We start from the raw sequence: 284,255 nt of genomic DNA, 5'->3' as shown, positions 1-284,255 counted from the left end.
CGGCCATGCTGAGGCCGCGTCCCACATACAGCAACTAGAAGGATGTGCAGCTATGACATACAACTATCTACTGGGGCTTTGGGGAAAAAAAATAAATAAATAAAATTATAAAAAAACAAAAAAGACCCAGCAAGATAAAGTAACTGACTGAAGACCAAGAGCGACTAAATGGTAGGTAAAACATGAACTTACCTCCATTGATGGATTTTAACCTAAGGGACGTGGAGGTGAGGGATAAGGACACAGCATTGCAACACAGCCTTTTCCCATCAACACAAACTCTCCCTTAGGGGACAAAAGTCCAGTTATCCTAAGACCTCATCCCTGGATGTAAACTTGAAGTTGAAGCCTCATTTCTAACTCTGGAACTAAATCATTCACCTTGGGTTTAGGATGGAAGAATTAACAGCCATTGGTTATTTTTCTGTTACTTGTCACATTTTCGCTGAAGGGTGAAGGTGCTGAGATGGCAGCTGAAGGCACCTTCTCTGGGGTCCACAGGACCCCAGGAGAAAAACAAGAAGAACTTTCTAGGCTGTCAGTCAAAGGACTATTCTGCTCTCTTACACGAATGCTGTTTCCTATCCCAGATCTTGAGGTGTGTTGGTCCTAAATGCATCAGGAGGGCAGGAGGCAAGATGTCATTGCTGTCAAGAGCATAGCTTGGCTCTCAGTCGGGGCTGGGCTGGGGCCCAGCTCTGCCACTTACTTGCAGTGTGATCTTGGGCAAGTGACTCTACTCCTCCGAGGACGAGCATTCTCATTTGGAAAAAGGGTGAGAAGATAACACCTATCTCACTGCACTGTCATGATTATTTAATGAAACCATGGGTGTAAAACCTTTAGCCAGGTGCTACAGCTTAGTAAGAGCTCCAAAAATATTAGCTTCAAAAGCCAGGAGCTCCAGTACAGAGAGCAAAGTGCCCAGCGATGAAAGAATGAGAGGGCTTGGAGAAAATTGTCCCCCTCTTCCCTATGAGACGGCAGTGAGGGTGAAGCAGAAAGTCCCAGGGTTGCCTCCTCACCACACCAGCTATCTAGCCAGGAGCTCAATGACAAGTGCTCTCAGCTGTCATTAAAGGATTCTTATGAGGATAAAATAAAGCACCGCCTGTAAATTATCCAGCCAAGAACAGGACGTTCAACAAACCTTGAGCATCTTTCTCTCCATTCTGCTGCATCAATTGCCTTGTGTTCAGCAATGGGTACAGGAGATTGGCGACCACCGCCAGGAAGCCAGAGCTGTTTCCCCCTTGCTGCCCTCTCTCCTCTCTGCAGCCCCACCTGTCCTCCTCCAGCATCCTGAGGCACCACCCACACCCCAGTCCTGGCTGCCATCCATCTCCCGCCACACTCACGAGGCTCCGTTGAGATTCAGGTTTCACTCTTTTCCATTGGCTCATTTCCTCCTTATTAATTCAACTCTGCCAACTCTCCCAAGAGTGGTCCCAGAGGCCCCTCCAAGACAAAGATTAGAATGTTTTCAATATGGCCTAATTGCACTCTGGGGAGCCTCTTCCCCACCTCGCTCCTCACTGATGAGTAGCAACTCCTAAATTCCTCCCAGACCCCTAGCTCCTGTCGAGTCTGGAGAGGGGTTCCTTCTCCACCCTGGAAGGCAGGCAGCAACACCAAATGGTTTCTCTCCCACTTGAAGAGCCCACTGTGCTTTCTCAATCCATTTGTGTCGGCTCAGACGTGGGTGTATCTGAGTGGGTTTGCAGCTCACCTCTCAACCAACTGGAACACACCCGATTATCTAAAATGTCCCCATACACACTCAAGAGTGAACGCCTCCATCCTCAAACACTGCAGCTGGCTGAGACGTTATTGTATTTCTGAAAAGTGGGTTCTGTGCAGGTCCAATTTCCAGCATGAAGGGAATCCCAGCAGGGGTGCCAGACAAGAGGTGAGCCAGGTGTCTCCCCTCGACGTGAATATGAATCTTGGTGAAAACAGAAGACATAGCCATGGTGGTAACAACCAACAGCTAGTCAGAGAGCAAAGTGAGGCTACAGACAGAGGCAGCCTGAGCTGGATTGTCCAGAACAAATCAGAAAATGGTGCACATAGTGGGTTAGGTGAATGGTTCACGGGGGAGTTGAGGTGGGTGGTATCACACCAGCATGAGAGCTGACCACGCACTTGTCTTCCTTACTCCGCGACACTGTGCTGATAACTTGAAACCGGCCATGGCGGGAGTATTGACACCACAGTCATTGGCAAACTCTGTGGATCAGAGTTCTGTTTCTTTTTTTTTTTTTTTTTTTGCAGAAAGCTAGTTGTTGAATATTACCAGCACACCAGCGGTAGCCTGGCAGAGTGGTAGAGTGTTAAAGGCACAGGGGTTGTAACCAGACAGACTGGGAAACCTGAGCACGTTATTTGACCTCGCTGAGACTCGATTTTGTAATCTGTAAAAAGGGTTGAGTCCCCTTAAAGGGATTCATTCAGATTAAATGCTCCCATGGCACAAAATGCTCAGTCCAGTGTCAGGCACATAGGAAAACCTCTCTAATAGTCATATTATAATAGCCAGGCTCCTGGTACCACTGCGAGAGGGCAAAAGGTTTCTTTTCCTGCGGTCCCCTTCACGGTCACTCCTGCCCAGCTTAAAGGAGACCTTCAGGGCAGGGCATGCAGCTCAGGAGCAAAATGAATTGATTATATATATATTTCATTTCAGAAGTGCCACAGTCAAGAAGAAAATTTCTACAACTTCTCATCTTCGCCAACTTACCTTTTGGGTGTTTGTTAAAGAAATAGAATTCAGAAAGTCAAGTCATTCTAGGAGGATTTTTCAATAATTGCCTTTTTTTCCTTCAGATGTTCAGAGATGATTTCCACCACCATCAAGACGCAGATAAAAAGGAAGTCGGGTGTCTCCGTGCCGAGCCCAGCCTGCCTCGTGAGTGGGGAGGTTATAACGAGAAGAGAGCTGTCTCCGAGAGAAGCCCATCCGTCGTTTTCATGACTAACCTTTACAAATGGTGCCTGTGTGGCAGAGTTTGAATCGCTCTCTCTAACAGCCTCTGAAAACAAACGCAAAACCTTTCAAGTTCATTCAAAGTCATTACGACACTTTCCAGAACCGAATCAATTACTGTAACCTCTGTGGGTGTGTAAAATATGAAATTACCAGCACCCTCACAGAGCCAGAGAATTGGTGAATTAGCAGAAATTGATTATGGGAGCTTTGGGAGCAGCCCCTGGTGTATTAAGTGTCTTGATGACAAACAGCAATATATTATTTGCGAGATTTTGTTTGATGAAATTGTCTTGTCCGCTAATGGGGCTTTGCCTTAGTGATGGCTGATTTTGCCATCTAATAAACTGACTTGGGGGTTGAGCTTACGGTGTTGTGCCTGATGAAAGCAAGACAATCCAATCGTTCTGATAGATCTGATCTCCATTCTGTGTCACAATGAAGATGAGAAGATGGTCATTCCAAATGACCTCGCCATGATTTCTCCTCCCTGGACACCAGGGGTCATGTGCTCAGAACGGACTATTATTTAGACTCTTCAGGCGTGGGGAGAGTTCTTGGTCTTTGTCATCACTCCCTTCTCATATCCTATTTCTTGCTTCTCTTCCCCCTTATTATCTTATGGATCCACTTTCTGAGCCAAATTTATTAGGCGGCAAGATCACTACACCCTGAAAGATAAGTGATCCCAGAGTAGCCTTTTCTTCTGTCTCCTTCTTTCTTGGTTTATGTTTTGATGTGTCTCAAAGCAAGAGGCTATGCTGAGGATGGTCTTCGCTGGAAATGGAGAATGAAACACAGCAGTGGGGACAAAATCTCCCAAGACTAGCAAGCTAAGACCTCTGGGGATGTCTGTCTGGCTCACAATAATGAAACCTCTGGGAAAGGGTTCTGCTATAGGACCTCTCCCTCTGCCAACTCAGCCATAGCTGAATGACCCCAGGCACGAGCACCTGACCGAAGCTGGGCAGATTGGATGCCCTACTGGAAATTCGACATTTGGAAGACTAAGATTCAGAGGCTGTATGTCACTGGAGCTGAGTCACGGCACTGTAAAGAGAAGCATCGCGGATTCTTGAGCTTACATCCCCAGAGCAGACATGGTCCCCGCCTCTGTTGATTCCGGGTTATCCACTACTTTCTGGGCTCCTTACGCTACCCTGGCACCTTCCTAATAGAGCCTCACTCTTTTTAACTAAGTTCCACAGTCCCTTTCTATTGCTTGCAAACCAAATAACTTTAATACAATAAAATTCGGAGAGAGTAAAAATCAAACTGGACTGAGTAATATGACCAACAATTTCCAGGCTGCTTCTGTGGTGAGGGGAAAGAGTCTGTGCTTTGAAATCAGACCCAGATTTGAATTCTAGCTCAGCTGCATGTTGGCTGAATCAGTTAGATTCAGTTACCTTATGTCTCTGTGCCTTGATTTCCACATCTGTAAAACGTGGAAATAAACTGCAAACCTCTCGGGGCTATTTTGAAGAGTACTTGGGACACTATACATAAAGCACTGCACGGGCACATAGGAAGTAATCTATAATTACTCTCCAAATGGGAAGCCTGAGACAGACTTGAGATTGTCCTCCCAGGGTCGTGCTGGAGCCAGGAACGGTCATGGTGGCTGCAGGGAAGAGGTTGGTGCAGCCTGCATCCACCTAACTTGGTCCAGAAGTAAAGGTGCATAAAAATGGCACTAAGAGAGCCTACTCTCAGAAAGGCTAGTCCTCTAGAGGATGGCATGACCGACATTGAGAAAGGTGGTGTGTTACCCCCCACAAACCACCATATGTCCCTTACAAAAGGAAATTTGGGCACCTTTGAGCAAGAACCAAAAGCAGAAGAAAGAACTGAGGTGATGGGTCCCCAGTCACTGCCTACATTCAAAGCACTATGACCTGAAACCCACATTTCTAGCCTATCCGTCACTCCACCGTCCCTCCAATCCAGCCACACCAAAATGATACTCACCCATGCCCGGTGGACAATAAAAGCTAGTGGATGTGGGTTGAGTTAGTTTCCCACCAACCCATGAACATTCTCCCATCAACAATTTAAACTTGGGATGTGAAGACATCATGGGAAAGAAGCTACACAAAAAGAGAAATACACTATGATTCTATTTATATGAAATATCCAGAACAGGCAAATCCATAGACACAGAAAGTAGATGAGTGGTTGCCGGGGGTGGAGGGAAGAGGAAATGGGAAGTGACTGCTGATGGGCACAGGATTTCTTTTTGGGGAGATGAAAATGTTCTGGAATTAGATAGTGGTGATGGCTGCACAACCTTGTGAATATACTAAAAACCACTGAATTGCATGCTTTAAAAGGATGAATTTTATGATATATGAATTATATCTGAAGGATATATAAAAAATGGAAGGAAAACAGTGGGAAGAGGGAAATAAGAGGGAAGAGGAAAGAGAGGAAAGCCAGAGTTGAAGCTGGGCTCTCAGGAGTTCAAGGGAACTCTTAAGAAGAGTTGGCAGTGGCAAGGGTGGTGGTGAAGAGCATGAATTCTGTGGGTTCAAGTCCCAGCCCTTCTGCTTACCGGCTGTGCCATCCGAGGCAGGTCATTTCACCTCTCTTGGCCTGGCTCCCCCAGAGGTAATACAGGTGCGATTTGGGGATTGTTGTAAGGATGAAACTAGATAGTCCACGTAAAGTTCTTAGCCTTGTACTTGAGACACATTCAGGGCTCAGTAAATATTCCTTAGTATCCGCAAGAACGGAGGAAAGCATTGAGTTCAAGGGAGGAGAGAATGGGGGTGGAGAAAGAGAAGAGGCGAGCTGAGGAGGTGCAGGAGCGGGAGGGGAGGGAAGGCAGCTGTGTAAGAGGTTGGGGCTCTCTCTGAGGTGCAGGGAAGGTCTGGGGAAGATGCTGCTGGGAGAGAGGGAAGGGCCACTGCACCCGGGCGAGCTCAGGGCGGCCCCAGCCCAGAAACTGCCCTCAGAGCTCTTCCCTGCCCGCCCCCTGCTGGAATGAAGTGCTCAGATCCGCCTTGCCAGCAAGGACCACAGCCCTCCAACGCCGGCTTGTTTCCTGGTCTTCCCAGGGAAGCGGGAACACAGAATGTCTGTCCTCTCCCTCTCCTAAGGCAAAGCCGGGCCCCAGGCGGGAAGAGAAGGCGGCGGTGTTTACTGACCTCTCTCTGTGCTGGGTGCATTCGGGTGCACGACCTTGAGATGCATGACCCCAGATGGACCCTGTGATGCAGGTACAGCCACCCCTGTTCTACGGAGGAGGGAACAGGGCTCTCAGGAAGATGAGTTTCATGGATTCCTTCATTCATCCATTCAGCAATATTTATTGAGCACCTGCCTCGTGCCAGATGACGTCTCCAGGGCTGTGGATCCAGCAGGGAAAAGACAGAGGAGTTTACATTGTCCTGGCGGAAAAGAGACAATAAGCAGGAGATAAATAGCTAACCACGATGATTACAGATTGTGCTGACACCGGGGAAGGAAAGAAGGTGGCTCAACAGCGTGGCAAGGCAGGAACACTTCTTCCAGTAGAGTGGCCTCTCTGAGGAGGTGCCGTTAGAGGGTGAGATCTGAAAGATAAAAAGAGCCAGGGTGCCCAGATGGTGGGAAAGAGCATTCTAGCAAGAGCAAAGGCCCTGGGGCAGAGCTAGCTCACCTTGCATGGTACAAACTGCACAATACAAAAAAAAAAAGAATGGAGAACAACTTACCCTCGTAGCCAGCACTGTATTTAACTCATAGCAGGGACACAAATGGTGCTTAATAAATGTTTATCGCTCACTCTTCATCTGATAGGCCCTCGCAGCTTCCAAGCCCACAACACCACGAGGTCCTCCAGGGAAGCAAATGTCTTCCCTCTGTCTGTACCCCAACAGCCAGACACAGAGTCAAGGCCGTTTGCCAGATGAATTAATGAGGACACTGTGGTATTGGCTATTCTGTGCTTGTTAAGTGAGGCAGCACGGGAAAGCGGAAGCGCCCCGGCTTTGGTGTCAGGGAGACCTCAATTCAAATCCCAACTCCGCCTATTACTGCCCGTGCAGTTTAGGGCTCAGTACTTACCCAAGCCTCGGCCCCCTCATCTGTGAAATGGGCGTGAAATGGACACTTCCTCGTGGGTTCCTTGTGAGCACAGAATGAGATGACATAGGTAAAGCCCAAACAAGATGCCTGGTGTGTGGTAAGATTTTTTTTTTTAATCATGGAATTTTGTGTATTTTTAGCCAACTCACTTTGAGCTCTTTAACTAAGCCCCTCTCTTGTGCTGTGTCTTTTGAGCCTCACATGAGACCATCTAGGGAGGTACAGTTTTTGCCCTACTTTACAGAAAAGGAGACTATGCCCAGAGAGGTTAAGTAACTTGCCTACAGTCACACAGCTGTAAACAGCTAATCAATAGGATTTGACTCCAAATTCATCACATTACCCTGTCTCTTCCCAATAAGAAGTGGGGGTCTGCGAGCTATTTTTAGCAGGTTATTATTTCCCCTCCCATCACCTAGATGATACCTGGCAAGCCAAATCTCTTGTTTCCTGAGAGTTTCTGATATGAATTTGTTCACACAAAATGTACACACACACACTTTCTCTTTTGAAGGAGTCCATAAGTTCTGATAAAGGAGGAAGATGCATCTTGCATCAACCTGCTGTCTCCCATCCTCTGCAGACGCCCCCATGCTGTTCTAGTTAATAGGCATCAGCACCCTGCCGCCCCTTCTGACCTGATCCGCCAGACACAGCCAGTTCTCCCGAAGCATCCAGTCCTCGCCTCCCTCAACCCCTCACACTGCAGGGGAGCTCCTCATAGAAGCCAGAGCAGGGGGGCAGCGCTTCCATCAAGAGGGGCACAACAGGCTTTCGGCAGATCAGAAGAAAGGACTCTGGTTCTGCGCTCTGTTAACATAATGAGGGGATAACCTGGTATTTAAATCGCAGCCAAAGTGGTAAATCTGCATTGTCAGCCTTCACTGTGATTTACAAAATAATTTAAAAATGCATGAACCTTCTTCTTTATAAAGCACGGGGGTGCTAAGTTAACTTCTCAATATTTTATTGCCCAAGGTGAGCTGTCTGCCTTGCAGCCATCACTCACGGCACCAGCGAGGGGGGCGCGAGGTGCACAAGCTTCTGAAGACCCTCTGTTATCAAATGCGCAGGGCACTCCTGGGGGTGGGGGCGGGTTTCAGCGTTTATTTCATCTCTGGTCATTTGAATAAGGCTTTTGTTCACCATCTTCCTGGAAAATGGCTGCTGCAGGCATCCTCGACTGACTCCTGACGCCCTTCATTCATTAGAACTGAGCAAGAGATCGTTGACTTTGAGGGTCTCCTTGAGGGTCTCCTGGGCAAGGGTCTCTGGAAGGCAAAGGAGAACCTACAGGGGGTCGGGGGCCAGGTGACTCTCAGAGGAGCACTTTGGAGAACACACAGGGAAAGCAGCAGTGCCCCCAGCATCTCTTCCTGGAAGAGATCACACCTGGCCAAGGTGGGAGGCAAGGACAGCCAGACTCAATCGATCTGGAAGAGAAGAAATGCTACACTCAGAAGAAGGGTGTTTTTTTCTCCATATCCCTAGCTTCCTACTCAAAGCTAGGATCACGTCCACATCCCTGGAGCTAAACATTGAGTACTGCTGTCCCAAAATGATTCTGATCAGGACTCCCAAAAGCCATCTGGGGCTGCGGGCCTTGAGTCAGAGCTCTATCCCGTGGAAGTTAATCCATCACTGGAGCTGGCTTCTTTCTGTCACTGGAAGAAGAGAGGTGGCTGTGGGACAACAGGCGGGGGTGTTGGTTGAAGACAGTCAAATATCACCTGGAGAGGTGGACCAGGGCCCCCTCCAGACGCACTGAATCAGAATCTCTGGGAAGAGGAACCCAGGAACCTGCCTTGATAATGAACTAGCTTGGTGGTTCTCATGCACACTAAAATTTTAGAACTGCTGGGCTATGCTAGAGGTTCTGACCCACATCTGAACGTTGGAATTTGTAAAGGGGAACTTCAAAAAAGTGCTGCTGCCCCAGATCGCACCCCCAGAAATCCTGATTTAATCGATGGGCAGTGTGAGCCGGGCATGGAGAGCTTTGAAAGCTCCCCCAGGTGATTCTGAGGTGCAGCCAAGGTTGACCACCACTGAGCTAGAGGATCTTCAGGCTCTCGGATTTCTGTGAATTCGCATCTGCTCTCAGCTTGAACTTCTCTCAGTGATGGAATGCTCACCACATCACCATGTCGTTGATTCCTTGACCGATGGTTCTACTTGTAAGACCTTATTCCTGCAACTGAACCGAAATTTCACTCTGTACTCCTTCCACTTGTTGGTCCTACCTGCCTTGAAATCAGGTCATCCCAATGGACAAACTGTAGAGCTGATGAAATTTGCATTAGCTTTGTGCCACCACCTCCTTGTTCTCCTCCAGTCCCCTCGCCACTTTTCCACTCTCTAATCCCACCTGGAAGCTGGTGCCTGAAGCTCGGTCCCTCCGTGAAAACCTGCTCTCAAGAAGGTGTCTGAGATGAGTCAACTGCACGTTAGCATGAAGGAGTCAATTGAGGGGGTGAGTGAGGGAGGTCAGAGACCTGCCTCCGCCTGGCTCTACCCCCACAGGACCTTAGACAAGACCCTTTCACTCCCTGGGTCTCAGAGTTCCCATCTCTAAAACTGGGGGGATTAGTCTAGATTAGTTCTTAGGACTCTTCCAGCCCCCACAATCTAATCTGGAAAAGGATTGGGAAGAGGAGGTATAACAGCTAATGTCGTCAGCCAATGAAAGGAGAATGAGGGAGAGAGGGAGAGAAGGAAGGAGACAGGAAGAGAAGAGAGAAGGAAGGAAGGAAGGAAAGAAGAAAGGAAGGAAGGAAGGAGGGAAGCAAGGAGGGAAGAAAGGAAGGAGGGAAGGAGGGAGGGAAGGAGGGAAGGAAGCAAGAAAGGAAGGAAGGGGGAAAAGAAGGAAGGAAGGGAGGCAGGGAGGAGGGGCCATTGGAGCCTTTTGAGAACTTACTAATGCATCAAGCAAAATATTTTGAAAATTTAGACAACACTACTCTTTATATAGTTACTTATTACACGGTGCTGGTGTGCTGTTTGAATCACAAATTGCATGCTAATGGCCTAATTCATAAACCATTGACATTCTTTATGAGTCCTTAGCATTCAGAAATGAAGAATTTGTGTTCAAAATATAATTTGCATTGCAAAATTCAATAATTTAGTTTCTCATATTCATTAATGCCTAAAACCACAACACATAACTTATCCCATTCCAACTCCCTCCTTAGGACACTGGGAAAAGTAGTGTTTCAGCCAGGAAATCAAGTACGCTCTTCATGGCCAAGTTTGGAACTGCTCTGAGTCATCAAGAGGGAAAAACGCTGTTTTCCTTCAGGAGAGGGCACTGAAGGATTCTGCCACAGTAAGATAATAGAGCTAGAAAGGCCTCTCGAGCACATGTTTATTTAACCTTCTCAATTTCAGGAACCTCATCTGGGACCAAAATTCCTGCTGAAAAATATGCGCAATTTCCAGTGAAATAGTCAGTGGAGAATTCATTGAAATGATCAATATATAGCATTCAGTTGAATACTTGTGGGATGCTCAGAAATATTGTCAATCAGATATTTAATGGAAAGGGCCATAGAATATTCTGTGAGCTGGAAATGGGGAACATTCTCTTGGCCAATATCTCTGCTGTGAATTAGAGATCCTACTTCATACATATAAAGGACCAAGTTGGATTCATTGCATGCCTCGCTATTTTTGTTTCCTAGTACACGGTAGACACTGAAAAAATTGTTGAAAGAAAGAAAGGAGAGATAGATGATAGATTGTTTATGGACAAGCCAATGAGAACACTTACCTGGCTCAGGTGCCCGTTAAGGACAGGCCTTTGGGGATACTCCCTGGGGTTCAGCTCCAACATACCTATCTTGGTTTGATAGGTTATATTGGAATGTGCTGGTGTAAATCCTTTCTTTTGAAATACATTGTAGGCTACTGAGTCAAACCAGAACCTCTCAGACCCCAGACTTGAGTGTCAGGACAGTGAAATTGAACCAACACGATTCCTGGAGTCAGAGGACCAGCACTTTCACTCTCGTCTGCCTCCAACCTGCTGTGTGAACTTGTCCCAGTCATGTCCTCTCCCAGGGACTTGTAAATAGGGAGGTTTGGATGTCATGATCCCTAAAAACTCTTCCAACACTGAAACCTCTAGGACTTCAAGATCTGACCCTGGTATCATGACCAAAATCGGACACTGGTCACTCCTGTCTGGGTGTGTCTGTCTGAAAGCTGGTTATCCAGGCCCCTAGAAGATCAAAGACTTTACTAGAACATAAAGCGATCCATTAAAAAGAACCACATGTGTCTCATTCAGTGCTGTGTTTCCAGCACCCAGCACACATCCTGCACATCGTCAGTGCTTGAGAAATAATCACTCTTTTGTTCAATAGATGTGTTCTGAGAACTGGCAATGTGATGGCTACATTTCAGGCAGTAAGGATACAGTGATGAACAACATAAAGTCTCTACTTTTGTGAGGCTTCCATTAGAGTGGAAGGAACGTGTAAATACACAAAACAAACAAATAAGTTCAAATAGTGACTAGAGCAGATAAGATAAGGTGATGCGATGGAGAGTGGTTGAGATGGGCTACTTCAGACTAGATGCTCAAGCATAGCCTCTCTGGCAATTGAGGGAACATTTAAGTTGAGATCTAGATGACCAGAAGAAGCCAGCCATGGGAAGATTCTGAGACAGAGCGAGCAGCAAGTGCAAAGGTCCTGAGGCAGAAACATGCTCTGTGTGTTCGTAGAAGATGAGCAAAGGCCCATGTGGATGGAGTATTGTGAGCAAGAGGGGATGAGTAGGCAAGGTGGACAGAGGAGCACTGAGAGCAGATCATGCAGAGCCTTACAGGTTCCTGGTCAGGAGTAGGATTTTATTCTAAGGGTGATGGGAAACTCTTGAGTGTTTCAAGCAGGTGAGTGGCATGATCTGGTCCATAGCTCTAGAGATCTCACTGGATGATTCATGGAAAATTGAATTGTTGAATGAATGGAGTACGAAGTACCTACTCTGTGCGCCTTGGAAGACAGTCAGCCTGGGAGGGTGAGGCCCATCCACAAGAAAGGAAGCGGTCAGGCATTTCAGAAAGCCTGTGTGACCCCTGCTTCGGTGGCGTCTGACAGAAAGCCACTACACCCGCCTGGCACCCGGCACCTCTCTGTGAAGCCTGAAGTGGCTCTCATTTCGAGAGTTGCTCAACTTTCTCCTCCTTCTGTCCCTGCACACTTGGCAGGCTTGTAGTGAGAGCAAGTCATTCGTCAGCAAATCTAAAATATTTATTGTGCATATTTTAAAGGCCAAAGTACTACATCATCGAGCTCTGCCCGGATGGGGACAAGGCTTCACGGTGCCGATGACTGGGAGGAGGACGTACTGGACAAAATTGCAGACAATTAATCTGTGCAAATGGAACTCTTCAAAGGAGACTGAAGGACTCGCTTAAGCGCCAGAGACAAACCAGCCCATAATGACCGCCATTAAAATTTAATACGATTTGCTTATTTTTAAAAAATGGAATTCCTCGTGTCTTTTATGGCTATCACTTACCCTACAGGGAAAATGTGAGAGAGGGTGGAGGTGGAGGGTACAGGACCGCTTTGAGGACGAGTCTTGAGCCAAATTCTCGAGGGAAGATCTCTCCAAAGCATCTACGTTCGTGGAAGTTCCTCTGTCTTGCTCCCATCACTGTTTCTCCTTGGGGAGGGGTGGGATAATGTGTGTAAGAGCTTGGTGGGGTGTTGGAGGTAGAGACGCTGGTGGGGAGGTGGGAGAGGTGGTGGTTGTTCACTTTGAGCAAACCCTTTAGTCTTCCCTAAGTCTCAGGATCCTTGTTTATAAAATGGAGGTGAGAGGAAAATCTATGTCATGGGGTTCTGGTGAGGATTGAACGAGATGGTTCATGCAACATGCTGAGTACTGTGTTTGGCACACGATCAACACTGGATTCATGTAACCATCATTGTCACCATTCGTGTTATTGGTGCCAAGTTATGGCTGTATTGCTAGATAACAGCTGTGGGGCTTTGGGAGAGTCTCCAGACCTTCCCATAAAACGAGATTATGGTGGTCTCTTCCCCACTGGGTTCATGCCCAGCTCTTAGGACGGTGTGCAAGTCCAGCGAACAGCTGCTTCCATCGTCACCTCCATAGTCATCATCCTCAGTGACTGACTTCTGCTCAGGTCAGGATTTGTCTTGGAACTGGGGCTGGTGCTAAGGTGTTGGAGGAGGGGGTGTTGTTGGAGGGGAAACTAGGCAGTAGGAAGTCTCACCATCTAGGCGTCTGCCCTGCCTAATCCCTGAGCCTCTCCATGCCTCAGTGTCCCCAATCAGTAAATTGGGCATCATATTGGACCTGCACTCTTCATTAACACTGTTTTTAAATAAAATGCAATAATAGATACTAAGGCACCACTAGGGTTTAAAAGCTCTCTGTAAATATAAGATGTTGATGGTTATGGTTTATTAAGTAGAGAGGGAGATTTTTTTGTTATTATTTTGATTCCTCCAGCCCTGAGATAGCAGTAAATCAGAGAAATGTCAAGGCAGAGTAAAACATGGGTTTCCAGGAACCGGGGTACAGAGCTTCATCGGGATTTTTTTTTTCTTTTTGCCATCTTTGCTGAAAGACATTTGAAGTGAAGTTAATAATTGAAATGTAATGAATAATTGCAGTTTGGGGTCCATAGCACAATCATAATTGCCAGTTTATTACTTTTTTAATATATTTGCCGAGTATTAATAATATTGAAATAATGCAGGAAGATCACGGGAAATAAATGAAATATATCATTTGTCAAGGAAAAAGGATTTCCAAACTGTAGGCACTGCTCTTATGAGTTCTGTGATGGATGCAGCATTGCCCTGAACCCTCTGTCATGGGGCCATCACCTGCGAATTGTGGTTCCTGCAGAATTCTCGTCAAGCCAAATGAAAGCAGGAGTACAGGAGGCTCGCCACACAGACAGCCCCGCCATCTTTTGTGTGCTTCTTGGGGTGTGGAACCCCATGCCAAAGAAAGCCCCAGAGCCAGGAATAACAACACCCAGGATTCAGTCCTGGCTCCCTGGTTTGATTTTGGGCAAGTCCCTTCTCCTCTCAAGTCCTTGTGGTTCTCATTGTAAAATAAAAAGCAAAAACTAGGGGCCAGCCTGGTAGCCTAGCGGCTAAGTTCACACAGTCTGCTTTGGCGGCCCGGAGCTCACGGGTTCAAATCCTGGGTGCGGACCTATGCACCACTTATCGAGCCATGCTGTGGCAGGCATCCTACACACAAAATAGAGGAAGATGGGCACAGATGTTAGCTCAGGGCCAATCTTCCTCACCAAAAAAAAAAAAAAAAGGCAAAAATGAAAATAGGATGAAAGGGTTGGAACAGATCCTGAATACCAAATCTTTCATCTCTAAGAACCCTTTGGTTTTTTGGGTTTTTTTTTTTTTTTTTGCCTTATATTCTTCTCCAGAAATGCCATGGGAATTAATCATCATCTGTAAGATGAGAAGGTTGATGTGGGCAGAGGCGTCTCAACATTGGTGAACACGGCTAGCAATGGGACAGTCACAACTACTTCATTACTAACATCAGCTAAAGTAATGAAGTCTTCAAATGACTCTCTAAAACAAATTAGATGCAAACTGGTACAATCACTTTGGAAACCAGTATGAAGATTCATCAAAAAATTAGGAATAGAACTACCATACTATCCAGCTAGTCCACTGCTGAGTATTTATCCAAAGAACATGAAAACACCAATGCGTAAAGATACATGCACCCCTGTGTTCATTGCAGCGTTTTTCACAATAGCCAAGACTTGGAAGCAACCTAAGTGCCTGTCAAGGGACGAATGGATAAAGAAGATGTGGTATATACACACAATGGAATACTACTCAGCCATAAGAAACGATGAAATCCAGCCATTTGTGACAACATGGATGGACATTGAGGGTATTATGCAAAGTGAAATAAGTCAGAGGAAGAAGGTCAAATACTGTATGATCTCACTCATAAGTAGAAGATAAAAACAACAACAAACAAACACATAGTGACAGAGATGGGATTGGTGGTTACCAGAGGGGAAGGGGGGAGGGAGGAGGGCAACAGGGATGATTAGGCACATGTGCATGGTGATGGATTGTAATTAGTATTTGGGTGGTGAACATGATGTAATCTACACAGAAATCAAAATATAATGATATACACCTGAAATTTATACAATGTTATAAACCAATGGTACTGCGATAAAAAAAAATGAGAATATTATAAACGAGTTTATGCCAATAAATTCGAAAATTTAGGTGAAAAAAATAAAACAAAATGAATTAGAGTGGATTTGAAGGGCCCTCTGACAAAGCCATTCTTGCTGCTTTATGTTCAGACACATGGCCTTTTATCTGCTGCGTGTCTAAGGTGTTTACGAGATGCCAGGCACCAAGCTAAGGAAATGAGTAGCAGGGAGGAGGGGGGCTCACAGCTGAGGTTCCGGGGATCGCCACTGTTCCTGGTCTACGTCATGCAACCTCAGCCTGCAGCAAAAGGCAGTGCAGTGGGCCTGGAGGGTGGGACCGCCGCCCAGTGGGCCTGGAGGCCAGAGCACAAGCCAAAGAGGATTGCCCTCCAGCCTTAGGATCTCATGGAGTCTGCCCTTAGTTTGGACTTCCTTGGGACCCGTTACCCTCTCTTCTTCACTGTTTCTCCCTCTTGGAATGGAAACGTCTAGCCTACGCGCGAATCACCACTGTATTTTGAAGCACATGACTTGTCTGGTTTCACAGGTTCACAGCTGGAGAGCAATTTGCCTCAGGATGAACCATACCTTGTGTCTCAGCCATTTTTGATTCCGACGATATTTAGATAAGAGTTTAGATTCTAGACTTTAGAGGTGATGCTGGAATGAGTTAAGATTTGGGGACTGTCGGGATGTAAGGAATGTATTTTGCACGTGAAAAGGACATGAATTGGGGGGGCGGGGGCAAGGGCAAAATGCTATAGACTTGAATGTTTGTGTCCCCCCGAAATTCATATGCTGAAGTCCTAAGATTCAATGTGATGGTATTAGGTGGGGCCTTTGGGAGGTGATTAGGTCATGAGGGGGAGCCCTCATGAATGGGATTAGTGCCCTTATAAGAGAGACTCCAGAGAGCTCCCTCACCCCTTCTGCCACGAGGGGACACAGTGAGAAGACGGCCGTCTATGAACCAGACAGCAGATCCTCACCAGACACCAAATCTGCCCATCTCGTCATGTTGGGCGTCTCAGCCTCCGGGACTGCGTGAAATAAATTTCTGTCCTTTACAAGCCACTCAGTCTATGGTACTTTTGTTATAACAACCCAAATGGACTAAGACACTGATGCCAATATTTTAATGAACATTCTTCCCAATTCACATAGATATCCACACAGATAGACACCCATGTAGACCCCATTTTACAGAAACATGATATTGTATGAGCTAAACTGTTACCTGGGTTTTTCCCCATTCTGTTCTATGCCAGGAACTCCTCTCCATTAGAATGAAGCCCTGCACAAGTTTTCCATTGTATTGATTTACGGTTAATAATTCACCATTGGCATCCATACAGCTATCAAAAAGCAGCTATAAAAAGAACAAGAAAGCTTTTTGTGTACTCATATGGAACAACCTCCAAGATTGGTTGTTAAGTGTAAAAAGCAAGAATAGAACATCGTTTAATTTGCTCCCATTCGTGAAAAAAACAGAAAAGAAAAAGAAAGATGGAAGGGGAACAATATACAAACATGTTTGCTCTGGAGAAGAACCCAAAGAACTTGTGGTTCTGGCTGTTTCTGGAAGAAGACCCAGTGGGCAGGGATCTGAGGCAGGAGAGCAACATTTCATTACACACTCTATCGTATCTGTGGAATTGGGGGTCATATGGTTGTATTAATCTAAATAAAACGTGCGTGTGGTGTTTTTGTGTTTTGTATACTTCACTGTGTGTGTGTATAATTTTAACATGAGACAAATTTGTTAAATTTAAATTACATAATTTATAAGGTGTGTACTTGTGATTTTAAAAAATAGTTCATCACTATACCTCCAGTCCCCAGCTAAGTACCCAGAATAAAAGGAAGAACTTAATAAATATTTAACAAATAACTTAATCCCTGAATAAATAAATACATTGATTATTAAAATATCATATTTGTGAGTTGTGATTTTTTTTCATAGTTACGTCCATTATTTCTCAATTTGGAAGTTTTGTCACAATCTGGGTATCACCACGGGAGTGGGTCACGTACATGAGCGAAGCCCACCTTGTATACGGGGATGAATAAATGTTGGAGAATCTCTGGGCCAGTTTTGCTCAGGATCATTCTGGCTGATGTGATCCAAATTCTGAGATAGAATCTGGGACGCCGAGATTCTAGAGTCTATTGCCTCTGAGAAGGGAATCAGGGAGGGTGGATGGGAGGAGAGGATGGGGTGAGGCTGGTGGAGGGCAGATCTGCCCAGTGCCTGGAGCCTTCCTGTAGGAGGCAGAGCCTCCACAGAGTCTGTCGAGGTTGAGAGAGAAGGAGTCCTTACACAAACGAAGCATTAAGAGGGCCACAGGCAGATGTTCTGGGGAAACAGGTCTTGTGTTGGGACCCTGCTTCCAGATTGTCCATCTCGACAGGAGAAGGAGAACATACTCAGTGAGGACCAGGAGCTCTGAGATCCAATCACCTCTGCAGGAATCCCAGTTTCCTCACTCAGCCACTGGGTATTGTCACCTTAGCCTCAGTTTCCTCATCTATAAAATGGGGGTGATGATGACTGCATCGAACTCACCGGATTGTCACAAGTCTTAAAGGAAATAATGCAGGTAAAATGCTTAGCATATAGTAGGTGCTCAGAAAATTTCAGCTATTGTTCCTGTTTTAGTAGCATCCATCTTACCCCAGCTTGGGGAGTTAGTGAAAGATTCAGAAAAAGACTGGGAGACTTGGGTGTCGACAGGGACAGAGGAAGCAGAACTTAAAGAGTCAAGAAGCAGCGAGGCTCAATTCATTTGTTCAACCAATTCTTACTGACCACTCACTATGCCTCAACACCACAGTCTGGTGAGAGAGAGAGTCATGTACGAAAGAATCGAACAAATAAATGTAAAATCATTACAGTGATGGTGCTGCAGAAGAGAGGTGGAAGATGTTTCAAGAGCTGATAACGCCAGGTTTGCTCTTATGAGAGGAGTCAGGGCAGGCTTCCCTGTGAGCGATGGTTGAGCCAAGATCTGAAGGATGACTAAGGATGATTTAGGTGGAAAGGGGAAGCAGCAGGTGCAAGGTCCCTGTGACCAGAGGGAACTCAACATGCACAAAGAACTGAAAGAAATCCAGAGTTGCTGGCGAGAGGCTGCAAACAGGAGGGTGGGATGAGGTTAGTCCGGGAGGTAAGCACGGGCCAGCCCCTTGCAGAGTCTAATGACAATAATAACCACAAATACGATGGCAGCAATCACATGCTGATCACTTGCTCTCTGCCAGGCGCTGTGCTGGGCGTGTTCCATTATCTCATTTAAACTCGTGACAATATCATGAAGTTGGTGCTATTAATATCCCCCCTTTCCAAATGAGGAAACAGGCTAAAGAAAAGTAAGGCTGTCACCAAGAACTCAACCCAGTTATGCCTGGCTCAAAAGCCCTTGCTGTCTGAGACTCAGATCCCACACAATTTGTCCCACAGACAGGAACAGTGAAAGGGCACATTATGCATAATTCCAGGACCACAGACATAAACCAGGAGCATCCCAAGCCATACTGGATAATATCTCAAGATAAAGATGAAATTATTTTTAAACAATGACGTCCATTAAGAGACCAGAGACGATGAAGCTGACCACGGGGTTCAGGGAGGGGAAAGTTCTCAGTGTAACCAGAAGATTGCTTTCTTGAACCACCTTCTCCCTCAGCTACCATAGGAAGCCCCATTCTACCAGTCCCACCTCTTAAATATATTTGACATTTCAAAAAATAATTAATTGTGTCGGTTTTATTAATGTTTTAAAGTATAAATTAAAAATGTGACAAATGAGTGAGAAACAGCAGTCTGTTTTAATGAAAATCTCATACTCTCCATCAATAAATCGTAGACCAAAGAGAACCCAACACGGGCCACAATATTTCTTGCCTGTCAGTGTCGGGGTTACTGGAATTTGCCGAAGTGAACTTGGCAGAAGGGTTTTGTTAGAGAACTGGGAAAATTCTGGAATTCTGTAGGACGCAAGAGGCCAAACTTTGAGGGGAAGCAGGAGCTGATCACAAGGGAGATGGCTTAAGAGACAAGGCACAATGGCCCGACATGGACTTCAGCACACTGGACAGCTTCCACCAGGACATCATGGTGGTCAGGGCAAAGACCCCTAATATCAGATTGAAATGCAGCAGGATGATAGCGTTGCCCAGCAGGAGAAGTCATCCACACTCCCCCTTCCTGGTGGAGGTGTTGGGGCTGTCCAGGGCAGGAGGCCCTGGCCCAAGGAGGACATGAATCTGGCCCCCTCTCACCTCCTCCACTGCGGTTTCCCCCGCTCCAGACCCGGTTCCAACTTTAGGGCCCATCCCCAAACTTTTCCTCCAGAACCTCTACCGAAATTTTGTTTTCTCTTTTTTGAAGCCTTACAAGAGAGGCCTTATCCTCTCCTCAGGTGGCAATAAACCAAGCCCATCTATTTCATATTTTTTAAAGAAATCCAGAGAAGGAGATGCTGTGATCTCCCGTGGTCTCTCAAGCTAGTGTTTAACCCCAAAGTCTGTTCCTTTCTACAAACACCATCTTGGGAAACCTTCATATCTGATTTGGGGGTTACAAAGGATTGAGTCAATTCACTGAGACCTGGATCAGCTGTTCGAAACTTTAAGTATTTAAGAATGATTTGTGGGAAGCAGGGTGGTTGAAAATGCAGATTCTTGGGCCAGGGTCTTATAAAGGCTGATTCCATGGGTTGGGGAAGGGGGGACAGGAGTATGCCTTGTACGCAGCATCCCAGGTGAGTCTAACGCAAGTCGTTTGCAGACCACGCTTTCAGAAGCTCAGGGCTGAACCAGCCTTGGCAAGAATATGAGGAGTGGAGCCTGGGGCTGGTGGTTCTTTGGGGGAACTGGGATGTTTCCAACCAGAACCACCTCAGTGTCAACTCCCCCTCCTCCCAGCTCTTCCCCGCATCCTCCTTCTACCCCAGAGTTTAGCAAACCTTGTCTTCTGAGGCCAGATTGAAATGCCAGAATGTATGGAGATTAATCACAGAATAATACAAACTGCCGCTTATCATCTCCCATATATTTGACATAATTACCCTACAAGCAACATGAAAATGTTAGACTGTAATAACTCCCAGCCAGAAGAAAAAGCGGTGTTGCTGATAACATGAAAATAGAGAAGAATACAGAATAGAGCCCTTCGAAAACTTTTAATTAATTTTTCCCCCTTTCAGCATAATTGATGTCAGTTCAGGCTTCACTGTTTTCAAAGTGCTTGGCCTCGTAGCAAAGAAATTTAGAGCCAGCGCCAGTTGACTAGGGAGCAAAGCTGGGCCCTGGTGGGGAACTAAGGAGGGGCAACATAGGGAGAATTTCTGCATCTGTTAAACAATAACTTAGACCGCATCACTTCCTGGTTTAAAATTCTTTCTTAGCTCCCCATCTCCTGCCCTACGGAACCCAAAGACCAAGGTCCTTTGGTGTCATTCAGGATCCTTCATGGTGGGGCACTTGCTTTCTCACCTTGTCAGTTTCACCTCCTGCCCCTCCCCCACATGCCCCATTTTCACCAAATTGTTTGCAGTTTCTTCAATGCATCCGTCTCAGTCTGTTCCGGCCGCTATAGCAAAGCACCGTAGACTGGGTGGCTATAAACAGCAGAAATCTATTTCTGACAGTTCCGAAGGCTGGGAAGTTCAAGGTCAGGGCGCCAGCATGGTGGGGTTCTGGCGAGAGTCCACTCCCGGACCGCAGGCCGCCGTTTTCTCACTGCGTCCTCACATGGTGGAAAGAGTGTGAGGGAGCTCTCTGGGATCCCTTTATAAGGTACTAATCTCATTCACGAAGGCTCCACCTATGACTTAATTACCCACCCCCCCCAACACCCCACCCTCTTATACCGTCACACTGGGGTTAGAGTTTCAACATATGAATCTGGGGGTGAGACACAAACATTTGGTCCATTGCAGCTTCCTTCCTCCAAACCTTTGCACTTGATGCTCAAACTGCCAAGACATCCCTTCCAATCCCCTCCCCACCCCCTGCTTCATCTGGTCAACCCACCTCATCCCTCAAAACCCAGCTGGGATGTCATCTCCTCCTCAAAGGCTTCCCTCCTCACCCGCAGCTGAGATGTCTGCCCTGATCTCCCCTCTGAGACAGAACTTATCACGCTGTATTATATATAAGAGTCAGCTTGTCTCTCTCCTCCACTAGAAGTGAGAGTAGCTTATTCATCTCTGTAACCCAGAATCTACAGTGTCTAGAATAGAATACGTCTCAGAGAATATTTGAAGAAAGAACACAAAAATGTTCTTTATAACTGCTAGATTAATCTAACACTTTGCTGATGCCCATTGTATAGGAATTTACACAGTAAATTCCTGGTATGAAACCATTCATCTCTCTTAATGAACTACTTTGATTCATTGGTCAAACCAACTTATAGAACCCTTATTTCCCTTTTTGCCTAGACTGCCAGGAAGCTCAAAATTAAATGCCATACTTAATCATCACAACAGTGTTAGTCTAGGATTTTGCTGATTAATTTTCTCTTTTCCTCTTTTGGATTTTATTATTGGTATTGTTTTCTGTTGGCACTTACTGGCCCTGTTTTCTCATTTTATTCATCCTTTGTATTGCAACAACTTCATATACTTGGGCTACAAAGGATGAGTACAGGCTATGCTCTCTAATGCTTGCTTTATGTCTAACTTAACATATAAGCATACCTTTTACATAAATAACAAGCATGATTTGTCTAAAGAGTAAACACATACTCAGCAAATATTTGTTGCGCATTAACTATGAGGCAGGCATTAAGCTGGGTCCTGTGCACACAGGGAAGAAGAAAACATGGTCCCCTTACTCAGAAGGTTCACTGTCTACCAGGAAGGAGATGTGATTGTAGCCCAGTGTGAGTGCCTGCCGTGACCCAGGAGGTATGTGCTGGGTGCCATGGGAGTAGGGAAAGCAAACCATGCAGCTTCCTGGGGAAGGTGGGGAAAGGTGTCCCAGAGGGGGTGATGTTCGAGCAGGGTCTTAACAGATATGTAGGAGTTCGCCAGTGGCAGAAACAACATGTGCTGATCTTCAAGAATGGGGAGTGATTTGACACTGCTAGAGGATTGCGTGGGGAATGGGGGGTGGTAGACGACCAACCTGTTAAGACAAGGAAGCTAGATCATGAAACACACCGGGGCAGACCTTGCTGGGGAGTTTAGATTTTATCCTACAGGCCACTGATCTATAATAACTGTTTTGACTATGAGGCCCCGTTTCAATGTTCAAAAGAGTCGTGGCAGTGGCTTCAGTGCAAATTGTCTGAGAAAACACATCACAGCAAAAGTTATGGTAAGTTCAGTGATGCATTTAAATTAATTTGTACTTTGTACAGCCCAATCAAATCTACAGACATTTGAAAAATAGCTGCACCCAGAAGAACATACACTGTTCTCCTCAGAGCTATAAATAAAATATGACCGTGTCTATACCGTGTGGTTACTTATCTCCCCGATACCTCGCAGTGTGATGCTCAGCATTGAAATATGGTCTCTGCATCATGTACTTCCATTGTGGTACCAACTCGTGGGCTATTTTTATCGGATGCTTCTCTATTTTATTTAATTAGGCCCATGCTGCACCTTTTCCCTTCTCTTTCTAATTGTTTTTCTCTTTCTCCAATGTTCATTATCAATACCTATCGTCATCAAGTTAAATTCTGTTGTGTTAATCTAATTTGGTGGTCCTCAAACTTTTATGCTCATTGGAATCCTCTAGAGGGCTTGTTAAAACACAGATTGCTGGGGACCCCTCCCAGAGTTTCTGATTCTGGGGTGGTGCCTGAGAATCTGCATTTCTAACAAATTCCCAGATGCTGCTGCTGCTGGCCCAGGGACCAGACTTTGAGAACCACTGACTTACATTATCTCTCCTCTCCCACTTTCTGAGCAGTTTGTCTCTGGTCTGATGGATTTTTTACGTATTTTTACCTTTCTTAAAATTTTCAAACCCTTGATTTCGTAAAGAAATGCTCAAAATATGTAAAATAATAAGATTAAGAAATAAATATCCAGAAATGCATACAATCCTTATAAACTCCTTTACATCTGCATGATGTTTAAGGTGGATGATATACACATTATAGGAATTCTTAACTTATTTGAAACTACACAAATAAATGCATGTAATTTGCATTATCTCTGTCATCTGTCAGTAAATGTAAACATTTATAAATTAAGAAACCAAGATTTCGTGTGATCACTCTGTGCTTATATATTCATTATGAGTAACTGAATATATAAACGGACAATGGCCAGATCCTATTTAAAAATAGAATTCAGATCCACAATCTGCAGCAACCAGCCCAGTAAACCAACCCATTACTACACTCACCAGCCCAGGAATCCAGCCTGCTATCTGTAGATCAGGCTGTAGGAAGTCAGACCACTGTCTCTAGCAACCAGTCCAGGAAGCCAAATCTTTATAACAATTGACCCCAAATGGCCAGGACTTGATTAATAACTGACAGCTTCCCTAACGTTTGTCCCTTCTGCCAACTTGGGACCAACCAGAGAAAGCCGAATGTACACCCTTAGCCAATCACAGAGGACGCCCCACTTCTGGGTAGCCAACCTCCAGCTTCCCTGTACCAACAGCCTCCAGCCAGGCCATACCTTAAGCTTCCCGCTTTCCTCGTACAAAGCTTTCCTTCTCCTCTGCCCGCCCTCGAGTCGCTGCCAAAACACAAGGGAGTCAGCCACCACCATCACTTGCATCTTAGCAAGCTTTGAGGGCATAGCCTTTGTTTGTTCGCACTCGTTGGTCTTTGCTTATTTCCACGGTTAACTAGAGTATCCAGAGGAAAGCCACAGCCGACGGAAGCTGGGGGAGACGTCTCTAAGCACTTCCTGAAAAGTTCCATGTGCAAGACCCAGGCGGACGTCTATCCAGGCTACACGCACTGGTTGCTGCCCATATGTGGTCTCGGGCCACTCTCCGTAATTACGTGGAAGGACCGTAAGGCCTTCGTGATGGCAACCACTGCTATGGGCAAGCAGGAGCCCTCTAGGAATTTGAGATGTGTCATGACCTGTGCATTAAAAACCTCATCCTGGTGGCTGTGTGGACGGGGAGGAAGGAAGGACAGGATGAGTCAACCACAGTTTCTTTAAGGGGATGGAATGAGAACTCTAGTCCAGATCCTGTCTCTATGGTGGGGACATTCCTTGTCCTGAAATGCGGTCTCATTGCCCTTGGAGAGCCAAGCTTTCCTTCCTGATCACAAAGGATGGCCTCAATGTCTTCCCAGGCAGGTCCTTACGTGGCCTCTGTGGGAAGATGCGTGCAGCTGCAGGCCCAGTCACGGCTATTCGGTTAGCATCATAGACTTTCATCAGGAAGCCGAGGGGCAGGTTCACAGCGAAGAATCCCTCTCTTAATTGCTGGGCGTGGGAGGCCTCTCATTCCTTTGACGGACCAATGGCTTGCTCTCTTGACCTCCAACATCTGGACTGGCTGGAGCTGTGGAAATGATTCCCCGTCTGGGTGATGGGAATCCCAGGAATGAGACTCTGGCTGGAACATTTGGCCAGACTTTTTTAATTTCATGAGGAAGGGGAAATGCAAGTTCCTCCCTTTCAGAGCTGCTGCAAGCAAGACCCAAAAAACCTGATCTTCAAATAAGTCAGTCAGATGCCCTGAGTTTGATCTCAGCCCCTGTGCTTGGTAACGGTGGGACCCTGACTATGGGAGTGTCTTGCCCTCTCCGCCCCTCGACTTCCCCGTTTGTAAGAAGAGCGCAATGCGGGCATCTGCCTCTCAGCGGTGTTGTGGATCTATGCATGTGAAGGGCTTGGCAGCGTGCCTGGCCATAGCAAACTCCGACAATCATAACACATGCTTCTCAAGCTCCAGACGGCACTTATGCTGTGTCCTGCGGTCAAGGCCGTCAATTCCCCAATGCCAGTCCCTTAGGGCCATGTGGATCTCCCACAGCGCTTCATGACCTTTCATGCATTATCACTTCCCGAAAGTGTCTTTTAGACTTTTTTTCTTAATTGCCACTCCCACCGTGAAATTTTAACAGCACATGTACGCTGCATATCTGTTTACGCACTATGGTCCTTTGGAGAGCCAAAAACTATGGGAATAGCCAAGGTTTTTTTCACCTCCCAAGAGCCAATTTTCTGAGCAGAGATGAAATCTTATATGCATCTTTTCTTGTTTTTCTCACCCACAGGGAAGTGAGCTAAGATTCACTGTGTATATACACGTGCAAAGCACATACACACTTATATGGACTATGGTTAGCTTTACTTTAATTGATGGGTATGACAATGTAAAATATTTATATTTTACATGGTCAGTGGAGGAACTAGTGTTAAAAGAAATGAAGCATCTCCTAATTTTTTAAAAAATAGCCAATTTTTGCTCATGTTAAGAATGCATGATGTCAAGGAGAGTGAAGTGAGAAAAATAGGAAAGTCCTCACGTATTCAGTTGAAAGTTTAGCCTTGGGGCCGGCCCCGTGGCTTAGCGGTTAAATGCGCGAGCTCCGATACTGGCAGCCCGGGTTCGGATCCCGGGCGCGCACCTACGCACCGCTTCTCCGGCCGTGCTGAGGCCGCGTCCCACATACAGCAACTAGAAGATGTGCAACTACGACATACAACTATCTACTGGGGTTTTGGGGGGAAAAAAAGGAGGAGGATTGGCAATAGATGTTAGCTCAGAGCTGGTCTTCCTCAGCAAAAAGAGGAGGATTAGCATGGATGTTAGCTCAGGGTTGATCTTCCTCGAGGGAAAAAAAAAAAGTTGATATTGGAAGTAAGGAGAGAAAACATTTAAAAAAAAAAAAAAGAAAGAAAGTTTAGCCTTTGGTTCCAAAATATTTCCCTCCCAGTATTTGTCGGGGTGTGTGTGTGTGTGTGTGTGTATGCGTGAGCACACGTGACATGGTCATGACAGGAAATGGTAGTGACTGCCTTTTTGTACATGGGTTTTGTTTGTCTAATTGTTTGGGTGGTTGTTTACCCAATGGACTTATTTGGCAAGATAAATAATGGGCGAAAAACCTTGGTCCTCGGAATTTTTCTTCCTATTCTGTGAAATCTGAAATCTGGGTACCCTCTTAGCTCTCTAGCTCTCCGGGCTCCGAAGGCTCACCTCCCTCCTGCTCTCACATTCACACATACTCACGGCCTCTCCCTCGCCCTGTGGTCACAGCTGGGCCCATTGGATAGACCGTCCCCTGCTCTCCCCAGGAGGGGACCGCAGTGGACGGACGAAGAGTGGACCCAACATCATTGGGCACAGCCATTCTGTACCTTGCCTTGTGCTTGGCCTGTGGAGGTACAAAGATGGACGGTTCACAGTCCTGACACTCAAGGAGCTCAAAGTCTAGCAAAGGTGACCGATCTCTCCGACCTTCCTCCTCCCTCACTCTTCTCTTGTTGCCCCAAGCTCAGCTTCCTGGTGGCCAAAGCGAAGACAGAGAAACTCTATAAGTGACAAGATTCCCAGTTTCCTTGGCTAAGAAACTACTAAAGGTTGAAGAGAAACATTGCCGAGCCAGCCCTGATGGCCTAGTGGCTAAAGTTCGGCGCTCTCACTGCTTCAGCTGCCCAGGTTCGGTTCCCGGGCACAGAACTACACCACTCGTCTGTCAGTAGCCATGCCGTGGCAGCAGCTCACATTGAAGAACTAAAGGGACCTACAACTAGAATATACAACTATGTCCTGGGGCTTCGGGGAGGGAAAAGAGAGAGAGAGGAAGATTGGCAACAGATGTTAGCTCAGAGCAAATCTTTCCTAGCAAAAAAAAAAAAAAAAGAAAAGACAGAATTAAGGGCACTATAAAAAATATAAAATTAAAAAAAGAAAGAAAGAAACATTGCCTTTCGGTGCCTGAGGCATGAGAGAAATTCTTCTCGCAGACTCGCATCAAGAATGGCACGGCTGACATCGTGGGGACATCTAAATCAACACCCTTAAATCAATTTAACAGTGTGTTTCTTTGGGATGTTTTTGGGGGGGCCTCCTCATTCAAACCCATGTACTATTCAGTGAAAACAGTGATCATATGGGCCGGCCCCGTGGCTTAGCAGTTAAGTGCGCACACTCCACTACTGGTGGCCTAGGTTCGGATCCCGGGCGTGCACCAACACACCGCTTCTCTGGCCATGCTGAGGCGGCGTCCCACATACAACAACTAGAATGATGTGCAACTATGACATACAACTATCTACTGAGGCTTTGGGGGGAAAAAAAGAAGGAGGAGGATTGGCAATAGATGTTAGCTCAGGGCCGGTCTTCCTCAGCAAAAAGAGGAGGATTAGCATGGATGTTAGCTCAGGGCTGATCTTCCTCACAAAAAAAAAAGAAAAAGAAAACAGTGATCATAATTGCCAAAAACTGGAAACCACTCTAACGCCCTTCAGTGGGTGAATGGATAAACAAACTGTGGCACATCCACGCCACAGAATACTACTCAGGAATGAAAAGGAGCAAGCTACTGATGCATGCAACAACCTGGAGGGATCTCACAGGCATTGTGCTGAGTGAAGAACAGCCAATTTCAAGAGGTTACATACTGTACAATTCCATTCATGTAATATTCTCGAAATGACAAAACTCTGGAGATGGAAAACATGTTAGTGGTTGCCAGGGATCAGGATGGGGTGGGGGTGGGGTTATGACTATAAGCAGGGAGCACGAGGGAGCTCCTGCATGGTGATGGAGAAGTTCTGTATCCTGATTATGGTGGTGGTAACATGAATCTACATGTAGGTGAAAATTGGACGGAACTATGCATACACACACCCAAAAATAAGGTCGTAGTCTAGTTAACAGTACTGCACCAACGTCAAGTCCCTGACTTGGATATGGTACTGCAGTTACACAGAGTGTCACCACTGGGGAGGCTGGGGGAAGCTGGGAGAAGTGTTCACGGGACTCTGCATACTATTTTTGCAATTTCCTGTGAGTCCATAATTATTTCAAAATACAAAGTGGAAAAAAGAGACAATGGCTGTTGTCTACAGTCCTACCTGCTCAGAGTTCTCCAGCTGGGAGCTCCTGCCTCCCGGCTTGAAGGTGAAGCCTTGCTGTGTCACCACACCCCTCCAGGCCCTCCCCGCAGCCCTGGGTCACACACTCCCACAGCTCCCAGGGCCCGCTGAGCTGTGACTCTGGAGTCGTCTTTGATCCCGCACTCTGGGTCTCTTACCTCCTAAGCTGTCTGTGTTTAACTTTCCCTGAGCGATCTCCATCCTTTCATCCGGGTCCTTTGATGACTTAGTTCTGGTCACTTGCTAATCCGGGCAAGGTCCCTGCTTCCTGCCAGGTTTTCTTCCGACTTCTGACTTCTCTTCGTTTCCTTTGTTGCCGCCCACTGCTTACCGGAGAGGCCAGGACGGCAATGCCGTGGGAGCGCGGGAGTGCTGACGACCACCATTCCGTCCTCCACTCTAAGGAACACTGAGCCGACCCTGGGGCATCAGCTCAGGGATCCCGCTGTCCAAACCAAGGCCTGTGACTCAATTGGCATCGTTTCATAATACTTTGAAATTGGAGTTCTGGGAAAATCTGGCAACATGTGGTCCCTTCTGTGGGTATCTGTGGCCAGAGAACTCATTCAGGAGAATGAAAAAGGCCATGGAGTTTAAAGAATCAGGAGGTGGGGATTCGAGTAGCTGCAACGTCGTTTACCAACAGTCTCTTCTCCTCTCCTGGAGATAGAAACGACCGTTCTTTACCTCCAGACATGCTCCAAGCGTCTGACGAGATAATGGCGGGAAAGGGATTTGCGAAGAGGAGAGCACTTTGCAAATAATATTAAAATGTTATCATCCTAGTTTCATCTTCTTCCTTCTCCAAGAACACTTCTTGGGTGGCCTCACTCACCACGTCAGCAACGTAATCTGTCATTAGGCACAGCTAAGTTTGTCCCACCCAAAGGCAAGGGAGCCAGAGCAGCTACCAACGCCACCCATCCGCGATTAAGAGCTGCTCCCAGGGGTCCTAGCTTCCCAGCACTTCCAGCCGGCCCCCGGTATTAGCCAAGCTGACTCCTGAGGCTAAAGAATGTACTCAGGGAGAGGGTCATAGATGTGGTAGGAAGCTCTCAGCACAGAAGAGGAAATGGTGAGGGCCAAGAGGAGACGGGCAGGCACTGACGCATCTGCTGTAAGCGTAATGTTCCACAGCCTCACTGTTCCATTTACCTAGTGCTGCCTAACAAACCACCCCAAAACTGAGCGACTTACCACAATGACAACACTGCTCTTGCTCATGAACCTACAAGCAGGCAGGGCTTGGTGCAGCAGCAAGTCTCTGCTCCACTCAGCTCAGGTGGGGCAGCTTGAAGGCTGGGGTCTAGAATCACCTGCAAGCCACTCCCTCGCATGCCCGCGGTGAATGCTGGCTGTCGGCCAGGACCTCAGCTGGGGCTGGAGCCGGAACACTACGTGTCTCTCTCCACGTGGCTGCTTGGGCTCCCTCCCCACATGCTGGCTCAGTTCCAAGGGCGTGTGTCAAGAGAAGGGCCGGGGAGAACCGGGCAGAAGCTGCATTGTCTTTTACGACCTAACCTCAGAAGTCGAGCAGCCATGCTTCTGGCACCTACTGGTTAGAGGCAAATCACGGAGGCCAGCCCATATTGAAGAGAAGAGGACTCGGACTCCACCTTTTCATAGGGGGAGTGTCAAAGAATCTGCAGACATATCTTAAAACCACCACATATGCATTTCAACTCAGCTTTACAAATACAGAGCATTTCCTCTATGCCAGATACTTTCCTAGATACCAGGGAGTCAGAAATGGGCAATTCATTTGGAAGAGAGATATAAAGAACAATTCTGGAGTCAAAAGCGCTTGAGCTCCTTGCCCTACTTATCCCGACTGTAATTTTGTAATTTGCATGAATTCTGCATGAATCTTTGATTAATACCTATTTCTCTGACAAAGATTCAGAAATACCTACGTTGTTCAAGAAGGCTTTTGTGCACAGGGCCACCATGTATGGTTGGGCAGGTTGGGCACTGCACAAAGGCACCCCCTCCGAGGAGCCAGGGTGGGGATGAAATCTGTGTGCTCTGGTGTCCGGCTGGTTTGCAAAAGGACGTTTTCTGGTTCCACCTGCTAAGCCATGTGCCCTACCTGCAGGGGGCGCCTTTTGCAAATTTACACAACGGTGCCATTCAGTCTGGTGCCACATGGTCTGGTGGTGGCCTGTTTATATAAGCAGATACTTTAGTGAAACATAAAGACATGCCTGAGGATGAAAGGGGAACACACAGATGCTGGAAGAATTAGGGGGAACCACCCAGTTAGTTAACTATGTTTGCATGTGTCTTTATCAAGAACAGTTAAGTGGATATAAAGACTAGAAATAAAGGCACCAAAATATTCACAGATGTCCTATCTGAGTAGTGGAACCATAGGAGATTTTTATTCTCTTCCTGATGTTTATATGTAGTCTTTAAATTTTCTACAATGATCACATGTTACAGTTGCGGAGAAAAAAATAATAATATATTGTTAAAGTCATCTGAATCAATCTGTTAAACTGTGCCTGTCAAGCTGTCCAGGGCATAGTGCAGAAAAATCCCCCTGCCTGGGATTGGGTCCGAGTTCTGACATTCGGTAGGTCGATGTGTGAGCCTGAGCAAACCATTCCCTCTCTCTGTGCCTCAGTTTCTGCATCTGTGAATGGGTGAGCAACACCCCCTGCCCTGGGGGTTTCTTGGGCATCCAGATGCTCAAAACAGAGCTCGAGAAAGTGAACTCACTCTAGAAGCCCTAAGATGCTACGGAAATAGGAAGGACATTTCAACCCCAATGCCCCACGATAAAGGGTGGGTCCAGCAGGAGTCCCCCACGGAGTCAGAACTAGGGTGAGGCAGGTGAGGTCCTCGCCGTGGGTGCAAAATGTAAGGGAGCGGCCAATGACGCGTCATCCGGACAAGTAATATTGCACTGCAATGCTTTGATAAAGATCCAAATTAATACCCCCAAAAATCCATGGTGAACTAAATATCAACATTTTTAAATAAAGACAGGATCTGACCCTGCACTTCCGCAAAGCTGCCTCACCTCCTCACCCCGGTCTTGACCCGGAGGCCTGGACTCCAGCGCAGGAGTGATTGAACTTTTAGCGTCCAGGAGAACAGCCTGAGCTCAAGGTCATTCTATGGGTTTGGAGGTCGAGCCCAGACCAGAGCGCAAATCTCCAAACCTTTAACCAGATGTTAAAGGCATCTTTAACTAGAGTCTTAACCAGAGATCTTTCTGTCACACTGGGTAGCATCAGCCCTGGCAGATGATGCTTCAGGGGAGGATCGTGTGTGTCCCTTGTCCCCACCAGCAATGCAAACATCAACCTGTAGAGGCAGGTTGTTTTCTCCAGAAAAGCCGAGACACATAGGAAGCATTTTTAACCCTGCCCCTATTAAAACAATTTTTTATTTATTTATTTATTTTGTGTGTGTGTGTGTGTGTGTGTGTGCGCGGAAGATCAGCCCTGAGCTAACATCCATGCTAATCCTCCTCTTTTTGCTGAGGAAGACCGGCTCTGAGCTAACATCTATTGCCAATCCTCCTCCTTTTTTTTTTTCTCCAAAGCCCCAGTAGATAGTTGTATGTCATAGTTGCACATCCTTCTAGTTGCTGTATGTGGGACGCGGCCTCAGCATGGCCAGAGAAGTGGTGTGTCAGTGCGCGCCCGGGATCCAAACCCAGGCTGCCAGTAGCGGAGTACGTGCACTTAACTGCTAAGCCACGGGGCTGGCCCCAACTCTGCCCCTATTTTTCTACTTTCTCATCCACAGTTGGAGTATTTTGCACCAAACCTAAACTTGAGGGGATTGAACCTCTTCTCATAGAAATAACAGGTCCTAAGACTGCTTCACAGGAATCCTTCCTCCAGGAAAACGAGAAATGCGTTGGAGAGGGCTTACAGCCTTTCATCGGTCCCCTTGTTGAGGGTGTGGGCCCCACCGTCTGGTGAAGAAGCTGCCTGGTTGCTGGGCACAGAGAGCGTCTGCGTCACGGTCTCTCGTAGCCTCGTGCGCTTCTCCATCATGACGCTCTTCTCCATGTGTAATTATGTGAGTGACACTTGATTCATATCCGCCTCCCCCATGCCCCCCAAGCCATGCTTCCTGTGGGGTGGGTCTGCTTCCATTCCGCTCACTGCCCTGCCCCCAGAGGTCATGCAGAGCAAGTCTCTCTTACATATTTGCTGTGTGTGTGAACGACGAAGTTAAACCCAGGAGGTGAGGCAAGGTCCGAGGTCTGGAAATGAGTAGAACAGTAAGAACAGAAACTCTGATTTACAGAGGAGAAGCCCTGTTCTAAGCCCTGCGCTCACATTAACTCACATAATCGCCACAACAATCCCGAAGGGAGGTACTGCTATTAGCCCTGTCTTATGGACGAGGAAATGGAGCACAGGAGCTTAAGCGACTTGCCACCCAGTTCCATGTATCACCTGTGTTCTGTTCTGAGCCATCATGCTCTGCAGCCCCCCAAAACTAAAAGTAGAAATCTGGTGCTCGTGGGTAGCTGGATAAAGGAAGGTGCAGGTAGCTTTCATCACTGTGACCTGCCCATTTCTGGGATTTTCCCTCCTTCCTGCTCCCTGGTCCCTCCTTCTTAATAAGCCTGTGGTCTCCTCTGGTTTCACTGCCTTGGAGTCGGGGTGTATCATGGACACATCCTGGGCCCTCTCCTCTTCTCCCACCACGCCAATCCTCTGAGCATCGCACACATCCCAGAGTCTCCCTCTACCATCGCTATGCCGAGGACTCAGCGGACTGAGTCGTCCTCAACCAGGGCAATTCTGCCCCGCAGGGACATCTGGCAACATCTGCAGATGTTTTTGATTGTCGTGACTGGAAAAGAGTGCAGTTGGCTTCGAGTGAGTAGGGTCCAGGGATGCTGCTAAACATCCCACAAGGCACAGGATGGCCCTCACAACACAGAATTATCCAGCCTCAGATGCCTCTAGTGCTGAGGGTGAGAAGTCCTGGTTGACCCAACCCTCTGTCCTAAGAAGGAGTTCCAGCCACCTCCCAGACATGTCCACTTGGACATCCCCCAGAGTCTCAAACTCAATACCCTCCAGAATGAACTCATTATCCACTCCTCTCCCCGCACCACCAGTCAGCTTGCCTTCCAGCATTTTCCAGCTCTGTCAATCACGATACCACCCACATTAATATTTCCCCTGGGAATCTGGTACCATCTCCCCACAGCATCCACTCACCAAGGCCAGCATTTCTGCTGCTTAAACGCCAACTGTTAATTCTTCCCGCCTTCCCATCACCTCTGCCCCAGCTCAGGCTGCCATTTTCTCTCATCTGCACCAGTAACAGCCTCTTTGCCGGCCTTCTCCAGCCACCCCTCCAGCCCGTCACCCAAGAAATAGATCCTTCGAGAGCACAAAAGTGTCACCTTCTCCATAAAAACTCCCCAAATGTCTCCTTTTGGGGTGATGAATATGTTCTGGAACTGGATGGTGGTGATGGTTAGACAACATTGTGAAGGTACTAAATGCCACTGAATTATGTACCTTAAAATGGTTAAATAGTGACTTTTACTCTCTATATATTTTACCACAATTGAGAGAAAAAAAAAAAAAAAAAACCTCCCCACTGGCCTCTATGCTCCTCTCTGTGGCTCCCATGATCCGGCCCGTGCCTCCCCTTCCAGCCTCTTTTCTTGCTAGGGACTCAAATAAATCACCGGACTTTGCTGGGGACTGAATCGGGGGTGGCTGAGGTCCTGCAGTGGAAACAGTGAACCAGTGCGGCTGAGAGGCAGGTGGCTCTGGGAGAGGGTGGCAGATAGTATTTTATAAAGACGGCCCCAACACCACCTCCAAACCCCACGCTCTTCTTCTAACGTGACATTGATACTCTTCCCTGGGAGGCGGGGGTCTATGTCCCCTCCCCATGAGGCAGGACAGGCTTGTGACTGGGGCAGAAGTGACACCCTAAGGCCTCTGCGGCTAGGTCACAACAGGCAGTGCAGCTTCCCCCTTCCTCTTGCACTGGGCCCCTGAGCTGCCATCAAAGCCCTCCGACTGCCCTGAGGCCGCTGTGTCGTGAGGAAGCCCAATCCAGCCCACATGGAGAGACTGTATGGAGAGGCCCCGAGGTGCCACAGACAGAGGAAGTGCTCAGCCTCTCCCGGCTGCTCTGCCCCTGTCGTTCCAGTTCCAGCCACTGCAGGAGAGAGAACAAACCAGAACAGCCCAGCTGAGCCCTACCTGAATTCCTGACCCTCAAAGACCACAAAAGATATAAACTGACTGACGCTGGTTTTAGCCATTACATTTTGGGTGAGTTTTAGGCAGCAACAAAGAAGACAGGCAGGTGTGGCAGTCAAGCTCACAGACGCTGGCCAGCCAGCCTAGACCCCCCTCGTACCAGGGGTGCCTGCCTGGATGATTATGTCCCCTCCCTCAGCCTCAGTTTCCTCACTGTGGGAGAGATGACAGCACCTGCCTCACAGGCATCTCGGGAAGATAAAGCATACCCAGCACGCGGTGAGCACTTGATGCTATAGCTGTTACTATTATTCTGACATTTAGAACAACCCTGTGCTGTAGGGTCTGTATTAATCTCCTAGGACTGTCATAAAAAATTACCAGAAACTGGATGGCTTACAACAGAAATTTATTCTCTCACAGTTCTAGAGGCCGAAAGTCAGAAATCAAGGTGTCGGGAGGGCCATGCTCCGTCTGAAGGCTCTAGGGGAGGATCCTTCCCGCCTGTTCTAGTTCCTGGTGGCTCTAGGTGCTCCTTGGCTTATGGCAGCATCGCTGTAATCTCTGCCTCTGTCTACACCTGGCATCCTCTCTGTGTCTCTGTATCTTCAAACGGCCTTCTTATAAAGACACCAGTCATTGGATTTAGGGTTCACCCTAATCCAGTATGACCTCATCTTCATTTAACTAATTACATCTGCAAAGACTTTTTTTTCCAAATAAGGTCACATTCACAGGTACTAGAATTACGACGTCATTATATCTTTTGGGGTATATACTGGAACCCACAATAGTCCCCTTTTTAGGGAGGCAACCACAGTGCCCTGAGCATGTGCATCACCTCCCAGGGCCTCATGGGTAAAAGGCGAAGGTCAGATGTGGACATCATCCCATCCAGGTCTGACACCACCTGGCTCCATGGTGCGGAATCGGGACCACGTCCCAGGCGAGGAGGAAAACCAGTGGCTGGCTCCGGGAATTCCAGGGGAGCCATCAGCTCGCCCTTTGGGATCCCTGGGGCTGCTGCTTCGAGGCGAGGACCCACAAACCGGAGGGTGCGGAGGGAGGAAGCCCCACAGAGGAACAAGGTAGAAGGGGACCGGGGAGTTAGCTCTCTCAGTGCATCAATACTTTATTAGTCGTCAGATGGTTCTTCCTCCTCTGGGGCTCCGAGCCTTCCGTTAAATTAAGCATTTCTAATTGAGGAAATGGAAATGAATATGGAACAGAGTCCCATGTCATCCTTTCAGGGAGAGGTCCCCGCGCACCGCAGCTGCGATACTGTTGATATGACATGGTTGCTGATGAAAGATCTGCGTGTGTGTGAAACCCTGGAACCCCCAGACACAGCAGCATCGGCACCAGGACCACAGTCATGTGCCACGAGGGGGTCTTTAGACCCCAAGGGTGGGGGATGGGAGGCAGGAGCACATGGCTTGGTTCAGTGGTCAGAAGACTGGATCTGACTCTCGGTTCTGGCTGATGATCTTGGCCACGTCCTTGGCCTCGCTGAGCTTCTGTAGGCTCGTCCATCGGTGAGAACGACGGTGGACGCCTCTCCTTGCAGGACAGTGGCAGGGGTCAGATAAGAACTCGGAGCATGCTGTGGAAACTCTAAAGTGCTCTGCAGCCTAAGGAATGCACACTCGCCGGGTGACCCATCGTAGCGGTGTTCCCAGGGGGCTTCTAGAAGAGGCCAGAGAAGATGACAATGACTTGTGGCCGAGCACAGGAGAGACACCTCCTGGAGATGATTGGGGACACCTGAACATCAGTGAGGTGACGTCACATGGAGGCTCCACGCACGTCCTCCCTTGTCACGGTCAGTCTCCCTGTGACAAGCACACCCCCACTGGGTAGGTGAGAAACTGGGCCTCAGAGCGGGGCAGGGCCTTTCCCAGGTCACACTTCCAGAAGAGGGAGTTCGCAGGCACACAGCTGCCTGACCCCACACCGCTGTTCCCGCCCTAACCCCTCCTGCCTCTCCCCAAACCACACTTCCTCCACCCCCAGCCCCAGCCCCAGCCCCACTTACAAAGTCTCTCTAGGCCAGGGCCCCTGCATGCAAGAGAGCGTGATGGGAGAGCTCCAGCCCCCAGAGAGCAGCAGGACTGGGGACGCCGTTCCCTAAGCAGAACTTTCTAGACCCCAAATTCACATCCACTGCTGCTTTTTCACTGGGACTTTATGACAGCCTGTTTTGTTCACTGGTGCGTCCTCAGTACCTGGCAAAGCACTTGGCACGAAAAGGCTGCCAGAAGACATTTGTGGGATTGAATGGATGAACCGGACTTGGGGAGGAAGCCCAGTGGGCAGAGATCTGTGGGCCCATTTTACAGATAAGAAGACTGAGGCCCAGAGGGAGACAAGGACTTGCCCAAAGCCACACCATTGAGGTGGAATCGCGAGAACTAGAAGCTCAGGTGCATCCGACTGTTCCCTGCCTTCCTCAGACCTCTCTGCCCTAGTTTTTCTTGGCTCCCAAGCCTCAGCTGGGCTGAGATGCGATCCTGGGGGTCTCCGAGCCCCTGCTACAGAATGGTCTGTTGTTCTCTAGGGCAGAGGTTTAGGCAGCCATGATGGTGAGAGATTGGGACAAGCATCTTCTCTTCCCCCTCACCTTGGAGAAAACTTCCTCCAGGTGTCTGGACCCTGCCCGGCTCCTCCTGCGTGAAGACCGGGCAGAAGGAGCCACAAAAGAGAAATACAGCATGCATGACGTGCTTCTCGAGCTGCTCTCACTCTAGCCCTCTGAAAGAGACTCGTGGCCCCCACGGTTGATTTTAACAAGATTCAGAGTGAAACTTACTCCCCGCCCAGGAGCGTCAGTGAAGAGATGAAACGGAGGTGGGAACACACAATGCAAAGACGCGGGCAACACTGTGTTCGAATCCTGGCTCTGCCGCGTGGGCGCTGTGTGCCCACGGACCTCTCGGAGGCTCTGTGTTCCCATCAGCAACCGAGGGACCGCAGTGCTGCTCGTGCAGGGCTGTTGTGAGAATTAACTCCCATCGTGTGGGTACGCAGCGCCTGGTGAAGAGCAGGTGTGCAATAAACGCTGTTGTTTCTCTGCTGCTCCACATCCGAGTCTTTCAACTTCTCCCATCTCTTTTCCTCCCTCTTTCTTCCCCCCCAGTACAGCAGCCCCTGCACCCTAAGAGACCCTCAAATCCCAGAGAGCCAGGTGACCCGCGCTCCCCGGGCAGGGGAGAAGCAAGGGCTCAGGGGCGATTCTCGTGGACGGAAGATGAGCATGACTCTGGGGGCTGCAGAAGGAGCCCGGATGCCGCCTCCCGGCTGGTGCACAAGCTCAAGGGGCACCTGCGGGCACAGAGGCTGAGCTCAGGGGTCACGGCTTCTGCAGAGCCCTGTCCCCCACGGGCAACAGGGTCCCGGACCCCAAGGGTGCCGGTGAATTCCAGGAACCCCAGAGCTAGAGGAAGCAATGCTTCTCCCTCACCGTCAGCTGCCGCTCGGCAGTGCAGACCTTGGGGCTCCTGTGCGGTGGGGCACTCGGCCGGTTCCACTCCCTCCCTCCCAGACACGGCCTCAGATCCCCTCTGAGGTCCTGCCTGTACATGTACACACCCCCCAGCCTTCCTTCCCCCCACACCTCCAGCCCCTCCCTCCTGCTGGGGACTCCCCATCATTCGCAAACAGCCTGCAGGCCGGTCCCCTCTCTCTGCTCCATCCCTGTGCCATCAGAAACGAGGTCTTTTCCTTCATTTCCTCAGGTCCCGTCCTTCCTATCAGTTGCCCAGAATCTGACCTCTTTCCTCGGTGGGGGGATGCCATCCTACGACTCAAGGAGGAGGCAGCATCCACATCCCACCAGGGTGGCTCAAAATCCAGATCCTCGGTTTCCCAGCTTCCCTTGCAGCTGGGCATGGGCACGTGACCCCTGCTCAGCCAATCAGATCCACCCGCCACGGGGGAGGGGTTGTCACCAAGACATCACTGGCTGCTAGGGAACAGCTTCAAATGCTGGGGACAGTGCGTAGAGGCACCGTCCACAAGGCAAGCCGTGGTGTTGAGGCTGGTGCCCTTTTCACAGCGTGATCTGGGGCATCGTCCCGTCTGCGTAACCCTAAACCCATGCCCCAACCCCCCCAGAGATGTTAAGAGCCACCCAGCACCCTCGTCTCTCCTCTTGTGCCCATATCAGCCACACTGTTTCTGTTGCTTGCAGCTACGAATCCTGGCGGAATCCAGCGGCGTCCTCGTCTGTTTCCCCACCAATAGGAGTCACGCCACCCCCTCCTTTAGAAGACAGAATTGGACACAGTGCTCATGTAAGTCGCCTTCTTACTCTGCATGTTGCCGTTCTCTCTGTTCATGCACCACTTCCTTCCTTCTTTGCTTCCATCCTCCCTTCTCCCTTCCTCCCTGCCTCTCTCAAATGATCGCTGCACTCCTTCTTCACGTGAAGCACCGTCCTGGGCTGGGCTCCCAGGAGTCTGTTCCCTGCACCACTGTATTCACGGGTTGCTAGCACACGGTAGGGGCTTAATAAATTTTTTTTTTTTTTTGGTGAGGAAGATTGGCCCTGAGCTAACATCTGTTGCCAATCTTCCCCTTTTTGCTTGAGGACGATTGTCCCTGAGCTAACATCTGTGCCAATCTTCCTCTATTTTGTACGTGGGATGCTGCCACAGCCTGGCTTAATGAGCACTGTGTAGGTCCACGCCCAGGATCCAAACCCGTGAACCCTAGGCCGCCGAAGCAGAGAGCACTGAACTTAACCACTATGCCACCAGGCTGGCCCCAATAAATCCTTATTGAAATGAAGGAATGCATATGCGTGACTTCACCAGGTAGCAAAGCGGGGCAGAGGCACCCAACACAATCGAAAAAACCTTGAGTCTTGGAATTTCCGACAGAGCACTGAGCTGGCCCGTGTGCCCAGGTCGTGGGCTGAGTGGCGCAGAGAAGAAGTTGGACAGAGTCTGGGGTTTACAGGTTTATTCTACAGGGACTTGTTAAGCACTCGCTATGTGCCCGGTACCGTTTCAGGAATCGGCGAGGAAAAGCAGACAACACTCAGGTTAGCATGAAGCACAGAATCTAGTGAGAAAAAGAGACAATAAACAGGGTGTGTACAAAATATGGCATCGTAGACAGCAGTAAGCGCTGGGCAGATAGAGGAATGGAGGAAGGGAGCGAGGAATGTGAGTTTGGGGAAGGGGCTGCAATTTGAGCTGGGGCACCAGTGACGGTCTCGCTGATATCTGGCGAAAGAAGGTTCCAGGCTGGAGAACAGTCAGTGCTAACATGTCTGAGGAACAGCAGGCAGGCCCGTGTGGCTGCAGCAGCACAAACACCTGGGTGGATGGTGGAGGCAGAGAGGAGGGTCAGGGTGGCCAGATTTACCAAATTAAAATACAGGACGCCCAGTTAAATTGGAATTTCAGATAAGCAACACACAATTGTTTAGGATAAGCATGTTCCAACTGTTGCATAGGATAAGTATGTCCCAAGAAACAGTTGCATGTTGCTTCTCTGAAATTCCAATTTAACTGGGCGTCCTGTATCTTATCCGGCAGCCCTGGGGAGGGAGGCAGTGTCTGATCATGGGGGACTCACAGGTCATCGTGAGGTTTCGACTTTCACTCCAGGGGAGATGGGAGCCATTGGAGGGTTCTGAACATGCTCTTCCAAAGATAATGCAGAAGGAAAGTGCGAGAATTGTTTTCTCTGTTTTACAGATAAGACTTGCCTACACAACGTCCGTAGCCCCCAGGCTAGTCGAGGACCAGACGGTCACCACAGCTTCCCCAAGCCCCCATCCTCCATCCCCAGGGCAGGAGGATGTGGGGAGGGGGTGCAGGGTCTGCTCCCAGACAAGGGACACGGGGCTGTCTCCGGGCTGCCTTCACCCACCAGGGAGTCGTCCTTGCTCCCCCACTGTCCCCCAGCTCTGACCCAGGGCCCTGTCCTGAGTCCCCCTCCCTCCACCCCAAACACTGCCCAGAGGTGCCTCCCGAGGCAGCGTCTGCAGACCCGGAAGAGCCCACACGGGATCGCCTTTCTGTCCCCCACCCTCTGGCTCTGAAAGCCTCTGTGGCTCTGGTTTCATAGTGTCCATTTCTCGGTTTTTCTGTTTCTCTCTCGAATTCCATTCCTTTTCTCCACTTTTCCTGAATCCCCTTCAGTCTCTTCCTGTCTCTTGTTGCTTCTTCCTGTTTCTCTCTGTGCAGAGCTCTGTCCTTCTCTGTCTCCCTCTGCCGTCTCTCCAGCCCCTCCATCTCTACCTCTGTCTCTATCTCTTTCACTGACTATATATATTTCCCTGGGTCTTCGTGTGTCTCCCTGGGTCTCTCTTGTTTCGCTGTGTGTGTGTGTGTGCATGTGTGTGTGTATGTGTGCGCGTGTGCATCTCCATCTCTCTCCCTCCCTCCCCACACCCCGCTCCCATCCTCCATATGCTCCAGAGGGGACCTAACTTGTAAATATTTGAACACACACAGGCTGTTGTTGGAACAAGGCAGAGATTATGAGTCTGCCTCCGACGTTCATGGAGGCCCAACATCAGGGTCCCAGCTGCTGGGTGTCATGTGCTGGGAAAATGACAAGTGGAAATTCACTGAGAGGATGAGCAAAGACCAGGGATTGCTCCCTTTTTCACTTTAAATGAAATCCAGGCCGTTGACTCTTGGGGGAGGGAGTGAGCAGCCGGGATGTCAGAGGGAGGGAACCGAGGTGACAACGCTGGACCCCGGGTCTCTGTCCTGGTTCCCTCAGCTGCAGTGCCCCCCAGAGCAAGTCCTCTCCTTCTGGGGGCCTCAGGCTCCTCATCTGCAAAATGGGGGTGACAGTGCCTGTCCTGCCCCCTTCCGGGCTCCCCCAGACTCACTCCCCTCGCCATATCAGCTCTGAGGCTCCTCTCCAGGAAAAGGCAGTGAAGTCAGCCTGGGGAGACTGAGGCGGCTCTTCACTGAGCCCCGACTCTCCAGCCTCCAGGAAGACCTCTCTCCCTGAGCCTGCAGTAGGGCCCAGAAAACACTTGCTGAATTGATGAATCACTGTGGAATTAGGACAAAGAGGCCCTCATCTCCTAAGCCCTGCTCAGCAGAGGACCCGGTGGGACATTATAGTCCCTGCAGTTCACACCCCACCCACATCCCTGCCCCCTTCTCCACTTCTTTACAGAACTTTTCCCCAGGTGACACACTGCATGTTTTACCCATAATGCTATTGTGTGTCTGTCTCACACACACACACACACACACATACACACACACACAAATGAATGTCAGCTTTGTGAGCACATTTTCGTCATTTTCATTCCCTGCTAAATCCCCAGGCCCCAAACAGCACCTGGCACGTCAGACATCCAATAAGTAGTTGAATGAAGCAGTGAATATGTGAATGAGTGAATGAATGAATGAGGGAATGGACGGATGATGGATGGGTGAATGAGTTAATGGACAAATGTATGAATGAGTGAATGAGTGCATGAGTGGATGAGTAAATGAACAGATGGATGGAGGGGGGGGATGGACAAATGAATGAGTGAAGGAACAAATGGACGAATGTATGAATGAGTGAAGAGATGAGCGAATGAGTGCGTGCATACACGAATAAGCGCAGGAACGAGTGAGGGAATGGGTGGCTAGATGGATGATAGATGGAGAATTGAATAAGTGAAGTAATGAATGCAGGAGTGAATGAATGACTCTTCATCACCGGGCAGAGCGCCTCTCTAAGGGGAAAGAAGTCACCTCCATGGAACATCCACAGCGGGGGGTCCAGCCAGGTCTGGATCTGAGCACACGGTCCAGGCTGACCTCCACAGCAAGGGGGGGAGGCGCCTACTCACCCCTCTTTCCTGTGCTTTTATGAGTCAAAGGCCCCTCCGCTCATCCCCCGCCCCAAGCCCACCTGAATCCAAGCCTTGCCTCTGCGTAGTCCGAGCTCTTTCCTCTCCCACCTGGACAATGGAGAGTCCCCTCCCTGGGCTTCTTGCGCCCAATCTCGCCCCCTGCCGTCCACTCTCCACTCATCGGACCCGAGGATGTAAAGCAGTGGTTCTCACCCCCGCTGACAGCAGAGTCACAGGGGAACTTTTTAAAACACCAGTGCCCAGACTCACTGTTGAGATTTTGACTCCATCGACCTCCTCACCTCTCTAACCTCACCTCCTACCTCTTTTCCTGAACTTTCCTTCTTTCTTTCCCTCACACACATAATAAGCTTATTCCCACCCCAGGGCCTTTGCACTTGCTGCCATCTGCCTGCTCTGCTGTTTCCCTGCGTGGCAGGTTCCTCATTTGGGTCTCAGCACAAGGCCATCTCATCCAAGAGGCCCCTCCTGCCTGTCCTTCCTGGAGTAGCATCTCTCCCAGCCACCTTCCATCTCATCATCCTGTTTTATTTTCTTCCTAACACTCATCACTCTCTGAATTTCTTGTATGTGTTATTGGCTCATGAGTTTATTGCCTGTTTCCATGTAAGCTAGTAAGGGCAGGATCTTGTCACCCATCCCCACTAATGTGCCCTGGACCCTAGGACAGTTCTGGACACATGGCAGGTGTTGGGTAAATATTTGTTGAATGAATGAGATTCTTTTCAACTATGTTGTCGGCTCCTTAAGCACAGACATGCTTTCTTTTTTTATTATTCCTTTTTGTTCCCCTAGCAGGATTTCTCAACCTTGGCACTACTGACATGTGGGACTACATCATTCTGTCGTGCTGGCTGTCCTGTGCACTGTAGGACGCTTAGCAGCATCCCTGTCCTCCACTCACTAGATGCCAGTAGCACCCATCCCCAGTTGTGACCACCAAAAATGTCTCTAGACATCCCCAAATGTCCCAGGTGGGGAGGGCGTGGCGAGTCGCCCCAGCTGAGAAGCCCTGCCCTGCGGTGTTTAACCCATTCCTGGGCCCCCGAGGGTTGAAGACAGACATCCTGGGACTGATCTGAGAATCATGTCGGCCTCTGACGCAGTTCCACCAGAGGACCAGCAGGTGGCGGCAGAGACCGCCCTCTCACCAGCACCGTGGCCTTAACTTCGTGAAAACTTTTCCATTTCTTTTCCTCAGTCTCTAACTGGTTTTGCAACCGCGGTCACTCACCCCCGTGGGGCCTTATGAGCAACCCACTCAGTTTGCGCTTTTCCAGAATAGGTGGAAAGGGAGGCAGCGGCAACGTCCTGAACCCACAAGCAGACACACAGTAGAGCGGTGCGGGTGTTGGCGGGAGTGGAAAATCATCCTGGATCAGGCAGATCTGAGTTTCAGTGCCGGTTGTATCCCTTTCTCTCCTTGTGCCCTCGGGCCAGTTAACTCAACCTGCCTGTGCCTCACTATCCCCATCTGTACCCTGCCTCATTTAACTCCGCAGTCCTCACCAATGACCTATGTTTCATGTGCCCCTCTCTCTCAATTGGGTGGCGGCTCAGAGAACAAGGGCTTGCTCTGGTGCCGCCACTGCCCGGGCTCCTGGCATGTAATGGCCTTCCATCTGGTGTTTGTGGAGGACTGACTGATGGGCACGTAACATAGGGGAGGCAGAGTAAATACTCAATGGGTGCCAGCTGTGGTGATGATCATGCCATGGAGTGGATGATGACGTCACAGTGATGATCATGTCATAACGAGGTTGATGATGTCATAGTGAATATGATGGTGTCCTGGTGGGGTGGTGAGGTCATAGTGAGGATGATGATGTCATGGTAAAGATAATGATGTCATTGTGAGGATGATGATGTCATGGCAAAAATGATGACGTCATGGTGAGGAGGATGTCGTGGTGAGGGTGATGTCATTGTGAGGATGATGTCGTCATGGTGAAGATGATGATGTTACGGTGAGGGTGAGGATTCACAATGTTGATAATGGCTTTGTGATCTTATGATCCACACCAGTGGTCCCCAAGCCTGCTGAACCATCAGCACTTCCCGGGGAGTTTCTTAAACTTAAGGCTCCCCAGGCCCTCCCCACATCTCATGACTCAGAACCTTACAGAAACAAGTTCTCAACCTCAGCTACACACTGGAATCATCTGGAAAGCTCTTTAAAAATACCAATGCCTGGACTCCACCCCTAGTGACTATCAGAGCTTGTGCCTGGGCATCAGGATTCTTAAAAGATTCCCAAGTGATTCTAATGTGCAGCAAGGTGACGAGCACCTGTCACTTAACAAACTCCCCAGGTTGTGTAATGCAAAGGGAGACCCCGGACCAGGAGCCTCCGCATCACCTGGGAGCTGGTTAGAAATGTGAGTTCTGGGCCGGCCCCGTGGCTTAGCGGTTAAGTGCGTGTGCTCCGCTGCTGGCGGCCCGGGTTCGGATCCCGGGCGCGCACCGACGCACCGCTTCTCTGGCCATGCTGAGGCCGCGTCCCACATACAGCAACTAGAAGGATGTGCAACTATGACATACAACTATCTCTTGGGGCTTTGGAGGAAAAAAAAAAGGAGGAGGATTGGCATGAATGTTAGCTCAGGGCTGATCTTCCTCGCAAAAAAAAAAAAAAAAAGAAATGTGAGTTCTCAGGCCTCACCCCAAACTACTGACTCAGAGATCCCCGGGGGTGGAGCCTGGCCAGGTGGGTTTGGACAAGAGTCCCGGCCCACTGAAGTGTGAGCAGCACCACCCCCGGGGGTTCAGATGTGCAGCCACTTTGGAGACCCCCATCTCCATGGGCCGAATACCAGGATGAAAGGAGGATGGAAGTTTCTGGGGGAGGAAGGAGGGATATGATAAGTCCCTGAAGATTGTCCTGTCAATTGACCAACTCATGGGAATCTTCCAGCTTCATGTCCTAGACCTACCCCACCACCCACACTACAAAAAGCCTACATCACACCCAGAGTTATTTTCACCCAAAAGGAAGCCACGGCTTCCCAGGAGAGCACTCAGTGCCAACAGGGCCAGGAGCTGGGCACCCTCCCCGACCCACCAAGGCCACACAGCTGCTATGGTGTGTCATTATGTCACAGAAGAAGAGCTGTAATACCGTCACCAGGACTCGGCCCATGACTGAGTACAGACCACTTTGCTGGTGCAGAAGCAACTGAAAAACCCCACTGCTTTGAAGGAGGACAGAAGTCAGTGTATGTGTGTGTGTGTGAAAACCCTCCCTACTCACAGCTTGTTAGAGATGCAGAATCGCTGGCCCCACCCCCAACCTACTGAGTCAGAGGCTGCATTTTCATAAGATCCCCATAAACTTGAGACACACTGGTATAAGCCAAACAGCAGGCCACTCTCCTTCTCAAGATTTTTTCAAGTGCAACCTCTTGTGGAGTTGAGAAAAGCACAACAGGTTTTATACATATACAACATATATAACCTTTTTCTGTGGTTATAAAGTCACACACGAGCGTCCGGCTGGGTGGAAGCTCATCTCCACTCTGGCTGCATGTTAGGGTAACCAGAGCACTTTCGCAAGCTGCTGATGCTCGGACCCCACTCCGAGAAACTGCCATTTAATTGGCCTGAGGTGGGACCAGGCATTTTTTAAGTTCCCCCGTGATTCCAGTGGGCAATTCGGGTTGAGACCTACTGATGCCAGTATGTAGACCTTACTCAAGGGACGCTGGAGGACTCAGCAGATGACTCTGTTCATGCACTTCCCACTGTGTTTAAATCTCACCAGCCTGGGCTTTATCCCAGGGAACTGGGCTCAGTCAACACTTTCATGTGCAAATTACTCTTATCACAGGATCGAGGGCGCCTTCAGCAGACATTTGGCATTTGGATTGAAGACTAAGTGCAAAGACCAGCCTCCTGGAGTCATGATTGTGTTTTTGAGGATTATTCCTCTCGACTAAGTGGGAGCGTGCGATAATTCTTCCTCTGCAGGTGAGTTTGCTGATCGCTCTGTCTGGTGAATTGCAAGTTTGCTGACTGCCCTTCTTGCTAACTGTGAGCACCTGACTGTTCTTCCTCCCCACATGGAGGCCTCTGGACAATCGTGAAATGACACATAAGGGGACCAGCACACTGACCACCTGACGTTCCAGAGGGGCCTTCCTCTCTGCGCTGACTCTGTTCCGTGTTTCAAGAGCGAGCCCCTGATGGCCGAGAACGACCACAGAAGTGAAACTCTTCTGTCGAGGTTCAGAACTCCGGACAGGACAAGTGTGAGCCAGGCCAAGGTGAGGGAGGAAACTTCCACCACCCGGCTGCTGAGAAGCCCGGATCTCTGCTGTCTTCCCCCGGGGTCTCCCACTGTGCACTGCCACCCAGGTTCCAGGTCGTGTGAAGCACGAGGCCCAGCATCTGACATGGAGCCTCCTCCACTCACAGTACCCACACTGCAGCATGAAGCTGCTCAGAAAAGCTGTGATAAAGGAGAGAGCACTGTTCTTGGAGTGAGGAATATGCTACTAGCTCGCTGTGTGCCTTTGCCCAACTTACCTAACCTCTCTGGTCCTCCATCTCCTCAACAAAGAGGAGCTGATCCAAAGGGCGGGGGTGAGGATGAAATGAAGCCAGAGGAGGCACATGGAGGCCGCAATGTGTGAAGTTCTGTTTCTGATGAAGGGGTTGCTTCTGTTATTTCCTGGGTTCTGCAGTCCCTCGGGCCCCCTCCAGCCCACACGGACACACACGTGCATGGACACACAGCACACAGGCAGCACAGGTGGCACTGAGATGACGGCCGGCCGGGAGCTCAGTCCACAGCAGCTCTCAGGTTGGCCCCTGGCCTCCGCTGGTGGCCTCTGAGGAAGAGGAGGCCGCAGCCCACTGAGATGGGTCCATGAGGCCCCCGGCCACGCCCCTCCCTCCCACCACGACCAGACATCGGGCTCACACGGCCTGGTCCTGGCTCCGCCTCAGGCTGAGCACGCGGGCTGCCGCCAGGAAGGCCACCCCCGTGAGCAGCTCGGCGACGAAGCTGATCCAGCCCAGGGCCAGGGACCAGCCGAAGCGGATGTCCACCTCGTCCAGCAGGGCCTTCTCCTCCAGGAGACACAGGGCCTCCTGGAAAGCGGCAGCCGAATACGCGATGTAGACGCTGATGCCAGCGAGAGTCACCAAGGCTGCAGGGGAAGCGAAAGGAGAGGATCAACACCCACGCTCCCCACCTCCCCGGTCCCCCCACCCCCCACGCCCGGCACTGCCCTCCCTCCTCGCCCGGCCCGGCCACACTGGCCTCTTCTGGGGTCCACGCTCCCTCCACCTCCGGGCCTTTGCCCAGGCTCCTCCCTCCGCCCGGTGCACCCTCCCTTCCTTTCCCCTCGTGCCATCGGTAACTCCTAACCATCCCCATATCTCAGCTCATGTGTCCATTCCGGGACCTCCCTGAGCAGGTCAAGTCCCCCTGTGACCCCACAGCACCACACAGCCCTCCATCCCTGCCCAGGTCAGAACTGCAATTCCGCATTCGTTTCTGAAATGACTTCACTAACATCTGTCTCCCCCGATGGGCTGCGAGCTCCAGGGGGCCCGTCCTGGACGCCCCAGCAGCCAGAACGCGCCCGGCACACGCTGGGTCTCCACAGATATGGGATCAGAGCTGCGCTGTCCAGTCCTGCAGGCACCGGCCACACGTGCCTACTTAAACTTAATTTAAATGAACAACTCGCCCTCACTGACACCCGGCACATGTCAAGTGCTCTGTAGGTTGGTTCGTGGCCCCCCCACGGCACAGCGCAGGTAGAGAACTCATCCCCACAGCAGAAAGTTCCACTGGGCGGTGCTGGTTTGGGGACTCAGTCATTGGTGAACCAGTACTGCCAATATTAGTAATAATAGTGGGCGGGTGGAGGAGATCAGAGCCTCGCGACATTTTCAGCTCCAGACGCTCCTTTGACTTTTCCCCCCGTGGATTCCCAGCGTGTGTCATCACTGCTCCTGTTTGTTTTTAAGGAGGGACCATTTCAAGCGCATAGGAAGTAGGGAGGCCTGAGAACAACCAGCCAGCGGCCGGAGCCCATCTTTGAAAGCCTCTGGAGCGCCAAAGGCTATGAACCCAGGCATTGCCTGTTTTATAATAGATTAAAGCAATCTCCGTCAGACGGCAGGGGGCCCGAGAGAGGGACAGTGGCCGAGGGAGGGTCTCCCCCAGCCCACAGCCCTGACGCCAAGCCATCTCGACGTGGCTTCTTTGGTGAAATCCTGAAAATGATTCTCAGAACCTGCTCCCCGCTCGGCTTCTCTCTCGGGACCACAGACCCTGGGACCCTGGGCTGGAAACCACTCATCCCTTCCAGCTGTGATAACACAGATGGGGAAACTGAGGCCCAGAGAGGCGAGGGGACCCCATCCCTCCCCTGCTGAGGGTTCGGGCACAGGGAGAGCACCTACCTCCAAAGATGAAGAGGATCCCCGTGAGCAGCAGGGGGAGGGAGGCTCGGAGGAGGAAGCTCAGAAACCCTGTCATCCCCCCAAAAACCATCAGGATCAGGCTGAGCGGCAGCAGAATCACAAACGTCCCGTGCATGGCTTGGAAGAGATAGCACAGCAGGCAGAGAAGGGTTACTAACATCCTTCAGTCAGTCAACAAACATTTACTGAGCGTCTCCTATGGGCCAGCACCAAAACACTGGGGGAAAAAATTAACACCATTGGTACTGCTACTACTTCTAATGATAATAATAACAATAATAACAACAGTATTGAGGCTCATCTGTGCCAGGCTTTGCACTGTATAAGCATCATCTCTCTTAATTCTCATGCACTCTGCGAGGTAGGGATTATTGTTCATTCACTTATTCACGCAGCACAGGTTTATTGCGTGCATACTGCTGGGTGCTGTTCTCTGCACGGTGGATTCAGTAGCAAATACATTAGACTCCTGCCCTCATGGGGCTGATGTTCTAGCTAGAGGAGTCAGGCAGTGGACAAATCAATACGTGACAAAGTTGAGAGACGGTGACAAATGCATGGGGGATGAATAATGCAGGGAGGGGGCTAGGGCTAGGGCTCCACTGAGGAAGTGACGCTCCAGCAAAGACCTGAAGGAGGTGAGGGAGGCGGCCAAGCCGAATTAGGAGCAAGAAGGGAGAGGTTGCAGGCCGAGGAGGAGCAGGTGCAGAGTATGTGCCTGGTGAGATGGGGGCACCGGGAAGTCCCTGAGGGCGGCGAGGAGGGAGGGAGGGGAATGACGGAGGACGTGCAGGGAGAGAGGGACAGCAGACACGTGGGGCTCTCAAGCCACTGGGGAGAGTTTGACCTTCTCTCTGAATGAGACGGGGCCACTGGACAGACTGGGGCAGAAGAATCAGATTTCACTTCAGTTTCTGAGTCAATCTGGTGCTATGTTGAGAGCAGACAGCAGAGGGTGTAGCGGATCGGAAGGTGGCTGCCAAACTCATGTCCAGCTGGAACCTGCAAACATGACCTCGTTTGGGACAAGATTCTTTGCAGATAATTATGTTAAGCGTGTCCAGATGAGATCATCCTGGATTAGAGGGGTCCCTACATCCAATGACCAGTGTCCTTAGGAGGGAAAGAGGAGACACAGAGGAGGAAGTCAGGCAAAGATGGAGGCAGAGATTGGAGTGACACGTCCACAAGCCAAGGAACGCCCAGGATGGACGGCGGCCACCAGAAGCCAGGAGAGAGGCATGGGACGGATTCTCCCTCGGGGCCTCCAGAAGGACCAAACCTGCGGACACCTCAATTTCTTCTGACCTGCAAAACTGTGAGAGAACAAATTCCTGTTGTCTTAAACCACCAAGCTTGCAGTAACTTCTCATCAGCCCGAGAAAACAAATACAATGGACCAGGCTGGAAGGGCGAGGACCGTCGGGGGATTATTGCAATAACCCTGGTAAGGGACGAGGGCGGCCTGGACCAGGATGGCAGCAGTGGGGCAGGGAGAAGTGGTCCGATTCCAGGCACGTTTTGAAGGTGAAACAAGCACCAGCTCTGACGAGGGAGCGAGATTCGGAGATCTGGCGCCTGAGCCCCCGGAGGGATGAGCCGCCGTCCACCGAGATGGGGAAGATGAGGGAGGAAGAGTGGGGTCGGCGTGGGTGTCAGGGCTTGTTCAGTGTGAGACGCTGTTACACTCCAAGCAGAGACGTCAGAGACAGTTGTCCATGGTAGACCAGAGCCCTGCGGGAGGTCTGCGCTGGGGTGTCAGTGTGGTACCATTATTATTGGAACAGAGAGTGAGCTCAGAGTGGGGACTTAAGCCAGCCAGGTGTTTGAGAAAGTCTTCTCAGAAGGGGTTGAGCTGTAGTAAGGCACGAAGGAAAGCGTGGCTTCCCCAGAGGACAGAGGCGATAGTCAGTCAACAAGTGTTTATCCAGCACCCCATCGGTTACAGGGATTCAGCAGGGAGCAAAGCCAGCAAGGATGCAGGAAATTCATATCCTGGAAGGCCACCTGCCCCAAGCATGCTCAGCCACTCTCTTCTCAGCCCCTGAAAGCATCCTCTGCTCCCAAGACAGTATTTTCTAAAGACCCAACTCGCCTCTCCTCCTCCACATGCAGACCTCCCTCTGGTCCGCTCTCTGCCTGCCCAGGCTCCCCGGGGCTCCACCTCCCAGGCAAGGCCAGGCTGGGTCTTCTCCTCCCCCACAGGCTCCTGCCCATCACTCTCCCTGGCAACCCATCACTCAGGTGCGGAACATTTGCTACACTGAGTTCCATTGATATTTGAAATTCAGTTCCCCTGGGTGAGCTGAGAACAGAGATAGGCGGGAGATGAGCAGGGGAGAGGGAGGCCAGAGACAGAACATCCCATAAAAGTCTGCCACCAACATTCGATCCCCTACCCCTCTCCTGTCCCCAAATCCCAGGTGTCTTGTTAGTCAGAGGTACATTACATTACAAGGCAAGATTAGAACTTACATTACAAAATCAGGACGTAGAAAAGAATGAATTACATGAAAGTCAAGACCAATGGTGGCAGGGGGAGGGAAGAGGAATGGAGGACATCTGGGCTCTCAACATCTAAACATTTGTCACCACTTTGACTCTGAGCTACCTGGCAGCCAAAGCAGAAAGGGAAACAATTGCAAAGCTCTTTTTCACCAGTCATTCATTCACCAAATATTTATTGGTCATTTACCATGAGCTGGGCACGGAGCTTCTTTAAATCTTTTTGGCAACGACGTAGGCATGAAAACAAATACTTTCTTCTCATCCTTCGGAGCAAGCTAAGCACCACTTCTTCTGGGAAGTCTTCCCTGCCCACGTCCACCACTCTCCACACAGTCAAGTGCTCCAGCTCTGTGCCCCCTCAGCTCCCCACGGTCACCCCATCCTGGTATTTGTTACCTGGCATTGGAGGCATCTTGTCAGTTTTCTGTCTCACCTGTTAAGCAGTGAGCTCCTTGATGAGGGAGATCTTGTCTCCTCTTGTACAGTTTCATCCCTGAGTTTCTAGTAGAGCTCCGAGGATACGTGAGTGGTCAATGGGTATTTGTTGACCTAATTAACTAATTAAGAGCTAGACAGTGTGACTCTAAGGCAAAAAAATATGGCAGTTTCTAAGAAATAACAAAGAAACCAAGGAAGCTTGAGAGAAGACCTCACAGTTGTTAAAAATATGGACTTCAGAGCGAGATGCTCTGCATTTGAATTTGGGCTCTGACTGTGGGACATTGGGCATCACTTAATGCCTCAGAACCTCCATTCCCCATCTATGAGATGAAGGTCATAATACGTGCCTCACAGTATTATTGCACGAACAATGTGTGTGAAAATAACAGGGCAATGTGGGGCAGTGTAAGATGTTTAGTGCCATGTCCCGTAGGGTAAGTACTAAATAAATCACAGCTCTGACAATAATAAAGACGATGATGATAATAATTCAGTCTGACCTTCATTGTGACCAAATCACTTTGTCTTCGACCCTGTAAATACCACCAGCCTTGGCGGGTCAAGGAAACAAGAACTATCTCCCTCCCAGGACAGTCACAGGATAAAATGTGGTTATAGAGGACGATACCGGTGGTCTTCCTTCCGTCCTCCCTTCCTTCCTGCCTTCCTTTCTTTGTTAAGGAAGAATCTTGGGCAAGGAAGCACAACAGCTAGTGTGGAGACCTGGTCCTGTAAGATCTGCAAAGCATCGCCTCCAGACTATGGCTGAGAAATGAAATCGTTTCTCATTTAGAAATTAATGAGGTTTCCTGGAGTGGGTTCAGCCCTGGTGGCCCCGCGTGTGCGTTCCCCAGACATGCTGCGAGCTGACTCGACGTACGCGTTCAATTAAATGTCTGGGTAAGAACAGGTTCCCCGTGGGAGAGTTGTAAAATCTCCTGCTGAAATTGGGTTTAGCTTTTTTTTGTGCGTGTGCCTTAGTCTCTGTTATTTTTTGATTTTTCAGGACTGCAGTCTTGGGACGTGAATATTGATTCTGATTTCTGTTCTGCTTGGAGTTGTACCCGTCTCCAACCACATCTCACTCAGAAACAAATATCCATGGGCCCCCGATGAGCACCAAACTCTACCACAGAGCCTGAGGTTACCGCAGTGGACGAGGTCCCTGCTCTTATGGGGATCACAGTCCAGTGCAGGAGATGGACTAGCAAGGAAACAAAGGAGATAATTACAGACTGAGATGCGTCACAAAGGAAATAAGTATGATGCAGCGGAAAAACGGGGTGAGCAGTGGGTGGGGGGGCGCTTCATTGGATAGGTGGTTGCATTAGTTTTCTTGGGCGGCTGTCACAAATTACTGCAAACCAGAGGGCATCGAAGCAGCCGGAGTTTATCCTCCCACAGTTTTGGAGGCCAAAAGTCCAAAATCAAGGTGTCGGCAGGACCGCACTCCCTCCGGAGGCTCCAGGGGAGGATCCTTCTGCCTCCTCCAGCTCCCCGGCGGTTGCCAGCAACCCGGGAGGTTCCTTGGCTTGCGGCAGCATCGCTCCAATCTCTACCTCCATCTTCATGCCGCTCTCTTTTCACTCCCTTGTGATGCTATTTTTCTTATAAGGACGCTTGTCATAGGATTTAGGGCCCACCTGGTTTATCCAAGATCATCCCATCTCAAGACCCTTAATAACATCTGCAAAGACCCTTTTTGCAAATCAGGTCACATTCACAGGTACCAGGGGTTAGGACGTGGACCTATCTTTTTGGGGGTGACATCTTCCAATCCACTAGAGTGTTTCCAGCAGGATCTCAACAGATGATAGCTGAGATGACTACATAGAATTAATAATGATAATAATGTTGACCAGTCAGTGTTTCACCAAGGGCAAATGTGTGCCCTAGTACGAGAGATCTTTTCGACTCAAAAATGCTTTGTTGCAAGTAAAGGAAACAGCAAACCCAGAAAGAAGCCAAGATGTTCACGCCAAGGAGAACTGTGTTTGTGGCCGCTCCATTATCACATAGTTCAAAGAACCGCTCGATGGAAAACCAGGCTTCCAGAATGCTGTCAGGTCAGGAAGCCCCAGCCTGGCTAGTGAAGTAATAGTCCTGCTCTTACAGACAGCAGGGATGCGTCTTTCTTCAGAAACATCAAAAGCTCTGACAAAAGGAGAAAGTCTCAGGAACATTTCCCAAAGGGGAAAATGTCACGGTCTTTATTTTCAAACCTTGTCAATGTGACTCTGAGACTCCAGGAAGCGCTCAGAGATATTCAGTCCTATGACGCCTGGCAAGATAGGGGATTTTTTAATTTTTGTAAATATCTGTCCTTGGGCCTGTTGTCACCAGAACATAGTCCCCTGGAGGACGGGGGCTGCATCTTGGTTATCATCATGATCTCCGAGACGCATTGTTGTGATACGGGAAGAGCAGAGCTCTACAAGCAAAGACCTGGGTTCAAATCCTGCCTCCGCTTCTTACCACGCAAAGGACATCTCTCTCGAAAGCCTCTTCCCTCACCTGTCAGCTGGACCTGGGCTCTGACTTGGCCAAGCTGTTGTGAACACTGAATGTGAAAATAATTGTTTCTTGACCTCAAGTAACTTAGGCTCTACCAGGTAGGAGTTTTTAATTTCCATTTCACAGATGAGAAAAACTGAAGTTCAAGGTACTTATATCAGTTGCTTAAGATGGAACGGCTATGAAGTGTCAGAGGTGGAACAGAACAACAAAGGAGATTGCCAAAGGGGTGGTGGGACTGCAGATGAGGGGTGCTTGACCCAGCCTGGAAGTTAGGAAGGGCTTAGGGAGTGGGGAGGACTCAGCTGAGACCCGGAGGTCAGAGAGGGCTGAGAGGTGGGGGTGGGTTTCCTACAAGAGAGGACAGAATGTGCCAAGACCCCAAAGCATGAGATACCTGGCAGCACACACATGTCTCAGCTCCTGCAGCTGGAGAGGTAGGCAGGGGCCGTAGAGAGTTCCATGAGCCACACTAAGGAGAAATCCAACCATGCGGGCAGTCCTTTCAGGGCTTGTTTTATAGCAACACGTGGTAACATTCTTAGAAAAAACTTAAAGCAAGACCCACGTGGCCACCACCTCAACTCCTCTTTCTTCCTCTCCTCCCAGAGTGAACCTCCATGAATGCTGATGCACATCCCTCCAGTATTTTTTCCATATATTTACGTATTTTCCTATATATTTACCTATTTCTCTAATTCTAAGATGCACACCTGGTCACACCTTAACATACTGAAAACAGGATATGTTTGACCATCCACATTATAATTGGCTGTGTTGTTTCTCTCTTAATGGCATATAAAATAAAGGAGCAAGGAGCATCTTCAAATGTTGGCACATACCCACAGAAAAGACAGACTACCGGGAATTTGGAGGAAGGGGTAACAAATGCCATCACACTGCCCATTACCCTCTGTAACTCGCTGTCTTCAATCCACTGTGTATCGCAGCGTTCTATCCATTAGTATACTCTTTTTACAGACGACGTAATATTCCATATACCACATGTAAATGTTTAGCCACGTCTCCACCCATGGGCACTGAGGTTGTATCTTGTTCTCCACTGTTACAAAAATAGTACGGGCAACCTCTTCTTAGAAGCTTCACATGGTAGACACCAAGAAGGGGAATTACTTTGAATATATATATATTTTTTTAGTTTGAAGTGTGTACTTGACTTTCAACGGGCTCCCCAAGAGGCAGCCTGAAGCCCAGGCCTGCACGCCCTGAGATGAGAGACCCCAGGCTCCCGCTGCATCCCTCCCGGCCCGTAGCCCAGCTGAGCATAAATCACAATAAGAATTCCCTCCTGGGCCCACACAGCCTCTTAATGCCATTATGTCCCCGAGCCCTTCATTTCTGTCCCCCGCCACCTCCACTCTTGTGATCTGCACCAGGCATCGTGGGAGGGCTGGTTTTAATTTTCCACGCCACTGCAACAGCCCAGCCCCCAGAAACACTGGAAACCCAACCCTGTGATTTTCCAACCTAGCCTCCTCACAAGACAGCCAGGCCGGGCCACTGGCCCGCCGTCCAGCCTCTGCCACTCAAGTGCTGTGTCGGGCCAGTGTTTGACCCGTCTGGGTCGGTGTGCTTATCTGCGGGGTGACCAGCCTGACTTTCCTCCCGGGCTCTGGGGAGATGGGCTGAGGTAAGGCGTGGAGAGGACACAAGGTACATCTAAGACATGCTCTCTGCACTACCCTGCAGAAACACCAGCCTCCGGCTGTCTCTGGAACACACCACACTTGGTCCTGCCTCACAGCTCTGCACTTGCTGTTCCTTCTCGTGACGCAGGTCTCTGGTTCCCTGTCTGAAGGGAGCAAGGTACGATGGGGGACTCTGAACCCAAGAAACAGGCTAGGCGCTCCTCCTCTGCACTGCCATGGCCTCTGGTCTTAGCACACTCACATTATGCTGAAATCATACTCGATGTAGCCTCCTTCTAAAAGGGTAGAAACTGCCTGGGTTCGAATCCTGGATCGACCAGCTACTGTGCAAACTTTGGTGACCTACCTAAACTCTCTGTGCCTCAGCGTCCTCATTTGAAAAATGAGGATGATAATAACAGTACGTGCCTCATGGGATTGTTGTGAAGATCAGCTCCATTTTACAGATGAGAAGCCTGAGGCTCAGGGAAGCAATATGACTTCAAGCAGGAGGGGGAGATGTTAATTGACCTCCTACTTTGCACAGCGTCTTGTGCTGGGTGCTTGGCTGACATGATCTCATGTCATCTCAAAGCAGCCGGTTTATGGAAGCAGAGAGCTCGTGGGAATACACAGCTGGGAAGAGCTGGGCCCTTATCTATGATCTGGCTGACTCCATCAGCCACCCCTTGTTATACGTGGCGCATGACTCAGCCTGGCCAATCAGCACATCCTATCCGCTCCGCCACAGTGATTGGCTCAGGCCTGGGCATGTGATCCAATCTGGTCCAATGAGAGGCCTTTGGAGGTTTTGCAGAATTATGGGGAAATAGAACGGTCTCCTGCTTGGGTTGCTAAGACTGGAGAGGATTTAATTGGAAGCAGAACCCACACAGAAGCCAGGCCCAGAGGGGAGAAGAAAGAAAATGAGTTTAGCTTTCTGGATCCCAACAGGTTCCAGCTTTTCAGTCACATGGACCAGGAACTCCTTCTGGTTTAAACAAGTTTGATCTGAGCGTCTGTCACTTGCCACCAGAAGACTCCTGGCTGATTCTGCCAGCCTGGTTGGTTCTAGACCGTGGCTCTTTTACCTACACTGGGCTGAATTTGATGACCCCCCCCCCCCACAAAAATAATTCCAGTCCCTAGGCAAGGAACCAAACCCACAGCGTCCCCAGAGCTAATCTGGAAGAGAAAACATCCCAGCAAGGCGGATTTTTATTGGGCACTGAGGCGGTCTGCCTGCTCGGATTTTCTTAGAGGAAAAATCAAGGGTTCTCGAGGATTTGTCTAGGAGGCTGACTCGGAGAACATGCTGCTTGTCCACCGGCCTCCCTCCTCTGCAGCCTCTGCAGCAGGTCCTTAAAGGAATGAGACACCTTCAGATAATAGAAGAGCTGGGACAAGATTCAAAGTTCATTCTGGGGAGAAAGAGATTCTGGGAAAAAGCTCTCTCTGGGGGTGAAGCAGCCAGCAGCGAGCACGCAGTCTGAAGGGGCAGCCTGCTCTCTTTCATGGATGATTTCATGGTAATGATAGCAGCCACCACTTAAGGCGCACTTACGGGGCCAGGCACTGCCTGAGGCTCCTTAAACACACTCCCCCGATATTCTCACAATATCCTGATGAAAAGAGAAGACAGTTATCCTCATTTTGCCCGTGAAGGGACTGAGGATCAGAGAGGTATAGGAACCTGACTCAGGCCACATGCCCAGTTGGCAGTGAAGCTGGGGTTAGACCTAGGTCCGAGGGTGAACAGATGAACAGACTCTGGATGTGAGTTTTGCCTGTTTCTCAAAATCCTGGAGCACACAGGGTGGTTACATTGTCAAGTTTCACAAAGAAGCCAGACCAGTGCCGAATGCAGATAGCCATCCCATTTTCCCCTAGGCATGATAAATGGCTGAATGCCAGCCCCCAGGCCAGCAAAGGCTCAGCACTCCACAGATGTGACTGCATCTATAAAGAGGCTGGAAGGAGTGGTAAAGGGGACTCACGTTTACTGAGCACTTACAATGTGTCTAGCACTTTTATATCAAATCATTCTTTCATGCAACATCGAGATCCCACAACCAGGCACTGTGTGAGCTCCCAGGTAAGTGTGATTTTTCCATCCAGCTAGTTCATGGAATCCTGACCACGTTCCCTCATGGTTTTGACATCTCATTTTGGTAGACGTGGAAACGGAGGCTCAGAGAGGTTGACACCTCTCCTAGGATCACAGAGTGTCCTGGGAAGGGTCCCAGCTGGGATTTGACCCCCATCTCCCTCACTTCACAGGGAGGAACTCTTGATGACTCTTGACACAGTGCTCTGAGAACACCCAAGGTTCCTCCCATTGCAGCGTGGGGCTCAGGACAGAGCACCTGGCACCCCACCTCTCCTGCCGCCTGCATGTCCCAGGTGTCTGGGAGAGCCCCTTGTGGGACTCTACGGTGTGCTGGAGCTGGATCGCATCAGCTCGAAGAGCCAAGTGCTAGGTTTTTAGGAATTTTGTGAGCCAGTCGACACATGGTGATAGCTTGAAATTGACCACAGCGGGACTATTTACACCACAGAAATCAGCAAATGCTACCAATCAAGACTTCCCTCGGGGCTCGCCCCGCGGCTTAGCGGTTAAGTGCACGCTCCACTACTGGCGGCCTGGGTTCGGATCCCGGGCGCACACTGACACACAGGTTGTCTGGCCATGCTGAGGCGGCGTCCCACATACAGCAAGTAGAAGGATGTGCAACTATGACATACAACTATCTACTGGGGGTTTGGGGAGAAAAAGGAGGAGGATTGGCAACAGATGTTACCTCAGATCCGGTCTTCCTCAGCAAAAAGAGGAGGATTGGCATGGATGTTAGCTCAGGGCTGATCTTCCTCACAAAAAAAAAAAAAAGACTTCCCTCTCCCCCAGAGAGCCAGTTGTTAAATATTTCCCAGCACACCACTGGACTTCAGAGAAACAGTTCTGGTTCATTCATTTACTCATTCATTCATTCAACAAACATATATTGAGCTCCACCTTTCCATTATATAGTCTGCATTCACTCTCATACCTGCTCAGCAGACCTTGGCTCATGGCCTACTCTATGCCAGGCTCTACGTTAAACATTGGGAATTCCGCAGTGGCAAGATAGACACGAAGCTCACAGTCTAATGAGGGAGTCCAATGTTAACCCCAAAATGTCATATAACCTGTACTAGGAGTAGGAGCTGATCAAGTCAAGCTGGCAGGATGGGAGCAGGGAGACTCCAGTAAAGGAAGTGGCATGTGCAAATTCCCTGTGGCAGAAGGAAACTTGGCATGTTCCACGAACTGGCACAAGGCCAGCATAGCTGGAGAGGAGAGAGCAGAGGGGAGAATGGAGTTGGCGAGGGGCCCTGGCAGCCCTTACAGGCCATGCTAGGGACAAGCCTCAGTAAGTCTATCAAAAATTGCCCACATTTTTCAAGGTCTATGGAACTCAGCCTTCATTTCCTCCTCTGGGCCTGTTTCCTCATTGCAAAAATGAAGATACAAGTGGAGATGATAATAACTTCAGAGGGAGGCTGTGGGGATAAAATGAAGACACAGATGAAAAGCATGTAGCTCCAGGTCTGGCCCGCTGCAAGCCTCGGTGAATTGCATGATTACCTTTATTTCCCTCCTTCCTCAAGTGTTTATCCAGCCCCAGTTTGCTCTCTTGCCTTCAGTCCTCACACCTCTACTGAGCTCCAGGCAGTGTCCTCGGCCCTTAGGAAATCAGCCATGACCAAGACAGACACAAAGGGCCCTGGGGGGAGGGGGCTGTTCTCTGCCTCCTAATTGCCTTCCTTGAATCACTCAACAAATATTTATGACATTTCCCTGCCACCGCCAAGCGCTTGTTCTCAACAGCAGGATAAAAATAAGGTTGACCTGGGGTGTGCCTTCTGGTCTATGGGGTGAGACCTCTCTTTGCAACATTAGGCTCCCCAGGCTGCTTTAGGTGTCTCCTCGGGACCCCACCCACCCTTCATCATGCTGCTTGTCACTCTGAAATGTAACTTCGTATTTCCACCCCAGCTAGTCTGTGAGCTCCTTGAGAGCATGGCCTGGGTCTTAAGCATCAACACGGTGCCTGGTGCGCAGAAAGCCTGCAATCAACGTTTGTCGAATGAATCCTAAACCATACAACATTACAGGTGGAACAAGAGAGGCCCCGCCCCCTGCTCCTAACCCCACTGTCTTCTCCCGCCAGGTGTCGGAGGCCGCCCCGGCCGCCCCCTCCGCAGTGCCCCGGCCAGCTGTTCGGAGAAGAGCTCCAAAAGTGGTGGCCAGACCCGGGGTTCTCCCCGCATCCCGCCCTCCCCGGACTCACTGAGAAGTTGTCGGCTCGAGTCGCTGACCGTCACGTTCTCCTGCCAGAAGGGGTTCATCAGCGGCGCGCACGGGCTCTGGACTGGATGGGGAGGAGGAATCGTGGGCGGGGGCCCTGGAGTTCAGACCCCGGCCCGCGGCTTCGCCCCCGCGCCCGCCCGAGACGCCCCACCCGGGAGCGCGTGCGGAGAGCTGGAGCAGCTCCGGGCTGAGCTGGGCACCACTCCGAAGGGCGTCGGCACCCCAGGCCCTTGGCGACCTTCCCCCCTTGCCCCCAGACACCGCGTTTGATGCTCTGGGGATTGCGGGAGGGGTGCGCGCCAAGCAACAGGTCCCCAGAGAGCAGGGCACCGCGCGGGGGGCGTTGGCACCCGCCGCCCGGGTCCCGCGTGCGCCCTTACCCCTGCAGGTCCGCCAGAGGCCGGAGTGCGAGCTCAGAGGCTCGAGCTGGCTGCGGTTGGCGGCCCCCGCCAGGTCCTGCGCCCCCGGGCCGCTCCTCTCCAGCCGCTCGGTGTCGATGATGTACCAGAAGTCCGTGCCGATGGCGGCCGCCAGGAGCACGAAACTGAGCGCCCCGGTCAGCGCCGCCGCGCCGGCCAGCGCGCCCAGGGGCACCCGCATCGCCGAGCCGGGGCTCCCAGCCCCACCTCCCGGCTCTCGGAGCTGGAACCTGGAACCCAGCCTTCGGGCCTCAATCCCTCCCTCCGACTCCGGCTCCGCCCCGCAGACCCCTCACCTGCGCCCTCAGACCCCACCACAGCCTAAATCCCACCGCAGCCCTCCGCTCCCAGCCCAGGTGCGCCCTCTCACTCCCACTCCCCACTTTCCCCCAGACGCCTCTCCCTCCAATCCCTTCCCTCGCCCTCCACGAACCCCCAGCTGTGGCCCGCTCTGCCCTGCCGCTCCGTTTCCGCGCAGCCCTCCTTGCTCTCCCCACACTACCGCCTCAGCTCCCCACTTCCCACCCGGGGCGCCAGGAACCTTCCCTTCCTTCCCACGGCTCCCGCTCCCCGCCCCGCGCAGCGGACCATGCGCCCCTCCTGCCCCACCTCCTCCTCCCGGCGCCCGTGCTGGGTGGTGTGAGGGGGGGAGGGCGGCCTTCACACGCACTGGGGGAGTAGAGCGAGGGGCGCCTGGCCTCACAGTCCCGCCCAGGGTTTGCAGGTAATCTTCCATAGCCCCTGTCCCTCCACCTCCAACTACCCTTCCTCCAAAACCCACCTTCCGTTGATCTTTCCAGGCTGGCTACAGAAGGAAAAGGCAGATCTGTTTTTTATAAAAGTTCTTTAAAGCAATGAGCTAGGCCAGGTCCTCTGAGTCTATTGTTTCTACCAGGGAAAACTTGCCTCATCACCATCACTGCCACCTCCAGTGCTACCCTCATCAGAGTCATCATCACCACCACCACCACCTTCATCATCACAACCATTATCACCATCACCACCACCATCACCACCACCGTGACCACCACCACCATCATCATCACAACCATCATCACCATCACCACCACCACCATCAGCAGCACCACCACCGTGACCACCACCATCATCATCATCACAACCATCATCACCATCACCACCACCATCACAGTCATCAGCACCACCACCACCACCACCATCATCACAACCATCGTCACCATCACCACCACCATCACAGTCATCATCACCACCACCACCACCTTCATCATCACAACCATCATCACCATCACCACCACCATCAGCACCACCACCACCGTGACCATCACCATCATCATCATCATCATCATCATCACCACTACCATCACAGTCATCACCACCACCATCATCACCACCACCATCATCACCGTTATCGTCACCATTATCACCACCACCACCATCACCACTACCATCATCATCATCACCACCATCATCACTACCATCACCATCATCACCACCACATCACCATTCTCTTCTTTATCATCACCATCACCCTTATCAATTCCTCCATCTTCTTCACCACCATAAAACCTTTCATTCTTTCAAGAAATACTTCTTGGGGCCAGCCCGGTGGCGTAGTGGTTACGTTCACGTGCTCCGCTTTGGTGGCCCATGGTTAGCAGGTTCAGATCCCGGGCACAGACATGTGCACCGCTCATCAGACCATGCTGTGGCGGCATCCCATGTACAAAAATAGAGGAAGATGGGCACAGATGTTAGCTCAGGGCCAATCTTCCTCAGCAAAAAGAGGAAGATTGGCAACAGATAATAGCTCATGGCCAATCTCCTTCACCAAAAAAAATAAATTTAAAAAAATACTCCTTGAGCACCTACTCTGTGCCAGACACTATAGTGTGTGTTAAGAATATAGCCATGAACAACCCAAACATAGCCCTTAAGAAGTATATAGTGTAGGCCTTCCAGCCTTTTCAAAGCAAGGCAAGTGGAGAAAATAATCATATTTGTATGGCACACAGGGGTAAATGGAAGAGGCTTCTAGATGAGGTTTCTAGATCCTCAGGAGCTGCAGCTACCAAAGGCCCCTGGAGGCTGCCCCTATGGCTGAGAGACCAAAATCTTGGCACTCCTGTGACACATTCTTAAGGAAACATTGTGCCAAGCCCCAACAGTTGCTGCAGTGGGGAGAGAATCATTAAACAAAGTGTGCATAGAACAGGGTGCTGTGAGAGAAAGGAACAGAGGGGAGGTCTCACTTGGATTCAGAATCCACAAGTGACTTTGATGCTGAGACATGAGATGTGTAAAGGCTCTTCATGCCTAGGGGATGGCTTATATGAAGGGTTTGGTACATTCTAGAAAAACTGAAAGGAGAGTAGTGATGCTAGAACATAGTGAGAGAGGAGCAAGTGGAGGGAAATGAGATGGGGGCACAGATGCGGGACAGGTCATGCAGGTCTTGGGGTCATGGTAAAGAGTTTGGATTCTAATCTGAGCCCCAGAATGGTTTTGAGCAGGGAAGTGAAATGCTCTAATTTACGTTTCTAAAAATCTCACTCTCCATACTGGCTTTAGTGTGGGAGATTATAGGGAGACAGGAAGGGATGAAAGGAAGACATAGCAGTAGAAGCAGCAAGAGATGCTGGTGGCTTGGGCTAGGGTGGTGACAGCAGCGGGCAGACACTGAAGTGCATAGATATTTTTAAAAATTGAGGGGGCAGAATTGACAGGACTTCGTGATAGACTGGGGTTGAGAGTTATTCTTTCCCTCGATCCTTTATTCTCCCTTACCAACACCATCTTAATCTTCACCATTGGCATCCTCATCTCCCTCACCAGCAGCATCAGCACCCTGAAAAGAGCTATGACCAGCAAGAAGACAGCCGCCCCTGATTCTGCACACCGTTCTACTCCATCCCTCCTTCAGCTGCCATCTTGATTAAGACTGATCTTTCCCACAACCATCACCACTGATGGCTTTGCTTTCAATTCCATCCCACTGTTGCTGTCATCTTCACACAACAGTCCTTACCTGTCCCATCAACACTAGGGACCTTAGATAAAGGTAAAATTCAGTGAGGCTGGTCCAGGGACCCCCAACCATGTCTTGAAGGTTTAGTCTCTTCTCTCTCTTTCTCTTCATCTCTCCATTGTTTTCCTCTCTCTTGGCTTCATTCTTAAGCAGATTCTCATTGGTTGGACTCCAACGGCTACCTTTCACAACTTAGCAACCTCAGCTGAAAGAAAGAATCTCTTTTTCAAAGGTGGAAGCCAGATTTCCAGAATTGAAGCTCATATCCCCATCTCTGAACCGATCTCTATGGGTGAGAGGGATGGGAGGCGCTGACTGGCCGGGCCTGGGTCACCTGCCCACTCCTGGAGCCAAGGTAGGGTAGATCAGTGCCCCCCAACCCTGTGAGCTAAGAGATGTCGTGGCTGCCAGATGTAGCAATAAAAATACAGGATGCCCAGTTAAATTTGAATTTCCGATAAAAGGTAAGTAAATTTTTAGTATAAGTATGCCCTATGCAATATTTGGGATATACTTATACTAAAAAAAAAATTTTGTTTTTGTTGTTTAATCTGAAGTTCAAATTTAACTGAGTGTCCTGTATTTTATCTGGCAAACCTAGCTGGCTGCCCAAAGGAAAACCAACGTGCTATTACCAGAACCAGGAGAAGGGACGATGGCAGACGAGAGAGCAGATGCCCCTCCACCCAGCATGTGCGTGTCGCCTCACTGCTCCCACTTTCCTCATCTGTAGAAGGAGCCCTTCTTCCTGGCACTTTTTGCAAAGATAACCTTGCAGTTTTGATCATTCTGTTTGTCCTGAGGATTTTAATATAATCCACCTGAATCACGCTCAGTCACTCTAAAAAGAACAGAAAGTAATGTTTTTCAATGAATCTGGGGAGGGGTGGAGCGCATTAAACATCAGATGATATTATAACTCAACCAGTGAACTGAAGAGGCAGGATAAAACCTGACGGCTCCTGGGGCAGAATCCAAACAAGCCACAGCATTTAGGATTAAAGCCACACCAGGCCCCTGGCTGGATACTGATGTGATGAAGAACAACATTTAACAGGGGTTCCAGAGGCTGCTTCTAACTCTTAAATCGGCATCTTCCAGGCTGTGTGAGCCCAGAGAAGTTGCCTCCCTTCCCTGAGCTTCAATTTACCTCAGCTGTAAAATGGGGGGGACTCATACCTAATAATCCCACAAGGACACGGTGAGGATGGGGTGAGAGTGTGGAGAGTCATACCAATGTTATTATTAAAACACGTGGAAAACGCTTTCAGAAGTGGGGAGGGGCGCATCTTAAGGATGTAAAGAGGAAATATTTTAAAAGAAAGAGAAAGAGGGCAGAAGGGAGGAAAGATGTCAGGATATCAGGAAGAAAGGTTACCTCTCATTATGAAGCATGGGGGTATCGTGGAAAAAAAATTTTTTTTTTGTGAGGAAGATTGGCCCTGAGCTAACATCTGTTGCCAATCTTCCTCTTTTTGCTTGAGGAAGATGGTCCCTAAGCGAACATCTGTGCCAATCTTCCTCTACTTTGTATATGAAACGCTGCCACAGCATGGCTTGATGAGTAGTACAGAGGTCCGCGCCCGGGATCCAAACCCACGAACCCCGGGCCGCTGAAGCGGAGCATGCGAACTTAACCACTACACCACCGGGCTGCCCAAAAATGATATTTCTTTAATCAATGAGATCTGCATTTGTGAAACTGCAGCCCTGAGGCTCTGCATGCCTTGCCAGCCTCACATACTCAGGCCTTTCTGTTCCTTGAACACATGTAGTTCTTTCCTGCCTCTGGGCCTTCACACACGCTGTTCCCTTAAACTAGAACACTCTTATCCCCACTTTTTTTTTTTTGGTCTCAACTTAAAAATTACTTCTTTGGAAAAGGCTCAGCTAACACCCCAACTTAGGTTAAAGGGTTTTATGATGTGCTGATTCAGGTGTGGTTAATGCCCCACCATATCTACTCGGGCGCTACTCAGTTTTTCAGCTCATGCCTACATCATCCTACTACACACACCTGGGACTCTCCAGGCATGGACTTTTCTCTCTGAACGAGAGGGCTGGAATTACTAGAGAATTAAGGCCCCCAGGAACGGCCAAGGATGGATGGAGTTGGAGGATAAATAGCTGCACCCAGCTATCTCACTCCTCACGGGAGGGGAAAGCTCTGAGGCGTGTTCTCCTCTGTGCCCAGAGGTCCCCAGGGGGACTGAGCCCAGCAGCCTGGTGCAGTGACCTGCTCAACGGCACACCTTATGTTGGCTTTCTTCCTTGTCCATCTCAATCCCCCACTCCTGCACCATAAGTCCTAGGATCACTCCTCAGGTGAAATCACTTGCTCTAAAGTCCTTATCACAGGGTGTACTTCAAAAGAAACCCTGCCTAAGACATGAGCTATCTTAGCACTCTTTCTTCTCTGTGGAGACTCTCCTAACAGTAATTAAGGACTCTTTAGTGATGAAGCTATTTGCTACCGATCTGTCTGCTCCTCAGGACATCCAAGCAGTTTGGTAGATACTATAGGATGGCTCATTCAATACCATTCTGATCTACCTCCCCTTTCACATTTCTAGACGCCTTTCAGCCAATATCGTCCACATGACATAATTCTGACCAATGAGGTAGAAGCAGGATCTGTTGACAAGGGCGCCCTCAAGAAAAAAGACAAGGCCTTGGGAGGAGAAGGCCTTTGGTTCACCTGGAACGTAGATGTGATATCTGGAAGTACAGGAGCCATCTTGCAACCATAAGGACAAACCTCCTAGTGGTGGCAAAAGAAAAAAGATGCGGAGTCCGAGTCTCTGACAGCATCATTGAACAGCTGCCCCATCCTTGAATTTCCTACCTCCAGAATTCTTGTTAGAAGATAGAAATAAGCTCCTATCTGTTTAAGCCACCATCTTATGGCTGTCTATGTTTGCCACTGAATGCACTGTGAACTGATGCAGATAGGGATTATGTTGGTCCTATCCAGTACATATCATTGGCTTTTAGGTTAGTGCATGGTACACAGTAGATGTGTAATGAAGATTTGTTGATTTAATAAATGAATTCTGCCCAAAAATCTCTTCTTGCAAGTACAGAGCTTATTTTGTGTGGCAAACCCGTAAGGAACCAACTCAGGGCTTACACATATAGCCAGGATATCTGTACAGTTATTAAGATCGCTGCACCAGAGAGAAATGGCCTCTGTTTATTAAGTCTCATGAGGTCATGATGTTCTACTGGCCAATTGGACTTATGGACCTGACCTGTGCAAAGCCTCCATCAGTCCATCAGAGACATCTAGAGGAGCTGGCTGCCGTTCTCCATATCCTATACGACGTAATTAGTTTAGAATGAAAAGGGATCAGTAACCCCCCGGTCTAATTTTCCCATTATGCACCTGGCATGATCCCGAGAGACGAAAGCTGGGCTGCCCTCTCTCTGTTTCAGGGAACCTCTTCCTAAATCGGAATAAAAATTCTTCAGCTAGGGAAAGGCTGCTTCCAGGAGCAGTGTGGTAAAAGAGAAAGAGCTAGGATCAGGAACCACCATGCCTGGTTCCAGCACCACTAGCCTGCTGAAAGATCCAGAACTGGTTATGTCCCCTCCCTGAGCCTCGGTTTCCTCGTCTGTAAAAAGGGCTGGTAAAAGTCCTCTTCTGGGAATCTGTTCCCGCGACAGCTCACATGCTGAATCATCACAGTGTAGCAGGCACATCGGGAGTGTTTCCTTTTTGAATCTTCACATCAATTCTATGAGAGAAATACGCTTTTTCCTCTCAACCTTATAATTGGTACAATTAGTACACAAAAAAACTGCACGAAGTTAATGTATACAATTTGGTGAGTTTGGATACATGTATACACTTGTGTTACCATCGCCACGATGCCACGATCCGTGCCACGATCGAGGTAATAAACATATTCATCACCTCCAAAAGTTTCCTTGTGCCCCTTTGTTGTTTTGTGGTTGGTGTTTTGGTTTTATTTTGTGGTAAGAACACTTGACCTGAGATCTACCCTGTTAACAAATGCTGATCTCACCCGGGAACACCCTCACGGACACACCCAGGCACAATGTTTAAACTGGGCACCCCGTGGCCAGTCAGGCTGACACATAAAATTAAGCATCATGAGGAGGGGATGAGGAAGGCCTGTAAACAGGCATAAGGTCGCTTTTGGGGGTGAAACAAATATTCTAAAATTAGATGATGATGATGGTTGCACAGCTCGGTAGATATACTAAAAACCATTGAATTTATATATACATATATGCAAATATATATATGCAAATTTGTAAAAGCTTATGTCAGACTTGCCCAGGCCTGAACAAAAGGAAGAGGAAGGGAAGAGCTCAGGGCTGATGAAATGGTGATATGCTGATGGCGGAGGTGACAAGGATGACAGTAATCACAACAGCACTGCTTACTAAAAGTGGACACCTGCTATGTGCCAGACACCGTGGCGTCCATCATCTCACTTCACTGATGCAGCAGTCCCAGGAGGTGACTGCCGTTAAGAGAGGCTGGGGGTCTCCGATCAGCACACAAGCTCTGGAGGCAGGCTACCCTAGTTCAAACCGCACCTGCAGTCCTTCCTAGCCTGGGACCCTGGGCAAGGTCCAAAGCCTCACCAAGCCTCAGTTTCTCCATCCGTAGAGAAGGTATAAGATGATCTCAACCTTGGGATTGTGAGGACGTGCCCTGAAATCACACATGGGAAGCTCTGAGCTGAGGCCCAGGTAGCCCACAGAAACAGCCAGTAAACATGAGCTCTGGCTATTAGCGTGAGTCTCTGTTTTACAAAATACAACACAGCGGTTCGGGGTCTAACCCAGCAAGATCACACTGCTCACACTTTTATAAGGCACAGACTAGGTATTCAAATCCAGGCCCAGCTCCAAACTCCAGGCTGCTGCCACTACCCTGGCATGAATCTAGACAATTAGGTCTGACATCTTGGCCGGCCCCAGCCCTCCTCCTGAAAGCGTTTGCAGCTCCCAAGGAGACAGCATCTCTCCAGGTTGTTAATACCCGAATTACCATATCAGTGCCCAGTGCCAGCCTTCAGCCAGCTCCCACAGCCGTCTGAGGCTGGGGCAGGAGAAGGCCAGGCTAGAAATTCGCTGATAAAGATTCAGAACATCACAAGGGGTGGGTCTGGACCCAGCCAGATCTCCGAGGTCATGTTCCTTGAAACTGCCTGCGGCTGGGGCCACCGTCACTCCCTTCCCCAGCTGGGACCTGCCAGGAGAGACCGTGAGAGGCAGATTTGGTCCTTCTCCTTACCGTGGCTCAGCGGGGGCTCAGGGAGGGGCAGAGGCACTAGAAGCATAGAGTTGAGAGAACCCACAGCACCAGCCCAGTCATCTTACAGAGGAGGAAAGTGGGACCGAGAAAAGAAATGATACAGCTGCTCAAGCCCTCACAGAAGACAAGCAGAGGGGCAACTCTGTTCAGCCTGGCATGTACTAATTTATTGAGCAGCTACTGAATGCCAAGCACTAAGGATACAATAATGACAGGATAAGATCCGGGCCGGCCCGGTGGCACAAGCGGTTAAGTGTGCACACTCCTCTGCAGCGGCCCAGGGTTCAGTGGTTCGGATCCCGGGCGTGCACCGATGCACTGCTTGTCAAGCCATGCTGTGGCGGCGTCCCATATAAAGTGGAGGAAGATGGGCACGGATGTTAGCCCAGGGCCAGTCTTCCTCAGCAAAAAAAGAGGAAGATTGGCAGATGTTAGCACAGGGCTGATCTCCTCACACACACAAAAATAAGAACAGGATTAAGATCCCCTTCATCCTCTGAGCATCCCACGATGTCCCTGGGGGACAAAGGAAAAAAAGGAATATATGCAACACGGTGTAGCCCATGCAGTCACAGAAGTAGGTGGAAATCCTACTGTTTGATGACAGCTACCATCCGTGGAGTGCCGACTTAAAAATCCCCACCCGTAGCAGGTATTCAGATAGCCCCCACTCCCACCTCCACCCCAGTCACTCTCCTCCACACCTTGTCATGCTGACAAGATTTCATCTTCACTGCAACCCTGCATGCGTTGCCTGTGGCTGCTGTGCCAAATTAACACAAAGTGAGTGGCTTACAACACACATTTTTTTCCCTTTTCAGTTCTGAATTCAGTTTCCCTGAGCTAAAGTCAAGTTGTCTGCAGGGCTGCATTCATTCTGGAGGCTCCAGCGGAGATCAGATGCCTCGCCTTTCCCAGCTTCCAGAGGCCGCCCATATTCCTTGGCTTGTGACCCCTTCCTCCATCTTCAATGCCAGGGTGTAGCATCTTCTCTCCCTTCTGACCTCTGCTTCCCCCTTGTACCTTCTCTCTGACCCTCTTGACTCCTTCTTATAAGGACCCTGTGATCACATTGAGCCCACCCAGACAATCCAGGAAAATCTCCAAATCTCAAGATCCTTAACCTAATCACGTCTGTACAGTCCCCTTTGCCATGGAAAGTAACATAGTCATAGGTTTCAGGGATTAGGATGTGGACATCTTTGGGGGGGTCACGACTCTGCCCAGCACAGACCCTAATAAGGTAGGGATTCACTATCACCGCCTGTTAGAGAGGAGGAAACAGGCTTAGGAAGGCGAAGTAACTTATCCAAAGTCACAAAAAAAGCAGAGATTTGAACCCGGGTTTACCTGATCCCTAAGAGCAGGGTCCAGTCTCCACCCTGCTACAAAAGACAATGGGAAGAAATCCAGAGCAGGCCAGCGAAAGAAGCCTTCCTGAAAGAAGAGGCCCCAAGCCAAATTGCATTTGCATTTGGGGCATAAATAGAGCATTCTGGGGCTGACCTGCAGGACAACTGGCTACACGTTCCACCACTGCTCCCCAGTGTCACCTATGCAACAGCGTGGGGGAAGGAAGCTGGATAGCTGATGTCCCCAAAACATGCCAGACCATTTCCCCTGTAGTTTCATATCATTGAGATAAAAATAGCAGCTTAGGTGTAAGCTTCAACAATCCAGCCAGTTATCTCCACTCCCCAACTCATTTGAATGTCTGAAACCTCCATGAGCAGCCGTCTCCAGTCTGAAAAACAGGCATAATTGATGCCTATTAACGTAAGAGCATTAACCACCTCCTTACCTCCTTCCGGTCTTCTCCCTGGCCCTCGAGATTTATTCAGAAACATTTTTCCAGTGTTAAGAAGTATCTCATTTCTACAACAGCCGAGGGAAATAAGACATCTAGACACAGGCCAGACAGTCCTGGCCTTATCCAACCTCGGCCATTACTTAAAGTCTGAATAGAATCCCCCAGAGAATGTGCAATCAGAAACTCCTGGGATCGTCCAGGCAGGGAAGGAGTGGAAATGTTTAGCATAAAAATAGTATGTGACCTTTTTCTTTTAATCTTGGGAAAAGGAAGAAAATAAAAGTCGCCTATTATCTCACAACCAGAGAAACCTCTATTAGCATGTCAGGTGCATTGCTTTCTAATCTTTCTTCCATGAATAAAATAACGATAATAGCATGTATTGAGCTTTCTCCGGGTGCCTGGCCCTGTTCTAGTGTTCTGCGTGCATTGTCTCAGGCCTCATAGCAAGTCTATAAGGAGGGTGCTATCATCATTCCCAGCTAACAGGTGGAAATACAGAGGCAAAGAGAGGTGAAGCAACAGAAGGACAAACAGATAGAAATATAGATGAATGGAAGTGGAAGCCAGGGTGGTGGACACGAGTATAGGCTTTGAAGGCAGACATCAGGGGTTCTTTTATTTTTCTCTAACTTGGTGTATTCCTCGTGTAGGTAATATTGACACAATTTTAAAATTCAAAAGGTACAGAATGTTATACCATGAAAATTCTCCCCGTCCTCTCCTGACCCCAATCACCAGGTTCCCTTCCCCAGAGGCAACCTCACTTAGCAATTTCTTTGCATCTTTCCAGAGATATTTTGTGCAAACAAATATATGGTTTTGTACACATGCGTATGTGTGCGTTTGTGCGTCTGTGCACGCATTCCTTGTTACCCAAATGGCAGTGTATTCTACACCTTGCTTTGTTAATTTAACAAAGTATCTCATGGGTTGTTACGTGTCAGCCAAGAGTGGGCTCTAACTTATCAGATGCACAGCCCTGAGAAGGCATTTAACTAGTTCCTCCTTCATTGAGTTGTTGAGAAGCAAGTGAAATGATGCAGGTGAAACACTTAGCTAGAATCTTACACATAATAAGCGCTCACAATACGTAAGATATTATTATTAGGATTGTAATCATACTGCACATAGAGTTTTCTCTTCAACCATAATTACATCACTCAATTGGACATCATATGCAAAAATAAAAATAAACCTTGATCCTTACCCTGTACGACATATAAAATTTAACTCTAAGTGGACCACAGACCTAAGTGTGAAAACTAAAGCTATAGAACTAGAGGAGAACATAGGAGGATATCCTGTGGCTTTGGATTAAGCAAGATTTCTCAGGCAGGACAGAAAGAGCACAATTCATAACAGGAAAAAGCAGTGGGGTCCCCAGTGATCCCACCTCCTGGTAATCACACCCTTGTGTAATCCCCCTCTTTGTGAGTGTGGGCGGGACCCGTGACTTGCTTCTAATCAAGAGAACAGCATAGGTGATGGGATGTGACGTCTGTGGTGACATTACATGAGATTGTCATTTCCATCTTGCTGGCAGACTCTCTATCTGCCCTCTCAGCTTGCACACTTCATGTTAGACAGGCCAACGTGGCCAGAAACTGTACGTGGCCCTCTGGCCAACACCAGTGAGGAACTGAAGCCCTCAGCAAACAGCCCGGGAGGAACTGAATTCTGCCAACAACCGAGTGAGTTTGGAATCAGATCCTTCCCCAGCCGAGCTTTCAAATGAGACGCCAGCCCCAGCCCCAGCCTACAGCTGTCTTTCCTAAGGCAGTGAAGCAAAGGACCCAACCAAGTCATGCTGGTTGGGTCCATCCCAACCCACAGAAATGGTGAGATAATAGATGCATGCTCTTTTAAGGCACTAAATTTGTAGCCACTTGTTACATAGCAACGGATAACTGATACAGTTGGCATGTTTCTGGAGAGCAGTTTGGTGCTGTGTGTTGAGGACCTTAGCAAGCTCATCCCCTTTGATTCTGCAATTCCACTTTGGGAAGTAGAGAGGCAGTTGCTCCCAAAAGTACATACAAAGATACCCATCACAGAGTTCCCTAGGCCAAGAAAGGTATCTAACACTTAGTAAGGACCTACTATGTACCAGGTGCTTCACTTCACTTAAGCCTCACAACAACCCTGTTCTTATAATATTACACCCATTTTGCATACCAGCAAATGAAGTCTCCAAGAGAGGAAGGGACTCACCCGAGATGAATCAGACGATGCTTGTTAAATTCTTAGCACGTTGTCTGGCACAAGGCAGATGCTCAATAAATCTTGCAGTGTTTGTACTCAGTGTTTGGAGTTGCAGAAACCTAACCCAAAATAGTCTAAGCTAAGAAGGGCTCACAGAGTTGGGGTGTTCAGAGGGGAATCTGGTCCAGGCATGGCTATGTCCAGGAGTGGGAAGGGTATCTATCATCAGGACTCTGTCTTTACCAATCTATTACCTCTGTTTGCTTCTGTTTTTCAGGCTCTAGCCACATGACAGGCAAAGGTCCCAGACTTATTTCCTCCTGGCCTAGCAAGCCTGGGAGAACAAGAGCACCCCTGTCCCAAATCCATAGGTTAATCCCAGAGAAGAATCTGATTGGCCCTGTTTGGATCACATGCCCCTTTCTAGAATTATGTCACCAGGAGATTGGGGCTCTATGATTGGCCATCCTGGATCACATGACCATCTTCCAGGAGCATGAGTCTCACGATTGACAGTCCCTCCCAGAACCACAAGTGGGAGACAGAGTGGTCCCCATGAGGAAGGAGTGCTGCAGACAGAATCGGCATAGCCACCCCATTTAGCAATTATTACTCCATTGTGGATACTAAGAGGGGAAGACGGCAGTCAGACCACCACCGCCCAGCTCTGGGGCTCATGTTGTTTCCATTACACACAACTCATCTCCCACCCTCTTGCTCTAACCTTTTCAAACTTCAGGGCAGCTCAGGAGATGAGAACCGAAGGCTGCTGTCAGTGGGCCTGGAAAACAACTCCTCTGCCCGCCAGTGTGCAGCGGACAGCAGCTCGTAAAAGAACCTTGGCAAGCGACAGCCAGCTGGATGTAAAGGTCAGAGCAGAGCGGAGCTGACGTGCCCCCAGTCCTCACACATAAGGGCTTGAGTGCTGCCAACACTGCCAGGGACAGGCAAGCCCGGGGTGGGGGGCTCCCCAGCAGGCTGAGGGGCTGGCAGCTTCCCCGCGGCCCCACCCACATAACAAAAACAATTGTAACAATGGCTGATGTGTACTGAGTACTTACTGTGCACCAGGCCCTGTTATAAACACTTTACCCATGTTGACCCACTTAATTCTCGCAATGACCCTATGGGGAATGTGCTATCATTACTCCCATTTTACAGATAGGCAAACTGAGGCAGACAGAGAGGCAAAGTAACTTCCCAAAGCCAAGCTTCCTAACCCCCCCAATTCCTGCTGCAAAGAGGAGCAAGGTGGTCAGAGCCCACGAGATGGAGAGCCACGTCTCCCAGAACGCCTCGCTTTTAAGGTCAGGAATATTTTCATGGGCATTGCCAGTGGTGCTCCCTCCTGCCTCGTTTGAAGTGGGGGGGGGGGGCGTCCCTGTCTGCCCCTGGACGTCATGTCCTAACACATTATTGTAGGTAACAAGGATGCTGATTGGGTCCGTCCCCAGTTCTGCACTAACTCAGTCTCCCCATTATCTGCTTACCAAGACCTTTCTTGGTGAAAGATCTAGAGGGGACATAGCAAGCGTTCCAGGTGAGAATCGCACATCCCTGCCTTGTTTCCATGATATTCATGTTCACAGCCACCTTCTCTGCACAGCAAGAAAGAGCGATTTTCCATTCCAGTGGTAGCACACAGTTTTTTTAAAGATTATTTTAGGGGGCTGGCCCAGTAGCGTAGTGGTTAAGTTCGTGCACTGTGCTTCAGTGGCCCAGGGTTCACGGGTTTGGATCCCGAGCATGGACCTACACCACTCATCAAGCCATGCTGTGGCAGCATCCCACATACAAAATAGAGGAAGACTGGCACAGATGTTAGTTCAGGGCTAATCTTCCTCAGCAAAAAGAGGAAGATTGGCAACAGATGTTAGTTCAGGGCCAATCTTCCTCGCCAAAAAAAAAAAAAGATTATTTTAACAAGATGAGTCTATTTAAAGAAAAATATTAAGTAACTGGACATCTGGATTTTGGCAAAAGAAACGTGAAGGAGGTAGTGGGTTTAGAACACAGTTTATAAATTATATGTATTAGAGCTATGCTGTCCAAAATGATAGCCACTGGTCACTGTGTAGCTATTTAATTTTAAATTAGCTAAAATTTTAAGTATTTAAAATGTACTTTCTTGGTTGCACTGGCCACATTTCAAGTGCTCAATAGTCATGCGGAACCAGTGATGACCATCTTAGACAGCACCACTAGACCCTCATATTCAAGACAAGTCTAGGCAATTCATAGAGAAGATGTCTCAGCTATGGGGAGCATTCCCATTGTGAGTTCTCAGGATACCACGCATCTCTCCTTTGCATCACTTAGATTTACTGGATTAGATGAGTTCACACACAGGCAGCAACTGGAACGGTGTCAGGCCTGCAGAAAGGGCTAGATAAGAGTTGGCTATTATTATTATTATTTTTACTGTTATCTGTCTCCCTCCAGAGTGTGGACTTCATGTGGAACAAGGACCAGATCTCTGGATACTACCATTTTATACCGAGCACCGATGGAATTTTACCATCCCTCCCTCACAGTGTTTATTCTTTGAGTACAGAAACGTTTGTCTGTCCTCCAGGAGAGAGCCCATCCATTCCATTTCCCATGAGAATAACTTGTCCTGACTACCTGATCCAATACGGCTCCCCTACCGGGACTTCCCTGACCACAGTTACCACCCCCCGGCATTGTAAGTTAATCGGTGCATGATCTCTCCCTCCCAAGAGAATATGAGGTCTCGAGGGCAGGAATGGTTGTCTCTTGTTCACTGCTGTATTCCCAGCTTTCAGAAAACTGCCTGGCACATAGCATACACTCAGTAAAGGCTTGTTGAATGAATGAATAAATTTCTTAGTACCCAATCTCTATCAAACATGGAAAACAACACACAGCAAGAAAACAGAGAGGATCTCGTGTTTCAAGAGAAGTGGATGATAGCATCTTCACCTACAGAAATGTTCATATAACATTTGCATGTGTATCAACCTGACCAGCCAGACTCCTTCGGCATTTGAGTTTGGCTGTAGACCCCTAGTCTACAGCAACATATCAGCGACAATCCAGAGAGAGGTGGGGCTCCCTGTGTAAGACATATATCTCATATATATAAAAGGTCAGCCAATTTTTTTGCAAGGGGCCTGAATCGTAGCTATTTAAGGCATTCCTAGCCACATGATCTCTTGTCACGAGTATTTTTTGCCATTGGGGCAGGAAAGCAGCCATAAACAACTGTAAATGAGTGGGCCTGGCTGTGTGCCAATAAAACTCTACTTACAAAAGCAGGCAGATGGCTGGATTTGGCCTGGAATCATAATTCACTGACCCTGGTTCTATATGAACTCTTCAGGGACCAAAGAGAGGAATGTGTGTTTATTGAGCAACTATTATACTTGGGTACCAGGTACCAAGCTGGGCTGTTTCATTTAGTCCCTAAAACAACTCTGCCAGGTAGGCACTGTTATCCTCATTTTACAGATGGAGGAAACTGAGGCTCTGAGACATTAATAACCTGCCCAAAGTCACATAGCTCGTTAGCAAAAGAGTCAGGACTTGAATCCAGGCCTTTGTGCCCACATCACAGTGCCTCCCCTGGGGATGGCTGTTGGTTCTGGTGACCCCATTCCAGGTCCCTCAGCTCCTGTGTGGCCCCCCACTGGCAATGCAGTCTCCCCCTGTCCAGCTCCCACATGCAGCCCGTTTATTCCTGAGAACATGAAACATATCTCACTTGCCTGAAGCCCCTTCCCAACAGCCCACCCTCCCTGAATGCCCCCCCACCGGCCCCCAGCCTCCACCCCTCAAGACTTCTTGCTCTCTCCTTCTCCACAGAGCTCAGTGCTGCTCTGTTGGCAACACATTTTCCCAGCCAGGAAAGAAGAAATGGAAAATTTTGATTTTTACAAGCTACCCTTTTTGTCTGTGGCTAAAATTCCCCTACAGAACAGGAATAATGTCCAAAGTCGTACAAAAAGTCAATATTTATTGAGCTGCACCAGCAGCTGGCTAGAGGCCAGTTAGGGACTGGCTAGGAGCTGGCTTGGGGCTGGAGAGATGAGGACAAAGGATGCAGAGCCACCTCAAGGAGCGGATAGAAGTAAGCACAGGCCCCTGAGGAGCACAGACTTCCCTCAACTCAGCCTGGGAAGGAAATGAGGAAGACTCCAAAGGAGGGAGCTCGGAGAATGTAGGAACTAATCAACGGGCAAGTCACGAGGAAGGGCATTCCAGTGCAAAGAGCCAGAGGGAGAGCGTGGTCTTTGCAAAACCATCAGCGGCAGCCGATATGGCTGCACATTAGAAGCGAGAAGGGCCTGTACGGTGGGCATCTGGGGTTTGAGGCTACTCAGCACGCCTTCCCTCTTCTTCAGGCAACGGTACCCCAGTTTTCCATAGGGGCAGAATCCCTGCCACTGCACAGTCTTAGTGGGGCTGTCAGTCAAGGTGCCCCACCCACTCGCGGCCAAGGTTGACCAATCTGATGCTCCTCTTCCTGGAGTTTGTATCCTGAACAGAGAACATAGTGAAGGACAGAGCTTGGGGCATGGAGTTAACTCATTTCTAAGGTCATCCGTGAAGAAGGTCCCTTTGCTTCCGTCCTAAATTTCCTGAACCTCTCGAATCCTGTCCCTTTCAAGGCCTGGCGCTTCCAGCTCTTCCTTCCATCTGGTGTGAGAGTCCTCACGCATATTATCACACTTTTTAGCATAAATTAGCCATCGCTGGTTTCAGGAGCTTCCAACGAAGCCATCCAAATACAGAGCTGTGCAAGCTCAAACGGTCATGGGGAAGAACATGGGGTAATGTGGATTACACAGTAGACAGAATGAGTCTGGGGTCGGGAATGCCAGGTGGGACATTATAGCAGAAATACAGGTGAGCAATAAGGTGGCCCAAACAGTGACAATGACGTTTGGAGTAGAGAGGAGGGGTCATGATCCAACCCAAAGACCAGAGGCATGTATCATTCATCCAATCGCAAGCATTTATTAAGCATCTACTATGTGCCGGGCATTTGCCCACTTGCCTGCTTCTTTGTCCTCTGCCATGCCTCTCCTGCATTAGCTATCTATTGCTGCATAACAAATTACCCCAAAACTTAATGGCACAAAATAATTAACATAGTAAATATTTATGATCTCATGTGGGTTAGGAATTCGAGCAAGGCTTGGGTGGTTCTGGCTCCAGGTCTCTCAGGAGGCTGCATTCAAGGTGTCAGCCGGGGCTGCAGTCATCGGAAGGCTTGGCTGGGGCTGGAGAGCCTGCCTCCATGGAGCCTCACTCCCGTGGCTGGCAAGTTTCTGATTGCTGCCAGGAGGGCTCAAGTGCCGCCCCATGACCTCCCCATCGTGCTGCTGGAGCATCCTCACAACATGGCGGCTGGCCTCCCCCAGAGCGAGTGATCCCAGAGAGAGCAAGGAGGAGGCTGCAGTACCTTTTATGACCCGGTCTTGGAAGTCACACCTGGTCACTTCTGCCACATTCTATTTGCTATAAGAAAGTCACTAAGTCTACACTCAAGTCAGGAGGGGAGAACTAAGCTCCGCCTCTTGAAGGGAGGAGTGTCAAAGAATTCATGACCATATTTTAAAACAACCACGAATTCATGACACTGTTCTGCCCCCACCTACCATCTCCATGGGATGCTCAAGCAAATAATAACAAAATCCCGCATTTGTTGAGTACCTAGTATGTGTCAGGGACTGTGTTAGTCTGCTAGGGCTGCTGTAACAAAGTACCACAAATTGGGTGGCTTAAACAACTGAAATTTATTATCTCATGGTTCTGGAGGCCAGAAGTCTGAATCTAGGCGTCTGCAGGATTAGTTCCTTCTGGGGCTAGGAGGAAGACTCTGTTCCATGCCTCTCTCTTAGCCTCTGGTGGTTTGCTGGCCATCTTTGGTGACCCTTGGTTTCTGCTGCCTCATCCCAATCTCTGCTGTTCCTCATTTGGTGTTCTCCCTGGGTGTGTGTGTCTGTCTCTGCTTCCAAATCTCCCCTTTTTATAGAGACAGCAGTCATAATGGCTTAATGACCTCATTTTAACTTGATTACCTCTGTAAAGACTTTATCTCCAAACAAGGGCACATTTTGAGGTGCTGGGGTTAGGACTGCAACATATCTTTTTCTCAGGGAACACAATTCAACCCACAAGGGCACTGTCCTAATTCTTTACATACTTTTTAATTTCCTCCCAGGAACCCTCTGATGCAGGTTCTAGGGCTAGCTCCATTTTACGGATGTGGAAACTGAGGGTCGAAAAGCTTAAATGAGCTACTTAGAATCAATACTTGGAAACTGGTAGAGCCAGACACTGAACGCAGCCTGGTCTGACCCCAGAGTCCTAGCCTGTGCACTTCACCAGGCTGCCTCAATTCCTCATGAAACACAGGAGCCTGTGCCTCCTGATTAATGTTATCAAACATGCTCTGCTCTGTGTCTGCCAGGACATGCACAGACAGCTCCCTCTGCCCCATGGCTCTGTCTGGTCTGAGGGGCTGGCCCTCTGAGGGCTGGCCTGTCCCACTTCCTCCAGAGTCCAGAGTATTCCATGGAGGATTATTAGATAGGACAGCTCCATGAGATCACGACCACAAGGTGGTTACAATCCGTGTCTATGACAAGCAACAGTGTACCCCAAACGTCATTTGGGCAGAAGCATAAAAAATAATGACAATAGTTAATGGCTGCAGTGGATTGAGTTCTTGCACACTTACTGCATTTACAACAATCCCTATGGGGTAATTTATCTTACTATCCTCATTTTACAGGTGAGGCCCAGAGAGATTGCCCACTACCACATACAGGTGGTATACATGATGCAGTCAGTTCTACGCCCAGATCCCGCAAACCATTGACTCCTCCCACCACCGGGAGGTGGGGTCTAACTCCCTTCTCCTTGAACCTGCACTGGCCTTAGGGACTTGCCAGACAAGTAGAATGCAGCGGAAGTGCCGTTCTAATACTTCCTAGACCAGGTCATAAGAGGCCTCGCAACTGTCACCTGGGTCTTTTGGAAACTCACTCAGGGAGAAGCCAACCGCGTAAGTCGTCCAGCCACCCTGAGACCTCCCATGCTGTGAGTAGCCCATGCCACACGGAGAGACCCTGGAGGATGTCCAGCCATATGGACAGCGAGACAGAGAGGCCGGGGAGCACTGATGTTCCAGAGAGAGTGAAGAATCCATCCAGAAGTGGATCCTCAGCCCCAGCTACTCAGCTCCCATGGCACAGATCAGAGATAAACAACCCAGATGAACTCTTCCTAAATTCCTGCCCCACACACTTATAAGCAAAACAGAATGGTTGCCTTAGACGCGAAGTTTTAGAGCAGTTGTTTACTCAACATTAGATAACTGAAACAATTTTTGGCATGCCTTTTACCATTTCTGTGCGTCTACCCCCAGCTTCTGTGAGCCTGACTTCTAATGACCACAGCTGAGACTGTCTTCACGGGACTGGAGGTGCTGGATTTTTTTCAGTCACTTTGTCTACACTAGCAGAAAGCTGGTAGTGCCTGGGAGTTTACATCCTCCCATGGTGGCCCTTAGCCAATCACTGTCTAGTGTGGGAGTGTGAAAGCCCAGTTCCCCTGCTGTGGTGGGTTGAATGGTGCCCCCCCCCCCCCCCCGCCAAAGATATGTCCACCTGGAAGCTGTGAATGTGACCTTATTTGGAAAATAGGTCCTTGCAGGTGTAATTAAATTAAGGATCTCAAGAGGAGACCATCCTGGATTATCTGCATGGGCCCTAAATCCAATGACAAGTGTCCTCGTGAGAAGAAGAGAAGACACAGATAGAAGTCCACGTGAAGATGGAGGCAGAGATCGGAGTGACGCGTCTACAAGCAAGGGAACTCCCACGGTCGCCGGAGGCTGCCAGGAGAGAGGCAGGCACAGATCCTTCCCCAGAGCCTTCGGAGGGAGCATGGCCCCGCCACACCTTTGTTTCAGACTTTTAGCCTCCAGGACTGTGAGACAATAAATGTCTGTTGTTTTAAGCCACCTGGTTTGTGGGAATTTGTTACAACAGCCCTAGGAAACTCCTACACTTGCCTCAAGGCAGGACAAGTGCTGTAATGTAACTTATGCTCCAGAGTCCCCCAGGGGTCAGGCTGAGGCTGGAATTCCTGGAGTTCTCTCTCATGCTGCTCTTCTCGCCTTCCCTGTCTGCCTCCCTCACTCCCTTTCCAGTTTCTCCTGGAAGCCCCTCCTCGATAAGTCACTTGCACGTGAATTCCCATCTCTGGGTCTGCTTCTGGGAGAACCTGACCTATGACAGGGAATAAGCGGCAGGGCCAAGGTTTGCACCAAGGCTGCCTGACCCCCAAAAGTTGGGAGTACATTTTAGAAGACTCACTTCACTTTTCTGAACCACTTCTCAGAATCAGACCCACCTGGGCCAGCCTCCTAGGAGCTGAGTGACTGCAGGCAAGTGACTTCACATCTCTGAGTCTCATTTTGCTGATCTGCAAAATGGGGCCAGTCTTGGTCCCTCTGTCTTAAAGGAGCCTGGAGAATTAAAGATGACATAACAAGCATGCAGCAGGTGCCCAGCTGTGGGTGCTGTGTTCTGCCCTGTTGGGTGGGAGCAGGGAGGGTATGTCCAGCCGGATGTGAGTTCTCAGGCAATGCAGCCTCACTCCCAGGCAGCGGTCTCAAAGCAGACCCTGGAAGACGTGGATGCTCCATGAGCCCTAGGCGGCTCTGTGTTGACTAGATTGGGTTTGCAAAGTGTTCCCAAGATCAAAGGAGTGGATGGCGAGCCGTATAATCAAAGCGTATTTGTGAGATCTGAAGGCTTATGGAATATGGTCAGCTAAAAAAAAGAAAAATGCGAATTGGAGGGAGGAAAAACAAATACTAGACCACAAAGGCCAGGAACAGAATGAAAGGGCTCTCTGCATTCCGACTCCCCAATAATAGACTCCTCCCCCCCCGGTTCTTAGGGGTGGTGTGACATGTGGGGTGCACTGCAGGGAAGAAGGCATTGAATAAGCCTGTCCTGGTTCACAGAGAAGGAAAGCGACGCTCAGCGAGGCTGCCCAAAGTCTCATATGTGGGGGCAGTCCCAGGTCTGCTCAAGTCCAGAGCCCAGACTCTCAACCCCCGCCTCCCTTAAGCTGCCCGAGGTCTCTCCTGACTCTGACTCTGTGCTTCTCTCCATCCTCCAGCCTATTCCCCATCCACCAAGTCTGGCATTTCAAACAACATGTTCTTGAAGGTTCTTACTCAACACAGCCATGGCACCCAGAGGACTCCCAGAAACAAACAAGAAAGCATCGCTATGAGAGGAACCATGGTCATCCATCATGTCACCATTTTCCTGAGTGTCAAGACCAAGAACACACACCTACATGGTGCTACTAAGAAATAGGTAACTACACCTCAGCTCGAGAGATTCTCTGCAGCTAGTTCTGACATATAAATGTTGTAATAAAAAAGCAATCTGGTAGCATAAAGTGAGAAACTGAAATGCATTATAATTATACTAGTCATTTCCACCCAGATGGGGTTGGACGGGGTTTAGAATTTTACCTGCTCTGTGCTACATCTCACAGTGAGATTAAAGTTGTATGAACAAGTTAATAGCATCATTTTTGCTCCACGTGGGGTCAACAGGGCCTAACACAGTGGAAAGAGCAGAGGTGAAGTCACTAAAATTGAATCCACGCAATGTCCCTCACAGTAGGATGAATAAATAAATTGTGGTGTGTTCATCCCAGGAAATATCATACTGCAGTGAAAATGAGTGAACTGCGCTGCGCACAGCACAGACTAATCTTAGACTGTTGAGCAAAAATATTCAAACACCAAGGAATACACACGGTTTGGTATGAGTTTAAGTTTATCAAGCAAAACTAAGCTATATTGTGGGGTGCATGCATAGGTGGTAAAACTATAAAGACAAACAAATAACTGAGTATCATAGAAGGCAGGAGGGTGACTATTTCTTTGTAGGGGGGAATAAACAGGCTTCTGGTGGTTCTGGCAATGTCTATATCTTGAACTGGGTGGTAATTACATGGACGTTTGCTTTATAACTATTGGTTTTACTTTACATATGTGTCTCATGGATGTGTTATATAAATGTTATATTTCATAATAAAAATGGTTTAAGAGGGGCTGGCCAGGTAGCATAGCGGTTAAATTCGTGTGCTCCACTTCGGCGGCCCAGGGTTCTCGGATTCGGATCCCTGGCGCAGACCTATGCACCACTTGTCAAGCCACGCTGTGGCAGGCATCCCATATATAAAGTAGAGGAATATGGGCATGGATGTTAGCCCAGGGCCAATCTTCCTCAGCAAAAAGAAGAGGATTGGCAACAGATGTTAGCTCAGAGCTAATCTTCCTCACCAAAAAAAAAAAAATGGTTTAAGAATATCATTAGGGAATTGCAGATGAAAACAACAATAAGATACTACTACACACCTATTAGAATGGCCAAAGTGTAAAACACTGACACCACCAAATGCTGGTGAGGATGTGGAGCAGCAGGAACTCTCGTTCACGGCGGGTGGGAATGCAAAATGGTGCAGCCACCTTGGAGGACAGTTTGGCGGTTTCCTACAAAATGAAACACACTCTTACCATAAGATCCAACACTCAGGCTCCTTGGTATTTACTCAAGTGAACTGAAAACTTATGATCACACAAAACCCACACATGATGTTACAGCAGCTTTATTCATAATTGCCAAAATTTGGAAGAAACCAAGATGTTCCTCAGTCGGGAAATGGATAAATAAGCTGTGGTCCATCCAGACTGTGGACGGTGATAACAAAATGGAGTAACATATGTCAGGGCTTCTCAAATGGAGCTGGGAGGCCATTAAGGAAATGGGGTTATGCACACACACCATGTCTCTACCAGGGGGGATGCAACTTTTGGACTGTGCTCTACTGCTGTGGTCTTGACCTTCTTTGGAGAAATACGCTTACTCCCGTTGCTAATAACTTTTTGCCTTAGAGATAGCCTTAGCAACCAATCACGATAGCCAAGAAGTAACTATTGTTACCAGCACCCACCATGAACTTTGCAAAACAACCTGTGTAATTTATCTCCTTCTGCCTTTATAAACCCTCCTCTCCTTTGTCTTCCTCGAAACACATTTTGGGTTTCTACGTGAATCTGTGTCTTGCGAATCGCAATTCTAATTGCCCAAATACATATCTGCTGTTTAAAATGTAGTGATTTTTCCCTCGGTCGACAAGACAATATTATTATTCAGTGCTAAAAAAAAAAAAAATGAGCTATTAAGCCATGAAAAGACATGGAAGAAATTCAAACGCATATTAGTAAGTGACAGAAGCCAATCTGAAAAGGTTACGTACTGTAGGATTCCAACTCTATGACGTTCTGGAAAAGGCAAAACCATGAAGATAGTAAAAGAATCAGTGGTTTCCATGGCTTAGTGGGGAGGGAGGGATGAATAGACAGAACACAGAGGATTTTTAGGGCAGTGAAAACCCCCTGTATGGTACTATAAAAGTGGATATATGTCATTATACATTTGTCCAAACCCATAGAATATACGACGCCAAGATAAACCCTAAGGTAAACTATGGACTTTGGGTGATAACGATATGTTAGCGTAGGTTCATCAATTATAACAAGTGTGCCACTCTGGTGAGGTGTTGATAATGGGGGCGTCTGTGCATGTGTGGGGGCAGGGAGGTATATGGGAAATCTCTATACCTTCCTCTAAATTTTGCTGTGAACCTAAAACTGTTCTAAAAAATAAAGGTTATTAATTAAAAAATATATATTTTAAGAAATGAAGGAAAGGATGTTGGGCCCATCACTTAACCTCTCTGATCTCATCTATAAAATGGGAACAACAGAACTTCACTCAGGGTTCTTGTGAGAACTAAAAGCAATAAAACACAGGATGCCTGGCACATCATCCATTCGTCTGGGAATTACCAACCAGGACATGGCTTTGCATTCCAGAGTTATTGCCCCCTACTCAGCTATAAAAGATCAACACATGCCCAAGCTTGAAGGAAACAGATGTATTTTAAATAAAATGAAAGAGAAATCAGAGGATGGACCCCAAGAGGATGTCAGACAGTGGCTGTTGAAAAGTGGCTAATCCTTCCCTGGGGAGACAGTGTGTTAGCCTCCCTGCTCCCTACCCCTATCATATTGCTGCTGTTCTCGGTGTTCAGAGGTAGTGTACCCACTATCTGGATCCCCAGCGATCACACTGGGCCTCTACAGTAATTGCTAGGAGACGGTGATAGGACACGGTGCCAGGAGACAACCACAATCGGAGGAGGGAGGAAGCCTGGCCAGGAAGACACGTTGCTGCTCCAAGTCCTCCACCATCATCCTGGCTCCTGGGTTAACCTACCAGGAAGAAGAAAAACAGAGCAGGCTTGTGACAGTGGAAATATTCATTATTCTCCTGAAGCCAGACACAGGAAAGAACAGGTGACTTCTTAAGCCCATCTCAAAAGAGAACATTTTGATCCAGGTCTAAGTGGATCACTTACGACCTCTTCTCCCCACCACGCAGAAGGAGTAGGTGGGGTGTCAACGGCCAGCTTCCCCGAAGTTACGTCTTCCCAATGACACCCAGGGCACAGCCCTCCCCTCTCTCATTCGTTCTGCAAACAGTCCCTGAGCCCATATCATGCACAGGTGCTCAGCATTCTAACAATGATCCAGACAAGCAAGGCCCTGCTCCCATGCAGCTTACCTTCTAGCACAAGAGATGGACGATAAACAAGTAAAACATAAGTAACAGGTCATTCCAGAGAGCGACAGGACTATGCAGAAAACAAAACAGGCATGTGACAGAGAGGTACTTGGTCGGGGGCAACATACGATAGGACGGGCTGGGAGGAGCAATCTGAGAAGGGAATTTTAAGCCAGGAACTGGAGGAGGAGGAGCTGGTCCTAAAGGTGGAAACTGGGATGGGCACTGGCATTCTGAGCCAATGGGGCAGCAAAGCCGACAGGCAGGAACCAGCTGAGACTCTCTGTGAGTCTCCTGAGTACCACAAACCAGATGGCTTAAAACAACAAGAATTTATTCTCGCTCAGCTCTGGAGGCCAGAAGTCTGAAATCCAGGTGTGGGCATAACGAAACTCAGCGGGTTCGCCTCTGGGTGAGTGCGGAGCTGAAAAGCACAACCAAGGCTGAAGTAGGTGAAGAAAAAAGTTTATTGTTTGCACAAGCAATGGAGAACACCAGGGATAGCTCCCAAAGCAGTGTCCCCCAGCTCAGTGCCGGTGGAGACTTTATTCCCAAGGGTACAGAGGATATGTTGCAACTGTGTAACAACTGGGCCCAATGTGCAGGCCGTTACACAGCGAGTTCAAGGCACCATTACATAGCAGGTTCAATGCAACATGCCATTACATAATGAGTTCATGGTAACTTTTGGGCATAGAGGCCTTGCTGCAACCATGCAACCGTGTGGCCGTGGAAGATGGCAACATCTGCAAAAACAGGGACCTCAACGTTTGGAAAACAGCACATTTAGTTTTCTCCTTGTCTGGAAAACATTTGACAGACCTTGCTAGTTTTTGATTAAATTCTCAGTAACTCTTTCCTTGCCTGGTTCCCAGTCACATGGCGGAGTTGGCTCCCGCAGGAGGCTCAGAGGGACTCTCTATTCCATGCATCTTTCCTAGATTCTCGTGTGGCCAGCAACCTTTGGCATTCCCTGGCTTGTAGATACATCATTCCAATCTCTGCCTCTGTCTTCACATCACTTTCTTCTCTCTGCCTCCTCTCCTCTTTTTATAAGGACACTTGTCATAGGATTTAGGGCCCACCCTAAATCCGGGATGATTTCATCCAAGATCCTTAACTAATGACATCTACAAAGACCCTATTTCCAAATAAGGTCGCATTCGGAGTTTCCCGGTAGACAGGAATTTTGGGAGGACACTATTCAACCCACTACAGACCCTAAATTGTACAATTTTAACACTACAGCAAGTCATCTGCAGCTGATGAGGGCCATTGAAGGCTATGGAGGGTATGAGGATTGGCTGGGTTATCCTAAAACAATTCACAAGAACAACAGTAGCAGGCCCTATGGATACCTCCCCAATGCCCCTCGTCCTTAACGTTTCCCTGGGTACAGGCCTGACTTCTAAATGGCAACACCAGAAGGCTTTCTCTGGAGTCACTCTGCTCACACACGGCTGGCCGGAAAAGTCAAGTAATTAGTAGCCCTTAACCAAAGACTGCAGGATTTGGTGTATAAATACTCCAGCGCCCCTGCCCCTCGGGTGAGACAACTCAGAGGCACAGGTTTTACACTGGTTCCAAGAGTTATCCAAAAAGATGAAACTCCATGAAACCGGAACTTTCATACTCAGCTGGAGGGAATGTAAAATTGTGCAGCCACTTTGGAAAACAGTCTGGCAGTTCCTCAAAAGGTTAAACGTAGAGTTACCATAGGACCCAGCAATTCCACTTCTAGGAAGAGAAACGAAAACATACGTCTACACAAAAACTTTACACGAATGTTACATATCATTATTCATAATAGCCAAAAAGTAGAAACAACCCAAATTTCCATCAATTAATGAATTGATAAATTAAATGTGGTCTATCCATACAGTGGAATATTATTCAGCTGTTAAGAAGGAATGACGTACTGACACATGCTATAACATGGATAACCTTGAAAACAAGTTAAGCTGAGTGAAAGAAGCCAGACACAAAACAGTACATTCTGTATGATTCCATTTATATGAAATGTCCAAAAGAGACAAATCCATAGAGACAGAAAGCAGATTAGTGGTTGCCAGGGGAGATGGCAATGGGGAGTGAATGTTAATGGGTACTTTTCTTTCTGTAGTGATGAATATGTTCTGGAATTAGATAGTGGTGATGGTTGTACAACCTTTGAATATAGTAAATCCACTGATTTGTATACTTAAAAAGGTGAATTTTATGGTATGTAAACTATACCTTATCCTGATTTACTCAGGGTATGCTATGGTATGCTATGCTATGCTATGGTATGCTACAGCAGCATACCATAGACTGGGTGGCTTATCAACAGCAGAAATTTATTTCTCAGTTCTGGAAGCTGGAAGTCCAAGATCAGGGTGCCAGCATGGTCAGGTGAGGGCCGGTGCGAACATCCTGTCCCCCTAAGTCTTTCTCGCAATGGTTTTAACATTCCTCGATGATTTTTGCCTGGATCAATCATTATGATGGTGACTTTAAAGAGTGCTTCCCTATTTCTATCCATCCTTCTACAGTTATTCATTGCATCTTTCCATCCACTCCATCCCTTTTAAAAAAATTTTATTTTAGTATTGTTATGAACTCATGGATGTTTTAATTGAAGCAAAATTCACGTAACATAAAATTCACCATTTTAAAGCCAACAATTCAGTGGCATTTAGTACATTCACAATGTTGTGTAACCATCACCTCTATCTAGTTCCAAGACATCTTCATCACCCAAAAGAAGACCTCGAATCCATTAAGCAGTCAGTCCCCATTCCCCCTCTCCCCAGCCTCTGGTAACCACTGGTCTGCTTATTGTCTCCATGGATTTGCCTTTTCTCGATATTTCGTATAAGTGGAATCATACAATACGTGGCCTTTTGGGTCTGGCTTATTTCGCTTAGCATAATGTTTTCAAGGTTCATCCACATTATAACACATACCAGCACTTCATTCCATTTTACAGCTTGATAATATTCCATGTTATGGATTACCACATTTTATTTATCCATTTTTCAGTTAATACACATCTGGGTTGTTTCAACTTTTTGCTATTATGAATAGTGTTCTTGTGAACATTCGTCTTCTTTTTGTGTGTGTGTGTGTGAGGAAGATTAGTCCTGAGCTAACATCCACTGCCAAGTCTCCTCTTTTTGCTGAGGAAGACTGGCCCTGGGCTAACATCCGTGCCCATCTTCCTCTACTTTATATGTGGGGCGCCTGCCACAGCATGGCTTGACAAGCAGTGCGTAGGTCTGTACCTGGGATCTGAACCTGCAAACCCTGGGCCGCCAAAGTGGAGTGTGCAAACTTAACCACTACGCCACCGGGCTGGCCCTGAACTTTCATGTACAAGCATTTTGCTACGGTCTGAGTGATTGTGTCACCCCCAAAGTTCCTATGTTGAAATCCTAACCTTCAAGATGATGGTATTAAGAGGTGGGGCCTTTGGGGATAATTAGGTCATGAAGCAGAACCCACATGAGTGGGATTAGTGCCCTTACAAAACCGGCTCTAGAAAACTCACTTCCCCTTCCATCATGTGAGGACACAACGAGAAGTCAGCAGTGTGGAACCCGGAAGAGGATCCTCACCTGCCAGCACCCTGATCTCAGACTTCCAGCCTCCAGAGATGTTGGAAATAAATTCCTATTGTTTATAAACCACACGATCAATGGTGTTGTGTTACAGCAGTCCAAATGGACTAAAACATTTGAGTACCTGTTTACACAGATTGTTTTTACTTGATGTGTCATATTTTACTGTGTACATTTTCATTTCAGTGCTCATATTGTCCCACATTTGACCAGTGAAAGCCCTTTGTACTTTCATTTTTAAATAAATTTTTTACTGTACAAGTAATATACTATGCAGTTCTTTAAAAATTAAAACAAAGTCCTCTTGGACCTACCCCTGTCCCAGCCCCCTCCTGAGAAGGCACCACTGTTTCAGTTTAAGAGCATCTTTCCAGACTTTTTTCTGTGCGTTTATGTAATATGCATTATCCTGAGAAAACATATACTATTTTGTGTTTTCTCTCACATGACCGATATTACAAAGTTTGTATGGCACTATAACTTGCTTTTTTTAATCTAACAATATGACTTGGTAAGATTAGTGAAATTAGTGGGTTCTTTAACAGATACTGTCAGATTAGCTCAAGAAGTGCTGGACAGTCTTGCCTGGAACTTTCCACGCGTTCTATTTCACTCATTCTCACAACAACACTTCAAGGGAGGTATTATCATCAGTATTGAGAAATTAGAAAGTTACATTCCAGAGATGTAACTTGCCCGACTACCTAGCACGTGAAAAGCAATGTATTGAACGAGCGAATACGATTAATCGGTGGCCGAGCTGGAGATGTGAGAGCAGCTCTGTCACACCCGAAGGTCAGCTCGGTGCCCCTCCACACAGAACCAGGAGCAGAGAGGCCATCACTGCACTGGTAGCAGCTGCTGTTAGAAGCTGGGAGGCGGCAGGGGGCAGAATTATAACCACCTGCTTTCGGCAGTCCTAGGGGAAGAGCTCTCTCCTGGAGGACAAAATCATCTAGGGCTGCCTGGGAAAACATCTCAAGCATTTGGTAAACACACGACCTTTGGAGAAGGGACTGTTCTGAATAGCCACGCTAATAATAAATAACCACCTGATAGCAGTTTCCTGCAAACTGGTTTCTTATCACACTTCTGGCAGCTCGGTCCTCTGCCTGTGTTGCATGCAGGATCTGTCCTTAGCCCAGGCGGCAGGGGTAATGTACACTCCGGCGTAGGTGAGGTAGCCCCCTAACCCTTGCATCGCTGAGCCTGGGGGAGACTCTCAAAGGAAGAGACATGCTTTGGGTGCTAGAAAGGTCCTTTCACGCTAAGGCTCCATCCAACAGACTTGCTCAGATGTTTCGGAGACCTTGAGTCTACATCCCAGCTCTGCCACTCTGTAGCTGGGTGACTCTGAGTGAGGCACCTCCGCTCTCTGAGCCTCAGGGGTGGTTATGCAGATAAAGGAAGAACTTAAAGGCAGCTAGGCCAGCAGAGGGGCAGGGATACAACTGGGACTCAGGAATGTAGAGGGTCCTCTCTCCCCGCCCCCTTTATGGCCCTGGAAAGAAGGGCTGGCTTTCCTTCCCCCTTAATCTGATAATCTACCACTGTGTTGTAAACTACCCCGAGATTTAGTGGCATAAGCAATAACCCTTCTGTCATGTTCACCGATTCTGTAGGTCAGGAATTCGGGCCCAGCACAGTGGGGGGCTTGTCTCTGCTCCACGATGTCTGGGATTCTCTTGGAAATAGGGTCTTTGCAGATGTGATCAAGGTAAGATGAGGTCAAACTGGATTAGGTGGGCCCTAATCCAACGACTGGTAATCCTTATAAGAAGAGGGAATTTGGACATAGACACACACAGAGGGAAGACGGCCATGTGAAGACAGGGGCAGAAATTGGGGTGATGCAGCCACAAGCCCAGGAACGCCTAGGGCCACCAGATGTTGGAAGAGCCAGGAAGCATTCTCCCCTAGAGCCTTTGGAGGGAGCGCAGCCTTGCTGACACCTTGATTTCAGACTTCTAGCCTCCAGAAGAGTGAGAGAATAAATATCTGTTTTAAACCACCAAGGTCGTGGTGATCTGCTATGGCAGCTCTACAGAACGAATATACCTCCCAAAACATGCACCCCTGAAAGGGAGCAGGGATTTGGTGGGCATGCAAAGGAGACCAAGACAGACCAGTGGGTTACTTTGGGGGCTTTATCGATGTATGTCATGTATACAGATCTTGTGGGCTTCTTGGACCTCTGCGCAATCCTCATTGTTTGAGCACTGGGGACAGGGAGAATGTGCCGTGGCTGTCTTTGGTGGAGGGACATTTGCAAGTGACTCTTCAATAAAAACCCGAAGAAACCACAGTAGGTCCAGAGCATCTCCGTGCAACAGACCTTTCTGAGACGATGGAGATGTTCCACAGCTGCGCTGTCCAATATGGTAGCCACCAGCCACATGTGGCTACTGAGCCCTTGCAATGTGCCTGTTGTGATGACAGGGGACCTGAATTTTTTATTTAATTTCACTTTAACTCATTAAGTTTAAACTTAAATATCACCTGTGGCTAGAGGCTACCATATTGAACAACACGGCTCTAGAGTTTTAATTTCCTCCTCCCCATTAATCCCTTCTGCAAAATGGAGAGAAGAAGAGGAAGATGCCCTTGTGATGAAAACAGTAAGTTGTTGTTTTAAGCCACCCAGTTTGCAGTAATTTGTTACAACAGCGCTAGGAAATTAATACAGTTGCACTGCTCACATTTGCAGGGTCTGGCAGGATGGTGAAGAATGGATTCAGCTGAGCCTGTTGACCAGAAGGCTCTGCATGTGGCCCACCCAGTATGTTGGGGGTGTTTACTACCTGAATGAACTAGGATGAGCAATAATAATAGCTTATAACTACAGTTGCCACATCTTGAGTGCTCACAGCATGCCGAGGACCATGCTAAGTGCTTTACAAGCGTTATTCTACTTCCCCTTTCAAATACAGAGAAATCCATCATGGGTTGCTGATATAAACCAGCAGCTGCTTCTGCCCCCAAGGCACTCAAAATCTTGTGGGAGAGTCAGATAAACAGGTCATGACAACCAGAGTCACACGTGCCCTGATGGGGAGAGCAGAGGGGACTGAGAGAGACCAGAGACTGATCAAAATGAGCTGAAAGGGGAAATCAGGGAAGGCTTCCTGGAGGAGGTGACCCTCAGGTAGGGTTGCTGCTCTGCCATAACTTAGGGGAGGGCCCTCACAGCCTGACATGGCAGATCTCAATTCAGGTCTCGTGAAATGGTGGAAGGGACAAAGTAGTAGGGACCAAGGGTTCCCCAGCTTCCTATTAAGGAAGGGACCCAGGAGCTGCTCCAAGACACTTTCCCTTACATCCCATTGGCTTACTCCCATTGGTTTAACCCCATGACCTTGCTAGTTGCCAGGGAGGCTAGAAAACATAGTTTTTAATTTAGGGGAGGAGTGTGCCCAGAAAAAATATATACAACTATGGGAGAAGGAGAGATTGGATATTGCCCATGCCTCAGAAAGGAGAGGTTAGCAGCGCCCAGCTGGAGAGTTTGAACTTGACCTTGAGGATGATGGGCAGCCTGAGATGACATGAATCACCCCGACGTCACAGTGACAAGCTGCCCGGGCCCACAGCTGCTTTCTGTCCAGCTCCTTAACACATTCAGGCCGCCCAGGGATGGCCAGTGACATCGACTCTGCTTTCGTCCACCCTCTCTGTACACTACGTGAGCACACTCCAGTCTTTCCTTCATTCATTCATTCAACAAATTGAATTTGTTGAGCAGCTCCTGTGTGCCAGGCATGGATCTAGGGACCACTGGGAACAGACGAGTAAACAAAATAGACAAAACTCCCTGGCCTCTGGAGCTTACAGTCTGGTGGGGGCAGACAGATAAGCACATATGTAGGTAAACAAGTCTGCCAGGTGAGGAGCGCTTTGGAGAAAAATAAGGGGAGAGCTGGTTATTTTAAATAGTATGGTCAGGGAAGGTGTCTTATGGAGAAGGTGATGCTTCAGCAAAGGCCTGAAGGAGGGAGGGAAGGGAAGAAGGCAGGTGGGTGTCTAGGGGAGAGGCATCCCCCAGAATGGGACAGCCAGTGCAAAACACTTGAAGGGGACCATGCTGATCAGAGCGGCTGGAGCAGGGACAGTAGGGGATGAGGTAGGCAGGGAATGGCTGTGAGAACACTGGCTTCTCTTTCTGTTCAAGATGGGGAGCCTCAAGTGGTTTGAACAGAGGAGGGACATGATCTGACTTTTGTTTTTAAAGGATCGCTTTGCCTGCTTTATTCTACTAGTGTGAAGACAAAAACCCCAGGGTGTGAACACCACCTTCCTCCGTGCCCTGCCAGCAGTCCCACACCCACTGAGGACAGCGCAGAGCACCCTCGGTGAACAAGAGAGAGAACAAGAACCAGCACGGTGTCCCAAGACGCCCAGCCAGCTGTCCGTGTGCTGCCCTGGGGAGCTCAGGAAACACAATCCATTTCCTCAAAAAACACTTCTTTTTCTTATTTATGTTGCTTGGTCGCCCTGTCAACCCCCTGTGTTTTATCAACAGTAACCATGAAACTGACGTAGACCCTCTTTGGTCTTGAAAACAGAAATCCATTTAAAAATAAAGACAAGGGTGCCAGCTGAGGCGCTGTGTGTGCCCATGTGTGCCATCTGCGGCTCTCTGTGCTTGGAAGTAAAGTGCAACATTTGTATCGGATTATTTCCCGTTAGACTCAAATTAAGACGGAGATTCTTCATTCGCCTGGTGTTGGGGACTTAATGACTGGATGAATGAATGAAATAACTACCAGCTATTATTAATAGAGTACTAAGAGCAAGGATGATAACAATAATTCATAAATAGCTGGCATGCTGATTAACAGCACAAGCTCTAGAGCCCTATTACCTAGGTTCGAATCCAAGCCTCGCCACTTAGTAGTTAGGTGACCTTGGGCGAGTTATCTGACCGCCCCCCACGCGCAGACCCGTCCCACCCAGCCCCGCCACCCCAGCAACGCCAGGCACGTGACAGCAATGCGCGCACGTGAGAACTACGCCTCCTCCCGCCGCCCCGGCGTCTCCCCGGAGCCCAGAGCTAAGACTGCAGGTGTCAGCTGGTGGCCCCGGCACGCATGCGCGGGCCAGGCAGATGGGCGTGGCCAAGGGGCGGTGCGGGCGGGCGGACGCAGAGTGGGCGGGGCCGCGCCTGCGCAGGCCGCCTGCCATGGCGGCCGCCTGAGCCGCGCGGCGAGGTTGTCGCGTGGGACTCCAGGTTGCGCCCCGCGGCGGGTAAGCTGCTGGGAGTGGCGGCGGGTCCGGGTAGGACGCAGGGGGCCTCCTGGTACCGTGCTTGGCTTTGAAATCCGGGCTCCCACGGATCCGAGGCGAAGTCCCCACTCTTCAGCCTCAGTATCCCCTGCTAAGGTATTCAAGGGCGTTGGGGTAAGGAGTCCATGTTCTTATCTGGGCTTCTGCTTGGAGTCCAAGCAGCCCCCTCTCTTCCGGATGAGAAAGGGATGCCCGAGCTGTAACTGCCTTTTAAGAGAGCGATTCTTAACGCACAAGGTTGGGATTCAGGGAGGCGGCAAGACAGAACGAGGAGCCCCTGACCCCGTCTCTGTGGCCAGAGCCAAGTCTTTTCCCTGCACCCCCGGGCCTTGGTTCCTCCAACTTCCCAGTCTTCACGCCCTGCCTTCCGTTATCCTGCGCCTGGCTGTGAACCGTCATAGAATCGCGCCCAGTTCTTGATTGTTGAATGAGTGAGTGAGTGAGTGACACCTGCCGGAGAGAAAGACGGGAAGGCGGGGAGGTATTTCAACCCCCTGACCCCAGCAAACTGCTTTTTGGGGCAACCCTGACCAGGGAACCATAGGAGAGGAGGGATGACAGTGTCTGAGTCTGGCCCCACAACCTTAGAAGAGCCAAGGCTCTTGTCAGCAGCTGCTGCGGGATGAACCTGCAGTGCGAAGGAGGGGCGGGGTCCCATCTGCATCCAGGTCTCCTTTGCCTGCTCTGCCTAGAGAGGAGAGGGGCCTGAAGCCCAGCCAGCCCCAGCATTCCCAGATGGTGACTCTGAGTCAGCTGTTCCTAAGCAGAGAAACTGACTATTGCCTTTCCCATCTTCCCAGCACACCCTTTAACAATAATTATTATTATTATTGCTATAGTGATAATGCTTACTGTTATTTATTGAGCGTTGACTATGTCCTGAACCCTAAAACTGATCGTCTCATTCAATCCTCACACAGGCCCTGAGATAGGTACCAGGCGCCTCCATATCCCAGGTGTCTGGTTCTGGGAAAAGCCCCTTAAAGGAAATCCACTTCGCCTGGTATCTTAGTTGTAGACTAGCCTGGTAATTTGCATTTTAAAACTAAAAATTCAACTAGAAATTAAGAATGAGTTTATTTTTTGTCTATGTTTAAGAAAATTTGGTAATATTATGCTCATTTTTGCAAAGAGCAAAGAACATTCATTTTCTGGGATGTAATTTTTTTGACAAAATTGTACTATTGCAAGGAACAGCATCCTTTGGTTCATGCTTGACTCTCAGCATCATCACAGAGGATCTAATTTTTTTCCTCCAAAACTATAGGCGGAAGTTCTCATTTTTTCGCCAGGACATATTTCAGTCCTGGGAAGGCCAAGTCTGCCTCTTCCAGGGTTCAGTCTAATTTTTCCAGTCCTCATGGGCTTTTGCCTGAGAGTCGAGCATTTCTCCTCCATCACGTTCATTGACATCATGAAATCCTGCATCAGTATACCAGATTCACAGCCTCGCTTCACAGCCTGCCTGCTTTGTGCTGGCTTATATAGTGTCAGGTGGAAAAGCCAGCATGGGGACTAATTTAATAAGGGGCTAGCTTCTTTATAAATTTCTGTGTTGGGACAACTTTTGCTTCCCCATAGCAAGTACTTAAGTGTGGGACCTCCTGTTAATGTGTACTCAGGTCGTGAGGACAGCCTGGGTTAGGATGACCCCGTGCTCCAGTTGGAGAAATGGAGGCGCAGAGAGGTTTCATGAAATGAAGCTAATGCACCCATCTGCCCAGGTCGGAACGGTTCCGTAGGAGGTCAGGGATTATGGGCAGGTTTGGGTGCAACACCTGAAACCAGCCCCAGGACAGGAAGTTGCTGGTATTTATTAACAACTGCTGTAACCAAAGACTCTGCTTGGCACTTCAGCCCCCAGTAACCCTGCGAGTTGAGAACATAACTGAAGAAACAGGCCCAGAGAGGTGAAGTGATTTTCCCAAGGTCACACAGCGAGGAGGTGGGAGACTAGGGTTCACATGTGCTCTGCCCAGCACCCAAGCCCGTGGCTTGTCTGCACGCTGCTGAGGTGGAACATTGGGCTGGAGGGAGATACTTCCTGTTTTTCACCACCCTGCCTCAGGCATGGTTTGCCAAATTTTAGTTATTGTGTCACCATCATAACTTTTTCATATCTATATATCACCTATACGATGATTCCCTTAATTGCTTTTCCTTTAAATCCACTCAATTTTTTTTTCTTATTTAAAAAGGAAGCGGGCTGGCCCCGTGGCTTAGCGGTTAAGTGTGCACGCTCCGCTACTGGCGGCCCGGGTTCGGATCCCGGGTGCGCACCTACGCACCGCTTCTCCGGCCATGCTGAAGCCGCGTCCCACATGCAGCAACTAGAAGGATGTGCAACTATGACATACAACTATCTACTGGGACTTTGGGGGGGGAAATAAATAAATAAAATTATTAAAAATAAATAAATAAAAAGAAAGCTTTAAAACAACCAATGGTATGTGGCTAGCTGGGGTCAACTTCTAGAATAAAAAAGACTAAAGAGAGAAGAACTAAATGTAAAGCATAAATTGTGATTGAATACTGCTTTGGGAAAATCTAGCTGTGAAAAACATTTGGATGACAAATGGAGAAAATTGACTATGGACTGGGTTTTAGATGACACAAGGGAATCGTTAATTACCTTAGGTTGCTAATGGTCTCGTGGTTATATAGCAGCGTGTTCTCGGGAAGAAGAATTTAGGGGTAAAATGTGATGTCTAGAATGTACTCTCAGATAGTTCGGGGGAGAAAAAGCCCTGATAGGTCGAGCGAGCACATATGCCACAATGTTGCTTATCATTCAATCTAAGTAGTGAGTGTATGGTTGTTTGTTATGCTCTGCCCTAACTTTCTTGTCTATCTGAAAATTTTTGTAATAAAAAGTTGGAAAAAATTTAGAGGGAAAGAAAACTTTATTAGTATAAATGGAAATCCAGATCCCTTGCCATGAATAAAAGATTACTACGAAAATGAACACAGTGCAAACAAAAGAACACAATTCTAGCTGGTTTCTGGTCCCTAGCCCAGGCTCTGAGACTTTCTTTTAGAAAAAATTAAAAGAGAATTGAAAGGGAAGCACTTTCCCAGAATGATGCAAACCTATTACCACCTAGCTGGGGTGTGTTTACACCATTCTCCTTCCGGACCTCCTGTCCTGAGGACCTGTTCTCACCTCTCAGGTGCTGCTGTCCCATGATTAACGTGGAGCCTGGGCCGTGGTAGTGGCTGCCACCTGAGCCATGGACGAGGTCACCTTCAAAAGCGACACTGTGCTGTCAGACGTCCACCTGTACACCCCGAACCAGAGACACCTCATGGTGCGACTCAACAGTGTGGGGCAGCCTGGTAAGGTCCTGGTGTGTGCAGAGGGCCACAGCACCCAGGGGGCCCATTTTGTTTTCTGCTTTCTCATACTCATTTTTGGGGGAAAAGATTGGGAAGAGTGGATTGTTTAGTTGTTATCCTTGCTCCCGTTCTTAAGTGCCTTTCTTTCATTGAGTAAACTCCTGTGCTTTCCCGAGCACCTGCTGTGTGCCAGGCCCAGGGCTGGGTGCTGGGAATGCAGAAGCGAATGAGCCAAGCTCTGCCCCCAGAGAGCCTGTGGTCCAGTAGGGAGACAGGGCACGGGCTCCATCTTCGCGCTGCCCTCCATCCGCACTGCCCCTCCCTCCTGCATGGCTTGCCTGGCTGCCTCTGTCTCCTCCCACCAGGGCTTCGTGGTTTTTCGCCTGCACACCCTCCCTGTGCTCATCTCCCCATCGGCCAAGGGGATCTTTAGAAAATGCAAATCACATCCCTGTCCTGATTTAGATCCTCCAGTGCTTCCCTTTGCTCTTAGAATAAAATCAGACTCCTCACCTTGGCCTGCAAGGCCCAGCCCAACCCAGACTCTCCTGTGTGTCCACACCTCCCTCTCCCTCTCTGCTCTGCAGCCACTTTTTGTCCCTCACACACTGCTCGCACCTTCCTCCCTCAGTGCCTTTACTCTTGCTGTTCACTCTGCCCAGACGTTCTTCCCCCTCAGCCCTGGTGTCTCAGATGACATCTCAGACAGGCCCTCCCTGGCCACCCTCCCCAGGTCTGATCACCCTGCCTTAGCTTCTCGTTCTGGTGTGATCAGTAATTCCCCTTTCTCTCGTGTCCCAATTTGGATTCCTGGATTCAGGAAACCGAGGCTCAGAACAGAGGTGACTTCCCTGGGGTCAGACTCCCGCCCAGGACTGTCTGCTCAAGTCCTGGCATCCCCTGCCTCCAGCCCGCCCCTCCTGGCTCACACACTGCTACTGAAACTTGTCCCAGTGATGTTCTGACCACCAGATGGTGAGGACACTTCATATCCTTGTGCTGTCCTCCAGACCTTAAGAAGTGGAGCAGTGTAGTCAGATGAGCATCAGCTTAGGACTCGAGCAGACAGGGTTTGAGTCTTGCCTCAGCCTCAGCCACATCCGAAGCTGTGTGGCCTTGATCAGCTCACTTAACCTCTAAGCCTCAGTTTCCATGTCTCTAAGATGGAGCCAGTGCTGCCATCTTCATGGCGACTCTGAGGACTGAGTGAGCCGCCGTGGGCGGACTGCCTACACTGTAGGTGCTCATCAGTGGCAGGTGCGCTCAATGGTGCTTATGGCTGCTTTGGTGGCCCCAGCATCACAGCTGAATCAGACGGGCCTTTTCTGCTGGCATTAGTGTGTCTCTGCCTGGTGTTTAAGACTCTTTCCAGTTGAAAATCAAATGTTCCAAAACAAGGAGAGGAAGGAAAAAAGGAACGACAGCTTGGAAATATTCACCTTTTGTGTTTTGTCTTGCTTTCAGTTTTCCTGTCCCAGTTCAAGCTTCTGTGGAATGAAGACTCTTGGGCAGACTCAGGGGTTGAGGGTGGCAGTCACGGAGGTGTTTGCGCAGAGGAGGCTCCTCCCGCTGGGACGGACAGCACGGGGTCCCCATCGGGGTGTGGCCGCAGTAGTGAGGGGGCGGGAGCTCAGCTGGACGAGGATGGCGATTTGGACGTCGTGAGAAGACCACGGGCTGCCTCTGACTCCGACCCGGCGGGGCCTTCGAGAGACAAGGTACATCCCGTGATTCTAACGCAGGAAGAAGACGACCTCCTGGGAGACGAAGCCCAAGAAAGCAGCCCCCCCGATGTCATCAAAATAGGTAAATACAGGTCTGGCTCACCTACCACTCAGGCAGCTCCTCAGTATCCACCAGGGCACAGGTGTGTTTGTGCAATGGCTCTGTGTTCAGGCCCGGGCAAGGGTATTATGGGACAAGACGGGCGTCAGGACCAGCTCAGGTGAAACTGGGAGCCATTAGTGCCACTGCCAGCAGGGGGAGCTTTCCAGAACACAGTCAGGTCACCCTCCTGCTCGAGACTCCTCATGGCTCCCCGTTGCCCTCAGGATGCAGTGCAGACAACCCAGCCTCACTCACAAGACCCTCTGTGACGTGGCTCTGCTCACCTCTCCAGGCTCAACTCTCACCACCACTGGGCCTCACACCTTTCCTTGCACTTTCTCCCCTGTGGCCTCCTTCCTGGGATGCCTCCCCCAGCCTCTGCTTTCTTAACACATCTCTCATTGTCATACATGTCCCGGCTTGGCCATCGCCGCCTCCAGGCCTTGCTGCTGCTGCCTCCCACGTCCATGTTCTGATCCAACTTGGCATGCTGGGGGTATGGGTCAAGGTAGGGTTTGTGGACGACTTGGCCAACCTGGGCTGGCAGCAGGGGGCCGTGGGAGATTCCGGAGCTGGAGCGTGCCGGAGGGACGGGGAGATAGATCCACGTTACTCTGGAGGAGTGTTGTGGTCCAGTCAGGCAGACCAGGAGCTGGGAAAGGGGAGGTGCTGAGCGGGGCGGAGAAGAGGTTGCAGTGGGCACTGAGAAGCAGGATCAAGAATGTCCACCATCCGGGTGTAGAGGCAGGGCAGGGGGCCTGGCGACTCCAGGACTCCACGTGTCTGGAGGTGCCGGGAGCAGTGAGGAGCCAGGACGGGAGGTGAGCCGGCAAAGGACACGCGCCTGCTGTGCTTTCATGTTTCACCTCATCACCTCGTGCAGTCTTCACAGCCCCCCTCGGGACGTACGGATGAGGAAGGGACAAGCCCTTCCTTGTTGCGGTGCGGAAGGTTCTGAAGCCACGTGGTCCATGTCCACAGCCAGGACTCTTGCCACCCCCAGCATTGCTCGTTGTGGGGAGGAGCTCTGGTTCGAGTCTGTTCATTGAGATCCAGAGTCCATTGAGATCTGGGGTCCCTGATGGTGGCTGACGTCCCAAGGAAAGGCCTCCCCAGCACTGGCCCAGGCTAAGGGCATGGCGTCAGTTGGAGCACTCTCAAAAACAGACAGAGCATCAGCCCCGATATCCATCCGCCCCTCCGTTCATCCATTCAGCAGTTCCTGAGGGCCTGCTGGGTACCAGGCAGGCTCTGTTCTAGACCACTCTGGGGGCCAACATGCCATTCTCACCAGAACCTTACTCCGTATTTTCCGTGGATTATCTCTGGTCCTCTCCAGGGATGAGTACTCCTGTTTCACCGAGGAGGGAACTGAGGCTCAGGTTGAGGAGCTTGCCTGAGGTCACACTGCTGGTCAGTGGCAGAGCCACGATTCCCACGCAGGTCCGTCTGACACCACAGCCTGTGTTCTCACCCACGTCGTGTGATGAGCGTTTGGAAGTGGCTAGGAAAGGACTGTTTCTCGAGGGCATCAGTGAGGACGCGTCTCCCTCTCAGCCTCACTCACGTGGCTGCCCTGAGGAGGGGGCAGCAGACTTGGTTCTTCCACACAAGGGTTGGGCCTCCAGCGTGCGTGTGTTTAACGTTCTGGGAATTGACCGTCCTGAAGGCTGAGAATAGAGTCCCAGGGGAACGAGCCGGTGCCTGGCCAGCACCCCTGCCTGCCCTTTCCACTGATCTCGCCGAGGCCCCCGTGTCACGTTGCCTGGATGTTCACCTTCCTTTTCAGCTCGCTGAAACCTAGAATGTTTATCCATGGACCTGCGAGGAATCTACAGACCCAAGGTTCAAAGTAAATTGTGATCGCGTTCCCCATTTTATAGATAAAGAAACTGAGACCCAAAGAGAACTCGGAAGAGGCAAGGCTGGAACTCAGGCTGTGGGAATCCCGGTGATGTGCCTTTTCCACTGGCCGAGTGAATTGAGCAAGTGGCTTAACCTCTCGGAGCTCAGTTTCCCTGTCTGTAAAATGGGTGTAACTTCTGGTTGTGAGGAGCTAAGGGAGGTGGCACATTAGCTCTTAGCACGGGGCTTGGCACAGAGTAAGTGTTTACTGAGTGTGAGCTGCCGTCAGCTTTGGTTCCTGGGGATCACCTGAGGGGGGATGAAAGACCTGCTCAGAAAGAGAGTCTCGGTTCCTGCAGGTCTAGAGTCTCTGTTAGCAAATAGGCTGCGACCAGTGGTTTGGGACTCGGGTGGAGGCGGGATACAGGTCAGATTCCAATCTGAGTGTCTCCTCGTGGGTGGAGCTCCTCAGGCCGGACTGTCATGTCTTCTGATGCCACTGGAATTGTTTAAATATGAATTGTGATTTTCTACCGGGGCGGGGGCCCCCCCAACCCTGGTGAGGGGAGTCAGTGAGCCCCACGGATGAGGCGATGATGCTATTTCTGCATTTTGTAAAGGAGCAAACTGTGGCCCTGACTGAGGAATTCAGTGACTCAGTCACTGAGCTAGAACGTGACAGAACCTGGTTCCCACGCAGGCCTATCTAACCTCCCTCCACGTTTTCTCTCAGGGAAGCAGCCCCGCCTGAATACAGCTGGGGGCAAAACTTACATCCACGAACCCCTCGGAGAAAAGGGCCAAGTATGAGCAAGATCCCGATGGGGGGACCCCCAGGGGCTGGGGAGCAGAGGACACCGGGGATGCTGGGCCAGGCCGACAGGAAAGAGAAGGTGGAAGGTGGAGGAGGCCCGTGTGAGGGCACACGAGCCACACCCAGGATGGTGCGTGGTGGGGCTGCAGAGACTGGGTAAGAGGGACGGTGGGGGCGGGGGAGCCCCCTCAGAGGGTCTGGAGCAGGACTGTGGAAGCGAGGACCCCGGGGAGGCCTCTTTCCCTCCCCTCTAAGCCTTCAACCTGCCAGCTGAGGCCCTGTGCCCCTTACTCTGGGAGCCTCTGCTTTTTAAACCCTGTGCCTAGGCAGCCTGTGGGGTTCTGACCGCTTCAGGAGGAACCTCTCCCCTCTCGGGGGAGAAGCAGGCAGACAGCCTCACTTGGACCCCCATGTCTGCCACTTACCTGCTCTGTGACCTCGGGCGGCCTGTGTCACCTCCCTCAGCCGCATTGTCCTCATCTGTAAGATAGCACTCGAACCTGTGTCTCGGGCGGTCTTGAGGAGTAAACAAGGTCTTGCCCGTGAAGCATTGAGCACGGTGCCTGGTGCGGAGAGGATGCACTTTTCCCATCACTTTGACAACCACAGTGCTGAGCCTCAGCATCAGTGTCGTCTTCTGTAAAATGGGGTGGTGGCAGCTACTCCACAGGACTGCTGTGAGTGAGCATCAAGTAGTGACGTCACAGTGGCACCCAGCGCAGGCCTGGCTCAGGGCAGGGGTCGTCCCATAAGTGTGCAGTGCGGGACTCTGTTATCAGTGGACGTTTTTGTTCCAGTTTCAAACCAAGTGGGTATATGTTGGGCTTTAGCAATCTAAAGTCCTTCAGAAAGGGGCGTAATTTACTTAAAGTGACTCCTTCCAAGCCACAATGTCAAATCCAGCCAAGACGCTGGTGAGCAGTTCATTAGCCTCCTTTTATTCGGAGATCAGTTTCTAAGTCTGCGTGAAGGGCAGAAGCCTCTGGTCATATTTATCCTGGAGAAGCCCTCAGACAGCAGCTTGGTCCCCAGGAGGGCTGCACTCAGCCAGTTTCTCACCTGGCTTGGGGACAGATGGCCGCTGCTTCAGTTGAACACCACACAGAGCAGTTGGCAGACGTTCTAGACCTCAGTTTTACAAATGGCACTCATCTTTAAACACAGCAGTGCCCTTGGCACTGTGGGATGCTCCCACCTTGAGAGCTCAAGGGGACTGAAAACAAACGAGAGAGCGACAGTGCACCTGACCTCCCAGGGCAGACCCTCCCGGAGGGGAGCATGGCGGCGTCCCCCACTACTCACCCCCAGGCTGGTCTCCTCCTCCCCATCCCCAGGCCCTGCTCCTGTGTTATTGTGAGCGTGTGGTTTGATTTGTGTGAGTCTGATGAGAGTGCAAGGCTGCCCCCCTGCGTGTGTTGTGTCTGTTTTAATTTGATAGCCATCACCGAGTATAAACATGAAAGCCAGTTCTTATTTAAAAGCAAAAATGTTTGACGTCATTTGTTTTTCTCTTTAATCTCGTTTCTATTTCTACCCCCCACCACCACCATCAGATTTCATCCTAAAATATCTTGTGCTTGAGAATTATCATCCTTACTTATCATACTTCACCTAAAAAAGGATATAAATTCAAACTTATTTTGTTAACTCCTAATGTGGTTCTAAGTGTAAGAAAATATTTTGGAATGAGTTGTGATTATTATTAGCAAACAACTGATGAAAACAACATAAATGTATCACAATTGTAATATACAGTTATTGAACATAAAAAAGTAGAGTATTTGATTAGATGGGGCCAAGACCTTTTGTGACCCTAGTCTCCGGGCTGTGGGACAGAGATGCGCAGTCATCTGAAAGAGAGTGAACCATGGTGCCTGGTCTGGGAGCGAAGCTCAGACACCTGGTAGCACAGCCTGTGTTTCTGCTCTTTAGAATGCCCGACTCCAACACCCACCCGACCGTGTCTGCAGATTGCTGTGCCCCGTCTGTCTTCTGTCCATCCCCTCTTTCACAGTGGCCCTTTCTCTTTTGGTTTCCATCCTGTCCAGAGCACACCATGGCCACCCCCCTGGAGGATGTTGGCAAGCAGGTGGGTAGGTCCCATCCAATTCCCGTGGCCCTGAAGGGTCTCTCCTGAGCCTCATGTCACCTGTCTCCCCTCCAGGTGTGGCGGGGCGCCCTGCTCCTGGCGGACTACATCCTGTTCCAATGGGACCTCTTCCAGGGACGCACCGTGCTGGAGCTCGGGGCGGGCACGGGGCTCACCAGCATCGTCGCAGCCACCGTGGCGCAGACCGTGTATTGTACAGGTAACGCCCGCTGTCCCAGGCTGAGGAGAAGGAGTCTGTGCACATGCAGGTACTGACTTTAAAGTCAGGGAGCGAAACTGGAAATTGGACGTTGGCCGGCTTTGACGTTGCCGCCTGTTCCGCTGGTTTTCTCCACCGCACCCTCGTTTTCTCAGTAACGTCAGAGTGACCCAGCCACACCCAGCCCATGGCTACAGCATCACCAGCAGGTACGGGACCACTTAGCTTCACGAGGCACTGGCGGCGCTGCTGGTACCTCTGCTCACATCCCTGCAAAAGAGCAAGCATCTCGGAAAACCATGAGGAGCGTGCCTTTTATTAGGCTTACAAACAAGCTTACTATTTTTCCCTCATTATAGAAATCTTGCCTACTCTGTGGAAAACTTGTAGAACAGCAAATAAAAATTACCCGTAATTTTGCAGTCCCCAGGTTCACTCAACAGTATGCAGTTTATTGAGCACCTGCTGTGTGCCAGACGCGCCTGTAGATGCGGGAGATCCAGGAGCGCGCAGAGAACAGTCAAGTCACCGTCTTCAGGGAGCTTACCTTCTGGAATCTGTATTTTAACTGTATATACTTGTTTATAATATTTTTCCTAATAATTCCCAAATAATTCCTGACATCAAACTATATATGTTCAGTGCTGTCTTCTGCCAAAAATGTTGAAAGACATTTTTTCGAGAGCATTTTCCCATCTCATTAAAAATAATTCATAAATACAACTTTTAATGATTAGGTAATATTTCATCTTTTTTTCTTTTTTACCATTCTCCTTTTTCTGGACATTTTGGTTCCCGTATTTTTTGTTCTATTTTTTTGCACTTGTCAGTTGCACTGCGATGAACACTTTTGTACATTGTTGTCTGATGATCCTCAGACTAGATTCCTCAAACTGGGTATGACCTTTCTCAAGCTTTTGATACGTGTTGCCAACTGATTTCTTTTTAAATTTTTTATTTTGAAATAATATCACACTGACATAGAAGTTGTCCCTCACTGGTGACATCTTACGTAACCATAGGTGATGAAAACCAGCAAATTGACCTGAGTGCAGTACTCACAGCTACATCTCAGACTTGCCAACGTGCTTTTTCAGGAGTGCACCAGTTGATAAGAGTAGCGTCTCATCGGTTGAGGAAGAGGAGTATATTTTTTAAATCTTGACCATCTGTGGTCAGAAAATGCTACCGGCTGATATGATTTGCATCTCGTTGATTCCCAGTGAGCGTTTTCATGGCGTGCGTCTTTTGCTTCTGAGATCAGAAAGGGGAAGCTAGGGGTGGCCTGTGACTGGGCATGCTTTCAGATGTCCTGAGTTAACCACTGGTCAGGAGTCTGCAGGCAGCTACCCTTTTTGCTGCTCCTTGACCGCTTCCTGTGAATTGCCAGTGAGCACTTCTCCAAGTCAAGAGCTGTGCTCTCTGCATGGCGCCGAATAGTGGGATGCAGTCCAGTTTTCTTACCCTCGAGAGTTTGCATTTAGATGCACGGTACAGTTAGTAAAGCCCTTCCCCGTGCATCAGCACCTGCCTGTAGCTTCACAGTGACCCTGGGCAGGCGCCAGGGAGCGTCTTACCATCTGCTTTGTCCAGCTGGGCAGACTGAAGCTGAGGTCGAACGGCTGACCCAAGGTCAGACCCACAGCTGACGACTCACAGCATGGTGCCCTTCCTTAGTGGGGGTTTTCAGACTGTTTTCCATGGAGCTGAGTTCCCTGAGAGTCGGCCACCCCCTTCAGCCACAGCTGCCCCTCTCTTACCTGTTGTGTAGAATTCCACACAAGGTCTGTTTTGTGTGTGTGTGTGTGAGGAAGATCAGCCCTGAGCTAACATCTGTGCTAATCCTCCTCTTTTTGCTGAGGAAGACCGGCCCTGAGCTAACATCTATTGCCAGTCCTCCTCGTTTTTTTCCCCAAAGCCCCAGTAGATGGTTGTATGTCATTGTTGCACATCCCTCTAGTTGCCGTATGTGGGACGTGGCCTCAGCACGGCTAGAGAAGCCGTGCGTCGGTGCGCGCCCCGGATCCGAACCCGGGCTGCCAATAGCGGAGCGTGTGCACTTTACTGCTAAGCCACGGGGCCGACCCCTTGAGGTCTGTTTTGATAAAAACTATCATAAAGGCATAAAACCTGCTGAACCAGTCAGGCACACACCATCAATGTTCTCTTCACCCAGTGGCCCAGAAGAAGGGACAGATCGGTCCCTTTGGTAAGCAGGGAGCTCCCTAACCTTTCCCAGGCTCTGCATGGCCCTTGGGATGGAGACAGTCTAGTCCCCAGGGAGTCTACAATGTGTAGCATGGGGACGCCCACAGCCGCAGTGGGCCAGGAAGTGTCATTAACAAGACTTTCTCTGCCTTCCACACATACCTTCTCCTAATTGAAAATTAATTTTTGGCAAAGCACTGCCCGTACCCCCATCCCTCTTCAAGGATTCACTTGTACTATGTACTCAGTTCACTGAGTACTGCGACTCAGTTCTGCCAAAACAATGGGAAACCAGTGCTGAAATGATGGGAAACCCCACCTGATCCGAGTAGCAGGCGGCTCAGGAATATGCATGGCAGCCACAGTGAATCACGCACAAGAGAGCAGGCCTCCAGCCGGTTGGCATCTGCTCTGCATCTCAGTCACATCCAAATGGCCTTCTGACTCGGGTCGGTTTTCTGGAGTGTCAAAGAGTGAGCCTAGATTTAGAGTCAGACACCTGGGTTCAAGTCCCACCCTGGCTCCTACAGTCACGTGACTACTCGAGCCTCTCACCTGTGAAATGGGGATCACGATACCACCATGTGGTTATGAGAAACATTCAAGCTGGGCTGTAGGAAGTGCCATGCGGGTTCATACGCTCTGGAGTGTTGAGAGCTCTCACCCTTCCCTCTGGAGTGTCCCCACCAGCATGATCATCTCTTATTTGAGGAAAAGATTACTGGAAAGAGCCTGAAGGTGAACATACTTAATTTTGGCAGCAAAACACACAGGAGAAACTCGGGTTTCCATTGTGCACCTTTCTGCGGTCGTGCTGCTGATGCCAGCTCTCTCTGGGCAAAAACACGGACATAGAAGTGTCGTAACGGCTGGTGCTTCATGGCATGCCCTCCTGTCGTTCCAGATGTCGGTGCCGATCTCTTGGCCATGTGCCAGCGAAACATTGCCCTCAACAGCCACCTGACTGCTGCTGGAGGTGAGGCCCAGGAGCAGGGAGGTTTCTCTGTTTGGCGGGTGGGACAGAGACCCAGTACCGTGACGTTGGGAGACGGGGTTCCACCTGCTTCCCTTCACATGGTAAATGGAGGGAGCAGACGTTGTCTTAGCTTCACGTAGCCCCAGGTCACAGACGACTCTGTCCTGTGTCATCTCCTGCTTCCCGTGCCCACTGCTGCGTCCTACTTCACTTCTCTCCTGGCCCTCGGCAGTGGCCCCCTACCTACCCTCCCCAGCTCCTGGTCTGACTCCCCAAGCTGTCCTCCATGTCGTGTCCAGAGTGATTTTCTAAGATGCAAGCCTGACCTCTTCCAGGGGTGAAGTCCAGGCTCTTCCTCTGGCTCCCAAACCTCCTGGTCTGGCCCCTGCCTGCTTTTCCTGCCTCCTCTCCTGACAGCCCCACTGTCCAGCCCTGCTTCCAGCGAGCCCAGGACTCCTTTCACATGCCCTTCCCTCTGCCTGGAATGGCCCCCACCCCCCTCTGCCTGATCATCAGGGTCCTGCACCGCCTGCAGGAAGACGCTCATGAGACAGATGCCGGCAGCCGGCTCCGAACTGGACTCCTGGTCACGCCTTCCTCCTCGAGCAGCTGAGGGCACTTTTCCAGACTCAGAGCCGCTCACTCCTGCCCACAGCCCTCAGACCCTTCAGAGAGATTTGCCATTGCTCTCCGAGTACAGACCAGCTCCTTTGCTTGTCCCAGCCCCCTCCATCCACCACAGGGGCTCCCGCACTCCAGCGTGGCCTTGTTTGAGGTTCCCTCCCATCAGGGCCTTTGCACTTGCCGTTCCTCTGCCTGGAATGTTCTCTCCCTCTTCCTCCTGTCATGTCAGTTCCTAATCGTGCTCAGGTCTCCAGCCCTCCAGATGAGGTCACAGTCCCCTAACAGACTCTCGTGACACCTTGAACCATCACATTTTGACATTTGTTTGTATGGCTGGTTGATTGGTGTCTGCCACCCATAGACCCCGTGAGAGCAGGGCCCTGTCTGTGTCTGACCCCACTGTTACAGTGTTTGTTGAATGCCCGGTGTACAGTAGGCAGTCACAAAGGAGCAGGCATGACTCACCGTCTCTTTGAAGCACCCCCGGCACCCCTGTCTTACACCAGAGCCCCTCTCTCCTCCTGTGCCCCTGCCACGGCCTTTTCACATTGCCCTGACCACAGTGCCTGGTTGGTGTCTCTCCTAGACTGCTGGTCCCCAGAGACGGGAACATGTCTCATAAATCTGATTCCCCATGTCCAGCACAGGACCTGATACTTAGTACTCAAAAAATGTTTGATAGGTAGAAGGAAAGAAGAGAGGGAGGATGTTTATGGATGAGTAGGAAGATGGATGGATAAGAAGGAGGGGAGGAAGGATAGCAGAAGGCTGGGAGGATGGATGGAAGGAAGGAAGGAGGGCTAAGAGGGTAGATGGATGAAAAGGAGGATGGATAGATGGATTTTGGTGTATGGTGTAAGAGTTTATTTTTTTTCCTAATTGTTTTTAGGGTTTGGGGGGTTCTGTGTTTGTTTTTACAGGTGGCATAGTTAAGGTCAAAGAACTGGATTGGCTGAAAGACGACCTCTGCACAGGTGCGTGTCTGCCTCTCCTGTCCCATCTGATTCAGTGGTTCCTTGTGATACCTCGAGGCCATCAGCCCTCGGGCCTTGACTGACAGGCAGAGGCCTGGCTGCTGCTGCTGTCCCCTGGCTCATGGCAAGTCCTCTCCATGGCTGATGGGTGACGGCTGTCATTCTTGGAGCACCTGCCGTGTACTCAGCTCCTTATGTTCATTCTGTCATTCAGACCCCACAGTGTCACTGTGCAGTAGTTGTGGTAATGCCTGAATTAGGAGTGAAGACTGATGCTCAGAGGGGTTGAGTGTCTGGCCAGGGTCGCATGGCTGGTACTTGGCAGGATCAGGGTGTGAACCCAAGTCTGTCGGACTCCAGGGCGTAGACCACTTCCCTGCAAACCGTGTGCGGGAAGCAGCCTCCCGCTTGGCACCCTGTCGTCTGCCCACAGCAGGGAGTTGGCCACGGGGGTCAGGGCCCTGGGTGGGAGAATTCTCTAAATTCCTTACACAGACTGTTCCAGACCTGTGTGCTTGTCTCTCTTTGTATAAAAACTTCTCCCTTTCAGACATCATGTGAGGAAATCATTGCTTGTCCAGAGTACCTGTCACCTACCAAGCACTTAGTGTACGTTAGGTCCTTCGATCTCCCAGCAGTCCTATGAGGGAAGTAGTATTATATCCATTCTAGTGCCAAACTGAAACCCAGAAAAGTGCAGCACCTTCTCAGCGTTGCACAGCAAATGGGGGCAGGAGTGCCGTGGACACAGGTACAGACCGTGTGCTACGCAGGCTCCCGGCCAGGGCAGCAGGTCAGCCACCATCCGCCTGCCCCTCACTGCCTGAGTGGGCTCCTCTTCCACTGTGGTTCTCCACGGGGGTGGCCGGGGCCCTGAAGCCGGGTGCTGGGATTCAGGTCTGCCTGGCGGCCCTCAGGCGGCTGAGCTTCCCCCAGCCCCATTCTTCTTCCTGGGGCTTCTGTCAGGCAGTCTCTGGGTTAGAGCTGGTGGCCCACAGAGAAAGGAATGCGCACAAGGCAGCCTTTCTCCTTTCCCAGATCCCGAGGTCCCCTTCAGCTGGTCGGACGAGGACGTCTCCGACTTGTACAGCCACACCACCGTTCTTCTTGCAGCCGAAGGTGAGAACATCCTCCTTGTCACAGCCGCTGTCACTGTCATGGATAGTCAGGTGCAGTATCCCTGCCCCTCCATGGAGTTCTCTGCATTTTAGAACAGTCTTTCCAGGGCCAACCACGGTGGCCTAGTGGTTAAGTTTGGCATGCTCTGCTTCAGAGGCCCGGGTTTGGTTCCCAGGCACAGACCTACACCACTTGTCTGTCAGTGGCCATGCTGTGGTGGCGACCCGCATACAAAATAGAGGAAGATTGGTGCAGACGTTAGCTGAGGGCAAAGCTTCCTCAGCAAAAAAAACAGTCTTTCCAGGACATTCCACCACATCTATGTGCAGTTTTAATTCCAAGAACTGTTGCTATCCTGTATCTGTAAGAATTCTCTCCCTAGTGTCCGTGAGGTCCTCTGAGGGACAGGTTTCTCTGATATTTGCCTGTTTTCTTCCCTGCAGTGTTTTACGACGATGACTTAACTGACGCTCTCTTTAAAACACTCTTCCGACTTGCTCACAAATTGAAAAATGCCTGCATAGCCATTCTGTCTGTAGAGAAGAGGTGAGCTCCGCCCCTGCGGCTGTGCCGCCTTCCCGAGAGCCAGACTCCCACCTTCTGAGTGCGTCCTCATCAGTGTCGTCATCGTCTCTCACTCACTGAGCACCTGCTGTGTGCCAGGCCCGTGCTAGTCCTTTACACACGTGCTCTCATTTAATCCACATCCCAGCCGCGCCCGTGTGTAGGCGCTGCCACCCCCATTTTTCAGATGAAGAGAGGAAGGCCGAGAGACGTCGGGGAGCCTGTCCAGGCCACAGCTGGTCAGTGAGTAGATGAGGACTCAAGTGCAGACTGTGCTACACAGCTGAGCCGCGGGGCCACCAGACTGTCAGGACCACTCCTCTTTCTGAACATTCTCTCCAGGGTGCCGTCTGTCTCCTCAGCTGCCCAGGTCCCCGTCTCCTCCCTGATGCAGACAGAGCCCCTCCAGGTGTTTCCGCCTGAATATCCTAAAACGTTAGGGCTCGCACTGATGGAGTGTCCATCTCGTGATGGGCGCAGTGCTGGATGCTCTGTATAGTTTTCTCTGATTCTTATGATAGTCCACAACATTCCTGAAGGCAGTGGAGACTAGGTAGCAAAAGCCATAAAACCAGACATGTTTATTGACCCAGCAGTTCAACCTCTAGAGATTCGCCCTGTGGAAGCGATCACAGCTTGTACAGAGCTGGCCACAGGGTCATCTCTGTTGTTTATACTGGTAATATCACAGACCCACGTGAAGGCACACGTGACCAATGGCAGCCTCGCTTGGTTGACCTCACTTGGGTTCTGATTTTGTAGACAGTAAAGGAAAAAATCGAGACAGGAAAAGTTGAACACTGGATATTTGATGTTAAACAGTTATCCTTAAATGTGTCTTAGGTGAAAAGAGCTTTGTCTTTTCAGGGTGCATGCTGACGTTTATGGCGGAAGGGCATGTGCTTTTCAGGAGTCGGGGGAGGGGTGGAGGGCAGAAGTGGCAGTGGCTGTGAGTTAATGGTGGTGAAAGCTGGCCAGTTCGTCGTACTGTTCTCGTCCCTTTATATGCCTGAAATTTTTCATAATAAAAGGTTTTGGAGAGAAAAGGGAAAGAGGCAAAGAATTAGAATTTCATGTTAAATCATATTGCAGATGAGGGTGTAGAAAGGTGCTAGTGGCCAGGCCGGGAATGCTCTGTGAGGACTCAGTTCTGAAGTTGCGCCGCCCCCCCCCCCACCGAAATCTCCCCAACCCCACCAACTTCCCAGCCATCTGCTCTCTGCCCACCATGGTCTCAGAGGCCTCTGCACTTCCCTCTGCCCCTGCCCCTTGTCCACTGCATCAAGTCACGGGCAGCCCAGGCGCCAGATCTGTGCCAGGTGCAGGTGGGGGAGGCCAGTCCTCAGGTGCTGGCCCGCCTCCCCCTCTTACACCAGTTTGTGGCTCCTCAGACACAAGGGCTGTCTTTCGAGTAGTGTCATCTTGGGCACGTGACTTCACCTTTCTGAGCCTCAGTTTCCACGTCTAGAAAATGGAGGTGGTAACCGTTTCCACCCCCAGGCTCTCCCACAGATTCGGGAAGGAAGTGCCCGTAGGTGCTCAGCACGCAGTAGGTATGCAGTTAGAATCCACCGACGTGACGTGGGATCAGAGGCAGCAGGAAGGCGGTCTGTGCCAGAACCACGAGCCCTCCTGGGGGTGACAAGCAGTGCGTGTGTCGGCTGCTTGTTTGCAGGCTGAACTTCACGCTGAGACACCTGGACGTCACATGCGAAGCCTATGACCACTTCCGCTCTGCCCTGCACCGGCTGGAGAAGCTCGCTGGCGGCCGGCGGCGCTTCGTGGTGGAGCCCGTGGAAGCCTCCTTCCCGCAGCGCCTCGCGTATGAGCGCATCCAGCAGCTGGTAAGTGCAGTCCCGGCCCTCGTGAGGGGCCACTTCTGCCTCTGGCATGATGCTCTTGACTCTGGGGCAAAGGAGATGGTGCACCAAGGGGGCGGAGGAACAGCTAGCACGGAGAAGGCCGTGGCTTCAGTGAAGCCTGTGGTGGGATCTCACCCGTTCTTAATGGTCACCTCGTCCGGGGGTGGGCCTGCTGGGCACGCCTCGCCTCCGGCTACATAGCTCGTTCTTCACGCTTCAGGGGAAGCCAGCCTGGGGGCGGAAGGCTGTGTGGGTCGCGGGAAGTCAGTGGAGGCACTTGGGTGCTGATGGTCTCATCTTCACTGTGGAAAGATGCTGGCTCTCGGACGAGGCAGGCTCCTGTAGTGACCCATGAGCCTGCCAACCCTGCACGGCAGGAGCCCATCATCTCAGGCCTCCGAGTTCCCTCCTAACGCTGCAGCTGCCGGGCGCTGCGCTGAGCTCCTTGTGTCCACTGTCTCAGTGCCGGGACGAGGCAGGTCACCCAGCCAGGAGACGGCAGAGCTGGGACAATCCTACAGCCACGTCGCTGCTTCTTACCGTTTTAAAACCCAGCACATGGGGAAAATTTGAAAAGTCAAAATTATTCTTGAAAATCCCTTCAAATTACCAGGCACTGGATTCATAGAAGTGCAAAGGTGGAGAATTAGTGTCCTGTTTTCTTTGCCTTTGGCTGCGGCCTCCCTTCCTCTGGGTCTCTGGAGACCAGGCCGGTTCTGAGGAGGAGGTGACAAAGGGCTCTGTCTCTCTCATGCTCCCTGTGTGTCCCCGGCAAGTGCAGCCCTGCATTTGTGTGGTCCCCGTGTGCGAGGAGGAACCTCTTATTGCCGCGCCGCCTCTGGGCAGCGCGCTGGGGACGGCAGACGGGCTCCTTGTGCTAGTGAGGACGCAAGGTTTCCACTAAGACCTTGGTGTGGTCCGTACCTTCTCCACCTGCCAGCATTAAGAGGAGCGTCGTGTGGCCCAGAAACTCGGCCACGCTGCATGACGCTAAAGGCATCCCCAGATGGAGACATTGTGGCCACTTGCTGCCCTTCTCCTGGTCCCCTTTTGATTGTGGGCCGTCCTGTTGCCCCTGGATTAATGCCAGGACCCACCCATCCGGCTTCCCCCGCCAAAGCAGAGAACAGCCCGGGGCGGCGAGGCCGCAGGCAGCTCCCGCTCCCGCAGGAGCCTGCGTGCCCCTGCGCTTCACAGCTCCCGTGCTGTTGGCTTTCTCGCGGGTTCCCTCCCTCTGTGGAACTGCGGCAGTCTCGCTTGCGGACCTCAGGAATCTCTCCTTTCTCTGTTTGCTGCAGGAGCTCTGGAAGATCTGTGTGGAGCCAGTAACGTGAGCCATCACATCCGCAAGCACCACGGCTCGACTGTTCCTGTAGTAGCTTCCTAATAAAATCAGGAGCTCACACAGCAACGTGCTTGAGGTTTGATCATTTTCACAATATGGCAAATGGACCTGATATGACCCCAGGTGGTTTCCGGGAGTCTGTCGCTGCCCCCACCAGCAGCTGGAGAACGCCGCTGCTCGGGCTGGGAGTCCAGCTAGTTGCGGGTGTTTTTCAAGCTGCCAGCTTGGAATATGTGTCCAGGATGTTTCGAGAGCTGCTTGGTCAAGTTGGGCAAGTGTCCTCAACTTGATTCCACTCAAGTCAGTTACTTTAACCATGCACTTCCCTTGGGGGCAGGGGGCCAGGGCTGCACCACCAGTCTTTTATGCTCCTCTCTGTGAACTGCTTACAAACGCTTTGATATCGTCGCCGTGATTGCCGTAATAACACCACTCAAGATGGGGCACAGGAGCCTCATTTCCCTCAAGGCTGCTTGTGCTCCGACCCTGTCCCTCTGGTGGCGCTGGCTCCTGAACTGAACTCGATTGGTACCTTGGTACGTGACCTTTGTTTTCTGATTTAACCCTTTATGACCCAAATCAGGTGTGCTTAGAACAAGCGTGAGAGCCGCTCTCATGGGTCCTGTGTGGTGGACCCATGGTGTGGTGTTCTGCGTCATCTCCCTTCCTTGTCTGGGCCTGTTCCCCTCCTCCCTCAGTCTCCCTCTCATCTTGCATCTGTCTGGTTTCTTATCTTTTCCTCTGTCTGTGCCTCTCTCCTCTCCACCCCTCCCTGTCGCCATCCCCCGTCCCCTGTCAGTCTGTGCCGCTCTCCCACTGGCTCTCCCTCCTCCTCTCTCCTTCCTTCCAGGTTGGGCCCTGTCTTCCTGCAGCTCCCCTTCCCCTGTCTCGCTGCTCCTGTACTCTCCTCCAGGCCCCTCCCCACCTGCCGCTCCCGCCCAGATCTCCTCCTGGCATCTCTCCAGCCCTCCAGCTGTCCGTGCCTCCACGCCCTCCTCCCCAAGCACCCAGGTCACATTCCCAGGCCCGTCATATCCCCAGTCGTTTGACTTAATCCAGACACCAGGGGCCAGGCATTTGCAAATCTCGTCCCCACCAACTCAAGGAGGTCGGCAGCCTGATTATACTCATTTAACAGGTGAGAAGGCTGAGGCTCCAAAAGGAAGAAGTCTCCGTGAGGTCAGGGGCCTCGTTTGTCTTAATATATTCCCGACACACGGTCTGGCCCCAAAGGGTGCTCAACACATACCGCTGAGCCGCTGATATGGATGACTGCTGGAACAGTGTTTCCCAGTTGTGGGCACTTTGCCTCCAGGGCGTTTGCAATGTTGGGAAACATTTTTGGTTGTCACAACTCAGGGAGATGGGTGCTGCTGGCCGGGGATGCTGCTAAACATCCTATGATGCGGAGGCCAGCCCCCCACAACAAAGAATGACCAGCCCCAAACATCAACAGTCCCAAGATTGAGAAGCCCTGACCTGGAAGAAGAGAATTAGCTACTTTAGGAAAGAAAAGTGCGTCTCAGCAGAACATGCGGTGAAGGCGATGCGGGAGAGTGAGTCTCACTGCTCGCCTCTGGGAGTGGGAAGAAAATCTGCACACAGTCTCTCTAAATCTTATCAATGAAGACCCAAAAAGGCGGAAGTATCCCCATTTTACTTATGAGAAATCTGATGTTCAGAGAAGTTAAGTAACTTGGCCAAGGTCACACAGCTGCCAAGTGACAGAGTCGGGCTCAGAGCTTGTGCCTGTCTGATTCCCCAGGCAGGTCCCTGCTCTTCCCACATTCCCACAGCGTGGTGCCCGGACCAGCCGCAGCCCCAGCCCAGTCCTGAGTCAGAATCTACATTTTAGCAAGACCCCGGGTGATTCGTGTGCACAGTGGCTTGAGAAGCATAGCCTTTGAGCTATTCCCGTTTTCCAAGCTTCCTACACAAAAACCGGCCCCGATAGACTTGCCCTGATGGAGCGGAGTTGCAGATCGCGATGGGATATATTGATAATGAGTCTTCACACAGAATCTCACGAGACAGAGCCCCCAGCTGGCGATACGTCAGCACTGACGGTGACACCTCCATAGCACTCCTGGGGACAAGCCCGTAAATGTAATTGGCGCCAAGCAATGGAGTTGTCACAGCTCTCACCTGGCACATTAGGGCAAATGCTTTTTGTGGAAACTGCTCGGCCTGAAAACTTCCACCAAGTGGAGCCCGGAATTAATCTTGATCCACTGTAATTCAAAACATCATCAGATTTTCACTTCTTGGAGTCGAAATACGCCCTCACACCGTGTTTTACGGCTTTGTTTGAGCCTCTGTAAGTGCTTGTTTGGCAGCAATATTTCAGAATCATCAAACCATCGCGTTCTGCTAGGGAATTAACCTGGGCCATTGGACTCAATTTCTTGTTTGACACTTCTAACATTTTCAGAGAAGTATATGGCCCAAGGAGGAGACTTGGTTGCTGAAGCCTGCATAGAAAAGATTCGGCAAAACCAGCAAATGGTGATGCTCTGGCCCCCAGCACCTCTCAAATCAATGTGCACGAAAATCACCGGGGTCTTGCCGAAGAGTGGGTTCTGGCTCAGGCTCTGGGCAGGGCTCATTCCTGGTTAGGAGCACAAGCCCAGTGTTGGCAGACCTGGGTTCACATCCCGGCTCTGCCACGGACCAGCTGGTGACCTTGCACAAGTGACCTAGCCTCTCTGAGCCTCAGTCTCCTCGTCTGTAAAATGGTAAGACTTCTCTCTTCACAGGGTTGGTGAAGATTATATGAGATAATCCGTGTAAGATGCGCCAGGGAGGTTGTCAATAGATTGCAGATGTTGTCCTAATATGGTTTTTTGGTTGTTGAACATTTTCAACTTGTGTTTGTTGGCCTGCATGGTGTATAAGCTTGATTGTCACCATCACCTGCTAGAGAAATCATTGTGAGCGGTCTACCATCTCTATAAAGAAAATGGATCCCGTTTGTTACCCCGTCCTGCGGCGATAGCTGGGCAAAGAGCAAATTTGAGATGTCGTGTTGAACAGGCCTGCCGTAGAGTCCAGGCTCTGTGTTATCCGTGAGGGTCACTTCAGAGGACCTCAGAGGAATAGGCAAGTCCCCCTCCACATGCTGACCCCCGCCTCCAACAAGACGCCTGGTCTGCTGCCTATAGGGGGAGACTCGTGCCTGGGGAGACGACCTCGGAGTCCAAGGTCTTCAGTACAAAGTGAAGATGAAAGTGGGGTGCTGTGTCTGCCCGGTTTGCTGTGAGCCCCTCATGCGAAGGGCTGACGCAGACTCAGGGAGCCGTGAGTTGGCGGCAGACCCTGGCCCTGTGCGCCTCTGATATAAGAGGAGACCCACTTGCCGCGTCTGTGTGTCAGGGCGACCCACAGGCATCTTGGCTCTCAGCTGCAGCAGCCACACGTGCCCCCAGTGGGTGCAGGGGCAGAGAAGCTGTGTGTCTGGGTTCTGGTCCTCCCGCTGTGCGTGCTGTGTTTCCTGTCCTACATCCTGCAAGAAGGCTGAGTGTGGTATTAGATTAAAGCCTTCTGCATCTCAGGAGCACAACTGCCAGTTGGAACCCACCTCTGCCCCTCGTCCTGTGTGTGTGCCGAGCAAACAGCGGCGCCAGGGACACTGGAAACAGGCAGGGGTTCCAGCCCTGGATCCCAGCTCGAACCGGGGCAACCTTGCAGATTGTGCTGGGTCTCACACGGCAACTCGGTTCAGTGCCCCGAAGCGGGGATCAGCAGGGACTTGCTCGTCTAACGTTGGTCCGTGACTCTGCCCAGCAACGCTGGGGTGGCCAACCAGTGGCTTTCAAATCCGTGGACCATTAGATGATGTTATGTTCTCTCTACAACAGACTGAGAAGTCAACCTGATAGCTTTGTGACTTGTAGCCCTCTGTTAAAACCACAAAGGGCCGTCTACACTGGAAGTGAGTGGGCCAGGTCAGCACCTCAGACTATGGGTTTGGGTGATGGAAGATGCCCTGGACCCTTGGGGGCAGCCCCAATCTCTGTCCCCACATGGGCACTCATTCTTGTCAGACCATCTGGCATTCAGTGATATGATTTCTGTGTTGACAGGAAAATACTGATGGGATGAATAGAAAGGATAGAGGAAGTGGAGGAAGGAACCATATCGCCATCAGTGATTAAAGGCCACAGGAAATAAAGCTAAATGAAGTGCAGTGTACAAATAAATTAATAGAAAAATCAGTCTCTATTGATTGATAGATGCCTGGTCGAAGTGGGTCTTGAATAGGTTTCCCATGGGGACGAGTTGGTGATTTTAAGCGGCAGAGCTGTAACGATTAAAATCTAACTTGATTCTTGAGCTGCCGTGTGTAGTAAAGCCTTAATTAACTAGAACTCAATTAATTAAACCTGCTTTCCCATCACTTCCGAGGCCCAAGCCACTGGGAGGTAAGCGTAGGGTGGGGACTTGGATACAGGGTCACAGCACAGCGGCCCCACCCCTTCTACCTAAACACCCGGGCGGTGAGGAGCCGCCTAGAAAGACAGGCCCAGGGGAGAATTTTGGAGAAAGCATGGCTTCAAAACTGGGCTTGAGTGGAATGCTGCTGTGGGAGATCCTGGAGATTCAAGATGGAAACAGCCAACTGTTCCAGACAGTTTACATGTGTTCACTCTGTAAATCCTCCAGCACCTGCATGAGAGAGGTAGTGTTGACCCCATTTTATGGTGGGTAAACTGAGGCATGGGGGCAGGCCAGGGAAGTCTCCCAAGGTCACCTGGGTGGTAAGGGGTGGAGCCAGGATTTGAACCCAGGCAGCCTGGCTCTGGAGTCTGAGCACTCACACACCAGGCTATCCACCACTTGAGTAGCTCGCCCCCCAGGGCACAGCTTGTAAGTGGCAGCTGTAGGGTGTGTGTGTACGTGGAGAGTTGCACACTGCACCGTTAGCTTGGGTTACTCCTGGGGCACGGGACTGAGGAAGGAGTTGGTAAGAGACTTTTGCCCTTTGCACTATATACACATATTTTGTTTTTACAACCAACATGTGTTATTTTTGTGTTTTTCTTTTTCACTGAAAATAAAAATAAAAGAAAATTAAGTTCACACACACATACATACCCTAGATGCTACCTCTGCCAAGAGATACATTTGAATGAAGATGGGCCAAACCCAGCTTTTGGAATGTGGCTCAGTAGCCAATTTGGGAAAATAAAATCAGTTTGGCCGAAAGGTTCTAGAAACACTTAGAGAAATATTTTCCCTGTGTGGAAGGCAAATCATCTCCCAGGTGGGTCTGGGGCTGCAAGACCGTGTGCTCGGCGCTCCTCCAACTGAGACCCAAATGACACACAGAACGAGAGGACTCCAGACCCATTTAACGCTCCGTGTTCTCTGGTCTTCCTGGTCGGGAATGCGGCGTGTCCAAGACCAGGGGAGCGTGGGCACAGAGGGTGCTAAATGCATGAGTTCCACTGTAAATTTTATCCATGTTTCTAGCCCGTTACCTGTTTACAGAGAGCGCTAATGGGCGTGGCAGCAAACCGAAGGGACATAAATCCCGCCACCAGGGGGCAGCAGAGAGGGGAGTGACTGCTGAGCCTCCCTCTCTGGGGTTAGAGAACTGGGATAGAAGCGAGGCCTGTGTGGGGCACTGGGGAAGAGATTGCATTAGTTATCTACTTGCTGTAACAAAATACCCCAAAACTTTGAGGTTAAAACAACAAACGGTATTGCACAGTTTCTGTGGATCAGGAACCTGGGCTTAGCGTGAGTGCCTCCGTCTCAGGCTCTCTCACAGGCTGCAATTAGGGTGTCAGCTGGGGCTGTGGTGGCATCTGAAGGTTGGCTTGGGGGAGGATCCACGTCGAAGTTCCCCCTTGTGGTGGTTGTCAGGCTTCAGCTCCTCACCAGCTGCTGGTCTGGGGAGTTGGTTCCTCACTGGATGTTGACCAGAGACTACCCATTTCCCTAGCTATGGACTGAAGGTTTGTGTCCCTCAAATTCATATGTGGAAGCCCTAACCCCAAGTGTGGCTGTATTTGGAGATGGGCTTCTAAGTAAGGCTAAATGAGGTCATAGGCGGGGCCCTGACCCAAAGGATTAGTGTCCTTTAAGAAGAGACAGCAGAGAGCTTGCTCATTCTCCCTGTGCACAAACAGAGGAGAGGCTGTGTGAGCACACAGCGCAAAGGTGACCATCTACAACCCTGGGGACTGGGCACCAGCCCGCTCCCCTGCCTGGGTCTCTCCCCAAATCCATTTCCATGGGGAGGGACTGGCATCGTGTTCATTGCCCAGCCTGACACACGCAGTCGTTGAAAAATACTTATTGAACGCTTTCCACATGCTGGATATTGACTAAGTGCCTGGGAGGCAGCAGGGAGCAAGACACCCCAGGTCCCTGCCCCCGTGGAGCCCACGTACTAGACGGGGCAACAGGCAATAGCATAAATACACCCACACCGTACCTCAGGTCGTGTGAAGAACAACGACCCAGTAACCAGAAGTGAGGAGAAAAGGCGACTGTGCTGGAGCGCCTGTGAGAGCGTCCCCGGGCGCACGGTCGATCAGGGTGTGAGTGTCGCACAATTCTGAAAACCACAGGATTTTCTTTCCTGTTGGGTAGGAAGATAACCCCAAGGGGTACAGTGTTTTTCCCCTGTAGGATGTTAACCAAGTTTGTGGAATAGGGCAATTTCATCTCATCGTTTTTCCCACTTACTATAAACGTCCCCGTTTTTCGTATTCCCTTTCGCACCAGCTTTGTCATCCTGCACAGCCCCTCATTAGTGAATGAAATAAGACGTGGACACATGCTCACTCTCAGTTTTAAGAGAGTTATGTTTTAATGGTTTGAGAAGTATAACCTTGACAGGGTTGATAAGTGCTACGAGGAAAAGTAAAGCCTTCCAGAGGCTAGGAGAGCGTTCATGAGCAGGAGGTGATGGGGGAGGTGATGGGGGCAGGTCCTGGAGAATGAGATGGAGCCAGCTGTGCGGAGGGGATGAGCGGATGAGTGAATGAAGGAGTTGCACGGAAGCCCGGAGCTCTCAGGCTCCTCACCCTAACCCAACCAACGGTGGAGACAGGTGCGGAGCTGGTTCTTGGCTTCGCGTCTCCCAAGGAGCCTGGAGGTCGTTTCCTCCTCCCCCAGGTTCCAAGGCTTGAGGAGGCGGGGCCCTCTTCAGTCCCTCACCTCGGGGCTGGCTCGCTGGAGGACTCTTGCCACGAGGTGGCGTCCCAGCCTCGTGAATCGACAGCAGGACAAGCAGCAAGGAATCCAGGACACAGTCATCAGTCCCTTAGCACGGGCAGCCACTCCAAAGTGTGGGTCCCCCAAGGGTCACTGGGGACTCTATAACTAACCTGCTATAGGTTAAATAGCAGCACGTTAGTTCTGAGAGTGGCCAGCACCCAGCTAGTGACACACCCTGAGGCAGATCAAACCCACGTGTATTAAGCACTTACCATTGATCTCATTTGCCAGCACACCAACCCTGTACCCATTTTAGAGGTGGGTACGCTGAGGCTCAAAGAGCACATTTGGCTGTCTGAGGTCACAAGACTCAGAAGTGACAAGGGTGGGGTCTACACCCAGGTCTGTCTGACTCTGTAGCCAGCATTCTTTCCATTGCCTCCTGGGGATCGTTCCTCTGAAGACAAGCAAGAGCCGTGTGGATTGGAGACTGTGCTGTACGATTGTCCTAGGATAGATCGAAGGGTCTGACATGCCGGGGCTCAGACATGATTCTGCCTTAGGCTTTAGGAAGCAACCGACCTTGGAGCCACGCAGGGGCATTTTTTGGGGCTGGACCAGGAAGGAGCCAAGTTCAGAAACGGGCTTCAGGGGCAGGTGGCAGAGTTTCCAGCTTCAGAGCTCACCAAGCAGAGAGGCTGGAGCTGCTGGTTTGGGTGCTGGGGCCGGGACAAAAGGAACTGAGCCTTCTCCCCACACCCCTTCCACAGGAGGTTCCTGAGACGCAGTAAAGCGTGGTCGTTAGAGCATGGCGCCTCAAGCCAGCCTCAGCACTCACCTCTCTGAGCCTCAGCGTCCGTGTCTGTAACATGGGCATGCTACAAGTACTTTCCTCTCAAGGTCGTACTTAATAATCCACGTAAAGCGCTGAGCACTAACCTGGCTCTGGGGAGAGGTGCAAGATTTGGTGGCCATCCTCCTCCTCGTCATCCTTATCCTCATCATCACTGTTATTAATTACTCACTGTCACATTTCTATTAACTACCTGGCTCAGGGGGTGGAAACTCCCCAAGCAGGCACCTTGCTCAGCGGTTAATGATGGTAGAACAATCTCTCTTGCCTAACCACTTCGCCTAAGTGTTACTTGACTGACAGGATGGGTTATTTTGGGAAGAAGAAAAAAATCAGTCAAGCCCTCAAGAACGCCATCCCTGAAAAGTTTCCAGGACGACGCACACCTGGATGTTCCAGGGGGAGGGCAGCCAGGCAGGGAAGAGTCAGAACTAAAATCACTAAAATCTCCCACTCCTCCTGTGTTTCTGGCTCTTTGTACAGCCCTGGATGGGGCACTTCACATGGGTTATCTCTTAAACCTCACCACAGCCCTGCAAGGGAAGTACTATGTTCTTACCCCCATCTTACAGATGAAGAAACTGAGACTCAGAGAAGTTCAAACGTGCCCAGGTCAGCCTGCCAATCCTGCATTTCTGGGTTTCATTTGTCCAATGAGAGCAGTCTCTCTGACCCTCGGCACTATTGACATTTGGGCCAGATCAGTCTTTGTCGTGGGGCTGTCCTGTGCACTGTAGATGTTTAGCAGCATCTCTGGCCTCTACACACTAGATGCCGGTAGCATCTCCCTCCTCCTCCAATTGTGACAACCCCAACCTCCCCAGACATGGCCGATGTCCCCAGTTGTCACCCCCAGGCTAGGTAATCATCCTTCCTTACACTGGTACAGCGCTCTACATTTATAAATCTCTTTCTCAGGACGGCCTCGTGGAGTCCACATGTGATCACGTGACTTTGGGGTCCTTGATGGTGAGGATCCCGGGGCCCTGGGGCGAGCCCAGTGCCTGAGTCAGGGGAGGTGCTCGGGAAATCAGGGCGAAACTGAACCGTCCGACCTCCCTGTTGGGCAAACACATCCCACGTTACCACCTTGTTTGGGCAAGAGAGGAGGAGGGACCCCGAGGGCTCCTGCGGCCTGTGGGCAGCTGGGCTGGGTGGGACCCAGGTGGGTCATCACAGCCTCTAAGGTCTCCAGATCCCAAAGGTCTCTATTCGTTCACACAGTACCGCCCAGCCCAGCTCACTGTGCCGTATCACAGGCTGGAGGACGGGCCAAGGCAGCCTGGAGTCTTGGGCACCCTGGCTCAGGACCCAGCATGGCAGGCGTCAGGCCCACGAGGACACATCCCCCGGGGATGTGGTTAAGGAAAGTGGCGTGGGGGGAGGGCTGTCATCTTCCTGCAGTTACAGAGGAGAGTGGAGGATATTTCAACAAAAGCAGCTTTGATGTGGTCGGTCCTCATAAGGGGGAATGGGGGCCTTACACGGCTTCAGCATTGATTTCTCAAGCTGTGTGAACAAGCTGCCGCATTTAATCCTCTCGGCAACCAGCAAGGAAGGAGAAGCCACCATCCCCGTTCAGAAAGCTGAGGCTCAGAGAGAGTCAGTGACAGGCCCAAAGTCACACAGCTGGGGAGCAACGGCGGGTCTGTGACTGGAACCCCGGTGAATCCAACTCAGGAGCTGCTCCTGGGAGCCGGCACAAGGTCTGATCCCTTCCAGGCAGAGCTCCTCCCTCTGCTGTCTCTGAAGTCGGCAGGGGAAAGAGCAGTTGTGTGTCCTTCGTGTCTGCAAACTCTATTGGGTCCCCAGGATTCCTTTTCACAAAGACGTTTTCCATGGGAAAGGGATTTGAAGCGTCAGTTAAGCAGGAGTCCAGTTCCCACAAAGCTTGGATCTTTATGGCACATTCAGTTGGGAAAGAAAAAAGAAAAAGGGATACTGTTTCCTCTAATTTGCTTCAGCTCCATTAAACACATGCTGAGCCCTGCTCTGCGCCAGGCGCTCTGCGGCACCCAGCGTGGGAAGATGAGTCGGACCTGCAGCCTGTCCCCAAGCAGCTCGCTGGCCAGAGAGACACCCCAGGAATAGATCATTGAAGACACGTAGTAGGTGGTCAGCAGGTTTGAGTGTGGAAGAATAAATGAGTAAACAGATGAATAAATGAGGGCTTGAATTAGCTAGTGAATTTGTGATTGAATGACTGAATTAATGAAGTCAATAAGTGCTATGAAATAGGTGAGCACAGACTGTGAGATGATGATGATGATATCATGATGACGACGACGATGATATCACGATGACGATGATGATATCACGATGACGACGATGATGATGATGTCACGATGACGATGATGGTGATGATATCACGATGACGATGATGATGATGATGATGATATCACAATGACGATGATGATGATGATGACGACGACGATGATGGAGGAGAGGAAGCAGCAGCTGCTGCCGCCCTGCTCAGCAATTCCCTATTTCTTTGCGTGCTTGCCTGTGTTCTAACTATCTGAGACTCAGCCTGAGGGTTCTCTATGGCCACCTCAGCCTGCTCAACCCAAAAGGGACAAGCCAGAAGTGTCAGGGAGGTGACACCCTGGGCAGGCAGTCCTCGACCAATGACGGGTAGTAGTTGGTGTATAAACACCCCGGCTCCCTTGCCCCTCCGGGGGATAGCTCTGAAGTGAATGTTCTACGCTGGCTCCCAGGGTTCCCCAAAGGAATGCAGCTCCAGTGCCCACAGTGGTCACTGTATTATCCACTTTTCCTTTCCTATCTCACTACCCCACTCCCCTACTGGTGTCTCCTGAAGTCACTTCCCACTCGAATCCTTGTCTCAGGGTCTGCTTCTAGAGGAACCTAACTATGAGAGTGATGACTATGATAATGTTCCTAGTAATAGCTAATATCCGTGGAGTGCTTGCTACGTGCCGTCCACTCCGCCACATGCTCTACAGACATTTCTCCCGTGTAACACTCATAGGAGCCAAATCATGCAGGCATTACTGTCATCATCCCCATTTTACAGATGAGGAACTGAGGCTCAGAGAGCTTAAGTCATCTCTGACAACTCTTATTCATCACACCTAGGATATGAACCCAGATCTCTGTGACTCCAGAGTTTGAGGATATAAGCACTCTACCACACTGTCTCCTGGTTTTCCTCTTCTGTTGCCTGTAGGGAGGAGAGGGGGAAGATGAGGGGGAGAAAGGACTGCCGATTTGCTGCTGGCCGTGGGGGAAGAGTTTGATCTCAGTTGGGAACTCGGTGACGTTCAGCTGCTGGACAGCTCCCCTGGGCCCCACGCTGCCCCAGGGAGGGGCCCGAGGAGTCAGCACCCTCCCTCAGCATCCTGCTCAACACTGTCCTTTGCGCGCAGTGAAATTGATCAGTATTAAGAGAGCACCTACTGCATGCCAAGTACTGTCTTCAGAGATGTCAGAAATGCCATAGATCTCAGACATGCCTACAAAGTCATCAAAGGTCTCAGAAAAGACATCAATGCCTAGCTGTTTTCTCCAGCAGTGGAGATGAGAGGGGGAGCCACACCCCATCTGACCCCCTGAGATGCCCTCCCACATCCTGGCAAGAACTGGGAGGACAATGAGGGCAACTCCGGCCACAGGAAGAAGGAAGCGAGAATGTATTAAGCTCCTTCCATATTCTTGAAACTACATACACGATATTTAACGAGATTGAGTAGTGCTCAACCTCAACTAGTGACATCTGAGCAGGATCATTGTTTGTTGTCAGGGGCTGGTCTGCCTCCGGGAGGCCCCGCAGGGCGTGGGGGTGGCACTAGAGGATGACACATTTCCTCTGTTGTTTCAACGTGCCTGAGCTAGAAGGAGAACCGCAGTTTTGTGTCTCTTGGGCTGGCAGCTCTGAAGGGCTCAGTCATCGTGATGACAGCGGAATAAGCTGTGATGTGTCTGTGACCTGTCAGGTGCAGCGGCTGCTTCTGTTGGGCATGGCGCACCTACCCATGTGCCCCCATCTCACCAGGGTCCCTCAGGGAAAGAAAGCTGGCGGCAGCCCCTGGGTCTTCTCGGAGCCCAGCACAAGGGGCAAAACGCTTGGGAATGAGCACAAGGAAATCCCATCTATGCGCCCTCTTAGCACTCAGGCCTCGGCTTAAATGTCACATCCACCACAGCGGAGGTACCTGCTCCCACCCTGGGCACATCATCCTATTTTTCATTTCCCTCAGAGCACTGTTGTCAGAAATTAGCTTCCTTATCTACAGGTTTGTCTTTTTTACATGCTCTCTGCCAACACCAGAGTGGAGGCTCCGTCGGGGTGGGACCTCGAATCCCCAATGCCTAGAACAGCTCAGCATCTGGCACATAGTGATGCTAAATGCAAGTTTGTTGACGGACTGACTGACTGAATGAATGAACAGATAAATTACTAAATGAATGAATGAATGAGCTCTGCTCAACCTCTTGCAATTGGGCAGGTAACTTGGTGAAACTAGTAATAATAACATCTGCCAATGTATGGATACCCACCAGGCACCAGGAATGAACTCCTCTCGTTTACCCCAAACAATGACCCACTATGGTAGATGCTTTTTTTCTTATTGTGTTAAAATACACATAATGCAACATTTGCCATTTTAACCATTTTAAAGTGTACAATTCAGTGGCATGAAGTGCATTCACAATGTTGTGCAACCATCACCACTATCTAGTTCCAGAACTTTTCCATTACCCCAAAAGGAAACCCATACCCAGTAAGCAGTCACTCTCCATTCCCCCACCCCCAGCCCCTGGTGACCACTAATCTGCTTTCTGTTGCTATGGATTTACCTATTCTAAATATTTCATATAAATGGAATCATATAGTAAGTGGTCTTAGTAAGTGGTCTTTTGTCTTCAAGATTCATCCATGTTGTAGCTAGTATCAGTACTTGATTCCTTTGTATGACTGAATAATATCCCATTGTATGGACATACCACAATTTGTTTATTCATTCATCAGTTGGTGGACATTTGGATTGTTTCCACATTTTGACTGTTGTGAGTAGTGCTGCTATGAACATGCCTGTACAAGTTTTTGTTTGAACACCTGTTTTTAATTCTTTTAGCTATCCACCTAGGAGTGGAATTGCTGGGTCATATGGTAATTCTATGTCTAACTTATTGAGGAACTGTCAAACTGTTTTCCACAGTGGCTGCACCCATTTTACATTCCCATCAGCAATGTATGAGGGTTCCACTATCTCCCCATCCTTGTCAACACTTGTTATTCTCCCTTCTTTTGATCATGGCCATCCTAGTGGTGTGAAGTGGTATCTCATGGTGGTTTTGATTTGCATTTCCCTGATGACAAATGACAATCATCTTTTCATGTGCTTGTTGACCATTTGAATATCTTTTTTGGAGAAATATCCATGCAAGTATTTTCGCCCATTTTGAAATGAGTTGTTTGTCTTTTTGTTGTTGAGTTGTAAAAGTTCTTTATGTATTCTGGATACTAGACTCTTTTCAGATATATAATTTACAAATATTTTCTCCCATTCTTGTGGGTTGTCTTTTCACTCTCTTAACGGTGTCCTTTGGTGCACAAAGGTTTTTAATTTTGATGAATTCCGATTTACCTATTTTTTCTTTTGTTGCTTAGCTTTTGATGTATTACTTAAGAAGCCCTTGCCAAATCCAAGGTCATGAAGATTTACTCCTATGTTTTTCTCTAAGAATTTCTTAGGTTTAAGTCTTTATTTAGGTCTTCGATCCATTATAAGTTAATTTTTGTATATGGTGTGAGATAAAGGTCCAACTTCATCCTTTTATATGTGGATATTGTGGTAGATACTTTAATGAACCAGTTTACAGATGAGAACACAGAGGCTGGGAGGGGGTAAATGACATGTCCAACCTCACGTGGCCATTGGGAGGTGGAAGTGGAATTCAATATCAGGTCCCAAGCTGGTCCCCTTTCCATCACACCCAAATGACCTCTATGATATGCCTTTATTATTTCGTGAGAAGGAGGTGTGGAAAGCACACGTCTTAAGAAATAAAGCACGTGTTCTAATCTGGCTCTGGGCAACTTCCTCCTCCTCTCCGGGCCTCAGTTTCCTCTTCTGTACAATGGGTTGCTGATCTCTAAGGGCCTTTCCTGCTCAGACTGGCTGGTGCCCCAAGAGCTTCACGCTCCTTTGCCCTCATTTCTCCTCTCAGGAGGTGCAGTGGGAGCCCTCCAAGCTAGTGCTCTTCTGGAAGGACCTCCCATCCTGGGCCTCAGCCAGCCTCTGGAAAACATCCTCAGCATTCACTGGAAGACACCTGCAGCCCGGAGCAGCCCCACAGGAAAACCGTGGAACTGTGGAAAATGCAAGCGTGGCTAATGTGAGAAGGGCTTTCTCCACCTGCTGACGGTTTTCACAAGTGTCACAATTAGGCTATTTGAGAATCAGCTTGCAAAGCACCATGGCTTTAAATATCCCTCCCACACCCCTCCCTAACCAGAAATAACGCAGCTCCTCTCAAGTGCCCAGTACCAGAGCCTAACCCACAGCGGGCTCTCAATACGTAGTTGAACTAATGAATGAACAGATGAATGAAGATGACGCCACACTCTTTGTTTCCCCAGATGGCCTTAGACCACGGCTTGGCAAACTTTCCTAAAAATGGCCAGATGGTAAATATTTTTGGCTTTGCAGGCTATGCGGTCTCTGTCGCAACCACTCAGCTCTGCCAACGTAGCACAAAGACAGCCACAGACGATGCGTAAGTGAGTGGGTATGGCTGTGTGCCAATAAAACTTTATGCATAATAAAATTTGAATTTTCATGTAATTTTCATGTGATACAAAATATTATTTTTCTTTTGATTTTTACCTACCGTTTAAAATGTAAAACCCATTTTATATCATAGCTTGTAGGTCATACAAAACAGATGGTGGGGTGCATTTGGCCTAGACTTTTTGCTTTTTTGTTTTTCATTTTAAATATTCTTTTCTTAGTACAGGAGCAATATATATTTGTCATAGAATAATTAGAAATTAGTGACATGCAAATAAAGTAAAATTAGAATAATCCATAATTGCAGCATACAGAGATAAGTACTTCTACTAATGGGCATCTATTTTTTCAGTCTATCTATCTGTCTGTCTGTATCGGCGCTGTCCACTGTGATAGCCACTAGCCACATATGACTATTTAACTTAAAACTAAAATTAGATAAAACTTAAAAATTCCGTTTCTCAGTCGACTACTGACATGTCAAGTGTTCAGTACCTCCCTACGGCTAGTGACTACCATGTTGGACAGCACACATACAGAACATTCCGCCATCACAGAAAGTCCTATTTGGACAGCACTGATCTACCTATATCTATTTATATAGGTTTAACAAAAATAGGGCAAAACCACATAAACTTCTTTGGTGAATATCCTTGTTCACTTAATATTTTGAGATGACATTTCCGTACCATTCAATATGCAACAGCTTTGTTTTATTGGAGGCATTCTAGTTCACACAACAGATGTCGCTTCCGAGTCCCTGTTGTACATTTCAGTTGTTTCCAGTTTTTTACTACAAGAAACACAATGACAGGAAACCACTATATCGCTACACTTTTGCACCATTCATTGTTCGAGGATAAATTCATAGAGGCTTAATTGCTAGGTCAAAGGGTAAGCTCATTTTTAAGATTTTTTAATTTAATTTAATTTTATTTTTTTGTGAAGAAGATCAGCCCTGAGCTGACATCCATACCAATCCTCCTCTTTTTGCTGAAGAAGCCTGGCCCTGGGCTAACATCCTGCCTATCTTCCCCCACTTTATATGGGACACTGCCACAGCATGGCTTGACAAGCTGTGCGTAGGTGTGTGCCTGGGATCCGAACCCCGGGCCACTGCAGCGGAGCGCAAGCACTTAACCCCTACACCACAGGGCCGGCCCCTTAAGATTTTTTAAATAAGAATGCCTAGTTTCTCTCCAGGATGGCTTTGATCATTCATAGCCCCATCAACAATTCGTGAAATTGTCCACTTCCCTGAAACCTTCACAAATAATAGTAATTATATTAATAAAAATGAGGCCATTTTGGTAGGTGAAAATTTTCCATCTCTTTAATTTGCCTTTCTTAGACAAACTTTATTTCCTCCCATGATTATTGACCATTTTATTTCTTTGTGCAGATCTTGGGCGGTAAAGGGGATTATCTGTGTGGCTTAGGTTTTAAGGGAAAATTGCTAGATTTATAACCCAGGCCTCATAAAGTTCTGCAGCAAGGTGACAGGGTTAACATACCAGAGAGGTTGGCACGGCTCTCTCAGTTTCAGGAGAATTGTAGATCAATTATATTTTCTGTCTGTTCCTTTGAATTATTCGTATTTATTGTTTCTTTTTGGTCCTGTTTAGCAGTTGTTTATCTGTTTGTTTGTTTTATATTTATCTTAATTCTTTAATTCCTAGGACTTACAGTCCTCCTTGCTTAATCAGAGATAGGGCAGCCTGGACTCATTTAAGGCAGGAAGGAGGGACTTCAGGGTTCTGCAAGATTCCAGCAGACCCTGGAAATAATGACCTGATCAGGCTGAGTGGAGAAAACCAAGCTGTATTCTTTCTGGGCCTTTTCAGGTCTGGAATCTCCATTCATCCATTCCTTAGGAGCACTTGGTGAGCTCACAGTGTCCTGAGGGGCAGCTTCTTGTGTCTTTGATTTTAGTACTGAATGAATGCGTCCTCTTTCCAAATACCTTTAGAAAGCTACGGGGCTACCAGTCATTCACACTTCAGTATTAACTAGTTTTCATACAGCATTTTAATTTTTATAAAACCACCCTCATCACATCCACAGTCTCATTTACTCCCACGAAGGAGGTACTATCATTATTGTCTCCTTTTACTATTGAGGACATTGAGGACCAGGGAGGTGTAGTGACCTACCCTAGATCATGCAGAAGGAACCATGGACTCCTAGTCCAGTGCTCTTTGCGTTGCCCCCACTGTGCACTGTGCACGAGCTCTTCCGGAGCTGGTGCGCCAGGTGTTCAGTGAACAGCAGCTTGGAGGACTGAGCGAGAGCGCCCACACTGGGGGACGGAGAGGGACAGGGCATGCTGCTCTTTCCCCCTCCTTTTCATAGGAACCTGGTCTGACTCTGACTCGAGGGTTCCAGAGCCCACGATCCGAGGCGCAGGGTGCAGGTGGGGCAGCAACACTGGCCTGCAGCCCCGAAGATCCAGAAAAGGGGCAAGGAGTAATTAAGGTCTAGGTTAAATCAATCTGTAGAGCCGCCTCCTTTTAGAGATGGGCTCCCCACCCCATCAGATAGGCTGCCCTCCGGCTTGATGGGGGTCCTCGGCCGCCTCTTTCACGGCCCCAGTCCTCGCCCCCGGCCCTCGCGGTCCCTCCTCCGGGCCCCCGGCTCCTGCGCCCGGGGAGACCGGACTCTGCCCCCGCCCCGCCTCCCCCCTCGTCCCCGGAGGCGGCGGCCCGTGGCGGGCGCGCCCATTGGCTGCAGCGCGAGCGGGGGCCGAGGCCGGCAGCGCTGATTGGCCGGCGCGGCTCGGCGGAGCCGGGGAGCCCCGCGAGTCGCTGGGGGAGCGGGGCAGACGGAGAGCGCGCGCGGCCGGAGCGCAGGGCGCGGGTCCCGCGAGTCGGAGCCCGGAGAGCGGAGTCCGCACGTCGGAGCCGGGGCCTCGAGGTGAGGGCGGGCGCCGGGTCGCGGGGGCGGGCCCTTCCGCGGGAGCCGAGGTGGAGTCCTTCGACCCTGCCCCCAGGGAGCGAAAACCCGGCATCTTCTCCCAGAAACGGGGCCCCCGACCTCTCGAGACGAGTCCCCTCCCCCGAAAAGAGAGAGTCTCCCACCTCCCAGAGCGCAAAATAGCTTCCTTCTCCCTCCAGAAATGGGCCCTTCCTCCTGGCCCCAGACTCTAGAGATAAGATTCCTTTCCCTAATTTACCCCTTGGAATGGAATGTGCCTCCCAAAAGTGAGGTCCAGCCTCCCTAGATATTTAGGGTCCCTCATCTCTTTGGAGACCCATGCCCCTTCCCCCGCCCTAAAAAACAAAGTTTGGATTTCTTCTCCCCACCCTCCCTTCGAAACGATGGGGGTCTTCTCAGCTCATAGATAACAGTGTGCTCCCTCTATGGAAAATGGAGGCCCCCAGATGTCCTGGGAAATAAGCCCCTCCTTAAGACGAGGAAATCCCAGGGCAGAGACTATGCAAGTCTCCCTCAAACCCAATTCTGACATTCCTGCATCCCCCGCTTCAGAAACTGGACTCTGGGATTTGCCTTTAGAGATGGATAGTTCCCTCCCAAGACCCCTGTGAGAGAGACATGGCTGCCTCAGACACCCCTACACTCAAGGCATTTGGGGTCTTCCCCTCTTCCTCAAGTAAAGGTGTAAGAGGAGGGGCTTTCATACTCAGAAATAGGGCAAGGATCTTTCCACCCACCTGGACCCAATCTCCCACCTCACTCTACCCCTCTCTAACCTTTCTGGAAAATCCCATCCCACAAACACCCAACACCCACCCCTCCGCACCTCTCCCAATCCCATCCCTCTCCACTGTACTCACACACCTCCCTGTTCCACCTAATTCCATCTCACCTTCCCTCCCCCACCCTGGCCTGAGGTAAGACCAGAGAACGAGGTTTAGTAAGAAAGGTTTAGAATCCTGAGCCTAGAGACCCTTCGAGGAGCCTCCAAACTCTGGTAGCAGAGATGGCCTCTGAGGCAGCAGGACCAGCAGGGACCCCCTGCCCACATACACACACAAAGGGCTATGTTCAAGTATCCCCCCACCCCGGAGGCAGTCCACCCCCTCTCCTGGAGAATTGGGTGTCAGTGCAGGGAGAAGGGCGCCAGTTTGCTCCCTGGGGCTGCCGCCCACCCCCCAGCTCCTGTGGGCATTGCCTGGTGGAATTCCCTGGGCGCTTGGCCAAGGGAGATGGATGCTGCAGGAACCATCCTTTGGCCTGGAGACAGTGTTGGCTGTGCTGCTTTGATGAAGCTGGACTGAGGGACAGGATGTCGGTGACCTGGGGGGCTGGGGGCAGCTCTTCTCTGGTGGGCCAGGTTGGGGGGACAGGGAAGAGAAAGACAAGGAGCGTTGCCTTGCTCTTTGGAGCTGCACCTGTGACGTGGTGTATGGAGAAACTTGCGTCCTGGGTGACCAATGAGGTCAGCCCTGGGCAGAGATAAATGGCCCAGTCTGGAGTCCTAAGACCTCAGAGGGCTTCGAGGTCAGAGATCCTGCGCTTTCATTTGACAGTTGAGCAAACAGAGGCCCAAAGAGGGGAAGAGACTTGCTCAAGGTCACCCAGCCAGTGGGTGGCAAAGCCGGTCACAGCCTCTCCGGGTCCCGTGGGGTGCTGGGGTGCTGGACACTGCCGCCAGTCCTCACATTTACAACCGGGATGCTGGGCACTGCTGTCCCCACTTGTCAGAGGAGGTGCAGGTGCTCTGAATGTCACGCAGCTGGGAAGCGGCGGAGCTGGAACTCAGCGCCGCCCCCCAACAGGCCACCTTGTGGAATCCGTTCCTGAGGGTCTGCACTTCACCGCTCACCCCGTGTGATCTTTTTATTGAGCCTACTGCCGAGTCTAGGCTTGCCCAAGTCCAGATCGACCCAGGTTAGCAAATAAGATGGGTTGCGATATGCTGAAAGCTGCAGGAACCTTAGTGACATAGTTGGGTTCACCCAGGAACTTTGGACAGGGCCTGAGGGACCCTGTCCCCTCCTCCCTGCGTCTCTCTCAGTCCCACACACTCCCTCTGGCCCCGAGTTCCCTGCAGGAATCTCCCATCCCTGCTGGGAACCTGATTTTCCTGAGGCACTGGACGGGACAAGGGCTGGAACGCTGGCAGCAGCCTCTCCAGGACCGCCCAGCTGGGCCACAGCGACAGGTCCCCGCACATCGGAGGGTCTTGAGGTGGGGGCTCCGCCTGCCTCCAGCTAGGAGGTTCGCTGTTGTGCTCCAATTTAGAGCAGGGAACCAAGTCTGAGGTGAAAGTTCAGAGCGTGAGGGGGAACGGTAGTGCACAGGGGTTGAGAGGTTGGTCTCTGGACACACGTTATCTGGGTCCAGAGCCCAAATCTGCTCCTGAGGGTGTGATCTTGGGGGAATTATTACCCTCTCTGTGACTCGGTTCCCCCGATGTCCTTATCACGCTAAAACGAGTTAATCTTCGTCAGGTGCGTAGCTCACTGCAGAAGGGTGGAAGCAGTGATTCTGACTACAATGCAAAGTCATAAAACCTCTAAAACTGGGTGGGGGCGGTGCTTTTAAGTGACACTTGTAACCTGCCCTGTGATCAGATCATCTGCCAGGGGCCGGAGGCAGTGGACAGTCAGCCAGCGCTTAGAGACAAGGGTGATGCCTTCCCAGAGACACAGCGCTGTGTGAGGCATGGAGCGCAGACCCTAAAGTCACGTGGAGCTGGGAGTCGACTCCTAGCTACTGCTGCCTGGGAACCTTGGGCAAGTCATTCACCTCTCTGAGCCTCGGTTTCCCCATCTTTGAATGGGGTTTGTTGGGAGGAGGCGTCAGATAAGAGCTAGGTCTAGAGCAAGCTTTCGTATCCTCGGCAGTGTTGACATTTGGGGCTGGATAATCCTTCCTTGTGGGGGGCTGTCCTGTGCATATAGGATTTTCAGCATCCTTCCTGCCCTCTACCCTTTAGCTGCCAGTTGGCAACTCCCTCTAGTTATGACAACTAAAACTGTCTCCAAGCATTGCCAGGTGTCCCCTGGAGGGTAAAATCATGCCACCATTGAGAACCGCTGGTCTGATATATTCCCCGCACACAGTTGATGCTTGGTCTAAGACAGCGCCTTCTCTTCACTCAGGCTCTGCATTCTGCTTTCTGCATGTTGGAGGAGGTGGTGTCCAGCCGAGCCTCCCGAGGTTAACGAGAATTTGAATCCCTCAAATTTAAACAAGACTTTGCCATCTCCAGAGCACCTTCATGTATGTTACTCTAGGTTTCCCATTTGACAGATGAGCAAACTGAGGCTCACAGAGGTTAAATGGCTTGTCTAAGGGCATTACCCGCTTCCCTGCTAGAGGTCAAAAAAACGTTCATGCCGGAAACAGTTTTAGAAATAATCTAGTTATGGAGCCTTCTTCAGAAGATCATTTGGCGGTCTCTTTCAGAGTTTAAACTGCATACCCTTTGGCCCAGCAATCCCACTTCTAGGAGTCTCCTATAGAAATGCTCACACATGCACGCGGATAAATGAACGCAGGAATGTTGGCTGCAGGGCGTTGCAATGCCAACATGGGAAGGGGTTGCATTACGGTGCGTTCGTGTGGGAAAATGAGCGGGCTTTTTAGAAGAATGAGGTAGATCTACGTTCCTGCCCTGGAACAGTCTCCAAAACATATTATGTCGTGAAAATGATGAAGTTACAGGATTATATACAGTATAATCCCATTTTGGGAGGAAAAGAGATGTATATAGATACGTATGAGAATGGACAGCTAGGGAAGCGAGCAGCGTGAAAGGGACCTCTATATATAAGAATATATTCATGGGGGAGAGGAAGAAAACAAGGAATCCTCTAGCCCCTTCCCGTGCATTAAAACTGAGCAAAGCACAGCCCACAGAGGTTGAGAGACTTGCTCAGAGTCCCTTGGCCAGGAAGCCTGGCAGTGGGGCTCCAGCCCGAGTTCTGAACCCCAGGATGGGGCTCTCTCAGCTGCTCAGGCCCCAGGAGGAATGCTGCCTTTGCCCCCAGTAGCAGCTGATGGGCGTAGGCTGAGGAGTGGACAGTCCCTCTGTCCAGGGAAGTGGTCAGGCTGGAAGGCCAAAACTCAGGCCTTTGTGCTTGCTGGGAGTTCTGGAGCCAGGAGACAGGACTCTGAGGCCTCATCCCCACAGACTGAGCCTGTGCCCTGGCCATAGGGGATTCCTCGCGCCAGCATGCCCATGAGTCTTGTGGTCAGACTGACCAGAGCTGAACTGGGCTTCCACGAGCATGATGGCCTCAGGCCACAGCCACTTCACCTCTCAGTGTCTCATTTCCCCTCTTTAAAAAGGGAATAATAGTCAAAGAAGAAAAGAAAAGAAAAAAAAAGTGGGAGGAGGATCAATGGTAGAACTTACCTCATTGGGTTGTTGTGAGGATTAACTGAAGCCTTGTTCAAGCCCCTGGTACACAGTCCTGCTGTCCCCATCTCTCTCTGCTTGCCAGGAGGCAGGGGACAGAAGCCTGGGGCGTGACAGCTGGGGAGCCTGAGGCCTTCAACAGTGCTCAGCTGGCTGAATCAGCAATGCCCGCTCCACTGCGTCCCAGCGGGAAGTCAGGGGAGGGGGGTTCTGAGGGTAACTGCTCTCTCCCCTCCTCCCCGTGTCCAACTATGCTTGCTTCTCTAGAAGCTCCGTGCGTTCAGCCATCTTACCCATGGCAGGGATGGGATGGCCAGATGCGGCCTCTAATCACACATTCCTTCAATAAGATGGACTCTCCAAGGACCCATTTCCTCCTCCTTCAAAAGCTATCTCACGTTCCATCTTTTATAGCGCGTCTCCCTGACCCTCCCGCCCCCAGCCTGGGGAACCATTTCTCCTCCTCTGAACTTCCGTCACCCACATCCGAGGCTTCCTTGGGTCCAGGCCCGTAGGCTGGTTTCTGTCCCCGCCTGTAATCCCCTGGAGGGTTGAGATCACACCAGTCTCGTTTGCTCCTGTGTCCTGAATGCATAGCACAGTTCCTGGCACACAGTAGGGACTCAGTGAGCATTTAGTGCATGCATCAATGTATTTTTTTATTGCAGTGAAAATACACATAAAATTTAATCGTTTTAAAGTCTACAATTCAGTGACATTAAGTACCGTCACAATGTTGTGCAACCATCACCACTGCCTAGTTTCAGAACTTCTTCATCACTCCAAAAGGAAACCTTGTACCGATTAATTAGCCACTTTCCCCTTCCCCCAGCCCCTAGCAACCACTAATCTGCCTTTTGACTTCATGGATTTGCCTTTTATGAATATCTCATATAAGTGGAATCATACGATATGTGGCCTGTTGTGTCTGGCTTCTCCATATTGTAGCGTGTGTCAATACTTCGTTCCTTTTTATGGCTAAATAATATTCTGTGGTATAAAGGTACCACAGTTTGTTTATCCATTTGTCAGTTGATGGACATTTGGGTTGTTTCCAACTTTTGGCTATTGTGAATAGGGCTGCCATGAACATGGATGTACAAGTTTTGGCTTAAAGACCTGTTTTCAGTTCTTTTGGGTATATGTCCAGCAGTGGAACTGCTGGGTCATAGGGTAATTCTTTGTTTAACCTTTTGAGGAACTGCCAGACTACACCATTTTACATTCCCACCAGCAAAGTGTGAGGGTTCCAATTTTTCCGCATCCTTGAGAAAACTTGTTATTTTCCATTTTTATTATTATCATTATTATTATTATTGCCATTCAAGCAGGTGTGAAGTGATATCTCATTGTGGTTTTGATTTGCATTTCCCTAATGACTAATGACGTTGAGCATCCTTTCATGCTTGTTAGCCATTTCTATATCTTCTTTGGAGAAATGTCTATTCAAGTCACTTGCCCATTTTTGAATTGCGTTGTTTGTCTTTTTGTTGTTAAGTTGTAAGTGTTCTTTATATATGTAAACATATATACATATATATATATATATATATTTTTTTTTTTTTTTTTGGTGAGAAAGCTTGGCCCTGAGCTAAGATCTGCTGCCAATCTTCCTCTTTTTGCTTGAGGAAGATTGTCGCTGAGCTAACATCTATGCCAATCTTCCTCTATTTTGTATATGGGATGCCTGCCACAGCATGGCTTGATGAGCGGTGTGTAGGTCCATGCCCAGGATCCAAACTCACAAACCCCAGGCCCCGAAGTGGAGCACGGGAACTTAGCCACTATACCACCAGGCCGGCCCCTACGTAAATGTATTTTTCGTGTTGCCATTTCCTCTTGCATTTAAACATCTGCTCAGCTCCTGTGGGTCAGGCACTGTCTTGTGAGCTTGGGATATCAAGATGACTATAATACAGTTCCTGCCCACAAGGGGCTCGTAGATAGAGCAAATTTTCTCAACCTCAACACCATTGACATTGCTTTGGGAGGCTGTCCTGCGCATTGTAGAATATTTAGCAGCATCCCTGGCCTCTACTCACTAAATGCCTGTAGCATACTTCCCCCCAGGTTGTGGCAACCAAAAATGTCCCCAGACATTGCCAAATGTCTCCTGGGGGGAAAAATTGCCCCTGGTTGAGAATCGCTGGTTTAGAGGCTAAAATAGATATGTGTATCTACAATTTCAGTCATATCTCTTGTGCCTAAAAGAGTACATAGTGGGCATTCAGGACATATTTGTTGGATGTTGGATGGGTGGGAGGATGGGTGGGTGGACAGATGATGGATGAATGGATGGATGGACACAACTCCTTTGTTGGTTAGATGATTGATGAATGAGTTTGTAAATGGATGGATGAATAAATGAAGGCAATGTATGAAGTCTGGACATGTGCCTAAAATTCTACTATGGGAAAACAAAACGCTATTCTGCCAACTGGAATATTCTATGCCTTTCTCTCTGCATAGCACAGTGATTCTTACACTTTAGCATCAGAAGCCCCTGCAGAGCTTCTTAAACACAGACTGATGGGCTCCACCACCAGAATTGATGATTCAGTAGAATCATCAGCCTGGCAGAATGCTCCCAACGATCTCCATGTCCCTTGGGAACCCTGTACCAGACTCCCTTCGCCTTGCCAACCTGTCTATTCTCAGACTTCCATAGGCTTAACTGCCAACAACTCCCATTGAGGTGCTAACATTTATTGCCTTGGACTATCATCAACGTGCTGGAAATCTCTCCCTTGGCTGCATTGAGAATTCCTTCAAAGCTGGGACCCACTGTGTCCCAGCACCTTGCCACTGGAAGTGTGGTCTAGCCCCCAGCAGTATCTCATCATCTGGGAGTTGGTTAGAAATGCAGACTCTTGGGCCACACCCAGGCCTAGAGAATGCAAATCTGTATTTTAACAATAGCCGGGAGAGAGGAGGATTCATGTGCACGTTCAAGTTTGAGAAGCCTGTCCTAGGACACTCTATAACCCTCACAACTCAGAACTAAGCCCTGAGAAGCTTTGCTGATGAGTTACATTGACAGCATCTGTTACAATGTAAATGGTCTGGGCGGGAACACCATTCCAGCATTATATCTTTGCCTCCTGTACTTAATTTGTTGGAATGTCTAAACTGACCTTGTTTGACCCATGAGACAACAGAGGCCCAGAGGGGCGGCACCTTGCTCAAGGTCGCACGATGACCATGAAGCAGAACGGAGATTGCCATCCAATCCCTAAAGGGGAGCGGGATCCAGAGGGGTTGAAACGCCACAGTAGTGATACATGAAAATACAGAGTGGGAGGGTAGCATGCTGAAGCTACTAGGTTTGCTCTTCAAAAGTGGAGAAAGGGAAGATGACTTAAAAGTACGCCAAGAACAAGAGCTTAAGTGGTATTCTTTCATTTATTCAGCAAGTATTTATTGAGTACTCAGTAGATGCCAGACCCTGGCATCTAGTGTGTGGTGTTGAATAAGGAAAACAAAGTCTTGCTTTTGGTGGCTTCTGTCTAGGTGGGCAGTGTAATCATCTGACATTCATTCATTCATTCATTCTTTCATGCGTGTCCGTTTATTGCACAACTTCCATGTGTCCTGTACAGTACTAACAGGGTGTGGGTGTGGGTGTGGGTGTGTGGGTGTGTGTGATGAGGGAGAGCTAGAGACCCAACTACTACGCCAGAGGATCTTCTAGTCTAGCTGTGGGGGGACGTGCCTATAAACCACTGCCATTCCGCGAGATGAGTGCTGGGAGAGGGTGGGAGTAGATACAGGTTCTAGTTCCTCCCCTCACCCTGGGGATGCTGGGGAAGAAATTTCAGGAGGAAAACACAGAAGAGACAGAAAATATGTTCTCAACAGAGAGAACATGAACAGAGGCTCAGAGACTTCATGGAAAACTGTTAAAAGAAAATCTTCAGGAAAAAAGGATAAAATCATGATAGAAAAACGAACACTTGTTCATGATTTTATTAAGCTCATTTGAGGAGGGCACCAGGCAGATGTTAGAACTGATTCAAAGGAAAAGTCAAATGAAGCATAATTGTGTATGGAGTAAAGGAACGTTGAAATGAATTGCAAATGTAGGCAAAAAGTGGTTAGACAAGACAGAATTTTCTTGTCTATCAGTTTCCTACAACTTACAAAAAGTTGGAAAAAATAGCTCAAAGATAATGAACAGGGCTAGAAGGAGATAACCCAAAGGTTTGTGTTGTATGTAGACACTGCATAATTTTCCACTGAGACACAGTTTTTTTCCCTATAAAACCAACGTTCAGAGGATGAGGGAGGCGTCTGCTGGGGCACAGGATGGGTGAGTGAGGAGAGGGGAAGCCGCAGGGGCCCAGATCAGCCAGGTGACCCATGATAAACTGTTTGGACTTGACTCAGAGACCAGTGGGGAACCATGGAAGGATTTTAAGCCAGGAGGTGGCCTGATTTGATTAGCACCCGAGAAAGATCCTTCTGGAAGCTGAGTGTAGAGTAGACTGACTATAGGAGGATCAGACAGAGAAGCCTGTTAAAAGATGAGATAGTGGGGACTTCCCCTAGAGTAGGGCTTGGCAAATTTTTTGTATAAAGGAGCAGACAGTAAATGTTTGAGACTTTGTGGGCCATACAGTTATGATCGCAAGTACTCAACTGTCGGTACCGTGAAAGCAGCCATAGACCGTGTAAATGAACGGGCGAGTCTGTGTTCTAATAAAGCTTTATTTACAAAAACAGTCAGGGGGCTAGATATCCCCCCTCTCAACCATAGTTTGTCAACCGCTGACCTAGAGCAATGTCAGAGAGGCTAGAGCTGTCCATGGTTTTGACAGGCCTCCCGTATCCCTTCCTCCCTCTAGATGTTTAGAATCCATTGGCAGCGATTGGTGGGAGCCCAGGGCCACGTTCTCCCACCTGCCTCTGAGCACACGTTCCATGAGGGAACCTGACAATTCCTGGGGCGGATCTCTGGCCTTCCAGCAAAAGCTTTTAGGACCTCGAAGCTCCTGTGGGGCAAAGTTGGCCAAACAGCCTCTTACAGCAGCCAAAAGAGCAAGCCACCACCTCGGCAGGGCTGTTCCCATGTGGGAACCGAGCCTGCCGCCCCTCTCCTTGCCCAGAGCTGTAAATAGCTCTCTGCTGGCTTTGCAAGCTGAGCGCCGTTCTGGGACAGGCTGGAAATGAGCACACCAAGGAGCGTTTGTGCAGATTCCTGCCTGCATGCGGATTTGTGAGCCTGGCACCCTGCCCCGCCCTGAGTGCACAGTCTCCCCAGGGGCTGACAGCAGGGCTCAGAGAAGAGCCACACGCAGAAGAGCATGGACATTCTGACCTGGGGACAGGGTCCAGGAGGGATCCAGAGCTGGGCTGTCAGGGTAATGATGAGCTAGAGGGACAAGAGGAAGCATTCAGAGGACCCTGGGTGAAGTTTCAACTCAGGCTCTGCCCATCGTAATGGCGATGAGCCCTAAATAGCGACAGCTCGTATTTGCCGAGCATTCAGTGGGTGCGAGGGCTATTCTCAGGGTTTTATGTGCAATTGCTCATCTCATTGCTCACAACCTTGGGAGGAAGGACTGATCAGATTGCAGAGGTGGGAGATGCAGGCTTGGAAAGGATGACTGACTCACCCAGGCTCCTGTAGTAAAGTAGCGCGTCCACAGAGAAACCCAGGCTTGCAGGCTTCGGGGCCCCGGGGCCTAACACGAGCCACGTGGATGCCTCTGGGTGTGCCCACTGCTCTCTCTACCTCAGTTTACTCATCAATCAATGGGAATAATAATATCTTATCCCTTGGTGATCACAGCAGAGTTTGGGAGGGCCAGCTGCCACGGCAAATCGGGAAGCAGGGTTAAAAAGTCAAAAGTGCTGAATCAAGCCGGTGGGAAGTGGAGAAAGTCTGAAGCGCTTCCTTCCAGCGGCAGCCGCCCCTAACAACTCGATCGTTTGCAGTGATTGGTCAGATTCCACCCTGTGCAACCCCTCGAAGGCCTGCTGTGGGCTCGGGTGGGGTCCGTTTCTTAGATGCTTCTATAGGGTCATCAAAGCCCCGTATTTGGAAAGCGGCTGTGTTGCTGGCTCCCTGAGTGCCCTGCAGATTGTGACCTCTGGACCCCAGTTTCCTCTGTAAAGCGGCAACAACAATACTACCTTTTGAAACAACATATTGGTGGTTGTTAGATGGGTGATAGGAGCGAGCGTGATTGAATGATTTCTACCTGCCAGCGCTGGGCTCTCTCTGGATTATCTTACTGATGCTCTCAGTAACCCGGCTGGGAAGGTCCTCTTGCGGACAAGGACACAGAATGAGAGAGTTTTAAGTTTCTTGGCCAAGGTCACAGAGGAAGGAAGAACCACAAACTGGACTTAAACCGAGACCTGTCTGGCTCTAAAACCCAAGTCTTCAAACATGGGTTTCACTGGGGACCTCCAAGTGCCAGAGAGTTGAAATCCTGCCTCCTTCCCTTCCCATGCCTTTATTCGCCCAGTCTATGTGTAGTTATTCTGTTTTTTTAATGATAATTTATTTTCTGAATAGGTAACGTAGTGCGTGGTAAAACACGCCAACAGTTCAACTCAGTGTACAGAGAAAACTAAGTTTTCTTCCTTCATCCCATCTCCTGGGCCCCTTCTGCTCCCTAGAGGCAGCTCTGTATTTTAAAAATGGTCACTGTTTGGCACTTTGATTTTTTTTTTTTTGGTAAGGAAGATTGGCCCTTAGCTAACATCTGTTGCCAGTCTTCTTCTTTTTTGCTTGAGGAAGATTGGCCCTGAGCTAACATCTGTGCCCATCTTCTATTTTGTATGTGGGACGCCACCACAGCATGGCTTGATGAGTGGTGTATAGGTCTGCACCTAGGATCCAAACCAGCGAACCCCAGGCTGCCAAAGCAGAGCGTGCAAACTTAACCACTACACCACTGGGCCGGCCCCAAGCACTTTGATTTTTATCCTTAATATATCACAGAGATCTTTTCTTACCCCTCTTCATGGCTGCAGAGTATTCCACAGTGTCGAGCACTTAATTTATCCGACAGATACCGTATCGATGGGTCTCTAGGTTGTTTCCAATATTTTGCCGTCAGAAGAGAAGCAGCAACAGACCAGTGTGTATCCAGTCATTTCACACATGCAAATATTTCTGTAAGATAAATTTCTAGAAGTGGAATTGCTACACCAAAAGGTATGTGTGTATTTTTTCCAAATACTTTCTGTAAACCTTTTTCTTGTAAAATATAACATGCATACAGAAACATTCACAAAAGAACAAAGAACAGCTCAGTGATTTTTCACAGAGCTGACAGTCATCTAATTGCAAACCAGGTCAAGAAGTGGACCACCGAGAGCCAGAAAGAGCAGGCCCCTCGTGCCCTTCTCAGTCATTACCCTAGCCCCATGCAACCCACCCAGTCTCTCACAGGGACCCTTCCTTGCCTTCTTTATAGGTACAGTTCCACTACCTGAGGATGCATCCTTCATTCCAGATGAGCTTAGCTTGGTTCTCTTCATTGTGTTCTTTTGTGTCTAGTTTCTTTTGCAAACCATAACATCTGCGAGATTTATCCACATTGTTCCCTGTGGCCTCGCCCATCCATTTTCATTGCTGCGTAGTAGTCCATTGCATGAATAGGCCACAATTTATTTATCTACTCCCCTGTGATGGACATTTGGGTGGTTTGCAGTTTGGGGTTTGTCTTAGTCTGCTCAGGCTGTCAAGCAAAATACCATAGACCAGGTGGCTTAAATACAGAAATCTGTTTCTCACATTTCTGGAAGCTGGAGGTCTGAGATCAGGGTGCCAGCATGGTAGAGTTCTGGTGAGGGCTCTCTTCTGGCTTGCAGACTGCTGTCTTCTCTCTGTGTCCTCACATGGCAGAGAGATTGCTCTCATGTCTCTTCCTCTTATAAAGACATACCCTATCCTGAGGGCCCCACCCTCATAACCTCGTCTAAACCTAATCAGCTCCCAAAGGCACCAGCTCCAGATACCATCACATTGGGGATTAGGGTTTCAACATATGAAATCTGAGGAAACACAATTCAGTTTATAGCAAGACTATTACAAATAATGTTGCCATGAAAATTCTAGAACAAAGTGGTTGCCCGCCTAGACTCGACCAGCAGTGTGTGTGCGAGTTCCAGTGGCTCCCTGTCCTCTCCAGCTTCAACACCTCGACTTGCTGCTCTATTTTGTCATTTTAGCCATTCTGGGGAATGTGTAGTAGTTTTGAAATTTCTCTCCTTACTAACTGAATTTGACATCTTTTGTATGTGTTTATTGGCCATTTGCGTCTCCTATTTTATGAAGTGCCTGTTCAGGTCTCTTGTCCATTTTCCGTTGTGTTGTCTGTTTTTTCTCATTGCTCTGTAGAAGTCTTTATCCTGCTGGATAACCATCCCTTTGACAGTTACACATTTTGCACATATTTTCTGCTCTGTGGTGTGATTTTCATTTTCAACGATGACTTTCAGTGATTGCAATTTTTCATTTTTATATAGTTCATATCGTTAACCTTTTATGGTTAACGCTTTTTGGATTCATAAATCCAAGGTCATTCATATTGCCCCCTCTGTTGTCTCCTAGAAGCTTCCACGTTTTGCCTTTCAGATTTATCTCCACAAGCCGCCTGGGGGTGGTTTTTATGTATTGGATTAGGGAGGATCATGACTCATTTTTCTTTCCGTATGGATAATCCCATTGACCCAATATCACTGCCACTGTGTCGGAAATCAAGTGTCCATGTAAGCGTAGGTCTGTTTTTCTCTTCTCTGTTCTGTCTCATCAGTAGGTGTGTTTATCTCTGCCCCCACACCACAGTGTCTTAACCACTGTAGCCTTAGAAATGATAGAACATGCTGAGTTGCTCTCTAAAGAGACTGCACCAACCAACACTCATAGTAACAATTCAACAAAACATGTACTGAGGGTGCAGTACAGTGCCGGGCGGTATAATGATGGGGGTGAGATTTTAAGCATAAACACAGCTTAAAGAGGTTTACAGTCTTATAAGTGGCCAGACATGAACCAAATAATTTTACAAACAGAGGTGCCATGTAAATGTGATGGTGCCACAGAGGGGAGAGGTATGTGGGGCTAAGAGTGCGCTCAGAGTGGGGTTTGAACTGGTGGGAGAGGGTCAGGGAAGGCTTCTTGGAGGAGGTGCCTCCCAAGTTGAAATTGGAAAGGTGAGCAGGAATCAAGAATCAGAAGTCGGGAAAAGCATATTTGGACAGTAGGAAGAGCACCTACAAAGGCTCTAGGGTAGAAGCCCTCACTGGATGGACATCAGATCCAGTGGCAGGACCCAGAGGGAGGGGGAGGGGGTGTGCACGGAGATTGGGAAGGTGAGCAGAACCAGACCTCGAGGCCTTTGAGCCATGTTCAACGGCTGGTTTTTATACCAAGAACAACTATCCTAAGACAATAACAAGTCTCCTGGAATCTTCCGGATTAAGGGTGGTTCCACGAGCCTTTCTAGCACGTCTAGGGTTGCTTCCTTGCAGGAGGATGTGTGTGGCAACCTCTGGAGTAACACAGTCGTCCTATTTAGCTTCACCCCCAAGCTCCTGGCATCGAGCACTTCAGTTTTGCTAGCAGGGGAAGCGACGGTTCTGCATAGTCAGCCCGAGTCCTGCCAGCAGTGGCATCTGCCCGGCACCATATCAGGTCTGGAATCCTCTCCCCAGCCTGGCCAGTGTGTCCTGCCTGCTAGGACATTCTCGGGATAGGCCTGGGCCAGGTGCCGAGCTGTGGACTTAAACCGTTCCTCCTTTTTCGTTAGCATCTCTACTCATCACCCTGGGGAGATGTTGCTATTCTCACTCTCACGGAGGAGAAAACAGAAGCTCAGAGGGTCGGCCCTGTGGCTTAGTGGTTAAGTGCGCGCGCTCCACTGCTGGCGGCACGGGTTCGGATCCCAGGCGCACACCAACGCACCGCTTCTCCCACCATGCTGAGGCCGAGTCCCACATACAGCAACTAGAAGGATGTGCAACTATGACATACAGCTATCTACTGGGGATTTGGGGGAAAAAAATAAATAAATAAAAATTATAAAAAAAAAAAAAAAGAAGAAGCTCAGAGAACTCAAGTCACTTGCCTGAGACCCCACAGCTTCCAAGGGGCAAACGTGACCACTTCTAGCTCTCTACAGATTTTATTTTCTGAACTTGAGTGGTGCTTTTTCCTTTTCAAGATAAACAGGGGATCAGAGTGATCAGGAATTTCACCTGCATAGTTACAACATTTTTTTTGAGTCAGGGTTCTAAAATGTCCCCAAATCCGTGCCCTGAACTGAGCTGATGATTACCTAGGCCTGAGACCCCTTGTCCTGCTCTTGGCACTGCCTTCTTAATTGGTTTGCCAGCGTGGGGTTCTGGTTCTTTCTGCACCCAGCAGAGTAATTGAGAAGGTTTTAATCACAATATATGTCTGCTGGGTTTTTACAGAATTGGAGATGGGGGAGGGAGATCTATATACACCAGCGCTCAAAATCTCATTAAACGGGTCTGTCCCTGTCTCAAGATGGAGATCCAGACAGAGCCAACAAGATTGATGGTGTTTTCATGAATCCAGGTGTCTGTGGTGTTCCTTGTGGGTTTTCAAGGCAGGAATTTGTTGGCAAAAGAAGGAATAAGCCAGGAGCTTCAGGAAGGTTTTGGAGCCTGGAGAGAAGGGGCAGTTCTGGCATGGCTCATCTTGCCCTCTGCGGTGGGACATGTTAGGGGGAAAACCCAAAATATAGATCATTGTTAGTCCCTCCTCTTATCGGACCGTGCTCTCTGTATTGGCGCACAGACTTCTGTTTATTGAGCGTCTACTACCTCCCAATCAGTGTGCTGGTGCAGTGAGTCCTCTCTCTGGGGACCCCGTGATGACCCTGTGATGTGATCTCAGGCCCATTTTACAGATCAGGAGCTATTAGGAAACTTGCCCCGAGGGCGGGAACTGCTTCACAGAACTGCTTTGTCTATACCCCTGCAGCTATATCGTGGTTAGTGCAGCCCCTCAGAGCAGATGACCTGCCATTGGTCCTTAAGAGTGGGAGCTTTCCACTGGGACAATTGTGCCCCCCACCCCCACCCCAGGGGACATTTGGCAAGGTCTGGAGACATTTTGGGTTGTCACAACTGGTGGGGGTGGGAGGTACTACTGGCATGTAGTGAGTGGAGGCCAGGGATGCAGCTCAACATTGTACAGGGCACAGGACTGTTCCCCGACACACGACAAAGAGTTATGTGGCCCAGAAAGTCAATAGTGCTGGGGTTCGGAGACCCTGCTTAAGAGCACGCTTTGTCCCTACTCTTTCTAGTGTGTTCAGAGGAAGTTTCTGTTAGGGAGCACCTCTCTCTCCAGCACCTTCTCCTTTGTGACTGGTTCTGACTGGATTTCTAGGTTTTTCTTCCACTGTGATGGCAGGGCCTAGGCTCTGGGGTGGAGTCAGTAAAGTGATATAGATAAGTTCAATAAGGAGAGGGCAGCTGAACCTGGGATGTTTGGCTCAAGGCAGATTTTTAAAACTCACCGTTCTGGATCCCGCACTCCTTCCATCCTTTCAATACTGCGAATTCACCCCCGTGTTGATAGGGAGGTTGAGAGAAAAATCCTCCCATAGGGGCCTGAGACTCTGAGCACTTGGCCATATTATGTTCTTTTCCTTCTTCTGGGAATGGAGAATGCCAGTAAATTCATGCCGTTGCTGCGAAACATGGTACGCCAAAGGTCACCGCCTTTGTCTAGGGGAGATCCCTGCATGATGTTCTTGTGGGAATGAGCAAATGTGCACACCTCTCGCCCTTTGTGTGGAGGTTTGCTACCTTGCCCAACTGAGTAAAGGCTTCTCCCAATAAGATTAAGGAGGATTCGCTTGGTTCAGACCTTTGAAGGATCCAAAGGTATCTGTAGCAGATAGCAGATTGTAACTGCATTTCACAAGACTGGTAATCTTTAACCTGGAGAAGGTTATAAAACGGGGCATCCCCCCCTTCCAGGTGCTGGAGTTGCTGGCAAAGTCCTGCCAAGGCTCAGCTGGGGCCTGTGGGCCCCCCTCTGCATCCCGCTCCCCAACTCGAATGAGCAAGGGTGGCTGCAGGGCTCAGGGACGTCGGCACACGAAGGGGAGACCCGGGAAGCAATGCCGATGATGGAAGGCTGCTCAGGGCTCTGCTTTCAACAGGGCGCAGAAGCGCACACGAAACCCTTCGACTAGTTTCTGTTCTCAGCACTATACATGCATCATTGTTTAACTCTCAAGGTAGGTCCTGTGCTCACCAACATTTTACAAACGAGGAAACTGAGGCACCTCGCCCAAGTAACTTGCCCAAGATTATATGCGGGTGAAATTTCCATCTTACGTGATTAAAAGAGTTCAAGGGCCGTCCGGCCTAGAGAGGCAGCCCCTCGGTTTGGGGCGGGTTCCCAACACTCGTAGAGGAAAGCTTCTCCATGCCCCAGGTGAATTCCCACCTCTCTTTGGGAAAGTCATTGTCTGGGGCCTCCTTCTCAGAGGGTTTTATCACTCTCTGTTGTAAGTCTCCTTTGCTAGTGTCTCCAGCACTGAACTGTGAATCCCACGAGGATACAGGCTTTACATGTCCTTTCTGAGCCTCATCCCAGGATCTGGCATAAAGTGAAGATGTGGCCAGTGTTTGCTGAGTGAATACATGAATACATTACTTGGATTAACTTTTTCAGAGTTTTTGAGAATGTTCCGGTTATATTTAGGTCCCATATTTGCTTGGATTTCTTTTGTTTCATCTTGCCTGTTTTTTTCAAGTACATTTTTCGTTTTGAGATCGTTGTCGATTGGCACGGTTGTAAGAAATAATCCAGAGAGATTCTGCGTGCCCTTCACCCAGTTTCCCCCAGCGGTGACGCCTTGCTAACCTATAGTCACAACCAGGAAAGTGATACTGGTGCCATCCACTGGTCTCACGTGGATTTCCCCATCTTACATGCACTCAACTTGTACGTTTTTAAACAACAGTGGCTGCTGGCCTCACAAGGGTGTCAGTTAACACCAGAAGGCAACACCATCTACAGGTGACGCAGGGCTGGGGACTGGGTCCTGGAGGTGCAGGCTGTGGAATGGTGTGGCAGGACAGCCCTGCAGGTGCCTGGCTAGCTGGCTCGGGCACCTGGTAGTCGATTCCTAGCTCCTCTGGAGCTCAGGGAGTGAGGAGGCACGAGGACGCTGCCCTCTGCAGACGTGTTGTGACAATCCCCTAAGGACTGCCCAGTAGAGAGACAGAAAGGTGGTGGGTAGGACTGGTTGTGAGAGAATTCAAGGTGATGTCTAGTAAATCCCCCGGAAGCAGCTCATTTGTTCCCCAGGCCTCATCCTTCTCATCCCACATTCGGAAGTTTTGTCTTATCCGAGCCCCACTTAAATCCTTGTCTGTGGGTTCGAGTCCCAGCTCAGCTGCTTCCCGGCCGTGGAAACACGGGCAAGCTAGTGAACCTCTCTGCGTCTCATCTGTATAATGGGAGTGATCATCATAACTACCTTGTAGGTTGGTGTGAGGATTAATACACGGAAACGTTTAGGAGATCACCTGGCACAGAGCAGTAAATACTTGATGGACATCAGCATTACTATTATCACCCATGATTTCTTTTTTGTGTGTGTGTGAGGAAGATCAGCCCTGAGCTAACATCCGTGCCAATCCTCCTCTTTTTGCTGAGGAAGACTGGCCCTGGGCTAACATCTGTGCCCATCTTCCTCCACTTTATGTGGGACGCCACCACAGCATGGCTTGATAAGCAGGGCATCGGTGTGTGCCTGGGATCCGAACCCTGGATCCGAACCTCCGCCAGCAGCGGAGTTCGCGCATTTAACCGCTATGCCACGGGGCCGGCCCCACCCATGATTTCTTTACATTAAATTGATTTGCTTTCTTTACGGAGCTTCATCCTAAGCAAGCATATCCACACATTAATCAGTTTCATGTGTTTTTTCTTACTGTACATTAAAGATTACCATTAAGATGAATGTTTTCTTATGTGCCATCTAATATCATCTCCGGGAAATGCAGTTCAGGACCCTGGGAGGCCTCCACTGAGTCCCCCTACCTGTGTGTGTTGTGCCACATGACTCCAAGCCTCAGTTCCCTCGTGTGGAGAATGGATGTGTTAATAGAACCCTCCTCTCAGAATTCGTTGTGAGATTTTGCTTGTCAAGGCTCATAGTAGACCCTCAAGAAATGTAGCCCTGTTCCTTGCCAGGCGCCTCCGATGAGGCATCAGACACATTGCTCATCTTCCCTGAGCCTTGTTCTTTCACTCTGTTAAATGGGAGGGTTGGACAAGATCTCCGAGGTTTTTATCCAGCTTTGCAAGTTTTTCATTTGCAATTCCCAGTGGGCGCTGCACTTTATTAGGAGGGGCTTGCGTTCCGGTGGAATGGTGGAACTGGCGGTGACAGGTGCGCTCTGAAGACTGTGCCATCCCTGGAGTAGCTTTATTTATTTATTTTTTATTATTATTATTTTTAAAGATTTTATTTATTTATTTTTTCCCCCCAAAGCCCCAGTAGATAGTTGTATGTCATAGCTGCACATCCTTCCAGTTGCTGTATGTGGGACGCGGCCCCAGCATAGCCGGAGAAGTGGTGCGCGCCCGGGATCCGAACCCGGGCTGCCAGCAGCGGAGCGCATGCACTTAACCGCTAAGCCACGGGGCCGGCCCTGGAGTAGCTTTAGAAGTCTGTCCCTGGTCCCTGTCCGAGGAGGAGCTCACGGGCAAAGAAGGAAGCAGAGGGAGAAGGCAGGTCACCACATCCTAACACCTGAGCTGCAGTGTGGGGAACACAGCTCTGTGCTCCCTCACCCGCACACTACCTTTCCCCAACCTCCTTCCCATTCCCGACGTATTTCACAGGAACCCCAGGCCCAGCAGGCCGCGTTCTGTGGGAGCCGCTGGGCCAGGGAGCCCGAGCTTGAGCTTGAGCTGCTGGTACAGGGGACACTGGATCCGTCCTCCTCGGACCAGGGCCTGTGTCTGCATGAGCTCAGCTCTTTGTGCCGAGTCTCCTCGCGTCTGTGAAATGAAGGGTCCCCGCTTTGCTGGGGGACGTCCTTTGGAAAGAAGATGGGCATGTCGATGCCACATGGTTTTCGGGGAAAGTTGCTGAGTCTACAAGACAAGTCCTCTCCTGAGCTGGCATTGTGGGGGAGAGAGGAGAGCTCCTCTGAGACTTCTGCTAAAAGAGCAGAATGAGAAGCAGATGGTTCATACTGGCTGTGACAACAGGCCGGTGTCTTGCTGTAGTTTCCGTTTTCTGCAGGAGCCAAATGATTGTAAGAAAGATTGCATTTCTCCGTTTCTGTAGAATCACCCTGTAGCATTGTGCTCATGATTCTGCAGAAAAGCGAGGCAGCCAGGCAGACTTGGGTTCAAATCCCAACCCCCACTGATTTGCTACAAGAAGTGGGTTTTGCTTAATCTGCAAAATGGCACTGCCATTGCATCACAAGATGTTGAGAGTATCACTGATATCTGGAAATCAGGTAGCATAGAGTGAGTGTAGATAAAGTCTGACCCCCCCAAAGGACCCTTCAGCCCTCATTCCCTGGGTTTTCTCATCTGCTAAATGAGAGAAGGGTCTTCCCTGTGGTGGAGCGATGCTGAGCCTCAAAACAAATAGCACTGGTGGGGTGTAGAGAGACAGGGCAGTTGTTGGTGCTAACTGAACAGAGCAGTTTGCCCCTGGGACACTAGTTCAGTTACCTGCCATTCCTCAGGGCGGAGCAGTGGCCCCGGGAGAGCGGACAATCATACAGTGCGCAGAATCTCAAACCTGGGACCAGGAGGAATCTCTGAGCTGATCCAGCCTAAACAAGCCCCTCCCTTGATGCTCGAAGCCCCTCTCCTGCATCCTAGTTGAGAAGACGCCCAGCCTCTCGAGTTGAACACACTCCAACGCAAGGAACTTTCTTAGTTACTGAGCCCAAATCTGCTCATCCTGGTTATTTCTCTCTCGTTTTGTAACTTCTCCGAGATTGTAACCATAGTACAAGGCACTGCTGGGACTCGAACCCAGGTCTCGGTGCACAGCTCATGCCCATAACCCCGGGCCCTGTTACCTCTGTAATTCGGGGTCCTGTTGCTGCATTCCATTCTTCCCAGGACTCAGAACAGCTCTGGGCACACAGTAGGGCCAGTGTGACTGTGCAGGGGGACTGTCGGGGAAGAAGGCTGCTCTCTACCCGCGAGCTCTCCGGAAGTTTGGGAATCAGCAGTCTGACTGTGTACTGTGTCCCATGTGTCCAGGCCTGCCCTTCTTCTCTGCAGATGCTGACCAGCTGATGGGAGCAGAGCAGGAGATACGGGGGAGTGTTCCCAGCAGCTGGATGCCTGGGGAGCAGACCTAAGAAGCACTGGTCTTATACAGGCCTGTCCGAGCTAACCCAAGGCCATCTGCTTCCCCAGGAGGCAGCTGCCCAGGTTGAGTCATCGTTTGTTGATTTTAGTTTTACTACAAAGTTGGCCTGCTGCTCCCATCCCCAGAGGTGCCCACGTCCCAAGGACTTATCAGCATTCAACACCTAATTGATGTTACACGTCCATGATGATATAGAGGTGAACGAGAGAGCAAGGAGCTTGCGTGCTGGAGCAGGGAGACAGATGCATCGATGAGCAAATGAGAAAACAGTGAAGGTCATGACACAAATAAAATTCAGTGACATCAGTAGTGGTAGTCAAGGAAGACCTCTCTAGAGGGTGATGTTTGAGCTGAAGGCGGCGCCGGCCATTCAGAGCACATTCCAGGCAGGGGGGCACAGCAGTGTGTGGCGAGGCCGGCCCAGGGACCTTGAGGTTATAGTGAGAAGGCGGGGTTTTCTTCTCTTTGCAATCCGCTGCCTTTGGTAAGTTATTAACTAGGGAGTGACGTGATCTGTTTACTTTATTTATTTATTTACTTTTAATTTTATTTATTTATTTATTTTTCCCCAAAGCCCCAGTAGACAGTTGTATGTCATAGCTGCACATCCTTCTAGTTGCTGTATGTGGGACGCGGCCTCAGCATGGCCGGAGAAGCAGTGCCTCGGTGTGCGCCCGGGACCCGAACCCAGGCCGCCAGCAGCGGAGCACACGCACTTAACCGCTAAGCCATGGGGCCGGCCCACGATCTGTTTACTTTAAAACAATCCCTCTGGCTGCCCCGGGGAAAGTGGATTAAACAGGGGTCACGGTGGAAGCAGGGAGGCTGCTGCAGGCAGAGGTGGCTTGGATTCAGGTAGAGACAGAAAGAGAGGATGTCCCGGAAGTGTCTGGAATGAAGTCAGGTCACGAGGGAGTGGAGTCAGCGCCTGGGCTGTGTGATGGATAAGATGGATGTACGAGCTGGAGCCTGCCTTCCCTTGTGTGTAAATTTTAAATTGGAGGAGATGACAATCTGTAAATTGGAGGTGATGGTAACAGTACCCATCTGATGTGATTGTTGTAAACATTCATTGAGATAATGTACTCATTTCCCAGGGCTGCCGTAACAAAGTACCACAGACTGGTGGCTTACAACGACAGAAATTTATTCTCTGCCAGTGCTGGAGGCCAGAAGTCCAAAGTCAAGGTGTCAGCAAGGCCGCACTCCCTGCAAGGGCTCTAGGCTTCCACCTTTGTCTGCCTGAGTGTTCCTGCTGCCAGAGGGAGGATGGAGAACAGCTGAGCTCACAGTTGTCCTCCAGCAATAGCTTGGTCCCCTCACCCCGTGGCGCCTAAAGGCCTCCCCATCACAGGTCTCTGAGAGAGGAGAGCTGGAGGGATCAGGCAGACCAGCGGGGGCGGCTAGAGAGGTGGGCACAATGGGGCTGTCCCTGGATGGAGCTTCTCTCCTTAGAACCACCTGATAAAGCAAGTAGGACCCTCGTTTTAAGGAAGCTGAGGTTCAAAGAGGTTGAGTTACCTGCCAGAGCTAATGGGTAATGAGCAGAAGAGCCAATATTTGAATCGGGGCAACGTGGCATAGAGCTCCTGTACTTTCCTTCCTGTGGTGGGCTGCCCCATGGGGGCTCTCCCTCCATCAGACATGGACAAGCCTCTCAAACGTAGTGGCTTCAGACAACAATTGATCATTCTCTCTGCCGCTTCTGAGGGTTGGCTGGGCTCATCTGGTTGGCTTGGGGTCTCAGGCAGTGGGGAGTCAGGTGCAGCCGGGGCTGGCATCATCCGAAGGCTCGACAAATGGATGTCCAAGGGGCTTCTCCACACACAAGTCTGGCACCGTGGTGTTCCTGGCCTCCCTCTGCATGGGGTCTCAGCCTCTAGCACCCTTCCTCGTGACTTGAGCTTCTCATGGCTCAGAAGTCTAAGAGTCCTCTTCTTCCGTGGAGGCTGGCTTCCAAGAGGCAGGAGGAGGCTATGCCTGGAACAGGCACAGTGTCACTTCCGCCGTCTTGTTTTGGTTTGTTTTTTAATAGCTCTACTAAGATATAATTAACATACCACACAATTCACTCATTCAAAGCATACAGTTCAATGGGTTTGGGTATATTACATTATCAGTATTTTTAAATTGTGGTAAAATATATATAACATGAAACTTGTCATTTTAACTAGTTTTAAGTGTACAATTCAGTGACAGTAATTACATTCACAATGCTGTGCAACCATCACCATTATCTAGTTCCAAAACTTTTTCATCACCCCAAGCAGAAACTCTGCAACCATTAAGGAATAGCTCCCTTTTCTCTCCTCCCCCTCAACAACTGGTAACCTCTAATCTACTTTCTGTATAAGTGGAATCATACACTATCTGTCCTTTTGTGTCTGACTTTTTTCGATTGGCATGTTTTCAAGGCTCATCCGTGTTGTAGCATGTATCAGTACTTCATTCCTTTTTATGGCTGAATAATGTTCTGTTGTAGAGATAGACCGTATTTTCTTTATCCATTCATCTGTTGATGGACACTGGGTTGTTTCCGCTTTTTGACTGCTGTGAATATGCTGCTCGGAACACAGGTGTACAAGTACCTGTTTGAGTCCCTGCTTCCCGTTCTTGGGGTATATACCTAGGAGTGGAATTGCTGGGTCATGTGGTAATCCTATGTGTAACTTTTAAAAGCACTGCCAAACTGTTTTCCACAGCGTCCCGTATTGTTTCTGCCAAAGTAGCCACAAGGCTTCCCAGATTCACTGGGGTGGAGAGACAGACCCCCACCTCCTGATGCGGGGGCAAAGTCACAGTGCCAAGATAGGCAGGAGGGGACATACAGTTTAGCCACCTTTGGAACGAGCAACCTGCTACCCTGGGCATTGGTTAGTTCTTTTATTTATTCTTTCAATGAATATTTATTTATTGATGCCCTGTGCCAGGTACCATGCCAGGGTGGGGATACAGACGTGACCGTCCTACGTGTGGTTCTTACTCTCTCGGAGCTTACAGTTACTTGGAGAGAGTCCTTAACTAAAATTATGCAATTAATTTTGGGGGAAGGGAGCTGAGTTTTCTTGATATTCCCTTTCTCCTTTCTTTTACCTTATTTTAAACTGATGAATAACTTAATATGGCAAACCACGCTAAACCTAAATGTACAACTCTATGAATTTTCAACTGTGGAAACGCCCACGGAACTGGCACCCAGGTCAAGACGTAGACCGTCCCGGCCCCTGGAAAGTTCCCTCATGCCCCTCCCTAGTCAGTAACCCCCAAAGGGTACCTGCTATTTAACATCCATCGGCAGAGAATAGCTTTGCTAATTCTTGAACTGCTAGGAACGGGATCATGCCCTTTGGTGTCAGGTACCTCCCTCTGCCCCATTTGTGAACTCCCACAATTAATTCTTTAATTAAAAGCTGCAGTTCGGGCTGTGAAGGAAACAGGTCCTGTGCCACGAGAGCACATACATCAAGACAGAACCAAGTCTGGAAAGAATAGTATCAATACTAGTAACAGAATCGCCCTCACTAAGCACTTATTATCCTCTAGGCCCTGCCCGTCTGTAGCAGGTGGGGGCAATGTACTCATGGTCAGAAGGCCACGGGCTCTGGGACAGTCCCCAGTGGGGTTGAACCCCATCTCTGCTCTTTACTAGTGGGCGGGACTCCAGGCAGGTTAATCTCTCTGTGCCTCAGTTTCCCCTTTTGTAAAATTAGAATAACGGTCTGTGCATCATTTCACGTATCTCAGAGATCAAGATAGATGCGAAGCTCTGTACTCACGGAGCCGCATTCTTCTGGGGCGGGGGAGTGTGGGGAAGACAGACAACTTTGTAAGGTAAGCAAAACAGGTGATACGTGTTACACAGAAGGGGAAGGGGACAGGGAGAGCATGGTGCAATTTAAAATGGGAGGGCAAGGAAGACAGGAAGGGAGCTGTGTGGGTCTCTGGGGAAGAGATTTTCGGGCAGTGGGAAAGGGCGAGAGCACAGCTTTTGAGGCGGGTTCACCCGCATGTTTGAGGAGCAGCAAGGGGCCAGTGTGGCTGCAGCAGAGCGGGCCGGGGGGCAGGGAGAAGAGGAGACAAGGAGCAGGGGCAGGGTGGGTGGCGTCGTGCAGGGCCTCCTGGAGGTCATCACCACGGCTTTGGCTTTTACCCTGGGATGGCGACCACTGGAGGGTTTTGAGCAGAGGGAGAATGGGCCTGGTCTGACCTAACTTTGCAGAGGACCACTAAACAGGTGCTCAAATGAAATGAAGCTTAGAGCTTTTGTACAAGCGCAGGGCTGTTTAGGATTCAGAAGTGAGCTGAGTAGATCCTGAAGATCAGTTAATAACCATAACTCTCATTTGTTCTGCAAGAGGAGTTTGGCGTGCTATTTTCAACTCCATCGCCACATTTGACCTTCAGAACAACCCTGGGAGGTAGAGTCAGCCCCTTATGGTGCTGGGGAGACTGAGGCCCAGGAGCCCTTCCGGGTCTGAGCAGGCGTTTTCCTATCCATCCTATTGTGGTCCCCCGAAACTTGCCACGCCTCCCAGGCGTTTTCAGCTCTTGCTTCACCCTCCGGTTAGGTAGGTTCCGCAGTCGTGCCCTGGACAAGGGAGAAGGCTGACACCTGGTACACCCCAGCAGCCCACAGGGCCGACCTGGCCCCACGGTGCGGGCGGGGTGCTGTGTACTACCTGGGGAGGCTTGAGAGGCAGCAGAGGTATTCCTGGCCTCAACTCTTCTGTTCTCCAACCTGGTGAAGGGCTAGTGCTGACACTACTGATGGAGAAGAGGCAGCTCATAAAGCCATGTTCCCTGGACACATTGGTATGTCTCAAACCAACGTCATTCCCAAGTGGAGGAGCTGCTGGGGACACAGGAGACATTGCCCCAAACGTGCTCCATTGCAACTTGTGGTAACGTAATATATTAAACACTTTCTGGCATCAGTACATAAAGCACCACCTCATTCTTTTTATTGGACGTTATTCTATATTATGGATGTACCAAAATTTATTTAGCCAGCTCCAACTGATGGACATGTAGGTTGCTTTCAGTTTATATCAATGAGACAAATTTCTTCAAGTAGAATTATGCTGGGAAAAAACGGTTGGGGTATTTAAATTTTTATAGATTTTGATAAATTGCTCTCCAAGATATTTGTATAAATTTATGCTCCCACCAGCAGTGTATGAGATGCCCGTTCCTCCACACCATCAACATGACCAGATATTTCATGACAATAAGTCCGTGTGGAGAAAGCAGAGGGAGGGTGAAATAGCAGCTGGGAGACCAGTCAAGAAGCTGGGACAGCTGTGCAGCTAAGAAATGATGGGTACCTGAAAAGGACAAGAGAGAGAGAGGAGAGGATGGGGAGACCAGAGCTAGTGTGGAAGTAAAATCTCAGGACGTGGTGGTGAGTGAAGGTAATGGGACGGAGGATCAAGGATGGGTCTCAGGCTTCTGGCTTGAACAAGTGGGTAGCAGTGGTTCTGTTTACTGAGATGCTGAACACAAGAAAGGGAGTAGGTGTGGTGAAGGGAAAACGATAATTTTAGTTGAGAACGTATTGAGCTTAATATGCAGGACATCCTGTTGGAAGTACCCACTGGACCAGGGAGAAAGATTCAGGGACGGTGAATCATTTGTGGAAACCATGCGTGTGCATGAGATCTCCCAGTGATGCATGGATGGATGGGTGGGTGGATGAATGCGAGAGTGGGTGAGTGGATGGATGGATAGTTGGATGGATGGAGGGATGGAGGGATGGAGGAATGGATGGATGACAGACATAAATCTGGATTTTTTTCTATTTAAATTGAATCATATGAAATTGCTGCTTTTGTTGTTCAAAAATGATCAAATACTTAATTTTATGCAGGCTGAAGTGTTTGAGGGGGAAGGGTACTGATGTTGGCAATTTACTTTGAAATGCATCAAAAAATAGAAAGGATTAATGGATGGGTAGAGGGGTATATGTATGATAAAGTAAGCATGGTAAAATGTTAGCAGCAGAGGGTAGGTGGTGGGTATACAGGTACACACTGTCAAATTCAACTTTGCTGCATGTTGGAAATTTCCATAATAAATTCATGGGGAATGTTTTCCAGTTAGCAATTTCGTGCGGTTTCACCTAATATTTACTCCTCATTTGGCTGAGAGATCCTTCCAGGTTCCCATTCTGTAGCAACAAATCTGCCTTGCGGAGTCTGCCTTGGCCTTATTCTTCCCAGAGTTGGGGGCTGGGGGTCGGCGTTTCTCCTTCCCAGAGTTCAGGTTGAATGGCCCTAACGTGCTGTTACTGCGCGGAGTCCGCCGGTATCTGGCCTGTAATAATTATAGATTTCCTCTGCGATTTGATCCCATTGGTTGCCACGGCAACGGCGTAATAGCTCAACTGCAGCGCTGTCACCGTGATTTAGAACCAACGCGTCTCTCTTTCAGCCTCCGGTCTGGGCGCCTCCACCCCCTTGCCGTCGTCATGGCAACTGATGAGCAGCACGTGACCGAAAGCTCTGAGTACCCCCTGAGCTCCCCCTCCCCAGCTTGTGACCATTTCCACTTCCTCTTCTGGGTGCCCATGGACAGGCATTGACCGCCCCCAGCTGGGGCTATAATGGGGGGCGGGGCTAGAGTAATGGATCCCCAAACCACCCCCCAAGAGAGGGGGTGAGGTGGGTTGTCAGAGCCTGAGCCCCTCTGCCCCCAGAGGTCTTGGAGATGACTTGGTGCCCCTCAGAGCCCCTTCACGTCTGCAGTGTGTCATAGGCTGGATCTGCTGCAGCCCCCGCCCGATACCCCAGCCCTGGGGAAGCCATTTAGGAATCTGAAGCCTTGGATCTCCTGTTTGTAGCTTCAAGGATTCCTGAGCCTGTTAGAGAAAAATCGAGGGAGAGGCCCCTGCAAGGGGAATGGGGAGGCAGATAGTCTGTTTCAGAAGGTCCCAGATCATCTTTCCGGGTTAAATCAAGCCGGGCTTAAAACATCTTTTTAAAAAATCTGTGTTCTATTTTTCTCTCTCTGTTCATCCCTCTTTTTTTTTCTGTCTCTGTTTCTCTTTGTTTCTCTGAGGACTTTTCCTTTCTGTTTCTGTCTGAAAATCTCTCGCTCTGAAACCCTCTTCCAGTCTCTCTCTCCCCCTCCTTCACCTCCTCTCCATCCCTCTGCCTCTAGCACTTGCCGGGAACCAGCTGAGCATATCCTTTTCCCAGATCTGCTTTGCTTCCAAGGACTTCTTTCCTCCTTCCTGTACCTGAGCCCATGTTCTGGGGACTGCCTGGAAGTCCGGAGCATCCTCCCAAGGGGGCTCTGGTGCCCGGCGGTACCTCCTAGGATGAAGCAGCTGGTCGTGTCCCCCGGACTCTGCAGAATGACATAGAGGAGGCATTTTGAGCAGGTGGGAGCTGGGCTTACTGCAGGACCCTGACAACCAGGCACTGTAAGTGAAGACGTGTGTGTGTGTGTCCTTGTGTATTTGCATGTATCTGCTGGCGTATGGAGGTGTGTCTCGGCGTGTGTCAGTGACTGTTATGTGTGGTGTTGGCTGTGCAAGTGTGTGTGTGTGTCTACCTATGCACGTGTGTGTGGGTGTGCCTATGTGTGGCTTTTGGTCTGAAGGACACACAAAGGTACGTGACAGCTTTTTCAAGGATGCTTTATGGAGTGAACACAGCAGGATGAGCCCCTTTAGAGTGGGAACAAAATAAACAAAGACAGGTATTAAAATGATAGATAAGGAATTTTCTTTAGTCTGGAGCCTGGCAGAATCACTTCTATAATTGTCTGCCTTCTGGTCCCAGGAAATGAAATCAGGGTCACCTTGAAAAGGCATTTTTGCTCAAGCCTCAAAATAAATCCTTCCTTTCCGTTCTAAGGGCTAAAACAGCACACACACACCCCTTTCTTTCTGAAACCCAGGGGAAAGGAAGGCTCAGGGACACGTGATCCGGAGCTTTGCTTTCTTCTCCCTGCAAGACAGAAGGAGTTTGCAGCGAGAATCTCTTGCTTGGCAGCCTGGATGGCTTACGCCAAGAGCAGGTGCAAGGAAACTTTGGAGAGCAACTCCCCTCACGTCTTTTACTTCTGCAGTCAATTAGAAGTTCACTGTGAAATTTTTCACAGAAGCAGCCCAAGCCCAAAGAGGTGGTGAGAAGGAGGCAGGTTGAGAAAGGGAAATTTCGTTTGCAGGGAAGGTGTGGGAATCCTGGCGCCTTGCCCTTTACGCCCCTGCGGTTGGTGTGTGAGAGCTGGCAGCCACGTCACCCCTGGAAGGGAATCACCTGTCCCTAAATATTTGGGAGACTTGGCAGCCAGTTGCTCTGGGTGGATGCTGACTGTGGGCCAGGCATGCCATGGGCACCTTGGGGGAAAGGACAGATCCAGAGACAAGGACCGGTCTTGGAAAGGTTCCAGTCCACATAGGAACAGACCCTGATCACATGGTGTGGTGCCCTCACACACAGAAGCCTCGCTGGTCTTGCATTTCCTCCAAGGTGCCACTCTCGTTCTCGTTCCCCTATGCTGTGGCCTCTGTCTGCAGTGGCCCTGCCACCTTGGTCCACCTGCCCAAGCTCTCATCACCTTGACACATCCTCCGTCACTGCTTCCAGGAAATCCTTAACTTCCACCCAAGTAGAGCCCACGCTGTACGCCCTCCCCTACCTGCCCTCAAATACCTCGTACCTCTGGCATCCTGTACCTACAGACCTGTCTCTCCACTTTCCCCCCAAGCTGCAGTTTATTCTACTTGCAAAGCATCTGGCTGGACTCTTAAAATGTCAATGTCGTAAAAGGCAGAAATGGCTGAGAAATGGTTCCAGGTTAAAGGAGATGAAAGAGGCGTGTAAGTGAATGCAACGGGTGATCCTGGGTGGATCCTGGATCTGGGGAAGAAAACAGCCACAAAAGACATTTTGGGCACCAGTGGGGGGATCTGGATATAGACTATATACTAGCTAATAGGATTATGTCAGTGATGAATTTCCTGAGTGTGAAATAACTTGTATCTCAGATAATTTGTACTGAAGTTGTATAGGAGAATGTCCTTGTTCTTAGAAGATACAGGCTGGAGGGTTTAGGGATGCAATATCACAATGTCTGCGACTAACTCGCAAGTAATTCCAAGAATAGATAGATAGATAGATAGATAGATAGATAGATAGATAGATAGATGGGTGATAGACAGAGTGCAAACATGGGAAAGTATGAACAATTGGTGGTTCCGGGATTGTGGGTGGTGGTTGAGCTGTGCTTGCAACTTTTCTGTAGGTTTGGACATTTTTGAGTGCCCACTACGTGCTGGGCACTCTGCCTAGCTTGTATGCCTCTCATCCTCAGAGCAGCCTGCAGGAGAGGGAGCTCTATCATACCCACTCTCCAGTTGAGAAAACAGAGGCAGAGCCAGATTCAAGCCCAAGCCAAAACCCACATTATTGCACTGCCCCACTGCCCACCATTATTGTGAAATTACTCAGGATAACTCAACAGTCTTAAACCTCTAGAAGAAACACTTCTGGTTTGAGTCTGAGTGACTTCTGTGGTGTAGAGCACTGGATCTAGAGCCAGCCTGCATTTGTATCCTGGTTCAGCTACTTAAAGCCCATGTGTTCTTGGGCAAGTCACTTAACCTCTCCGTGCTTCCATTTCCCTTTTGTTTCTTTTTGGTATGAGAGGATGATAATAGTAACTACTTTAGAGGGTTGTTCTGAAAATTAAAGGCACTGTTAAATGTAAAAGCTTAAAACAGGGTTTGGCCCAAAGTTAGTGATCAGTAAATGTTGCTGTTGCTATTATACATGTTCTTGTAATCCATGCACCTTCTGCCTTGGCCTGTGATGGATAAATCTGGAGGGTCTTTCTCTTCTGCACCCAGGGCGGGTGCTTTCTAGAGGTGGCTTCCGAGGTTCCCCAGGCCAGCTCGTGCCTCTGGGCAGGCGGCCCCTAATGGATACTCCAGTGATCTCATTGTAGGCTGGGGAAGGGGTTCCAGGCCTCCTTATCCCACCGCTTCCCAGCAGGACTGCCCTCCGTAACTCCTGGCGAACCAGTCACTCAGGTGTGCCGTAAAGGCTCCGAGGAAACACACCTGTTCAATTGGAGCCCATAAACATGCGAGCTCACCAGAGCCTCCCAAGTCCGCCAGGAGGGCTGGAACCAGCCTCTTGCATTTGTTTGTGTTGCTTTCACTCATTGACATTATAGCTCCTCAGAGTGATCAAGAAAGAGGCCAGATCGGGAGTGTTTATAAATTCACTCGGTTTTGTGAGATAGATGTTTGCACACACGAAAAGCCATCCTGAGAGCAGACTGAGGAAGGCGGGTGGTCTCAGTCCTGACAGGTGGGGTGGCTCCTCAGTCATCTGGGTCCCCCTCCCCGCCCCCCTTCAAGGAGGTGGAAAGGCGAGGACGGTTGCCATAGTGGCCACAGAGCCCGGGCCTCACAGTGAGAACCTGGTCGGAGCATTTGGCTCCCCAGTGCAGCAAACACTCGTTGAGCCTTCCCTGCGTGTGATGCGGTGCTGGGTGCTGGCGTGCTGACACGTGTCGGTCCCTCACCATGGGGTTACGTTGATGACCCTCACTCATCAGAGTGTGGAATTCTTATTCGTTGACTTATTTGTTGTCTGTCTCTTCCGCTGGAACAGAATGCAGAGACCCTGCTGTCTGCTTCTGCCACCCCCACCTGGGTCCTTAGGATTTAGTACTGTGTCTTCAGGCAGTGGGCGATCAGAGGATAGTGCCTGACAGTGAATCCATGAATGAATGAATGGGTGAGTAAGTGAATTTCACAGGCTAAAGGGAGACAGAGAGATGTGAACAGATTGTCACATTATAGCTGAACTGGAAAAGAATGTGTATATAAATTGATGGATAATCTAAACACGACAGATGTCCACTGTTGAAACTAGGTGGTAGGTATAGCCAAGTGCATTCACGTGTTTGAAATTTTTCATTAAAAAAAGAAAGGTGGGGGGCTGGCCCGGTGGCGCAAGCAGTTAAGTGCGCGCGCTCCGCTGCGGCGGCCCGGGGTTCGCTGGTTCGGATCCCGGGCGCGCACCGATGCACTGCTTGATAAGCCGTGCTGTGGCGGCGTCCCATATAAAGTGGAGGAAGATAGGCACCGATGTTAGCCCAGGGCCCTCTTCCTCAGCAAAAAAAAAGAGGAGGATTGGCGGATGTTAGCTCAGGGCTGATCTCCTCACAAAAAAAAAAAAAAAAAAAAAAAAAAAAAAGAAAGGTGGGAGGGGCCGGCCCGGCGTCGTAGTGGTTAAGTTCATGCACTCCACCTTGGTGGCCTGGGGTTTGCAGATTCAAATCCCGGGCATGGACCCATGCACCGCTCATCAAGCCATGCTGTGGCGGCATCTGACATACAAAATAGAGGAAGATGGGCACAGATATTAGCTCAGATCCAATCTTCCTCAGCAAAAAAAAATACTACCATAGACTTCAGATCATCAAAACTCTGCAAAGAATCTTCAAACACTTCTGACCCTTTCCTCCTCCACCCATGTACCCACCCTGTCATCTGCCAAAAAAAAAAAAAAAAGATATATTGCTGGAGAAGTACAGATTGAGTGGCATCTAACCCAAAATTGAGGGTCAGGAAGGCTTCCTGGAGGAGGTGACCATAGGTGCACTATGAAAAGGTGCACAAGAGTTAAGGGACTATAAACAGGAGGTGGGGACAGAAAGGACGTTCCAACAGACATTGCCCCATGAGTGATGACCTGGAGGCAGGCAAGAGCAGAGCATGTGTGTCAGTGTCAACAGGGCAGGGCAGGGCAGGAGATACAGGCATTGCAGGTGGGGAGGTGGCTATGTGCCCAGCCCAGCGGCTAAGTTTTATCCTGGGGTTAGCAGGGAGCCAGGGAGTACCAAGCCAGAGAGCAACTGGGTCAGCTTTATTTTGTGAAAAAATAAAATGGTGTAAATTTAAAGGCCTCAAACTGTTTCTGTAGCTCATCTCTTTTCCCCTGGAGGATCGCTAGGGTTTTTGTTCTTGTCTCAAGGAGCATGATTTTAGAGATTTGCTTTTTTTACCTAGCAAGTTTGTTTTCTCCTAAAAGTATCAAAAAGTCATAAAATGGGGGCCTTTTTCTCAAAGGGAAGCAAGGTGGAGAATGCCCCCTGTGATGGGAGCCGAGGAACCAGGGGAGTTTGGATACCTGGAGGGGTTTCCCCTCCTTGGCGGACGCCAGCCCAGGATAAACTCCATCGCAATTTTATTTACTCTGGATATTTGGCTCTGTGTGGACAAAACGTTGGGAAAGCAATTGCTGTTGTACAATTGATTGAGGCTCTTCTGGCCTCGCCCACTGATAATCACAAGCATCCTTTGATCAATCTTCTTCCCTGGATTTGCACCCCAGCTCTTTCTTTGGTGCCACATTGTGTCCTACGGGCCCTGCTCCTTTAGCTAAACCAGCTGAACAAGGCGTTGTCAGCTGCATGGCTAACGCCTCCACCGTCTGCCCCTGGCGTCCCGTGGGCAGACTCTGAGTGCTCCTAAGTGGACAGATCACGTTTCATGCCTCGGAAAAACAAGCTGCCAGATGGGGAGGTAGGGCTGGGCGTGAGGATCTTTGAAATCAACACACGAGTGCCCTCCAGAAGGCCCGGCTGGCCAGGGTCACGTGATGGACGGCCATTGTGGGCACATCGAAAGCAAGGGGGGAGCCTGCCTGTTGGGTTGGGGTAGTTTTTCCGGGAAGGTAATGAATCAGGGTGCTCTTTCGTTACTACAGTATTTCTCCCTTATTTGCTGTTTCACTTTCCATGGTTTCACTTCGCCGCAGTCAGCTGTGGTGCAAAAATATCAAATGGAAAATTCCAGAAATAAACAGTTCATAAGTTTTAAATTGGACATGTTCTGAGTAGCGTGATGAAATCTCGCGTTGTCCCGCTCCGTCCCACCTGAGCTGTGAATCATCCCTTTGTCCAATGTGTCCACCCCATACACGCTACCCGCCCGTTAGTGGCTTAGTAGCCGTCTCAGTTATCAGATCCACTGTTGGGTATCGCAGTGCCCTAATCAAGTCACCCTAATTTTACTTAATAATGGCCCCAAGTGCAAGAGTACTGATGCTGGCCATCCGGAGATGCCAAAGAGAAGCTGTAAAGCGCTTCCTTGAAGTGAAAAGGTAGAAGTTGTCAACTTACTAAGGAAAGAAAAAAATCGTATGCTGAGGTTGCTAAGATCTACAGTAAGAAAGAACTTTCTATTCGTGAAATTGTGAAGAAGAAAAAAATTCATGCTAGTTTTGCTGTTGCACCTCAAATACATATGTACAGGAAAAAACACAGTATAGATGGGGTTCTGTACTATCCGTGGTCTCAGGCGTCCAGTCGGGGGGCTTGGAACGAATCTCCCATGGATAAGGGGGGGTCCACTGTATATCATTGGACCTCCCCTTTGCTGTCTCTCCTGACCAAAGTGTTTAAAGAGTTGGCTAGAAGAATTAGGAAGCAAGAAAAGTTAGGCAAACTCTTTATCACAGATGAGTGTTTAGAACACCCGGTAGGTGTGCTCCATGCCTGGAGTTGTCCCGAGTTCCTGGCATTATCAAGATGCCAGTGCTTTCACCCAAGGGCCTTGTATTGCATCGGGTGTGGTAGGGCTCCTCGTGGACTTTGGGTCTCTGCACCTTGGAAGGGACAAGAGGCACAAGAGTTGGGGTTCAGGAGGAGTGCCCAGTGAGGCCTGAGGTTGGAGATGAGTGGCCAAAAGACGAGCGTCTTCAGGAAGGCTGCAGACAGCGATAACTGTTGGTGTGAAGTTTTTTGTTCTTGTAAAAGAGGTGTGTGTCGGTCTGAGTTGTCTGATGAGGTTTCTGGGTAAGGTCTGAAGCCACCAACCTGGCAATGTGCCCAGAGCTTGGTCTTCAAGCCCAGACCGCCCTGGTTCTAACCCAGCTCCACTATCTCCAGCTGTGTGTCCTGTGCAAGTGGCAAAACCTCTCTGAGCCTAATCCATCCCCTGAAAAATGGGAAGAGTAGTATTTGGCTTCCAGGATTAGCTGAGATAGTGTGTGTTAAGCCTTGACAAGGTAGGTATTCATTAAAATTAAATCGTAGCAGATCCCTACATACACGCATAAATGAAAGATCCTTTGAATTGCTGAAAAGTTGAGATATTTCCAAGGGGTTATAGGAATACTGTCAGGCACACACCATAACTCCCGTCACCAAAAGTGTTTCCAAGCCACCCGCCGTGCAGACTTCTAAGGAAATAAATGAATCGGTTATTACACGCTGGGGTTTTTGCATACTTAGCAGTTCCTGGAGTCCTTAAAATCCTTTGTTTTCTCTGAATGGGAAATGTGTCTTCTCCAATCTCGCTCACCTTGTTTGTTTGTTTATCATTGGCCCTCCCCCAGGAGCACAAGGTCCCAGATCAGAGCAGGACACGTCCTTTTTCTGTGCTGTGTCTGTGTGGCTCAGCACAGGTGCCCCGTCCACATTTGTGGAACTGAGCAAACAGATTTTAAAGGCACCTCAGCGTTGGCACCAGCATCCTTCCTGAACCAGATTCTGTTCTTCCGTTCCTGCTCGCTCGTAGGGTCGGAAACCCAAAACCAGCTCCTCCGTTCACAGACAGACGCATCTTTCCTTGTATTTCCTGCCCAGGACAGAGGCTGGCTGTCTCTCGCAATCAGGGGGCCTGGATTTGCAGCCTTGTCTGTCCCTTTTTCACTTCACTTTGTTCACAGGCTGGTGGGGAAGCCACCTGCCCTCTAGCAACTCCGTCTTTCTTAGGAGTCAACACTTCATGCTCCCTGCATATGCGATTTGAGTTCCTCTCCTTCTTCCTGAGGGAGCCTGGCGAGCGGGGCCGACTGTGACACAGATGCACGAGGATGTAAGGGGCTGGGCCAGACCAGCTTCTCTCTCTAGAACCTGGAAGTTCAGGCTCATAGGAGGGACACCGCACGCGCAAAGAGTCCTTCCCAGCGCTCAGGCTGGAGAATAAATGCCTTCCCTACAAGGTAGAGGGGTTCTTTGGATTGAGAAAATGGCCTGCCGTGAACCATCTCTTCTATGTCCTGTGTATGTTCTGCAGTTGGCCCTAACCAAATGGAGTGTGTCGTGACCTCAGGGGTAGGTTTCATTCTTCCCGTTTTACAGATGTGGAAATTGAGGCCTGGATGAGGTGAGCAACTTGCCCAGGGTCATCAAGCTAATATATGGCACATTTGGACCCAATTTCTGGCTCATGTGACTTTCTCAGCTGCATCCTCCGTCTTTCTTAGGAATCAACACTTGCCTCTTTTCAAGAACAGTATTCCTCTCCCCTTATACAAGTCACTGATGACTGTGTAATGCCCTGAGAGGCAGATTATAGGAAATTATGAATGCAGAGAGGGAGAGCTGGGGCCTCTCCGTGGAGATAGCCAGGGGAGGCTTCGGGAGCTGGGGTTGGAGGAGGGAGCCATCTGTCCCAATGCAGCCGTCACAGCCCCATGAATGGGGCCCTGTTAGCCATCTGCAGAGGCCCAGGGCTCCGTCTTTATTGGTTGCCATGGCGACCCCTGGACTTGACAATGGAGGTGCTGAGCATGTCACTGTGTCCCATTGGGTCTGCAGAAGAGCCGACGGCTGGGGCTGCGGATGGGAAAAGAATGTCCCCAGCCCCTGCCAGCTCTGTTGTCTCGACCCCAAGAGCACATGGGAGAACGAGAGAGAGCATCTTTGGGGCCCCAGAGAGGTCTGGGGGGTCCATTTCCAGTCAATGCTGCATGCAAAGATTTCGTGCTCACAGGGCCTGGGAGGCAGCATAGTGGGAAGATGAGGTAGACACCATCTTCCTAGGATGTTTGTGGAGTGTTGACTGTGTATTCAGTGAGGTTTGCAGCCGGGCGCTGCTCTGGGGCTGGGGATACAGCAGGGACCGAAGTCCCAGGTCTCGGTTCCCCCTCTGCTAGCCCACGAGGTGGGTTCAGCTGGTTCTTTTTTCTCAGGATTGCTTCGGCTATTCAGGGTCTTTTGTTGTTCCACATAAATTTTAGGATTCTTTGTTCTATTTCTGTGAAAAATGTTGGGACTTCGGTAGGGATTGCATTGACTCTATAGATTGCTTTAGGAAGCGTGGACATTTTAACTATGTTAATTCTTCTAATCCAAGAGCACAGAATATCTTTCCATTTCTTTGTGTCGTCTTCAATTTTTTTCAGCAATGTTTTTATAGTTTTCAGTGTACAAATCTTTCACCTCTTTGGTTAAGTTTGTTCCTAGGTATTTTATTCTTTTCGTTACAATTGTAAATGGGATTGTATTCTTAATTTCTCAGCATGGCTGGACAAGCGGTGCGTCGGTGTGCGCCCGGATCCGAACACCGGGCCGCCAGCAGCAGAGCTCGTGCACTTAACCGCTAAGCCACAGGGCCGGCCCCTGGGTGCTGTATCTTGTCAAATGCTTTCTCTGCATCTATTGAGATGATAATGTGATTTTTATTCTTCATTTTGTTAATGTGGTGTATCATGTTGATTGATTTGCGGATGTTGTGGGTTCAACTGGTATTATCCCCATCTCACAGATGAGGAAGCAGAGGCCCAGAGAGGTTACTTAATGTGCCCAAGGTCACACAGCAGTAAAAGGGACTAGTTTCACATTCAACACCCTGCATACCACCTCCGCAAACAGCCACCACGGGCTTCTTTCTCCCTGTATCTTTGAGAAGTTTAACTTTCAAAGTCAGAACCCTATTTCCAGGGACATGGGGGTCACGCAGACATGGGTCAAGCACAGGGTCCACCGTCCACCCCTCATGACGGTAGTTCTCCACCTCGCCTCGGGAGCTTCACTAATGCCCTGATCACGCCCGGGAGATGAGTCCCCTGATTCCTATCGCTGGCTTTTGAGCTCTGAGACCTTGGAGAAGCCCGTTAACCTTCTGAGCCTGTCATGCGAGGCGAACACTGCAGGTGAGTGAAATTACACACGGAAGGTACATGCACATAGCGGGAAGTATGGGTGCGTTAAACAGCGGCCGATACTTTTACAACTTTTATTCTCCCTCCAGAGCAAATTGGAAGGATTTTCTTTTTCTTGTTTTTTTTTTTTTTTGCCCTTTCACCTGAATTCCTCTCATCCTATAGATTCAAACACTGCAGTCACCCATCCCACCCCACCCTCCAAATGCAAGAAGCAGATAAGAGGGAGCAGAGAGAACTAATTAGCATTTTAATTAAAGGAAAAGGCATAGAGAGAGGTTGGAGGAACTGGAGGACTCTGGTTAGACCAGGGCTTTCTGCTCATTTTGACTGAGACACACAGTAAGAAACAGCCTTTAGTGCAGGCCCACCGCATGCCCGACACAAAAAGTCCTCTCGCTCACCGTGGACTCCGATGGTTCCTGTTCTTATTAATTGATTGATTTAAATTTCTCCTGCAGTTCTGATCACCTCAAGGCAACAAGTCCCAGTTTGATGCTAGCCTGCCTTTAGCGCCTGTCTAGTATCCGCCAGTCTCCCCTTCCAGCCAAAAGAGAGGGCTGGGCCTGAGGCCGAAGCCTTGGGCAGTCAACCGTATCCAACTTTTAACTCAATAACCTGCTTTGATTTTATTACATCCTTTTCCCAATCACCTTTATTTGTAGCAATTGAAACTTTGAGGGAAGGTGGGTGGGTAGTGATTAGAAAGGGTTCTAGGAAAATAAGTTTATGTAAATTTAAAAAACAAGGTGATTTCAAGAAATACGTTAAGTAAATACAAGGGATATGAGAATTAAGAAATGAGGGAGAACCAAAGGGAGGTTTGGAAAACTCAGGGAGATTTGGGGTTTCAGAGCCCAGGAGTGCTAGCAACCAGCCTACTTTCCATTCAGATTTGGGGATTTCTCCAGCCTCCCTGGGTCACAAACCTCAGTCTGCGAGAGCCCCAGAAGCCCCCGCACAGCCTGGGATCCCTCACGGTCCCCCTCCTTTTCCCAGATGCAATCCAGGGTCCAGCAGGTTGCAAAGGGCACTGCTAACAGGGATGCTAATGCCGCTTCTGGGGGAGGAGGAGGTTGGGGGGCAATGCTGTGCGAGAGATTCCTAGTAAACCGGGGAGCTCTCAGCATGCTTGCCAGATGGTTCTCGGGGTCGGAAGCGGCCTTAGAAACGATGTGATCCACACCCACGTTTTACACGTGAGGAAACCGAGGCCAAGAGAGGGATGTGTCTAGTTTTGGAGTCAGACCAGGGCTGTGCTGGACCATCATGTACGCAGTGGCTTCACATTTGGGCGGAGGGGAATAGTGTTGTTAAGTTGTTGTTTTAACACGGATTTCATACCCGCTCACTGATTTTAATAAGAATCCTCAGATCTGTCGTAAAAGGCAGGAGTTAACTGTCACTTCACAGCTCAGATGCTTGAGTTCATTCATCGTGTAAATTCACTGCAGGAACCATGCTGAGCTCTGGGTCCCGTGGTGAACAAGGAAATGTGACCCCCACTCTCTCGGGGTTTACATTTTCTAAGTGTGATTGGAGGGTTTCAGGCAGGAAAGTGATGTGAGATGAATTAGCCTTGAAAAGGTCAGAGACCAAGTAGAAAACAGATGGAAGGGGAGCGCGAGAGAAAGCCGAGAGGCCACTGGGGATGTCACTGCCCTCGTCCTGACGAGAGACGACGGCAGCTTAGACCAGAGGGGTTAGGGGCTTGCCCCCAAACACAGGTGCCCCAGGACCCTGGGCACCAGCTCTCTGCCGTGACTGTCGGTGCTCCGGGCGTCTCTCCCGGGGAAAGGAACCCTTCCCTTGTGGCCAGCTCGCCTCTGAGGGGCTTCGGGGCAAGTCCGGAGGGAGAGTCTGCCTCTCTCTTGGGCCCCTTTGCGTGGTGACCCCAGAAACCTCCATGGATCTCAGGCCACAGAGCTCTAGAATCCACTGCTGCATCGTCAGCAAAGAATGAAAGGGAGGAGAACTCAGAGAGCCAACTCAGATGTTTCCAGTGCCCACCACCTGCCAGCTGTTTACATCCGCTCTCTCTAATTCCCAACACAGCCCAGCCGTGAGCCGGGCATCACACCTCTTTCTGGAAATAAGGAAACTGAGACTCAGAGCGTTTTCATAAGTTTCACTCTGTTACACAATTACATAAGATAGAGTGATGGTTTGGACCCAAGCTTTATAGTCTGAAGCCCAAGCTCAGATGCCACTCCATGCACGACATACATATCTGTGCTGTCTGTTATAGTGCACGTGACAGACATGACTAATAGATCACAGCTTTTTTTTCCCCTCAAAGCCTAAGAGGCCATAATGTCTTTCAGCTCACTGCTCCAAATAGCCAATACCCATCAATCACAACTGGCAGGTGACATTTATTTTCCATCCCAACTCTGCCCCTAACCCAGCAAGTTAGCTTCTCCCCTTATGTTGGCTCTAGTTGATGCTCCTGGCCTAGGGGCAGTATGAGAAAGTCCACAGGACAAGTGGGTTCTAGACCATCTCTCTCCGATGTTCAGCAGCAGCAGCACAATCGTCATCAATAGTCGCTCTGTGCCAAGAGCTTATGCAACTTACCTCACTGAATCTTCATAAGGAGCTGAGGGGCGGGAACTGTTACTATTCCCATTTCACAGGTAAGGACACTGAGGCAGGCTATTAGAATGTGAGCCTGTGAGAAGAGATTAATCTTGGTCCTGTTCACCATTTCAGCACAGCACCTATGCACAGTGCTGGCGTGTCACAGAGTGCGCTGATGTCTGCTGAGTGATGAAGGAAGCAAACCTTGAGATCACCCGGCCCATAGCAGGAAGGAATGCAGACCCAGGCCAGTGTCATCAGTGTGTCCTGTTCTGGTCCCCTCGCTCCCACCTGTAAAATAGGAGAGCTCCATAGTTCTTTTCTATTATTTAGGTCAAACTCACAGAACAAAATTAACCATTAACCATTTTAAGTGAACAGTTCAGTGCCTTTTAGTCTGTTCACAATATTGTGCAACCATCACTACTATCTAATTCCAGAACCTTTTCATCACCCCGAACCATTAAGCAGTCACTCCCACTATCCCTCTTCCCCGTTCTGACAACCACTAATCTGCTTTCCATCTCTTTGGCTTTACTTATTCTTGAAGTCTCATATAAATGGAATCATACAGTATGTGGCCTTCTGTATCTGGATTCTTGCACTTAGCATGTTTTGAGTTCATCCACGTTGTAGCATGTATCCGTCCTTCATTCCTTGTTATGGCTGAATAATACTCCTTTGTATGACTAGACCACATTTTGTTGACCCATTCGTCTGTTCATGGAAAATTTGGGTGGTTTCCACCTTTTGGCGATTGTGAATAGAGCTGCTATGAATGTGCATGTACCTGGATTTGTTTGAGTTCCTATTTTCAGTTCTTTTGAGCACAGTCATGCGTTGCTTAACGATAGGGACATGTTCTTAGAAATGCGTTGTTGGGGGAAGAGGGAGAATCTCCCTCCGCCCTCTTCCTTAAGGTTCTTATGGCTGGCCAAATAATTAACAAGACAGGTTAGCAGGAGAAAATAATACCAAGTTTAATAACATGTATATAAGGGAGAAACTCAGAAATGAGCAACTCGTCCCTCTGTCTAAGCTGCTTGCTTAAGTATTGCAGCTAAAGGCGAGGAGCGTGTTGGGGGTGGGTAGTGGCCTGGGACTTCAGAGGGCAGGAGGACAATTCTTTTCAGGGTCATCTATAGATAATGTGGTCAGGGAGGGACAGAGTTTTTGATAAAAGGGGCTTGGTGCCTTTCCTATTGTAACCTCTATCCTACATTATCTTTACAGCCATTATGATAGAAGATCTGTTCCAGGAAGGAGCCACCATGTCAAATTCTTTAGGCAGTTAGTGGGGGAGGTCAAATGTCCTTCAGAGAAAACAATCAAGGTAAAGAGATATATTTCAGGGTGGCCAAATCTTGATCTCCCACAGCGTCATTAGGCGATGTCATCATTGTGCAAATATCACAGAGTGTACTTACAAAATCCTAGATGGTATAGCCCCCTACACACCTAGGCTCTATGGTACTAATCTCATGGGGCCACCATCATATATGTGGTCCATCATTGACCAAAATTTTGTTACGCATTACATGACTGTATGTACTTAGGAGTGGAATTTCTGGGCCATATTGTAATTCTATGTTTAATTTTGTGAGGAACCCACAATTCTTAAAGGCCATGCTAACTCTAAGACTGGGAGTTTAGGAGCTGGGCCCTGGCTTCTTCCTCCCCATCAACTTCCACCCCAGTCAGTGCCCTCCAATGTGCCTTGTGAGCCCCCCTTCCCAGCCCACAGTGACCCCAGCATCTCACTGACATGCTGAGTGCTTGTTCCCCTCCGCACCCGCAACGTGGGGACCTGGCTTAGCAGGATCCTTCTGGATAAGACTGGAGAGCTGGGCTCCCTCCCCACTTGAGATGGTCTCCAGAGGGTCTGATCAGCTGGCAGTCAGCGCCAGCTGGTCCTGCCCCGTATCTTCCCTTCCACCGCTCTGTGAGGTCACGTCCCAGCCACTCTCCTCGTGCACCCAAATCCTTGACCATTCCATGTCCTCTCACGGCTTGGAGCATTTGCTCAGGCCTTATCTCTCCTTTCTTCCTTGGCTTCTGAAATCTCCCAGCCTTTCCAGGTGCAGCTCAGGTGACTCTCCCTGGCATCGTAACGCCTGTCAGTATTCATCTCTCACTCAGTGTTCTCATGGCACCTTGGTCATACCTGCAAAAGTAATGATTCCGTCCTGTCTTATACAGAATTAGTGGTTGACAGTGAACTGGAAAATTTTTATATACATCTTCTGCCAGGTTATTTTAAGAATTTATTGACATGATGGGTAAAGCAGCCTAGTACATTAAATTCTCCCATTTTCTCCCCCTCATTCCTCCGCCACTAAATTATAAGCTTCAGAAAGATAAGAATGTTTTATCCATCTTTGTCTTTCCTGTACCTAAATAATGCAGTGCCTTGCCTGTAACAGGAGCCTAGTTAATTTCTGTTGATTGAATTAGTGGGCTAGAGAAAGTGGGCAAATGACATTAACTCTTCTGATTGTTAGAACTATGTTGTGCTAAGAATTAATGTCTAATAGAGATCAGGTTTCATTATAAGGTCAGTTTCAACTGCCCCCTCGGGAAATGTCGCCTCTGTCTATTTCCCAGTGTGACATTTTGTAATTGAAAGTGTGCGGGTGTGCCTCTCCCTTTTGCAGAGCATTCAAACATTAGTATGCGACTTCTCCAAGATTCTCGCATTTTCAAAAACACATTTAATGGGAATTGAATTGTGTGGAGTCTTAAGTGCTCCTGCTTGAGACAAATGGTTTTAAATGAGCAGCAAACTGCTCTTTCTACGTAGTTACTGAGCTGCTAAACTAACAGGATTGCATGGAGCTGGATGTGCTAGAATCGATTTTAAAAAAGACCTATTGAGTTGTCAAGGAAAGAGTATGGTTTCTCAGTTAATTGATGGTCACACGTTCCAAGCTAACTCTTTTCTCAAAAATATTTCCTCTGGTGAGGAGCAGCAGAATTTCCTCTCTGAACTAGTTCATTTGTATCCATCAAGCCTGAATCGACTGCGGTTAGGTGTTTTGGTTAGGTGTTTTGATATTGGCTGAATTGATCGATACGTTGTAATGAGTGAAGACAAAGGCCTTGGGGTCCAACAGTCCCAGGCAATCCAATCACCTAGGCCAAATACCACAGCCCCTCTGGCTTCTGTCTCCGCGTCTCTGAAACGGGGAGATGCCCTATGCACTGGATGGCTAAGTGGGTCCAGGGGGATAAAGCACCCTTCAGAATCTCACCCAGCAGCCTCCTTCCACAGTCACTTCCACCCAGGAGGAATCCTGGACTCCCCACTGGGAGAGGAGGTTGCTGGCCGGAAGTCTTGATCCTTAGCCACCCAGCAAAGCCCTACTCCACCTGCACTGCTGAACCGAGAGACTGTCACTCCCAATGCACTCCCAAGATTTGGGGCTCATCAGTCTAATGCTCTAACCATGCTGTTAGCTGGGACTGTGTTTGCAAGCAAGAGAAATCCACTCAAAGTAATGCAAGCAAGCCAAAAAAAGCAGGGTTGGGCTTTCTGAACTTTCCTGCCAAGACGTTCTTAGGATGGGAACACTTTTCCCCCCGCTCCTGTTGTTTCCTTCCTTGTGGAGGGACATCTATGAGCCTAACACTCCTGGCCCTCCCCCACCCCCACTCCGTCACGTCCAGGGCCAGGGGACTCGGGCTCGCCCCCATGGCCAAGCTGAGCTGCAAGCGTGAGGTGGAACCAGGGAGGCCCCCACATCCAGGACCCCCTCTCTCTCCCTGGCGGCTGCTTCTCTCTGCGTAGGCCGTGTTCTTCTCCAGCCAAAGACCCTGTTTGAATGCTGGCTCCTCTCATGGGGTAGAGGGTGGCTGCCCCCACAGCTCCCAGGACTCTGGCCCATCCTGGTCCAGTCAGCCATGGCCAGTGGGTCACACAGAACAGACATGGCTGCCGGGTCTGCATGCCTGTAGACAGAGGAGGAAGTTTCTGAGAACAGGAAGGCTTGGTGTGTTGAGCAGACACCCCAAAAGATGCCTCCTGCACCCACTCCCCAGAGAGCCTCAGGTGCCTCATCTGTGAAGACAGGGTGATGATGGCCGCCACCTCCTCGGGCTCTGGGGAAATGAGATGGTGTCTGCAGCGCCAGCCAACAGCCTGCACATGTGAGTGCTCAGTACATTGTAAAGCCCGGAGGACAGGACTGCGTCTAATTGACCCCTGTGCCCCCGTGCCCAGCGGAGGGCCCACACACAGTAGGTGCACCGTGAACATTTGTAGACTAAGTGGATCCTCAAGCCAATGCCAGCCACCTCCCACCTTCATTCCCTCTGCTTCTAATATTACAGCCCGACATTCCGTTAGCTCTGGGGACACGGAGTTGGGGGTATTGCCAACTCGTCATCCTGAGCTCGGTGCCAGACACCCACACATTTCCTCACCTGCGCTGCCAAGCCCACGCGCACTTTGCATTCTGAACTCAACCTCTTGTCCCTCCTTGTTCCATTCTGTCTTTGGGAATTCAGCCCTCACCTCCAGCTGTAGGATCTCTCTGGATCTGTGTCTGTCACCTCTGGTTGGAGCTTCCTCCATGCTGTCATCAAAGGATCAGAGAACTGGGCAGGCGGGCCCTCTAGGTTTTCATCCAGGTTCAAGATGGGATTTTCACCCACTACAGGGCTGAGGGTAGGATTGGGAAGCCTAGGCCAACAGAAAGCAGCCTGGGGAGGGCTGCAGCCCTGCGTCCTCAGGCTGTAACAGAGTACGTTTCAGGTGGTTATAACTTGTCATAAATCCCTGCACTAGAGACAAGCTAGCACTTCCAAGCGGGACATCTCTGAACCCAAACCCTGGCTCCACTGCCGACCTGCCATGACTCTGGGTAGATTACATCACTTCTTTTCTTATTGTGGCAAAAGGCAATAACATAAAATTTACCATCTTAACCATTTTAAGTGCACAATACAGTAATGTTAACTATATATACCTTGTTGTGCAACAGATCTCTAGAACTTTCATCTTGCCAAACTGAAACTCTGTATCCATTGAACAACTCCCTTTTCTCCTTCCCCCAGCTGCTGGCAACCACCATTCTTCCTTCTGGTTCTAGGAGTTTGACTCTAAATGCCTCATGTGAGTGGGATCATGCAGTATTTGTCCTTTTGTGTCTGGCTTATTTCACTTAGCATAACATCCTCGGGGTCCATCCACGTTGTAGCATGTGACAGAATTTCCTTCCATTTTTAGGGCTGAATAATATTCCATTGTACAGATATACATTTTTTTCATCCATTCATCCATCAGTGCACTTTAGGTTGCTTCCACCTTTTGACTGTCGTGAATAGTGCTGCAATGTGCATGGGTTAAACTACATCACTTCTGAGCCTCCGTTTCCTCATCTGTAAAAGGGGGGTAATCCTACCTACCCTTTGTGAGTATCCTGGAAAATGCTAGCACAGCGACTGGCACATAAAAGAGGCTTGATAAATCATGCTCCTAGCACCTTCTACTTTTCCTGAAAAGCATTGCCCCCAACCATAATTATGTGCTTGTTTGTGCCATTGTGTGTTTCATCGTCTTGTGTCCCTCACGAGGATGTAAGCTCCATGCCTGGTTCATTCACCCTTGTATGTCCAGCCCAAGAAACAGTGCCTGCTGGAAAGTTGGTGCTCGATAGAATACTTCGATGCAGAATGAGTGAATGGACATCTATGGAGTGTTTGGACTCAGTAGTGTGTCTTAGTGAAGTTTGGTGACTCTGGGGTCAGACAGGTCTGAGTTCTGTTTTCAGATCCATCACTTAACCTCTCTGTGCCTTAGTTTCCTCACCTGTAAAAAGGGGACCACATACCATTGTTGTGGGTGTTAACAATAATAAATGTTAATAGTTCCATGTGTAGAGGGCTTAGCACAGTGTGAAGCATACAGAAAGGACTCAGAAAACAGGGTCCACCAGTAGGAGTGAGAAGCGAATGGTTCCATCATGGTGCTGGGATACAACACAACACAACTAAAAATACACGTGCCAAATGACAAAGCAGGTATTTAGCAAGAAGACCCACAAACAACAAGGTACACAGCACATCTGAATGGTGGCCTGAGGAGAGGGAGGTGGGAGTGGAGAGAGGCAGTAAAAGGAAATAAACAATGTAGGGGGGTGGCATTGCTCCAGGCCCATGATGCAAAAGGCAGCCAGCAGAGTGAGGCCCTGGGATCTGGGGGCAGGACTTAGGAGCAGCCTGGAGACAACCAACATACCTGTGAAGTGGGACCTGAGACCCCTGACTGCTGGGGCTGTGTAGGGTAACCATCCAGTTTTCTGGGACAGTTCTGGTTTCAAACGGAAAGTCTCACACCTCAGGAACCCCCTCAGTCTCAAGCAAACTTGGGTCACCTAGTACTCCACTGGGTCCCCAGGATTCCCAGACAGCCCAACGACTAATATTCCATGTCAGAATGTTATCAAATTGACCTCACTCCTGTGGGACTCCAACCCACATTCGGAGGAGCTCCAAGGACGGACCCATGGGTGGGCTTTGTACCCACAATCCGTCCCTTCCCCAGAGGGTTCTTTTCTGTTCAGTGTCGCGGATTTGAAACAAAACTGAAGCTGAGTGGTCAATGGCACAAGCTTTTCTTCAATGGCCAAAGAATGGTGAAGTGGGAACTAGGTTCACACATCAACTTCTCAGCTCTTGGGGTGAGTAAGCAGCTGTTATAAGGGGTCGAGGTCATGAAGGAGAGGAAGAGTCATCGTATTTGAGGAGCAGGGCAGGCTTTTCGAGGGAATAAGGGTGCCACCTCTTTTCTTTCCTTTAGTCATATCCTGCCATTGCCGTGGCAGTTGCAAAGCATCCTGGCGCTGTTGGGTGTGTTATGTAGCATGGTAGTGCAGTACAATGAGCGTGTAACGAGCTGCGGAGTCTACGTCAGGTCAAGGCAGACTGCCATGTTGCCTTCACCCAGTTTTAACTGGTTTCAGCTACATGTCTCAGCATCTCCTCCTTCCTCTCTTTGTGGTTTCCTGTAAGCTAACGAGAATGTGTTAGGCTTGTTCTGAGCAGGGTTGTGGTTGATGTCTTGTGGGGCCGGGGGCTGGGGTAACAGGAACAGTGCAGAGGGAGCTCCCAGCTGCCCACGCCGAGTGGTCACCGTGGTGTTTGCAGCCCCCCCATCTGAAAGCTTGCTTGCTTGTCCAGGTGGATGATGCGCTGAGCTTGTCAACTCGCTTACAGGGACATCTCAGGCCCACTCTGTCCCCTCTGTTTTTCCATCTAGAAAATGGGCATAGTAATCCTGCCTGGGTGTGGTCAAGGTCAAATGAAAACGCACGTGACCGGGCTTTGATTTAAAGTGGATTTTCAACGTGAAAGCAAAGGATTTATGTCAGAAGAACCTTCTCCACTGTGTGGGGCAGTGGTGGGGCTGGGGTGCGTGGCCGGCAGGGAGTGGTCTCTGCTGGCCTGACTCTGGTTTCTGGTCTCTTTCAGAGTGGTAGCGAGTGACGGGGGTCTCTGTTCCCAAGGAGGGCATCATGGCCTCCATGTTGCTCGCCCGGCGGCTGGCCCCCAGCTTCCAGCACAACTACTGCCTCCTTGCGCCAGGTAAGCCGTGCTCCTGAAGGAAGCCACAATCGAGACTGGAGATTCTGGGCTGGAGAGTCCTTGGGGATAAAGGGACCAGCCGGCTAGTGCTTCCGGGGCTGTCCCATCGTCCCCCATAAAACTGTCCCCGTCCGCCACCCCTCTCAGCTCCCTCCTCCACCATGTGCTCCTGTCCCCAGGTGGACAGCTCTGCAGTGCGAAGACTGCAGATCCATCCGGGAGCCACTCTGTTTGCACGGAGGTGGTGGCCCCAGCAGCCAGAAGGGCCCAGACCATCCCCATAGGGACCGTGGGGGAAACACATAGCTGGCCTTGCTGACAAGAAACAAGGAAGCGACGAAAGTCTTTGTTTTGTTGTTGTTTTTTTTGTGAGGAAGATCAGCCCTGAGCTAACATCCGTGCTAATCCTCCTCTTTTTGCTGAGGAAGACCGGCTCTAAGCTAACATCTATTGCCAGTCCTCCTCCTTCCGCCCCGCTCCCAAAGCCCCAGTAGATAGTTGTATGTCATAGTTGCACATCCTTCTAGTTGCTGCATGTGGGACGCGGCCTCAGCATGGCCAGACAAGCGGTGCGTCAGTGCGCGCCCAGGATCCGAAACCGGGCCGCCAGTAGCGGAGCGCACGCACCCAACCGCTAAGACACAGGGCCAGCCCCCGAAAGTCTTTGTAATTGACATAAAGGTCCACTGTGCTTCAAGGGCACTGGATGGGAGGCAGCGTCCCAGGAATGTCCTACCCCTCGCTGCCATCTCCCTCACCTCTCCCTCATCTCCCACACCCAGCTGGCCACCTCACCAGCTCATTCTGCCACCGTCTCTCAGATGCCTCTATTTCTCTCTGCCTCACTGACTTCAGAAGGCAGCTCAGTCAATGAGCCTCATCAGTGAGCCCCCTGTTTGCATGATCTCATGAGACTGCCCTCCAGTAGTCCCACCAGGAGGGCACGAGTGAACCCCATCGTACAGGTGAGAAAACTGAGGCTCAGAGAAGTGAGGTCATTCGCCCAAGGTCACACAGCCACTTGAATGCAAGTGAGTCTGGCCCCAAACACTTAGTTACCATCCCTCCTCCACGTGCCTCCTGCGGCTCTGGGAGAGGGAGAGGCAAACGGTAGCCTCCTTTGGACACTCTGCAGCTCCAGTCTGTCCCCAGTCTCTCAGAGCCCCATGCTTGTTGTCACAGTGTCCCCTTATTGTTGTCAGTCCCGCCTGCCTTCTGATGATAAGTTGCTGGTTATGTCCTTGGTTTGCACGTTGAATACTGGTGTTTATATCCTGGGTGGGATAAAAAGCAAGAGTATTCGCTCCTCTCCCAGGAGTATTAGCAGGTTTTCTCTTAAAATAAATGTTTTGTTTTGGAATGATTTGAGATGTACAGAGAAGTTGCAGACATAGTGCAGAGAAAGCCCACGTGCTCCTCGCCCAGCTTCCCTATCGTTAACATCTTACGTCACCAGGATGCTCTTGTCAAATCTAAGAAACTGACCTCGGACCATTACTGTTAACCAAACTGCAGACTTCACCAGTTTTCCCCTTAATGCCTTTTTCTGTCCCAGGGTCCAATCTGCATTATTTGTCACATCTCCCTCGTCTTCTCTGGTCGGTGACAGTTGCTCAGTCTCTCCTTGTTGTTCGAGACCTCGATAGCCGTGAGGGGTTATTAGTAGGTTTTGAAGTTTTGCTTTGTTTTATTTAATTATAATGCTGACCCATGATTATTTTAAAAATAAACCAAAACCAGGATGATTCAGGTGTGGTGTGTCCAGAGTCGGAGGGAGAGTCGTTGGCATGGAAGATTCATTCATTCGGTGACTAATACTGTCGAGCACCTACTGAGTGCTGTACTCGGTGCCGGGGACACGCCAGTGAAAAGAGAGCGTGGCCCCCGTGGGGCTCCAGCCAGGTGGCACATGTGGTGCCGCTTTTGAAGGTCGTTCTCAAGGACATCTTGGACTCCCCAGGGAGACAATGAAGAAAGAGCAGTGGATTAAGACTCATAAGATTGGGCTACCGGCTTCCCCGCGTGTTAACCGAGTGAGCCTAACCAACGGGCAGAACCTCCCCACACCTCAGTTTTCTCATCAGCAAAGTGGGGATAATGACAGTATCCTCCCTGCTTCACAAGCCTCTTGTATCAGAAGAGGAGGTCCATGTGAAAGCACTTCATTTACGTTTACAATAAAGTGGGGAGTGTCCTGACTCCCACTTTACAAGCACGGGAATGGGGGCACCATGCAGAAGACGGAAATGGCTAAATCAGAGTTACTCAGCTCTGCGTTTTCTTGGCTGGAGTTGAATCTTTTTTTGCACACTTCTGCCAAATTTAGAAAACCATAAGATTTTTTCTGTTCTTTTGGCCTATCAATCTGGCATATCTTTTATGATAGATAGATAGGTAGATAGATAGATAGATGACACATAGATAGATAGATGGGGGGTTTTATTAATACTAAAACTGTGTTGGCAAAGGTACAGGAATATGTGCACTCTTATACCCTGCTGACGGGCAGGTAGCAATAGGGGAATGGTTTTTAAATTATAGAAATAGTCACTTACTTTTAACCCATTTTGTCCTCACCACAATTGCATAAGACAGAGGAAACTGAGACTCAGAGAAATTAAGTAACTTGCCCAGTCTCGGAGTTAGCAAGTGGCTGAACCTGGCTTTGAACCAAGCCAGTCTGGCCCCAGGACCCTCACCCTTAACCTCTGTGCTGTTAGTTATTGCCATATAACAAACATCCCAAGACTCAGCGGGTTAAAATAATATTATCTCACAGCTTCTGGGGATTAGGAATCCAGGGGTGGCTTAGCTGAACCGTCTAGCTGCAGGTGTCTCATGAGGGTGCAGCTGGACCTCTTCATGGAGCGGCTCACCACGTGGCAGCTGCTTCCTCGGAGTGAAGGAGAGCAGGAGGGTGCCCACAGCCTGCTGCCACACCCACTGTGCTTCCATAGAGTCTCCACCCACTGGATCACTGTGAAGTCATTCAAGGTGATGATAGTTCGTGACCTGAGGCAGTGTTCCCAATCGCATTGTTTCATGCCGTCCCCACAAAAGTTTATAAGCACATATTGGCAAATAAAGTACAGAGAGTGGGAGACTAGACAGCAAGATGATTATCTCAGTGTGGTGAAATTACACGTATTTTTTTTCCCTTACTGCTCATTGATATTTTCCTCAATGCTCATGTTATCAAAAAACAAGTGGGAGGGGCCGGCCTGGTGGCATGGTGGTTGAGTTCGTGTGCTCCGCTTTGGCAGCCTGGGGTTTGTGGGTTCGGATCCCAGTGCAGACCTACACACTGCTCGTCAAGCCATACTGTAGCAGCGTCCCATATACAAAATAGAGGAAGATGGGCAACAGATGTTAGCTCAGGGACAATCTTTCTCAAGCAAAAAGTGGAAGATTGGCAACAGATGTTAGCTCAGGGCCAGTCTTCCTCACTGAAGAAAAAAAAGGTGGGGTGGACAGATGGGGGATGATAAGATTTTTTTAAAGGAAAAGCAGAGCAAACAACTCTGGTTGAACTTGACCTTGACTTTGACCTGGCTCACATACAGAACCCTTCCTGTTTGTGGAAAATGACGTTCATTTATTACTCTCAGTATAAAGATCAAGAGGATGTTAAAAGCGTTTGATGGCTGTTTTTATAGTTTGGAGTTAAAAATTGCCTCTGGATTGGCATGGCCCCTGAGTGTGGTGAGCGTCATCATCAGACCCGGAGGCGGGGCTGCATTCACCCACAGTGCTGGCTCTTGGTGTCAGGACACACCTCTGCTCTCTGGTGTGCTGTTTTATTCATGAATGAAAATGCTGGAGCATTCAATATTAATTCAACCTTTTTTTGCTTCCTTGTGCTTCTGATAGTAATCTGCCTTTGGGGGAAGCGAGTTGTTTTGGTGCAAATGTTTCATTTCAAAGACCAGCATTAGATGAGATGAAAGATATCATCAGATCCATTCACTGTGTCTAGGAAAGGAGAGGTCAGATGGGCAAATTTCCAGCTCAGCCACTTACCAGCTGTGTGACCTTGGGCAAACTAATTGACGTTTCTGAGCTTCGGCATCTTCTTCTGTAACACAAGAATAATAATAACATTTACCTCCTAGAGGGTTGTGAGGCTTAAATGAGGCAATCCATGTAAAGTGCTCAGGATAATGCCTGGTATGTTCACCATAAATGCTTGATAAATGGATCTGCTTATGTGGCTTGATATAAGAAACCCCAGAAAAGGCTTCCTTGACCATTCAAATCTTGTTCTTTTCTCTGGTGGCTTGTGGCATTATATGTCATCATTAAGAGAATATTCGTTGTATTGGTATTTGGTTATTTTCCTCTACAAAAAGTCAAAATTGAGATATAGTGAGAAAAGCAGAAGTATTGGACCTGGGTTCAAATCCTGGCTCTGTAACTCACTAGCTGTGTGACCTTGGGAAAGTTGCTTAGCCTCTCTGATCCTCATCTGTAAAATGGGAACCACAATACCATCTCGGGAGAGGGTTGTGGATTAATTGAAACAATAGGTGAGAGTTTGCCTAAATAGGGCCTGCTTAGCACGCAGTAAGGGCTAAATACATGTGAGCTTCATGATCTTCCTTTTTCTGATAGCATGGTTGCAAACAAACTTGCCAGGCTCTGATTTTCAGGATCTCTGCCCAGAGATCTTGGCCCTCTTCCATCCATACCCACAAAGACTTGGCACATGGTAGGAACCCATGCACTTCTTGAAACAGACCCGTCCACCTTGCCCTTGAAGCTGGGCTTCCCCGTCTTGCACCCCTTTGATCCCTGCTCCCAATGGAAGGGTTCTCACCCTCTCTCCACCGCCTCTCCCTACCCCGCCTCCCAGCCGCTATTCCCTCATTTGGCGCCCGCACAACCACAGCTCCACGTGATCCACACATTTCTCCCAGGATCCTTTCACCTACAGCTCCCACTGCTGTCCCCACTGCTGTCTGCCTCCATTCCCTGTGTACCCACTTCCCAATTCCCGAGAAATCTGACTGCGACAAAGCGATGTCAAGACATTTTCTGGAGAAAGGAAGGGAAGACTTGCATGTCTTCGCTTAAGGACAGCTTGCTAATTTCGAATTTTTCACTTCCCCATTTGCTGGAAGCAAAGAAAGATCAGCACCCGTTAAGAGCTCTTTTTACCCAAATACGCATCCCCGTTCTATGCACTCTAGTCGGAATCAGTCTTGACCAGTAACCATGAGTCCTGGCCAAGGGTGAGATAAACAGTTCAGTGTAGAAAAGGTCATCGCTATGTTCCACGACCTTTAACTCTGCTAATGGAATAGACTCTAGGAATTCCCTTTTTATTTTAGGATCAAACAGAAGATAGTAAAAGCTGGTTTATTCATGCCTTAAAATAAGGGTGGTGTTGGATTTTAACTGGGCTTTATGTTCAAAGGGCTACAGTTTATTACATACTTAATTCAGAAGCCTTCTTTGATATTCAAAGCAGTCATGGAATATTGAGAATGAATTTGTGTTTTCTAATATCATGGTTTTGTATAGTTTGGCAAGGTGTGTGTGTGTATGTGTATGTGTGTGAGAGAGAGACAGAGAGAGAAATCCTGGCACGTTTCTTCGCCTCTCAGAGTTTTAGTGTCCTCTCCTGTGTAGTGGAAACAATAACAACTATCCCTCAGGGTTGTGTAACGATGAAATGAGATCAGAGATCACGTATACGACTTATATAAAGTGTCGAATGATTTCCTAGTTTGATGCGATTATGGCCTCCCAAGTAGGAGGAGCTGGCATTTTGCAACCACCAAATAGGTGCCAGAAAGATAAACGATGAACAGGGACTTGAAAGGGACTTCTGGGGGCTGCTGATTGTGAATCCTGGTCTTGGATTCGCTGAGCCGAGCTCAGGGATCAGTGAGACTTGGGGCTGAGACTTCCCTTTGTGTCTCAGCCACATGCTGAGCTAAAGAGCCGTGTGGGGTCAGCCGGGGCACTCAGACACCCTCTCTGTGTTTATTACTATAAAAAAAGGTGAAATGGGTTTCAAACAAATGACTTCTGACCAAAACTTTTTTTTCTTTTGTAAAAAACAATCCATAAATGGGAACCACCTGAGTTTAGACATTTGATTATTCCCTCCTGGTTAATTTTTGATTGTCACAAATAGGGTCACAACTTAGGGGGAGGTGCTACTGGCATCTAGTGAGTGAGGCCAGGGATGCAGCTAAATATCCTACAGTGCACAGAACACCCCACCACAAAGAATTATCTAGCCCAAAGTGTCCATAGTGCTGAGGCTGAGAAACTCTGGTCTATATATACATTTGGATATAGATTAAATTTTCATAAAATTTGGACAATTTTTATAATCTGACCTTTCACATGCTAATACCATGGGCATCTTTCCATGTCCATAAATATTCAGAATGTCCATCTCGAAACTGTAAATGGATGCATAATATTCCATCGTCCATGAAATGGTTGACTATGTCGTATTCTATTTAACTGCCCTCCATTGTTGAACATTTAGGTTGTTTTCTCTTTGTTGTTGTTAGAGACAGTACTATTGTGAATATTTTTGACTTACATCTTTATGCACTGGTCCCATTATTTTCTTAGGATGAATCCTAAGAAATGAGATTGCTCAGTTGAAAGGAAGAGGAAGCCATCATCAGCTTGTACTCACACCAGCAGGACGTGAGCATGCCTGTTTGCCTGCAACTTCACTGGCACTGGGCTTTCCCATGTTTTAAATCTGCAGTGCTCTTGTGGTGCCCACGTCTGGCCAGACTCAGTGTTCCAGGGTGGTCTGGCTGGGATGGGTTGAGGTCCTGGCACTGCCTCTGTTAGGGACCTTGGGCGTCTTTTAGGGCAGGATTCTCATTATATCTGCTGTTACCGGGAGTTCTCATCATCTTTGTTTACCACAGGACCCAGACACATCAGTCAAGCCGCAGCCAAAGTCGACGTTGAATTTGACTATGATGGGCCACTGATGAAGACAGAAGTCCCAGGGCCTAGATCTCGGGTGAGTTGAGCATGCCCGAGTGGTGTGTTTCAAAAAAGAGCAGAAGGGGTCCGTGAGGCGAGAACACAGCCAAGCTTAGGGACCTGTATTGTTAGCTGCTTTCAGAGAGTTCACCACTAGAGATCAGGATGTTAAACTAGGCCATTCTGCCATAAGAAGTCAAAGAAGGCTTCCCAGAGGAGATGTATCAGTTATCTGATGCCGCAGTAATGCTGCGTAACAATCACGAAACCTCAATAGCATACAGATTGCTCATGCATTTAGGGTTAACTGGGGGTTGAGCAGGCAGCTCTTTTGGGCTCATCTACATGCCTAGGGGATGACTGGCTGTTGGTTGATCTAGGTTAGCCTTGTCTTGGTCACGGCAGTGACTTGACTCTGCTCCACGTGTCTCTCATCCTCCAGCAAGCTGGGCTGGGCTTGTTCTCGTGGTGATGGCAGAGGAAAGCATGCTGTGGGTCTCTTGAAGCCTAGGCTCCATACTGGCCCACCATCACTTCCACCTCATTCTGTTGGCTAAAGCAAGTTACGTGGCTTGCTTTGAGCCCAGAGTCAAGGGCTGGGGCAGAACATCCCACCAACAGTGGAAGAACATGGCAATGCTATATGGCACAGGGCATGGATAGCAAATGCCCTTGAGCTTGACATTGAAGGATAAAAAGGAGGAATTTGCCAAAGGAGGGCATCCTCTTCTAGGCAAGTACATGCTGACAGTATGTGGCATATAAGAGACATTGGGTAGCTCTGATTCCCTGGAGTAGATGTTAGCCTGTGAGATGAAGAGACAGAAGATGAGTCTGATGAGGGAGGTTGAGGCTTCTCCTCAAACACGCTCCAAAACCTGCATATCACGCGTTCTGGGAGGCTGACTAACCTAGATTCTGTGTTATGTGCAATACTGTTTTTAATGTTTGAATCTAGGAAATAACAGTGTCAACCTCTTTAATACAGATTTATTTTTTTCTCTGCGTATTTTACAGATTTTATCTACAGTGTCATTTTTTTACCATCAAAACATTCCCCTGTTGTCATTGAAACTATTTTGTAAACCCAGAAATCTTTATACTGATGTAATTGATTGTAGTTATTTTGGATAGTGATTTGCTAACAAAAGGAGACACTTTTTTCATGCATATTTCACTTGGGAAGGGATGGATTTTAATTGAATAGTAGTAAAATACTTGGAATAATTTTTCATATTCTTGTCATTAATATTATTTTCTATTTTTATGTGGAAATATATAATTTTATGACACTGCTAACGTTAATTTCATGTCAAATTATTTTTAGAGATGAAATCTCTAACATTAAAGCAGCTAGTTGATATTTCCCAGTCTCTGTATAGAATTGCACAACTGGTTTATGGAGCTTTCGGATTATAATTATAAATGGTTCTTTGATATGCAAATTAATATTTTCCATTGGTTTTATTTTCCTAATGGGATGTTAAAGCCTTTTTTTCCCCTAAATAAAAAGAAAACTCATGCTTTTATGGACACTAGATAAACGACTTCAGCTTAAGATTTTTTTTTTTTTTTTTGTGAGGAAGATCAGCCCTGAGCTAACATCTGCCAATCCTTCCTCTTTTTGCTGAGGAAAACTGGCCCTGGGCTAACATCTGTGCCCATCTTCCTCCACTTTATATGGGAAGCCGCCACAGCATGGCTTGACAAGCGGTGCGTCTGTGAGCGCCCGGGATCCAAACCTGTGAACCCCGGGCCGCCGCAGCAGAGTGTGTGCACCTAACTGCTTGCGCCACCGAGCCAGCCCCCAGCTTAAGATTTTTTGTTAAATATTTTAGTTTGTTTTATTGTTATCTTCCAAATGTTTAAATCTCCAGTCTGTCTGTTGTACTGGTAATTTAGCTGGCAGGAAGAATTCCCTGCCAACTGTTTATATTAAGCAATTTTTAAATGTTTTTAATGTTGTTGACTAATTAACTGACTATTAAGTTATTGGCATGAGGGGGAAAAAAGCCCCAAGACTGGGAAGACGTGGAAGATTTTAAGCTACTTTGGCAAGAATGTGGCTTTGCTATAATACCTTCGCTCTTCCTGCCTGCAGGAGTTAATGAAACAGCTCAATATAATTCAGGTAAGTGGGGATGGGGTAACATTCCTTCCATTGCTCCTCTATCACAATTTCACTGAGGGACACAGACATTTACTCTGTGCTGGCTCTTTTCCCAAAAGATGCAAAGCTGACTTTTGTTCTAAACCTTTTTTTCCTAATTTGCCTTGTGATGTTTCTGTGACTCATTGATTAGTTATGTGTTATTTTAATTACAACAATTTTGTGAGCTTCCCAAATTTCTTTGTTATTGATTTCTAATGTCATTGCATTGTGGTTGGAAAACATATTTTGTGTGATTTCAACCTTTTTACATTGATTGAGCCTTTTTTATGGCCTAGAGTATGGTCTGTCCTGGAAAATGTTCCATATACACTTGAGAAGAAAGCATACTCTACTGTGGGTGGGTGGAGTGTTCTATAGATGTTTGTGAGATCTGGTGGTTGAGAGTGTTGTTCAAGTCTGTTTCCTTGTTAATCTTTTTCCTAGTTGTCCTATCCATTATTGAAAGCCAATAGAAGTCTCTCCATCTGTTCTTGTAGAACTATTTTTCCCTTCAATTCTGTCAGTTTTTGCTTTATATATTTTGGGGCTCTATTGTCAGGCGCTTAGACATTTATAATTGTTGTATCTTCTTAGTGGACTGACCCTTTTATCATCATAAAATGCCTCCCTTTCCCTCCAGGAACATTTTTTTGTTTGGTTCTACAGTCGAGTTTGTTTGATGTTAGTATAAACCGTCCCAGCTTTCTTATGATTGCTGTGAGAATCACATATCTTTTTCCATCCTTTTGCTTTCAACCTATTTATATTCTTGAATCTAAAGTATGTCACGTGTAGACCACATATAGTTGAATCTTTCTGTCCAGTCTGACAGGTTCTGATTTTTGATTGGTTATTTACTCCATCTGTAGTTAATGTTATTATTGATATGTTGTATTTACCATTTGGTTTCTCTTTTACTATTTTTTTGCATTAAGTGAATATCTTCTAGTATAACATTTTCGTTTCTTTCATAATTACTGTATGCTTTTTAGTTTTCTTAGTGGTTGCTGTAAGACTTACCGTGTACATCTTAACGTATCAGAATCTTCTTCAGATTTATATTGCAACCTTTTTTGTTGGGATATATAAAACACCTAGGGAAAAATTCATAAAATATAAATTCACAGCTTAATAAACTATTGCAAAACAAATCACCCATGTAATTACCCCCAAGGCAAGAAATCCGACATTGCCAGCACCTATGTATACCTTCCATGTGTCCTTAGAATGGGCAGGTCATGGTTTGCTTATTAATTCGAGCTTAATCCTAAAAGATCAAGAATCTAGGGAGTTGCGGGTGAGCCTGACTCAGTCTCTTCTTTCCCCAAGAATGCAGAGGCTGTGCATTTTTTCTGCAATTATGAAGAGAGCCGAGGCAATTACCTGGTTGATGTGGATGGCAACCGGATGTTGGATCTTTATTCCCAGATCTCCTCTGTCCCCATAGGTAAGAGGTGGAAACTCAGTCCATGACTGTAACTTCTCTCTCCGAGTTGTGGCTGTTCAGACTTCAGATGCTCCTTCCAGCAGGCACGTCCCTGTGTGTTGCCAGACACTTCCCTCAAGGGCAGAGAAAAGGAACAAATAATTCGTAGAGGGAGTATTATTAGGGACTTTACCTGTCTTGTCTCATTTACTCCTCCCCAAAACCATACAAGGTAATGTGTTCATATCCCCGTTTTGTAGATAGATAAGCAATTGGAGAGGTTAAAACAGCTTGCAGAGGAAGCAGAGCTAGGATGTGAACCCAGGTCTGTGTGACTGCAGTGTCCAGGGTCAGCCGTCTTAGGTTGGTTTCCTGAAGAAGAGCCTGAGGCAGGGATTCTGTGCAAGGAGTTATTGAGGGAAAGCTCTCAGAAGAAAGGGAAGGGAGGGAAACAGCAAAGGGCCAGGGGGAAGCTACAAAGGGTGAGTTCTCAGCCAGAGACCAGCCACAGCCTGATCCCACAGGGGGCCCTGGAGCATGAATGGCACCCCAGAGTTGGTGCCAGACTGATGCAAAGAAGCTGGCCTTTTTGTACCCCTGTGCCCATCAGTCATTGCCCATCAGCTGCCAGAGGGAAGGACACGTGTCATCTCTTGAGCAAAGCAGCTTCCATTCACCAAGGGCAATTTTCCAGAGAAGGAGGCAGCTGGGGCCGTTATCAGCGCACACACACAGCAGCAGGAAGAGGGCTGGCCTGCCCAGTAAAGGTGACCTGGTGGGTCACAGCATCTGCCTCACCAGGCTCACCTCCCAGCCACACAGAGCGTGACTCGCTGCTGTATGCAGGCTCGGCAGACGACGGGATAGACAGGGCTGGTTTGGACATGCAGGAGCTGCTCTTTGCAGTTTAGGTGGTTGATGCTTTTTCAGATGGATTCCCTGCTGCATTCCCTGGTCTGTAGGCTGAGCATCTGATGAAGCCTGTGCCTGCCTGGATCATGCTGGAGCGTCCTCAGCTCCCCATCAGCAGCTCCACCCCGCCTCCCCTCAGCAGCCTGGGGCCTTCCCCGCCCCCCAGACCCCGAATTAGATCTCCACTCCTCCTCTGCTTTCCCCCAGCCCAGTCCCTCGAACCTATTTATTTCCTGTTAAGACGCGATCAGGCAGTCAGCAGATGACTCATTCTCTTTGGGAAGTCCATCATTCAGAAATGCTTTGGCCTTTGAAGGCATTTTGGATTCTAAGGTTTACAAAACCCTGTCTCCGTTTTGTGTTGGAGTGAAAGGGATCAGATCTCAAGTTATCCTGGGTCCGAGTCCTGGCCCCACCATATATTAGCCGTGGGACTGTGGGCCAGTGTCTTCCCTAACTCCTACATTCCCCACCCCACCTCCAGGGCCCCTTCAGCTGCAATCCCCAGCCAGCTAGCCAGCATATGTGTGGGGGTGTGGGCAATCAGGCCAGCTGCAGTTGTTAAAAGAGTGGAAGTTCTAAAAGTTCTCTCTCTGGCCAGCTTTTCTCCCATATCTTTAGTCTTTGAGATGATTTTTTTAAACTAATAATTGTTGAGAGTTTACTATGTGCCTGGCATATTGCTCTACCTGTTATCCCGTTAAATCCCTACATCAGTTCTATAACATCACATCTTTTTTTTTTTTTTTTTTTGGTGAGGAAGATCAGCCCTGTGCTAACATCTGCCAATCCTCTTTTTTGCTGAGGAAGACTGGCCCTGGGCTAACATCCATGCCCATCTTCCTCCACTTTATGTGGGACGCCGCCACAGCATGGCTTGCCAAGCAGTGCGTCGGTGCGCGCCCGGGATCCAAACCTGTGAACCCCAGGCCACTGCAGCGGAGCGCACGCACTTAACTGCTTGTGCCACTGGGCCGGCCCCCATCACGTCTTTTAACATCACCTCCAGTTGACTGATGGGGAGCCAGGTTTTGAGAGGTTGCGGGGTTTGCCCAGCGTGTCCAGGGAGCCCAAGGATTTGAACCAATGACTGCCTGTCTCCTAAGCTGACTTCTGTGATCGCAGCCTCCCAGATGCTGCCCCTGCCCTACCCTGCAACGTGGGGGTCCCACCGTGTCTAAAGCCCAGGCCTAGGACTTCCTTGATCAGAGGGACTGGCTCTGCTTTCATTCCTCCTTCTGAAGCTGATCAGACAAGCTGCCTCTGTGGCTTAATAAGATTTCCCTGGAACCGGCTTATCTACTGAGGCAGAAAAGTCACAAACACCCGGGAAGTGTGATAAAAGAGCCAGAGCTGAAAGACCTCTGGCTGAAAAGCAGTCGGAAAAAACCCAGAGTGTTCCTTCCTTGAGTAACGAGCGCTTTCCAGCTGTGGGCCCAGCAGCCGTGGAGCAGGGTGGGGAGCGGTGGGGAGGGTTGGGGGAGGACATTAACAACTCTCTCCCGTTGGCTCTGACATCACCCCCCGAGTCCATGCTCCCTGCAGCAGGCAGAGGGAAACCACTAGGCTTCTCAAGTCTGTTGACTCTTTCTGATTCATCTAGGAGAAAGTCTTCCCCAGGTGATACTGGGTCTTTAACACCTGTCTAAACTTGCTCATCTCTTCTTATGGAGGAGAGCAGGCTCCAAGCTCAGAACCTTGGGCCTCTCACCGAAGTCTCCTTTCAAAGTAAATTTATTTAAATTAAAAAGTGAGGGGCTGGCCCGGTGGCTTAGCGGTTAAGTGTTAAGTGCGTGGCTACTGGCCGCCTGGGTTCGGATCCCGGGTGCGCACTGACGCACCGCTTCTCCGGCCATGCTGAGGCTGCATCCCACATACAGCAACTAGAAGGATGTGCAACTATGACATACAACTATCTGCTGGGGCTTTGGCGGAGGGGGGAAGGAGGAGGATTGGCAATAGATGTTAGCTCAGGTCTGATCTTCCTCACAAGAAAAAAAAGTGAATTGGTTTTTTAAAAAGATAGTTACAAGGTATGCATGATAAAAATTGTGATACTTGAAGACCAGGAGTTTTTCTCCAAAGTCTGCTTCCTGCTCTAAGATTCATCGATTAGTCTTTTCTCATCTCCGACAGTTTTGAGTTCTTGCCCGTGTCGCTGGATCTCCACATTATTCATCCATTCAATTAGTATCTATTGAGCTGACCGCTTGGCCGCTGCGTCTGAGGGTCTCACAGTGTGGTCTCCTGACCTCTGTGCCTCCTACAGACTTGTCCTTCCTGTGGGAGTTGTCACCGGGATTAGGGATAATGAGCAGAAAACCCCTCACCTAGTAGATGCTCAATAAGTGGAAGTAAAGGCTTTGAACCCAGAACATTCTGGCTCCACTGCTGTTCAATACTGTGGTGCTCCTCCCTCCTACATAATAAAGCTTCCGTTCATTGAGCATCTCCTCTGTGTAAGGCCCCTCCTGTTCATCATTGCTAGTCCTGGCAGCTGGTGATGGGCACAAGGTTGTTGCAAGCCTGGAGATGTTGGAGGGTCGTGATTAAGACACGTGTACATCGGTCTTCCCCCCCCGCCCAAAGCCCCAGTAGATAGTTGTATGTCATAGCTGCACATCCTTCTAGTTGCTGTATGTGGGACGTGGCCTCAGCGTGGCCGGAGAAGCGGTGCGTCGGATCCGAACCCGGTCCGCCAGCAGCGGAGTGCGCGCACTTAACCGCTAAGCCACGGGGCCGGCCCTACATTGGTCTTTATGCACACTTGTGGGGGAAATTCATACAAGGGCAGTTGCTGAGTCAGAGGCTATCCTGAGCCTTGTCATGGGACGTCAGGCCCGGTGTGGACAGTAAATGCGGCGGGACTCTGGGAACAAGCAAGTGCATGAAGAACTGGACGTGCTGGCCGCAGACTGCAGGCTGCAGCCTTCCCCACTCAGTCCCTGAGCAAACGCTTATTGCGACTTGACTCACCCAGTGAGCACTGGGGAAAAGGCGAGGGCACATCTGCGGTTCATCACACCGGCCTGGGGAGCCGTGCCCAGCCCTGGTCTTGAAGTTTGCCTTAACCTTGTGTACACCTCCTCTTATGCTGGTCTGGTCCAGCAGGTCTCAAAGCTGAAGGGGCATCAGGATCACCCAGAGAATTTGTTGAAGATTTCTGGGCAGCACCCTGAGAGATTCTGAGTTGGGGGGTCTGGGTGGGCTGCAGGAATGGGACTTTGTGTCTGCAAAGAATAAAAAGACCCCTTGGCATGTGAAGAGAGTTGCAGGGTTGGAAGGATAGGGTGGGGGGAGGCATTGGGGGAGGGGCGCAGGGATGCTGAGATGCTATGCTGTCTCTAACTGTACTCCCCTCTCCCCAGGTTACAGCCATCCCGCTCTCGTGAAACTCGTCCAGCAGCCTCAAAATGTGGTGAGTGCCGGATTATGCAGAGTAAAGACCAGACGCGTTCATGGGGATTCAGAGGATCGTTGGGGCGGCCTTTGGAAACAGTCCATTCACTCATTCATTCATTGCATAAATATTTATGGAGCACATACTACGCACTAGGCACTTGGAATGCCGTGGTGAGCAGAAACACAGCGCCCCACCCAGTGGAGTCAGTCAATTAACCACACACGTAAGCAGAGAACTGCAGCCATATTAAGTGCTACAGAATGAGGTAAGCAGTGCTGTGTGGGCATAAAACAATGAGAGTAATAATAATGGTTAACGTTGATTAAGAGCGTAATACATATAAACACTGTGTTCAGCACTTCACAGCTCTAATATTGACACATCTATGAGGCAGGTACTGTTTTATTCCCATTTTACAGATGAGGAAACTGAGGCACAGAGAGGTTAAATATTTGTCCAAGGTCACACAGCCAGAGGAAGTGCTGGGAATAAAACCCACAGGAACTGGGCCTTTCAGGGATGGAGGGGCTGAAGTCAGGGCAGTGTTCCCAGGGAAGTGACATTTGAGCTGAGATCTGAAGGGGGAGAAGGTGCTAACAGGTGACAGCCAGGGAAGAGGGGTCCGGCAGGGAGAAGAAAGTGGGAGGGAGAGCTGCAGTGAGCTTGAGGAACAAAATAGGACAGCGTGGCCGGAGCAGAGAGAGCCGGGTGGGATCCAAGCAGGCCTGAGTGGTAGGCAGGGGCCAGGTGACACGCAACTTCTCATGCTCTGCTCTGTTGCCCTTTGGAGCCGGATTACTCTCTGATGTGGGGCTGTCGGTGCACGGGGGGATGAGCATCCCTGGCCTCCACCCACTAGATGTCAGTAGCACCTACCCAGTTAGGACAACCAAAAATGTCTGCAGCCATTGCCAAATGCCCCTGGGAGTGGGGTCACCCCAGTTGGGAACCCCTGCGGTAGAAGCAGCACCCCTGCTTCTCCTTCCTGAGAGGTGGAAAGCCATTACACAGTTACACCGATGGTAACACACGTGCGCAGACGTGCCTACATTCTAGGTGTACTGCTGATGAGTTTTCCCATGTAACCCAGTGTCTCCCAACACTTTTTTCTGATTACTTCCTTAAGGAGACTTTTTAGACTTTATTTTCCTAGCTGTTCCCCCATCATGAAATTTTAATACCACCACGTATTCGTGTCCTATTGCTGCCGTCACAAATTGCCACCACCTTCAAGGTTGCAAACAGCAGCTGTTTGTTGTCTCACGGATTGTGTGGGTCAGGCGTCTGGCCAGCTCGGCTGAGCGCTCTGCTCAGGGTCTCACAAAGCCAAAATCAAAGTCAGCGACCCGAGCGCCCCGCTGGCAGCTCTGGGGGAGAATCTGCTATGGGGCTTGTTCGGGTTGTTGGCAGATGCATTTCATTCTCGTGGTTTCCATGTGGTCCCGCCATCTTAAGCCAGCAGCAGCGGGTCCAGTTCTCTGTCTTCCTCCTCTGCCTCTGCCCTTAGCAAAGGGCTCGTGTGGTTGCAGTAGACCCATCTGGGAAATCCAGAAGAGTCTCGCTGTGTGAACTAAATAGGAACCTTAATGACATCTTCAAAGTCCCTTTTCCAGGTGACATATTCGCAGTCCTGGGATGGGGTGAGGGTGTGGCATCTTTTTGGGGGCCATCGTTGTGCCCTCAACACACCTGTACGGTATGGTCTATTTGTGTATGATATGGTATATGTGGCCCAGATAGATGGCTGTGCCCTCTACATCACAGGAGCAGGGTGTTTTCCCCAACCCCATTGAGGATGCATGAGTTACAAGTGGTCCCCACAAAACGCCCCACCCTGTTACTGCTCCCCAGACCAGGTGAGGGGGGCCGCTCCCCTTACCTCTAGCGGCACAGATGTGTTTCTTGCATTCTTTGTTACCACATAAATGGAGTCATACGATGTGTGCTCTTCATCACGTCTGGCTCATTTCACTCAGAATCTGTCTGCGTCGTTCATCCTTGTTGTGTAGAGCCGCAGACCATCTATTCTCATGGTTTACGTAGCATTCCATTGTGTGAAGATACTGCAAATAATTCATCCCTTCTGCTGTTGATGGGTGTTTGGGTTGTTTCCTACGAAGACTGCTGCTGTGAACGCTCGAGAATGTGTCTTTCGGTGAACACGTTCATGCGTTTCCATTGGATACGAGGCTAGGAGTGGGACTGCTGGCCGAAAGGTGCACAAATGATCAGCTTCAGCAGATCCTGCCAGATGTTTCCAAAGTGGCTGTGGGGTCTCCATTCCCTCCAGCAGTGTGTGAGGGTTCCAGCTGCTCCATATCCTCACTGACACCGAGTGTCATTGGGGGACATTCATTTTACTCAGAGAGTGACACACTTGTCCACATGGGACAAGGAGTGTGATTCCCGAAAAGAAATCTAAGAAAGGCCAGGGTGGACCAACAACCCAACCCCGTTAGGGACTGACTCCCCGGCCTTAAAGTGTCTTCCCTCTTATTTTTTTATTTATTTTTGTGTGTGTGTGAGGAAGATCGGCCCTGAGCTAACACCTGCCAATCCTCCTCTTTTTGCTGAGGAAGACTGGCCCTGGGCTAACATCTGTGCCCATCTTCCTCCACTTTATATGGGATGCCGCCACAGCATAGCTTGCCAAGCGGTGGGTCCGTGCGCGCCCGGAATCCGAACCGGCGAACCCCGGGCCGCCACAGCAGAGCACGCGCGCTTAACCACTTGCACCACCGCACCGGCCCCGAAAGTGTCTTCCCTTTTAAATGACAGAGTTGAAGATAATAGGAAAGAACCACATTTCCCTCCTTATGAATGGCTGTGCCCTGCTGGGAGGGGCTTGAGGACGTTCCTCGCCTCCATCAGTTGCCAAGTTCGGGGGCTGCTGTAGTGGGAACTGCCAGTCTACCCGAGGTGTCTGCCGAGGCCCGTCTGCGGCCGGAGGCTCCAGGCTCCACGGGTGTGTTTACATTCAAAGCCGGGCTTTGTTTCGAAACGTTGTGCGGATCCCAGATGCCTCGGCAGTTGGTGCTGAAAAACTGTGTCAACAAACGTCACGCACATTTGCAGTGTCAGCTGTCTCCGGAGGCAGAACCGTCCCCAACAACATGTGACTTCCAGGCCAGAGGATTCTGATTTGGGGGGATGCCCTGCCCCCACCTGTCCCTGCCAGGAACCTGGGAGCCTCGCGTCATCCTCCCTTCCCCCCACCCCCCCCTCACCTCTCACCTCCCACCCAGTCAGGGACCAGTCCTAGCTCCACAGCTCCCACTTGGATTTGCCCGACAGTCCCTCTCCATCAGCCCCTCCTGCCCCACATCCAGTCTCATCTCCTCCAAACCATCCTCCAAAATGCAGAGGGCGTGGAGCCCTTTCTGGCACCCACTGTCTTCAGGATGCCTCCCGACCCCTCCACATCAAGTGCGGAGCCTGCGTGCTGGCTCCTGCTTCTGCAGCCTTGTTTCTGGCCTTTGTTCCTTCACCAATGACTGATTCAGTCCCTACCTTGTCCCGGCCCGGCTCTGGGCTCTGGGATTTGGGGTGAGATCCCACTCTGGATCCTGTCTGTGCTGACGTTGCTCTGCAGAGCACTGGGTTTGGGGCAGGGTGCACGGAACACCTGGCACAGTAGTGGAGAAGTGGTGGCTGACGGGCAGAAGCTCAGCAGGGTGCGCCCGGGGCATCAGGCTGGGGGACCGTCGGTTGACGTCTTGGGTCTTCCAGATTCTTGGCTGGAGATGTGCTCAGGTGGTGGTTATGGTGTTTTCACTGTCTGGACCAGGTTCCTGCCAGGTCACTGAAGTCCTGAGAAGGGGCTTATCAACCCTTTTGTACCCCAACCATGTCACCCTGAAACTCCAACATAATTATATCCTGTGGCTGCAAAAATTAAAGCCGTGTCCCGCGGATCCAATATCTGGGTTCCAGTTACAATTTCATGTGTTGCCAGGGCCGCCTCATTACATTGCCCACAGTTACACAATGACTGTTGGGCATCGCACATGCACAGCCACGTTGCAATGAGTGATGAGTGCAGTTGACATCCGTGGCACCTGGGATGGACATAGGGCCGCTGGCCTGGTTCAGGCATGACACGTGCCATCCCTGTGACCTCCAGGCCTTTCTACCTGTGTGGCTCTGTCCTTCTAGACCAAGCTTCTGCCTCGTCTTCTGCTGTGTGGTCTCACTGGCTCCTCACAAGCACCCAGGGATGGCTGCCACCCCATGTTGGCAGATGAGGACTCTGAAGACCAGAGAGGTTAAGTGACTTGCCCCTGGGAGGTTAAGTGATTGCACAGCCACTTAAACCAAAGCCCGTTCTCCTCGTGCTGCCCTTTAGGGCTGCTGAGTCTGACGGCAAGGATTCTAGAAACCTGTCCTCATTTGATTCTGCTACTCGTTGTCCCAGATACCTTCTGTTCTTAATGTCACGCTTTGTGGAACAAGAACACCACCCCCACGTCTTCCCTGGGCCCAGATAGACAGTCAAGCTGCCAGCCAGCCGGTTGTCTGCTGTGTGAGCTGCTTCCCGCGATACTGATGATGGCAGTTCGCCTCCACCCTGATCTCAGGGTGTGCTTGCTTGCTTTTTTTTTTTGTGAGGAAGATCAGCCCTGAGCTAACATCTGCCAATCCTCCTCTTTTTGCTGAGGAAGACTGGCCCTGAGCTAACATCCATGCCGATCTTTCTCCACTTTATGTGGGACGCCGCCACAGCATGGCCTGACAAGCAGTGCGTCAGTGCGCGCCCGGGATCCGAACCCGGGCCGCCAGCAGCAGAGCGCGCGCACTTAACCGCTACACCACGGGGCCGGCCCCTGTGCTTGATTTCTTAGGAGCCACCCTAACAGCTTGGAGCCAAAAGGGAGTGCCCCTCAGAGACCCCTACAGGCCAGCCCAGGTCTCCCCATTGTGCCAGGCGAACTCGTCCAGCATTACCATTTTCAGGTGCCGGCTGCCTGCGGTGTCTGGCAGAGGATGGGATCTGAAGTCAGCAGACCTGGGTTTGAGTCGTGGTTTTGCTCCTTCCTGTCTGTGTGACTTGGGGCAGGTTGCTTGACCTCTCTGGTCCTCAGTTCCCCCATATCTATAATCAGGAGCGTCACCTTCTCCCACTACTTAGACCCACCCAGGTGGTCACAAAGCAGAAAAAGCAACAGAGGTATGAATCTGCCACAGTGTCTAATGGTCCAAGCTGAATTCCAAAGCCACCAGGGGGCTGAGTCCTGGGGCCTCCCTCTCCTTGGTTTTCCTCCTATACGTGATGCCACTGTTTGGGTTTGCATTGAGGTTATTACACTGATTATGTCCGAGAGAGAGAGGAAGCCGAGAAGTCCCCATTCCCAGGCTCAGTACAATCCTCTTTTCTTTAACTAAACATGTTTATTTTAGATGAATTTCAGATTTACAGACAAGTTATAAAGACAGTTTCCATCTACCTTTCTCCCTGGTCCCCCCAGTGCTAACACCTCACCTCTCCATGGCACCCTTGTCAAAACTAAGAAATGCATGTTGGTACATTACGTACTACAGACTTTGTTCAGATTTCCCCGGTTTCCCACTAAGGTCCACTTTTCTTTGCAGGATCCAATCCAGGGTGCCACATTGCGTTTAGACAATCCCTTTTTATAACCCGAATCCACTCCCAGGTGACCTCGCTGTTCATCCGTTGTGCAGACACCTCCAGACTCTTCCTGATCCCTGCCTGGGGGCAGGCTGGACCTCAGGGGACGGGACGGCTTTTCTCTTATTCCATCTGCATTTCCGTTTGTGTCTTTTCTATAAGGTGGACACGTGTTGTTATGTGTTTGTCAAAACCCATAGAATGTCCACCACCCAGAGTGAACCCTGCTGTGAAATTGGAACCTTTTGTTAAACACCATTTTCCCAGCCACGTAACATCATCTTGAGTTAATGTGCCATAGTTTACATCACCTAATGTTGGCATTTAGAGTGTTTCTCCTTTTTGTTATTATAAACAAGGGTACGTGAGTAATTAAATGCTTAGCTTTGTCCGTGTTTGAAGTCGTTTCTTTAGAGGAAGTCTAGAAATAGCCGAATCGGAGTACAAAATATTGTCAGGCTCTTAACAGACAGCAACACCCTGCGTGGTTGAAACATCTACCGTGGCTGGTGTCCTTCCAGAATTGAATGCTATCCTTTCTCTTTGCTGTAAGGGAAGTGTTTGAGGACAAGCCTGTGGGGAGGTTTGGGACCGTTGGCCTGCGTGCGTCTCCAGCCCCGTCATGGGGACAGCTAGCAACCATGCCTGCATTTTGCAACCAGCAAGGCAGGGGCTGGTTTTCTTCAAGAAAGCAGCCACATGAGTGTGGGCCTGTCCCTTGACCCGGAGGTTGTTTTAAGATAATTTTGGCTGGCATTTTAAAATGGGGCGATTTCACATTAAAATCTACATTTCCCTTTTCTTTTGAAATCTAGAGGCACGGCTCCCTCAGTCTGCCTTCCTGCTCCAGAGTCACAGGGCAGGGCTGACCCACCCTTGGATGAGCAAGTTCCTCTCAGTGCCCACCACATTCCCTCATTTCCTGGGAATCAGAAGCGAGTGTCTCTTTAGCATTAGGCTTGCACTGGTGATTTCCTTGCAGAGGGAAATACTTCTCTGGACCCACATAGATCAAAATTAGAAAAAAAAAAAAACCAACATAGACAAGTAATTTTTGTAACATTGCTTTTCTCATAGTCAACCCATTCTGTTTATTTGGCCAGCTCCCTCATCAGATTGCCCTCCTACACCCTGTTCTGTTTAGAAATTCCAGAGCTGGCGTGGCTTCTTAATGCCTTTTTTCCATGTTTTTTTGAAATTAAAGTACAATTTACATGCAGTAAAATCCATCCTTTGTAGTGTATAGTTCTGTGAGTTTCGACAAAAGCATTGTCATGTAGTCACTGTCAAAATCAACACATTAGTACATCCAGGTTCACAGCACTGTTATTCACAATAGCCAAAAAGTGGATGCAACCCAAGTGTCCATCGATGGATACTGAAGGGATAAAGAAAATGTGGCATAGCCGTCTAATGGAATATTATTGAGCCTCAAAAAGGAAAGAAATTCTGCCGTATGCTATAACATGGATGAACCCGGAAGGTATTATACTAAATGAAATAAGCCAGTCACAAAAGGACAAATACTGTTTGATTCCACTTATACGAGGCACCTGGAGGCATCAAATTCATAGAGACAGGAAGAATGGTGGTTGCCAGGGCCTGGGGGGAGAGAGAATGGGGAGTTATTGTTTAAAGGGTACAGAATTTCAGTTTTGCAAGATGAAAACGTCCTGGAGATGGATGGTGGTGATGGTTGCACAACAATGTGAATATACTTAACACTACCGAATCGTACCCTTTGAAATGGTTAAGATGGCAAATTTTATGTTACTTGTTTTTTAACACAATTAAAAAAAATCCAGACCTGAGCAGTTCATCACCCCAGACATTCCCCAAGCCCATTTGTAGTCAGTCCCACCCCAGCCCCTGGCAACCATGAGCTGTTTTCTGTCCCTATAGTTTTACCTTTTCCAGAATGTCGTATGAATGGGACCATACAGTGTGAGGCCCCTTGATCCTGGCTTCTTTCTCTCAGCATCACGACTCTGAGATTCTTCGTGTTCTTTCATGTTATTATATGTGTCAGCAGATTATTCCTTATTATTGCTGAGTAGTATTCCATGATGTGCCTATACCACGGTTTATTTATCCTTGCCCCAGTGGAGGGGCATTTGGGTTGTTTTCAGTTTTTGACAACTACAAATAAAAGCCGTTATAATCATTTGCGTGCATTCACGTCTTTGTGTGGACATACGCTTTCATTTCACTTAGGTAAGTACCTAGAAGTGGATTGCTGGGTCGTAGGGTGTGTGTATGTTGAACGTTATAAGAAACTGCTGGGCCGGCCCGGTGGCGCAAGCAGTTAAGTGTGCGCGCTCTGCTGCGGTGGCCCGGGGTTCGCCGGTTCCAATCCCGGGTGCGCACCGATGCACCGCTTGTCAGGCCATGCTGTGGCAGCGTCCCATATCAAGTGGAGGGAGATGGGCACAGATGTTAGCCCAGGGCCAGTCTTCCTCAGCAAAAAGAGGAGGATTGGCAGATGTTAGCTCAGGGCTGATCTTCCTCAAAAAAAAAAGAAAAGAAACTGCCAAATCGTTTTCCAAAGTGGCTGCACCATGTTAGTCCCACCAGCTGTGAATGAGAGTCCTAGTTGCTCTACATCTGCCCCGGTACTTGTTATCCATTTTTTGTTTTTTAACCATTCTGATGGGACTTTTTTAAATTACAGATTCAAAGGAAGTTGCAAAAAATAGTACAAAGAGGTTCCATGTATCCTTCACCCAGTTTCCCCCCATAGTAGCATCTTATATAACTATAGTGCAATAGTACAGCCAAGCAATGGACACTTGTTTATTTTTATTTTATTTATTTATTTTTTTGAGGATGATCAGCCCTGAGCTAGCATTCATGCTAATCCTCCTCCTTTTGCTGAGGAAGACCGGCTCTGAGCTAACATCTATTGCCAATCCTCCTCCTTTTTTTTCCTCCCCCCCAAAGCCCCCGTAGATAGTTGTATGTCATAGTTGCACATCCTTCTAGTTGCTGTATGTGGGACGTGGCCTCAGCATGGCCAGAGAAGCGGTGTGTCAGTGCGCACCCGGGATCCAAACCCGGGCCGCCAGCAGCAGAGCGCGCGCACTTAACCGCTAAGCCACGGGGCCAGCCCTGGACGCTTGTTTAAAAACCCAGAGCAATCCTAGTGGACTTCTCTGAAAATGCAGGGAGAGCTGTCATTCCCGCACTGACAGGACACCCTTCAGCCTATTTGAACACATGGCTATGAAAAGCATCCTCGGGGGACAGAGGGCTGAGTCTGGCCTGCGAAGTCACCGTTTGTCTTCCTGCCTTTCTGCAGAGCACGTTCATCAACAGACCGGCCCTCGGAATCCTCCCCCCGGAGAACTTTGTGGAGAAGCTCCGGGCGTCCCTGCTCTCGGTGAGTTCCCTGGGAACAACCCTCCGTGGTCAGGACCCCCCTCCACCTTCCAGCCCCGCTGAACTGCAGTTCTGATCTCTCAGAGGCGAGGCAGCACCAGCAGGGGAGGGAAAGGATGGAGATCCATCATGATTAAGAATGGGGTGTTTCTACTTCAGTGTGGCTCTCTGTGCAGTTTCTTTCATGAGTATTCTTACTTTTCCCTTTGAGGAAAAGAAGGGATTCCTTGTGTGCAGGAAGAAGGGATCTCTGGAGAAATTAGTATTTGTCCCATGACAGGAGCTCTGCAGATGTTATTCAATCCTCCCCGACATTTTGGGTTTAGTTGGTACAACAATTAAAGTCATTCAGAACCTCAGCTTCCCACCTGCAAAATGTGGGTGTCTCGGGGAGTGGGGGTTGCGTCAGGAGGGACGGACTGGGCTTTTCTTCACCCTTTTATCCTCTCTGCGCTCCAGCCTCGGGGCCTCCTGGGGCCTCTCCTCCATCTCTGAACAGCCCAAGTCCACTCTCCCAGACCAACTGCTGCCAGGATGTCCCTGGTTCCCTCCACCCCTAAACAGCCCAAGTCCACTCTCCCAGACCAACTGCTGCCAGGACGTCCCTGGTTCCCTCCCAGCCTCCCTCCTCCTCCCGCAGCCCCCTAGCCCAGCGTGTGGCCCCTGCAGAGGCACAGCTCCAGCTAGGGGACGTGGGGCGTCCAGACGGAGCTGAGCCCACAGCTGTTCCCCTCTCTGCAGGTGGCTCCCAAGGGGATGTCTCAGCTCATCACCATGGCCTGCGGCTCCTGCTCCAATGAAAATGCCTTCAAAACCATCTTCATGTGGTACCGGGTGAGGACGGGGCACGAGTGTGCACACACACACACACACACACACACACAGAGGCTCCCCAGCACCAGCCACGCACTCACCGCTTGTCCAACTGTTCATCCCAACTGGCTGGATTATTGGACATCAGTGACCCTGGTCAAAGTCCCGGGAGGCCCTTGCGTGGACAGAGCCTTCCAAACACTCCGGGGGGTGTGGTGCAGAGGGCCGAGGCTTTGGCACCAAATGGACCCAGTGTAATGACTCTGTTTTACCTGGCATAACGTATACCATGTCAGCAGATCTCAGTTACTAGTGGATTAGTAACACACCTGATGTATTCATCTGTTTATTTCATCACAAGGACGCTTAAGTCTCATGCTTCAGTACATAAGTGTATTGACCTACATATAAGATCAGCTCTTGAGAATGCACTGCCTAGTTGTCCGGACTAAATATCGGTTTGTGTGGACAGTTGAAGCCCCTCCTACCCCAGAGCGTCTCTGAGATTTTGTTCTGTTTTGTTTGGTCAGAGTAAAGAAAGGGGTCAAACCGGTTTTTCCAAAGAGGAGCTGGAGACGTGCATGATCAACCAGGTAAGTGCAGCGGGCCCTTCCACCTCGTCCATGGGGGAGTGGCCCAGGCTGACCTTCTCAGACAGTCGGCTCGGGCTGCCATAACTAAATACCACAGACTGGGCGGCTGAAACAGCAGACGTATTTTCTCACCGTTCTGGAGGCTAGAACTCCACGATCAAGGTGCTGGCCAATTTGGTTCTCTGGAGCGGGCTCTCTTCCTGGCTTGCAGATGGCCGCCTTCTCACTGTGTCCTCCCATGTCAGGGAGAGAGGGCAAGAAAGCTTTCTTTCTTTTTTTTTTGGTGAGGAACATCAGCCCTGAGCTAACATCCATGCTAATCCTCCTCTTTTTGCTGAGGAAGACCGGCTCTGAGCTAACATCTATTGCCAATCCTCCTCCTTTTTTTGCCCCCAAAGCCCCAGTAGATAGTTGTTTGTCATAGTTGCACATTCTTCTAGTTGCTGTATGTGGGAGGCGGCCTCAGCATGGCCGGAGAAGTGGTGCGTCGGTGCGTGCCCAGGATCCAAACCCGGGCCGGGGCCGCCTGTAGTGGAGCGTGCGCACTTAACCGCTAAGCCACGGGGCTGGCCCAAGAAAGCTTTCTTGTGTCTCTTTTTATAAAGACACCAGTCCCATCATGGGGGCCCCTTTAAGACCTCATCCAACCCCATTTACTCGTCAAGGCCCCATGTTCAATTGCCATCACATTGGGGGTTAGGGCTTCAACATATGGATTTCAGGGAATGCAAATATTCAGTCCATAACAAGGGGTCCCCAGGCATTCTGACCCCTAGTCCATTCCTTTGGTATCAAGGCCGAGAGGAGCTCTTCCTAATGGGCACCCATCAGTTTCCCAGGACAGCTGCCTGAGTTTCACCCGTCTAAGGAGGCCTATAATGTATTCTCTAGAATAATCCAAAATGTCAACACAAATGTATGTGCAAGGGTGTTTACCCCGTTGGTGTTTACAGTAACGATAACCAGAAAAGACTGGGAACCACCAATCTATCCAGTAATGGGGAAAGAGGAATTAAGTGTAGGGGTTTCAGTTGGAACCAGAAGTTCCTAGAGTTCCCAGAGGCACCAAGGAGGCCATTGCTGAGGGACAGCGGAGGTGGGGCTACAAGGAAAACCAAGTGGGTGGCATCCACGCTCCCCAGCCAGCTTCACCAGAGCAGGCCTGTCCTCCCCCGTTTTGTGTTTGGGGTCCCATTACAATTTAGACAGAAGTGTCTGCTGCTAAAAAAAATCGAGAGCCACTGAACTTGGTTACCCGCTGTGTACATCCACAATATTCTGCAGCAGAAATTGTTACAAAGGGGTTCTCTTGGCCCGGAGACATGTGTGCTATAATTTAGTGGAAACAGTGGAACGTAAATTTGTGTGGACACCATGCTTTCAACCATGTAAATAAATATAGAGGAAATTGCTAGAAGAAATCCTGCTAACATGTTTACAGTGGGTTGCCTCTGGGTGGTGAGATTGCTTTGTTTTATTTTTATCTTTGATGCTTTCTTAATTTTTTTTTCCTAATCCTACCTCTTGCTAGCAATATATCCACACCTTTCTCCATATACATACAGACCTACATAAACTTAAGCTTTTTCTTTTTTCTTCTGGCCATTTTTTTTTTTTTTAATGGATCATGCCCTACCTCTTTCTGATCTGATATCCATGGACATCCTGTTCCGTCGACATTTTTAGATCTCATTGCTCATGTGTAGTGGTTACATCCTAAGGCGTGTGATGATGTGTATGTATCACATTTAAACCAGGAGCAAACAAGGGAGAATGACAAGAGGGTCTTCTGGGGTTTGTGGGGGGAGGTCCTGGAGCTTTTCCTGGGGGTCTCAGGGACCCGCTGGAGATCAGCCAGCCTGAGGAAATGCCGGATCAACCTTCCAGAGACTCGGGGCCCCTGCAGTGGCCTCTGCAGCGTCCCCAGCCATTCTGCCAGAGTCAGCTGGAAACGGGTCTGATTCTCCGGCCAGTGGGACATCAGGAAACACTGTCGCAGCGCCATCCTCTAGGGGCTGGGAGGGGGTGGGGAGTAGCTGCACCCCTCCTGAGCCCAGGGGCAGCCACCATGGGAGGAGGGGCAGGGTGTCCTCTGGCTGTGGCCTAGCAGACCGCGTCCGAAGGCCTGGGGCGTTTCCTGAGGTGCCAGCTCAGCCTCGTGTCAGGGAGGCAGGTACACACCATCAGCGCCTGGCCCACCTGGAGCAGTGGGAGCCAGAGCAGTCTGGAGCCAGGGGGGGCCGGGAGTGTGAAGAGCCTGTAGACGGGGGCTGAAAACTCAAAACCCCAGCAGCCCGGCAGGTGACATAAAGGTGACATGAAAGTGGCCCAGGGGCAGCGTGCTTGCCCAGCCGTTAGGCTCAGCTGAGAAAAATGGGCCCAATGGTGCAGAATTTGTGAGAAGACAGAAGTTCGGATATTTATGTGAAATCTCTTGATTAAAAAAAAACACTTTTTTGATTATATAGGCAAAACAAAACACCTGTGGGCTGGATGTACACCTCAGGGGTCTGGTTGGCAACTTGGGCCTGAGATGGGACCCCGGGTTCTTCTGATGGACTGCATGCTCCTCTACGTGCACGGGGCAACCACATAGCCCCCCAGTCCTCACAGCCTTGACTGATGACTGCTCTCTCTTGGTTCTAGGCCCCCGGGTGCCCCGACTACAGCATCCTCTCCTTCATGGGCGCGTTCCACGGGAGGACCATGGGTAAGGAGGGGCCGTGAGACCCACAGGTGGCAGTTAGAGTAATAACACAGCAACAGCAATGGCGAGGCTGCCTTTGATGTCGTGTTGGCGGTTTCCACGTATTGTCTCGTGGACTCCACACCATTCCCTGCAGCGTGTGGGGTATTATTCCCACTTTGCAGATGTGGAAATCGAGGCTCAGCAAGGCAAGGAACATTCCAAGGCCATTCTGTGACAGAGCCAGGATTTGAACCCTTGTCTCTCTGCCTTCAAAGTCTGCTTAATCTGTGATGAATCAGAAAGCAAAACACACACAGGCACATACACACACTCGCGCACGCGGTAAGTGTTCACAGGGTCTGCTTCACTCCAGGATGTTACAGGAACTGCGTTTCTGCAGGCAATGGGCCTCCCTGGGCATTTAAAGACTTGTCCTGAAATGCCCATCTTCTTCTTTTCAAAGACTGTTCCTCCTGCTTCCCCAAGCCGATCCTCTGCTCTTCTGTTTTGCTGGCCCAGGTTGCTTAGCGACCACGCACTCCAAAGCTATTCACAAGATCGACATCCCGTCCTTCGACTGGCCCATCGCACCATTCCCACGGCTGAAGTATCCTCTGGAAGAGTTTGTGAAAGAGAACCAGCAAGAAGAGGACCGCTGTCTAGAAGAGGTAACACCCGCATCTGCCGGGACCTCCGCAAACCCGCTCTCCTTACCCTTGCCACCCCAAGGCTTAACCCCGGGAGAAGAGGAATACACACAAAGAGTTTATCTGGGGACCCGCGTGGTGCTCCCTGGGAGGGATGTAGGGACAGAGAGGCCTCCTGTCCCAAGTGTTCCATGTTGGGAAAGGTAATGAGACACATTGATTTTCCCACCCAGCATCCATCACCCCACTTCTGGTACTGATTTCTGTATCATTTAAGTTTCTTTGGGGGCAAGCTTCCCTGATTCTAGAATAAGAGAAAATGGATTTATGGAAAGAATATGGGAAAGCTCAGAAAACATGGTTTCATGGGATCCTTTAATCCACCATTTTTCAGTCTTTTCCCAAGTCTGGAGTTTCTGTGGAAGCCCTGGGGTTGCAGTGGGGGCAGGGGAGGGACTAAGGATGTGCAGCCCCGTGTCACCATGCCTCCACTTCAACCAGAACAGCCCCCCTTTGACCTGTTCTGCATATCAGGATTACATATAAGACATCGGAAGGATTCTGTTGCTGGGGGAGGCGGTGGAAACAGCTATTTACACCTGGAGCACGTCTCCATTTGGACCAGCTATATTCCAAGTGCTCCACAGCCACCTGTGGCTCCCAGCCGTCTTAATTGGAGAGGGCAGGGTGTAGGAAAGACAGCATTTTGACAAATAAGAAAATAACCACGTAACAACAAATTGCAGACTATGCTCTGAAAGCAAAGAAGAGCACCTCAGGGCTTTCTTGGGGCAATTGGTGGAGACCAAGCCCAAAATCGCATCATCCAAACAGAAGGTTTTCCCTTAATTCTGCATAACAGAGAAAGACTGCCCTTGTTACTCTATTTAGGTGTACGGTTTGGAGTCTTTTAAATTATGTATGATTATTAAATATTAATAAAGTATCACAGTTACTACTCTTTAATTATCTATAAGATGATGCCCATTTTAGAACAAGAGTTCAAGAAATATAACCACTTAGAAACAATCCAGTCTTTTTCTTACTACCTCATGCACTAACAGTTAAATTTTTTTTAATCAACTTCAACTTCATAAACTTATAGTTTACATTCCATAAAATGCACTCGTTTAAGTGTCTAGTTCAATAAGTTTTGACAAATAAATACAGTTGTGTAACCATCACTCCAATCAAGGGCATCTGTCACACCGGGAAATCTCTTGGGTCGTCGAGGACTCAGTCCACGACCCCCACCCCCACCCCACTCCATGCACCACTGATGGGGTTTCTAGCATGATGAATGAGTTTTGCAACAGTTGTATAAACAAATAGACATCTCAGATTCCTGCACAGAAAGGACTCTTATGCCAATAATAACAAAAATAATAGTATAACAAGATAATAACGTAGTGGCGATACAGCAGCAGCTACCACTTCCTGTATGGTGGACACCGTGCTGTATCATCTCATCCAGTCTTCTCCATGACCCGGTAGGTAGAGTCTGTCAGTGTGCCCATCGTACAGATTGGGAAAGCAAGGCTTCAGAAGGTTAAATAATTTGCCCCAAATTATCAGTTTGTGTGCCCACATGTGCACCAGTCCCAAGTAAGACACACTCCATCCACACCTGTGGCTCCGAATGGATCCACAGTCTTCACCGGAAGTGCACACGAACACATCTTCCACGTAACTTCCAGGGTTTGTGGTACCCCGGGAACACGCCCATCCGCAGATGCTGCTCGAGCCTCTGCAAGCCCTTGTCGCCCCCCTCTTTGGAATCCAGGTGGAGGATCTGATCGTGAAATACCGGAAAAAGAAGAAGACGGTGGCTGGGATCATCGTGGAGCCCATCCAGTCTGAGGGTGGAGACAACCACGCATCCGACGACTTCTTCCGGAAGCTGAGAGACATCTCCAGGAAGGTCAGTGCCCGGGCTGAGGTTGGACAGGCCCACAGGCTGTTTGCAGTTGGTTTCCCAGAGCAAAGGGTTAGCTTTGCGGTCCTTGTAAACTTCCGGATGTTCGGAGGCTGCTTGTCAGCCTCACGGTTAGGGTTCTTCCCTAAAATCTTATTGTAAAATTAGCCTCCAACCTGCCGTGTTAGTCGGGGACTTTCCCAATCAAGAGACCCCCCCTCCACCTCATCTTTCAGCCTGGTGTGGTCCACACTCAACAGATGCAAAATGAACAGACTTTATGTTAATATCGTGTTTATTTTAACGTGTTTGCATGTGTCACTGGCATATCCGACTGGTGAGTTCACAGAGAAAGGTTATACGACCTAAGCTGATTTCAACACAAGGGTAAGTAAATAATCATCTGGTGACATGCAGATCCAGCAGACAGGGCAGCTGAGGTTTGGGGACCAGGCCCAGGTCCCGCTACCAGGACACACTTCCTTCCGAGTAAGTCAGCTGGCTCATGGACGGACCAGATGCAATGCTGCTGTGCTCTGGTTCAGGGAGTATCTGATGTTCTGTCTGTGCCAACTCAGCTCTTTGAGGAAACGTCCAGATACGGCCCTGGTGGACCTGCCCTGCTTCAGTGTTTGGTTTAGTTCTGGACAGCCCACAAACGCGGGCTTGGTCCAAAGTCCAGAAAGCAGGGACTCCGGCTGGATTCAGGCGTCTGCGGTGGGTCACCTATGGTGGGTGTTTTTTTCTCTCCAGCACGGCTGTGCCTTCTTGGTGGACGAGGTCCAGACGGGTGGCGGCTGCACTGGCAAGTTCTGGGCCCACGAGCACTGGGGCTTGGATGACCCTGCGGACGTGATGACCTTCAGCAAGAAGATGATGACCGGAGGCTTCTTCCACAAGGAGGAGTTCAGGCCCAACGCTGTGAGTGCGGACCCCACCCTCTCTCCTGTCCAGGGAGGGGAGGGAGACAGTGAAGGAGAGGCCCGTTCTCATAACCGTGCCTTTCTCGCAAACCAGGAACTGAGTGGACACCTAATGTGTCACAAAGGTTTCCTAAGTTCTGATCAATTTAATTAGCCAATGGTTATGATCACCCCTGCTCTCTCTGCAGGGCCGACTTTGTAGCAGTCCATTGTCTTCTCCTAATTTTCCTCTGTGTGCACAGACAATAATATTGTTAATAGTTTTGTGCCTGGCCCAGTTCTAAATATTCCTCACATACTTTTAATCCTCGCAACAATCTAACTAAGCAGGTGTTATTTTTATCTCCCATTTTACTAATGAGGAATCAGGCACAGAGAGGTTAAGGAAGTTGTTCAAAGTCACACAGCCTGTTAAGTAACAAAACCAGAATTCAAACCCAGGGCCCATGCTCTTCACCATTACACTGTACTGCCACACATACATACGGATTCTCATACATACACACACACAGTCATCAGGGGCACAAGATCCTTCCCTCCACCATTCTTGCATGTAGTTTCCACCCTCAGGGTCACCTCTCATGGTCCAAAATGGCTACGGGAGCCCCAGCCATCACATCTCAATTCTAGGCAGCGGGAAGGAAAAAGGAGGGAAGGACAAAGTGGCCCTCTCCTCGTCTTTAGCAGCCTTCCCAGAAATCCCACACTTCTATTTCTAACATGACTAAGATCTGGTCACATGGCCACTCCTAACTGCAAGGGAGGCTGGGAAGTGTGGATTAGTTGGCTGCGTTGACACCTGGGTAATTCATGGAGGAATAAGTCAGGTGGTCTTTGAGGGTCAGACTGCCATCAGTCCACTGCCAACTCCACCACCTGTGAGCTGTATTTTTCCTGGACAAATCACACAACCCCCCAGAACCTCAGCTTCCTCCTCTGTAGAAGGAGGATGATGGTGGCTAGGGGCCAGCGGTCTTGGTCTCCCCAGGACCAAGGGATTTCCCAGGGCCTGGGCTGGGGGTACCTAATGGTAGTACCCACCTGTGGGGTCGTTGTTATGGGAAGAACTCCATGAGACGTTGTGTGTTCTCCTCCATGTGTGTTCACTGGGTTGGTTTCTCTCCTCTTCAAGGGGGACAAGGCGTGTCTGGGGGCGCGGGCCCCTGCGGGGTGTGCCTGTGTGAACCCTTCTAACAAACACCCTGTGCCTCGTTCCAGCCCTACCGGATCTTTAACACCTGGCTGGGGGACCCGTCCAAGAACCTGCTGCTGGCCGAGGTCATCAGCGTCATCAAGCGGGAGGACCTGCTGAGCAACGCAGCCCACGCCGGGAAGGCCCTGCTCACGGGGCTCCTGGACCTCCAGGTACCCCGCTGTCCCAGGACCCCTGCCCCTGGCTCCTACGGCCCCCAGGGCCATATCTGAGCTCTGGTCCAGCGGTTCTGAATGGGCCCTGCCGTTTCTGTAGGGGATGCCTTCCCACCTCTCCATCCAACCCACTCCCAGGGCCTGAACGCCTGGCTTTCCTTCCACACCAAGTCCAGACGTCCCTCCTTTGAGAAGCCGCCCAGACACTGCCCCGTCACTCCCACTGATGTGGCAACCGTGCCCTCCTCTGGTGTACTGGCTTCTGCGTAGTTATCACTCTGCAGCAGTGCTGTCCAGCGGGACACATCACAAGCCACATATGTCCTTTTAGATGTTCCAGTAACATACTAGAAGTAAAAAGGAAGGAGGTGAAATTTATTTCAATAGTGCATAGTACTTAACCCGTTATATCCAAAATATTATTTCAACATGCCAGCAATATAGAAAATAAGTAAGGTGATATTTCACATTCTCTTTCTTATACTAAGTCTTTGAAATCCGGTGTATATTTTGCACTGACAGCACATCTTGATTTGGACTCGCCACATTTCAACAGCCACGTGTGGCCTGCATTGGACAGTGCAGCTCTCTATTATAATAATCATTTGTCCTTATTATGTCATCCTCCCTGCCTGACACTTCCTGCACACACACAAATGTTACTCTCCTAGATTTACGGGGGGCGCACTGCTGGCAGAACCACAGTGTTTCCAGGACTGGCCAGGCCAGCCCAGGAGTTGGGAGGAGGGGTGACCTTCTCCAGGTGGCTTGTCACAAAGAGCCCCTCCCCTGGGATCTTGAAGCATCCAGTCACCCATGATCTGAGCAGAACCGCTGAGGGGGGCTCGTGGTGGTGGTGGTGGTGGTGGTGATGGTGGTGGTGGTGGTGGTGGTGGTGATGATGGTGGTGGTTATGATGATGATGGTGGTGGTGATTATGGTAGTGGTAGTGATGATGGTGGTGGTGGTGGTGGTGGTGGTTATGATGATGGTGGTGGTGGTGATGGTGGTGGTGGTGATGATGATGATGGTGGTGGTGGTGGTGGTGGTGGTGGTTATGATGATGATGGTGGTGGTGATTATGGTAGTGGTAGTGATGATGGTGGTGGTGGTGATGATGATGATGGTGGTGGTGATGGTGGTGGTGGTGGTGGTGGTGGTGGTGATGGTGATTATGGTAGTGGTAGTGATGATGACGGTGGTGGTGGTTATGATGATGGTGGTGGTGGTGATGGTGGTGGTGGTGGTGATGGTGATGATGATGATGGTGGTGGTGGTGATGGTGATGGTGATTATGATTATGGTAGTGGTAGTGATGATGGTGGTGGTGGTGATGGTGATGGTGATGGCAGTGGTGGTGGTGGTGGTGATGGTGGTGGTGATTATGGTAGTGGTAATGATGATGACGGTGGTGGTGGTGGTGATGATGAAGGGATGAGGGACAGTATTAGGAATGGCTTCCATTTATTGAGAGCCTGCTATGTGCCAAGTCCTGTAATAGGGACTCTGATCCGCTCTTTCATATAAGTCCAACAGTAATACTGTGGGTGTAGGCACCATTATATGCCTGCTTTACAAATGAGGAAACTGAGGTGTGGGGGGGCCGTTAACTTGTCCAAAGTTACACAGCTTCCACCGCTGGGGTTTGAACCTAATTCTGGTGGCCTTCAAAGTCCATGTTCTTTGCCAATGTTTACCTCTCTGACATGATCAAGGACCTGATAATAATAATAATAATAACTTCTATGAATTAAGAACTTGCTATGAGCCATGCATTGTGTTAAGTGCCTTATCTCACTTAATCTTAAGAATAAGATTACTGCATTTAGGAAAAAAGAAATCACAACCCTCAGTTAAATTTAAATTTCAGAAGTCTGAGGCCCAGGGGAGTAAGTTCAGGACTTGGTTCTGGACACAGGGCAGCCAGGAGCTCCAGGGACCACCCGCTCCCCCCTCCCCAGGTAGGGGTGCCAGATTTAGCCATTACAATCCAAGATATCCAGTTAAATTTGAAAAACAGCAACTGTTTTTTTTTAGCACAAGAATAGCCCGTGAAACATTAGGGACATACTTATGCTAAAAAATTAGAAGTTGTCTATCTGAAATTCAAATATAACTGAGCGTCCCATATTTTATCTGGCAACTCTAACTCAAAACAATTTGAAATTAGGAAAATAGGATTATTCTCATTTTCTGGATGAGAAAATGGAGGCCCAGGCAGTAGTGAGGGAGCCAGGTTTTAAACCCCCATCTGCCTGATTGCGAAGACTCTGAAGGGGTTAAGTGTGACTGTTAAGACAGCGATGACCTTCCAACGGTGCCAGTCTGGGTAGAATTTCTTTTTCTTTTCTTGGGGCTGGGTTTGCAGCTAAACTGAGGTTGGGGTGTGGGGGGTCTGGGCATGTGCCAAGGGTCCCTTCCTTCCTGGTGCCACGCTCCTTCAATGTCCGCCAGCCAGCACGGCAGGAGAGGGGACAGGCGACGTTGATTTTCTTGGGAGATGTCCAGCCCTGCCTGCGGTGGTGGCTCGTGCTGACTGTGGGATCTGGTTGTTCTGGGGCTGTCACAAACGGGGGCTGCTCTCTGTTCTAAGCTGAGATGCCTTCCCATGAGGTCTACACGGACCAAGGGCTGCCTTCCTCGTGATGTGGGCGTCACCCAGGGTCCTGGGATACGAAGTGACAGGCGGAGCTCACGGCCTAGCGAGGGGCTTGGTTGGGACGCAGAGGAGGCGGGCTGGGGAGACACAGAAGCAAAAACGTTTAGACAGTCTGAGGTGTCGCTTGACAGGCGAGTCGTGGTCAGATTGCAAGATGGCAGTGTGGGGGCCGGCCCCGTGGCGTAGCGGTTAAGTGCTGGAGCTCTGCTGCTGGTGCCCCGGGTTCGGATCCCGGGCGCGCACCGACGCGCCACTGTGGTGGCCTCCCATATAAAGTGGAGGAAGATGGGCACAGATGTTAGCTCAGGGCCGGTCTTCCTCAGCAAAAAAAAAAAAAAAAAAAAAGATGGTAGTGTGGCTCAGGAACAAAGAGCAGAAACGGGGTTCCGACCCCACAAGTGAAGTCAGGCCAGCCCAGAAAAGCGAGGCCCAGGCCCAAAGGAATGCCGGAGATGTCTTCTTTGTAGGCCTCTTAAATGTCCCCGTTAATGCCGCCCATTCCCAGTGGAGCTCCTGGAGGACCAGGCAGCTTGCAGGTCCCTGACTGACGCCCCTGGCTCTGGGGAGGGGGGTGGAGGACAGTGTTTCCCAAAGTGGGCTCCACGTGCAGGACGGGGCCACAAAAACGGTTCCATGGAGACGTCCCAGAGACTGGCATCTTGCTTTGGGAGCCCCGGGCTGGCTCATTTAAAGGGATGGGAGGGGTCGGGGGCCCCCATCAGGGCCTTAAAAAGCTATAGGCAAGAAGGAGGTAAGATTGCAGAAATGCCCTCAGACAATGAGCAGACAGATGGGTGAAACAAAAGGAAGGCTCTAGATGCGCAGGCCTGGAGGCCTACAAGGAGGCAGCGATCAGCGCCCTGCAGTGAGGAGGGGCCGGGGCCCCGCGTCCTGCATTGATTCCCCAAATGGACAGTTACTCAGCCCCACTGTGTGTGTGTGTGTGTGTGTGGCACAAGGGCCCTGAGGGGTGTCTGAATGTTTGAGACCTTGTTCCCGGCCTCCCCAAAGACCTACTCTGGAGGGAGAGAGGAGTGGGTTCCAATCGCTGGCTCCCAGTCAATCAGCAAGTGCAAGGAACGAGTAGAGTAAGTGCTGGAGTGACTTCTGAGCCTCAGTTTCCCCACCTGTGGAGACCTAAATGGGTCCCCCTTCACCGGCGGGATGAGGACTCACGGTCCTGCACGGCAGTGCCTGGCACAGTGCCTGGCATGTATGTGGGGCCTTTATCATCTCCAGAATCTGACTTCATCCCCAGTGTCTACCAGTGGGCTGTAATGCAGTGACGCTGCCCCCCCCCCAGTCTCTGCCCCCAGAAGCCTGAAGTTATTTGGGGTTTTCCAAGCCTTTGTTTGCTGTCCCTTGTGTGGACGATGGGGAGTGGGGAGGGACCAAGAGCCTCTGTCTGAGTGACCGTATTAGCTTCTTTGGGCTTCTGTAACCAATCGCCACACACCAGGTGGCTTAAAACAACAAGAATTGATTCTCTTACGGTTCTGGAAGCTGGAAGTCTGAAATCAAGATGCCAGCAGCCTTGATTCTTTCTGGAGGCTGAGTGAGAATCCCTCCCACGCTCCTCTGCCAGCCTCTCGTGGCTGCCGGCCGTCCTCAGCCTTCCTGGGCTGGTGGCTGCAGCACTCCGATCTCTGCCTCCGTCCTCACAGGGCTTCTCCCTCTGTGCGCGTGTCTCTGTGTCCACATTTCCCTCGTCTTACAAGGATGCCGCTGTTGGATTTAGGGCTCACACTAATCCAGTGTGACCTCATCTTAACCGAACTAATAACATCAGCAAGGACCCTATTTCCAAATAAGGTCACAGTCACAGGTTCCAACTGGACAGGAATGTGGGGAGGGGGCTACTGTTCAGCCCAGCACAACTCCCGACCTCAAAGCCTTGAGTGAGGACGAGCTTTTTTTCTCCAAGAAGAATCACCACTTCTAGAAGAAGAGTTACTACATAGATGGCTGACATATGTTGAGCACCTTCCAAGTGCCAGGCTTAGGGCTTGACAGAGAAACCTTGTCTCACCAAATTCTGCCCACAGCCCGTTGGGGTCAATAGCATTTACATCCCTCAGTTTACAGAAGAGGAAACTAAGGCACGGGCCCCTTAAGTGACTCACTCGGGGTTATGCTGAGAAAGAGGCAGAGCCAAGTTTTGAAGCCAGGCCTGGATGCATCCAGAGCCAGGGCTCTGAACCCCACGTGGTCCTGCCAGTCCATGCAGAGGCCCAAAGGCTGGATCGGGGGTGGGGGGCAACTAAGGAACCACAGCCACCGAGCCGGCTGCTACAGGGGTGACCAGCTTGGATGCGGCCTTGTCTCCCCCACCGCAGGCCCGGTACCCCCAGCTCATCAGCAGAGTGAGAGGACGAGGCACCTTCTGCTCCTTCGACACTCCAGACGAATCCATACGGAATAAACTCATTTTAATAGCCAGAAACAAAGGTAAGGCAGCGGGAGTGTAAGCTGAGCATCATCGGGCACCCCCGGTGCCTGGTGGGGGCCGGGGCACGTGGTACCCGGGACTGAAAGTACTCTGAGTGTGCTTTCTCGAACGAAGAGGAAGTAGCCAGCGGGATCTCCTTGTACGTTATTCATTCAAGAGATATTCACAGAGGTGAGTGGTGCCAACACTGGAGAGAGGCATGATGATGAGCAAGACCATCGGGGCCCTTCCTCCAAGGAGCGTACAGTCTAGCAGGAAGGGTGACAATAAAGAGAATATGTCACACACGACAATTGCAGTTATAAATCCTAGGAAGGAGGAAAAGGGGCTAAAGGTTGGAATAGCTGGGGAAAGTGTCCAGAGCAGGAAATCAGGGAAGGCTTCCTTGAGGAGGTGGCATTTTACCTTACGTCTTGACAGATGAACAGGGGGTGGCCAGGTGAAGAAGGTGAGGAAGAACATTTTGGGCAGAGGGAGTCATGTGTGCAATTAGCCGAGGCGGGCTGGAGCTTATGGAGGCGGAGAAACAGGAAGGATGGAGTGTGATGAGGGACAGACAGGCTGGAGGGGATGGGGCCGGGGAGGGGCTGCCAGGCCCACCTCACCTGGGCCTGTGGGTCAGCTTCAAGATTCTGGACTTCTCCCTAAGAGCTGTGGGAAGCCGTGGAAGAGTTTTACGTGGGGCGGATCAGGGCCTCTCCTGTGTGTCGAGCATGGGGACCATCTTATCGAGTCCCCGCAGCATCCTTGAAGGCTGGGATCATTCGCCTCCTCTTTAAAATGAGAAAACTGAGTCTCAGAGACGCTTCACACCCTAGACAAGGCCGCCCCGCTAGTCAGTGGTGAGGTCGCCCTTTACGACAAGCAGGGTCCGTCCCTCTTCAGGGACGGCTCTGCCCCGCGTACCTACTTCTGAGCTGCCTGCTCTTTTGTAATTTACTTGTGCACTTCTTTCCTTTCCCCACCACACCGTGAGTTTCTGGAAGGCAAGGACTTGATCTCGGGATTTCTCTATGAGCAGACCTAGCGCAGGGGCGGCAGAGCAGGCATGCGGAGCTGGAAGGGAGGGAGGGAAGAGGGTGATGGGTGAACGGGGAGAGAACCGGAATGAAGGGTGGGTGGGTGGGTGGAGGAAGGGCAGATGGAAGCCTGGATGGGAGAATGATGTGATGGATGGAGCGGGGCAGCCGGCACGTGTAGCCTTCCTCCCAAACTCCTACCCTCCCTCCTGCCTTCTCTTCCAGGCGTGGTGTTGGGGGGCTGTGGCGACAAGTCCATTCGTTTCCGCCCCACTCTGGTCTTCAGGGATCACCACGCGCACCTGTTCCTCAATATTTTCAGCGACATCTTAGCAGACTTCAAGTAAAGAAGCCATTCCCACTGCTCTGAGAAAGCCCCGATTCAACAGTTGTCAAATTGATTAGTTTGCCTAATTCATGTTTTCACTTAAAGTGTCAGAGGTGAATGCATCAACTGGAGGGTTATTTGTGGGGAGGGGATGTTTTTGGTGGCCTGGGGGGAGGGGAGGGGAGGAGGGGCTGGTTTGGGTTTTCCTCCCTGCAAAGCCAATGGGGCACAATGGTTGAAGGCCAGAAATTCTGCTTGAGCCCTGGACATAGTCTTAGGAGGGGCCATGAGGGTCCTGGCCGTATATCTGCCCACCCTTGACCCTAACAGTTATTTGGAAGCCAGTCAAGGGGATGACACCTGCTCCTGGGACTGGTGGCTGGGGCTCCTGGGTTCTGTCCCTCTCAAGTGTAGTATTCTGTGATCGAGGATGCTGGCTCCCCTCGTCCTATGCAACAAACATGCCCGCACCCCCTCACCCAGCCCCTGGAGCTCTGAGCACATCCCAGGCACAGAGCGTATGAAGGCAGGACAGTAGGGATGTTAGGATTGAGCCAGGGGTGCAGGAGGGGGTCTTCGGGCCTCCTGGGGACTTGAGCCACGCCTCTCAGTGCATCTGGCACTTCCTGTAAACTGTGAATCTTGTCCTTGACAGGGCTCTGCCCTGAGAGAATCTCTGGGGGGCATCACCCACGGTTCCTACTCGCCGTCCTCCACCCCCCAAACTCTCCCTCCTGTTCCGTGTCAGCCTAGACCTCTGTGGAAGGAAATCGCAGTGCCCCTGTGCCTCCACAGGGGTACACGTGAGTTGAAGTGTCAGCAGCACAAGCCAGGTGCCCGCAGGTGGAAGCCCAGGGCCTGGGGTAGCAGAGCCCCTTCCTCCTGCTCCTGGTTCCGAGGTCTGACTTGTGGACCCCATGCCCCAGAGGCCCTTTCTCTAGTTTTTGCTCATCTGCCTTCTGAGCAGCCCCGGGAACAGCTTTGCTGTTCCATCAGAGGCCATTAATGCTGAACTAGGTTTCCTCTTGAAGGAAGCATCATGAATGAAAGGTACCAGAACTCCAAGAGGGAAAAAAGTAGCCTGTTGGTTCAAGGTGATTCCCTTGTCCTTGCCACTCTAAGTTAGAGATTTTTCTGGACGTGGATGAGGATGGAGATTATAGGCAGATGATACTTAAAGCTTAATTGGACTCTGGCTGGGACGAAGGGATCTCTGCTGGAGGCAAGACATTCTTGGGGCTGATTTGACCTCAGATGTTCCTAAAACAGACGTTATTAGTCCTGCAGCAATGAGGAGTTGATTGGTGGGTGGACGCAGGAAGTCTGGCTCGTATTCTGTCCAGAAGGAAGCCACTCGGTCTCCTGGTGCCTTGGCCCACAGCTGGGGGAGATGAGCACGTCAGGGCTCTCAGTCAGCACTTTGCTCTTTTGGTAACTCGTCGTCCAAAGATCTCAAAGTGGTTTTCTCCCCCCATTTCCACTCTTCGGCAGACTTGGTCATCCACCTGTTTCTGTTGAGAACAAAAGGCACTAACGGGCTTAACAGACATGGGCAGATCCATGAATTCCAGGTCACTTGGCATTCTTGCAGCCTGTGCTCGTCCGTTGCCTTTAAGGCGTTTTGCCGTGTTTAAGGCCGTTTGCACTGCCAGCTAAATGGAGATGTGTGCCTGCCTCTCTCTGCAAGGTTTCACTTGTGCGTATATTCATTTATTTATTCAATCATTCATCCATGAAACTTTCATGAAGTACCTGCTCCGTCCCAGGCCCAGTGCTAAGCACTAGGAATGCAAAGATGAAATAAAACAGTCCCTGCTCTCAAGGGACTCACATCCCATTGAGGACAACAGACTCTTAAAGCCCAGTGGCAAGTGCCACAACAGAGGTCTGTGTAGGAACATCAGGAAATCAGAGGGAGCGCCCCAATCCGTCTAAGGGTCAAGGTTTCAAGGAGAAAGTGACATTTGAGCAGGGTTTTGCAGTATGAGCAAGAGTTCACCAAGCCGACAAGGCAAGGCAGAGTGTTGCAGAAAGGGAACAGTATGTGCAAAGACACATCAGTTCATGGTCTCACACCTTTCACTGGGGATCCAGATTCCACAGGCAATATCCCAAGATTCAAGGCCTTATTTAACACACAACCAAAATGCAAACCAACCATAATTCATTTATTGGTGTAAGGATGCTTTCTCCTGAGAACTTGAGCATTGAGTGTAAACATTCAGTGAGGTTCCTGGAGTCCAAAAAGTTGTTAAGCGAGGGCACAACCAGAAGCTTGGCTCTCTTCGGTGGAGATGGTGGCTCCAATATTTTGTTCCCTCCCCATGGGGCACTGCCAGAGACATGAAATCATTTCATCTGGAAAGTCATTTCCAGACTTCTTCACTCCTTGCCAAGGGAAGTTACTTCTCATAAAACTTTTTAAGCCATTTATCAACAAGTTCTTGTTGACTCAGGACATAACGAGTTCCTGAGACATCCTCTTTTGGGGGTGGGGATATAGCTGGAAGAATTTCAAGGAAAAGAATTCTCGGCAGAGCTCAAGGTCATAGAAACTTGGAGGAGGTTGGTGAGAACACAGGAGCCCAGTGGACAGGTTGCCGTCGAGGGCAGAGCCCATGAAGAAGTGCTTCTGTGGCCAACGGTCTGGAAGTGAATCCATCACACATTAGTGCCATGGAGTTTAGTAAATGTCTCTAGTAAGCCTTGTCACTTTTACAGAAAATAAGGTCCAGTAATAGCAAGTCTTAGGACATCCTCACTTTTATTATAAATGGGTGTTTTTTTTATAATTTTTACTGACACTAAGTAACCATGCAAAATTGTGCAGAACATTAATGTATCAATATATCTATACCTATCTATCTATCTATCTATATATATATATCAGCTCATGGTAGAAAACCATAGCTAGTGAGCATCGCCGACTTACGCATACGAAGTGATCTTGTTTACAGTATTCTGTTCACTGTGCCAATAAATGATAAAGAAATTAACATTGTCACAATGTAACTGATGACCATATGCACAAGTCCATCAATTAAATCTGTTTCCTGTGTTAATCAGTATTCCTAAATTAAAAAAAATATTTATAATGCAAACATTGGGGTGAATGTGGCCTTTTTGGTCAGAAATGGTTTTGTTAAGTAATTATTTGACAAGTACTTAATTAAGCACCTATTGTATACCTCTTAGGGATGTCTTGGGGGAACACTATACCTGCATAAGTCTGCCTTGGGCTCAGGAAGCACCGTGAGGCCGTTCATTTCACCAGAGTTCATCAAAGACATACCATGTGATAGGGATGGACATGGCGGGTCCTTACCCTTGGCGCTCACCTTCTAGTAGGGCAAAGGTCACAGCAACCCAGCATAAGGACCAGGATACAGGAAGACCCTGGATACTGTACATGCGCAAAGGATGGGCCCCAGATGGGGTGGAAGTTAGGCCCTGAGTCTCATCTTCCAGGTTGAGCAGGAGCAGCTCCAGTGACCCAGAGGAGGGATGGAAGGCACTCCAGACCAAGAGGATAGCCAACTGAAGGCACAAAGGCAGGATGAGGCAGGCCCTTCTATGGTGTTCAGCATTATCAGATCACAGAGAGGGAGACCAGGCCAAAGAAACCGGCAGGGCTCGGATCCAGAGGGCCGTGGTGCCACGCTGAGAGGCGTGGGCCTTCCACGCAGTGCTGGAGCCACCAAAGGCTTGGAGCAGGGGGTGATCCAACATGCATTTTGGAACGACTGTCCGGAGTGATCACTGTGAAGGACAGGGCGGCAGGGAGACCAGCCAGGAATCTATTGCAGTCCAGATGACCTGGTGGCCTGACTAGGACAATAAGGGGATGGGTGGAGAGGGAAAGAAAAGCACAGAATCCAGGGCCAGCCCTGTGGCTTAGCGGTTAAGTGTGCACCGCTTCTCCGGCCATGCTGAGGCCGTGTCCCACGTACAGCAACTAGAAGGATGTGCAACTATGACGTACAACTGTCTACTGGGGCTTTGGGGGAAATGTTAAAAAATTAAAAAAAAAAAAAAAAAAGCACAGAATCCAAACATAGGGGAGAGTGACCTTCAACACTGGATGCACTTCAGAGTCACCCTAAAGAGATTTGTACAAAATCCTAATGCTTGGGCCCCACCCCAAAGCAATTAAACCCGCGTCTCTCAGTGGCACACTGAGGTGGTAAGTCGATGCCTGACTGGAATGGGCCGGGAGGGAGAAGCACTATGGGAAGGCACAGAGAGATGCTGAGGAAGCACCGGGGGAAATGAGCTGGCGCCTCGGTTGTCCTGGTGTCCTGACCTGGAACTCGGGGATCATGGGCTCTTGTCTCGCTTCTGCTCCCAGCTGTCTCAGCGCCCTCTGTGGCCCTTCTTCTTCTCACCATAAAAGGTATGGTTTGGACCGCGTGACTCCCAAGGTTCCTTCCAGCTTGGACATCCAACATGTCTATGAGACAATTGACTTAGAAGGCAGTGTCTACCATGAAATGTATTTTTTTTAATCATCATTTGTTGAGCCTCTGTTATGTGCAAACATATCCTGCTGGCACTTTATAATTTTCACAACAAACCTACGAGCTATGTATTTGTATGCCTATTTTTAAGATAAGGAAACTGACACCCAGAGAGGTTAGGGGAATCTGCCCCAAATCACACAGCTTGGGAGCCAGGATACACACAGACATGTGAAAGATGACATATTAGTGTATAAACGTGTGTGTGCGTGCACGCACGTGCGCGCGCACACCCGCACACACAGTCAGCTTGGCATTGGTTGAGGAGAAGGACTGTCAACCACTCAAGGACCTTTCTCACAGCTAGCCTGGCCACCAGCCTTGGAAAGGCGATGCACTGGTCAGCATTAGTGTGAACATCCCTAAGGCAGGCGAGTGGAAGGTGCCAGACCCTCAAGGTCAAATACTCTTTGTTAAAAACAGTCACTGTTTTCTACTTTCTGTCCTCCATGCCCCCTGGGGAGGTCGGATGAGGCAGTAGAATGACCCAGCTGTGCTGCTTTCCAGCTGGGTGAGCTTGAGCATGTCGCTTCACCTCTCTGAGCCTTGTCTGCAGAATGACGTTGAGAATAGCAGTGCCAGCTCACACTCACCCAGTGCTTCCCTAGACCACGGGCTGGTCTCAGTGCTTTTCCTGTGGTCGGTCAGTCCTCTCAGCTGCCCGAGTTGGGTGCTTTTATTGTCGTCACTTCACAGATGAAACCAGGGCACAGAGTAGGCTATGTATCTGGCCCACTGGGAAGTGACAGGGCTGGGATTCCAGCAGGCAAGAAGTCTTGCTTCAAAGCCACAGGCTTCTCCTCCATCCACTGCCCCTCTCTGGTTCTCTAACCCGAACAGTTGCTGGGAGGATGAAATCAAATCATGTAATGACCATCTGGCACATGTAGGTGCTTGGTACCTCGCAGTCCCTTTTGCTGCTTCATCTCCATGAACAGCTGAGTGTGTCTCACATACAGTTCTAAAGAAAAATACTATATTTCAGTCAGAGTTCAGTTCCCACTCGTAAATATTAAATCTACTTTCCAACACAAGTACAAGACCAACCAAATCCCAGAGGACATTTCAGCTGTTAATCGGGAAAACGGAAGTTTTCTCACTGGAGTCGCACAAACGTGGCCGGATGGCACCGGCCCTGCCAGATGAACTCCAGTCGGGCACGATCGGGCGGTTGAATGCTGCAGGGTCGAAACGAGGCCATCAAGGTTGGACTGCCTGGGGTTCAAAGGGACCCTGTTGCTTTCCATTTGGGGACTCACAAGTCCTGAAATCACAAGGCAGCAAGAGGAAGCCTCCCAACCCCGGTTATTTGGGCAATTCACCTGGGGCTGCCCCCCCCAGCAGCTAAGCCCGCCAAATCTGTCCTGGAGAGAGCATTAAACGTGGTGTTTAATGACGGGCTGGCGTGGGTATCTGCCCCGCGACAGGCAGTGTCTCACTGTTGCAGGAAGGACAACAGCTCCCAACCGCGCACGCCGTGAACGTGCCAGTTACGGCCGACTCACCACGGTCTGGAGGACCCTGGTCTTCCTCAGCTCGGGCTGCTATGACAGAACACCACAGACTGGGGAGCTTAAACAGCAAACATTTCTCACGCTTCTGCAGGCTGGCAGTCCGTGGTCCGGCTCTTGGTGAGGGCCTCTTCCTGGCTGTCCTCACATGGCCTTCCTTGGTGCATGCACACAGAGTCTCTTCCTCTTTTATTTATTTATTTTTTTTGTGAGGAAGACTGGCCCTGAGCTAACATCCATGCTAATCCTCCTCTTTTTGCTGAGGAAGACTGCCCCTGGGCTAACATCCGTGCCCATCTTCCTCCACTTTATATGGGACGCCGCCACAGCATGGCCTGACAGGCAGTGCGCAAGTGTGCGCCCGGGATCAGAACCTGCGAACCCCCGGGATGCTGAGGCGAGCACGCACACTCAACCGCTGCGCCACTGGGCCGGCCTCTATCTTTTTTTATAAGAACACGAATCCCATCATGGAGCTCCACCCTCATGATCTTATCTAATCCTAATCACCTCCCAAAGGTCCCACCTCCAAACACCATCACATTGGGGGTTATGGTTTCAACATGAATTTTAGGGGGGACACAAACATCCAGTCCATAACAACTACCACATGAAAACTGACATGACACAGACCACCCATCCCCTACATCTAAATTACACACAGCGCAGGATATGGAGGGACCAAAGTCTAGACAGTTCCCAGCAAACGGGAAGGAAAACCAGTCTACAAGGGACAAACACAGTTATGTCACTGACGCTTTCACTGACAGAATGTTCCCTACTGTCAACTCAGCTCCCAAGTACGGAATGGGAATTCATGGTTGAACGACTCTTCTCTTTACCTCTGGCGTGAGGGGAAAGGATGGAAGAAGAGACTGTGTTTACTACAGCATTTTCCTTCATTTGTTAAGATGGATGACATGCTAATTATGAAAATTTTAAACAATACTAGGAGGTTCTAAAGTTGAAAGTAGAAAAGTCTTCCCTTCATCACATCCACCCCTCCCACCCCCAATCCTCTCCCCAGAGGTAACCACTGTTAACGATCTGGAATGCATGTATTGTTTTTAAACACAAATAGGATCACACAGAACTATATTGTTCTATGATATATACATATATATATAGTTCAACCTCATTCTTTTTAAGGGCCGTGTAATATTCCACAGTATGGATCTACCAACATTTATTTAACTGTTACCTACTAATGGAAACTTAGTTTATTTCTAGTTTTGTTGTTGCTATTGTTTTGTTTGTTTCACTATTGGGAACACTCAGTGAACATCCTCATATGTATGCTTGGGTACTTCTAGTATTTTGGAATTGTTGTCAAAGGGGGAGAATTGCCAGTGTATCCACCACCTGAATCTAAAGACCACTTCCATTTTCTGAGAAGCTGCTTTACCATCAGAGGCACGGCTTTTGGGAAGGGTAAATCCCAGTGATTCTCAAAAGTCAGGGTGCCTTGGGATTACCTGGGAAGCATAAAAATACAGATGCCCAGTTTCTACTGGAAGCTACAAGGTGAGTTTTGTTGTTGCTGATTTTAGGGTTTCAGACAGCTCCCAAGTACTGCCCCACTGGTGGCTGCAGAAGCCCTAACCCACTCGGTCATCACATGGGGATCTGTGATTTAAGGTCAGAATAAAGGGATGGAATAATGCATTTGCTCTGTGTGCCCTCTGCTGGTACTGCAGAAGCAGATCATGTCTCAAAGTGGAGGCTCTTTCGTGCCAACGCTGGTGAGAATGGGGGTCTCGCCTCCCAGTATGGTGACACTTCTGATACCAGACAAGGTTGACATAAGGGAAGCCATATTGTGACTTTGAATGACTTCTGAGTAACTAACCCAGCTGGGCATGCACCCTTCAGATCTGACTGCTCTGTGGATTTTACAACCCCTGCTTGTGCACATACCTCCCAGTTGTGATAAGATAACTTTGTTGTTTTGAGTTCCTTAGGAATGTGATGACCCCCGAACAGAGAGTCTATGCTGATAGCCATCAACAATGAGAACTGAAAGATCTGGTGTGGGAGTCCCAGTCTGTAACACCTGAGGGTCAACATTCCTAACCCCCTCCCCTGTAACCCACCGGCCTATATAACTGCTGTAAGATTTTGTGTCCCCTTAAGATGGTTCTTTGAGACATTAGGCGGCCATCTTCTCCCTTGCTGGCAAGCTGGAATACACTGCCCTTTCTTTTCCACCATCTTGCCTCCTGACAACTGGCTTTTGTCTCACAGTGAGCAGATCGTGCCCTTTGTGCAGTGACATTTCTGGCATGACTGTCACCCCAGGCTATGAGCATCACCTGGGGAATCCAGTCATGGGCCTGGGCAGCAGTATTTTTTGAAAGCTCTCCAGGTGACTCTGCACATGGAGCCAGGACTGAGAACCTATTCTTCAGGCAAAAAATTGGCCCGAGAGCACGACGTCCACAGGGGCTTGTGTTCCTCTGGTGTTTCCTGTCCTGGTAGTCTATTTCAGGAATTCCCAGCCTGGCTGCATTTCAGAATTGGCTCCAAGCTTGTGAAAAAGACAGATTCTGGGGGCCAGCCCAGTGGCGCAAGCGGATGAGTGCGTGCGCTCCGCTGCGGCAGCCTGGGGTTCGCGGGTTCGGATCCCGGGCGCGCACTGACGCACTGTTTGTCGAGCCATGCTGTGGCGGTGTCCATGTAAAGTGGAGGAAAATGGGCACGGATGTTAGCTCAGGGCCAGTCTTCCTCAGAAGAAAGAGGAGGATTGGAATCAGATGTTAGCTCAGGGCTGATCTTCCTCACCAAAAAAAAAAAGACAGATTCTGGGGACCCATCCCAGACATACTCCATCAGAATCTCCAGGGGTGAGGCTCGCTCAGGTAATTGCTTACAACCCACCCAACACCAGGGGCTGAGTTACTTTGTGTTTTTAATGAGGTCAAGGTCAAATCATTAGTACCTCTTAAGCCATAGGCACAGACTGCACATCTTTGGGGGAAGGGGTTCACAGTCATTGAAGGAACTGATAAGCAGGGGAGGGAAGGGTACAGAAGGGAACCAACAGCTCTCTGTAATTATATAACGGACTCTTCTGTACAACCGAATCGTGACTACAACTTCGTGAGCAGAAATAACAACACCCCTGGTATACAGAGGAAGAAACTGGGGGTGGAGAGAGAGAGAGAGGTGCAGGTCTCTATGCAGATATCCAGGGAGAAAGGCTTCCAATGCAAAGGCCCCAAGGCTGAGTGTCCTTGGTTACTGGAGGAAGAGCAAGGTGAATACACTGAGTGAGGCGATCAGGGCGGAGTGGGGAAGGGAAGACAGCTGGGGGCAGGGGTGGGCCCTGAGGACTGCAGCTCTTACAGCAGTGACGGGGTTCTTTTTTTTAGGGTCACTGGTTGCTCACTGGGAGAACAGACTCTAGTAGGACAAGGATGGAAGCAGCAGGTTGCAAAGACCCAGAGGAGATACGAGGGTGCTTGGGCCAGCCAGAATGGCCGCGCTGCAGGGGGTGGGAAGTGGTCTGGTTCTGGTCATATTTCTGGAGTCCATAAACCTCGAAGTCAATGGAACCACATGCCATTTGCCCTGAAGAGAGAGCCAGCACTCCTGAATGGCTTTGGCCCTCCAGGACCCTCCAGGCCCACGACCAGGCTCTGGCTCACACCCTGAGCACCACCGCATACTAGGAGCATCCTCCTGCGTGCGCAGCCCTCTATCTAGGAAAACCACAGCTATGCCCAGACTGACAGTGGGTGCGCTGTGTCCCCAAACATCTGAGGGACACAATCACACGCACAGTCCCCAGACCACCGTCTCCCGTTGGCAGGAATTAACATGGGATGGGAATTTAATGAAGGAAACAAATCCAAAAGCCAATAACCTTTCATTTGCATCTTTAACTAAAAATGAATAGGAATTAAAAAGAGCTGTTTCCTCTCGTTCTTAAAAGCCCCCAAACTTCTTTCACTGTTCTCTCCTTTCTCTGACCCTCTAAGGCTTCCCATAGCGATTAGGATCAAATTCAGGCTCCTCCCCTTAGCAAGTGCCCCCAGCTCCTATGGGGCAGAACTGCACACTTGCTGTCCCCAAAGCCTCTGTGCCTGCCTCCTCCTCACACCCCGGCTCCCCCTCCACTCAAATGTCCCCTCACCGAGTCGTGCGCCCTCCTGCTATTCTGGAGGAACCAATCTTCCTCAGCAAGAGGAGGACTGGCAACAGATGTTAGCTCAGGGCTAATCTTCCTCAGCAAAAAAAAAAAAAAAAAAAAAGGAAATGACTTAAATATGACTTAAATAGTAAAGGTTAAAGAACCAGCTACATCCACTCAGTGGAATACGTTGCCATTCCTGATTTTTTTTTTTTTTTTGCATCAAGAGTACTTAAATGAAAAAATCAGGGGCCGGCCCCGTGGCTTAGCGGTTAGGTGCGCGCGCTCTGCTGCTGGTGGCCCGGGTTCGGATCCCAGGCGCATACTGGCACACTGCTTCTCCGGCCATGCTGAGGCCGCGTCCCACATACAGCAACTAGAAGGATGTGCAGCTATGACATACAACTATCTACTGGGGCTTTGGGGGGAAAAAAAAATTATAACATGAAGCAAAAAACCCAAACAATTTCAGATACAGTATAACATCTATGTTTTTAAAAAGATTAGAAGTACAATGAGATAACATTTCACACCCATTAGGATGGCTATTGTCAAAAAAAAAAAATAGATGCGGAGAAACTGGAACTCTCATGCATTGCTGGTGGGAATATAAAATGGTGCAGGTGCCATGGAAAAGTTTGGCAGGTCCTCGAAAAGTCAAACATAGAATTACTGTATGGGGCCGGCCCTGTGGCTTAGCAGTTAAGTGCGCGCGCTCTGCTGCTGGTGGCCCGGGTTCGGATCCCGGGCGCGCACCAACGCACCGCTTCTCCGGCCATGCTGAGGCCGCGTCCCACATACAGCAACTAGAAGGATGTGCAGCTATGACATACAACTATCCACTGGGGCTTTGGGGGGAAAAAATAAATAAAATCTTAAAAAAAAAAAAAAAAGACTGACCGTATGATCCAGGCATCCACTTTTGAGTGTACACCCAAAAGAACTGAAAGCAGGCTCTCAGCTATTTCTACACCAACGTTCACAGCAGCATTAGTTCGTAGCAGCATCATTCACCATAGCCAAAAGGTGGAAACAATCAAAATGTCCATCAACAGATGACTGGATAAACAAAAGGTGGTATATACATATATTATTCAGCCATAAAAAAGGAATGAAGTTCTGATACCTGCTACCACATGGATGAACCCGGAAAACATTATGCCAAGTGAAAGAAGCCAGACACAAAAGGCCACACAGTGTAGGATTCCATTTATATGAAATGTCCAGAATAGGCCAATCCATAGAGACAGAAAGCAGATTAGTGGTTGCCAAGGGCTGAGGGAGGGGGAACGAGGAGTTCCTGTTTAATGGGTTCAAGAGTTTCTATTTGAGAGGATGAAAAAGTTCTGGAAATGGATAAAGGTGATGGTTTCACAACACTGTGAATGTACTTAATACCACTGAATTATACACTTAGAAATGGTTAAAAGGATAAATTTAAGTTACGTATATTATCCTACAATAAAAAAAGGACAGGAAGGCTACACAACATTTAGTCATTGACTTTTGAGTGGCAGAATTATAATGATCATGTCTTCCTTCCTCTTTACTCTATTACAAATTGTATAATAAACATATATTACTAATTATGGGGGGCAATGCATATAACTGGCTTTAGTTTATAAAATAATGCCCCAGCATATAGTTCATCTGACTTTATCACACTGCAGATGCAAGCCCCTAGACCCCTGGGTGGTGAACACAGTCCTAGCAAGGGGGCTGTGCTCGTGTAGACAACATCCCTGCCCCAGCCACTGTGCAGTTACTGTCCTGGCAAGATGTGATGACCCACCTCTAGGCTTCCTCCCAGTCCCTTCCTTCTGCCCCCGGGCCCACGAAGGGGCACAGCACAGAGCTCGAAAAATCCCTACCAAATGCCTAGAAGCCTTTCACTGCCCCATCTCCCCTGGATTAATGGTTCACGTTTGCTCCTGGCTGTTGAGTTTGGAAAGCCCTTGACATGTATTTGTTCTCGCACTCATCGCATAGACAGGCAGGATTTTCCATTGTACAGATCTGAAAACAGAGGTTCAGAGAGACTCAACAACCTGCCCGAGGACAGGGAGTTGAGGACAGGGAGTCTTCCAACTCCCAATCCTGTGCTCCCCGCCACACCTCTCTGACTTCCGACCTCACAGCAGTTACTGTCTGAGTGAATCTGGCATAGCTTCCCCCAAGAACTGGCTCTTAACAGAAACTCCTGGCCATTACCTGTTTGAATGTCACACACAAGTGCAGTAAGTATTCTCACGAAGGGCCTCTTTCCTAAACCCAGTTACTAGCTTCTGCCTGTGAATTTTCCGCATCCCAAAAGACAAGTCCCCAGAGGCCTTGGCAAAGTCTCCAGCTGGCCGGTCCCCTTCTTCAGCCTCACTCACACCCTCGGCCTTCCCATGGGAGATCCAGGTGGCCCAGGGTGACCCAGAGGCCCGGCTCCCAGCTGTTCACTTGAGCGTGTCCAGCATCCCAAACACCTGCATGAAACGCTCCCTGTCCAGGATGCGGCCGTAGCGCAGGGTGAGGTAGAAGGTCTGCTTCCCGCTGTACTGCTGAATACGCACGAACAGCTCCTGGGGCCGGTCCTTGGTTTCCGTCATGGGGACCACGTCGGCCACGGGGCAATACGTGTCCTGTCGCCAGCCCCAGAAGGTCAGGTGAGCCACCCGCAGCACGGTGCCTGACTCGTTCACGTACAGGATGCCCACCAGCCTCCGGAAGAAATAACTCATCCAGCACAGCATGGCCAGGGCAAAGCCAGCGATCCCGCCCACGAGGCACAGGGAGTTGAAAGTCATGAGGCCCTGGGAGTACCAGTAGAGGCCAGGAGGCAGGGCCACCACCGTCAGGGCCGTCTGTGCCACCTTCAGCTGAGACAAGTACCCGAAGGCTCTGATGGCATCAAATCGGTAGACCATCTGGAATTTCTCTGTCTCTGTGCCTGGTGGCTTCTCCTTGGAGGCGGGCGACTTGTTCCCCACCCACCTCCTAGGATCCTGCCCACTGCAGCACCATAGCCGGTAGAGAGGCCTTCCCCACGCCGCTGGCCCTGGCAACCGCGGCACAACCCGGAGGAGGGCAGCCTGCAAGGGAGACAGGAGACCATTTCTCTCATAGAACTCAACCATGCTAATCACACAATGGACATCTGCAAAGCATCTTACACCAAGGCTCCCGACCATCTTGTGAGGTCGCCATTATTGCCAGAGACAGAGAGAAAGGGAAAGCCAGATGCTGTACCTCATGTGATCTTCATGCAAGCTGCGCAAGACAAGCATCCCTCCTTCCACATTACCACCGAGAAGCCCAGAGAAGGCAAGAAATTTACCCAGACACACAGCCAGCGAGTGGGGCAGGGTCTGATTCAAACAGATCCTCTTTCCTCTAGGCAGTTCAAGGAGATTCATTCGTCAAACACCCAGGGAGGGCCAACTCTGGGCCAGGCGCTGGAAGCATAAGGCTGTGCGAACATTTACCCAAGCAGGAAGCTAAACAATCAATGTTCTGGTGGGGAACAAATCCAAGAGATATGCATCCTAACAACTTCCCAATTCTCTGTCAGGGGAAAGCGTCATCTTGGGTGCTGAAGGGAAATGCTGTGTTCTTAGCCTAGTTAGGGGGAGGGGGAAGAACGAGGGAGGAGGGAGGGATGAGGCCCAAGGATTTTATTAGACGCACAGTTCTACACCTTGACTAGTGCAGGGAAAGATGCCTTGGGTTTTCGGGCCAGATCTGGGTTCTCGTCCTGGCTCCTGCAGTCACCAGCTACGGGTCCTTGGGCAAGTTACTCCTCCTCTGTGGGCCTCAGTTTCTCCATCTTTCAAATGGGGATTCGGAACACGCTGACTGAGGTAATGCTTTTAAAGTCCTCAAATGCACTTGATGGACTTGCACGGTGCGCACTCAGTCACATTTAATTACCGCTGTTGCTGGCCCACGTGACCTGAGCGCAGAGGAAGCCGGGCGATTGCAAATCGTAACCCACCCCGGAAGTATCCGCCGCGGATTCTCCGCATCGGAACCCCAGGCGTCTGCCTGCCTCCCCCAGCCCTGACTCCGACCCCAAAACCAGGTCACCTCCCTGAGTTCCCAGCACTCGCCTTCTTACCATGGGCCAGCTTCCTGCTGCCGGAAGTGAATCCCATCTTCCCCCGGAAACTTTAAGAGCGCATGCTCGGCCGTAGTAGGCCAGCTCTGGGGCGCGTTGCACTCTGGGATTTGTGGTCCGGCGAGACTAGCTGACGTTAGTCCCAGGCATTGTGGGAGCGGATTCTCCTCCTCCCGGCGTGCCCTGCGACACGGGGGCCGAACCCGGAAGTTCCGGGCCGAGTTCCCAGTGCCAACGAGTCAAGTCGCGTGTGAGGCAAAGTCTGGACATGGCGGCTCCTGGGCCAGCGCTCTGCCTCTTCGACGTGGACGGCACCCTGACGCCACCACGGCAGGTAGGCGGCGCCCGGCGGGCGGGCAGCAGCCAGTGCAGAGCCCCCTGCTGCTCCTATGCGGGACGAACGGCCGCCCGGGGTGGGCGTCGAGGGGCGTCCAAGAACCGCCTCCCTGCTGTGGCGGGGCTAAACTCGCTTCTGGGTGCCCTGGAGGGATGCGACGGAACCCCAGCCAGCTCTTCAAGACCTCAGGCTGCTCGGAGAGATGGGACGGGGCCGAAAAACTCTTGAGAGCAAGAAGTTTGTATTGGGTTGGGAAACGCAATTCTGGACTCGCACCGCAAGCCCGGGTCGACTATGGGCTGTGCCTTGTAGCCTGATAGGAAAAGCATGTTTCTAAGGCAAACAGACCTAGTAGAGGCTCAGCTTTACCTCTGGACAGCTGTGTGACCTTCAGCAAGTAGCTTAACCCCAGGGCCTCAGCATCCACAGCTTTAAATGGGGACATTACGTGTTACATATGGTGATTGTGAAGGTCGAATGAAGTCAAATAAGTTCATGAAAGTATCTTGCATACGGTAGGCCGTGTTCGGTGATATCCAATAAATATTATCCGCCGCCACCACCCCCTCCTCCAGCCTCTGCAGTGGACTAGGGTTATGGAGGAGACCTAGATTGTTACAGGCTGCCTGCTGAGAGCCCCCTTGGACCCATGGAAACGTGCTTCCCACTTCCAAATTTTGCTGCTACGGGCACGGATAGGTTTGAGTTAAGATCAGCATTTGTGTTCAAGCTTGCTCTGGCCTCCCCGTTGCACAAATTGGTCACTGAACACCAGCCATTTGAACTTGAGAGTGGGCCCAAATGGCCTCACTATCTTCAAGTTCTGTCCCTGCCACCCTTAGTTTTGGCTAGGTGGTAGTAGTGGCATGCTCCAGAATTCCACGTCGACTGTGTGACCCTAACCATATCATTTTATCTTTGTGAGCCGCAGGTTTGATTTACCTAGTGATGATACTCAACTGCAAGTTCTCGAAAGGCCCTTTTTGACTTTTTTTTTTTTTTTTTTGCCGACAAGGCTTTGTTTTTTCTTTTAGACATTCCGTCCCCAGTAGATAGTTGTATGCCATAGTTGCACATTCTTATAGATAACCGCTAAGCCACGGGGCTGGCCTCTTTTTGACTCTTGAGATTCAGTGATCAAGACACACTAGGGAGTTGTTAAAAGCCCATAGTGGTCTAGAGCAGAAGTCAGCAGTTCATGGTTTGTAAAGAGCCAGATGGCAAATACTTTTGTCTTTGCTGACCATATGGTCTGTCGTAACTAATGCGACTTTAATGCAAAAGTAGCCATAGACCATATGTAGACACAGCGTGGCTGTGTTCCAGTAGAAGTTTGTTTTATTTACTTATTACAAAAACAGCCAGCTGCTCAATTTGGCCTGTTGGCCATAATGGTCTGCAGGGTACATTCCAAGCTTCTTTACATTATGTCATTGGACCCTCTCAACCTTTCTCCCTCCTTCATCCCGGGTAGAATAGTTGTTACTACGTTTTAAATGTAAGGAAACTGAGACCCTGTGAAACCATGACCTTCTCGATTTCACACAGCAGATCTGGTACAAGTCTCTGGGCTTCGGGGCATTGTTATTTGTTAAATTTGTCATTTTCTGCCACTGTTCTAAGGTGGAAGCTGTTCTGATTGTTGGGTATGTAATTTAGGAAATGCTTCTGATTCCCAGAAGGAATCAGGATATATAAGCATAAAGTATGAAATAGTAAAGAAACCAGGCAACCCATTGGACTCCGTTAAAACCCGTTATTCCCTTAAAGCATTTTTTTTTCTTTTTTAGTGAGGAAGATCAGCCCTGAGCTGACATCCATGCTAATCCTCCTTCCCCGCCCCCCCCCCCCAAAGTCCCAGTAGATAGTTGTATGTCATAGTTGCACATCCTTCTAGTTGCTGTATGTGGAATCCGGCCTCAGCATGGCCGGAGAAGCGGTGCGTCGGTGCACGCCCGGGATCCGAACCTGGGCTGCCAGTAGCAGAGCACACACACTTAACCGCTAAGCCACGGGGCCGGCCCCGCATTAAAACATTTTAAACATTATATTCTTTGCAGTGAACATAAATAATTTTTACACTCAAAAAAAAATTCTGTAGTTTAAGAGAGAATTGTTTCTGTGTGCTGTAGGTAAAAAATAAAAATTATTTTAGCAACAAATCTATTCATTATGCAACCTTTCTCTTTCTCAATACATGCATTCTCAAACATTGGTAAGCAGAATACAATCCAGAAGCAGAAGAATAGGTTATCTTTTCTTGCAGCTGCTGAAAGAGGATATGACCTAAACAGGTAAAATCTAATTAAAATCTTTGCACATTTCACTGTTTTAGTAGAATTTTGTTGTGCTGAGTACTTTCCTGAGAAATGCCATTCCATCTAAAAACAATCGAGACTTGGAAGAAAAGCCTGCAAAAAGAAGAGGGGCATAAAGCTAGGTGAATTGTTTTCCAACTTTCCATCATGAAAAATTTCAAACATACAGAATCACTGAAAAAATAGTGCCCAGAACAGCCATATCCCTACCACTTAAATTCAACGATGGTTGATATTAACGTTATCTCTTTTTTTTTTAATCTTTGCTGTACCACTTCCTAAGCTGCAGTCATCACAGTTCTTTACCCCTAAATATTTGAGCCTGCATCTCTCGAGGACAACGTCTGTCGTAACCACAGTATCATCATCACACCTAAGAAAACTATCGCCAGTTCTCTCGTGTTAATACCCCAGTCCAAGGGCCAGCAAACTCTTTTCTGTAAAAAGCCAGATAGTAAGTAGTTGAGGCTTCACAGGCCGTGTGCTCTCTGTCACGACTGCTCAGCTCTGTTGTAGCCGCGGACACTGCATAAGTGAGTGGACGTGGCTGTGCTGCAGTCGTCCTTCACAGAGACAGGCAGGGGCCAGTTCTGGCCCACAGGCCTTATTTTGCTGACGCTTCCTCTACTCCAGTCAGGTTTCCTTAATTGTCCCAAAAAAGCCTTTTATAATTTTTTTTTCACCTTAATTTCAAGCTTTTGGATCTTTCTCTGTGTTTTATTTTGTCTGGGTGATTTATAAAGAATTCCTTGTAATTATCAGCATAAGAGGTATTTGGGAACATCACGACAATTTTGCTATGTGGTTATTTTGCCCTAAAGATCTCTCCTGCAGTGGGATGTAGTTTAGATGCTCTGTTGTGATCACAAGCAGCTGGGTCTCATTTCCTGTCCAGAAGTATGTGCTGCCACTTGGGTGCCTTCTACAACCCATTCACATGTGGAACAGGTCTGATGGCCGACCACAGTACCATCCAGCTCACTAGTGTGCATCAGGGTTGAGAGAGAATAAATGGTACGCTTAGGGTTCCGTTTGAAGATGGAGGTATTGCCTTTGTTGTTGTTATTGTTAGTACTGGACTTTTAATATTTTGCAATCAAAGGAGTCTTCCCCATTTCCTCTCCGTCTGATGTCAGGTCTGCGTAAACCACTTGGGCAACTCGGGGACCTGTTGTCACAGTCGTTGACTCATAGAGGCCCCTAGTGCAATTCCAGATTTTGTCTGCTAGGTCGAGATTCCACCGGAAGGTGTAGAAAAGATTGCATTCTGTTATAAGCCCTTGTGTACAATTTTATTTTATTAATCATATGTATGTATTACTGTAAAAAAACTTTTTTACAAAAAGAGAAGATTGAACTCTAGATGTTTATTTATTGAAGTTAAGGGGGGTTTTTGGTTTTGTTTTTCATTTCTGGTAACTTTATTTGTAAAGATATTCCGGGTAAGTGTTTAAGATTGCTAAAAGTAATGAAATAAGACTTTTAAAAATTCATTGTCATTTGTCTTAATACAGGGATGTCTTTTCATCTTAGTTTATAATTTCTTTTGGATTGGCACACAGTTTGGAATTTAATTAGCATAAAATTGTACCATTGAGACTGCTGTTTATAGATAGGAGCTTTTCTTTTAGGAGAGACTAAAAAATCTAATGATCTTACTCTTGTGTTTTGCGGGGGGTGTATAATTATAATAAATCAATTCTGAACTTCCTCTTTAATCTCATTATGTTAAATCTGTAAAGGGAGTGCAGTGTAGCATTTGAAAGGAATGTGCTAGATCTGTGTGTATGGGCCTGGAAGGATCACCACAACTCAGTGCTGAAAAAGCAGGTGACTGCACAGGACATAGAATGAGTATGAACGCAAAGAAAAATACCTGGAACAGACACGACGGCTGTTAATCTATTACTAGCGTGTTTTAAACTAAGTAAAAATAAGTAAAATTTAGTAAGTTTTTTCTGGTAAACAGTGTCCCAAAATCACAACTAAAATATTTGGACTTATCTACAGACCTAGAATCTGAATTGGCACACGTGGAAGTAAGGGTTGTGTTACTCTTGCAAGTTTCATTTCCCGGTTACTTTATGGCTCATGGCTGTTCTGTTTTCGTTTTTGACATGTAGAAAATTACCAAAGAAATGGATGACTTTGTACAGAAATTGAGGCAGAAGATCAAAATCGGAGTAGTAGGCGGGTCGGACTTTGAGAAAGTGCAGGAACAACTGGGAAATGATGGTAAACCATACATTGCTAATTACCTTTTGGTAGAAGATTAACTTTTCACGAGCACAGTGGGCCCTGTAGCCATTAAGTGGGGTAGACAGCCCAAGCCCTCATCTCCATGTGACGGGCTTCCTGCTTCCTTGTTTGGGGAAACAGTTTTCCTGCCTTTGTTTTTTCTCTGTTTTTAATCTTCTAAATAAATTTCTGGAGTTGCTGATGGAGCTCGAGGTACTCAGATGCATTGGTAGATTCACCTAGAAGGGTGAGTGTCTGTGTCTTTCCCTGGAATACTACTTCTTGTCCCTGTCCACTGCGCTTCTGGTCTCCGCTCAAGCCCCCTCTCCTGACTGCCCTTCTCAGCCACGTGTTGAGGTGTCCTTTGGGTCTAGGTGCCTCCTCTCTGCCTAACACAGCATTTCCCAGAGTTCCCTGGTCATGACTCACCCAGGCTCCTCCCCCACCTACTGAACCAGGATCTCCAGCACAGGAGATCCTGGAGATTCCTATTGGCCCCTTCATTGGAGATTCTGACTCCACAGGTCTATAGGGCCTGGGAATTGTATTTTAGCAACTACCCCCAAGAGGTTCTAAGGCACAACCCTGCTAGGGTGGCACCCTCTGGTTTTTGGAAACTGTCTGGTTATATGTTTGTCTTGAAGACTAAGACTATGGATCTGGTAGCCCAGGCCCTCCAGGGTGCCTGGCCTATAAGAAATAGTAGGTGGAGAAATGGATGAATCGATCATTCTTTTCAGCACTGTTGACATTTTGGGCCAGATAATTTTCTTTTGTGGGGGTTGTCCTGTGCACCGTAGGATGTTAACAGCATCCCTGGCCTCTACTCACTTGATGCCGGTAGCGCCCCCCTTCTAGTGTGACAACCAAAAACGTCTCCTGACACTGCCACATATCCTCTAGGGGGGCAGAATCACTCTCAGTTGAGAACCGCTGTTCAAGGTGTAATATCTCAGAGTCCAGACTGTGTAGGCTGTATCTATTGGATCAGTTACTGAAAGGGTAATCTGTGCAGTCCACTTAAAACCCTGTCTTCCGCTTACACTTAATTTTTCTGTAGGTGCTCTGCTTAGAAACGCTGTAAAGAACATAATGGGCACATGCAGCCCGGAAATCCTGTTACTTGGTCCTGGTTGCGCTCTCTGCCTCTGGTCCTGCATTTAACCACAGGCTCAGAGAGGTTTTGTGTCAGAGTAGGACAGTGTCTGTACATTTCAGAGTGTGAGTCAAAACATTCACAGCTAGAAGAAAGTTGAAGAGCCACCTGTATCAGAATCACCTGGGGAGCTTGTTAAATACAGATATGCCCCCCCACCCGCCCCACCCAACTCATGGTGCGTGGGAATCTGCATTTAACCAGTGCCTAGAGTTTGAGAATCCATTAAGATTTATATAGGTGGTCTCCAAATCTGAATGAATATAAGAATCACCTAAAGAGCTTTTTTTAAAAAAATCTGATTTTGAGCCTGGAAATCTGCACATTTTCACTGCTGCCCTGGCGATGCTGCCTCTAAGCGAGGTTTGGGAGCCATCAGTGGCTCCTGTTTTCTTTACAGATGGGCAGGCTGAAGGCAGAGACATGAAATGACCCATCACCAAGTCTCCCATCTCCAACCCAGTCATTATCTTTTAAATTTGGAGTTAAGAGTCTTTAAAAAAATTTTTTTGTGTGTGTGAGGAAGATCAACCCTGAGCTAACATCAGATGCCAATCCTCCTCTTTTTTTGCTGAGGAAGATTAGCCCTGGGCTAACATCCGTGCCCATCTTCCTCCACTTTACATGGGATGCCGCCACAGTGTGACTTGCCAAGCGGTGCGTCTGTGCGCGCCCGGGATCCGAACCGGCGAACCCCGGGCCACTGCAGCAGAGTGCGCACACTTGACCGCTTGCGCCACTGGGCTGGCCCCTAAAAAAATTTTTTTAAGGAGTTTTTTTCCACTCTCCCAATATGTTAAGATGGGATAGGCTCTTGCAGCCCTTACTGGAATTTAGCAGTTTTATTGGTGATAAATGCTAATCAAGAAATAGAAACACAGGTTTCAATTCATTGCATTCTAAGTTTTCTTTTGTTTTGGTTGCAGTGGTTGAAAAATATGATTATGTGTTTCCAGAAAATGGCTTGGTAGCGTACAAAGACGGGAAACTCTTGTGTAAACAGGTAGGTTCTTGAGTATCCAAACTAATGTATGCTACTAGTAAAATGTTTTCTAAAAAGCTATTTGACATTGAATGCCTCTGGGGAGGTATTTTAGGGAGTTGAGGAACAGGAATGGGAATAAATCTTCACTCTGTATTCTTTTCCTTTTTTTTTTTTTTTTTGTGAGGAAGATTGGCCCTGAGCTAACATCCGTGCCAATCCTCCTCTTTTTGCTGAGGAAGACCGGCCCTGGGCTAACATCCATGTGCATCTTCTTCCACTTTATATGGGACGCCGCCACAGCATGGCCTGACAAGCAGTGCGTCGGTGCACACCCAGGATCCGAACTGGCGAACCCTGGGGTGCCGCAGCGGAGCGCGTGCAATTAACCGCTTGTGCCACCAGGCCGGCCCCTCTTTTCCATTTTGAATGTTGAACTGTGTGACTATTACACATTCCAGATAGTTAACTCAATTTTTATAATTGTGTTTTAAGGATACTAATCTAATATTTCTGTTCTGATAGCAGAGAGCAGGGGAGGCTGCCTTGCTACAGCTTTTTGAGGAGATACCGTGTAGCTCTTCTTAATAGTGAGATTGTTCTGTTCAGGCATAAGAGAAAGCTGAACTGGAACAAACACATTTTCTATCACTGTCTGTAGATATTTTAATTGAATAAAAGCAGCAGCGATGAACTCTTTGGGCCTCCCATGAAGCATTTGAAAGATAAGGAGTACAGAAATCTTGAGTAGTGAGGCAGAAAATGCTTTTGACTAAAGCCCTTTCTGGTTTGCCTGATGTTTCCAACCAGAGAAAAAAGGGAGAGAAAGAAAGGCAGTGGGGTGTGTCACCCTCACCGCTGCATCAGCCTAGTGACCCTTGACTGACAGTGGCTGCAGCCCTGGGTTTGTTGTAAGGCTGTTTTGAAAATGCCTCCTGCTGAATCAAGTAACCCCAGTATTTTCTTTATCCAGAGTATTCAAAGTCACCTGGGTGAAGCCCTAATCCAAGATTTAATCAACTACTGTCTGAGCTACATTTCGAAAATTAAGCTCCCAAAGAAGAGGTAGGTTTGCTTAGCTGGAATATGTAGCAATGTCTGGGACATGTGTTTCCAAACTCCTCGGGGAACAACTACTGCTCTTGAGAAGCTGGTGATCATTTTCATAGCTCTTTATTAACTATAAAATTCTCTGCCCGACAGCAGCACTGTCCAACAGAAATATAATGTGAACCATGTATGCAATTTTAAGTTTTCTGTAGCCATGTTAAAAAAAAAAAGCAGAGAGGAACAGGTGAAATTAATTTTTTTTTTTTAATTTTTAGCTTTTATTCATTTATGTATTTTTTGTGAAGAAGAGGAGCCCTGAGCTAACATCTGCCAATTCTCTTCTTGCTGAGGAAGACTGGTCCTGGACTAACAACTGTGCCCATCTTCCTCCACTTTATGTGGGACGCCACCGCAGCATGGCCTGACAAGCGGTGTGTCAGTGCGCGCCCAGGATCCAAACATGCGAACTCTGGGCCACCGCAGCGGAGCGCGAGCACTTAACCGCTATGCCACCAGGCTGGCCCCTGAAATTAATTTTAATATATTTTATTTAACCCAATATATCCAAAATAGAATCATTTTAACATATAGTCAATATAAACATTATTAATGAGATTACATTCCTTTTTCATTCTAGTTCTTTGAAATCCAGTCTCAGTCCGGGTTAGCCACATTTTGAGGCTCAATAGCCACGTGTGGCTCATGGCTACCATATGGCCCAGCTCAGCTCTGAGAAACGTTTATTACACCACCCTCTGCATTTTACAATTGCTCAACTTTTTAGCTTGTTTACCCATCTATAATGTTGCCCAAATAAATAATGTATCTCTGGAACCTCTGTGCCCTTTTCCTCCCCAGGGGTACTTTCATTGAATTCCGAAACGGGATGTTAAATGTGTCCCCTATTGGGAGAAACTGCAGCCAAGAAGAACGCATTGAGTTCTATGAACTTGATAAAGTGAGTCTTTCTGAAATACCCTAGATTTATGAAGATAAGATGTGCAACTTTATGGCCAGTCGTTAACGTGTGCTTTCTAAACTGCAGTACAGTAGACAACAGTATCTTTTTGTTTTTCTCAGAAAGAAAATATAAGACAGAAATTTGTAGCGGATCTGCAGAAAGAGTTTGCAGGAAAAGGCCTCACGTTTTCCATAGGTATTGTATATTCAAATGTGTTTCAAGCTTTGGTAATGATTTGCCAGGAGTTTGTTGGGGGCCAGTGAGCTCTTGGAATTGGACTGTGCCCGGTTTTAAGGTGGCCAAGAGGATTTAACAAGCAGCCAGTCTAGGGGAAAACCGCTTTCGTGTGTAATCAGCCACAGCAGAGACTTGCCCAGTGAGGAAATGACTTCTAGGCTACCGAGTTTGGTTCTAAATTCTGCCCCAGCAGGATTCTTCCTCCCTGCACTTCTGGTCAAAAGTAAGAGCATCTTGCTTAATGAAGAACTGACCCTCACATCTTTGGGCAGAAGACAAGCACATATGAACTCCATAGGAGGGAGATGGGATGGGAGCCTCTCAGATAAATGAGACTGAATGTGTTCTGGAATCATACAGTGTTTGAACGGCAAGGAACCTTAGAAGTCAGTTGGGTTGGTTTTACAAATCAGGAAACCGAGGCCCAGAAAGGAGAAGGGACTTGTCTAAGGTCACAAAGCTTTTATTTGCAATGGCAGACCGGCACGTGAACGTTCCTAGTGTCTGATGCAGAGCTTCCTGCAGCGCTGATGTCTCAGACTTATTTTTTGATAGAATAGGCCTGTCAGATGCTTTGAGCAAACTGACTTCTCCTGTCAGTGCTGATGAGTGATTACTTAAAGCTGACTCATTTTACAAGCTCTAATAAATGCTTGGGCTGCAGGGAAATTGGGATTGCAAAGGAATTATGTATAATAGATGAACGGGTGGATCTTTAAGTGTTCTTGAACTGCATGAGGAACATCTTTCTGACAAAGCTTTGAAAGGGTCTTTGTCGCCTGTGAAAGCTGCCTGTAAGTCACCTTCGGTATATTTTCCCTTTTCCTGCGAGATGAGCTGGGTGCAGCCTGCTTCCAGACGTTTCCCACTGAGCTTGTGGTAAAGCCCCCAATGAGCACAGCTGACTGAGGCTGCTATCAGATTTTCACCCGCATGCTTCATTGGAACCCGCTCACTTGACAGAGCACTCACACACAAAAGCATTCTACATTCCCAGTTGGCACTCTAGGTCTTAGTTTTAGATTTTAAATTTTAGATTTTTGGTGAAATAATGTTGGAAAAAAACATAATGTGAAGTTAATTTCTAGAACCTCCCTAAAGTAATGTAAGGAGCAAATGAGGGCCTTAAGAACCAGTCGTGGCCCTTCAGCTGCTGACGGGTGAACTGCACCCCTTTTGCAGTGACGTATCAGCAGCCTCCTTTTCACCTTTGGCTTCTGTGTTTCCCGTCCCCGCCCGGCAGGAGGCCAGATCAGCTTCGATGTCTTTCCTGATGGATGGGACAAGAGGTATTGCCTGGGACATGTGGAGAAGGACGGCTATAAGACCATTTATTTCTTCGGAGACAAAACTATGCCAGTAAGTATAGAAGTGTTTTTGCAATTTCATTGTTCAATTTGGGCGTCAAGGGAGGAAATGGACAAATGGTTTTTTTTCCCCCTCACCCGCCCTTTACCCATCGGCCCAGCTCAAACTGAATGGTGGCTTCTGTCCCACACGAGAGTAAGATTAAGCCTCCCTCCTCTCTCTGGACACCTGATGCCTCAGCGGAGGCGAGAATCGAGCCTTTTCAGTTTGGCTTTTGAATTATATATTGCTCACCTCGAGTGCCTTCCAGAACACCAGTGCTGTTTAATCCTATTTGCATTTCAAAGCCCTTGCTGTTTTTATTTTATTATTCCGCTGTATTTTCTTTCCCAGGGGCATTCATTACAAGTTGGGCAGTAGGAGTCCTAAATTACAGGAGGACAGGGAATCTCATGGGTCTGAAATTCAGGAGAGGGCGCCCGGGACGGTTGGGGGATGCGGAGGAGTCAGTCCTGTGCGTCACACAGAGGGTATGGGGAGCTGTCCTGGGCAGCTGTCAGAAATCCCAAGGCCGGGACTGAATCTAAACTGGGAACTGAGAGCAGAGCCGGGGTTTAAGGCCAGCCTCAGCAAGAGGAATACGTAGTAGAAACACACGAGAGCCACCGTGGCAGCAGCACGAGGCTCTCCCTGGGACGGTGGATCCCCAAGGTGGTTGGGGATGTGTTGCCACCATTGAGACCCCGAGAGGAGGCTCAGCCCTGGCTGCTTACCACCCAGCCTCAGGCTCCGCGTCTCCAGGCCGTCTCCCTTTAAATTCCTCCCACCCTCTGTGCCCCTCCGCCTCCTTCTCACGTGCTGCCCAGCAGTGGTAGTTACCTTGTGACCAGGTGTCCCATTTCAGGCTTTGTGGCCATCCTGCACCCTGCTGCATCAGAAATGCTGCATATACAGAGTTTTGTATCCCTCTGATCCCTGGTCCACTCTGAAATACTTGCTATCCTGCTAAGGTCTATCCGGGATGGACCTGCCTTTCAGCAGGGTCTTCACATCATAGTCTTCCAGCATGCAAGGGACTTCTGGGTCCGGCCCAGTGGTGTAGTGGTTAAGTTCACGCATTGTGCTTCGGTGGCCCAGGGTTCGCCGGTTCAGATCCTGGGCATGGACCTACTCACCGTTCATCAAGCCATGCTGAGGTGGCGTCCCACATAGAGGAACTAGAAGGACCTACAACTAGGACATAAAACTATGTACTGGGGCTTTGGGGAGAAAAAAGAAAAAAAAAAGAAAGGGACTTCTGGATAGTGTAGTCTCATGTCCTCCTTTCAAAATGGTAAAACTGGGACTCAGAAAGGGTAAGTGACTTGCCCAGGGTCACACAGCTAATGACAGAGCTTGTGGCACCAGAACAAACTAGAGTGTGGAAAAGATTCTATTCTACTTCCCAAATGGATGTGGTGCTTTTCAGGAGGTATACCATTCAGCCTTGTTCTTAATAACAGAGAGAAATGGTTTCTAATCACATCCTTCTGGTGAAATGCTTTAGATGCAGAAATACTTTGAATACAGGCTTTGAAAAAGTCACTATCTGACTTGATGTCTTTAGAAAAAGTAAGCTAATGAAATTACACCCAAGATCTAAGGAATGGCCAGAAGCTTCTTGAGTCCTTCCAACTTGGTGCCATTTCTTACACGCTGAAAAGAGAGCTATTCACAGGCTAAAACAGATTTTTCTGTAGTGATGACGTTCTTGCTGTACATAAACAGCCATCTGAAGGCTTGGTTGGGACTTAGCAGAATGGAATGCAGTTCTTGAGTTAATCAGACAATGATTTCCTTTGGGAATTCTTCATTTAGGAATTGGAGAATTTTCTGTTCTGTTTAACCACTGCGTTATCACACATCAGCTCTGTTTTTTTACTCTTACCTACTTTTAAAAAATGGATACTATTTAATGGAGGTTCCCCCACCCCCTGATTCTTAATTAATATACATTCATTGTAGAAAGTTAGAGAAAGTGGGAAGTAGAAAGTATATATCACTTGTGATCACAGCCGCATCCCCCAGCCTTTGCTCTCTGCGTGTACGCAATCCCAGATGTGGAACCCCTACATGGTCATTGTTTTATTTTCTGCTTTTGTTCTCTTAACGTATTTTGTTTCCCCTACGTTAGTGACCATTCTTTGGAAGTAGGGTTCTGACGGCTGTATAACATTTCGTCATTTAGGCATCATTTACCTGCTCCCTGGTAGAGGCACTTTTGGGTTGTGGGTTTTTGCTCTTGTAACTAACACTGTGGTAAACATTCTTGCATCATTCTTTGTCCTCATTTCTGATCCTTTTTGTCAGTGGTTTCCTGGAAATGGGAGTTAACAGTCCAGCCATCTAAACCTTTTAACAACTTATCAGTTCTTGAAACTTTCAGGCATAGAGCAGTCCAAATACTGGCTTTAAACTTCTTTTCACATTCGGTGATAGACGTTTTGAAAGCTGTTTTCTTTCTTTGTATCAAGGCAAATGTTTTTGCTGGCTTCTGGGGACATGGCACCTGAGCTAAGAGCTGTCAGTAAAAAGCAATTCCCCTGCCAGGCACCGCAGGCCTAGAAGCCTGCCTGACGGCCTCCCCTTGCCCAGCAGCACAGCCTCCATCTGATGAGATCTGATGTAATAAAAGGGGCGTCCCCTGCTTTGAGCACCTCCAGGGAACAGGGTGAAGAAATAGGGCGTTGGCTCTTGCTTTCCTAAACCCTTGTTGGTCCTGGAAGCCCCTCATCCTTCCTGTCAGCCACAACAACCAGTGTCTATTAAAACCCAGCTCTGAGTTCAGCTTAGAGGCCCTGGGCCCAACCTGGGGGGCCTTGGTTTGCTACAGGGAAGGAGATGGCCAGGGCATGGACAGACACACACCCCAAACTGCTCTGCATGGCTCTCCAGGGGCTGCTCCCGCCGAATCACCCTCAGCCTGTCTGAATGCCCAGGCGAGAGAGCTGCTTGCTTAATGCTTTTTGTAGAAAACAGCTTGGCTTTAAGGCAGTTGCAACACAACAACATCCTAATGCTTCATGAACGTTAACCAGTGATGGACACTGACTCAGCAGTTCCACTTGGGGCAGTTTAGCTCTCAGTTCGCTCCTCCCTATGTGGAAGGGCGCACACAGAGGGACAGGATTAGAGACAGCCCTGCCCTTCCGCAGGAGGAGGCTGATTACGGAAGCAGTGGTCCAGCTGCACAGCCGAATGCCAGGTAGCTGAAACAGAGCTGAGGCAGGCCGAGCTCTGGGACGTTGTTAGGTGAGCGAAGCAAAGTACAGAACAGTGAGAGTAACATGTTCTATTTTTGTCTAAAGAGGGAGAAATACTCTCTTCATATTTGCTTGTAAATGCATAAAGGGACTCTGAAAGGATACCCAAGAAAACAGATTACAATTACTGTCTGGGTGAGGATGAGGACAGGAGAGACTGACCACTTCAACAGTATCCTGTTTTTAAATTTTGAACTAAGTGAATGTGCTAGCTATTGAAAAGTAAATTTTTTAAATATCAAATTGAGAAAGGGAAGGAAACGAAAATTTTCAGGCACTTCATAGTGTCAGACCGTGAGCTGGACACCGACATGTCATCCCCTGCCGTCCTTCCTGCAGCCTGGGCAGCCGGGTGGCATTGTCATCTGAGAAGATGGGGGCCTCACAGAGATACAGCCACTGAGCGGGATCGGAAAGTCCCCCCCTCCTGTTATTCTCCCACATCACTTCTAAAACGCTAAGGCCGCCCTCTCATATTAAATCGTGCAACATCTTATTCTCTAATGTTAAAAAGGAAGCTCTTCCTTTAAAATAAGCTTTAAAGGGGCCGGCCCTGTGGCACAAGCAGTTAAGTGCATGCGCTCCGCTGCGGCGGCCCAGGGTTCGCCGATTTGGATCCTGGGCGCACACCGACACACCGCTTGGCGAGCCATGCTGTGGCGGCGTCCCATATATAGTAGAGGAAGATGGGCACGAATGTTAGCCCAGGGCCAGTCTTCCTCAGCAAAAAAAGAGGAGGATTGGCAGATGTTAGCACAGGGCTGGTCTCCTCACAAAAAAAAAAAGAAAAGAAGCTTTAAAAAGGTCCTACCAGCATGATGGAAAGAGGTAGTGGGTTTTGAAACCAAGAGAACCCAAATCTGGCCCCCCACTGCCCGGCATGGTGACCACATGCAAGTCTCTGTCTCTCTGTGAGCCTGGGTGTCCCAGTCAGTCCACTGGGAATGCAGTTTCTCTTCTGAAGGAATGAGAATGAAGTCAGGTCTGACGGGGGGGTGGCTACCCCAGGGCCTGGCTCAGGGAAGGCAGTGGGATGTGCATCCTTCCCAGCAGGGGGCCTGGCCTGCAGCCAGACTCTGCCAATTCTTTTTTTTTTTTTTTTAAAGATTTTATTTATTTATTTTTCCCCCCAAAGCCCCAGTAGATAGTTGTGTGTCATAGCTGCACATCCTTCTAGTTGCTGTATGTGGGACGCGGCCTCAGCACGGCCGGAGATGCGGTGCATCGGTGCGCGCCCGGGATCCGAACCCGGGCCGCCAGTAGCGGAGTGCGCGCACTTAACCGCTAAGCCACCGGGCTGGCCCTAGACTCTGCCAATTCTAAGGATGTTTTGAAAAGACTCACCTGTCACTGAGATTGCTGTCAGAGATTGGGGGCCTGCAGGGTGGGTGGGAGGTTGCCCTTGCGAGTGCATGATATGAGTGTTAACTAGCGAACCTCACTTTCCTGGTTAGGCTTTGGATGGGAGTTGGCCAAAATCTGGACGACTTCTCCATGCCTGGCATCTCCAGTGCTCTCAAGACTGCTGAGGGCTAATGAGGGCGCAGAGTGTGTCCTCTGGACAGACCTGTCCCACTACTCCTTTGGTTCTGTGGCAGGTTCTGGGACCCAGGTCTTGTGTGGCTAGTGGCGAGCTTAGCTTAGTATGGTGAGGGGAGTCCCTCGCTCCTGGAGGGACCTGGGTGAATCTGCTCCCTGAGGTCTAAGCCTGCTGGAGGAGCTTGGGCCAGGTTCGAGATTCTTACCTGACTGAGGAGACGCTGCTGGGTCCCCTGTGGGAGAACAGGAAGCAGGATACTGTGGAGGGGAACCACAGGCTGCAGATGTTCGCTGGGGTCCCTGATGGCCTGCCTTCCTTCTGGATGCCAGAATCCGTGGGCTCATTGGTTCTGAGAATGAGGACAAGTCCTGAGGAAGGAGTATCTCCTGCTGTAACTCTTCTGTTCAGGAAGACACAGGCTTCAGACCCCCTGGAGTGTGGCTTGCCTTCCGGAGTCCCCTGGTATGGTCACTGATGTCCATAGAAGCAGCATCTCCTGGATGCTGTAGGGGAGGAACACAATTCCTCTACCCTCTAGGTCCTTCTGGCTGGTCTAAGAATTAAATTGACCTGAGACAGAATAAGAGGAGAAAATCAAACAGAGCTTTATAACATGTATACATGGGAGAAGCCCAGGAAAACTGAGTAACTTGCCAGAATGGCCAGAGCTGTCACCTTAAATATCATCTTCAGCTAAAAACAAAGGAGGATGTTGAGGGTAGTGGTTTGGGCTTCAAATGGGGTGGGGTGGGGGTGGGGGTTTACATGGAGATGGAAATGCAAATGTTTGTTAAATAAGTGTTTGCTGGCCCTCTATAGATAATGGGACCTGAGAGACAGAACTTTGATAAAAATGGGATTGTTGGTGCCTTTCTATCACACCTAGTTTACATTATACTGTACTTATCTATGGTATTTGCTCTTTCCTAGAATAGGCCTTCTGTCTTAAAGTCTTTTAGGTAGTTGGGGGAAGGTCAAAGTTCCTTTCAGAGTCTTTTGTTCATAAAAATAATCAAGGCAGAGACACATTTTGGGCTGGCCCATTCTGATCACCCATAGCCCTGCCTTTGAAACTTGAAGAAGTTTCACAGTCCAGAAGCTAAGTGGTAGATTGTTCCATCTCACTGAACACATTTCTTAGTCTTGAGAATAGATCAGTCCAGTTAAATTCATTTCAGGAGGAGGTGATGCAAGTGGGCCCCCAAAATTAGGCCTATATTGTGTAAGCAAGCAATCAGGTATTTAATAGGAAGCATTTCTATGGAAACAAAAAGAAAAACAAGATTAATGGTTGGAGCAAATTATAAACCAGTTTCTGAGTCTGGGGGCAGCCAGTCAAGAAGATTTTTAGATGTCAGGGTCAAAGCATTTTTTACAGTTTGAAATGTCTCTGATGATGTTATCTGGTGTTCAGGTATCCTGTTGAGTGGCTTACATACTAACAGGTGTGTTATTGTGGTGATCTTGCTTAAGTTTATATCAAGTTGTCCAGCGTCAGTTTGCAGAACTTGAGAAACAAGCATGGTTTTAGTTATCAGTGGTTCAAAATGAAAATGATGGAAAAAATTGAAAACATTAGTTTGGAGATTTGTAGCCAGGTATTTCAGGAGACTAGAAGAATTCAAGATCCAGTCAAGTTTACAGGTAGGAAACAAAAACCTCAAAGACAATTAACAGAACTAGAATCTAAGATCTACAATTATATTTTATAGTTTCTACTGTGAAGTAATTTTTCTCTCTCAAATCACCCTCGTTTTTACCAAAGATAGCCGAATTAAGACTCATTGGTTGGCAGAATAAGTCTGGTTTCAATAAACTTGGCCCAATTATTTACATAAGTACAGCAAAAAGAGCAATTGATCGTAGAGGCTCCTTTAAACCTGCTTTGCTGGAGATTTTTATAAGGAATCTCAGATTGAACTTTAAAGGCCTCTCAAAGCCAGGAAAGCCAAGCCAAGGACTTGTCATCAGACTTGGCCTGCAATACCTACGGATTTGGGTGAATTCCTCTCTCTTGAGGTTACCCAAAATATCCCAAGTTTTCTTGTACCTGCTAGAGAAATGACCTTGACTCGCCTGGTAAGGTTACTGGGAACCTTGTCAGCAAGGTTCCAGGCCGGTATTTTTAAGTGGCTTTATTCCATAAAGTCCATTTTTCCTCAAAAGTTATCTGGTCATATCTCAGTCTTTTATGTTTTTTTTTCCAAATATGACATTCCAGTCAAAGCTTTGGTAACGTAACCAATGTTTGCACTTGTGTCCTGTTATAAGGAGAACGGATTCTTATTGAACTTATGCAAATAACTATACTGCTGTGAAAATAAGAATATTCACTCACTAAGAGTTGCCAGATTCTGGAGGGATCAGCTAGGAAGAAAAAGATAAATGTTTCAGTTCTGCTTACAAAAGTATAATTTACCAAATTGCTGTAAGTCATAGTTAGCTTAAGAGAAAAAAAGATTTCCTTAAATCTTTAAGATCAGCAATATTTCAAGCAAAAAGTCATAAAAATTGTAATCATCCTCATCAGTTCATTCAGTCCCATGTAATCACCTCTTGATCTTGATCTTCTGTTAGCAGTTTCATGAAGTAATCAGTTTCTCCGTTAGAGTTCTATAATTTATTTATTTATTTATTTATTTTGTGAAGAGATCAGCCCTGTGCTAACATCTGCCAATATTCCTCTTTTTGCTGAGGAAGACTGGCCCTGAGCTAACATCCATGCCCATCTTCCTCCACGTTATATGGGACGCCGCCACAGCATGGCTTGCCAAGCGGTGCATCAGTGCGCGCCCGGGATCCAAACCGGCGAACCCTGGGCCTCCGCAGTGGAGCGTGCACACTTAACTGCTTGCGCCACCGAGCTGGCCCCTGAGTTCTGTAATTTTTTTACCCAGTTCGGTGTTATGATCTGAAAGTTTATCAGAAATCTGTATTCTAGAGTGTCAGAGTCCTTTCCATGAATCTCCCTGAAGATGAAAACATTTGTAAAAGCATCAGAGTAAAACAATAACTGTCTATAAATGACAAAAAACTTAAAAATGGCAATTGACAAAGAAACTTGGTTATACAGCACTTTAAAATAATAAACTAGAATTATGACAACCAGGACAGATCAGAATTTTAGGAATGTTGTATCATTTTTAAAACACTTGTATCAATAACATTTACCAACATAATGTCATAGGTCCCTATGAATAATGCCTAGTTAGCTATTTAACTGTGGTGACAGAGAATTTTTAGGTGAATGCAGAGAATTAAATAGCTGTAAGAAAAACCTTAGCACCTATGATTAAAGACCTGATAAAAACAACACAGGAAATTAATTTTGATAAAACATAATATCCCTACCCTTCTGATAGACTACTCAAAGAAAAAAACCTTTCATAATCTCTTTATCCAGAGCAGACTAAAAGTTCAAGAAAATTATCCTTTAAGAGCAGGGGGAAAAACAAATTCTAATTTTACACTAGCTTTTGTTATTAAAACTCATTTACTTAATTAGGTTTATTTCAGTCTTAGCCAGTTTGACCATGTACAGCACTTGGAGTTCTTTTTTACAAACTTTTTATAGCTTTTGTAACAAAAATATACACCTTACTTTGCTTGAGTACAAAGATGTTTCCCTTATTAATTTTTAGTAGCTTTAATCATATATATGAATTTTTAACCCTTAATTTTTAAGTAAAAACTAAGTAAGCAATTATAAACTATCTTTTACATTAGCATTCTGTGGCTTGGCAAATTTATAAATACTTTGTATAATTTCTGGAAACATGTTACTTCATAGTACAAGCTTTTACTAAAACACAAGACTTGTTTACCAATAGACCCAAACACCTTTTATTTTCTCTGTAATAAGAAGCCAAAAGTAGGGGCCAGCCCTGTGGCGTAGCGGTTAAGTGCGCACTCCGCCGCTGGCGGCACAGGTTCGGATCCCAGGTGTGCACTGATGCACCGCTTGTCAAGCCGTGCTGTGGCGGCATCCCATATAAAGTAGAGGAAGATGGGCACGGATGTTAGCCCAGGGCCAGTCTTCCTCAGCAAAAAGAGGGGGATTGGTATGGATGTTAGCTCAGAGCTGATCTTCCGCACAAAAAAAAAAGCCAAAAGTAGATACACTTATATTTAGTAATTAATGTGTAATATTTTATCTTATTTGTAAATGATCTAGATATTCAATGAATTTTTTTATCATTTAGTTTCACCTAGCAAAACCTCAAAGTTTCAAGTTACCAAAAGATTTCTGAGGCTATTTTAAGTACACTTGTCATAAACTATAATTATTGCTAAAAGTTTATCTATAAACTCCTGTCTCACATCTATCTAAATTATTTGCTCCCAACAATTATGTTTAGATTACCGTGAGAACTTCATGAGATATTAGATAAAATTAGCTATCGTTTTAAGCTATTATTTTGCTGACAGATTTGTAACAGGGATAACATGAGCTTATTTGACTAGTAAACCCAGGCTGCGTGTCTGCATCATATTCAGTGCTGATAACTCTGATGAGGACGTGCCTATTTTAATCAAACTGACTAAGTTCAATAAGCTTTCATTCACCAAAGATTATTTCATATCATGTTAACTTGAAAGACATTTGGGTTATTTAGAGATATTTTATGTAAGCGCTTACTTTAAGCCAATTAAATAGAGCTCTTGATTTTGGCCATACCATCCAGAGGTAGAATAATATCTCACATTTACAGCATATGCATACAGACATCCATGAGCACACAGGTAGACACAGACAGAGACCTTATAGCTTCCGTTAAATTTTTATGAATCAGGTGCAGTACAAAACTTAATAGTTTATGAGAAACATTTACATTTCAAAGAATGGGTCTCAGGTCCTAGAGGAGATGGAAGCAGAAAATTTACATCATAAAGGCACAGAGAAAGCGGTCAAATTTTCTTCAAGTTGGAGTTTCTGGGGCGTATTTGCCTTATCCATTTCTGATGTCTTCATATTTAGGAGCATTTTGAGAGGAACAGGGGAGGCTTTGTGATTGGCTCTAGGACGAGTGAACTTTGAGCTGCTTTCTAGAGCCATACCTTAGGCCTTGCTGAGTTTTGCAAGACAAAGATGGTTGCTTCCAGTTCCTCAAAGAACTGGATTACGGCCTGAGTGACAAAAGAGGTTAACCCACCCTTCCAGTTACATTTTTCCAACTGCTTCTTTATATCAGAGAAATTTGTAACTTAAGAGGTGAATCAAAAGATTTTTATGCTCTGAAACTGCAGGATGATGTATCGCACCTTTAAAAGTCTGCACAAAGTTTTTAATAACAAAGGTCCTCTTTCTAAATGTACAGTTTAACCCTAGACCAATTTACTTTGGGGCTGGGGAAGCTTTTATCTTTTTATTAGCACCTGATACTGGCCTCTAGTTTTTGTCTCATACTGTGGGGGGACCCCGACAACCCTCTTGACTTCCCTTTAGTGTGTTTAACATTGTCTGAAGGGCAGATTTATATGCTGTCTTATAGTCAGGCAGGTGAAATGTTCCCCAGTGAGACACAATGTCTGTCCCCACAATACAATCTGTAATACAATCAGGCAAAAAGAGATGCAATCATTTCACATAAAGCCCATAAATATATCAATTTTCCTATAAAATTTTATCTGAATTTCATCAGCTCTTACACCTGTAATCATAGCTTCCATTAGGACTTTATCAATAGGTCTCGGTCTTATAGTATTGGATAGGGGAAGCATTCCCAGCCAGACATTTTCAAACACACTCAGGCAAGGTTGATATAACCTCTTTGTATAAAATTAGCTCAGGGGCCAGCCCCAGTGGTCTAGTGGTTAAGTTCAGCATGCTCTGCTTCAGCGGCCTGGGTTTGGTTCTCAGGCATGGACCTACACTGCTCTGTTAGCAGCCATGGTATGCTGGCGGCCCACATTCTAGAAAAATAGAGGAAGATTGGCATGGACGTTAGCTCAGGGCGAATCTTCCTCAGCAAAAAAAAATTAGCTCAAACATTCCAACCTTTATAATCTTATCAACACTTATACTTTTACATTTTCTCAATTTAATTGTAGCCTGAGTCAGGGTCTTAAGGCTAGTCATTATTTATTTTTTTTGTATTTCCTTTTTAATTTGGTCTTTTCATAGGTACCAATAAAACAATTATGATGAGAGCTCTCAAAAAAAATTGGGGGGGGGGGCAGCCCCGTGGCCTAGTGGTTAAGTTCGGTGCACTCTGCTTCAGCAGCCTGGGTTCAGTTGCCAGGTGTGGACCTGCACCACTTGGCAGCAGCCATGCCATGGCGGCAACTCACATACAAAATAGAGGAAGATTGGCACAAATGTTAGCTCAGGGCGAACCTTCCTCAAGCGAAAAGCGGAAGAATGGCAACAGATCTTAGCTCAGGGTAAATCTTCCTCAGCAAAAAAAAAAAAAATCTAATTTAAAAGTTTTTCCAGGGGCCGGCCTGGTGGCGCAAGCGGTTAAGTGCGCGTGCTCCGCTGCGGCGGCCCGGGGTTCGCTGGTTCGGATCCCGGGCGCGCACCGACGCACTGCTTGGCAAGCCATGCTGTGGCGGCGTCCCATATAAAGTGGAGGAAGATGGGCACAGATGTTAGCCCAGGGCCGTCTTCCTCAGCAAAAAAAAAAAAAAAAAAAAAAAGAGGAGGATTGGCAGATGTTAGCACAGGGCTGATCTCCTCACAAAAAAAAAAAAAAAAAAAAAAAAAAGTTTTTCCAGTTTATTTTTATTTATTTTTTTGTGAGGAAGATCAGCCCTGAGCTAACATCCATGCCAATCCTTCTCTTTTTGCTGAGGAAGACTGGCCCTGAGCTAACATCCGTGCCCATCTTCCTCCACTTTATATGGGATGCTGCCACAACATGGCCTGACAAGCAGTGCATCGGCGCGCACCTGGGATCTGAACCCGGGCTGCCAGCAGTGGAGCACGCGCACTTAACCACTACGCCACGGGGCCGGCCCAAAGGTTTTTTCAATTTAAATGATCCATCATCTGGCCACATTGACAAGTAGCATCTTAATAGTGACTCAAACCAATAAGCCTTTTACAGCTTAACCATGGATGCAAGAGGCATCCCCAAAAGAGAGTGCAAAAGAGGCAGCCCTCACAAGATCCAGAAAGTTCATTCCCAAAAATAGTGTTAAGAAAGCAAAGGCCTTCGTTGCATAGGCATTACAAGCAACAAAGGTTGAGATGACAGAGGCTCCTTATGAAAGCAGTTGGGACCTCTTATGATAAACTCTCCTGAGGGCTGACACAGCCAGACAAAGAGAGTGCGTCTCAGAACCCCAGTCTATTTGGCTGGCTACCAAGGTGCACACCGGTACCCGCATCCTCCAGATGGCAGAGACCAGAGAGGTCACAAAGCCAAGCTCTCAAGACATAAAACAAGACAAAAGAAAATAACCTCATTTTATATGCACATTAACAGCTTTAGCTAAACTTGGGGTCTCTTGGAGCCAGACTAATACCTAGGAGGGAGGTGCCAAGGGGTTGGGGAATGAGTGTTTTTACAGGGTACCTTGTTGCGCAGACATTTTCTTGAGCTTGGCAGGGGACCTGTGTCATCTACCCTGTTCTGTGACCAACTTCTCCTTTCACAGGAGTCTTCTTGAGGTGGCGAGCAGCCTCATGGCTCTTAACTGCTCAGCCTGTGCCCACCAAATTTGTGTCCTTTTTGGCTTCCAAGATGCCCTTGACAACAGTCTTCACATCACGCGCATATTCCCAGACAACAGGCTTATAGAGATGCCTGCATCTTGCCCTGAGGTTTTTCCTTTTTATGACAAATGACACAAAAGACAGAGTGACCCCCTCTGGGAGGAGAAGGATCAATAAACCAATGAGTACTCAAACCAAATATCCCAGTTGCTGAATCCAAGAAGCTAGCTTCACCAATATTTTCTCCTGCTAATCTAAATTTAGAAAAGGAAACAAAACTCACCACTCATGCTTCCACTGGACCCTGCAGGCAGAGATCCGGGAGACAGACATGGTAAGAACTCTTACCTCCTGCCAGCTCTTGTCAGGGGTCCAGGATCTCAGCTGCAGTGGTCCAGGAGCGAGCAGCATCCAGCCAGTGAAGTTTTTTCCCATCCTCGTTGCCACACTGTAGGGGAGGAAGACAACTCCTCTACCCTCTAGGTCCTTCTGGCTGGTCTAAGAATTAAATTGATGTGAGACAGAATAACAGGAGAAAATCAAACAGAGCGTTATAACATGTATACATGGGAGAAACCCAGGAAAACTGAATAACTTGCCACAATGGCCAAGCTGTCACCTTAAATATCATCTTCAGCTAAAAACAAAGGAGGATGTTGAGGGTAGTGGTTCGGGGCTGGGGGGGGGGGGGACGTAATTTACATGGATATAGAAATGCCAATGTTTGTTAAACAAGTGTTTGCTGGGCCCTCTATAGACAATGGGACCTGAGAGACAGAACTTGGATAAAAATGGGCTTGTTGGTACCTTTCTATCACACCTAGTTTACATTATACTATACTTATCTTATGGTATTAGCTCCTTCCTGGAACAGGCTTTGTATCTTAAAGTCTTTTAGGCAGTTAGGGGGAAGGTCAAAGTTCCTTTCAGAATCTTTGTTCTTAAAAATAATCGAGGTAAAGAGACACATTTTGGGGTGGCCGGTTCTGATCCCTGACAATGCACCCCTGTGCCAAGGCCTCTCCTACAGCTCTCAGCCCCATTCTGTGGATGAGGGGGTTGTGCCAGAGCCATCAGCAGGTCGCCCCAGGGGCGTTAGCCCCACAACCAGCTCACCCCCCACCGCACCTCAGGCTTGTTTGTCCCTCGATTCTAAGCCACTGGTTCTCAGGCCTGGAAGTCCACTGGCATCACCTGATGACTTTCACAGCATCAGGACTCTGGGGCTGGCCTTTCTTTTTTATTTTTTTAAAGCAAAATGTTTACTTCTTTCTAGGAAAAATCAGTACGGTTATCTAAGGGCACACAGTTTCAAATATAGAAGTTTTGTGATTCTTTTCCTCCTCAGCTGATTGTCACCATTGAGAAGGCAGCCGCTGCTGCAGTCGGGTCGCATGCCCCAGGGCCCATTGTGCTCCTGGCACTCCAATTTACCTGGCGATAGAAAAGCAAATGTTTGATGAACAGATGTTTGCAGGGTCATCTATAGACAGTGGGAACCGAAAGAGATCTTTTGACAAAATGGCCCTTGCTGGGGGCCTTCCTGTCTACTACACCTGGAATTATCTGTGGTGATAGGTCCTTCCTGGGACCAGCCTTCTGTCTTAAATTCTTTTAGGCAGTTAGAGAGAAGGTCAGAGTTTTCTTTCGGAGTCTTTTGTTCTTAAAAATACTCAAGCCAAAGAGACACATTTTGGGGTGGCTAATTCTGATCCCCCACAACTCTCTTCACATCAGCGCGTGACAGCCTGTGCAGGAGTGGGGTGGGGTGAGGGTTCTCCTGAGCCCCCCGTGTCTGAACCCGGCAAGCACTCTGCCTTCTGTTTCATCCTCAGACCTTGGCCCGCAGGAGTTTCGATATTACTGGGCGCTTTGCACTGCGCTCTGGCCTCTCCTTTGGGCCTGTCAGGCACGCCCTAGCGGGATTATGATCGGTGTTTCATCCCTTCCTCCCTTCCTTCCTTTATCTTCTCTCAGGAAACGGTTTTGTTTTGGAGCTTGGGGGAGGCTGAGCTTCCCCACCGGGAACCAGGAAACCTTTGGTGCATATGCAGATGCAGTGTTTGAAACGTCCAGGGTCTCTGCTGCCTAATGCCTAATTATTCTAGAGGGCGGCCCTCTCACTGGCTCAGTGTTTGTGCTTCGCCTGACCTTGCTCTGACTGGTTCGAAAGCTCTGTGCAGCCCCAGGAAGGAGCATGCCACGCTTTGCGAGTCACAAAGGAGGAGGCGGCTCCCCTGCTGGGAGAAAGGAAGGCCTGAGGTTGGTGGTGTTTGTGGTGCAGACGTTCCTGCCAGCCTTGCTGCCCTCTGGGAGCCAGCAGAGCGGAGAAAGGACCCAGTGAGCCGGCCCAGCTGGGGTGGGGGAGGTTTTCGCCTTCCTGGGCATACATTGCTTCTCCAGACTGGCTTTATTAAGTGTGAGTGAGTTACACAGCAGCAAAGACACATCTGGTGAAGGAATTCATTTTAGCAGAGCTCAGAGCTACCCTTGGATTCCAGACAGCACCCCACCCCACCCCTAGCAGACCACGGGAGATTGACTTAGGCATCTGTTGGGTGCACCTCTGTCCCGACGTGTGACATGCTCTCCAGGGAGGGGCAGCCGTGGCAGCTGTAGACCCTTTCTGCCTCAGAGGTTGCCCTCTCCAGATAATGGCTCTGTCCTCGGTGCACCCTGGCTGGCTGCAGGAGCCTCCTAACTCGACTCTGCTTCCCCCATCCATTCTCCAGAAAGACCCTGTTGGAAGGTGAGTCTGATCCTGGGAAGCCTGGCTTGCGGCTTCCAATGGTTTATAAAATCCCAACTCGTGCGGTGAGCTGCGGGGCCTCGGCGGCCCTCCCAGCCCTGTTTGCTCCCTCGCCAGCCCCTCCCCAGCGGCTTCTCGGCCAGGCCCACTGAGCTGCCCTCTTGGATAGCCAGTCACATGGCTTGTCCCCTCACTTCCTTCAGGTCTCTGCTCAGAGGCCCCTCCCTTGTCACTGAGTCCCTTCCCCCCATTCTTGGCAGACAGAGCATTACAGCGTGTTTATTTATGGTCAGCCCCGCCCTGCCACGTAAGCTGCAAAGGCAGCCTTTATGCTGACTGTTTGCCCCTGTAGTTCCAGCTTCTGAAGCCCTGCCTGGCAGGTAGTGGGTGCCCACAAGGTTTGTTGGGTTAACGCACGAATACTGACTCCTCCCTCCTGAGTCAATGAGTGACAAGGGAGGGAAGGTGTCCCAGAGAAGTGTCTGCTTTTTCTAGATCGTGCAAGAGTTGGTCTTCCCTTTATGTTCTCTGTTGGGATTTTCACCTACCTTGCCATTCCTAAGAGAAAGCTGATTTGTTTATAATCATGAGAGTTACTAGAACTGGTTTCACACTTACTTGCTTAGGTAGCAGTTGCTGGCCGTGGAACTCAGGGCCCTCTGAGTGACCGCAGCCCCCTGACAGTATGTAACTGTGAGGCCCCCACGAGGCCCCCGTAGGCTTCTGAGTTCACGGCCTCCTGACGTGACCCCTGCACCCAGTGTACCTGGGGCCCCAGCGGTGGTCCCTCCAGAACTCTTGGCCTTCACCCCCACCTGGGGAGCCGTCTGTTGGGGTGGGTCACTCTTACAACATGAGAGCAGTAGTAATTTCAGTGTCACGTAATCCTTTCAGAGGAGGTCAGATTTTCCTACGGAATCCTTATGAGAAAAATCCATTGTCTCAGCAGATATTTTCATTGTGTTATAAACTAATTGATTTTTTTCAAGATTTTGAGTTAGACTGTTTAGCCGATTTTATGAGGAAAATATAGGAAATTTCATGAGAAGAAAAGCTGGGGCTTTTCTGCAGCGCTTGGGGTCCCAGGACAGTGGGAAGCCTGAGTCATTCCCCTGAGAGCAGCCGGACAGGGACCCCGTCTCAGGAGCCCCCGGCAGCACGGCCAGGTCCTCCCAGACACAGGCCCTTGCAGAAGCCTTGCCCCTGAGCCCTGGAGGTGCACCAGGTGAAATAGGCTGTGGAAACACCTGGGAAGCTCAGTTAGGGGCGTGCTGACTCGGCTGCTGTCCAGGGGCCTTCCCTGGATCCGATCCTCTCATTGACCGGTTGCCACAGCGCTGTGGGCGAGGTTCACCGTGATCCCCATCTTACAGGTGGGGAGTTGCCTGCAGCACCCCTAATCGGTGGTAGAAGCAGGATCTAAACCAGGCCACCTGGCTCAGACCCCAGCCACATGGGGCGATTTAAGTTAAATGAATCAGAATCAAAATCAGTTCCTGCCAGCACCAGCCACGCGTCAGGTCCTCGGGAGTCACTTGTGGCCTCAGAGGTGGACGTGTCCATCATCACAGAAGTCCGAGGGCAGCGCTGCCCTAGACCGTCTGCCCCACTGCACTCCCTTGTGACTCGTTAGAGGACTCTGGGCACAGTGAAAACAAATTGATGGCAGTGAGAACTCTGTCACCTGCTGTGTTTGCTTGCTTTGTGGAATAATAAGCCTTAGATCTTCACAAGAACATCGTGATTTCTTTCATAGGCGTAATTACATGTTCCAAGCTAAATTGCAGTTCAAGTGAAGGTGATAAACCTTTCCCAGTGATGACTGTACTCGTGTTGTCCTCTCCTGAAGCTAAGAGAAAGGTGACTGGAGAAGCGCCTGCCAGTGGAATCGCCAGTTCTTTATTTCTGTAGCAGCCCAGGCTCGGGGGTTCCAGCCGCAGCGGCACAGGAGAAATGAGCTGGCCCCTACATCTGCTTCGTGTCTTTGCAGGGTGGCAATGACCATGAGATCTTCACAGACCCGAGGACCGTGGGCTACACGGTGACGACGCCCGAGGACACACGCAGGATCTGTGAGGAGCTCTTCTCCTAACCGGCCCTGCCCCGGGGGAGCGGGGGAGGCCCAGCCAGCAAGCCTGAAAAGGCCGTTTCGTGGCCCGACCCGAGATCCCTCCCTCACACCCCACGCCCCCAGCCAGCCCAGCGTCTCCGCATTCAGTCCTCACGCACCGTCTCCACAGTGGTGTCCTCACCCAGCAGTGAACTCGCCCCCCACGCCCAGTGCCAGGAGTAGCTGCAGGGACAAGAAAGGCTTGTCAAGAGTGGCTCAAAGAAATACCTCGTCAGAGGGTTCACCCCCCACCCCGAGTCTCAGACCCCCGACACGTGGAGTCACAGTACACGTGGTGTTTGGGGAACCTCCCCGTATTCTAGAATGATAGAGAAAAAACGCACGTGCCTAGACCCTCCCTCTTCGCAGGTCTTGTGAAAAACGTAACAGGTGTTAATGTGTGGCCTTCCTGCTTCAATACCGAGAGGGGATTTGGGGGTGAGAAGGACAGGAGAGGACTTCACAGAGGTCCAGCCCTGGGCAGAAGTTGAGAAACCCCTCCTGAAATGCAGCTCCCTGCCGAGTGTCAGCTTGGTGGGGCTTTCAGAGCCAGGGCACTGTGGTGGTCGGGCGGGGTCAAGCGAAGTGACTGCGTGCACTCTGCTCTCCCACCGCTTCCTGTGTGTGAGACGCAGACCTCAGCGTGGCCTGTGGGTGGCCGGCTGGCCTGGAGCTCGGGGTCGCTCTGTGTTCACTACCCGTTGAGAAGCCCCGGCTGGTTCTCTAGCCATCAAGATGGGAGGAAAAAGGAGCCGACACCCCCGTTAAGCATTGGCACACAGCCCTCCTCGGGATGCCGGCTCTGAGCCCAGGTCCGGGTGTCACACTTCACCGAAAGAACCTTCTCCATGCTTGGGCTGGATGGGGTTCCCAGAGGCCTATTCACCTCTGTTGCTCAGGGATCAGCTAAGAGCCTGGATAATTAGCGGAACAGGAGGTGCTCTGTGTCTGCACATCTTTAATAAGGAAGCGTGTCCACCAGGCCCTCACCCGGACTTTGACCTAAGGGCTGGGAGGAGCCGTGGTTGGGCCTGCGACCCTCCCTCCCCTCCGTGTCCCGCAAGTTCCTTGTGAAACTGGAAGGCAGCTCCAGGCCCTCGTCCAGAACACGAAGAAAGAGAGCTTTCCAAGGAGGCAGTTAACGTGTCACTTTTCAGACTCTGGAAAAGTCAGGACCGACAGACCGGTGCTGGGACCAGCTCCATCCACAGCATGGCCTCTGCTGGGGCTCGCCAACCTGAATCTGGGGCTGAGGGAGCCATGCGCTCGGTACTCCGCCCCCAGCAGGCGCTTTGGTCACCTGGTTCCCTCCAAACCTTCCAGCCACCAGCTCGTCTTAGCCTGGGGTCAGGTCGGGTGAAGTCTGCCCCTCACCCACCCCGTTTACCACACACGGGGCCAGCGTTTCTCAGTGGATCCCGGGGCACACCATCCGGTGGCATCTTCCCTTGTTGAATTTTGCAAATGATACTGTAATGACCTTTCAAAATGAAAAGTGGCACATTAAAGTGATTTGTTTCCTACTTCTCGTTCTGATTACTTTTTCCTCCTTTGTTAAATGAGTGGTGAAGTGCAAGATTAGCTATGATGTGGTCTCGGATTCTGGAAGGAAAACCCAGTCCTTTTAGATCTGAGAGCCCCTCTCTGAGGCTCTGGTGTTTGTCACGTTAGGGTGTTGCCCTTCCTGACTGGCACAGACCCTGCCAGCATGCTTTTCTGCCCGCGGGGCAAGGACCCACGATTCCCTAGAAGTTTCCTTATTGTATAGAAGCGAAACAACAGCGTCTTACTCCAACTCACCTTCTTTATAACGGGAGGTGGAGGCTCTGCTGTGTCCCCGCGGCCCTGCGGGGCTGCCATGGGCAGGTGCCCCAAGGCTTTGAGGCTGGGCAGCCTTCCCGATGCCCAGCGGCCACTGCTCTCACCGTTCCCCATTCCGTCTCTCTGCACCGTCAGAATTTCCTCAGCCCTCTTCTCACCTCCAGGCCACTCAGGACTTGCCTCCATCCCATTCTTCCCCTGCTTCTGTCGTCCTGTCCCCTCATTCTGTCCCAGCCCAACCTTCCCCAGGGTCCATACCCATCCCCCCACAACCTCCTCAGCCAGGCCCTAAAGTCCTAACGGCTAAATAACGTGTGACCAGCACTGACACGTGCCCACAGAGCGACAGGGCCTGTAGTTGGCAGCTAAGAGCAGGGCTGCCAGGACTCAGAGGCTAGTTCTGCTGCCCACCAGCCGTGTGACAGGGCAAGTTCCCCTACCACAGCTCTAACTGATGAGTGCATGTCAGCTCCACTCCAGCTCTTTGAATGGTGTGTGAGCCGTTGCTAACTCAGGTCAGCCCCCGGGAGCCTCGAACCCTGCTTCCCAGATGGGCACGAGCTAAGTCCTTCCCCCAGCCTCCTGCAGTTCGCAAGATAAAGACACGAGCAGGAGAAACACACACAGTAGCTAAGTGTTGTGTAAGATGGAAGTACAGAGGTTGCCCCAGACCAGCCTGGGGCTGTGAAGAGAGCCAGCCTCCCGCCCCCAGCACTACAGATGCTGATCTGGTATTTGGCCCTGGGCTCAAGGTCGCTCAGGCTTAAGAAGCCTCAGGGCAGGGCCCATGGGGAGGGCACGTGGGTGGAGGGCACACTCCGCGGGCGGCTCCTGGAGGGAGAGGCCACCAGGCCCTTATAAACCAGGCCAGGAGGCTGAACTGGACCCCGAGGGAGGGAACCGGGGAGGCTGGGGGCCTGCGTGACACTGGAAGGTGTCTCCAGCCACCAGGTGGGGAGTGACTGGAGGGCCGACAGAGGAACCAGTCAGGCAGATGTTGCGGGCGTCGGGCAGGGGAGGCGAGGCTCAGGCGGCCTTGAATCACTTCCTCTCCACGGGCTGCTTCCTCTTCCTCCCCAACAGGAGCTCCTTGATCTTGGCCCAGGAGCCACGGAGCCAGGCAGGCAGGCAGGCCTCCGGGCCCCCTTCCACCTGGGCCCTGCCCCTGCAGCACCCGAGTGACCCCTTCACTCAGAGCCGGTCTCGCCGAATCTGCCCGTCCGGCCACCTGCAGTTTCTGCCCAGCCCGCCCTCGTGCCACCTCGTCATCCCCGCTTGGTGTAGACAGCGACAGAGCTCACTGCTTTGCGCTCAACGCCTGCTTCGGCCTCTCCCTACACAGGCTTGACGGACTGGTTATAATTTTTTCTAAAACACTTTGAAAATCAATGTATTACAGTAAAATGTTCATCTCGGCACCACCAGGTCACCATCTGCCTCCCTTGGGAAACGCTCGGAGACCTTCCCAGCCTGCCAGTCCCTCCCAGAGCCGCCCTGCTGTCGTCCTACCCCAGCCCCTCCCGCCCCCACCCCAGGCCCCGCTCCTGCAGACCAGCAGCGCGGTGACCTCCCCTTTGGACTGCCCCTGCCCCCGCTGCTCCACCAGCAAACCCCCCAGCCTCCCCTGAGCTGAGCCGGCTCAGCCAGCGCTCCTGGATGCATCCTCTCCCGGGCGTGCGGTGGCTTCCTCTTAAGGCGCACGTCACTCGGAGAGCCATCCGTTCTAGTGCGCCCCCACCTAATGGCAGATTCCGCCAGCCCGCTGGGCCTGGGCTCCTCGAGGGTGGGGACGGCCTCACCTGCTTCCAGCCCCGACTCAGTGCCTGGAGAGCAACGCGCCCTCATGGAGCGTCTGCAGCAGGGACGGGGGACGGGTGAAGAGTGAGCCCGCCATTCAGGTCCAGTGCGGACCACATCGTGACCCTCCGCCTCAACCGCGGGTGTGCGGTGCGCTGAGCTCACTCGCACTCACCAAGGCCTGTGCCCACAACTGACCACGTAGGTGGTGGTTTCTGTTGTTATGAAGCCATATTCTACTGCTGAGGTTTCTTATGCCTGAGAAGGATGATTAAGGAAAAAGGGATGATCCCATCTTCTTATTCATTCTCCAGAAAACCAGACCTCAAAGCAGAATGACTGTGTCAGCCTGGGTGGGGAGACGCCCTTACCTGCTGGCGCCAAGGAGAGAGCCTCCACGTTAACAAACCAGACACAGCCTTGCACAAAACAACCTTTATTGAGAGAAAGGTGGCCGTTGGGAGGAAAGATCTGGATTTAGGAATCCTGGATTCTGTTCCCAGCTCTGTCTCCAACACCATCCGTCCTCTCAGAGCCTCGAGGAGTTTCTAGAAATTGAGACTCTGTGCTTGAGTGGGGAGGGGGTGCCCCTCCCAGCTCTGACATCCTGCAGTTCTAGAATACTCATCCACTGAAAAAGATGTGGTCACACCAGAAGGACAGAGCAAGAGCCGTTTACAAAGGATTCTACCCAGTGAGAGAATCCAAAGGTTTCACCTCTCAACAGTGGCGCCAACTCCCAGCTCACTGTCGGGCAGAGCCTGGTGGGGCCACACGGCGCCCCGGCTGTGTGCCAAAGCGAGGACAAGCCCGTGGAGACACCTGGAGAGTGGGGGTGAAGACGCAGCTCTCGCACTCAGGGAGCCCACCCGGGTCTCGGCAGAAGCGGCTCTGGAAGTGTGGTCTGTACCCAACAGACAGAGGCCTCCAGGGGCAACACAGAGGCTGGAGGGGAAAAGGCCACCTTGGACCAGCAGGAGGCAGAGAGGGACACAGAGGACCCTTCAAGTGGCACGACAGGCCAGGAACAAGCGGATCCACTTACTTAACCGTGCCATGCACTGCACAGGCGTCAACACGCTTATTTGCCTATTTTAAAACAGCTCCACCAGTCAGGAGCAAGACAGTTCTAGCCTCCCACCGCCCTTCAAATGAAGCAGTTCCTAGGCTGAGAGACAAACCCGTCCACGGCGTGGAGACACCGATGAGGCCGCACCATCGGCCCTCCCTCTGTCTGGAACATCCTCGTCTGCCCCAAAGCCAGCCCTGAAGGGCTCACTTCCCTGCATTGACAAATGGCTCCTTGACTACAAATAGGCCACATATTTCAAAATATATCACCCAGCTGTTTCTATTTTTAAGTCACAACTAAAGCCAAACCAAACCACAGCAAAGAAAATCCTAAAGGTTTGTTTACTGGAAATATCTAGACAAGTTCACAATGTTGCCAGCGAAGTACAAACAGGGCTGGCTCTGGGTTAGAGCTTTAGTTATTTAAAAAAAAAAGAAAGAAATCCTAAGCATTTCTTCACACTGGTTTTAAAGGAACCCCTTCACCAAAAATGTATTTTTCCTTCAATTTCTGATTTGACCAGGCTGTCAGGAGGCAAGCTACCTACTCATTTCTGGATGGACCAGGAGAAAGGTCTGTTTTTAAATGGAGACCCTCCCCTCTCCACACTCCCTTCTCCCACCCCATCCCCACCCCCACCCACCGCCTAAGTGAAGGGGATGTGAATGGCTGCCGAGACAGCAATGGTGACAACTTGCAGAAAGACAGAAAAGACCAGGCATCTGAAAGAGAATTCAGCTCTAAGCACAGCACAGCATTGCCAGGTAGAGGGCTCGGGGCTGTGACACCTCCCGCAGCAAAGGCACCAAAGACCCCCAGCTTTCCCCACCCCTGCCCCCCTCAAACCAGCTCCCCTAGAACCAACCAAGCCGAGAATCAGAAAAGCCTGCTCTGCCCAGGGCCCAGGAGAGACACAATAAGGGTGCGCGCGTGGGCGGGAATTCATCCTGGGGAAACACGCGGGGCCCATGTCACCTCCCAGGGGGCTGGATCTGGGGACTTTGAGCTTTGCGGGGACAAAGGACTCCGTGGGCTGGGGAATACCACCTGACCTACCCCCTGGGCTGCGGTTGGACCCTCCACTCAGCCACCAGCTGGCGCCTCTCCTTTTTCAATGCTTTTAATGCTTTTCAGATGGTGAGAGGTCCTGGCGATGGTGAGAGGCTGTGCTGGTGGCCGACGGTACCCCCGTGCCTGCCCCCCCACACCCCCTCCTCCAGGACGCACTTGAAAGGGGCCGTGCTCCCCCCTTTGAAGGCCCGTTTCAAGCGGCAGAAAGTCATCTCGGGTCTGGGCCTCCTCCCTCCAGAGTCTCCCGCAAGCAGGGGAGGAGGGGTGCTTCCGCCTCTCCTAGGAGCTGACCACGTGGCCGGACCAGGTCTCGTGCTTGGTGCCCGGCGCCAGGTGGGTGATGACCACCTCCACGGCCTGCAGCTTCTCGTTCTTGGGCGGGATGGAGCACATCTTATAGGTGACCTCATCGCCTTCCACTGGCACGTACTCCCCTTCCACGCTGTGGGTGGAGAGAGAGCACTCAGTGCCCAGGACACCAGCCCCTGCTGGTCAGAGGGCCGCCCCTCATGCCCTGCCACCAGAGAGGCCCCCAGGCGTCAGTGGCGCCATGCCACCCCAGCCTCCGGTGGTGGCTGAGGAGCCCCTGAGCCGTCAGCTCCTTCCCCGGGACCTGAGATGCTGGGACAGACGGAGCACAGCCACCTGCGGGCGCCATGGGCCTGTGGACGCGAGAGCAGGGAGAGCCAGTCTGGGCCAGGGAGAACCGGACTTGCGAGAGGGCCTGGCCAGGGTTTCCGGAGCTCCCGTGGCATGCCCACCCTGGGCCAGGAGTCCCAGAAACCAGGCTGCACCTCTGCTCTTCAACTCCCCGGAAACCCAGTGAGCTTTCGAGCAAGTCCTTTTGTGCTTAAAGCTAGTTCCAGGAAGGGTCCTCTCTCTTGTGACCACCCAGGAAGATCCCCTTACTTTCCACAGGACATGAGTCACCAGCTCATGATGGTCAGGTGCCCATCTTGATGCCCCCCTGCTGAGACCCCAGGAGGAAAATCCCCTTCAGACCCTGAACACCAGGACCAGCCTGCTCCCCTGGAACTGGTTTGTCTTGAATCAAGAATGGCATAGCAAGTGGTGCTTCCCTCTTTGATTTGGCCACCAGGAAGCTCAGGAATAAATGTGCAGCCCACTTCTAGCCGTGGAACCAGACATGACAGTATCTCCATCTGTCTTATTTGCCCCCCACCCCCTGTTTTCCTTACTAACTTTATGTTTCATGTTGCACTATGTATATCCTTGTAAACCACTACAAATCCTTTCTGGAAAGAGGCAATATGGAAATACATTTATACCTCCACGCGTGCGTTCATACAGACAGAAAATGCATTGCTTTAGCAACTTTCTCATGTCTGTGCTGATGAGGGAACCATGTAGAATCCAATGTGTAAGAATGTTGGGTGGGGTAAGGAAGGGATAACTCCCATCACAACGGACATTAGCAATAGGACCCTATTTTCAAAAATGTGGCTTCTACATATGGCCGAGTCTGCTGTGCGGGGGAGGACTTGGCCTGCCACGGACTGAAATAAAAGATTGGGGGGTGCTGAGGCCAAAGAATGGGGTGGCGGGTGCCAGATTAGGTCCCCACGTATCTGAAGGCGCCTAGAAGATCTGAAGTGAGGCAGAGGCTGCGGACGCCTCCAGGCCCGAGGCCTAGGATGTGCGGCCCCGCCCTGGGCCCCCACGGGTCTCCAGACCCTCAGGAAGGAAGGACGTCAGTGAGCAAGTGGCAGGAAAGGGTCCAACTCCAGACTTCCTTCCTGGAGCGGGGGCGGGGGGCAGCCCCCAGCCTCACTTCACCCCGGCCGCTTCCCCCAGGGAGGGCAGGAAACCGGCCCCCCGGCCACACACAGCTCCCCCCACTCCCAGGCCGGCCTCCCATCCACCAGACACACAGGGGCACTCAGACCCAACACCCCTCAACACACACACACACACACACACACAAACACACACACGGACTGTCACCCGCAGCCTCCAACACACCGCCACCTAGTACAGTCTCACAACCCCACCCCCACAGTCACACACAGGGCACACGCAGAGTCACACACACCCGGCCTCACAGCCTCATACCCAGAACCCATCAGTTACTCTCCGTGCATCCGAGGGGCCAAGGCAGCAACTGCCCCAGCCCCAAACCACCCAGACCAGCCACTGACTCACTCGGAGATGTGCAGGAAGATGTCTGGGCCGCCGTCGGCCGGGGTGATGAAGCCGTGGCCCTTGGATCGACAGAAGCATTTGCAGACTCCTTTGTAGACGGGGCCCTGTGAAGCCCGCACCGTCCTGACAGAGATGGGGAAAGTGTGAGGGGTCCCCACTGGCCCTCCAGGACAGCCATCCACTCTCCTGGGGCACACCCAGCTCATCCCAGTCCCCACCCACAGCTGTGCCCCAGGGAGTCCTGGCCAGGGCCACCATGTACAGCTGTGCACTGCACAACTCTGGGAGCCATTCCCAGAGTGACTCTGGATGACCCTGGCAAATTTTCTCAGGCCTCAGTTTCCCCAGCTAGAAAGAGGGAGTGAGACTAAAAGCTCTCAGCATCCCTCCGAAGACTAATTGTTACTAACAGCAGCAGCCTCCACTCATCAAGCCTGAGATCTGCATCTGCCAGGCACTGTGTGAGTCTTTCGCAGCACCGTGGCCACCTTGCTAATCTCCCCATTTTACAGCCGAGGAAGTCGAGGCCTCATGGGGAAAGAGGCTTGTGTGTGGTTCAAATCCACTGATTTTTTTTCCTCTCTCTTTTTTTTTTTTGGTGAGGAAGATTAGCCTTGAGCTAGCATCCGTTGCCAATCCTCTTTTTGCTGAGGAAGACTGGCCCTGGGCTAACATCCATGCCCATCTTCCTCTACTTTATATGGAACACCGCCACAGCATGGCTTCACAAGTGGTGCATTGGTCTGCGCCGACGATTGGAAACTGCGAACCCCGGGCTGCTGAAGCAGAGTGCACGAACTTAACCGCTATGTTACTGGGCCAGCCCCTCAAGTCCACTGATTTAAGACCCCAGCAATTTCCCACCCGTTGGGACCCCTGTCCCTCGCCCCAGCTCATGTCAGGCTCAGGGGGACCTGGGGCCAGGCCCTCCAGAGTTTACAAGGTGCCTGCCCGGTTTCTCACCATCAGCCCTCACCCCAACCTCAAGTCTGCCCATTTGACAGACAGGGACACTGTGGCACAAAGATGGCCAGGGACACAGTGGCTCCCTGGCCTCGGGCAGGAGACCTGTCTCAGGGAGCCTCCCCAGGCCGCCCCGAGACTCACGCTGAGAAGGTCCTCGTCCGGCGAGTGGGCAGCGGGCTCGGGACCACGTTGCCCCGCAGAGGGGATGGTGAGCGATTTCGGGCCTGTTGGGTGTCCAGCAGCCCGACTGAAGCCTGGTGGGTGGGGGGCTGTGCTGGTGGAGGCGGCTCGGATGACATGGCTGACCTGGAGAGAGACGGGGGCTCTCAGGGGCTCAGGTCTTGCCCCCAGGAGGGGCCCCGGATGCATCGCACCCCCAGGTCTGCAAGTCTGCCATCGGCGACTCCCGCCTCCCGGCCCCCTCAGCCGGGACGTCACCTTCTCCAGGAACATGCCTGGCGTGCCCTAGCCGGGTCAGGCGCCTGCTCGGGGCTCCTGCCGCACCATGGGCCTCCCTTCATCACAGCTCTGCCCGGAAACACCAGCTCGCCCCGCGACAAGGACGCCCTCGGTCCCCTCTGCGGTCCCAGCGCCCAGCACAGCCGCTGGCACGCTCAGGCACTTAGTAACGATTTGCAAAAGGAGGCGGGGGAGGAGCCAGGGAGGAGGCCAGCCCGGCGGGCAGGCCAGGATGCTTGATGCCAACTCCCCAGGCCCGGACTCCAGCCACCCTGGAGCCCTGCCAAGTGCCAGACACTACGGGGAAGGGGGAGGCAGACAAGGGGACACACAGGGCTCCTGCAGGAAACCCCGGACACAAACTGAAGGCCCAGACTGCCAGGTGGGCTGTCACAGGTCTGCATGCAGGACAGGGACCCCAGGGGCAGGGGCCTTCCAAAGGCTGCCTCTCCACCAGGCCCCGTGCTCAGATGCAGGCGCTCAGAGGGAATTTCCACCCACCTAGGTGGCAGGGTGCTGCTAGGAAACCGAATTCCCCCGGTGACCCGCCACACGCGTCAGCGGGGGGTCCCACCCGGCCAGGGCCAGAGGGGAGCGGACCAGAGCGGCTGCATGGCCCTGGCAGTTTCGCCAAGAACCCGACGTGGCCCCTGTACCCAACGAACCCGACTGTGTGACTCCGACTGTGTGACGACAAAGGCGCCGCACTGACACGGCCTTGGCTCAGTCCCTCCCCCTCTCGGGGATCAATGTCCCATGGGCAAAGTGCGGCCGCTGGGTGGGTGTCACTCAGCACTCGCTCAGGGCTGGGGATGGGGACACAGGAAGCAGGGCCAGGCCCTGGCGGCCGGGACGGCGGAGGAGACTGAACTCACACTTCACCCCCATTCACACGACGAGGGGGGACAGACGCGGCCAGGATGGGCTTCTGTGGCTCGCACGGGGTTTTCAGATTTAAAACATGAGCTGGCTTTTAAACATCCCAGGAGTTTGCCTCAAAATCCAGGTGTCAGGCTAGTCTTGAAAACACTGGAAGCCCTGGCGACCCTGAACCCCCAGTTCTCCACTCCGGCTGCGCTCACCTATAGTAACAACGTGGCCCCAGGGCACCGAGTTCTCTGCCCATGCTCCCTCTGCCCCCAGCCACACCACCCAAGAGGCGGGCCGAGTCCTCCCCTCCACACGCCCGCAGCCCCCACGCTCCCTGTCGGGCCTCAGTTCTGTCCAGCTGGGAGGGGAGAGGGCCGGCTGGCCCTCTGGAGGAAGTGACATAGCTTCCCGACCTTGCTCTCAGCTGCAGCGCGAGTCCAGGGAGCCCCCACCTCATAAAGTCCCCGGCCGCTGGACTGGGGGTCGGGGCTCTAGCATGACCCACCAGCACAGGTCATAGAGTCCTGGAATGTTCCAGTGCCTGGGGTTCTGGAAAGGGGGCTGGCCCAGAGAAGGGAGGGCCCCACCCAGGCCTCCCAGGACAGCAGGTGGGACCGCAGTGGCCGGGTGACACCAGAGTGAGGGGGGACACTGCCCTCCCCCTTCTACCCAAAGTCTCCCTCCTGCTCTGGAGTCAGGCACACCTGACTTCATCCCACCACCTGCCAGCTGTGTGATCTTAGGCAAGTTACTTAACCTCTCTGGGCCTTGGTTTCTGTGTCTGGAAAATGGAGATTTTAATAGTCCCGACTTCACACCATTATCATGAAGTTGAACTAAAATAATACACGCTAAGCGCTCGGCACACCATCCGCCCAGAACAAGTGAGCAGTAAGTGTCAGCTCTGATTGTTGTTATCACTGTCAACATAAAGTCATTCAAGAGGTACTTTTGCCCAGTGCCAGGCCCGAGAGACACAGGGCTGAATGTGGAGCCAGAGAATAAACAGGTAAATAAGTATGTAAACAAGATCATTCCAGACTGCCAAAAGGGCTGGTAAGAAATACACAGAAGGAGACAGAGTAGCAGGGTTGGGATGCTTCCCTACAGAGGGTGCAAGCTGGGCCCCGAACGGTAAGAAAGGGTCAACCATTTGAAACATGGAGGCTCTTCCAGGTAGGAGAACTGCCTGTGCAAAGGCCCTGAGGCTGGCAAGGGCCCAGGTGTGCCTAAAGTCAGCAAGGAGACTCCATGGTGGGGACTGGGGACAGAGGGGGTGAGGTGCGAGAGACAAGGTGGAGAGGAGGGCAGGGTTAGCTCAGGAATTCTAGGGCATCATGGTCATCCTCACCACCATGTCTGTCTCCCTTCCTTCAGGCCCATTTGTCTGTCTGTCTGTCCCCATGCCCCTTACCATGCCCACCTCCCCCTGGTTAACGAAGCAGGCTGACATTGGGGCCCCTTCTCTCTCCATCCCAGCCCCCTCCACTCCCCAGACACACCCAATCCCTCAGAGATGCCAATGGAGGCCCACGGCCGTGGGGGGAGAGCAACCTGAGGGCAGCACGGGTCCCTCTCCGTGCACAGGGCCAGCACTGGGGCTGGGACAGAGCAGGGTTTGGGGACAGTCCAGGGAATGACCAAAGGCTCCCCATAACCAGCACCAGAAGCCGAAACCCAGGGCTGGGGCTCTCTGTGCATGCGGGGTGTGCTCGGGACTATGCACAGTCCAGCAGGGGTGGCCACGCTCACGTTCACCTGGCAGTGGGAGAAACTGAGGCACGGAGAGCGCGAGTGACTCGGGGAGGGGGGTGGGGAGGGAGGTGCGGCCTGGGAGCCCCAGAAGCCGTAAGCACCATCCCACCTGCTCTCCCGTCCATCTGAGCTGGGGAGTGGCGGCGCAGCCCAGCTGGGGCAGGGAGGAGGAGGAGGCGGAGGGTGACCAGACCGGCCTCGGCCTGGGGGGGGGGGGGGCGCGTCAAAGTCCAGCTGTCAGGAACCGGCTGGGGGAGGGGGCAGCCAGCCACTCAGGAGCCAGCTCTGGGCACCCCCTGTTGCCTCCTCAACACACGCCCAGATGGGGGGCGGGCAGCAGCCCTGCCTCCTGCACCAGCATAGTCCGGGCTTCCTCCAACCCCAGGGTGGCCCTGGAGGAGGCAGGGCCCCTGCCACCTCCCTACAGCTGCGGGCAGTTGGCAAGCAGGTGCCTGCAGCTCAGGCCGGCAGGAGGCTCAGACCAGACCTGGGCCACAGTGAACTCAGACCCAATGTCATGCCCGAGCACGTCGGGGCGGCTGTGCTGTGTGCTCATGTGTTTGTGTGTGTCTGTACACGTGTGTACATGTGTGTGGCTGTGGCTTTGAGTGCACGACTGTATGGGTGTGTCTGGCCCTGTGCATGTGTGTGGTGTGTGTGTGCACACACTCTCCAGTGCCATCTGTTCATCTGAACCCAGGCGCACACGTGCACGCATGCACGGGCTTGTCACTGCCTGGGTGTGTGCACCAAGGGACAGGGGGGTGGGGGGTGGGGGAGTGGCAGCGGACCCATGCATTGATGCAGAGGACCCTGAAGACTGCCGCCTCCAATTCAACCCACAGTTCCCGGGCCTCCCTCTACGTGCAGGACACAGAACCCAGGACAGTGAACTTCCTGCCCTCCAGGAGCTTACATTCAGGGAGCGGGGACCCACAGCCACCTGGACAAGAGCGGGGGACTGGGGCCCGCAGTGTTCGCAGACTACACATCTCAGCTCATTTCTTTCCCATTTCTCTGATGGAAAAATGGAGTGTCAAGAGACTTGCCCGGGGGCCGGCCCGGGGCGCAAGCGGTTAAGTGTGCGCGCTCCGCTGTGGCGGCCTGAGCTTCGCGGGTTGGGATCCCGGGCGCGCACCGACTCACCGCTTGTCAGGCCATGCTGTGGCGGCGTCCCATATAAAGTGGAGGAAGATGGGCACAGATGTTAGCTCAGGGCCAGTCTTCCTCAGCAAAAAAAGAGGATTGGCAGGTGTTAGCTCAGGTCCGATCTTCCTCACAAAAAAAAAACAGAGAGAGAGAGACTTGCCGGGTCCTGCAGCTAATAAACAAACTGGTCCAGCACACAGTGTGTCAGGCAGTGGGAACGCCAAGGAGGAAAAGCAAGTGGGGGGGAGGGGGGTACGGTATTTTCAAAGCAGTGGCCCGAGGTGAGCAACAGGCCATGCTCGCCCTCCCCCACTCAGCCCCCAGGTCCTGAGGAGCACCCAGCCAGGGGACCACCCAGTCAGAGGACTGGGGACCCACGGCCTAGAGGTGAGGGAGCCAGGAAGCCACTCCACCCTGCCTGCCCCCAGGGAGGGGAGTGTCGGCAGGGCCTTTATCCTGGGAAAGGGCGGAGAAGGGGGCCTCAGCCCAAAATAGCCTGGGAATTTTCCACAGGCCCTGCAGGTCCTCCTGGAAGGTTCTGAGAGTTCAGCCGGGCACCAGGCTCTGGCCTCCTCCACCTCTGCTCAGCCCATGGACATATCTGGGGATGAGAGACTCAATCCTGCAGAGCCCGGTTAACCCCCTCCTGCCCTCTCGGCCTCAAAGCCCGCCAACCACGTCAAGGCCCAGTCTGTCTGGGGCCAGGTGCTTACTCCAGGGTGGGGAGCCTGGGCAGTGATAACGGTCATTTACACTTCAGTGAGAGGGAGTGTGCAGTTCATTTCACAAGGCTCCATTCCTGGGAGCTTTCAGACGCTTCCTTGAGGGCAGGAGATGCAAGGGGGAAGAGAGCTGGGTTCAAGTTGGAGCTTCGTTCCCTACATGGTGCTGGGCAAAGCCAGACCTCTCCAAGCCTACTCTGAAAACTGGGGGTGTCTTGGGCCTTCCATGGGTTTCTGGTTGGGGGAGGCCAGGGCTGGCCATCGTGTTTGGACACCTCCCAGCCCCAGGGCCAGGCCACCGCTGGATGGCTACTAGGCCACAGGAAGGGAAGGGCACAGGACACTGGAGAACCAACCGTGGGGTGGGGGAGTGAAGGCATGCTTTTCTTCCCCCCATGTCCACTGCCCACCCCACTGCCCACCGACTGCTGGGTCAGGGTCCTGGCTGGGCGTTTACAGACATTAACTAGATTAACCCCCAGTCAGCCCAACAGAGGAGACACTTTTACCATCCCCATTTTACAGATGAGGAAACTAGGGCACAGACTGGTTTAAGCCAGCTCATCTCCCACTTCCAGTGTGTCCAGAGTCTCCGGGGCTGGTGATGAAATGCAGATTCTGATTCTGACGGTGGGGTGGGGCCTGGGAGTCTGCATTTCTAAGGAGCTCCAGGGAGGCAGTGCTGGTCCACAGAACAGAGTGGCGCAGGTCGCTGCGCTCCCTGGGCCGGTGTAAGAGGGTGGAAGGGAAACGGGGCAGGGGGTGAGGCCTCGCCTGTAGACTGACGCAGACACTGAGCCCCCTCCCAGCTCCAGCCCGGCGGAGCCCCAGCGCGGCAGCTTGAGGGCTCGCGGGCCCCGGGGCGGGGCGGGGGAGCCGAGGCCGGACGGGGGGATCCCGGGAAGCGAGAGCCGCCCGCAAAGAGCCCGAGGGGCCGGGGCCTCCAGGCGGGCCTCTGCCACACCGCCCTCCATTGTTCCCAGAGAGCCGGGCTCCGGCGCGGAGGGAGGGAGAGCGGGGAGGGCTGCAGGGGGCGAGGGGAGGGAAAGGGAGCAGTGGGGAGGGGAGTCAGAGGGAGGGGCGGGGAGGGGGGGCTGCCCGAGCGCGCCCCCCGCCAGCCCCTGAGCCCGAGCGGGAGGCAGACGCACAAACGGGCGGGACCCAGCGCGGAGCCCCCGCCTGGCCGAGCGCGGCCGGGAACTGCTCCCCGCCCCGGGCCCGGAGCGCCGGGAAGAGGCCGGACACCGAGGCCCAGCCTCCCGGGGACAGGCGGGCGCTCCGGGCTGCGCTTGCCCCCATCGGCCCTCCCGACGGCGCGGCCCGCCCCGCGGAGAGACGGTCGCCCGGCGCCCCCACCCGCCCTCGGCCGGGACAGCGCCTCCCGGGGGAGCCCACTCTGCACCCCCATCACGCCGCCGCTTCAAGCACTCCTGTCCTCCCCCGGCCTCCATGGCCCGGGGCCTTGGCGGCAGACCTGAGGTTCAGGCCTGACCGAGCTCTTCACTTCCTCTGTGTGACCCCCCCCCCCCGCAGCGACCTCACCGCTCCCGGCCTAAGCTTCCTCATCTGTCAAATGGGACAGTAAGTAATGGTGCAGCCTCCCAGGCCCCAGGATGCTGTGTAGACGGAGCCAGCTACAATGGGCTCAGTCAACAATGGTTAAGCGATAAATGGTGGAACTGTCAGGCATGTGGCCATCTAGAATAATCCCTCCCATTCCTCTCCTGCTGATGGGACACAAATCAAATGCCCTGACTTTGCCACTCGGCAGGACAAAGACCATTCCCCTCCCAAGGGAACCCCCCTCAAACCCCGTCCCAGCACCTCCGGGCACGGCTGGGCCTAGCTCTGCTCATCCCCATCCCCATCCCGGATACCCATCCCGGAGCACCTACTTGGTGCAGAGCTCTTCTCGCTCTGGAGGGGCTTCCGGGCCAGCTGGGACTGTGTGTGTGGTGGGGGGGAGGGGGGACAGACACGCCAGCACTGAGAACCCTCGGTCACCAAGGCCTCCCCAGGAGCAGGGCGCAGGGGAAGGTGGGGAGGCCCCTGGCCCAGAGGAGGGGGCAGCTGCATTGAGTCTTACAGGACCACTTCAAGGGTGGGGAAGTCGTTCCTGGCAGAGGGACCTGCAGGGGCAAAGGCCCAGGGGGAGGGAGGACAGGCAGCAGAGAGGCTGGAGAAGGTCTCGGAAGAAGAAAACGGAAAGCTCTGTTGAAAAGTTTGGGACTTAGACAATGGGGGCATCAGTGGACGATTTTCAGCCTGGGGGGTTGATCGGAACCGACTGTCTTTACAAGTGCCCTCTGGCTTCGGAGTGGCCAACGGACGGGAGGGGCACGACTGGGAGCAAAAGAGACCAAGAAATACCAAAACAGCAAGTAGAAAATCTAACCGTGGCTAACATTTCTCCCGCACTGGGTTAACCACCACCTTTTATTCTTACGTCCCCTCATGATAGGAAAAGCTGTATCCCCAGTCTACAGATGGGGACACTGAGGCTCCGAGAGGCCTCTATTTTGGAATGAGACACCCACATCTATGAGAACCGAGGTCCAGCCTGGAGTGGGCTGATCCCACCCATACACACATCCACTCCAACCTCAGAAAAACTGTGGGGGTCAGGGGCTTCCTTTTAAAAAATCAAAAAAGAACGTTGCATTTCCGGCCTGTAAACTCGGGCTGCCGGCGGGGCGGGAGCCTGCGGGCGCGGGTGAAGTTTTTCGGCTCCGCCTAGGGCCCCCCATCCGGGCGCAAACACACTCTGCGAGCGCCCGGCGGCTCCTCCTCCCCCAGATGCGGCCAATCGCTCGGCGCCAGGACGGCCCCCACCTCCCCGCCAGGCCTGGCCGAGGTCCCAGCACCCGGCCCACAGCTGGCGCGGCCGGGCCTGGCGGGGGGCTGGCTCCACCTCCCCGAGCGGCGGCCCCCGCGCCTCGCCCCGCCGCACCACGGTCACCCCATTCATGCTCCAGCCCACGGGGAGGGCGAGGGGCGGGGGCCGAGGAGGAGGGGAGGCTTGCCCGCAAGCAGAAAACAGGTGGCCGGGCGGGAAGTGCTCCCCGACGTCCGCCCCAAAGCCCTCCCGCCGCGGCCACACCCAGCCCTTCCCCGGGGATGAGTAACCCGCTCTCCAGACGGGCCCCGGCGGCCCGGGCATCTCCGAGGGGCCTAGAGACCCAGCCCGGAGCGCCCTGCCCGCGAGCTGGAGGACCCTGCGCGAGGGGACTGGAGGGGGGCAGCGGGGGCAGAGGAGGCCCAGGTCCCATCCCGGCGGCTCCCGGGGCCCCGGGGCGGGGCGCCCCACCTACCCCTCCTGGGGCCCCCGAGAAGCTCCCTACCTGGCGATGCGCTGCGCTCCGCCAGCCGCTCCGCTCCGACTGAGAGCAGGGCCGGGGAGGGGGCGTGGTCCTGGGGCGGGTCCGCCGCGGCCCCGCCCCTGCCCCGCCCCCAGGAGCTCCCAGCCAATGGGGCCGCGGCCCGGGGCCCGGGGCGGCGCGAGCGGGGCGAGCGGGAGGCCCCGGCGGCGCTTTGTGTCCGCGCGCGGGCGGCCGGCGGGGGCGCGGGGCGCAGGGCCGGGGGGTGCACGCCCGGGCTGCGCCCGCGGTCGGGAAACTCCCCGCAGAAGTGGGGGAGTCCGGTCTCTGCGCCCGTGCGGTCCTCCGGGCCTCCGCTCCAGAATCCGGATGGGCCCGGGGCGCCTCCGTTTAGCAGAAAGGGAGAGATAAAGGAATAAAAAGGAATGAAGAGAGGCAGGAGGGAAACAGACAAGCAAAGAAAGGAAGGAGGAAAAGGGGAGGGAAGGGAAACCAATAAGAAAATGCAAAGAAAGAAAAAATAAAAAGACCAGGGAAAGCTGTTGATTTCGTTCTCTTTCTTGTGTTTTGTTTTGTTCTGTTCTTAAGTGCCACTCCCTCCTCGAGTCCTCCGTCTCTGCAGGTAAATGACAGGACTCTCATTTTACAGGAGAGGAGACTGAGGCACGGAGAGAGGCGATCTCCCGCCCCCCTCCTCCGCCCCCCCATCACAGCGAGTCCAGCCCTGAACCGAGGTTCAGGTGGGTATTTGAGGGGCGGGGAAGGGGAAGGTATCCTGTAACTGTGCAGGGACAACTGGGCCCAGGAGTCGGGGTGGCAGTGGGGTCTGTGCCGGAGCCCACCAGCTCTATCTTCGCGACTTCTGTCTCTCTTCCTCCCTCTCTCTCCCTTCTCTCCTCCTCCACTCACACACAAAGAGACCATTGAGGACACAGCAAGAAGAGAGCCATCTACAAGCCAGGAAGAGAGTCCTCCACCAGGAACCGAATTGGCCGGCACCTCGGTCTTGGAATTCTCAGCTTCCAAAACTGTGAGAAATAAATTTCTGCTGTGTAAGCCACCCAGTCCAGAGTATTTTGTTATGGCAGTTGGAACAGGCTAAGGCCATCCCTTTTTCTTCCTTCTCTCCCCAAAGCCCATCTCAACTTCTCAACTTCAGTTAGAGGCTCCTAATTGAAGCCTGTCAGAGCTTCACACCCGAATTTGGTGCAGTTCTAGTCTACCATCATTGGTGTCCTCCATGCCAGGCTCTGTGTTGGGCACTGGGCATCCAGAAATAGAAAGTGCCCACCCCGTTCCCATCCCAGAGAAGCCACAGCCTCACGAGGCAGAGATGGATGGGTAACGATAACCAGGATGTCAGGTGGTGGGTGGGCTGGATAAGCCTCCTTGGCCCAGCGAGTGTTCCTCCCTCAGGCCTGGCAGATAAGACGGGTCCCAGGGACGAGTTTTCTCTCTCACATTGCAGCCAGTGACATCAGCCCGCCATCTTGGCCCCATCTGATGGCACTAGCCTAGTGGCCAGACTTGGGCCAACAGCTGATAAGGGGATCTGGCCTAAATTTTCTGCCCAATAAGGACCAATCATCCATCCAGCCACCTGACAAATATTTGTTGCACATGAGCTCTGTTCCAAGCCATGGACTAAACAAAACTCATGTTGGCCCTGCCCCTCTGGAGTGTTAACACTCTAATAGGGAGGCAGATGTTATGGGCAGATGTACCCATAATCACTCAATGGTATAAAATCCTGCTGTGATCCACAGAAGGGACAGGCCAGGAGAGGCTTCTCTGGAAAGTGCTGATTGACCTGAGATCTGGAAGATCAAGAATTCAACAGACAAAAGAAAGGACAATCCTGAGAGAGGTTAGAACCTGTGCAAAGGCCCTGAGGTGGGAAGGAGCCTGGTGGGGCTAGGACAGAGAGAGAGAAAAGGGATGGTGGAGTGAGATGGCAGGAGCCAGAATGGGCTAAATTTACGAGTCTCCATGAGGGAGCTTCATCTATAAGAGTGATGGCAGCAGGTGAGGGCTTACAGCAGGGATGAAATGGAGACTCCTCCCTCCAAAGTGTAACTGGAGTCCACCCACCTGTCCCCATGTCTTCCCACCGTGGCTCGGGCCTCTGCTGTCACCAGGAGCAGCAGCCTGCTCCCGTCCCCTCTGCCTCCCCCAGTATCCATGCCCACGCGCCAATCTTCTGTGCAGCAGCCAGATTGATCTTTCAAAAGCATGAATCCGACCTTTGTTAAAGAAGAAATTACTCATGACACTTGTTAAAACAGGAAGGCAGAGTTTATTCAGGACTATCGCAATGGAATCCTAGCAAGATTTTTGCTGCAGGCAGGCCAGGGATCAGCCGTCCCCTGGGGGATGGTGGAGCGGGAGGCATTTGGTCAGATATTGTGGGTGATCAGATATGGAGGGCGGGGGATTCTGGCTAAACCAACTAGGCAGGAGTCTTGCTAAAACTGGACTCAGCAAGGACGGAGATGGAAGCCCAATTTTGGGCTTAGTTGAGTGGAGGGCTCGGAGCAGCCTGATTACAGTTTGGTCAAGGAGAGAATCTTTGTCACCATGTCCCTCCCCTGCTCAGTGACTCCTTATGCTCTTTAAATAAAATCCAAATTCTTCTTCTGCCGTAACGCTTCAGATTTGATTTAGCCCAATACAAGAAAACTCCAATAAGGAGCTTATGCAAGTTGGAGGTTTATATCTCTGTCAGGAAAAGGAAGACTGGGGTTGGTATGTCCAGTGTTGATGCGGCAGGTCTATTGTCCTCAAGGACTTGAGTGTCTCCTATTTTCTTGCTCCACCATCCTTTAACATTTGGCTTCTAGCCTCAAAGTTGCCTCATAGTCCAAAATGGCTGCTGGAGCTCCAGCCATCATACATCAGCATGTGCATTTAGTGGGGGGAGACAGAAGAGTGTCTTCTCATCCCTCAAGTCTCAGACACCCCTGTCTAGAAGACAGCTCTCAGACTTCTCCTCTAAACCTTCTGGTATCTTGTCTGCCAGTTAGTCTTCTGTCTCCCCAGTAGACCATAAGTCTGGGAACACAAAATATCATTCTTTGGGCTCAGCTCATACCTCCCACGCCCAGCCCTGCACAGACTAGAGTCGCCGTAAGTGGTCTTGCATCAGTGACTGCATTTGAGTGGATGAAATGACGTGTGCATGAGCCATTTCTCGCAGATCCCGGTTTATTCATCTCCAAGCACAGAAATGCTGACCTGGGGAACCGGAGTGAGTCTCTTCCCTAGTCCTGCCCCAGGCTTCCACTAGGGGCTCCCGCAGGAGATGCCTGAGCCGTCTTGACAGAGGTGGGAAGGGCGTTCCAGGCAGGGGATCAGCATAATCGAAGGCCGCCCCTGGTCCTCCCCCTCTCCCAGCTCAGAGATGTGCCGCCGCCCCCAAGGGGGTGTTGGGGAGTGTGGTAGGGCGTGGCGGGTGTGAGAGCGAGGGCCATGGTGCTGGAGGTGCTGGAATGCCGGGCGGCCTGGCTCCGGGAGAAACCACCACACCCGCAGGCTTCCAGCACCGCGCCCCACACACGTGTCCTAGGATTGTCCCCCGTCCCCGCACGTGCGCAGCCTCCCACTGTCCACACCCCGCCGGAGCGGCACAGGTGTCACGGTCAGCGAACCCTCGCCGCCGCCGCAGCATCACCCCCTTCCGCAGGCTGGCCCGCTGCTCCGCGGGGTCCACTCTGGCCGTCCGTTACTTTCCTGCTGCTTCGAGGGTCCCCGTCCCGATGCTCAGGTCGGACAGATATTCTGCGGCGTTTCCTGTTTCCTCTAATTCTTCCAGCGTTTTGAGAAGCCCGTCTACATCTTCTGGAACGCATTTGGTGAGTGGGGTGAGGAGGGCCCCTCTGGGAACAGATGGTGGGCGATCTGGACCCTGCCGCGGTCTGCCTCTGCCTCAGTTCCTTCATCTGTAAGGAGGGGACCGTGTCAGGAAGGCTGTCGTGGGGCGGACGGGACGGAATGTGTGCAGGACTCTTGGGACCCAGCCAGGCACATCGTGAGGATTAGTTGTTATTATTTGCTTTTTAAATCACTTCTTGCTTGAATCTGGGTGTGGCCCTGGTAACAACAGTAGTTACTGAGCTCGGGGCCCTACAATGTGCCAGACACACTTTGCGCCATCGTTTGTGTCACATGTGAAGGTCGGCACAGCTTAACTGCCTAAATCCCCATCACGACCTGGGAGAATCATCGTCCCATTCTGCGGATGGGGAAATGAGGCTCAGATCGCACAGCAATAACTGGACAGGCTGGGATTTGAATGTGGCCATGTGACACTCCCAGGCCATTTGGACTGAAGTCCCCGCCCCAGGATGTGTCACTCCACCAGGGGTCTCAGAGAGGGGCCTCCCTGGGTGGAGTAGGGCCGGGACCTTGGGCCCTGGGAATGCCTGCTTCCTCTTGCCCCATGCTCTTGGTCTCTGTTGGGCCACTACCTTCCGGACAGACACCTCCCTGTCCTCGGTCTGCCTCCAGCCACTGCCCCTCTGCCCAGCAGCCCGAGGGGTCTTCTTAGAACATAAATGGAGTCTCAGCATTCCCAGCCCAACCTCACATTCCTCTACTCACTCCACCCCATCCCCAGTGGGTACCGCAGGGCCTTTGCACATGCCGTCCCCTCATCTGGGAACTTGCTTCCCCGACATCTCCCTAGGCTGACTCTTTCTGGTCATTACACCTCAAATGAGGGGACCCTTTGCCCACCCTGAACCCCATGTGGTGCCCCCCAATCAGTCTGTCTCATCACCCATTGTCATTTCACTCTTCTGCCCATAGGAACACGTCTGGCATCTGCTTCCCCCACTAAAGTGTGAGTTCCCCAGGGCAGGCACCTCGTCTGCCTTCCGTGGTTTTGTATGCCCGACACACAGTAGGTGCTCAATAAATGCATGTTGAAGAACCAAGGGCAGCAGCAGTGTCATGTGACATGGCAAGACCTGTCGAGGATGAGAGGCCTGGCGGGTGACTCAGTTTCCCCTTCTGTAAAATGGTGCTGGAAGAGCCTACAGTTGAGAGGAAGCTGAAAACTGCCTCCTGGGCCGGGTGGGGAGGCCAGGGGAGGGGCCCCTGCCCTCTGCCCGGCGCCACATGGTCCGGCTTCCTCCGGGCAGCTCTCGAGGCTGGACCCTGCCCAAGACGAGGTCCAAGGGAGGTGGCGGAGCCTGCTGGCTGAAGGAGGGGAGACACGGCCCAGGAGCCCACTGTGTGACCCCCCCCCGCACGCCCCTCCCACATGGACACAGACACAGCCCACCAGGGACGTATGGACACACAGACACAAATGTCTCTGTGTCTCACACAACACCCCAGGCAGATGAGATATTCACAGACAGCCCCCACCCCGAGCAGACGACACCACACACCACACCAGCATCTCCCAAACGCACGGACCCCCGGCCCCCACACACGCAGATGGAAACGTGCACAACCACACACTCTCCCATCACACGGCTTCCCAGGCTCTCCCCCCAACTCCAGACCCAGAGCTTTCTCAGTCTAGAAACAGTACCCACCGCCCCCTCCAGGCAGGCCTCGGGGGCTTGGTCCGAGAGTTCTGAGGGCAGAGGACAGCATTCAACCACCAGGGAAGGATTGACCCTGTCACCCCATCTGGGGTGCCCGCTCCTCAGAGATAGGGCCTCCACGGCTGCCCAGGGGA

The 284,255-nt window shown here is 50.1% G+C and overlaps 6 protein-coding genes across 15 annotated transcripts; 3 read left to right on the top strand and 3 right to left on the bottom strand.

Moving 5' to 3' along the window:
- Nucleotides 1-47,263: 47,263 nt before the first annotated feature.
- On the bottom strand, nucleotides 47,264-60,853 carry TMEM114 (transmembrane protein 114). 2 transcript variants are annotated; one of them, XM_058570097.1, is made up of 4 exons: nucleotides 60,634-60,853; nucleotides 60,234-60,314; nucleotides 48,770-48,907; nucleotides 47,264-47,502 (listed from the first exon to the last, which is right to left on the bottom strand). In XM_058570097.1, the coding sequence occupies exons 1-4, from the start codon at nucleotides 60,851-60,853 to the stop codon at nucleotides 47,270-47,272; spliced, it is 672 nt and encodes a 223-aa protein (XP_058426080.1). In that variant the 3' UTR covers nucleotides 47,264-47,269. The 2 variants fall into 2 exon arrangements, with proteins under 2 accessions (XP_058426080.1, XP_058426081.1); XM_058570098.1 differs by lacking the exon at nucleotides 48,770-48,907.
- A 33,601-nt stretch (nucleotides 60,854-94,454) lies between these two features.
- METTL22 (methyltransferase 22, Kin17 lysine) lies at nucleotides 94,455-114,890 on the top strand. 3 transcript variants are annotated; one of them, XM_058570095.1, is made up of 11 exons: nucleotides 94,455-94,522; nucleotides 97,732-97,897; nucleotides 99,362-99,703; nucleotides 104,432-104,472; nucleotides 104,548-104,692; nucleotides 107,805-107,876; nucleotides 109,421-109,474; nucleotides 110,513-110,593; nucleotides 111,037-111,139; nucleotides 112,833-113,001; nucleotides 114,318-114,890. In XM_058570095.1, exons 2-11 carry the CDS (start codon nucleotides 97,792-97,794, stop codon nucleotides 114,351-114,353), a joined length of 1,149 nt encoding a protein of 382 aa, XP_058426078.1. In that variant the 5' UTR covers nucleotides 94,455-94,522; nucleotides 97,732-97,791; the 3' UTR covers nucleotides 114,354-114,890. The 3 variants fall into 3 exon arrangements, with proteins under 3 accessions (XP_058426078.1, XP_058426079.1, XP_058426077.1); XM_058570094.1 differs by lacking the exon at nucleotides 94,455-94,522 and adding an exon at nucleotides 94,540-94,675; XM_058570096.1 differs by lacking the exons at nucleotides 94,455-94,522; nucleotides 104,432-104,472 and adding an exon at nucleotides 94,539-94,675 and having other exon boundaries at nucleotides 99,362-99,615.
- Nucleotides 114,891-131,981: 17,091 nt separating this feature from the next.
- Nucleotides 131,982-219,351, top strand: ABAT (4-aminobutyrate aminotransferase). Of its 5 annotated transcripts, none has more exons than XM_058570089.1 (16): nucleotides 131,982-132,058; nucleotides 179,809-179,922; nucleotides 186,828-186,925; nucleotides 188,990-189,019; nucleotides 190,370-190,487; nucleotides 194,747-194,796; nucleotides 203,709-203,789; nucleotides 204,530-204,622; nucleotides 205,132-205,194; nucleotides 207,841-207,904; nucleotides 208,403-208,551; nucleotides 210,314-210,451; nucleotides 211,199-211,366; nucleotides 212,587-212,733; nucleotides 217,732-217,843; nucleotides 219,089-219,351. In XM_058570089.1, the coding sequence occupies exons 2-16, from the start codon at nucleotides 179,853-179,855 to the stop codon at nucleotides 219,208-219,210; spliced, it is 1,503 nt and encodes a 500-aa protein (XP_058426072.1). In that variant the 5' UTR covers nucleotides 131,982-132,058; nucleotides 179,809-179,852; the 3' UTR covers nucleotides 219,211-219,351. The 5 variants fall into 5 exon arrangements, with proteins under 5 accessions (XP_058426072.1, XP_058426076.1, XP_058426073.1 ...); XM_058570093.1 differs by lacking the exon at nucleotides 131,982-132,058 and adding an exon at nucleotides 148,536-148,714; XM_058570090.1 differs by lacking the exon at nucleotides 131,982-132,058 and adding an exon at nucleotides 152,773-152,904.
- An 11,192-nt stretch (nucleotides 219,352-230,543) lies between these two features.
- TMEM186 (transmembrane protein 186) lies at nucleotides 230,544-233,397 on the bottom strand. Its single transcript, XM_058570088.1, has one exon. It carries the CDS (start codon nucleotides 232,528-232,530, stop codon nucleotides 231,796-231,798), a length of 735 nt encoding a protein of 244 aa, XP_058426071.1. The 5' UTR covers nucleotides 232,531-233,397; the 3' UTR covers nucleotides 230,544-231,795.
- Nucleotides 233,398-233,671: 274 nt separating this feature from the next.
- Nucleotides 233,672-262,549, top strand: PMM2 (phosphomannomutase 2). Of its 3 annotated transcripts, XM_058570084.1 has the most exons (9): nucleotides 233,711-233,790; nucleotides 236,129-236,233; nucleotides 238,235-238,346; nucleotides 240,432-240,508; nucleotides 241,461-241,552; nucleotides 242,396-242,495; nucleotides 242,618-242,693; nucleotides 243,979-244,094; nucleotides 261,285-262,549. In XM_058570084.1, exons 3-9 carry the CDS (start codon nucleotides 238,250-238,252, stop codon nucleotides 261,384-261,386), a joined length of 660 nt encoding a protein of 219 aa, XP_058426067.1. In that variant the 5' UTR covers nucleotides 233,711-233,790; nucleotides 236,129-236,233; nucleotides 238,235-238,249; the 3' UTR covers nucleotides 261,387-262,549. The 3 variants fall into 3 exon arrangements, with proteins under 3 accessions (XP_058426065.1, XP_058426067.1, XP_058426068.1); XM_058570082.1 differs by lacking the exon at nucleotides 236,129-236,233 and having other exon boundaries at nucleotides 233,672-233,790; XM_058570085.1 differs by lacking the exons at nucleotides 233,711-233,790; nucleotides 236,129-236,233 and adding an exon at nucleotides 235,916-236,087.
- A 4,183-nt stretch (nucleotides 262,550-266,732) lies between these two features.
- Nucleotides 266,733-278,640, bottom strand: CARHSP1 (calcium regulated heat stable protein 1). The gene is made up of 4 exons (XM_058570086.1): nucleotides 278,591-278,640; nucleotides 270,436-270,600; nucleotides 269,329-269,451; nucleotides 266,733-267,607 (listed from the first exon to the last, which is right to left on the bottom strand). Exons 2-4 carry the CDS (start codon nucleotides 270,591-270,593, stop codon nucleotides 267,445-267,447), a joined length of 444 nt encoding a protein of 147 aa, XP_058426069.1. The 5' UTR covers nucleotides 270,594-270,600; nucleotides 278,591-278,640; the 3' UTR covers nucleotides 266,733-267,444.
- Between the last annotated feature and the right edge of the window lie 5,615 nt (nucleotides 278,641-284,255).

This window comes from Diceros bicornis, chromosome 26 (assembly GCF_020826845.1).
Source record: "Diceros bicornis minor isolate mBicDic1 chromosome 26, mDicBic1.mat.cur, whole genome shotgun sequence".
In the NCBI taxonomy this organism is placed as follows: domain Eukaryota; kingdom Metazoa; phylum Chordata; class Mammalia; order Perissodactyla; family Rhinocerotidae; genus Diceros; species Diceros bicornis.
This window is presented reverse-complemented; position numbering and strand designations above follow the sequence as displayed.

Excerpts from the sequence above, each read along its gene's own strand:
- TMEM114 (XM_058570097.1), bottom strand. The coding sequence starts at position 60,853 with ATGCGGGTGCCCCTGGGCGCGCTGGCCGGCGCGGCGGCGCTGACCGGG. Across the intron at positions 60,315-60,633 it reads CCTCTGGCGGACCTGCAGGG|TCCAGAGCCCGTGCGCGCCG; the intron begins GTAAGGGCGCAC and ends CTCCCCATCCAG. Across the intron at positions 48,908-60,233 it reads CTCGAGCCGACAACTTCTCA|CCATGCACGGGACGTTTGTG; the intron begins GTGAGTCCGGGG and ends ATCTCTTCCAAG.
- METTL22 (XM_058570095.1), top strand. The coding sequence starts at position 97,792 with ATGGACGAGGTCACCTTCAAAAGCGACACTGTGCTGTCAGACGTCCAC. Across the intron at positions 110,594-111,036 it reads CGTTCTTCTTGCAGCCGAAG|TGTTTTACGACGATGACTTA; the intron begins GTGAGAACATCC and ends TCTTCCCTGCAG. Across the intron at positions 113,002-114,317 it reads ATGAGCGCATCCAGCAGCTG|GAGCTCTGGAAGATCTGTGT; the intron begins GTAAGTGCAGTC and ends TGTTTGCTGCAG.
- ABAT (XM_058570089.1), top strand. The coding sequence starts at position 179,853 with ATGGCCTCCATGTTGCTCGCCCGGCGGCTGGCCCCCAGCTTCCAGCAC. Across the intron at positions 208,552-210,313 it reads AGGACCGCTGTCTAGAAGAG|GTGGAGGATCTGATCGTGAA; the intron begins GTAACACCCGCA and ends TTTGGAATCCAG. Across the intron at positions 212,734-217,731 it reads CGGGGCTCCTGGACCTCCAG|GCCCGGTACCCCCAGCTCAT; the intron begins GTACCCCGCTGT and ends CCCCCACCGCAG.
- TMEM186 (XM_058570088.1), bottom strand. The coding sequence starts at position 232,530 with ATGGTCGGGAGCCTTGGTGTAAGATGCTTTGCAGATGTCCATTGTGTG.
- PMM2 (XM_058570082.1), top strand. The coding sequence starts at position 233,725 with ATGGCGGCTCCTGGGCCAGCGCTCTGCCTCTTCGACGTGGACGGCACC. Across the intron at positions 241,553-242,395 it reads ATTAAGCTCCCAAAGAAGAG|GGGTACTTTCATTGAATTCC; the intron begins GTAGGTTTGCTT and ends TTTCCTCCCCAG. Across the intron at positions 242,694-243,978 it reads AGGCCTCACGTTTTCCATAG|GAGGCCAGATCAGCTTCGAT; the intron begins GTATTGTATATT and ends CCCGCCCGGCAG.
- CARHSP1 (XM_058570086.1), bottom strand. The coding sequence starts at position 270,593 with ATGTCATCCGAGCCGCCTCCACCAGCACAGCCCCCCACCCACCAGGCT. Across the intron at positions 269,452-270,435 it reads CGGACGAGGACCTTCTCAGC|GACGGTGCGGGCTTCACAGG; the intron begins GTGAGTCTCGGG and ends CATCTCTGTCAG. Across the intron at positions 267,608-269,328 it reads ATCTTCCTGCACATCTCCGA|CGTGGAAGGGGAGTACGTGC; the intron begins GTGAGTCAGTGG and ends CTCCACCCACAG.